The sequence below is a fragment of the Photinus pyralis genome, unplaced genomic scaffold, assembly GCF_008802855.1.
Source record: "Photinus pyralis isolate 1611_PpyrPB1 unplaced genomic scaffold, Ppyr1.3 Ppyr1.4_LG8, whole genome shotgun sequence".
Lineage (NCBI taxonomy): Eukaryota > Metazoa > Arthropoda > Insecta > Coleoptera > Lampyridae > Photinus > Photinus pyralis.
The window spans coordinates 12,378,397-12,666,754 of record NW_022170819.1 but is presented as its reverse complement, the minus strand read 5'-3'; the positions used below and the strand labels follow the sequence as shown (position 1 = coordinate 12,666,754).

Below are 288,358 nucleotides of genomic sequence, written 5' to 3'. Positions count from 1 at the left end.
CCAAATATTCAAAACATGATGATGAATGAATACCATTGAATAAAAACACTATTCTTATTCAATGGTAATACTGATGACTAAATACAGTTTACAAATACGCAAAGATTTTCTCTAAGTTTTAAATCATTATCATCAAAATTTAGTTCAAATTGCTCCATAAATAAGAAAGTTGCGTTCTGCGCATGCGCACAAAAATTTTTTCGTATGTAATTTATTTGCTTGACTCAACTATTAGCATTGCGTCTTATATGATTAAAGGTATGCCCAGTTTGAATTTCATTTAATTCGGTTCATAAATGGCGGAGATGCCAATAGGGCACTGTGAATTTTGAATCTATTGGACTACAATTTTGGAATTTAATTTTATATGGCCAAAGCAATGCTCATTTTGAATTTTATGCAATTCTGTTCACAACTAACAGAGATGTCAAAAGGGCCTTCCCTATTTTTTGACCTGGGTCACTAAACATTTAATCAGTTCTTCCTTGGGTGATGCTAAACATAATACTGAGTATCCAATAGATTCAACTATTAATCAGTTCTTCCTTGGGTGATGCTAAACATAATACTGAAAACGAATTTGAAAATTCATAATCGTTTTCGAAATGCTAACGAACAGACGGACGTACAGACGGACGGACAGACACCGCCAAATTATAAACTAGCTACGAGCTCATTAATAATGAATAAAGTGAAGATGTACCTAGGTAATCTGCTTACATATACAAAAACAAAAGGGCTAGTTTTACAAAGACTCCTGTCACTTGTCAGCATAATATGTAGACCTTAGAGAAGGAAAGATAGAGGAGGGATAAAAGATCATAAATAAAGTGAAGCAAATTTTAATTACTTTTGCCACCGAAAACATGGCCGCCGACAGTTCATTGACGTTAGGTTAAAGCAGCAACCATATTGATCAAACACCAACATTCAATTAGACTTTTGTGGAACTGGATGCTCGCTTGCTTACTCACCTCAGAGAATAAGTGTAACACTTCACCTGTTGAATGTTTAAGTTAAGACTAGTAATGTACAAAATGGAGAATTATAAGTTGCAATTGCGAGATAGTAAGTCGCAATTGCAAGATAATAAGTAGCAATTGCGAGATAGTAAGTCGCAATTGCGAGATAGTAAGTCGCAATTGCAAGTTATTAAGACGCAATTGCGATATAGTAAATCGCAATTGCAAGTAAAAATGGAGAGAATGTGGCCCTTCTACGCTTTCGTATGGTCGAGATGCGAAAAGGGCGCTGTGAATTTTGAATCGATTCGACTCAACTTTTGGCATTGCGTATTATATGGCTAAAGCTATGCCCATATTGAATTTCATGCAATTCAGTTCATAACTAACGGAGATGTAAGAGCGATCGGACATTTCTAAACAAAGTTATCGTTCACACGGACAGATAGAGGGATAAACAGACAAAGGAACAGACGGACAGACCAACAGGCAGACGACAGACAGCAATGCAAAATTATAAACGATCTCTAGGATCGTTAATAAACGGCAAAAGTGTACAATTATGGAACATGTAAAAAACGGTTTTTTGTTTTTTTTACAATAACTTTTTTTGTAAGCGGTACAGAAAAAATTCCTTCCTTGGTGCAAGACTCGACACCATAACGAACCAAATATCGAAAAAAGTAGAACAATAGCTCTTAAGATAAAAAAACTAGTAGTGTCTCAAAACGAGCGGACGGACGGACGGATGGACAAAGTGGCCACAATAGCGCATTTTATTTTATTTTGAAATGCGCTAAAAAGACAATCCTGAAGTGACAGTTACAGTAAAATATGTCTCACTTAAGATACAAATTGACGTGTTCAAGATTTTTTCAAAATCGTTTACTAAAAGATATATTTTGATAGTTCCAGACTTTAGATTCGCATCGTACCTATACGTTATAACTTTATAAGAAAACTCTGTAACGCAGAAATTTTATTTGCAAAGCCCTGTAGTAAGTGTAAAATCCACACGTTAGCTGTTCTCTATTCTTTAAAATTAAATATAGCTTCTATTTCCTCATTAGTTTGTGCTCCTTCTTGTGGTGCATGAATTTGTATTTCAACAGAACACTTTTTGCGGAAGTTTGTACCAAGCCCAAAAATCGACCAGAACCATATTCCCGTGTATTCCAGAACCGATTAATAATTATTCCTGTGTATTCACGACCAACTACCAGAAATATATAAATATAGGTATAAATAATAGTTGTTGATATATTTTTAAGTTTTTTCTTTACATCTCCTGTAGTGATATTTAGCCCAAATTTGGAATGTAAGGGCTTACATCATTGGCCTTGATGGTCAATGATAGTAAGAATCTACGGGTGGACGATTTTTGATCAGGAATAAGGAAACAATGTTCTCATTTTTTTAGAAACTTTTTGGTCTTTGTAATTGTTATGTATCAGCGAATGTTATATTAAAGAAAAATAAAAATCAGCTCTCTGTAGTTAGATAAATGAAAATAAAATTTTTAAAATAGTTCAGTAGGCCTTGATTTTATTTGACTCTTGTAACCACGTGACGCTCGAAAAGAGAAGAGGGAACGAAATATCGCAAGGGGGAGAGGGGGGTGTAGTGACATAATAATTTAATTTTTTGCTAAAAATGTGTGACGTTGATCTTCAATAAAGCATAGTTACTATAGAAGAAAGTCTTGATAATTCGTGGTCTGAGGACAATGTTCTTGGTGTAGTCTTCGCTCCTGTGGCAGGTCCATGATCTGTGCCCCCCCCCCCGTTGGCAGAATTTTTTTCATGATTAAAAATTCAAATTTTTCGCATAATACGACTCCATATTGAGTGCGCCATTTTGAATTTTGTAATTCTGATGATATCGGATTCGTAATGAGATCCCTAATAACCACCTATAGTGTGAAATTGCAAAACATTTTTTTTAATTCAAATTATTCTCATACGTCCTATTGAGTCCGCCATTTTGAATTTCGTAATTTTGACATCGGAATTGTAATCAGAGACCAATCAATTATTTTTTGTTACTGCGAATGGCAATTGTTATTTTTGTTACCACAGAAAATTTTCCTGAAATTGTGATCAATTCTTTTCTTTTATAAGAATTAAAGCAAAAATTTGTCTTTTAGAAATTTGAACACTAGTAAGTTTATTCATTTATCCTTTAACTTAAAAATCGTTTGTGCCCCCTGTCCCCTCACAAAGTACGCCAAATACAAAACGTCACTTCTATGAAAAACACTTGACGTTTCTGCTGTAACACTGAAACAAAGTATTGTCCGCTAGCAATTTTTATTCAAATATATTCGCCTTCAAACGTATCCCACCTTCCAGGGGACAATACTTTGTTTTCAGTTTTACAAAAGAAACATCATCACATATTCATAAAAGTGATTTTTGCATTTGGCGTGCTTGCTGAGTAGACACAGACGAATTTGAAGGTGTCATAAGTTACAGGATCATTGAATAAACATATTTGTGTCAAAATTGCTAGGATACAAATATTTACTTTAATTCTTATAGAAGAAAAAGGATTGATCTTTAAAAAAAATAACAATTGCCATTCGTAGAAACAAAAAAAATTGCTAGAAGCAATTGCTATCGTAACTAAGCTAGAGTTTTCCAGTTGCCAACTTAAGTAGACACGCCGTATTTGAATGTTTTAATAGAACGTAACTGGAGAAAGTTATTTGTTTGACGAGCTAATCGTATAACTTTATTCAATTTTCAGTTATTGAAACTTCTCCCATTTATGTAAAATTAGAAAGTAAAATTTTGAGACTCCTATGCCCAAAATAATTTTATTAGAGAAATAACATTAGTTATAAAAGTGATTACTTAAGTCTTCGGATTTATTTTTAATAAGGCAACTGTATTTTTTATTTATGAAAAGGGATTGAGTATTTTGGTTTATGTATAGCAAACCAAAAAAGTGCAAATTTTTTTATATAAAACATTTAACCAAATTTTGGGATTTATTGCTGATCAGAATGAGGAAACATTTCCTGTATCAGTATGGGGGTTGAGTGAACTCAGCTACTCGTTACAGATGCAGCATATTTCTGAGGAAGTTTTACACATAATTTTTTCTGAAACTACAATCAAAATTGTAAAATTATCGTATGAAATAATGTTTTGACACATAGGTACCTACCAATCTAGATACGGATATGTTTCAATTTTAAATGTCATAAGATTAACGCAGCAATGGCTCATTAGGAAGGATAATGACATCTTCTTCACTCTTTTTAGAGACGAAAGTAAGTTGTTTCTAAAGTAGTTTCAGAAAAAATAAATTTTCCAACATAATGACATTAAATATTTATAACAAAAAACTCTGGAAATGTTCGATCTATCTCTGGAATTAGCAGCTGATTGCTTATTGAAGTAGGTTTCTTATTTTACTGTAGTGTCTAATCGGGTTTCGAAATGGGCCCATAAAAGCGCTATAAACCGCATGATAATGGCCTTAGTTCACGTAAACACTCCCCAATAAGTACTTGCATTAAAATTAATTACGGTAGAAAAAACGGGCGAAGCAGTTATTTTCGAAGAAAAAGCCTCTCGAAAGAAACGTGTGAAATGAAACCGCTGAAAGATCTGTTAACCATATAGAGACGTAGCCGTTTCCCGAAATTTCGACGTTCGTCGTCTCGCTCCCGATCGCAAAAATCGTCGAGTGGAAGCGAAACGGGAAAAGAGGACAAGTGTGAAAAGCCAGAATTCCGATATACAGGTGGCCTACAGCCGAATGGTGCTTATCTATCCACACCAGCTCCCACTATCTTAAGGACCTCTTTGAATTTATCACACTACCAACTGACACATGGGCTCTCTGAAGTGGCTCGAATTATCTCTAAATTAAAAAGGACAAAAATTCGAGCATCGGGCGATAAGGGGACACATCATCAACCCTAATGCGCGCTCTTCGCCCGGGAACGACGAAGCGAAGCTCTGAAAGCTATTCACCGGTCCAAAATCGAATTACGAGCAGTTTCAGATTGTATTGTTTCGGGGCACGCTTTGATCTGAGGTGTAATGGCTGCCGCTCCGCATGCAAATGGCTGCCAGAACAACGCCCACGTGTACAGCATCTTTTGCATTTTGAATGTGATTGTTTCTGGAAAATGACAACGTGCACTATCACAATCTAAGCGCCAAATCGAGCCACAAAGATATCACGGGCATAACCTCGTTAGCGGAGTCAAAAGGTTGCGCAATTTAATTGTAACGATTTGAATGCAATTTGCTCGCTTCGTTCGGTTCCCAGTTGATAAACAATTACGGTATGCAAATGGGAGTTTTATTAAAGATAAATTGTTTCGATAACGGATTTTTCTGACGACTAAAAGCTAAACCTCGTAAATCCTAAATAGCGAAACGGTGTCGACGCATATGGCAATATTGATAAAGGGCTTAAATTATAATTCCGTGTAGTTCGATATTTAGAGTAGTCTAATTTATGTGTTTTGGTATTTAGAGAGATATATCTCCTGCTGTCTGGTTAATATGATGCCCGCTTGTTTGTATAACTATAATTCCTCAAAACTTATGAGTTTCCAATTGATCTATAGGTATAGGTATCGAGACTTTCATGGTTTAATTTGAGGGCATGTTATGCAAATCTTAGTTCTGATATAATTTTGGTATTGGCATTCTGCGAATAGTGTTGTATAATCTCCATAGTCCTTAGGTAGGTAGGTACTACAGTTAGAAAAATAAACGTTTTAAAAAGATTTATACGTATACTCAAGATAGGCATAAGAAAAAATAAACAATCATAAGTAATATCAGAACATCTGCGGATCCGCTGGTAAAAATAAAATAAACGCCACGTAGATTATAAAATGTGTATAGGTGTATAGGTCGGTAGGTATCTACCAAAAGTTTCTATTTTGTACTTATTTATCAGAAACTATCATATGTACCTAACTATAATCATTTACACAATTTAAGCCTCTCCCACGGGGAGTTACGTACAAGTGTAGAAATGTCAATTTACACATTTACCACTCAGTTGTATCCTGCTTCTGTTACAATATGCCTACTAAAGCAACACACTTGAACCAGTGTCTTTCTCCACCCAGTATGATAGTTCGTCTGCGAGATGTCAGATGGTCATTAAAAATTTTAGGAACAAGAACCTTGGAATTAGGTGTTTATGGTTGTAGCGATTATTTTCTCCATTACGCAGCATTATTATTAAGGATCCTCAGATCCTTTATAGTTTTGTATTGTCGTCCGTCCGTCCGTCCGTCCGTCCGTCCGTCCGTCCGTCCGTGTGCGCTCTAACTCTTTTTAAAAGTGGCCGATTGAGTTGAAATTTGGTGTACGGGTTCTTTGGACATTAAGGACGGACGCTATTGATTTTCAGGAAGCTGGTTCAATAGGAACAAAAAAGTTATAGGACTTCGAGTGAATCGGGAACAGGAAAAACTACGGGCTCAATATAATAGAAATCAACATATTTCATTCCCTAGGTCATGTATCGGGTTGGGACTTCCGCTAGAATATTCCCTATGACTCTTAGATGTGTAATACTTTAATATAACTCTTCTCTGTGGTATAGGTCGAAAGTTTTAGAGCAAAATGTAGCAAAAATTACACTTTATACATGAATTTAGAGTTTTAAAAGGTTTCAAACGCATTATCTTGATGCAGCAAGAGTACATCACGTGCACATTTGATAACCGCATGCGTGTGATTCAAAAATGTTAAATTATTGCCATATGGGTTTTGATCAAAATAATCAAAATCGTTATTTATGCACCAAGATCGTCGAGAAAAAGACTAGGGGCATTATCTCAATGGCCAAGACATGAATTTGATGTATTTTGTAACATTAAAATAAATTATCATTAAAAGTTATTGTAATACTGAGGATCCTTCGATATTTCGTTGTATCGGTTTATTGTTCACGGTATTATTATTACCTGTTGGAGAACTCCCTAACATCTTAGTGGACATAATTAGAGCTTGACTAACGCCATCTTCCGGATTCATTTCGTGGGAAATCTCATAGAAAACAACCCTAGGTTTTCTATGGGAAATTTCTTTCAATAAGCATGTGAAGCGGAAGTGGCGTTAATTCTATGGGTCTGACTGCACAAATTAGTTAATTTATTAAGAGCTTTGGGTCAAGTTGAATCAATAATTTTGAACACTGGGGAGTATGTTTAGCGCATTTTTCAAATCATGTTGGAAGGCGCTATTATGGCCACTTCGTCCGTCCGTCCATCCGAAGCTTTAACTACTCCTACAGTTTTCAACATATTTATTTCGTTGTTTTTGCATTCGGTAGCTTATAGCTCTGGCACCTCAACCAAGAAAAATCTTGACGATTTAAGTGCGCATGCGCAAACTGAGCAATGTCATCTTTCTTATTTATGGAGATATTTTTTTTAACCACAGATGCTTCTAGTAAAAAGAAATATATCGTAAAAGTCAGATGTGCACATGCGCAAACTACGGAATGTCAACTGTTTTAGTTATGGAGATATTTTTTTAACCACAGATGCTTCTAGTAAAAAGAAATATATCGTAAAAGTCAGATGTGCACATGCGCAAACTACGGAATGTCAACTGTTTTAGTTATGGAGATATTTTTTTAACCACAGATGCTTCTAGTAAAAAGAAATATATCGTAAAAGTCAGATGTGCACATGCGCAAACTGCGGAATGTCAACTGTTTTAGTTATGGAGATATTTTTTGGAAATTTTGACCACAGAAGACAAGCATATTGTAAAATATTGTAAAAATCAGATGTGCGCATGCGCAAAATGCGCAGTGTACCTACCTTCTTATTTGTAGATATCTTTTCGAAATTTGAACCAAAGATTCTTCTAGTAATGGCAAACATGTCGCATATTTTAAACATAAGGTGGGTATCGACTATAGTTACTCGCCTTAAGTCAAAAACCTTTTTTCATTTTTGTATTTGTGATACGCTATTCAATATTGAAAACAATTTTATTTCGATATTGACTAGAATAAACGAGTAACACTTTGATTTGATTTCGCTGATATTTCTCTTGTACCTTTCCAGTTTTATACAGGGAACACGTGTTTAAAGCATCTCGGTGGCGCTCAACCCTATGGTAAGCGCAACGAGGTACCGAACATTGTATACCCTAAACGAATCGACCGCTGTGGAAGATCTCAAGCTTTTAATTTTTGTCCGACCCTGGCTGGCCGTTTATGCAGCGGGTTTGCGTTAAAGCAGCTCCAATCCAATCTTACCGTTATCTTAGACTGATCATGAATTTCACTAAATATATTTGTGGTTCTAGGTAAATTCCTCGAATGCAATTGCTCGAAAGCCAATTGCTCGAGATCAATTGCTCGAAAGTAAGTTGCTCGAATGAAATTTTGCTCGAATTGTAAGTTGCTCGAACAGCAATTCCTCGAATATCTTTTACTCGAAAGATAAAGTTGTGAGATAGCCTTAACTCGAATCATTGATTTGTAAATATAAGAAAACCACAAACAACCAAGTAATGCTTATATTGCTAAATATAGGAATGTGATACAGTTAGGAAGGTACATATTATGAAAAACAAAAATTACATGTTGTCAATATGATATATTATGTGCTATTCCACGAACATAATCATATATATTTATGTCAGGTGCATAACTATTTACTAGTGTTAAAAGTCTTTGTGCACAATCACGGTATACCTTACGACTGATGGTAGGTGGTTGCCCGCTGATATGTTGCTCTATTCGTAATTCGTTTATACTCTGCTCCCTCTTTAATGCCGAAATAAATTTCCAGATGTTTGGGTGGTCTGCACACAGTTGCATTTGGAAAGCTCGATGCCATCCCTCCACTGAGTTGTTTGTTTTTGGAAGTCCATGTTGTACGGCATCGAAACAATTCCACATGTTGATCGCGAAATGGGGCGGGCGCCGTCCACGTCGTTGAGGGCGACCGATCCACGTGTCTTCGAAATAATCAACAATAACTTGCAGTTCAGGAGAAAAAATGTTTTGCTCGCAAATGTCTTCAAAAGCAGGAATTACATCTTGAGGTGGAACGAATGCCAAGGCTGGAAGCAGTTTTAATGTCAACGCAACTTCTGGATTTCTCTCGTACTCCCGTTTTAAGCCATTTTCCTGAATGTGTCGGAAAATACTTTGACAGAGGTGAAAGAAGCATCCACGATGTATGGTTTGCGGGAACTCAATTCTTATGGCATTTATCATTGCTACTTCGAAATCTGTCATGATGGTCTGTGGTTGTGCATCATCAGCTGGAAGTAGGTTTTTTATTTCTCGAAGAAGATTTAAGTAGGTTTGCTCTGTCTTATTTGGTAGAAGAGCATATATTAAAGGGATAGCTACATGGTCTTTTATCCCGTGGATGGTATAGAGCTGTAGAAAAAGCGGTGGAACTACTTTGAATGTGCCGTCGGCATACCAATGCTGGGACATCGCCAGAAGGTTGATGTTACGTGCGGTTGAAAAAATCAGAATTCTGTCATTTACTGGCCCTGAATCGTGCAGGAGAAAAAGTTCGCCGTTTGTGGTAATTGTAAACTCTTCTGGGAAAATGATCTCCTCCCGATGTCTTGGTATGGCCGGTGCAACGTTTTCTCTCACTCTGACGTTCCTAATGGTCCGCTTAATATTGTTGACTGTTGGTAATTTAGCTGCAACTGCATTTCCCAAACCAGCAGAAGCTTGGGACACAATGAACTGAGGTGTATCTCTTGTGTTTTCTGCGTCTTCCTTTATTTTCTGCATGACCTTATTGGCTTCCAGCTGCGCTGCGTCGGCATTGTGGTTGTGGTCGTTATTGCTTGACGACACAAAGTTATTCACCGTAATCACACGAGCTTTGCACTTCATTTTCTTGGAGTGCTCGCACTTCCAATAAATTTTGGTATCAACTTGTTTATCCTTGATAAACAAAAAACTTTCGAAAAACAACTTGGATTTCCCTTTCTCACTGGACACGAACTCTAACGCCATGTTCACTTGTGAGCTTTCAAATTTTGAACTAACAAACGTTTTTGGGTTACTAGGCTATTTATAGGGAATTTCTCCTTCCAAATTTCATTGTAAGCATTCTGATGTTAATCACCTATTAGGAATAACCATCATTTCTAATAACAACCATCTCATTAACCTAAGGATAATTACGGAGCAATTATTATACACTCTAATGAAAACCCTAATGCAGATTAACATAATGAAATCATTCGTGAGAAGATGAATAATCATTAATTACATTTAACTGATCATGACTTGCTTTCTCCAAGAAAACCTTATTATGGTGCATACCTCATATTACATATATTGAATTGAATGACTTTCACCAATATGGACACTTGTTTTTTTAATTTTTAAAACCCAAGAAACCAAATCAACAATATATGTTCTCACTTTTTATGTTCAGGTTATTTTCATTATCATGACCACACTACTGAACGGATGTGAAGTACATCTCTTTAGGTATAAGCATAGTATAGGCAAAACGTATGGAAGACCTTTCACTTGATCACGCATGCATAAATTTAAGTTAATTGCGAACTTAATTCGAGCAAACCGTTTTCGAGCAATTGCCGTTCGAGGAATTTGTAATTCGAGAAAATTGACTTTCGAGCAATTGATTTTCGAGCAAATGATTTCGAGCAATTGATTTCGAGCAATTGCATTCGAGGAACTTGTCGGCACCGAGGTAAGGCAGAGTTGTGTGTTATTCAAAAAGTAATACCAAAAACCTTTAGTGAAAAGGGTTTTTTTTGTTTTCAGTTTACCTGTCGAAATTGTGGTAGTGTATTGGTGGTATTGTATATTACGACACGTAAAATTTGACAACGGTTTGCTACCGTTTTTAATATTTTATCTCGTTTTACTACAAAAGTCCATTAGTTTTATAACAAACAATTATAGAAGCAAAGAAGTAAGTCTCATTGCGATAATCCGAGCCAAAAGTTTTACAACCTAAAAATTCCATCAGGTTTACCAAGAAAAACTAAGTAACTTATTTCTAACCTCATTCGTTATTTTGAACGAGAGAGAGATAATGGTAGTCTCTTTCTTTACCAGTCGCAGTAGTGAGAGAGGCGAGTGATTACTTTAGTAGTATAAGAATTCGTATACGTATCAAGGTTCAGGATCTTTGTATTCCACGAATCTTTCCCGTCACTAGTGTGAATCACACTTCGGATATGTAAGATTAAGGCAAACGTGCTATACTCACTCCCAAAATCTCAAAAACCTCCAGCGCCCTTGTGACCATCACGTTTTCTCTTTCTAGTATCCTCCTCGCCCATTCATGTGCCGAAACGTTTAATACCAGCACTCTCATCACAATTCCAGGACACTCACAAACATTTCTGATCTGAAACACGAAATTTATTTATTTATTTATTCATTTATTTATTTATTTATTTATTAGATTCAAATGTATCTGTTTGTATTTAGTATTTAGTTCCAAGGATTCAACGTCTTTCGTTTGACAACCACCCCCATAAAAGTGGCGAAATTTGAATTTCTTTTTAATTTTTTTTCTCGGCAACCATAAGAGTTACAAAGACTGGCGGCATCACGCAGGCCTTTTCCGATTTTGCAAATTTTTTTCAAAATTCCTACCACGATAGGGCGCAAAGCTTGGGAAGGTGGTCCAACCAAAGCAATCGAATCCTGGTTCCCCTAGGTATTTTCACCCGGATTTCTATTCACATTCATCGCATTCGCTTTCTATTCTCTGTCAGTACCTACGCTCCAAATACAGCTTTCTAGAACTAATTAGGTGTTACTTTGCTCCCGTCTCACAGCTTTTTGTGGTCATCTAAATCTGAAAAGAGCCTATCAACCTTTAAAACTGAAGTTCAAAGGGTATTGCCGGACGGAACCACTAAATTGCTAATTTTGTGTTATACTCCGTATTGAACTCGGTACGACTTCTTCCTGTGGAGTGAATTAAAAGAAAGGAAGATGTAGAGGAAGACAGCATTTAATTTGCCCATTAGTACCTACACAGATCTGTTCAAACATTGCGCTCAAATACTTTATATACTAATATTGGCGTTATGGGCAGCGCACCGTTTTGTTGGAAAAACATTTTTACATTTTTCCACAAATTTCGTTAACCCTACTAATGTATATCAATGGAAAGTATATGCTTGAAATTCGCTACAAGAATACGCCAGACAAAAATTATCAAGCAATTAAAAAAATGTTAGGGACGTCATAACATGTAATAATGAAGTGTTTAAAAAAAATTGTTTTTTGCCAAGGTGTGGCTAATAGTCTCTCATTTAATAATAGATATATGGGGTTTGTTGATTGAACGAAATATGGTTTGCGAACAACCTGGAGGCCCCAGGAGCTATTTAGGAAACAAATAAATTTTATATTGGCTGGAAGTAGATATAAAAACGGAGTCAAAAACGTTTGTGGGCTACCAGAAGCCGAGATATTTAGCTGCACATTTAGAGATAAGACTGAAAAGAATGAAGAAAGCTGCTGACAGTAGAAAACGAAATTTGGAAAAGTTGAAAGAATTGGACAAGGATGAAATATGATGTAAAATGGAAAGTGGGACGGAACTCCAAGAACGGAATAAAGTGTGGAGAAACATGGTGAACTAAAAATTAAAATTTTTAAAGAATGCATCGGTTTCAGCAAGGGGCCAAGAATAAAGAAACCTTGAATAACCACAAAAATGATAAATAAGATGGAGGAACGCTAAGCATTTAAGGACAGAGACACTCAGAAAAGAAACGGATAAAGTAAAAACAGCTTGGTTTGAAAAAGGAATGTAGGGAAATCGAAGAAATGAGGTAGAGATGATTTGGTATATATATAATAAGGTGAAGAAATAATACGATAGGGAGAAAAAGGTGCAACTATCACAGGAATAGAAATAGAAAATAAGGATGGCACTTGTTGGCAGAAGAAAGCGAAATATTAGGAAGGTGGGAAGAATATGTGGAGGAATTATATACCTATATGAAACAAAGAATAAACCAACACAGCTGAGAGTGAAAAGTGTAGAAGAAGTAAAGAATGACAACATCGGGGAAGGCATTCTATCAACGGAAGTAATGACAGCCGTAAAAGAAATGAAGGATAGGTAGCGGAAGTCGATAAGATCCCACAGATTTGTTGAAATGTCTACAAGAAAAAGCAATCAAAGAAATTACATCTCTTTCTACCAAAGTCCCTGTTCGTCTTAGTTCAACATATTCGTATACACAATACTTTACCTAGAAACCTAAAGCGGACCTAGAGGGTCAATTATTCACGACGGTAATTGTATATTAAGATACACGTGTATTTGTATAATCAAGTCTTTAAAGCACGCGCAACGAGTTGCAAGTGCTTTAAGTGTAAGTATATCATTACTTAGCAACTTTAAAGCACGTATATATGTTTTAAAGGCCTTTTTTCGTACGCATTTGAGTGTTTAAAACGGAGATTGTGATTCAGGTATAATAAACAAGTATAAATTGTGCACAACTCTTGTGCAGATAAAGCGCATTTTGTTTAACCGAAATAGCTTTTGTTTTGACATCACCAAAGGATATATTTCTTGTAGACATCTCAATCGCCTTTTGTGAGTACTATCTTCCGACAATCCATTCTTGAGGTATAAGGGAATATACCCGATCGCGTTTACGTACCCCCCCCCCCCCCCCAATTTTGTAAAGTTTAACTTGGCACCACTAAAGAAAGGCATGCTTATGCAAAATCTGAGAGTTATGCACGTTTTACTTTCAAAAACAGCATCTCAGGAAATAATTCGTGGGGGACCCCCCTTTTAGACAGCAAATTTGATGGCCGTCTGGCACACATTCAAGTTATAGGCTACCTACTACAAAAAATTCCAGGACTCTAAGACCATTTCCCTAGAAGTAGTTCGAAACGGAAGAAGTGGGTCCGGACGGACGGACGGACAAAACGCAAACAATAGCACATTTCTTTTAATTCTTACGAGATTTATTGGTACTAGAGGAAGCTCTTGTCCTCATAGTGTTAGGGTATGTATGTTGATTATTAATTAGACCTAGGGTGTTGAATTCTATGTCTGATGCATGTGAGTTTGTGTTTGCTGTTAATTACTGCTTGTCATTAATTGGGATTGACTAGTGAGCCCGACCACGTCAGAAGATCTACTATCCCGCAGGGGGTACGTCGGGCACAGGGCCAGTTCCATGTCTGTAGCTGCTGGTCTTGGTCCGGCGTTGAGTAAACAGTTCGCAGTTATCGAATCGTGTGTATCGAAAATAGCAGTAGGTACTGCAAGCCGTAACGATTTTCTCATGATCTGCAGTTCGGAACGCACTACGACAAATCGTGACGTGTAGGGAACGCATTAGATAGCGAGTAATTATGAGAATTCAAGTACCTACAAAATGTATATAGGTACTCAAAAGTCCTTTTTTTAGAATATCTCGTTAATTATATTTAGACCGTATTAATTGTTGTAATCTGACAATATTTAATGTGGTTTTTGGCGTTCTTGAAATCCTGTATTTCAATGGTGTCAACTAAACATTTGACTTCAATACAACGAAAGGATTCAAAATACTACGAAAAGTAGGTAATTAAAAACTTAAGACGGTCATATTTGCATGCACAAAAGATGAACAGTTACCGTAGACACCTTTACAGGTAAATTTTCCACGAAAAACCCATTTAGTCATTGCGACTGAGGTATTATAGTGACCATTCGGTAGGAATAAGTTGTTTTTAAGTATCTGTCAAAGCAAATTCCTCTAACAAAAATACGGGACCAATTTCTGCGAACACGAAATGAATAAATTTCGGACAAACAATCGCATGGTCAAAACTTAGCGCGTCGGGATAAGGTATCGCAGGTCCGCACGAATTTCCAATATTTACAACACTTTATCACGTAAAACCGTGGAATTAGAATTTTTAAAGCTTTTTTTTCCGGACCCGCCGCGTCACGGTGTTTTAAAACTTGGTAGTAGGGGACAGAAGTTATTCGACGTCCATAAATTTTCCCCATAAAAAAATTACTGTAGGCAGTATTTTACAAATTTAACGAGTTCCGTGTCAAAGCTCAATTTTACGAATCTTAAAACTAACAAACTAATTTTAACTTTTTTTTAAAATTAGGAGTCGCATTAGGTGCCTACATAAATTACGTCTTTTACGAGTCTTTGTTTCCATTTCCGCCAGACGGTTGCGACCTCTGTCACGAGGGGCCAGTACCTTCAATTTCTACAATGTGACTCTAGATCGCGCATGCGTCTGTGATTTAAGTCACATTCGCTGGGTGCCACAAGGTACCTTTACATCAAGTGTGATAAACTTATAGAGAAATTTGCTAGGGAGCGCTAGTAGCACAGATTGTAAAATTAGCGTATAAAAATTAATTAAAAGTGAAAATTATAGAGCGGCACCTTTCATTGCAGTAAAATAATGTTGGAAAAAATTGAATTAATTTAAACGAAAACAACACGCAGTTTTATCAAAATTAAAGTCTTCCAATTCTAATCCATTAATTAATTAAACCGATTGGAAAAGGTAAATTTATTGTCATTGATATACATACGTGGCGGCAACGTCGCTTTGGGTACCTACCGGTTTATAAATTTTTTTACCAAACTGGACTGCGACGAATAGTGACTTAATTAAGACGAAGAGGGATGGATAGAATGCTCGGATTCTTTAACATATCAAACTGAAAAAAAAAACAAAACCAGACACGACATACTTGATATAAAGTTTCAACCGAGGAAGATAGGTTCTTTATATAAGTTAATTTCGTAGAGGAATTAACGACCTATAACGCCGTTTTCAATCAGTTGTGCAAACTTAATTCGCTTTGTTTGCGAGCGTTTAACTAGCAGCCAAGAGTCAACATAGTAAATTAAGGGTAGTTTCCGGGAACTATTAAAGCTTTTAATCAAAGCAAATGGCAGCACCGACTTCTAATAAGAAGCCTCTATTTATTGCCAATCTGCAGGAGTTATTTTGTTTGTCGTACATGTCCCGAAGATGCAGTAATCTTCCGTATATTTATTAAGTCGATATTAAGGGATGAAATCGGCTTTGAGTGGGTGTCTTTTTGATTTGTACAGATTTGTACGGTTGTTCGAGAGGCATTTAAACAATTCCAAACTGTTGACAAGAACGAATCTACTCTCCAAGGGTAGGGATAAAATGACAAATTTCATAAGTATAATTATACCGTGTGTCCCAGGTTGAACGCACCATAGGGAAACAGAGCCAATCTATTTGTTCGCGGAGGATCACACTACGAAGGCGTAGAAGGGCCAACGACGACTTTTACACTTTTTCCGGTTGTAACTCGAGAACCGGAACGTGAGTGAAATCAATTCGGATAGTAGTAAAGAATTAGCCGTTTAACTTTGGGTAAAAACATATTACCTAAGTAGTGGGCACTCCTAATCTCGCGACGAAGAAAAACTTTCGATTCGAAGTAAAGCCTTTTATTAACGAGTGGTAAAATATAGGCGAAGGAACATTTTCAAATCGGAAGACCCGCTTTTCAAATAAAAAATGAAACGAGAAGTTTTTTTCGGATCGCTAACAGTAACGGCTGGTTAAAGTTAGGTTTCTTAATCGGTGCATTTTTTTCTGCGAGGGTATTCCAAACCCTCCGGTGTTACGTTATTATTGACAACGTTCAGCCCTAAGGGCTCTCGGAGTAGTTTTCTTAAAGGACATTGAATTTTGTTTTTCTGACGGAAATGCCATACCGAACAGATTCCTAGTATTACGATGGAACTTTCTAAATAATAAGCGTCGTAACATGCGTGTAATACCATCACGGGCGATGTGCGATAAATTTAGATTCGAATTAACAAAACCCTTCCGCACTGTTAAGTAAGACCGTATCGACAGTATCCGCGACTTTTCCTGAATCTACCGATTGCAGTCGAGTACCGGACAGTCATCACTTGATGCGACACCAATTGTCTTCCTATCTGCTCGACTAACCGTAACTTCATACCCATACAAAACGTAGGCATTTCCAAAGCTAATAGCTCATAACATCATTCTCAAATTTCCGAATTATTATGTAAACTAAACCACATCGAATGATAGATCGTCAGAGAGAAACTGAAAGTAGGTACCGTTCTTTAAACCGCCTTGTAGTAGTAAGATTTTTAGCGCATTTTTTAAGAATAAAAAAAATGTGCTATTGTTTGCGTTTTGTCCGTCCGGACCCACTTCTACCGTTTTGAACTACTTCTAGGGGAATTTTCCTAGAGTCCTGGAATTTTTTGCAGTAGGTAGCTTATACCTTGAAGGTGGCCTAGACGGTCATCAAATTACGCTGTTTAAAAGCCCCCGGCCCCCTCATGAATTATTTCCTGAAATGCTGTTTTTGAAAGTAAAACGTGCATAACTTTTACATACGACAACCAATTGGTCTCAGATTTTGGTATTTTACGTGTGATTCTTTTTCAAGGTCAGTGAGCGACGGGGCCTGAGGGGGGGTAAGAATTAGTTACATCTCTTATTCTATTCTAATTAAAGGTATCTACGAAAGGAGCCGCTTTCTACCAACTACTGCCCTTCTTTCTGTCCTCTTATCAAAGTACGGGGGGGAGTGCAACTAGTTTTATCCTTCATGGTACTCTAATGAAAGGTCTCAACGAAAGGAATTAATTTCTACCAACCATAGCCCTCCTCCTCGACCTTTTATCGTTATCGGGTATATTCCCTTATACCTCAAGACCGGATTGTCGGAAGAGGGTACTCACAAAGAGCGATTGAGACGTCTGCAAGAAATATATCCATTTGTGATGTCAAAACAAAAACTATTTCGGTTAAAAAAATGCGCTTTATCTGCACAAGAGTTGTGCACAATTTATACTTGTTATATTTTGTACTCAGTAAACTACCATTTGACAAATTTATTCTTGCAATGTAATTTATTTTGATTAAAAAAACGACATGGCTTATGAATTAAGTCCTTATCCTCTTGCTCTTTTTGAAGATGGTAATGGTGTAATACAAAAAACAACAAAATCCACATTTTATTACCTATTCCCAGAAGTATAAGTGAATGTGAACGATGTACAAAAATTTTCCTACGTAATTGATGGAGGGATGCCACTACACGGTTACATTGCAAGTGGCAACTGGATGTTTTGGTATCTACTATTTGTCAACGTGTCAGATATCTACATATCAATAATGAAGACAACATTTATGTCGTATTTGATTGTTATAAAAAGAACATGACAAAATCGTTGGAAAGAACGCGTTGCTGTAAAAGAAATTCATGTAATCACATACTATATTCCATAATACCGTGCCATGTAATCAGTGTAAATAAATCATAAGTATTTGAACGAGAAACGAGTGTAGTTTTCGCGAAACCCAAAAACGCACCACAATTTTCTTGTCAAGCAGAAGCTGATGCCGACAGAAGCGCATTTCCACTTGTACTCATTTCCCATTTGTAAGATGCAACTTCTGTTAAAATCGTAAAAATCCGGCCACAAATATGAAAGATAGCGTTGCACATGTGCAATCCATTTTTGAGGTGCTACTTCAATTTCTGTTTGTAAGAAGAATTTCATTTCAATGCTTTTCTAAATAAGAAAGTTGGAACTGCGCATGCGCAAACCTAAATTTTGAAACTAACGTTAGATTTTCCTTTGTTCCAAGTGCCTATGTATCAAATTTCATTTAAATGCTTCCATAGATAAAAGAGTTGGCACTGCGCATGCGCAAAATAAAATTTTGAAACTGGCGTTAGATTTTCATTTAGTCCAAGTGCTTATGAATCAAGTTTCATTCAAATACTTTTATAAATAAAAAAGTTTACAATTCGGTTTATAAATGGCCGAGATGCGAAAAGGGCACTGTGAATTTTGAATCTATTCGACTCAACTTTTGGCATTGCGTATTATATGGCTAAAGCTATGCCCATATTGAATTTCATGCAATTCAGTTCATAACTAACGGAGATCTAAAAGCGATCGGACATTTCTAAACAAAATTATCGTTCACACGGACAGATAGAGGGACAGACGGACAAGACCAACAGACAGACGACAGACAGCTATACAAAATACACGATCTCTAGGATCGTTATAAATAAACGGCAAAAGTATAAAATCATGGAACATGTAAAAAACGGTTTGTTGGTTTTTTTACAATAACTTTTTTAGCAATAAACGCAGAAAAAATCCTTCCTTGGTGCAAGCTTCAACACCTTAACGAACCAAACAGCGAAAAAAGTAGAACAATAGCTCTTAAGATAAAGAAGTAGTAGCGTCTCAACGAACGAGCGGACGGACGGACGGACGGACAAAGTGGTCACAATAGCGCATTTTTTGGAAATGCACAAAATACGTATCTAATTAAATTATATGTATTACACTAACATTAAATAGGCATACCTTAATATAAATTTTGTAGGAATAATAGTTGTAGAAAAAATACATTTTTTTCAATAATTGAATTAATTTTATTAATGTAGAGACAACATAATAGTGGATTTATTTTGTTATGCAGCAGGTATGGTAAAGTAATGCGTACCAGTTCGATGGACTATAGTAGTTGGAACATAACATAAATATAAATTAATAACTCATTAGGTAAGTTTGAAAATGAAATAAAACATTTCTATGGCATATATTGCAGCAGTACAGGAGAGACCAAGTGAGAGATGAGAATAACGCTTAAATTCCTTAAATCGAGAAATAAAGAGTCATTACTACTTTCTTAAATACAATTAGCTACCGGCAATCATTCATATAGAAAAACACGACATTACCGGAGCGTTCAACAACGTATGACGGCCTTCTGTAATGAATGCTCTCGTCGTCAAGAAAGTGCCTGCTGACCTTATTCGAATGAGTCATCGCTATCTTACGGATCGCTAGATCCGTTTTACTTCGAGAGTCTCGAAGATGCCCGTCTCTAAGTGTTTGAGTAAAGGTTGCCCCCAAGCTTCGGTCTTAGGTCCTACGTTTTGGAACCTCTAGACTCGAACAAGGCCTACCGTACCACAACGTAGACACTTTTGCCTATGCGGATGCTATGTGCTATCACCGTGTCAGCTAGCAACCTGGAGGCAAAACAATCTTATGCCTCTAACTGACTGACGGATTCGGCGGACAGCAACAAATTGTCCGTTTCAGTAGACAGGACGAAGTACACGGTTTTTGGATCCAAACTACACAGAAATTCGACAGTTCGCTTATACTTACAACCGGTCAATCCGCAGGGTTTTCCAATTCAAGCACCTGGGACTGTTATTAGACCGCAAGCTCTGCTTGGTCAAGAATTGCTCTCAAGTAGTCGAAAAAAGTAGAATCCTACTTCATCCATTTTACAAATACACGCGCCTTAAAGAAATCACTCACGTTGATTTTCAACTGTGCAGTCCTTCCCACACTACATTATATGGCTTGAACAGTTGGTTTTACAGACTCAGACTTTCTCACGTGCCCAGGAAACTGACCTCGTTTCTCTAAGCGTTATATTGCTGAGCATCCTCGTCTTCATCTTCTTCTGCAGGAAATTTACTGCAACAGTATCCTACGCAGGACCGACATCTGCACCCTGTTTAACGACCGCATTTCTACCTACGACTTCCCTTCCTTTTCGACCGCCAAGCGTCACATAAGGCCTGCGGTCTTGGGTGAATGGCAGCGGTCGTGGGATGCGTCTTAATCTCTAAAATCCACACCAAAGTCATGTCCCAAGACGCGCGGCAGTCCGCATCTTCTTTTCGCACGGAGAATTTGGATGTCATTAGAGGGTATCCCCGTTTCCGATTATGATCGTTGTCCGACGTGTGGGGTCTCCGACACCCCGATCATCGTATTTTACCCCCCTTTGTTTGCGAGTAGCGCCTCTTACCTTGATTCCCTCAGACCATCCTATATCTGCTTCCCGATGTACTATTTGCGCCGAAGCCAAAGCCACAGTCAAACAGTATCGTTTCCGTTAGTAGATTTTTAAGTTTATTTTTTTGCCTTCGTTGTAGTAGTGGAGTAATTTTTGTTGAGCTTATAAAGGTATAGCGTATATTGTCATTGTCCGCACATTACTTCTTCCAGCAGATTCTATTATAATTCCCATTGGCTCAATAATTTAATTCCCACAAATACTTGCCTAAACCTTAACGATTTTCTGTGGAAATTGTGTGCGATCTTCGCCAAACAAGTGTAGATTTTTGTATCTTAGTACTTACAATTTATTTTCACAAATCCGTTGAACAAGACAGTAAATTAGTCGCCAAAGCAGATGCTTTTGGTATCATCAGCTCTACGGGACATTCATTCGCAGAAGTCAATTCTCCGATCGTAATCATCTTTCCCCAATTCTTGTAAAACTTGTGCCTTGTACAGAATGTTTTTGTGTACATCAATCTAATAATAATAATAATAATAATAATATTGCCTTTATTTATCCCCAAAAACAAAACAGAAATAAAAATATACTTTTATACAAGGCGAAGTTCAGTTCGGCGGAGACTACCGCCGTCTGTTCTTCCACTTAACCTTGGAACTATTCCGACTGTTACTTACATTGAAAAATTAAACAAACTACAATATAAAAAAAATTAAAAAAAAATACTTTCCTTAGAACCTTCCAATAAAACCGCGATGAAATAACTAGGTATGTTAAATTTGGATTTGATGTTCGAGCAGCAATTTGCGCAACTTAAGCTTGAATGATTTAAGCGATAGCAACTTAAGGTTTGCAGGAAGATTATTATAGACCTTTGTGATGCTATATGAAAATGATCTTTTGAAAAATTGCGTTCTATGCACTGGTGGCGTTAGTAGTCTTTTAAACCTTAAATTGAGGTTATGTACATCAGTTCTGAAGGAGATTTTCCGATATAGGTACGTTGGTGACTTGGTAACTATGATGCTGTGATACAGTGCAGCCGTATGCAAGAAACGCCTTTGCTTCATATTAAGCCAACCGCAAACACTTAGCTTATCACTAATGTGCTCATACTTTTTAATTCCAAAAATAAGCCTCAAGCACGCATTCTGCAGTTTTTGTATTTTCCTTTCATCGACTGAATCAAGGCAGGCGTTGTAGACTGAGTCACAATAATTTAGTTTAGATAGTACCAAAGAATTACATAGAATTGTTTTTTGTTTGATGTCCAACAAGTGCCTCTTACGGTAAATAAGTTTTAAATTCGCATAACCATGCTGCACGCATTTTGATATGTGATCTTTGAAGCGTAGATCTGCATCGATAACGACACCTAGATTTTTTACCTTGTCATCAAAGGTTATTGTTTCATTATCTACAGCTATGTTCATATTACCAATTGCAGCCAACCTATCTCTACGCCGACCAAACAGTATTGCCTTAGATTTCATTGCATTAAGTAGTAGACCATGCTCCTTTACGATTTAAATCTTCATTAATGCGTTCACAAGCCACAACTGTCTCAGAAGGAAAAAAGGAGTAATAAAGTTGCGTGTCGTCCGCGTAAAAATGGGAAGAACAATAATGAAACATAGACGGGAAGATTGAAACATAAGAACTAAACAAAATTGGACCTATCACAGAGCCTTGCGGTACGCCACAGTCAACACGTAGGAAGGGAGACATACTACCAGACACAAATACCGCTTGCTGTCTATTACTCAGATAGTTATTTATTAACTCCCTAGCCTCGCTGGATAGCCCCATGTACTGCAACATGGCAATAAGTAATTCATGGTTAATGGTATCAAATGCTTTGGTGTAATCCAGCAAAACCAGGGCAGTTAATTGTCTCCTTTCTGAGGAATGAATTATATCATCTACAATTTTCAATAGTGCAGTATTACAACTGTGACCGGGTCTAAACCCAAATTGTTCAATAGGTATTATCTTATTAAGCTGCAAATGCGATGAAAATTGAACAGCAATCACCTTTTCCATAACCTTAGACAAAGTTGGTAGTATGCTAATTGGACGTAGGTCTTTAAGTGAGGTAAGATTGGAAATTTTAGGCAATGGTAGAATCCGTGCCTGCTTCCAGCAATTTGGAAATACAGAATGTGTGATACAATAATTAATAAAGTGCGTAATTACTGGAAGTATAGGTACGGAACGCACAATCTGATAATTTCAATTCCAATACCATCAACACCAGTTGCCTTAGATTTAATTGACAAAATTATTCTGAATATTTCCTCCTCAGATACTGTTGCGAAACTTAAAATGGACGATACTGACTTTGCTCTATGCGTTTCATAAAAACTCTTAAATATGGAGATGTCATGATTTAATTTGGGTACCGAATCGATAAAATAATTGTTTAGCTTATCTACATCGACTAATTCTTTAGGTAAGTTCTTTGTTTGTGTACACCGAAACTCCTTCCAAAGATTATTACGGTTTTGGGTAAATCGCTCTTGATAATATTTTCTTTGTTCTTTTTTTACTGCTACCGTAACATAATTACGAATTGATTTATAATTATTCCAGTCTGAAGGATGCTTCGTCTTTTTGTAAGCATTAAGAGCAACTCGCCTTATTGCAAACAATTGTTTTATCGAATCCGATAACCATGGTGCATGGGGTTTTGTAAATCTAGATGTTTTCATAGGGGCATGCAAATCTAACAATTTCAATATGTTTTCGTTGAACATTTCTAGTTTCCTATTGACATCTGTCATTTCAACCACAGATTTCCATGGTCACGACTTAAGGTCGGTACTGAATTTATTAAAATTAAAATTGGAAAAATCTCTATATGTGCGAATGTCCCTGGTTGTTTCGTTCAAGTGCAAAGGTATGTAGCAGTAAATAAGTTCATGATCGGATATGGAAGGCAGATGTTCTGTACCTTTAACATTGACACCCTTGTGGGTTGTAATGATTACGTCAAGAAGAGTTAGAGATCGTTTCGAAATTCGCGTAGGTTCATCAATTAGTTGAACTAAATTCATGCTATGAAGCAACGACATCAAATCTCTCGTGGGTTTACTATGACTGTCCAGCATATCAATGTTCAGGTCGCCCATGCAGAACAATTCATTGCAGGTAGGGACGAATAACGACAGAGCCGTTTCAAGATGATTTAAAAATTTTTTACAGTTACTGTTTGGAGGTCTGTACGTAACACAAAATATGAAAATGGTTTTGCGAATTACAACTTTCACCCATAGCTTCTCTATAACATTGTCGGCTTTGAGAACAGTATAGTTACCCAACTGCAATTTTAGGTATAATCCCACGCCTCCACCTTTTTTCAACCGATCTTTTCTGATGAACACATAATGTGGTATACTTACAGAAGCAAGAGGTATGTCAGATGTGAGCCAAGTCTCAGTTACCGCCACAACAAAAAATCATAGTTATTAGCAACCACACACTCTCTGAAATCTTCAAAACTTGATACCAGTGATCTGACATTCATGTGGGCGCATTTGATATTCATAACTAAAAAAGAAACACTTCAATAACTGCTCAAAAAATCAAAAACAAAAGAAAATATAATGTAGACGAGAATGTGTAACGAAATGTGGATGCATGTATTTAATGAATCATTTTAATGGCATGACGGCATTACACAAAATGAATGCTTATTCTAATTACAACCAATAAATACCTTAACTACCAATACTAATTAAAAGAAATATAATATAGGTTATTCGTATCGCAGGTACTAGGACAAAAAAAAATAATTCCAGGCAGGCAGCCACTATACGTATATTATGTATACCTAGTTTGTTTAACCAAATCTGACAATATTATTAAAGGAAAGCGTTGTATAGCAAAATCAAACAAAAAATAACAATAAAAAAGATTCGTAATTGTTGACACGAGTAAACAAATTATCGCTCTGCTTGTGTAGTAATCGCGTGTATCTTGTTATTGTGCTTGATAAGAATTGTTCCATCATTGGTCCAGACGTTCCTGTAGTTAAATTTGTTGGCAGCTTCTCTCAATATTCTGCTTCTCTCCGCAGTTAAGTTCTCCCGAATCGTGATACCGGTATTTTTAAGCAGCTTTTTACGTTTAAAAACCGAATTTCTTGCATTGTACGTAACGAATTTTATGATAATAGGCCTACACTTAATTTTGGCAGCAGAACGCGTTTGAGTATTATCTATCCGACCCACTCGATGAGACCTATCGATATCACTCACCGACAGCGATAAGTTCATTTTATTATTAAATAAATTCAATAACACCTCGTCCGTTTTTTCCTGCGCGTTTTCAGGTACACCAAATACTTTTAAACAATTTCGACGGGAAACAATTTTACAATTTTTTTTTACCAAGTTCCCATCCCATCCTAACTCCGAAATGAGGATGCGGTAACATGCATTCTGAGGGTCGGAATATTCGTTGCGGTTGACATTTTTTCACATTATCGAAAGCTAAGTTTGAGATCATTAGTTCAAAAGTACCCAGGTACCATATTTCGTCTACATCAAACTATTTTTTCACTTACGCTAATATAGGGGTGAGAAGGGTTAGGTATACGTGGTAGAGTTCAAGTTCAAGATGTTGGAACGGGGAAGTATTCAACAATATAAACTTAAGATCAATAACAAAGAAAAGAGAAAATGAAGCAGTAGGTCTGTGGGGTTAGGATTATTTAGCAATAATAATTGAATGCATTTGGGGAAGAGAGTTTATTTACAACCTAACTCGTTCAATGCAAGTCTTACACACTTCTGCTTAACAATCGTCGTCAAACCCAATGACCTGCGAATTTGCCAACCTTGCTACTTACTTCTAGATTGCTGTAATAGCCAATTTCATCACGTATCACGGATATCCTGGATATTGACTTTTACACAATCATAAGTTAATAACCTTATATTATTACACTACAGGTCAAAAGGTGTAATGATGGCTAACATTTGCTACAAGCTCAAACTTGAAGTTCATCGTATGTAATATAATTTGAAAAAAGTGTAAACTTGTGGCGCCATTATACTTGTGATGAGAGGAAACAATTATAATTTTTTTCCGAAATTTTCTCAATTTCTAATTTCTCTAAATTTTATGATCTGCCTTTTGATTGAATTTGTTAGTGAATTTTTGGAATTTCTTAGTTTTTGTTATGCATTTTCTCTGAATTTTTAAAATTTTCATTAATTTAATCTCATTTATGTATATTACACACATTATGAAATAAGTACCTGTAGTGATACCAACTAAAATTATCGCAATATCTCGATGACGTCTCAAAATTTACCTAATCTGAAGGCAGTGAAAAACAAGAAAAGTGGCCACTGTGAACAACGTAATGTTTGTTGATAACTAAGTGGAGATATCACATCGATCTTTGATAAATAATATATAAATAAAAGTGTTTACGTTAATTACAATTCCCCTTATCAATTAATTATCAGAGAGATGTAAGGTAACGATTGCTGTATCAAATTTAATGGATCCACTTATATACCTCTTAGTAAATAATTTTAGATAAGTGACACATGTCTTACAAAAGAATCTTTTTGATATTGTGTTAATAAATAAGCGACATACCAGCTCAGAATTGGCGGTGGGCTATTAGGAGTTAAAATTGCAACAATTCTGGAAATAGTGACGGCTTTCTATTCGAGGGTATGCCACTAATTTCCGGCTGTCGTATCAAAGTTGGGGAGTCAATGAACATCAATAGACCAAGCTAGTTCAGTAGTTCAACATTTTGCAATCCCTTATTGCCAGTATTCCTCCCTTCGGAATTGAAAATCTATTCCACTTACCTTTGTGTACCCTTCTCGTAGTTATCAATCCATCAAAAAGACACAATTTAAATTAATTCTCTTACAATATTAATGACTTCAAACAATATAATAAGTAATAGATTACATACCGAGCTGGGAAGTGGTTCATTACCTACGCCGAGGGCTTAAGGTACATCACGGACGCGCGAAGCGCGGAGGAGACGTATAAGCGCGAGGCCTTCGTTATAAACCACCGACCAGCGAGGTTTGTATACTATTTTATTCACAATCTGACTTAAAGAGGTAGTATAACAAATTCCACGAGTGCCAGCGTGACATTGAAATCTAATCAACATGGCCATACAGGTCGCGAAGTACTTTGCCGACCTCGACAAGGTTTGCAAAGTATGTCAAACAATTGCTCACTTCCAAACTTCAAAACAGTTGGCAATTGACGTATTACATATATGATTGTGAATAAAATCATTCTGATGGGAAAGAATCCTGGCAATGGGCACACATCCCCGAAAATATTGGAACTTTACGAATTATTTTTTCAATTTGCCGCAATATCAAGGGTAGGAAGATTAACCCCGGCAATTAATTCCTTCCATAATATGCTCACACATACATATGATAAATTTACTTTATCCAAGTACCTAACCTATTCAATGCCGTAGCGTAGGGACTGTTTTATCCCTTATATATGTTACCAGACTTGGCGAAAGTAAGTTGTTATTTGGGAAAGCAACCAAAGGAAGGTTGTTATCCAAACGTCTCAGATCGGAGGGAGGCACTAAGGTTGCGGGTGCAGCACGGACCTACGGGTAAGTCGCTGCGGCAATGATCAGGGAAGCCGTTGTCCCGATGTCGAACCCGGGGGTGGTCGTCACGAAGGGCGCCATTGTAGCCGAATGCGAGGACCAGTGGACCTTGGACTGGTTGGAGAGGACCGCCCCTCTTATTAGGCCTTGGGGAGGCGCGTCTCTGAAAGTAGAAAGGCACGTTCCCTAGGGTAACCAAGGTGATGGCTGTGTTATACGGGTTCCCGGATGACATGGCCGCCATATCTTGAAGCGCATCCAGAGGCAAAAACCTGGTTTCAGGACGAGCCTATGGAAGACTTTCTTCCGCAAGAAGGAGGCTGGTAGGGTAAGGTCCTCCCCGCATTTGCTGTCGCTGAGGCATTCTATCGGGCACTCCAGCGGCAGAACTTCCAAGCGCACGTGGGAGTCTCACAAGTCATATTAGTGACGAAATCTGGGGCTCCACTGGAGAAGCTGGATCCAGTTTTGTTGTGACAGAGGGGGCTTAATCTCTTCATATCGATATCCAAGGGGCGTCGGGATTGCTACAGGCGGATAGAGGTCGAGAAAGATGTCGACGAGCTTTTGACTCGTGTGATGGTTGTTCTTTGGCATCACTAGGGGCGCGGTAAAAGTAGGTACATCATTGATGGATGAGGTAAACTTACAGGGCAATTTGCAGCACAGTAAGAGGGAGAACTGCTTAATAGGCCGTCAACTTGCTGCAAAGCAGACAGGCGTATGCCTCAAACAAGAACCTTGGGTTTACAGGGGACGCGTAAGGGGTATGGACCAGGTGGAGGACTCTCTTTATTATAAGAGGCACACCCAACTTGACCCTAGGACTTGTATTTATGACGATAGACAAATCGATTCTTATTTAATGGATAAGTTCTGTCTCAGGACCTGGTAGCTCTAGGACCTCAGCTGAAAGATGGCAAAGGACGTATGGTATCCCGTACGACTCAAAAGAGCTTCCACCTACCAGGGAGCTGGCTGAGTACTGTCGAAATGACACACCATGTTGTGTGGGTCAGGACAGACACGAATACGAGGGGCGCCCACCTTCTGGAGTAGGTACTTTTGATTTGAATGTATTAAATCAGAGAGCAGCTCACAGCGTGGAGGCAGGAGGTTATCGATCTGAGGTTGAGCTCCTTTTCGATACCTCACATGATCACGAATTGGAGGGTGTCTCACGAGCCGTCGGACCACCGGCACATTCCTTCCCAACTAAACCTGGGATCCCACTGCAAGCCGTGTAGGTTTCGAAATCCCCGACCCACTGACGCACTGTTATGTGGCGAAACTATCAGAGCAGTTGGATGGTCCACCTTTGCCCTGTTGGAAATCAGGGTAGGCGGAAAAAGCAGCCGCATTAGTTAGTGACGCCATAATAGCGTCGTATGAGGACAGCTGTAACTGTGGACCGAAGGTCCGCTTATGTGGCACCGTCCCTGTTAAATCGTATGTTGGAGAAACTTAACATGAATTATATACAGTTTTCAAAATCGACCAAAGAACTTTCTCTAAGCAATAATATTTTTATTTTTTGTGAGGCGATTTTTTTTTCTCTTTTTGGTTTTTAAAGGGTGAATTGAAAAACGGCATTGCCGAATTCATTCCTTTTTTGAGCTACTTTTTCTTTTTTGTTGTATTTTTGTTTCGTTTTATTCTTAAAGCTCAAATAAACTTTATTATTATTATTATATAAGGAACGAAGAGAACACCTTGGCGGAACTCAGACCTTTCAAACGTTCGTAAGGAGATTCGCAGCCCTTTAATAGGACCATGCGCACTAAGCTGCCTGCGGACTAGGAAGATCTGAAGATCGCTCAGATGGCAATATAGAGGGTCTTCCGGAAAGCTAAAAGCTTCGTAAGTTTCTTTGCTCCTTGTCTTTTCCTTCCTGCTCTCTTTCTCCCCTTCTCTTTACTTTCCCCCTTACTATTTTGTGGTCCGATTCTACTGTTTTTTCCCATATGCCTACTGTGTTCATGATGCTTATTTCCTTAGATTTCGTCCTTATTATGTTATCAATCTGTAATTCAGAGTTTCCCCTCCACCATGTTGTCAGCACCGTTTGAATGCGTTTTCCACCCTCAGTTCATGTAGGTGTACCATGTTCCTAAGCTCGCTGCCGTTCCTGTTGTCATGTTCGTGCTTGATGGCTTTGCCTATACTGTGTTCCTCCTCTTCACTTCCGTCCAGTTTGCCTAGTTGCGCATTAAAGTTACCTAGTATGATACCCGAGTTCTTTCCGCACTTTTGTTCTATTGTTTCACCTCCGCCTGTCCTCTTTTGTCCGAGGGGATGTGACATCCTATGATTGTTAGTTTTCCTATGATCGTCTTGATTTGGGCCATGTATATGTTACGGTCAAAGTAATTAATTGGGGATTATTCATAATGACCGGTCAATGTGAATATACACAAACACAACATAGAGGGAAGGAAAACTCTTCAAACAACTCCCGGAATGATTGTTTTAAATTCGATATATGAATTATAACTCTTATTAATAAAAAAAATTGCGGGGGTTGTTTGAAGAGTTTTCCTTCCCTCTATGTTGTGTTTGTGTATATTCACATTGACCGGTCATTATGAATAATCCCCAATTAATTACTTTGACCGTAACATATATACTCTCGCTTTTTTCTTCAAATTTCTTCACCTCCAATGCCTCGGTGCTTCTTGATTAGGTTTGCCGTACCGCTGCTGGTTCTCTCCTTCTTCTCTCCACCTATCCACCAGTGGTAGTTCCTTGTCGCATTCATCCCATTTGCTAGTTTGGTTTCTTGTAGACTGGCTACATCTATTCCTTGTTTTCTTAATTCATCGTCAATTAGCTCCCTTTTCCTTAGATCGCTTGTCTCTTGCACGTTGAAACATGGAATCAGTTCGAATCTTTCTGTGCGGAAAAAACTAATATGTACTTACTGGAACTAATTCAATACAGCAACTCGCTAATATCATGCAAGATTTTGGATACAATATGAAGAAAACTGACGGTTCAGATAACAAAGAGGGAGTAACTCGGGGAGTAATTAAAACTCAATGGAATAGAATCGCTAATATTTTACAAGATAATAATAATAATAATAATATTTATTTCCAACAGACAAAGTCTTATACAGAAAATATCCGGTTACATTGTATATTTTTCAGTCCTGCATTACATGTATTTTGGGTTATTTTTAATTTTATCTTGTTTTATATATGAATATAATTTTATAATAATTTTTTTAGTTATAAGAGTTTGTGAGGGAGCATATTATGTGTTGTCATAATCATTGAAAGATATCTATATTGTGTTGCAATCTATGATAAGTGCGAAACATTTTAACTATGGGGGAGTTTTTATAGTGTTCTGTTCTAGGTCTATTGTAAAAGAAGGTTGATAAGTTTCGATCCTTTCAAGGACATGGTTTTTCAAAAAGCATGAAACCGAAAATAGGCATGGATTCATTTAGAAATTGCCATTTTACAAATTGTAATTTTCGTTAATAAAATTTTTTTAATTATTTATTTAAGTTTCAGTTTTGGGTATTTACACATAAGCAATACCCGCGGGTATTGCACAAGTGCATGAATACTCGAGGATATTCGTCTGTTGCCAGGTGCTTTCTGTAATATGCATTAATATGATTGGTTGAAATTTTCTGAGGGCAATAGTCATCCCGTATATCTCTCGTGCACGCCAAATACCAGATCTGAGTATTCAAATATTCAGGTATTTGGCGTGCACTTGGGATAATATCACACAAACTAAACACTCACATCCCTTCAAAAAGAATTTGACAATGCATTGTTAGAAAACACTGACCCAACACAAAGACCACGAATACCTTAACAAAGTCACCCATACAACAACTACACTTTGTTGTGTATTGCGGTGCGGTTGCAGTTTCTAGATGTAACGGTTCAAGAATAACAATTATAAACAAAGAACAGCACACAAAAAAAAACCGCTCACCCCCGGCCTGGGAAAGACGCCTGATAAATCGCATCGATGACATCAGACGTGACTTGGGTCGGATTACACAATACATACAAGGAACTCGTTCTTCAAAACTAACACGACAAGTGCAACACATAACTACAAAACTAAACAATCTACAATCACACCACACGAGAACAAAATAGAAACTATAACGAACATAGAGATACACTGACACAAAAACTATCAATAGACACAAACCGTTTAAAACGCTATAGGGAAACGGTAGATAGAAAGCGCCATAACACACAATTTAAACATAACGAAAAACTATTTTACAGATCACTAACACAAAACAGCTCTAATGAAAAACTCATTCCACCATCTCTACACTCACTCCAGCAATACTGGTCTGACTTATGGACCAAAGACATTAAACACAATCCACACGCTCTGTGGATTACCACAGAAACCACACGCACTGAATACATTAGCCCTATGAATAACACAAACATCACTACAACAGACATCATTCAAACTATTAATCACTTACATAACTGGAAAAGTCCAGGCATTGATAACATTCACAACTTTTGGTGGAAATATTTTACCTACACTCACTCTTACCTTGCGCAACAATTTACTGAACTGCTTAATTCACCAGATCGCACTCCTGCATTCTTTACATAAGGTATCACTTACATGCTCCCAAAAGACAACAATACACAAGACCCATCTAAATATAGACCAATTACATGCCTTCCTACAATATACAAAATCCTTACATCATGCATTACAAACAAAATATACCAACACTGTACTGATAACAACATTTTGTACGAAGAACCAAAAGGGTGTACCAAGTATTCCAGAGGCTGTAAAGAGCAACTCATTATAGACTCTGTAATACTTGAGCAAACCAAGACATAACAAACGAAACATACACACTGCATACATTGATTACAAAAAAGCATTCGATTCAGTACCACACTCTTGGTTACAACAAGTACTCTCAATATACAAAGTCAGCAACAATATTACACAATTCCTCAATTACATAATGTCATGTTGGAACACTACGTTAACACTTACACTAAACGACACAAAACTTATTACTGACCCAATACAAATTAAAAGAGGAATTTTTCAAGGCGATTCTTTAAGTCCGCTTTGGTTTTGTCTTGCTCTTAATCCACTTTCATACTTGTTAAACACTACTAACTTTGGGTACAATATCAAACATAACCACGAAATACATCACAACATTACACACCTGTTTTACATGGACGATCTTAAATTATACTCTTCCAGAAGCATAAAACTTAAACACCTTCTACACATGACTGAAACATTTTCACGTGGCATACAAATGGACTTTGGAATCGATAAATGTAAAGCACAACACATCACAGCTGGTAAAAGACAACTTTTAGAGTATGAGCTCAAACAGGGTAATTTAATAAATTCCATGGACGAGAATGAAACTTATATGTATCTTGGTTTTCAGCAAAACACACACATTAAACATACGAGTATAAAACAAGCACTTATCACACAATACCTACAAAGAATACGCAGTATACTTAAAACAAAGTTACACGGTAGAAATACAATCAAATCTATTAACACTTATGCCACACCAGTACATAAATACTCTTTTGGGATTATACGTTGGACAAATACAGATTTCGAAAAAATACAGAGAAACACACCTACACTATTAACAAAACACCATATACATCACCCTCACTCTTCTACTATACGACTTTACCTTCCTAGTTCGGAAGGAGGTAGAGGACTTACAGATATAAAACTATTGCATCAAACACAAATACACAATTTACGACAATACTTTTATAACAAATCAGATACTTCAGTTCTACACAAAACAGTAACATATGCAAACAAATTTTACACGCCACTTAACCTACACGAAACTAATATAGGTACTCCCACCCAAATCCAAACTTACATACATCACAAATAACATACAGACATGGAACCAAAAGCCTTTACATGGACGATTTCCACAAGAGGTTAGCCAGAATTGTGTTGATTCTGTAGAAACGCACGCTTGGTTGTCTGAATGTTATGTCTTCCCGGAGACTGAGGGTTTCATGTTAGCAATACAAGACCAGGTCATTAATACACGCAACTATAAAAAACACATACGTAAAGACAAAACAGTGACAAACGATTCTTGTCGACTCGGTTCACAAACATCAGAAACAATCCAACATATAATATCGGCATGCACACGACTTGCACAGACAGAATACAAACATCGACACGACCAGGTAGCTAAAATCATACATCAAAAATTAGTTCTTAAACATAATCTCATAAAAGATAAGGCACCATACTACAAATACACGCCACAGATAATACTTGAAAACAACACACACAAATTATATTGGGACAGGACACTACTCACAGACAAAACTATCCACAATAATAGACCAGACATTACACATTTGCATTTGTATTATAGAAATTGCCATTCCCAACACTAACAATTTAACTAAAACACATACAGAAAAACACCGCAAATACACCGATATAGCTATCGAGCTTAAGACGCAATGGAGAATGAAATCTACTGTTATAGTTCCCATTAGGTACTCTTAGTGCTACTTGAGTTATACCAAAGACAATGCACCACAATTTACAACTATTAGGTTTGGATAAAAACACATACAAACATTTACAAAAAGCAGTCATTTTCAACACATGCCATATTGTTCGTAAATTTCGAAACATAACACAAGATACTACATACACACATGGGCCACACCGTATACATGTAAACAACAGTACTCGCTCACAACACGATACACAACATACTGTAATATCTCCACCTTTAACTCAACCAACCAAACAGACACAACTTCCTGAACAAGCAAACGCAATAACCCAACAAAGTTACACGGACTAGCACAGCGAAAAAACACAATACTATTTCTTCTCAGAAACACACCACGTTATCACAACCCACTCGTATTCACCCCAAACGCAAAGTCAAAGGCACACTTACACACGTAAACTCCGTTTAATAAAATTGCTAAACTTACAGCAATTAATATAATGATTTTTAGCGCATTTTTGAAAAAAATACGCTATTATATTCGTCATTGCTGGCAGGCCGGCTGTCCGCGTTAGATCTCCACAACTACAATAGCTAGAGACTTCAAATTTTCACTAAAAGCTTTCTGCTATAGTGTAGATGTGCAGGCACTACTCTATTTTGAGTTAGATTACTTGTGAAATCGATAATTGAAGAAAATAATTTCGATATGGGTTTCGGAGGTGCTATAATTTTACCGTTAGATAGCGCTACCAGTATAAAAACTTATTATATACTTTCTGATTTGTTTTACAAAATGAAGACGTACCGTCAATTGAAATTAAATAAAATTAATTATTTAACGCAGCCAAAATTACTCGTGAGATCGATAATTTTTAAACTTCGCTAATAAAATACTGACCTGCATTACCAAAAATGCGCTTTAATCATGCATATGCTGATTTACAACTTGTTTTGTTTTGTTTTCCTCTTTACTGATAGCGTTGGCTATTGTGCCCATCAATAGCTATGTTGGTAAGTATGAATTACATAGTATCCCTAGATTTCCAATGTGCGCGTGTGAATTTTATTTTATTTATTTATTTATTTTTTTTGTTTTTTAGGACCCTACATAACTTCACCAGACACAGACACTAATCGTTACTTGATTTTAATCCGTGCGATTAGTTAACCAGGCTAGACCTGAGTTCCCACAAGAAACACCGACCATAATAATAATACATAAATCTTGCTAATGTGCAAAGCACTTACAGTCGTCAAAAACATAGAAACATAAATTTACAAATAGTGTATATAAAGTTCTAGTTTTCCAACTGTCAGGAAAGTGGCCTAGTCGGGAATTGAATAATTCGACGAGAATCACAGAAAGGGTGTCCAGCAGCGTTCTTAGAACGTTTCCGTGAATTTCGTCCAGTCCAGGAACTTGGTTTTTGGAAATTTTTGGCGCCCAAAGATATCTTGCCACCCAGTCTTGTTTGGCTTTTCATGTTGAATTGTCGGGAACGCATTTCTACGTGGACGGGTTGTCGGACCGTCGGCGTCGCGTCGTCAGGAAAGAGGATATTTAAAATCGCTGTTCGAGACAATGTATCTGTCACCGGCGCGGGCACTGAAACAACACTCGAAGGGAGCGTGCTTTTAACAGGAAAAGCGGTAACTATACTGCCCAGGGGTTATCCCACATGCTAGTATGTTACACAGGCTCAAGTAGTAAAGATCCTCCGATTAAGGCATTCCTGGCGCGTATAATGGACCACCTCTGTGAGCCTCCCTGCAGTTTCGGCTGCCTGTTGAGAATCGTGACACGTAGGACCACGGGGAAAGTGCACATGAATTTTGCTCGACAAGTACGCGTTCAGCCGGACCGGATCTAAGTGTTTAAAACCAAGGATCGTAAGTAAAGGAATTTCTATTGGAAAATCGACGGTTAAATCGAATCGTTTTAGTCGGTGGTCACTCTCCACAACGTCCACCAGGAATTCCCAGGCTTCTATCTTGCGCGACAAGGAGAATGAGGTGAGGCAAACGTGGATGTTAGTTGAATCCATGCAGATGAATGCGAACATCCTCACTTGGTAGCAAATAAGCGTCAGCATGTGCCAATGAGGTGTTTCCAACGGTAATTATAGCTAAAGCTGCGCAGTTGCTCGTTAAATGACTCAGTGAACGGACATCCATCGGTAAACAGTTGCCGAGGGAAACCGCAATGAGGAGCATGCGGTAATTTTGTTATAGGTAGTCGAAATACTGACTACCCTATATCCGCTGCGCGAACTTACTTTATATATGGCTCTTGCATCAGTAAGACGTCGATGTTATTGTCAGAAAAGAATCTCAAAGCCTCAAAGCCCGCAAACCTGAGAGATTTGAGTATTTCCTCACTGTCCATAATTAGTGTTCGCGATCTTGGAGCCAACGCGCTTCAGAAAACATGGGGAGCCCGATGCTGAGGTCTTATTTTTCATCGCCCTTATGTCCTAGCCTCATGCAATTTGCACAGGGGGCTCCTTCTTCGGACAGTTGTTGCCATTACTACCTGCGCAGTGGCCGGATTGAAGTTCACTACGGCAGTCCGAAGAGTTATGGGCGAATTTATCGTACCGCACGATTAGGATATCGTCCTGTACACGGAAGCATTTCACCCGAAGCATACACGATGGCTAGCGGAAAGATGCTTGCGTTACAGGTTCTCGTTCCGTGCGGGTCAAACTGGAACATCACCCTCAAGGATTTGTCCGCCAAGGAGTACTTCCTCGAAAGCAGGGGGATAGGGTGACGTAGAGAGATTTAGGTACCACAATGACAATGGACCTAGGAACAGGCGTTACAGACCTTCCCAAAAGAATTTGCACACGATCGGGAACCGCTGCTCTGATAGCAACGGAGTAGCTCATGGGGATAGGAAGAGACGCCTTGCGTATCAAAGCATCTAAGGAGGACTGCATATAGTTTGCCGTCTCAGTAAAATATGCACGTCCGCGGACAAGTTTGGATTCGACAATCATCTCCCTAAAGATGGTTTCGATACCTGATAAGATAAGGATTCGAGCATTTTGGGTCTTTTAGAAGCTGTATCTTTTGAGGTCGATATCAGTAAAGGTTAAGGTCTCGACATCAAGGGCAAGTTCAGAGGGGCCGTATAACGACTCTAATCAGTAGGAGTGTCGGGATAGAGCTCCGTCCGACGCCGCTTGGGGGGAGCAATCATGTGCCTTCGTGGAGACCGAGGAGCGAGAGAAAGATGTTGATCGCTGCAAGGTAACTCGCCTGCTAAACACTATTTGTTGTAAACTACTGCTAGGCAGACTTACTGCCTGTGCTTCGTGGTCCGCCTTTCACTACGAGAAGGAAGCGGGCTATAGACCCGTGGAAGGTTTGGGTGCTTGTGCTTTTAGAAATTGTCAACAGTACCAATGCACTGAAAACTACTTTAGGTACAATAATGCAAATACTAAATCGTGCAATATAAAAATTAACACAGTATACGGATTACGGAAAAGCGAAAGATTTATTGGCAATTGAAGAGAAACCAGAGATAAGCGGACGACAATGAGTGAGGACATCTACTAGATGAATAAAATATATAATTTCAGCAACATTATGCTTTGTGCTCTTGTCAAAACATTTATTTTGCTTAGCTTTAGGAGTACCTACAGATCTTCGTTGGGACACCGTGTATGTATAAAGTTTTAAACCACAAAGGATCTCGGAAAATAAAGGACAATGTTGACATTTTTTGGTCAAAGTACATGCCAAAAATATGCATGAAAGTTACTACAACATATATGCATCAAGGTAATGCATTTGGAAGTTAACTCGCCGAAATTATGTAGTACATTTAGTGGCTTTGGTTAACATTTTCGCTAAAACAGGGAATGGATGAGGAACATTGCAGATTTCCTGTTCTGTTCTGCAATTCGGCTTTGGTTCGTATTAAGCTCTGAAAAACAGCCAAATTTCGAAACGATTGGCCGCTTCTAAAGCTAATTACCGTGTACACTGTACACGTACGCCAATCCTCACGTGTTGACCCAAGCAGCATTTATAGTCCCAAAAACTGTGATTAGTGAGATCGCCACTTCTAGTAAGTTATTAAAACTTAACAGTGATGCAAAGGAGGTGGCTGTTACTCCCGCAAATCACCAAATATCTACTTGAAAGTAGGCATTACTACACAGTCGTGTCTTTAGTTCCGGTTACGTCGGTAGAACGTCACTTAAAAGATTAAAATTACGGAACTTTGAACAGGTAATGGTATAGTAGCAATTACTAATGGAAATCACTACAAAGTATTGATATAACTTATAACTAACTTTAAAGTGTATAATTACTTTAAAAGTCGCTTATTATTCGTTCCGAGCACTTTTAAGTATCTCATACGAAACCAACCATTTTTAATTGAAGAAATTGTGGCGGCCATTAATCTAAAGATTATGTTGAATGGCAAAATATCAATAAATGTCAATATATTCGAGTTTAACATGCAAAGTTTAAACATTTGAGATGGATATAACAAATTGAAAGTATATGATTGCCAAACACTACAATTTTTCCCTTAGCGTATACCTATTAAAGCGCTGGAACGTGTACATACTTTTTTATTATAAAATTTATTAAAAAATGAAAATTATGGAGGGGCTTCAGTAATTTGGAAGTAGAATGACCTCTTTCAACAGAAAAATTTTATTGGCAGTAATTTTTTGGTTAGCTCTGGAGTGGTATATTAAAATATAAATGTAATATTTTTAAAGAAATAATAGTACTGTTTATAATTCCATGATGACAATCGTTCATATTCGTTAGTAACAATGCAATGGAATATAATTTGCAGCTGTGAAAAAAAGACGGAAAACAGAATAGGTAAATGCGAGGGTAAATGCTCTACCGAGTGTAGCGACTGCCACGTAGGACCGACATGGTTGGGTCGGAACCGCGACGTTGTGGAACCGTGGCGATCGCTGTTCCCTGCACGTTGTGGCTACCAGGAAATTGCTCCCCATTTTGGTCGTTGCTACGTTAGGCCAGTCAAAATCGACAATAAATCAACAAAGCATGATGTATCTCTGATTTTTTAGTATGTTGTTCGGACCCATTAGAGTAGTGTATACTCAAGTTTGCAACTCTCTAAAAGTTGTGGAAAAAGTGTAGTATACGAAAAACCGCGAAATTTTCGGACTTTTTGCAGTGTTTGCGTTATATTTTCTTAACTATGCATTTTTCGACAAAAGTCACTATACACGTTTTTGAACAGTATTAAATGTGTAACAATTTGCGCCTAACCCGAGCTCTGTAGGTCAATCAGTTACCGAATTACGACACTCTGAAGATAGTAATTTTTTTCCAAAAAGTGAACATTTGAGTTTTACACCTTCTTTAGATCGAAATTGCGGCTAAACTATTGATCCTACAAGTAGAACTTATAAAATAGAAGTTGCAGATTATTTAATTAGCTTTAAATTAAGCGTAAAGTGGGGTTTGCAGGCCTCGTAGTTCTCTCTAAATCTAAAAAAAACCGATATAAGGTAAAATCGCAATTGTCCAGAAATGTTCCAAAAGCTTTTTTATTTTTTGTTTTTTGGTGTGGTAAAGAAAAATTTGGCATGCAATCATTTAAAAAACGGTGAAATGTATGTAAGCGGAACTTCGTGAAACATGAAAACATCACGTTTTATTACGGCTCGCTAAGGCAGCTTTATTAAGGAGCGCGCCCACCGAATCCGTTCCGCTCGGCACGGCACAGTCCCGTCTCTCCGTCCGAGTTGTATTACACAGAAAGCAATGGAGCAGCGCCCACCCAATCCGTCGCACTCCGACCCGTTCGGCACCGTCCAGTTCGTCTCCGTCGTGGTTGCTTCGACTAGCAACTTTTGCCGGTGACGCACCCGTCTATCGCTAAAATTCTAAAATAGCAGTACATTATACGTCGCAATTGCAGCGCACAAACATGGGTGACGAAAAGTTGATAGAGTTGGTGCGTCATTATCCCATTCTGTATGATGTGAGTCATAAATATTACCATGATTGCACACGTAAAGACAATGCATGGGAGGAAATAGCCACTAAAATAACCTCTTCATCGGAAGAACTCTCTGCGTCTCGACGTGTTACAACCGCTCTTGATACCATTTTGCATCGAACTAAACGCGATGCGACGGACGGTCACGGAAGCAGACGGAACAAGTGGGCGCCTTCTGGACGGACGGGACTGTGCGGAACGGTGCCGAGCCGAGCGGAACGGATTCGGTGGGCGCGCTCCTTTATACCAAGGGGTGCGCGAAGGAGCGCGCCCACATATGAGGACTTCGTACGCGACATCCATGAAAGACGATAAATAGAGCAATGTATCGAGCCATTGTTACTGTTCAATAAACGCCCATTGTAAATTGTTGTTTAGTGTTTAATTTAGGGGTGTAATACCCCTAATACTTTATACCGCCGTTAATAAGTAATTTTACATGTATTTTAATATAAAAATAAGTCATAAAGTCATAGAGTGTCTTGTTGCCTACATCTGTGAAGTACATGACAACTTGGTGGCTGCGACCGGATCCTATCTCAGCAAAAGCAGCAAAAGTTCTCTTGTCGCCAAAGCGATTCATCAGGTGGTTCTTGACAGTTGTGAGGTCAGGCTTGTAATCGCCTTTTATCTGATCAATGAGGTGGTTCAAAGAAAACTGGCATTCATCCCTGTTCTCTGAGAGGTACGAGAAAATGAATTCCATACACTGAGCAACATTTTTGGGCTCTGGATACAGTCTTTCTCTTACTGCGGCTGGGAAACTGTAGAATCGCTTGTAGCATAATTGGTGGTACCTGGCATCAGCGGCGATGAGATCTGTCGTAGATGCAAGGCGGTCGATTGTCTGGTTACCCCAATCGTCACCACGACGTCTTGCAGTCTCGAGAATCGTCCCCCTTATGTGAAATGATTCTACTGTGTGAAACTTATTTCTGCGTGACGTTGGAAGTCGTTTTTGAAGCTGCAGAAACTTCTCAGTAATTTTCTCTCCACAAAGGAAACACATATTTTGCAGATTCATTGAACCTACTGATGATCTCCAGGTTGATGGTTGGGGTGAAGGAGGTCCATCTCCACGACGAACAGAAGCTTCGATGTTACGTGGGGCAGTGTACCTGACTTCATTCAGGTTCCCCACACGATACTTGACCAAACACGAGTTACTCACAAGGGAGGAACAAATACTTTGAGCTCAGGAAGAAACTAAGAAAACGAGGGGACGAGAGAGGGTTTCATATACGATACGAAATATGGCATTCAGCATGAAGTCTGAAAATCTGTAAATACTTTAGCACGCGCGGTGTAATACCTAATTATGACAACTTCGCGACAACTATACTAACAATAACATAAGGATCATCTTCATGAGCTAAAAACGTGCTCACCAATAGGGCGGCAGACTTTGAATTACTTTGAAAGCTGTTTATTACTCAGTTAAGATTAAAATCTGCACTATTCTTCTTATCAATAAAGTATTTGAATTTGCCATCGCACGGTCGTGTTCCAGTGCGTGTGACAGTTTTAGTTGGTATTGGTTCCCATTTTAAGATCATTGAATAAAGATTCCTTATTCAATGATTACAGATTCGTAAAGACGATTCAATCGGGCGAGTATGTGTTGTTGAATATCATAACTCATACTGCCATCATACCTACTTTGAGTATTTTCTGTCATCAGGTAAGTGTTACCAAAATAACAGATCCAGTATTTCCGTACCACTACCATTATTACTACTATTGCCGATCACTCAACGGGACTACGCAGAACAAAGAACCGCTACAATCCTTAAATATCATCATTGTATATTAGGTATGTACAATATCATTGCGGCACCTCCCTACAACTTACTCAACTTTGATTTGTGCCTTAATTTAAATCTATGAAATTGTTGGATATTTAAAATTGACTCAAAAAAGTGATTTGACACATTGCTTTTCTATTTCCACACCAAAAAACAAAAGATAAACAGTTTTTGGAACATTTCTGGAAAAATACAATTTTTTTCACTACTAGCGCCTGATGCATGATTATTAACCTTTTTTCCACTTGTAAAGTAGGCTTTCTCGGCATTTGTTCAAAGTGGTTAATAATGTGGACATTATTAACTAGTAGTCAATAATGAGAACTGTCACGCTGTCACTTTTAGAAAACACAACCCGAAATTTCGCTCAATAAACGTTTGGACAAGTTCTCTAAAATGAATAATTGCCACCACCGCCATTTCTAGAGAAATTACATACCTAAAATTATCACATTTTGAAAATATCTCAATGACAGAACAAAATACGGCCTGTTTGACTTGTACTTCCACACACTTGATTGACATGTTAAATTAATAAACAAAAAATTCTGTCCAACCGTTCACTTTCTTATCAATATAATATGTTAATTTAGAGGATTTCAAGTGCTAGTAGTGAAAAAAATAGTATATGTATATACCACGGTAGAGAAGTCTATTATTGCCGTCGCACCTTACACCCCTCGGCGCAAGCGCCTCGAGATGTAATCTTGGTGCTCAGGCAATAATAGTGGCCTTCTCTACCTTGATATATAATGTACTATTACCTTATATCGGTTTTTTTGAGATTTTGAGAACTACGAGGCCTGCAGACCCCATTTTACGCTTAACTTAAAGCTAATTAAATTATCTACAACTTCTCTTCTGTAAGTTCTACTCGTAGGATCAATACTTTAACCGCAATTTCGGTCTAAAGAAGGTCCTAACACTGAAATGTTCACTTTTTAGAAAAAAATGACTATCTTCAAAGTGCCGTAATTCGGTAACTAATTGACTTACAGAGCTCAGGTTGGGCGCAGATTGTTACACATTTAATACTCTTCAAAAACGTATACAGTAACGAAAGTCGAAAAATGCATAGTTAAGAAAATATAACGCCAACACTGCAAAAAGTCCGAAAATTTCGGGGTTTTTCGTATACTACGCTTTTTCCACAACTTTTTGAGAGTTGCAAACTTGAGTATACACTACTCTAATGGGTCCAAACAACATACTAAAAAATCAGAGATACATCATGTTTTGCGAATTTAGCGATTTTTTGTGTCGATTTTGACTGGCCTACGTAGTAAAAACGAAGCTACTACGTAGCGATACACGGTCCCCATTCACCTTAAAGTCGCTTAAGTCGTTGTAATTACGTTTCGGGTTACTAAAAATGCTGCTTGGGGACTGTAAACTGTGGAGACGACCTGTGCAACAGTATTGCCTCTTTTAACCTTTCATCACGATGACTTATGGGGCAAGTCCTTTTTTGGAAGAACTAACCATTGGACCCAAAATTGTTTTCGTTTTTTACGAAAATAATTTATCTTAAGTGCAACCAATCAAATATGTGATATGATAAGCACTATTATTCGCATTTTCAGCACTATATATAGTCGTGAATTACGTTAGAAAGTCAGAATGCTGTTCAACATGAAAAGTTGTATTTGTATCCTACTGGTATTGGCGCTAGTTGGCCTGTCAATGGCTGACATAGAGTGCTATCATACCGATTTGAATATAAATACATGTAAAAAACCTTACTGTGATTGGTGGTGGGGTTCGTGTCCTGAAGGATATGAAAGATGGTAAGCTACTTTTGTATTTTTCTCTATGAATGATTACCGGTAGCTAATTGTGCTTTAAGAAAGTAGTAATGGCTCTTTATTTCTCGATTTATGGGATTTAAGCGTTATTCACATCTCTCATCTCTCACTTGCCTCATCTGTACTTCTGTAACATTCGCAATATAGATGTTTTTATTTCATTTTCAAACTTACATTAAGACCTATTAATTTATATTTATGTTATGTTTCAGCCACTGGAATCCAGTGAACTGGTGCAGATTCTTTTACCATACCTGCTGCATAACAAAATAAATTCACGATGGTGTTGCTTCTACATTAATTCATTCAATTATTTCCAAAAAATGTATTTTATTCCGACAAAACTTATGTTTTTTTGTTTATTTATTTATTTATTATCCCTCATTTGTTCTGGGCCCTCAACAGGCTTGCGCCCAATTACAGAGTGACCCGCATAATGCTTTTTAGAGGTGCACATTTAATGTTATTTTTTGTTGTTATTATTTAATGAATGGGACGTCATAATAGATACATATGAACGCAAGCAAGTTTATGACGTTTCATTCGTTTAATTTTTGATTCTGCACATTTTTGTTTGAACTACTCTTAATATAGTATTAGAAAGGCCATGTACAAAATTTAAAGTTCTTAGCGACAATTTAACAAATATGGCCGTTGCACAGCGATTTTAAAGGAAAGTAAGGCGCACTTTTTCATATATATTTTTTTCTGAAGTGATCGTTCTGAAATTGTTACCGAAAAAATTTTGATTGCATCATCGGTCATCTTTACAATGGCGTCTGATTGAACCACTGAGTCTCCATTAGTCTGTAAAAAAATCAGGTTCATTCATCCAACCGTAACCTTGTTATAGCCGTAGAAAGTTCGTGAAAAACCGACCAAGAATTGTTTTTTACGGAGTTATCAAATGTTGGCGATTTTTTTAAATATTTTCTTAAGAGCTATTATCGACGTTTTCATTAGATATATAACTTACTTTTTTGAAAAACAACCTTTTAGAATTGGTACCGCAAGAAGTGCCCACAGCGCCTTAAGGTTTGGATTTAGAGAGTATAGGCAACTGGTGATGCACATGTAATTCAATGGGGCGTGCATTGCCTCTGAACTTCATTCACCATTCCATAAGCAAGGGGTGTATATGTCGGAAAAATATGCATTAGGTAGATAGATGTACAGAGCATAGTTTCCATACAATATAAACTGATATTTTGTCCATTAATATATGTTTAAAAAATCCAGAAAACATGCGTCAAAAGAGTTCATAGTTTAGGAATTAATTGCAAAAATTAGGGAGCATTTTAAGCAATACGGATGTATGGGATCGGTAGCGTGAATACTTATCTATATTTTGGCAATTCATGTGAAGCTCAAAAGTTTTCATAAAAAAAGTGGTGAATGAAGTTCTGAAAAATGGCATGTAAACTGGAGAAATGGAAATAAACTACGCAGCTGTGACTAATTCGCGGTCAAAAGTGTAGCTTCTTTCTCACAGAGGGTGCCACCAAGAGTTTTATGAAATCAGTAAAAAATACGATAAAGATATGAAATAGGTAAGCGCTTTTATCTTGCGATGGAGTTGTTCTTACTTTTTAACTAGGCTAGTACTAGTACTGTGTAATGGGGATAATAAAAGACCAAAAATTTACGAGCAAAAAAAAACTAGCAGGCTATGTAAGTTGCCTATGCTAAATCATTTAGCGATTCTCTTTCAAGGTTAAACGAGCGTGCGTGTAATAGAATTTGCTGACAGCAAGAAAAAGATCGTTCACTGGTATATTTTTATTTTGTCAACAAATAAAATACATATACTCAAACCTTATTTCCTCGGCTTCAGAACGCCGGCCTTACGTAGATAAGATAAGCGCTCACTTGTATAGCATCATAAATTACATGAAATCGGATACATTTTAATTCTTCATTTTTCTCTTTTCTAAACATTTAAAAAATTGATGGAGCGGGTTTGGTTATACAAGGGCGGAAACTAAATTTGGCCTCCACATATAAAATTATGAGGTTGGACAAGGAAAGATTTTATTAGAATAATAAACATAATTTTTGTTTTTCCATAATAAATATATTATTATACCTGGTGGTGACTTGAACAACGCACCATAGGAATTGCAATAGTAATTTTTTCATTTCTGATTATTGACTTCTCTAATTATTTTAGAGAGAAAGTCTATTTAGGTTTTTTGTAGAGAAAAAATCCATGCATACTATAGCTTTTAATTTTCTGAACTTTGAATCCAAGAAATTGGATAACTAAAAACTGGCGCTTTTAAGAAAATCAGTGGTGTCATGGCAATTTGAGATCAAACATGGCAAATGCAGGCGCTTTTTGTTTGATTTCCTAACTCCATGGAATTACCGACTTTAGAAACGCGACAGTTTTTAATTTTTAAATTTTTACTGATTCTGAATTTATAAAATACGAAACAAGAGTATGTACTGATTCGTTTATATAATTCGAGGTAAATCTTTCATTCACGCCTTTGACGCTTCCGACGAAGGCGACGACGGGCGACTTCAGCGCCCCCCAGACTTGGCGTCCAGGGCCTGGGCCCCCCTCGCCCCTCGCCCCTCCCCCTCGCACGGCCTTGCCTACCTATATGTATCTGTGATAATACCATCACAAAATTTTTTGATTAGGAGAGGGAGCACTTAACGAACTTTATTTATTTTATGTCAATGTCAACATAGTCCAGTCAAATTAGCTCCAAAAGTATTCTAAACTGGATGTTGGCATTTCACACAACGAAACCAAGTGTATTCTATGTAGTTCCCTGCCCGGAAGCTCCCGGAACATATTGCTATACACAAAAAAACCAAGAAAAAATGGAAAAATGCAGTTTTTTTCGCATTTGACTTCCAATTATCTCGTCAACTATTGCTCGAGCTCATAGAAATGAATTTGTTTAGAATCGAATTTTCAGTTGGTACAGAACCGTTCATTTTTAAATGTTATTGTTTTTTCTGGAAAAATACAAAAAAATTAATCCCAAAAATTAACATTTGTTTTTGTTGATACGCCCTTCTCGATGCTTTGTCTTTCAAACTGGATGACTCCCAGAGCGTTTTCAATATTTTTATGGATGGTGGAACCGTAAAACAACCTATTCCAACAATTGTCTGTTGTCCCGATGAGTTTTGCAAATCGACGGACTGTGGAATTAGAATTAGTTTAGTGGAGACCCCAGAAATAGAACAAAAAAGTAACTTTATAATAGGCCCTTGGCACTATGTTTAATAAAAATCATACCAACTGTATCTGATAGAAAAATCGATTCTAAACAAATCGTTCTCTTCATTTTTTCCGTAAGAGGAATAGTTAACGAGATACCTAATTAATTCAAATGCGAAAAAACGATATTTTCCCATTTTTCCTTCGTTTTCTTGTGTATAGCAATATGTTCCCGGAGTTTCCGGTCAGCTAGACTGTCATTTACGGATTCAGGGGATTTTTTTGCATATAATACACATGCATGGTTTCGTTGAATGAAGTGACAACACACTAAACCGGCAGACCCAGACAGTAATAGATACAAAACTATAAACCATCTCGAGGATCGCTATTAAAACTTTGCTTTGTGAAAATTTTCGTAGGTAATTGCACAAGTGCATCAAAATGCTCTTTTAACAAATTATGAAGTGTAACTTCAGCGCATTTTCCATAAATTGATCAATACTTCCCCAAACGCTATACCTATGTGCGCTACGTTTTTGATTACTAGACGCATATATGGTTAAAATTTTAAAGAAATATCTTCATAAATAAGGAAGTTGACACTTACTGCGCAGTTGATATTGCGCGTCCTGCGCAGTTGATATTGCGCGTCCTGCGCATGCACTTATTAATCTGTATTTACCTACAATGTGCAATATGTTTGCTTTTACTATAAGTATCTTTGGTTAAAATTTCAAAGAAATATCTCCATAAATAAGAAAGTTTGCATTGCGCACATCTGATTTTTACTATATGCGATATATTTGCCTTTACTACAAGTATCTGTCATTAAAATTTCAACAAAATATATTAATAAATAAAAAAGTTAACATTGCGCAGCATGCGCATGCGCAGTTCAATCGTCAAGATTTTCTTTGACTCAGGTGCCAGAGCGATACGCTACCGAATGCAAAAAGAACGAACTAAATATCTTGAAAACTGTAGGAGTAGTTAAGGCCTCGGACAGACGGACGGACAGAGAAAGTGGCTGCAGTAGCGCATCTAACTTCGTTGGAAAATGCGATAAAAATTATCAGGTTTATTTTGATGCACAAGTGTAATTCGGGGGAATATTTCCCGAATAAACATTACAAACTCACATTACCTACTTATAAAATTGTTAAGTGTATTCCTATGAAATGTGCAATTATCGCAGGGCTCTTTCGTTTTCTACAATGCAATTCCCGCTGTAATTGACCGATAATTGCACACCTCAAATGGGATTTATTACATATGAGGCAAATATTCATTCGAAAATTTGCTTACGTTTAGGTTTTCTTTATCCAAGTTAAATGAAGTTAAATTGCTGATTGCAAGATTTATTCCACAAACGGAGAGACAAGTAGGCAAGTCTGGCAGGTAGAGTACGTAGATATATAAACAAACACGGAAATTACACTTTTTTCGAGAATACGAAAAGTACCTAATTGCGAATATGAAGTGATATTTGCTTTGTATGTGTACCTGCAAAGATTATCAGCACTTCGCCCCAGATGTAAATTATGGGGATTTCTTGTAGGACAGCTTTCTAACAATAAAGTATCAATAATTCTTTCCCTAGACAATTTGCAAAACCATTCCAATAAAAGAAATCTATAGAAGAACCAACACATTGTTGTATGCGCTAATAGATGGAGCAAAATAGAGGGATAGCAGGTTTTTAAATAAGGGGACATTTGAAACAAAACTTAGCGTGCTTTTTCCCCTTAAGATTGGCCGTCTGTAGTATATGTTGTCTGTGGTAATACCTATGACCTGAGGCGGCGATCATTCTCGTTCAGTGGATTTCGAGCTAGCTCCCCTACTATGTGTGTTTAATAATCGGACCGCGATAAGAGTTGCATATTTTTCTATTTCTATATCTACTTAATAGCAGTTGGCGTTGGCAGTATGCAATTAAAGGAATTTGAACAGAGAAACATAGGCTACATTTCCCTGATTTGGGTAAACAATAAAGAAATTGCAGGGAGCGAAGCTTGAGCCGTTAACCACAACCACATTTACTCCGAGAGCTGGTTGAAATTTTTGGGTAGGTGTTTGGGAAAACTTGCGCAATACTTCTCCGGGGCTAAATCAACTCTTATATTTTTAAAGATACGAATTTTTTTTGCAAAAATGTTCTTGAAGCAGTTCGAAATTTTTACACCTCTTAATTTAATATTTAAAGAGTGGCAAAATGAATAAGCCAGATCATTTAGTGGGGTCTTACACCTTGCCAAGCGCCTTCAAAGTTTCAAACAAGTTAAAAACGTGTTGAATCGCTACCGACGAAAGCGCAATTTCCCCGCAGTGAACCAGTAATAACTGGGAAAGGAAGGAACTAATCCAAAAATCTTTTGTCGTTCTGGTTTCGGGGTCGAGCTACACCGTATAAGAAAGAAACCACAACGAATAAGCATAAACTGGAGGATTAGTACCTAGTAGTACAGACGGACAGGCGGACCGGCGACGGCGGTCAGAGGAGCAGACGGACAGGCGGACAAAGTGTGGACAATAGCGTTCTTCCTTTTGGAAAATGCGCTAAAAATGTGTATTGGCTGTCATACATGAACATCCAGTGTATACTTTGATCACTTTTGATAAAAGTTTCAAGATAATTTATGGTTATTTTCAACGAAATTGCAATGGTTATACAGGGTGATTTATATCAAAGTAAGTATGTATATTGTATATTATTACATGTTTCGATTCCTTGATCAATTTTAGTGTGACTTTATGTATATTACACATTATATCTAAAATGAACCATTTAGCCGCAATTCGTCGTGCCTTCAAAAAAGTAAATGTCCAGTAAAAATTGAATTTCGCGGTTATCATAAACCTGAGAAGGCCGTGACTATGCAGTGGTGCCAATCATGAAATGTACTAACATACGCCGAACGGCTAAAGTTCAATTTATTTGTGTTAAAAGGAATCACTCCGTGAATTTTCAAAACTTCAGTTAAAGGTAACTTGATTAAATGGATCTACAAAGTGTTTTTTTATTGCATGAAATGTAGGATTTTATTACTTTACTAACGATATAAAGCATGTAGGTGTGTATCTCTTACCATTTTCAGCGCATTTTCTAATGAAGTTGGGTACGCTATTGCAGCCACTTTCTCTGTCCGTCCGCTTGTCCGTGTGTCCCAGGGTGTGTCCGTCTGTCCGCCTCTCGCTCTGTCCGTCGCTCGGTCTGTCCGTCTGTTTTTCCGGCCGCCCACCCGTCCGTCCGCTTGTCCGTCTGTCCGAGGCCTTAACTACTCCTACAGTTTTCAATATATTTAGTTCGTTCTTTTTGCAATCGGTAGCGTATAGCTACCTATATAATTTCAACAATATGGGGCTCCGCTCTTGCCAAAACATTTATTTCGCCTAGTTTTCGGAGTACTGACCTTCGTTGGGACACCGTGTACGTATAAAGTTTTAAAACCATAAAGGGTCTCGGAAAATAAATAACAATGTTGATATTTTTTTGGTCAAAGTACATGCCAAAAATATGCATGAAGGTCACTACAAATGCATCAAGGTAATGCATTTGGAAGTTTTCTCGACGAAATTATGGAGTACATTTAGTGGTTTTGGCTAAAATTTGCAATAAAACATTTGATCTAGGCCATGGATGAGGAACATTGTGGATTTCCTGTTCTGTTCTCCAATCCGGCTTTGGTGCCTATTAAGCTCTGAAAAACACTCCAAGGCCAAATTTCGAAACGATTGGCCGCTTCTAAAGCTAATTACCGTGCACACGTGCGCCAATCCTCACGTGTTGACTGTAAACTGTGGAGACGACCTGTGCAACAGTATTGCTTTTAACAAAGTCACAAACCTTTCTTCACGATGACTTATGGGGCAAATCATTTCTTGGAAGAACTAGCCATTGAACACAAAATTGTTTTCGCTTTGATAAAAATAATTTATCTTAAGTGCAACCAATCGACGGTGTGATATGATAAGTAATAAGATTAGGTACACATGCGCTCTTCTGCACTATATATATAGCCGTGAATTAAGTTGGCAAGTCAGAAAGCTATTCATCATGAAAAGTTTCATCTGTACTCTATTGGTATTGGCGTTAGTTGGCCTGTCAATGGCTGACATAGACTGCCATCATACCGATTTGAATCTAGATAAATGTAGAAAGCCTTACTGTGATTGGTGGTGGGGTTCGTGTCCTGAAGGACAAGGATATGAAAGATGGTAAGCTGCTTTTGTATTTTTCTATATGAATTATTACTGGTAGCTAATTGTATTTTAAGAAAGTAGAAATAACTTTTTATTTCTCGATTTATGGGATTTAAGCGTTATTCCCATCTCTCACTTGCCTCATTTGTATTTCTGCAATATTAGCAATATAAATGTTTTCATTTCATTTTCGAACTGACCTTAAGTCCTATTGATTTATATTTCTGTTATGTTTCAGCTACTGGTCTTCAGGGAACTGGTGCGGATTCTTTTACCATACTTGCTGCATAACAAAATTTACAAATTAAATCCACGCCCCTACATTAATTAATTCAATTATTTCAAAAAAATGTATTTAATTCCTACAAGATGTATATTAAAATATGCCTACTTAATGTTAGTGTATTAATACGCATTATGTTACTGTTTGAGAAGGTATTTAAAATAAGCCTTTAATATTTTTGTAGTAGGTATACTTACATTAAAAATACACATTTAATACTGTTAACGCATTTTTTATACATGTTACCAAAGTTGATTTAAAATCGAAAATAGTTATTTTTGTATTAAGGGCGCAAAGTAGAGTTTTTTTAATCGCATGAAAATGTGCAATTTTCGGTCTCGGGATGAAACACATTTGAATGCGATTAAACAAACGAGAATTTGGGAGCCACGTGAAGTTGGCCCCGCCCAGTGAAAATATTTGAACAAAATTATAGGTACGGTTAGTGCTACGTTAGTGCTGTTTAGTGCTGCAAGGGTAACGTTAGTGCTGCTATACAAAACGAAAAAAATAAAAAAAATCGGGGGGGGGCCAACTTCACACTCAACTTCGCCTTATCGAAATAATGTAGGTATCCTCGGTTAGTGCTACGTTAGTGCTGTTTAGTGCTGCAAGGGTAACGTTAGTGCTGCTATACAAAACGAAAAAAATCAAAAAAATCGGGGTGGGGCCAACTTCACACTCAACTTCGCCTTATCGAAATAATGTAGGTATCCTCGGTTAGTGCTACGTTAGTGCTGTTTAGTGCTGCAAGGGTAACGTTAGTGCTGCTATACAAAACGAAAAAAATAAAAAAAATCGGGGTGGGGCCAACTTCACACTCAACTTCGCCTTATCGAAATAATGTAGGTATCCTCGGTTAGTGCTACGTTAGTGCTGTTTAGTGCTGCAAGGGTAACGTTAGTGCTGCTATACAAAACGAAAAAAATAAAAAAAATCGGGGTGGGGCCAACTTCACACTCAACTTCGCCTTATCGAAATAATGTAGGTATCCTCGGTTAGTGCTACGTTAGTGCTGTTTAGTGCTGCAAGGGTAACGTTAGTGCTGCTATACAAAACGAAAAAAATAAAAAAAATCGGGGTGGGGCCAACTTCACACTCAACTTTGCCTTATCGAAATAATGTAGGCTTCCACGGTTAGTGCTACTTTAGTGCTGCTCTACTAACAAAAAAAAACTTTTGCCAACCTCTGTTAAATTTGACTAACGTATAACTTCCATGGAGATAATTGTCAGTACAATTGTTTCCATGGAGATTAACTGTCAGTTAAATTTAACAGAGGTTGGTAAAAGTGGCCCTTAATTGAATAATATGTTTGTCTTGGGTTAGACTACGTTAGGAATTTTGAGTTTTCAGTTAGTTCAAGGTTCAACACTGCTTTATAAGTGTTAGCTTCAACTGACCGTTTTCGAGAAAAATAAAAAAAAACGAGAATTTTCACCTTTGACCTTGAATAACTTTTTTTAGCACACACGGGATCTATGGGGACTGGCGTACCCATGGTCTCCACAAATATTTAGCTATGTCGGAGTTTTTCTTATTTGAAATGTCTATTTTGACCGGACTATAAATTAACTGCAACACAGCATTAAATTAGCCGTTTTGTTTGCGATAATTATACCTAAAAATATTATGTTTAATGAACTTAAAAAAGTACTTTTGTAAGCTATTTATAAGCCGATAAGCGCTAAGACTAAGCTAAGACAAACTTCTTCATTTTTGTTAACTACATACTCCCCTAGTCCTTATATGCGAATATGAGATGCATTTGCTTTGATATAAATTCATTAAGTTATTATATTATGTCACCTTGAGTTCATGAATCATAACGTAATTATTGTTATAACGACAGATCAGCGTAAGTTTATATACCTAACTTCTTGTAGGTTGGATATTGAATGAGATTTTACAACATATTTTGTGTAATTACACTAACAGTTACTATGTGCATACTACATACTATACTTGCCTGTTTTGCAGATTTTTTTCAATACTTCACCTTTAAGAGTACCAGTTCTGGTGGTTGTAAAACTGAATGTTTTAATCCCTTTTCTGCACAAATTGTCACGTCCTTTCTATTCGGCAACATTGTTCTACACCATAAAAATGTTATACACTATGGATGCAACTTCCTGTTATTACAGTTTTGCTTCTCAGCGCTAAAACTGCAAAGCATTTGTTCTGAAGTGTTGTATTAGTTGAGGTCTTCTATATAACGTTCATATATACACTTTACATTCGATCTTAATGTTCAAATAATCGGTAAGTAATTGTATACAACTCATTAATTTAAATTATACTTAAAGTGCGCATCACTGGGTGAATTACTGAGATGCTTACACAATGAAATCACTCTGTTATCAACCTATTTTCGGCACTGTTATATCTGACATAATTATTTTTTGCTTACCTTATTACCGCACAATTTTGCAAAGACTTGCAACCACCACAATTAAAGCACAAACTATAACTCTACACAAACGATTAAGCTTTTAAAATTATGACTCTGTATAAACCTAAAGTTTACTTTGACGATATAGTCGAACAGTTTTTTGCAATAAATGCATTAGCTTCTGCAAATAGTCCAGTTTTGCTACACTTAAGGAATAAACCATTTTGTTTGTTAGCAGCTTGGTTGAAGTAGTTGACTGTTTTTTAGGTTCTTATATAAACAATGCCCCGAAAAAGCACTGTTCCAAAGGAGTACTTACGCGAAGTGCTTGAAACTTACGAAAGTATTTTTCTCCACGAGATTCCTGTTCCCAGTGATGGTGTATGGCAACAAATACAATCGCTCCATGCTATACCAATGACAACAAAGGCCATTTATACATTTGCAAAGAAAGAATATAAATGTGCAGTAGAAGCACCAAATATAGATCAAGAACAAGATAAATTGGGCGAACAAAGTGCAACTGATAGCGACAACGACGTAGAAGATGATCAACAAAAACATGGGTTGAAGTTTGTGGTAAAAATATCATCAGCGAAGTGGAAACTTATAAAACCGATAGTATCAGAGTATAACAGGACCGATAAGACAAGAATAAATAAAACAAAAAAATATGGAACTTTAAAACCGGGGATATGGACCGATGTTATAAACGATGCTATTTACAAAAAGAAAAATTTACCATGTAGATTAATGTTTAAGCGATCTAAAGTTGCTATAAGAGAAACTTTTGATACTTACGTTACCTTTTGGGCAAATTGCAAAGAGTGCAACGCAATGATCGTAGGTAAAATACAAGAAATACCAATTCCAGATCAAGATGTTTTGATTGAATGTTTTATCACTGGAAATACAAATGTGCAACATTCAAACAAGAAACGTCACTTTGCTGGCGAAACAAGACAGGCAGTTTCAAAGCATTTAGCAGAAAACAAGGTGTCTGTAAGCTATTATCGTAAGATGCAGATATCTGAACATGATATGGAACTGTATGAAAACGAACCTAAACATTTTCCATCCGAATCGGTTCTACGAAAGGCGAAAAGTGAATACCAAGAGAGTCAAAAATTAGATGTAAACCCCATACGCGCAGTTTTGCTAATGAAATACAGTGAAGCGTATAGCAACTGCATAAGGGATATTGGTCTAGACAAATTTCATGTATTTTATTGGTCAATTAATCAATTAAGAGTTTATAACAAGTATTGCGAGACGGTTTCGACTTCACAAATATCAATCGACGCAACAGGGAGTCTAATAAGAAAGTTGGACCGGCCAGGAAATAATAAATCAGGACACATATTTTTATATTGCGGAGTTATTCATTTGCAAGAAGGTTCAAGTGAAACTCAAATTCCCGTAGTTCAAATGTTATCTGAGAAGAATAATACAGCATTTGTTAGCTACTGGTTAAAGGAATGGATACGTTCTGGGGCTAAAGTTCCAAAACAGTGCGTCTCAGATTTTTCTTCAGCATTATTAAGCGGAATCTCCAATGCATTTACGACATCAACTACTATTCATGAATACCTAAATAACTGTTTCAGTGTTGTGTTTGGTCGTACACAACAGCTGCCTGAGTGCTACATACGTACAGATGTTGCGCATTTAATTAACTTTGTGAGGAAATGGAAATGTTTTCAAGGAAAAACAAAACGACACCGCGATTTATATATACGTGCTGTTGGGCAGTTGGTATTTTGTACTGACTTTAACAAAGCTGAAGAAATTATTAAATGTGTGCTCTTAATATGCCAAAGTGAGACGGAAGGGGTGTCAAAAGATACGAATAATTTAACTCTTTGCGAGATTAAGAAGAGATGGTTGAAAGAATCACAAACTGTGGAATATAATGTATCAAAATTTGCAGAAGCCTTTGACAAGTCGGAAGACGAAGAAGGTATTGATATCGTGCATGACCTGTGTGATGAGATCGTAGATAGTTTTCCTGAGTGGGTAAATGTATTACGCATGAACGTTGCCGAGACGTTGGAAGACTGTGGAGATCACGACAATCTTCACTATTTACCCTCCTTAGTAAAACCATTTTGCGACTTATGCACCAAGTTACCACTATGGACAGCCATAATGCAACCGTACTTTCAATATGGTAAGCTTAGTGCTAGTAGTGCATCTGTAGAAAGTTACTTTGGAGAACTCAAAAATCAACTCTTCACCAAAGGACTTTCTACTGTGGACCAGTTTTTGTTGACACACATTCAATTGAATGAAGGATCAATGATTATAAGCAGCGCAAAAAGCAGCCCGCTTCCGATGAAGATGTCAACACGATCTTTATCGCCAAACAGTGAAGAACTCCACGCTACGGAAAACTGGAAAGGCAAAGGATCCCACAAATCTAAAATTAAAGCAGTGTATTTAACACCTGCATTAAACACTACATTCAAAGATAACCCTAAATCGTTCTGTAAAACTATAAAGTGCGGGTTTCTAAAAAATGGCAACAGTTTTGACCTAAAAAGTATTCGTGTCGGTGGAATATCCTATTCCGTAACAAACACGTGCGCCTTTGATAGTGTAGTGCAGGGTTTGGCAACAGCCTATTGTGATAGTGAACATTTTAAAACTCTTTTTGATGAACACACTAGTGACTTTAATGTTATTGTTAAGAACGTGTCTCACAATAAAGTAAACGTCGGTACGTACGCATCTCGTTGCAAAATCCTTAAAGACATTTTTGATCAATGTATTTTATATACAGGTGTCGTACATGTAGATTGTAATTGTAACATTACTTACATCATTTCAAAAGTAATGCAACCAACGTACACAGAAACAAAAAATTGTTGTTCTTCTGATACTAACAGTAGACATTTCTTTTACGTTACGGTTGACAGCAATATTTTTTCTGAATGTGTTGCAAATTTATCACTTGCAATTGAAACTCCTCTACGAGATATAGAAAATAAGAAAAAATGTTGTAGTAAACCGTACGTAAGGGAAATGGGAAAGTTCGGACACGTAGTTGTTGATATTCCTACCCTAAATGGAGAAACCACGTTGATTGAAATGTCTTTAAAAGATATTCCTTTGTCTATTACATTATTTGATTGCACATTTCAATTAAAGTGTGTTTGGAACTTCATTTCTCCTATGAACGGTACCGAAATAGGTCATTACACTGCATTTTGTAAGAGAGTCAATGGAGAATGGGAGTTATATGACGATTGTCAAGCAGGATCTCTTGTAATTAACCAAAATAGAACTGTTACACCGCATGCTCTGTTGTATACAATATAAAATATTTTTTGTATTGTGTTTTTCCTCGTTATGCATAGCAGTACCTACAACTTTAGATAATTTAACATTCTTCGCTGACACCAAGGTTAGCGTAAAATTATATCAGTGTAGTTTACCCTAATTTTTTCACCTTTTCCATTTAGTAAATGAGTACAAACTCACTCGCCGCGGCTCGCGTGGCGTAGTTGCGTGAAAGCTCGACTTCGCACAGCACCCGTGTGTGCTAAAAAAAGTTATTCAAGGTCAAAGGTGAAAATTCTCGTTTTTTTTTATTTTTCTCGAAAACGGTCAGTTGAAGCTAACACTTATAAAGCAGTGTTGAACCTTGAACTAACTGAAAACTCAAAATTCCTAACGTAGTCTAACCCAAGACAAACATATTATTCAATTAAGGGCCACTTTTACCAACCTCTGTTAAATTTAACTGACAGTTAATCTCCATGGAAACAATTGTACTGACAATTATCTCCATGGAAGTTATACGTTAGTCAAATTTAACAGAGGTTGGCAAAAGTTTTTTTTTGTTAGTAGAGCAGCACTAAAGTAGCACTAACCGTGGAAGCCTACATTATTTCGATAAGGCAAAGTTGAGTGTGAAGTTGGCCCCACCCCGATTTTTTTTATTTTTTTCGTTTTGTATAGCAGCACTAACGTTACCCTTGCAGCACTAAACAGCACTAACGTAGCACTAACCGAGGATACCTACATTATTTCGATAAGGCGAAGTTGAGTGTGAAGTTGGCCCCACCCCGATTTTTTTTATTTTTTTCGTTTTGTATAGCAGCACTAACGTTACCCTTGCAGCACTAAACAGCACTAACGTAGCACTAACCGTACCTATAATTTTGTTCAAATATTTTCACTGGGCGGGGCCAACTTCACGTGGCTGAATTAGGGCACGAAATACAAACGACGTTTTTTCTACAACTGTTAGAATATAATTTAAGTTTTCATCTCCTTCTCACTTTGATTAATCTGAAAGCCTTGGAAATTGCACTAATTTTGAGGTGGCTGATTCATTTCATTCTTACTAAGGAAACGTATGTAAATAAACTAAACAGTCAGATTTAGAGCGTTATTTTCGTGATCGCGTTAATTACCAAGTAATCGCTAAAAATGGATAGTGAAAATGATAGTGACTTAGAATGCACTCCGCCAGAGGTGCACCAAACCGCAAGCGATGCCATCCGTAAGCTCTTGCCCGAAAAATCGAAAACGCAGTACCAAATAGCGTACCGAACCTTTAAAGATTGGTGTTTGACGAAAAAGGTGAGGAAAACGACTGAAAATGTACTTCTGGCTTATTTGGAGGAAAAATCGCAAAGCGTCAAATCGTCTACACTGTGGTCCATCTACTCAATGTTGAAATCCACGTTAAATATTAATGAAAATATTAATATTGGCCAATACGCGAAGCTTGTACCCTTTCTGAAAAGAAAATCGGTTGGACATCGCCCAAAGAAGTCGAAGGTGCTTACACAGCTTGACGTGCAAAAGTTTCTGACTGAGGCCGATGATGAACAGTATTTGTTAATTAAGGTACATACATCAATTTATTAGGTAGTGAAATTTATATTAAACAATTATATTTCTTTGATCGTCTAGGTAGCGGTTATATTTGGAATATCTGGAGCAATGAGGCGAGAGGAATTAACAAAATTGACAGTCGATAATATAGAAGATCGAAGTTCAGTTTTAGTTGTAAACATACCCGATTCGAAAACGCACTTGGAAAGAATTTTCACTATCACCCATTTGTCATATTTAGAAGTTTATAGAAAATATGTCGCACTTTGACCACTCAACGCTTCCAGCAATCGCTTCTTTTATAAATACGTAAAGGGAAAATGCGTAAATCAAGTAGTTATGGTATAAATAAATTTGGAGAAATGCCGAGCATTGTTGCGCAAACTATCTTAATCTGCCCGATGCAAAGCGATATACCGGCCACTGTTTCAGAAGGACTTCAGCCACCTTTCTATCAGATTCTGGTGCAAGCATTACAGATATTAAACGCCACGGGGGATGGAAATCGACTACTGTAGCCGAAAGTTACATAGACGATTCAATCACTCAAAAAAACCTAATTTCTGATAAAATATTAGATGTTAACGTTACTAACAATCAGTGTTATAATATAACATTTCTTCTTTGTCAGTTAACAGGCCTTTAAGTAACCAAAATGTTTATTCTGGTACTTCAACTACTGAACGTAACAGTGCTGTATCTGGAGTAAACATAACTAATTGTACAGGTTTGACTATTAATATTTATAATAATGTACCGCAATAGTGTAGGTAATCTGTAATTTATTTCCCAATTAAACTGTTTAGGTAAACTCGAGCTGTTTGAGTACAACTTTGTCCGTGCGCGAAATACTTTTTTTCACTGTTGACGTTTTTGCGCACGTTGCTAAGAGCAACGTTAACTATTAATTAACCGTTTAAAAATCTAGTACTTCGTGTTTCGAAATTCGTCAGAAAATGACAGGTTTTTTTGACAGTTGTAGAAAAATATAATTAATATTTTGAATTTTCTTTAGAGTAAATATAACCAATATCTCTCATGATACAAAAGAATAAAAGCAGAGCTTAAAATACAGGTAAATGACGTAATTTTTTTAAAAACTGTATTACATATTTACAATCTGTTCCAGATGAACAACAGGTAAATGTTGTAATAAATAGTGCACTAAATCAACGAATATATACTCTTTAACTAAACTAACCACGACACACTGAGAGCAATCCACGGAAGACTCTCTTATTTATAAAATTAATAACTAATTGTTTGATTATGTATTCCAAATTTCAACGATCAAAGTACATACATACATAATTAATCGAACCTCTCGCGTTGGTACTGCTGACCTAATCTTCACTAAAACTTACTTCACTGTAAGGTAATTTGTCCCAAATTGCAGGCAAGATTTACCAACCTTCATTTTCTGAACGCCATCATTATACCTACTAAACATCTTTATGACTTGAAACATGAAAAACAATAATTTAAAACCCCGCGTGACTTGAAAATTGAAACGAAAGAAATTTTATTGATGAATGTGTCCATGATAGTTCAAAAAACATAGCTACCCCTGAAAAGTAATGTCTATTAAAAGCTATTAATTTATTTTTCATAATTTTCAATTTTTTTAAAAAGTTATTCAAAAATATGCTTGCAAAAACGTTGCCCATGTATTTGTATGAATAAATAAATCGTTTTATTTACATTTTGCGGTACAGGAATCGTATATATTAATATAGCATTATTTTGATGCCATCATGGCCGCCCATTTAATCACACAGTTAATGTAAGAAAGGTAGGAAATATGGTGAAGTCGGCATTTATTACCTAAGTAGAGAATAAGGAGAAAATAGGGCGGAGAGGAGTGGAGGAACGAAATTTAAGCGGTAGGGGAAGTACAGAATAGTGAAAGGAACGATTAGATAGGGAAACGAAAACGATGGCACAAACGGTGTCTCCCGATCTTTGGAGCTGGCTGATGGTGGTCGTCCAGAGATTGCTTATGTTGATAATCGTCAGAATTACAGACACCGGTACAGTAAAGTACAAAAGCCCTAAAACGGAAATGAGAAATAACAATACGAAACACGACAAACAACCCAAAAAAAATACTTACAAGGTGTTGGAGGCCATAAAGAAGAGACAATCGGTGTACGGCAAGTAGGTACATATACAGGATGTACGAACAAAATAATCCCAGGAATAATCCCAAGGCGGTACTTACGGACTAGGGAATGCAATACCGGGATCGCGGGATCCCGAAATACCGGGATCCCGCATCTTTTTTGCGAGATTAATTCCGCACATAAATGGAGCGGGATCCCGCGGGATTTGCGGGACTGAGGAATCTGTCGATCAAGGCGGCAACTCGGTGTACTTTGTTAATGAAACGCATAACGGAGAAGTTATTTTGTAAATAATTGTTAAACTTTTTTCGTTAAAAATGTAATAACTTTTTGGTTAAATATTATGATAATTAGCGATTTATTTTAATACAGAAGTTAACCTCACAGAATTGCTTATTTGCCAATTTATTTAAAGTTTTGCGAGATCCCGCAAATACCGGGATCCCGCGGGATTAACATCTAACAATCCCACAAATACCGGGATTGAGATTTTGCTGCGGGATTGCATTCCCTATTACGGACAATGAAACAGAAGCCACACCGAAAGATTGTTATTATAATCGTGGAATTAAACTGCGTGTAATTTGTTTATAAATCCCCAAAATATGGGCGGCTCGCAACGATAAATTTCTTGGAGCTTTTGGCGATCTCAAAAAGAGGCTGAATACCAATTACACTTGGATCGAAAATTGCAAACAGTTTTTTCACCTCATGCACGCACGATAGAATGACGATGATTGGAATGGCCCCCGGAAATGGAATTAGAAGACGAACCCGCAATCAAGGACGAAATTTGAGGAAAAATCAAACGGTAACAATTAACAAAAAGGCGTGAAAATAAACGTAAGACGGGAAAATCAATGCAACAAACAAACGATAGAGGATGCTACAGAGAAAACCAAAGAAGCGACACAGAACGTAGTAAGCAGGGTGAAAGATGAAACGAGCATAAACCAATAAGGAAGAGATTAAAGAATCAAAAGAAATAGGAAGAGGGTAGAAACGGAACAATGGATATAAGGAAAATACGGGTGAATTTCAAATCAAATTTATAATCACAAAAAAAAACTAAAAGGAATTCTATCGAATGGTACGCCACTGGTATAAAAACCACCAACAAAACCCAAAAGAAAATCCCTAATTATAAAACTAAATATTAACCCTAACCTAAAATAACAAGAAAAGAAAACAAACTTAAAACTTCTTGAAGGGTTTTGAAGGCGACAAAACTAAATAAAATTAAAGGAGAAAAAGGAACCTAACAGGCTGCTGTGTACATTTGGATGTACTTTTTAGGACATTAATAATATAAACCGATACAACGAAATATCGAAGGATCCTCAGTATTACAATCACTTTTAACGACAATTTATTTCAATTTTACAAAATACATTTTATGCTCCTAGCCTTTTTCCCAACAATCTTGGTGCATGAATAACGATTTTGACATGTTTTCATCAAAATCTATGTGGCTTCAGAAAAGTAATTTAACATCTTTGAATCACACACATGCGGTTATCAAATGTGCACGTGGGGTATTCATTCAGAATCAAGATAATGCGTTTGGAAGCTTTTACAATTCCAAATTCTTATTTTGGGTACATTTTGCTCTAAAACTTTTGACCACAGGGAAGAGTTATATTGAATTGTTACACATCTAAGGGTCATAGCGAAAGTCCCAACTCGATACATGACCTAGGGATGAAATATGTTGGTTTCTATTATATTGAGCGCGCAGATTTTCCTGTTCCAGATTCACTCGGAGTCCTATAACTTTTGTTCCTGTTGAATCAGCTTCCTGAAAATGAATAGCGCCCGTCCTTTTAATGTCCAAAGTACCTGTACACCAAATTTCAACACAATCGGCCACTTTTAAAAAGAGTTTAGGCGCACACGGACGGACGGACGACAATACAAAGCTATAAAGGACCTGAGGATCCTTAATAATGCGGATTTGGTTGAAATTATACGTATATTTTTAAAGAAGTATAGTGATAGGTAGGTAAGTACCAATAAAAATCGCGATATCTATATCAATGGCGTTTTAAAACTTATTTTCCGGGGTATGTGGTTGCTTATTGATTTATCTCGGAAATAGTTGGCAAAAGTATTTGCAATATTCTGTTTATCCGTTAAACCCTATAGACCTACCTTTTTCTGGATCCCTCAACTTGCCTTTCAGTTTCCAAGAATTGCAACATGCACTGAATGCATGCAAAGATACTGCGGCCGGTCTTGACGATATACCATTTACTCTACTTAAACATCTATCGGTTATCTCACTGAAGAAAGTACTTGAACCCTATAACAAAATATGGACGGCTCACGAGCTCCCCACCATATGGAAAAAGAGCATTATTATGCCTTTCAAGAAAGGTAACCAAAATAGCATTGAGCTCAACATGTTCCGACCCATATCTCTGACATGCACAATGTGCAAACTACTAGAAAAAATGATCAACAAACGTCTCCTTTGGTACCTTAGTAACTATCAGATCCTGAATCAGGCACAGTCGGGTTTCTCACCACACCGAAGTACCACTGACAACTTAGTAATCCTGCAAAACGAAATCGCATGTAGCCTTAATCGAAAACAAAATGTGATTGCTGTAGTCTTTGACATTGAAAGGGCGTTCGATACTGTTTGGAGACCCGCCATTCTTCATAAGCTTAGAGAAATAGGTCTTTCAGGCAACATACTAGCTTTTCTAGAAAATTTCCTATCACACAGAATGGCCCAAGTGAGTGTCCAAGGAACATTTTCACACTCATTTACTTTAGAAAATGGTGTGCCTCAAGGATCCGTTCTCAGTCCTACACTATTTAACCTAGCCATAAGCGATATTAGCACACACATACAGGCACCAATAAAACACTTACTGTACGCAGATGATCTTGTGCTTCTTTGTGCTGGGAGATCAATTGACACCACGTGCAATCTACTCCAAACTGCCATCAATGCAATCAATGAACGATATCATTCCCAAATTTCTTCGAATCAAACTGCCTAGAAAACGATACAAGCCAACGGAAGAACACCAAATATATAAAACTCTACTGAAACAAGAAATAAAAAATCAACATAAGACCAGAACCATCATCCACACAAAAATCAAGTTTCTCCACCACCATCTTTTACAATATTTACACTACATGGAATACGAAACAATATACAACGATTTACAAGAGGACATCAAATCCGACAACCAAGAATTAGACCATAAACGACGGAAAAAACTAGACCATCTAATCAACAACAAAAACAAGGCACCACAAAAACACAAAAAACACCCTCAAGAAAATCCAAGATATCAACAAGCACCCCCAACTTCACCCAGAACTACTCATATCAACATAGATTCAAAATCTACTTCCTCCAACCATCAATCCTCAACACAAGACACCGACAACGCCCAGCCACAAAACACCGACAACTACCAGCTGCAAGACTTCGACATCTTCCTTCTACAAGATACCGACAGCATCAATCCGCAAGACACCGACAGTATCCCTCAACAGAAGCAAACAAAAGTACATCAATTCGCACCACGATTTACAAATTTATCAAACATCACATTTAACAAAAAAGAAGAACAAATCTTAAATCTAGGCCACAAATTCGCACCACATCCTAATTGTTACTCACCTCATCTCATTTCCATAGATATTGAAGCTCAACTAAAACATCTTCCAGCATACAACCACGCCAAAGAAAACGTCATTAAAATCTTGAACAAAAAGGTTAGTAAAACGCAATACACTCCTAACACTACCTATAAAAACATTACACACACTATAAAAACTTTACAACAAAAAATCAAAACCCACAACCTCACAGTTACATGCGCTGACAAAAACGCAGGTTTGGTAATTATCGAAACCAAAGACTACATATCAAAAACGGAACAATTCTTTTCAGATAATAACATCAGCACAATAAAACACAATCCAATCAATAAATATATAGAAATCACAAACAAAATACTACTTGAGTAACAACACACATTACATAAATTCACAAACACACCATACACAATAAAAAACAGAAACCCAAAAATTCCGATCCTTTACAGTTTAATTAAATTACACAAACAAGATAAACCAATCCGCCCAATTACAGCATCAACAAACTCACCCATACACAACTTAGCTAAACTACTAAACAACATCATGATACATAAATTTAAATACAAATCCACACAATCCATAAAAAACTCCAATCAACTCATTCAAGAAATTAACAAGCTACAACTCCAACACAAAACATTCACAATGATATCTTTCGACATTGTAAATTTGTACACTAATATTCCTAAAACAGAAACACTACAGATACTCTCAGATTTGTTATATGATAACGATGATTTCAGAAAAAACTACAACCTCGATCCAATTGACATCAATATTCTACTAAAATTATTTCAACATGTCACAAACTTAAATTTATTCATGTTTAACAATAAAACTTACAAAATGGAAGACGGTCTACCTATGGGAAATCCCATAAGTGGACTATTAGCAAACATCTTTATTGATCACCTTGAACTTCGAATTAAAAATCTACCAAATTTCAAACATATGTTACCACCTGGTTATATGTAGACGACATATTTGTCATTCATCACTTCCACACAACTATCAACAATATTTCAGACATAAAATTTACATTAGAAACAGAATCAAATAACACACTTAACTTTCTAGACATCACTCTATATAACAATAACAACCACATATCATACAATATATACAGGAAACCAACTACCACTGATGTTATAATACCCTACAACTCCTATCACTCACCTAACATAAAAATGGCCGCCTTCAACTTCCTCTTTAATAGACTACTAAACACCCCCCTAAACCCATTAGATTTTCATAACGAATACAACACGATCCTTCAGATAGCTCAAAATAACAACTACAAACCTACCCTCATTAATAACATTTTTAAAAGAATCAAGTACAAACATTTGCTCAAAAACATATATCCACATCATAAACACAGCAATAAATACATAACCATCCCATACTACAAACACATACATACACACCTACAAAAAGCACTAAACCCCTACAACATCACCCTCACTAACACCACACACCCTACATTACAAAAAATTCTAACCAACTACAAACCAAAGGAACCACATCATTTACAGTCAGGAATATACAAAATCACATGTAACGATTGCAACTGCATATATATAGGACAAACCACAAGAAAATTGCTAACAAGATTCACCGAACACAACAAAAACAAACCACATTCAGCAATAGGTACCCACATAAATAACACAAAACACACAATATCAATAGACAATACAAAAATTCTACACAAAACCAACAATTACAAAAAATTAACAATACTAGAACACTATGAAATTCACAAAGCGTTACAAGATCCTAATTTCAAATTAATAAATGACATAACTGAATTCAATGATAATCATCTTTATAAATACGTTGCCCATTCACATAACACGCCACTGCCTCATACATAACCTCACATACTGATACACACACACACTACACTTAAAACATGTAAGTAATTAATTTATTTCTGATATACGATTTACTAACCTTTAATTCAATTTCAGCGCTCACCCATACATTCAATTTTATATAAAAATATGGACATTACATCATACATTTCCATCTTGTTAAAAAATGTAATTCAGTAGACGGTAAGATAGATTTTGAAAAATTTCACGCGTTTAGCATATATATACAGGGTGATTCCTATAGTACCTGCCACCGTTTGGGAGCGTATAGGGGGTGCCTAGGGGAGTATTTTGATATAAGACACTTGGGGTCGGAAATCTAAAATAAGGGCGCCAGAACCAAATTTATCTTCTGGAATTTCACGCCTGTATGTAGGCAACCCAACCGACCGACGTTTCGCGCGGAGCGATGCAGAGCGAGTTAGCGCGAGGAAGCGACATGGGAGGGAAGGAGGGAAAACGACAGTCAAAAGCAATACGTTTACAAGTGTTCAACGTGGCCACCGTTGTTCTCAATGCACTTCCTACATCTAGCCAACTATTATTATACTATTGCCATAGTGTTTATTCACTTGATACGCGTCGTTGCAGACGGGATTTCGGGGGTTTAAACAAAATTCTGATCAAGTGTCAGCCACACATCGCCGCCTGAGATCGCTCCGTGTGCACCGCCGGCCGGTTGGGTTGCCTACCTACAGGCGCGAAATTCCAGAAGGTAAATTTCGCTCTGGCACCCTTATTTTAGATTTCCGACCCCAAGTGTCCTATATCAAAATACTCCCCTACGCACCACCTACACGCTCCCAAACGGTGGCAGGTACTATAGGAATCACCCTGTATATTTCAGCTACGGCCTGATGAAGCCCTATAAGGCGAAATCGATAGCCCATAGAAAAACAATAAAAATTATAGGTTTTTTATTTTACTTTGATTTATTAATTAACACGACAAAGCCTATCATGGAGTTCTACATAAATGCCATCAATGGTCTGGCCATCTGGGCTAAATCATCAGGTTTCACGTTCTCTCCACTTAAGACAGTTTGCAATGTTCCACTAACAGTGCTACATTTGTGGGACTGTCCACAATTTGCGGAACAAAGGATTCGATCCAATCTGAAAGGTGATCTCAAGGTGGACCTTAAAACGCACCACAATTGTGTTAATGCTATAAAATACAAAAGACATTAGCGTCTACAATTCTATTTAACTTCACTTCTTATTGTTGTCGTTTACCCTTGTTTTTCTACATAATGTAAGTTTTGTGTATGTGTACCCGTGCCAATGGCCATTAGTAGCTGAGGCACGTTAATTTAAATAAAAAAAACAAACTTATTTTCAAGGTACCTAGTGAAAAACAAAGAAGATGGAGATTGCAAACGACGCAATTTCTGTTGATAATTAAGTAGAGATTTCACATTTATCTATGATAAAATAAAAGTGCACGATAACAATCATGCCCATTATCAATGTCAAAAGGAAATTGGGCAACGATTGCTATATCAAAGCAATCCACTTATACTTGTTATTTAATAATTTAGATAAGTGATGCAGGTGTCTTACAAACAAATCTATATCTATCATTGTGTTAATAGATAAACCGATATAACGCAATATCGAAGGATCCTCAGGATTACAATCACTTTTAACGACAGTTTATTTCAACCTTACAAAATACATTTAAAAGGTAATCAAAACGCTTCAAATTCATGTCTTGGGCATTGAGATAATGCTTTTAATCTCGTTCACAATGATCTTGGTGTATGAATAACGATTTTGCCATGTTTTGATCAAAATCCATGTAGCCTTAAGATTTAACATCTTTGAATCACACACATGCGGTATTCAAATGTGCACGTGGTGTATTCTTTCAGCATCAAGATATCCTGTAACTTTTGTTCCTGTTGAATCAGCTGGCTGAAAATCAATAGCGTGTCCGTCCTTAATGTCCAAAGTACCCATACACCAAATTTCAACACAATCGGCCACTTTTAAAAAGAGTTATAGCGCACACAGACTGACGGACGGACGGACGACAATACAAAACTATAAAGGATCTGAGGATCCTTAATAATGCAGATTTGGTTGAAATTATACGTATATTTTTAAAGAAGTGTAATGATAGATAGGTAACTACCAATAAAAATCGCGATATCTATATCAATGGCGTTTTAAAATTTATTTTAAAGGCAGTGAAAAACAAAGAAGATGTAGATTGTAAACAACGCATTTTCTGTTGATAATTAAGTAGAGATTTCACATTTATCTATGACATTACTTGACTCGGAAATTAAAGTACTCGGCCCCAAAGGGGCCTCGCACTTCAATCTTTCCTCGCCAATAATGTGTCATTTTCCTGACTTTTATGTAAATAACTATTATTTCGAAATAAGAAACGATAAAAATGTCAACATGATACAATTACAACTAATTCAGACGACACTAATAATGTGTTGATCATCCACTATTTCTTACGCATTCGGATACTCGACTGATGGGCATACATTATTTTTTTCAAACTTTTAAGGCGCCTGGCAAAGTGTTAGCCCCGCTATTCCTCAGACAGGTCTGCATTTCTGTATTTGGATATTATTGTAGAAGTGTTGGACAAGTTTTCGGCGTGCCTCAAATACCTACCCAAAAATGTCTCCCAGCTCTCCCACTATTTATAAGACTTTTTGGCGCATTCATCAGCGATATTGTTGGCGACTTCGACCTGTGGAGCTTAAGGGTTCTCACCCTGACATTTATGAACCGTGGCAAATGATTAGCTTGGATTTTATAGGATCCAGATCAACACAAGGGTGAAATCATGTATTGGTTGTTAGCGAGACTATATGAGTAAATTTGTACTCCTTTTTTCTGTCAGAACGGCGAATGCCGAAACTCTTGTATCCAGGATCCTGTACTTCTTGTGTATATGGAGCTCCACAATTCCTTATTTGTAACATTGGTATGTGCAAAATGCGCAGTCGACTTTTCTTGAATCTTTGTGAACGCATCCGAAGAAAAGAAAAGTACGAAATTGATCAGGATCCCTTAGTCGATGTTGTTGCTACGATCCGGAGACCCGACGAATAAGAAAAAAAGGAAGAACGAAACCAATAGTTTCGTGTTTTGTAATTCGAAGAGCCCATGCTATTGAAGCTAAATGAACGTCCAAATGTTTGTGATTGTTCTTAACCTAAGTCGGTAATTTTTTACTTCGTCAGGATTACCGCTTTTAAGCACGGGGCATACCTTGGCGCGCTTCCAGGCTTCTGGAAAATTGTCAGTACCGATTGACAGGTTATACAAAATCAGCAACGAGCGCGTTTATACAATCTTTTACAAGAAATGAAGGAACAAGGTCAAGACCGGTCGTATACTTATTTTTTATAGTCTCAACTATAATTTCTTCCGTTGTAATACTGTCGATAACAATTGCTGAATATTGATTGATATCTGTACAGCATGGAGTGTAGTCTATGGAGCTATTTACGTTGAAGGCAAACACGCTCTTAAAGTAACTTGCAAATGCATTAACGATATCACTGGACGTGTTAATTTCAGAACCATTATACTTCCTCTTTCCAGGAATTCTGGACTGTTTCTTCTTGGATTGAATGTACGACCACATGATTTCGTCTTGAGCATTTTTTATGAATTGAGTGTACGACTCCCTTATCTAACTCTTGGTTAAGGGTCTCAAACGCTTGAAATCATCATAGTTATTGTCCGTCTTGTCATGTTTGTACTTGTTCCAATAATGTGCTTTAAGCTTGATGTTTTTAATTATCGCTGAGTTGAACCAACAAGGATAGCTTCGTTTAAAAGATTTGAAAGTTGGAACATAATTATCACATATTGCAAAAAGATGTGAATAAAATGCTTCAACTGCCATATCAACATCAGTAAATTCCAACAGAAAAGACCAATTAGTTACTTCTAATGAACGATATAGGGAAGGGAAATCAGCATAGGTATTTGAAATTATAGTTCATATGACCATTATTTTGAGAAAATCGAGCATATTTTGTATTCAGCTGTAGATGTGATAAACGTCCTCCAGCAACAACGGTGATGAATATTTTTGGATTTGAACATTGATATTGCTAAGTACTAGGTCTAACAATCGCCCATCGACATTTGATATATTGTTTTTCTGGGACAGATCAAGAAAGGAAGATAGGTTATTGATCAAATTACTTCTTTTGTCAAGACTGCTGGTAACACAGTAGGGTACATTAAAGTCTCCCATTATTAAAACATTTTTTCCGTAAATGCACTGAAACTATTCGATCATTTCGCAGAACGATTCAAAAATCTCGATCTCCAAATTTGGTGGAATATAAACAACAATAACAGAATGTGAATGCGAGTTGTGATATATTTTACATCCCACAATATCAATAGCATCAAATGTCTGTATAAACATAGAAAGATCAAGCACTTTAGATCTGATGTTTGAATGACAGGCAACAAGAACGCCTCCACCTCTAGTTTTACCAGTTAGATGAAATCTACGATCGCATCTATAAACATTATACATACTCAGGAAAAGTTCCGAGGTTTGAACTTCTTCATTAAGCCAAGTTTCTGATAATCCTATTACATCGTAGTCCATTTGACTAACAGCACAAGGAGACTGAGATACTTTAGATCATTACATTTTGGTAATAATATGAACAGGTGTTGTTGGGCACATTTAGTTTGAATTGACGATATTTGGAACGCCGCGTATATATTTAATTTTACAGAACTCCCCTTTCCCTAACTTTATATTTAATTGTTCCTTTACAGATTTGTAATATAACAATTTGTCTACGAGTACAATCAAATGACAGCGATGCGGTTTGGAAACCAGTTTCATTTTTTTATTTAAATGTATTGCGAATATACTCATATACATTGCTTTGGTCACGCAGTATCAACTTTTTGGGCCGCCCTTTATGTTTGTTGGCATCTAGCTTCCTAGCCTAATGGGTTCGAGATTATCGGTAGCAATGTTGGGCGCTAGAAATTTGAGGACTCCATCAACGAAATTTTTTTCTGCTGTATATAGCTCGCTCGGCACCATGAAGATTGGGTACTTGCTGATGGACACCAAAGAGTATCAAGTTAGATTTTCGCTTATGGCGATCATCTAGTTTTTGGAGAATATCTTCAAATACATCATCAGTAATAGTAGTCTTCGTAGCATTTGACGCACTGGTAGCCTTTAACTCTTCAAGCTATACTTCTTTAAATCAACAACTAAATCTTTAAGCTCCTTCAGTTGCATGAGATGACCCTCGCATTTATCGCAATTGTAAGAAATTCTGCGATCCTTTTCGGCAAATATTTTAATCTCGGACCTTGACAATCCTGAGCACGCAGTGTGTAACGATTGATTACAATTGTCGCACTTTATCGCCTTTTCCGGATTTAGCGTCTACTTACAAATAACACATGTAGACATTCCTAACATAACTTAAATTAAAAAAAAATAACGAAATAGAACAGATTCAAATGCGAAGTTCGTGCAAAGACGTCTACTCGCGTTCACGTTCTCGCGCTTTATATATACTAATAATAATAATATAATATTACAATATAATGATTATGCTCCTTATCAATTGCCAGGGAGAAGTTACACAACATTTGCTATACCAAATCAATCCACTTATACTCCGTTCAATAGTTATTGTCCCGGTAGGTAGCAATAGAATGTTGCTTTTATGTTTAATACACCGATACAACAAAATATCGAAGGATCCTCAGTATTACAATCACTTTTAACGACAATTTATTTTAATCTTACATAATACATTTTATAGTTAACAAAAATGCATCAAATTCATGTCTTGGTCTTTGAGACAATCTTTTTCCCATCGATCTTGGTGCATAAATAACGATTTTGACATGTTTTGATCAAAATCCATGTGATCCCAGAAAAATAATTTAACATCTTTGAATCACACACATGCGGTTATCAAATCTGCACGTGATGTACTCTTTCAGCATCAAGATAATGCGTTTGAAAGCCTTTACAACTCAAAATTTATGTGTATAGAATAATTTTGGGTACATTTTGCTCTAAAACTTTTGACTTATACCACATAGAAGAGTTATATTGAATTATTACACATCTAAAAGTCATAGGGAATAATCTAGCCGTCCGAACTCGATACATGACCTAGGGAATGAAATATGTTGATTTCTATTATATCGAGCCCGCAGTTTTTCCCTAGGTTTTTCCTGTTCCCGATTCACTCGAAGCCCTATAACTTTTGTTCCTGTTGAACCAGCTCCTTCAAAATCAATAGCGTCCGTCCTTAATGTCCAAGGTACCCGTACACCAAATTTCAACACAATCGGCCACTTTTAAAAAGAGTTAGAGCGCACACGGGCGGACGGACGGACGGGCGGACGACAATACAAAACTATAAAGGATCTGAGGATCCTTAATAAAATTAAAACTCCCTATCAGAATCAGCTGCGAAGTACATTTGACCACAGATTTATAATATTTAAATCTGTGATTTGACTATTTGAGGTTAAACGTACAATTTTGTCAGTGCTTTCACACTTTTTTCCCCCAAATATGTTATATCGGCCTCATGGTAACGTATCTGATGAATATATGCCAAAAGGTTAAATTTTAAAAGTAAAAATTTGTATGCGTACTGAGAAAGGTTCCATTTATAACATACTAAAATTTTAGGGCATTTGAACTTGTAGTTTTGTTAGCGCATTTTTTTAAATTTATTTGTAAAAAGTAGCTTTTAATCTCACTTTGGCTGGCTGGCTGGCTGGCTGACAGCAAATGTGGGCGCGTAGAAGAACTCTTGTAGAAAGGCAACGGGGGGTGTACGTGTATCTACAAGGCCGTGTAATTTGTCAACCTTAGGGACAGGGCTATATGATATGGGGTTGGCGACATCTGGGCGTCATCCTCGATCGTAGTTTACTAACGTGAAGGTTTTTCAGTTTTTTCCTATCTTCTACTACAGTTTTGGTCCGATTCTTTTCAAATTGGTGTCGTCGGAAAGATATTGTAATGCGGAATTTTATTTGTTATCCTAGGGGCGAAATTAACGACCGTTCGCAAGGCGCGCGCGCGCGTCTTCGAGATGTATCAACTTCGGGCGCCTTTTACCTTCCGTTGCGAATTTTGTGACGCAGTTTAACGTTTCGTAAATCTCGAATCGCTGTCTCTCTTTCTCGTGTCGCCAATAGAACCTCGAGCAATGAGAAGTGCCCCAAAAATTATGTACTATCTAGTGGAAGGTTTTTAGCGAAATCCACCAAAATGTGGGTGTAATATAAATGTGCACCGAAAAAGGAAATGTGGTAGCCTCCGACAAGATCTTACTGATGGTGGAGTCAAATTTTCAATCGCGAATTGCGGGTGAACGGGACGTCGGAAGTGGGTACCTACAAAGGGAATGTGGTAACCCTCGACACGATCTTACTGATGGCGGAGTCAAATCTTCAAACGCGAATTGCGGGTGAACGGGACGTCGGAAGTGGGTACCGTCAAAGGGAATGTGATAGCCCCCGACACGATCTTCCTGATGGTGGAGTCAAATCTTCAAACGCGAATTGCGGGTGAACGAAACGTCGGAAGTGGGTATCGTCAAAGGGAATGTGGTAGCTTTCGACATGAATTTTTATTGATGGTGGAGTCAACACTGGCTATTAAAACACTGATCTGCCGACTGCCACACATAAATGCGCTGAAGTCCCTTCGATCTCGCACGAGGACTTTGATAATTTTTTCTATTTGACTCGAAGTTTACCGTGACGTGGAAAACCGCGAATACGGGGTACTTTTTATGGTTCGCGCGCTGTAATAATAATTAAAATTTATTGAAAAAATGTTATGTTGATGTTGCTCTGAGGTCGGTACTTGGTAGCGTTCCGTGAATAGAACGTCATCACAAATAACCGGAGAATGCCGCAACCACGGATTCGGTAATATCGGTTTATTCACTTTGATCATCAACATATGAAAATTGGAATACATAATCAAACAATTAGTTATTAATTTTATAAGTAACAGAATCTTCGGTGAATTGCTCTCGGCAGGTCGTAGTTAATTTAGTCAAAGAGTATATATTCTTTGATTTAGTGCACTATTTATTACAACATTTACCTACCTATTCATCGGGAACAGATTGTAAATATGCAATAAAATTACTGCATTTACTTGTATTTTAAGCTCTGTTTTTATTCTTCTTTGGTATCATAAGAGATATTGCTGATATTTAACCTAAAGATATATTCAAAATAAATAATTATATTTTTAGATGTTAGTACCTACTACAAAAATATTAAAGGCTTATTTTAAATACCTTCTCAAACAGTAACATAATGCGTATTAATACACTTACATTAAGTGGGCATATTTTAATATACATTTTGTAGGAATAAAATACATTTTTTGAAATAATTGAATTCATCAATGTAGAGGCAAAACCATCGTGAATTTATTTTGTTATGCAGCAGGTATGGGAAAAGAATGCGCACCAGTTCAATGGATTCCAGTGGCTGAAACATAACATAAATATAAATTAATAGGTCTTAAGGTAAGTTTGAAAATGAAATAAAAACATCTATATTGCGAATGTTACAGAAGTACAGATGAGGCAAGTGAGAGATGAGAGATGTGAATAACGCTTAAATCCCATAAATCGAGAAATAAAGAAATTACTACTTTCTTAAAGCACAATTAGCAAGTGAGAGATGAGAATAAATCTTAAATTCCTTAAATCGAAAAATAAAGAGTCATTTCTACTTTCTTACAATACAATTAGCTACCGGTAATCATTCATATAGAAAAATACAAAAGGAGCTTACCATCTTTCATATCCTTCAGGACACGAACCCCACCACCAATCACAGTAAGGTTTTTTACATGTATCTAGATTCAAATCGGTATGATAGCACTCTATGTCAGCCATTGACAGGCCAACTAACGCCAATACCAATAGAGTACAGATGAAACTTTTCATGTTGAATAGCTTTCTGGCTTGCCAACTTAATTAAAGGCTATATATACTCAGAAAACCGCGGGTATAATCTTATTACTTATCATATCACACCGTCTATTGCTTGCACTTAAGATAAATAATTTTCATCAAAGCGAAAACAATTTTGGGTCCAATGGCTAGTTCTTCCAAAAAATGACTTACCCCTTTGTCATCGTGAAGAAAGATTTGTGACTTGGTTAAAAGTAATATCATTTATCATTTATCATTTATTTGTAAATAACAATTGTATACACAACAAATTTACGCGTCAACAAACAAACATAGAAATATATATATATAATTTAAACACATAGGTACTTCATCTATCTATTTAAATATTCTTTTTCATTATAAAAAACTCCTAATGACAAAAACTCTTTAACTTTTCTTTTAAAACTGTGGTTTTGTCAAGTTTTTGAAGGCACTAGGCAACGAGTTATAATATAAAGCGCTAGTAGAAGGGGGACACCTTCCGCCATCTTGGATTTTGTGACGTCAGCTGACCTTGGGTTTTTCCCAAGGTCATGGGTTTTTCCCCAGGTCATGGGTTTTTCCCAAGGTCGTGGCCTTGGGGTTTCCCTGACCTTGGGTTTTTCCCAAGGTCGTGGCTTTGGGTTTTTCCCAAGGTCGTGGCTTTGGGTTTTCCCCAAGGTCGTGACCTGGGGTTTTCCCCAAGGTCGTGGCCTTGGGTTTTTCCCAAGGTCATGGCTTTGGGTTTTCCCAAGGTCGTGGTTTTGGGTTTTTCCCAATGTCGTGGCTTTGGGTTTTCCCAAGGTCGTGGTCTTGGGGTTTTTCCCAAGATCGTGACTTTGGTACAGGATCATGGTCTTGGATCCTGGGGCAGGGTTGTGATTATGGATTCTGGATCAAGGTCGTGGTCTTGGATGCTGAGTTGAGATTGTGTGATTTGGATTCTGGGATTTGAGTTGGACTAAAATTGTGCTCTGGGATTTTCCTAGCGAATTTAAAAGAGAGAGGTGTAGAGAAAAATAAGAGATGTTGTATTACAAACCTAATCTAAGTACATACTCTTAGAAAATGGTAATCCATACATTTCAAATTTTACAAAGAAGAAGAAGAGGAAAAAGCAAAGCGAGAAGCAAGCAAAACAAGAAAATATTTGTGTACTTACTTTTTCTTAGTTTTTGTTTGAAAATCCTTGTTTTTTCCAAGTTTATCCACACACACACACACACCCTAACATATAAGAAAGAGAGAGATGCACAGATTAGCACTGTATAATTACGTAAACTGCAGTAGATTATGCGAGGCTAATAAAACTTGTAACAATACGTTAGGTGATGTTAATGAGTCGGTAGTCAAATACTAACTGAAATTAGAGCGTACATTTCTTATTTGGGTATTTCCCGAGGCCATTGCAATGGGTTTCCTCAAGTCATGGCCTTGGACTATGAACTTGTCGTAGCATTGGGTTTTTCCCAAGGTCATGGTCTTGGACTTTGACCTCGCCCAAGGTCATGGTCTTGGACTTTGACCTCGAGTTTTTCCAAGGTCGTGGTCTTGGACTTTGACCTCGAGTTTTTCCAGGGTCGTGGTCACGTAGTCGACCGCTGGCGCTATGCTTTAAACCATATTTATGAACCTCACTCAAAAGGGATGCTTTTTTATAAAAAATCAACCGATCTTTAAACGATTTTAACTTGTCTTTATTAGTATCAACCCTTAAATGTAAACAAATTTATATTACAAAACGTAGCAGTATACAATAAACGGATGATGTCGTCGTTAGACTTTAAGTTATCATTAAACATGTTTACAAAATCGCTAGTGGCAACATTATTCATTTTAAAAACTAAGTACATCAAGCAATATTGGCCGCAAAAAGTCGAAAGGGGATGTTGTAACATTTTATAGTTACATGTAAAACGTCTAGAGTTGGCTTTCAAAAATTTTAAATGAAGGCCACATGGAGACCTTCCGAAGGAATCAAAGAATTCGCCAATTCCATCTTTATCGATGTAGATAGCGTTCCAATGTTGACCAGGTCTGGTGGAAACATCTGTATTGACTATAAGTCCATATGGACGACGAATAAATTTTGGTAATTTATCAGCTGCAAAAACACCAGGCCTTACAGAATCCTGTATGTGATTCAGGGCTCGTTGAAGTTCTAGGGAATTCATCGGTGGAGCTAATTTGGGTCCATTCGTATAGCATTAAAGCGTTTTCTTGCGAGCACATTAAAGTTTCACTGTTATGATTCAAGCACCTAATGCCTCCAAATTCTTTCTTCAGCTTCTTTAAAGAAGGGCATCCGCAATCCTCTGCATTTATTATAGGTTTGTTTAGGAAATTTAGAATGTACTGCTTCTCTAGTCCTTTAACATAGATCTTGCTAAATGGCTGTAGCAGGGTACGTAGTTCCTCTTCAAAATTTTCATATCGAATGTGACCGGAGGTCCACTTTAAGCCATGATAATAATCCTCTAAATATCGAATCTCTTTTTTCATAGTTGCAGTAATACTATAATTTTGAGGGGGTTTTATTAATAGAGTCGTGCATTTCGGACCCTCCGAGGAAACAATCGAAATTTCTTTGGGTATAAACTCATTAAGAGCACCTCGGAAACCTTGCATATCGACGTATGCATCCATTGCAGAAAACATTTAAACTGGCTAAGGACTCGTATAAACTGATCTTTTATTTATTATTATTAGTGAAATCATACGTAGGATATCAGCTTAATTTATTTTTCTGCTTTTCGAACTTATTGATGTGCGTAAGACTATGCAATGTACGCAATTTTGAGATTTCTCTTTTAACTGTTGAAATCTGCGTTAACATTTCGGTGTTTATCGATTTCAATGACATTGTCGAACTCCGCATATACCAAGCAGTTTACTGTTTCAGTTAACGCATCTTGAAATCCAACTTCGATGCGCAATGAACCATTCCTAACTAAATTCCAATGTGTTGTGGCGTTAGCGGATAAATCAGGTGTCAGGTCAAAGGAAGTTAAACAGTAGCCGTGAGGGTAATCTAAACGCGATATGTTATTTCCTTCATTCAAAAAATGAATACCCGTCCCCGAAAATAAAGTATGATATGCCCGTACGTATAATCCTTCCCGTGTGAAATCAGGTTGCAACGGCTTTGAAGGAATTTGCTGTCCGTCGATGTACAGGGACATGTAATTAATCTTGTAGTTTTGGAAATTGAAAGGGTTAGACGCGTAATCGCCATTAAACGCTTTATTGGATACAAAACCGATTATGCAACGTTTTGGCAGCTGTCCAAGGAAGACGTTATCTAAAGATTTACGCTGTATTCCGGTTGGTATTGTTAACACTTTTACATCGGTTCGAGTAATAGGATATTTTGCGGCGGACGTTTCTAATGCTTTAGTGTGAGCGAGAAGAATTGTAGGATTTATCTTCATTCTTCGTACCAGCAAATTGGCATCGACAATTTTTACTTTATAAGTTGCACCTGCACCAGCCATTAAGCTAAACGAATCTCTGGATCTCACAAATTTAACTTTCATTTCAACACCGTTTATGAGAAATTTTTCTTGGTTAAACAAATCGGCATGGACATGTCCAATCATCTCTATCATGTTACTCTCGGCTGCTGCGGCTTGACGTATAGTGAAACCTACGTTATCTGCTGTTAATGTGTCCATTTTTTTTTGGTGTATCGTTGTGCCACAATGAACACCCCAGATGTGATGTTTTGGCTTCCAAACCATAATTTAGCAAAGTTTCAATATATGCACGATACGCATATGTGTTATTAGGTGGCGACACCAATTTCTGATTTAAACATATCTCCACCTGGCTATACAGCGTGTGTAACCAATTGTTGGCTGGACCTACAACATCTCCAACACCCAATATTGAATCATCTTGTTTTACAATTCTTGCCGTGATATAGAGCATAGTGTGACTTAAATCCAAATAATCATTCCCGCTTCCGGGGATTACGAATTCTATCGGAGCATCATCGGTTAACGAGGATAAAGGTTTGTAAAAAACCCATTCGCCACTTTCAATACTTGTTTGAGTAGCTGGCAGTGCGAACAAATCCAGCTCTGATTTTATGCACTCACAAGACTGCGCGTGAAGGAATGCCATGTTTATTGCTTTGAAAATATGTCACTAAATTTGGGCTTTGTAGGTTTTTTAATTCTTGATGTAGTTTTCTTACGACTTGCAATTTTAAACTGATCAAGTTTGGGTATGTGAGGTGTTTTATAACCAGATCCTTGCATCAATGTATCAATTTTTTCATCGGCTTTGCGTTTTAGATTTCTTCCTGCTTCGTGAATTCGATCTTGAAACGCTTCCTTGATAGGCCTATCCTCGATTATATCGCCTAGTACATTCGTACCGGTTCGTAAAGCTTCTTTCCCAACTGCACGCATTCCGGATTTAAACAATGGTAAAATACTACGAAACACTCCACCTAACCAGCTCCCTATCCCATGACCTCTTTGATACGGTGACCCCTATAAATCGTACCAATGCCAGTACCGGCTTGATTTACGTAGTACTGTTGGTATGGACACCCCATTTCTTAAAATGTAGCTTCAAGCTCAATGTTCCAAACTCGAATGGCATTGATTGTCCAGTATCAGTCCTTATGTTTATTTCAATATTTTCAAATTCTTTTATCATCACAGGTATATAATGCGTTGGGGAGAACACAACATCCTTATGACAGCCGTAATTGTAATTTTCAGCAGTTATATTAACTATTCGCATTAGTGGAGATACAACGTTCCCCACGATTTGTGGTTCTACAATATCGCAATAGATGAACATTTGTGAGGGCAATCCAAATGCTGGCGGGATGGGGTGGCACTGGATCTTGAACAATGTTTTGTTCGGGACGAAATCCCAATTGTAAAGCAAGACGCTCTGAAAAGCCCAGTATCGAGAGTGTTTCTGTCTTAATTTGAACTGATACACGTTTAGTAAGAGTGTAATACTCTAAAGTCACCAATCTTCCTATAATCTCATGCTTATTCATTTCTCTAACTACATCCTCGACAGTATCGTAGTCCCCTGATGCAAAACGAATTACATGCCAGCCGTTAGCGTGATACGTTATTTGTTCGGAGTCATCACGAAAAAAGTCCGCCGCGTTTTTTAACACTCTTTTTGCAGATAAATCTTCCGGAGGTGTTACTCTATAATATATTAAATTATCGATCTCACTTATTGACGCGAACGAACACGGGGTACTGAATTTCCGAAACACCAACGCACCACCGCCCATTTAATCTTATACGTTTTGGTAGCTGTGTTACAAAGTTTGACGTCGTATTGCTGGGGAAGTATTCCATGGAACTATTGCTCAATAAGGTTGCATAAAATTCCTCCGTCATATCTTTTTTAGTTCTGATGCAGATATCCAAGAATTGAATTTTTCACTATATCCTTTCCACTTGACCAAATACTTTTTGTTTTTCCCACGACCTTTCTCTTCTAAGATTTCATCAATTTTAAACACTGTATTCTCATCAAGTGTAATAACTTGCAGCTCTTCTTCGTAAAAAGTTCCCTCTATATCTTCACCATTCAAATCTACTATTCTATAAACTGGAGGTCGACGATTTATAACTTTGACGATTTTAAACACTTCTTGATTGAAATTGCTCTCATAGCCCTTCTCAAAATGATGCTTGCTTCTGGCTATTCTCACGTGTTGTCCCACCTTATATTTAGGTTGAGCCTCTTTACCAAATCCCTTCGCATACAGATTCTGCCAAACGATTAAAATGTTTTCATCTGTCACCTCAATCGGTGCCATCTTGATTGCAGAATGATAACTCTTGTTATACGCAGACACAAGATCTTGTAGAACGTCCACATATCTATACGTATTACTATATGTAAACCATCGCCACATTCTGGTTTAATTTCCAGTCAAGAACTTGTAGATACTCTAATAGGTAGTTTAAATAAAATTAAGGATGATATAGATATTGAGTTGTTTAATAATAGTTATTTTGTAGATGTTAGTTTTAATTACTTAAAACTTATACGAAAGGATTTGTATAAATATTGTTAGTATGTCTGATTGTTATAGACAGTATTATAGTAGATATAGGGACTTAATTTACAATTGGTCATGTATATATAATAAACAGATTTAACGAGGGGTATAAACAATCTTTTATTGTTCAAGTTTAATTTTATGTCGATAAAAAAAGGTTAATTAAAATCTCTGTCTTTACTTTGAATTTTCTGATTGTCTCGATTTACAAAACATCCAAAAACTCGTAACAAAAATTTGCAAGTTCTGAGGAAATGGTACAGGATCATTACCCACTACTTGGCTATAAGAAAAAACTAAGAAAATTGAACAAGTTAATTAAATAAAATTAAATTCGATTTTTTTTTTACAATCTCTATCTTGAAACATATACCACACACGTGCTATCTTCCATAAATACATATAAAAGTTCAATATCAGAAAACAGCAATCGCTTTTAAAATTGAATAATAATTTGAACTTAGCGAAAATTAACATTTTGTACCTCATCTCCTCATTTTTTTATATAATTCAAACTACTCTACTTTTCTGAAAAAAGACCATCACATAACTTCAAATCAAAACTTTTGTGTTTTAATTTTATTTCATCAACAATTTTGAATATTCGAAAAAGTGGAAAAAAATTACAACTACACAACGATTTTCGCGCGTATCGTACAAAACTTTGTAAGTAGATAAACTTGATACCCAGTTTTTCACAAACATTCAAGACTACTACGTTTCGGTTTACAATCAGAATATCGCTCCGGGCATATAGCCCCGAGCAAAATATCCGATTAATATGCTTGTAGGACGTGGCTGAAGTGCATCTTGAAGAGAAGCCTATTACGTACTCGTTTTATTACAATACTCGTTCGCAATACCGTGAATTTTTGTGATTGTCTCGATTTACAAAACTCGTAACAAAAATTTGCAAATTCTGTGGAAATGGTACAGGATCATTACCCACTACTTGGCTACAAGAAAAAACTAAGAAGATTGATGAGAATTTATTTTGGCCTTCTGATCGTTTACAATTAGCAGCGTTTTGAATAATTTGTCGTTGAGTTCCACCGTATGTCATTACACAAATACTTTCACTAGCACAGCTTAATTTGTTTTTTCCAACTACACCTTCTTAATTGCATTTTTTCAATTCCTTTCTTATTTCGCTTAGTAAGCGACAGTAGTTAAGAAATTAACATATTAACATCGATTATTACCAACTAGATTGATACAGCTTCTTAGTAGTGACCTCGTGCAGCCCCCGTTGAGTGTGGATATCTTAAATGCATTTGATAAGTAAGTTGGTTTAAAGCATAGCGGTCGACTACGTGACCACGACCCTGGAAAAACTCGAGGTCAAAGTCCAAGACCACGACCTTGGAAAAACTCGAGGTCAAAGTCCAAGACCATGACCTTGGGGAGGTCAAAGTCCAAGACCATGACCTTGGGGAGGTCAAAGTCCAAGACCATGACCTTGGGAAAAACCCAATGCTACGACAAGTTCATAGTCCAAGGCCATGACTTGAGGAAACCCATTGCAATGGCCTCGGGAAATACACAAATAAGAAATGTACGCTCTAATTTCAGTTAGTATTTGACTACCGACTCATTATCATCACCTAACGTATTGTTACAAGTTTTATTAGCCTCGCATAATCTACTGCAGTTTACGTAATTATACAGTGCTAATCTGTGCATCTCTCTTTCTTATATGTTAGGGTGTGTGTGTGTGTGTGTGTGTGTGGATAAACTTGGAAAAACAAGGATTTTCAAACAAAAACTAAGAAAAAGTAAGTACACAAATATTTTCTTGTTTTGCTTGCTTCTCGCTTTGCTTTTTCCTCTTCTTCTTCTTTGTAAAATTTGAAATGTATGGATTACCATTTTCTAAGAGTATGTACTTAGATTAGGTTTGTAATACAACATCTCTTATTTTTCTCTACATCTCTCTCTTTTAAATTCGCTAGGAAAATCCCAGAGCACAATTTTAGTCCAACTCAAATCCCAGAATCCAAATCACACAATCTCAACTCAGCATCCAAGACCACGACCTTGATCCAGAATCCATAATCACAACCCTGCCCCAGGATCCAAGACCATGATCCTGTACCAAAGTCACGATCTTGCGAAAAACCCCAAGACCACGACCTTGGGAAAACCCAAAGCCACGACATTGGGAAAAACCCAAAACCACGACCTTGGGAAAACCCAAAGCCATGACCTTGGGAAAAACAAGATCTTGGGGGAAAACCCAAAACAGCGACCTTGGGGAAAACCCAAAGAAACGGCCTTGGGAAAAACCCACGACCTTGGGAAAAACCCATGACCTTGGGAAAAACCCAAGGTCAGCTGACGTCACAAAATCCAAGATGGCGGAAGGTGCCCCCCTTCTACTTACGAGTAAGCGAGCCCTTTAGTCTAAATTACATTAAGGTTAGTCATTCTCTCTATGTTTTTACTTAATTATTTTAGCTCTACTTTCGAGTTTGTGTTCGGAACATCAATTTATCAGTTAAAGTGCAATGTGGTGGCTAAGGTCCCTGGTTCGATCCGGGTTCGGCATGGAATATTGTAAATGTGTTAAGTGGGTTGGGTTGGTAGAGCAAGCCTTGGCTGAAACCCGCCCACTCAAAAATAAATGCAAATCAAAATAAATAAATATTGTGTTTACGCTGTCCGTGTTTATTTGATTTTTATATTTGCTTGTATAACACCATATTTGTTTGTCTTCATTGATTGTACTTTTGTACTTTCTCAATTTTCATACGGGAGAGTTAAGTTAGAAATTGAAGTGGCGCTTAACGACTTGATAAGTGGCAACGAAGTTATGAAGATCGTTTTAACCGAGAACGAACTACCGCTGTGAATATTCTTAAGCTGTATTTGTGTTTAACCTAAGCTACGTTGGCCGTTTAATGGCGCGAGCTTGAGTAAGCAGCGCCAACTCTATACACGTTAAACAAGTCCGCCACTATCCCATGTTCGCCAAGCCGGGCAAAAACAAACACGACATCAATAACTACAGACCTATAAGCCTACTAAACACTCTCTCCAAGGTCCTCGAAAAAATTATTTACACTCGATTATTGAAAGACATTGAAACACTACATACCCTGCCACCTTCTCAATTTGGTTTTAGGAGAGGGCACTCAACATGTCACCAGCTCCAACGCGCCAGCGAAATTATCTCAACTGGATTTGAAAATAAGTGTTACACCACAATGGCCCTTCTCGACGTAGCACAAGCCTTTGATAAGGTTTGGATCGAAGGTCTGAAGAAAAAGATACTGGATCTGAGCATTCCTAGCTACCTGCAAACAATAATCTTCTCCTTCCTTGAACATCGAACATTTGCAGTTAAAGTAAATTCTTACACATCACAAATCAAAGCAATTCACGCTGGCGTTCCACAAGGAAGCATCTTGGGGCCATTTCTCTTTAATATCTTTACAGCAGACATACCAACAGTAACAGCATCCCTAGCCATATTTGCCGACGATACTGCCATCATTACACAGAGAACAATATTGGAAGAAGCAGTTCACGAATTACAGAATGCCGTAAACAAAATTATTAAGTGGTACAATAACTGGAACATCAGAATCAACCCAGCAAAATGTCAAAGTAAGATATTCACTCTGAGAAGAATTATTGACCCACCCAACATCGAAATAAGCGCAGTTATCATACCATGGAACCCAAAGGACAGTGCAGTCAAATATCTTGGAGTTCATTTAGATACTCGTCTCACCTGGAGTTACCATATAAACCAAAAACTCTCCCAAGGCAACAATCGACTAAGACAGCTTTATCCGTTAATAAATCGAAAGTCCTCACTCAAACCCCAATGCACTACGTTGCTATACAAGACCTTATTACGACCATTAATACTCTACGCTAGTCCGATTTGGCTCAACACTTCCAAAACCAACATTCAGAAATTGCAGCGATTTCAAAACAAAATCCTTAGAATTGCTGTAAACGCCCCTTGGTACATACGCAACAATCAGCTCCACTACGAATTAGGCGTTTCATCTATTCAAGACACGTTAAAATGTGCAAAGAAGTTCGTTAAAAATGCAAGTGCGTGCGACGGTGCAGTGTTTTTCAATCTTTGCCAAAAAAACTTATTCATTAGATTAAAACGAAAAATGCGGCAAGATCTTATAGCTTCCAAAGACGATAGTGATTAAGCCAATCCTTTAAATGTTATACATTCAATTTTTATAAATTCGCATGATCCGTCAGAGACATTAGAATAAGTCTTGTCATTATTCTCGTCATTTTGTGTCTTTACTGTCATAAATGTCATGTATAACACTTGTATGTTGATCTGAAAATACACGATTTAATTAAAAAAAAAAAAAAAGTCGCATATCCGAATGCTCTATGAAGGAAAATAATTATTTCATTAATAATAACCCGAGTTGGCGTTTGTTTAAGTCTTCATTCAAATGGAAATGAATTTGAAGCTGAAAAGTTCAACGATAATTTTTAAGTATTAGTTTTTCGAGAAGATTAAAAAGACCCCTCTTGAATTCTGTGAGCGGTCCGTGCAGAATTCAGCTCATGCCAACTACAAGAAGTGGAACCAGTAGTACCAATCCCATTCGATGTCGAAGAAACGATCAAACCGCAACTAGTACCGCAAGTTCTTGAACAATAAAGGTACCTATTTATGAACAATTATAGTTCGTAAGCGTTGTAGTTTGCCAATTATAGTAATTTGCAGCGTTTGCAGTGTTAACCAGATTTTAAATTTGCGTTGTAGTTGACTGTACAGATTTATAAACTATTGAAAAGAAATCTGTGTTTAAAAACGTTATTCGAGTTCGCGCAAGACAATTGATATTAAGCTGGTATTATTGAATTTGTTTAGATAAAGTTAATAATTTCATGATGAATGTCAGTGAAAACGACGAATTACGTCGAGGGGTATACTCAATTGGAGCCTAACTTGTCGGCCTTATTTCCATATTACTTGCGGATTTAAGTTTAGCGATTTATTGATCGTAATTACACGTCAAAGGGTTCAGTAGTGTAATTAGCAAAGTAGCAAAAGACGGGTGGTTTTATATCATTCTGTAATTAGTACAAATTTAAAGAAAAATGTGAGAATTTATTGCCTCTCCGATTTTTATTTCTCTTTTATGTAGTTTGCGGTCATTAGTGTTGTAATGTCTAAAGGGAAGAAACAGACAATTACGATTAATTATGAGTACTTTGAGTTAGTTTAGTTAATTTATTATTTTAATCATTTATTTTATAAATATTGACAATGCTTAATTTTCATCAGTGGCGTAAGTTGAATGTGAAAAAAGCGTTGTCTTTTTGCGGTAGTGCACTTGCACTTTTAGTAATTGCTCGTTTTTCTCGATTTTGTTCGATTTCGTGTTAGTAGGACACCCAGGAACGTAATTAAGGGAAGGTTTTTGCGGGTCCGTTAACTTGGCCCCCCCACTGAGAGATTTCATAGTCGTATTATTTTGAAATGAATGCGCTCGTTATGCGCTCATATGCGCCACCGATAATAACTCTTGCGCCATTATCGTTTTTTAGAAATCCGAAAAAACATTTGGGGGGGGGGGCCAAGTGAACGTAGCCCCCCCCAGTACGTATTTTGTCCCTTGTAACTAGGTCACCTGATACATTTGGTTATGCGCTCAATTGCGCCACTTGAATTAAAGCTAGCGCCATTACGGTTAAGCCGTGACAAATTTTCAAAAAGTGGGGGGGGCCAACTTAACGTTTTTAAAAGTTACTTTTTTTAACATCTTTTCATACGAAATTGTACTCTCAGGTATGCGCTGAAATGCGCCGTAAAAAGATATCTTTGCGCCATTATTGTTTTTTGGTTATCCTTAAATATATTGGGGGGGGCAAGTGAACGGAATTCCCCATAACGCATTTTGCTACCGGTATTTGTGCCACTTGATACATCTGGTTATGAGCTCAATTGCGCCACTTGAATTAAAGCTAGCGCCATTACGGTTAAGCCATAAAAATTTTTTAAAAAGTGGAGGGTCTAACTTAGCGTTTTCAAAAGTTATTTCCGGAAGTGCGTCCATTTTGAAAATATTTTACATCGATTCGGCCTTCGGGGTAACTCCTAAATACAAATTTTTAAAAACCTACCTATTTTACTTTCCCAGAATCGTTTAACTAAAGCTCCCAAAAAAACACCCTGTAGAGTGTTTCTGAAACACTATAATGGCGCCAAGATTTTTGTTTACGGCACATTTTAGCGCATGATGAAAGGTACGATGTAGTAGAAAAAACATGTTAAAAAACGTAACTTTTGAAAACGTTAAGTTAGCCCCCCCCCACTTTTTAAAAATTTTTTATGGCTTAACCGTAATGGCGCTAGCTTTAATTCAAGTGCAGCAATTGAGCTCATAACCAGATGTATCAAGTGGCACAAATACCGGTAGCAAAATGCGTTATGGGGGATTCCGTTCACTTGGCCCCCCCCAAATATATTTAAGGACAACCAAAAAACAATAATGGCGCAAAGATATATTTTTACGGCGCATTTCAGCGCATACCTGAGAGTACAATTTCGTATGAAAACATGTTAAAAAAAAGTAAGTTGGCGTTAAGTTGGCCCCCCCACTTTTTGAAAATTTGTCACGGCTTAACCGTAATGGCGCTAGCTTTAATTCAAGTGGCGCAATTGAGCGCATAACCAAATGTATCAGGTGACCTAGTTACAAGGGACAAAATACGTACTGGGGGGGGGGGCTACGTTCACTTGGCCCCCCCAAATGTTTTTTCGGATTTCTAAAAAACGATAATGGCGCAAGATTTATTATCGGTGGCGCATATGAGCGCTAACGAGCGCATTATTTTTCAAAATAATACGGGACTATCAAATCTCTCAGTGGGGGGGGGGGGGGGGCAAGTTAACGGACCCGGTTTTTGCGGTTTGTTATGGTCATCTCGTATACAAACTAAAAGACTAAAACCAAAAGTGTTTTACTTCCTAAATTTAGAGCCGGTTTTAAAACAAATGTATTCACCTAGTCCTCTCAGATACGTTTAATTGAAGTTAACGTTAAATTTAGTTATTTTTTCTCATTGAGAAATACATAAGTAACCCAACTAAATACTGAAATTATATGCGAATCTCAGTCAATAAAACGACATAATCCAAACCTTTTGTTTGAACCTGATCCCTATCGATACATGAAATACAAATCTGTTCATGCAATTAATTTTGATGGGGCGATTCATTCAGGAAAAATTGAAATTACTTCAAACCAAATTAATATGCAAGTTCCCAAAAATAACCGACGCCTAATTTATACAATTCAAAAAATTATATTAACTTACAGCAGTTATTGACGTGAGTAAAATTCTCTTCTGCTATAAATTGTACTCTTTAGAAATGGTACGCTTTTTGACATGTCTCGTGATCGCCAGACATATCTTTGTTCAAGATCACTATGAAGCGGTACATTTGCAAATTTTCCCATACTTCAAAAATAAATTCGAAAAATTACTTTTTTAATTTTAAAATGACGCGGGCGACCCGTTACAACTGCTTCTTAATAGAGAGAATATGTGATTTTTTTGTATTAACCTAGCTAGAAAAGGCAATTTAAGTTTTGTAAGTACTCGTTACAGAATTAACGACTTTTTCTAGGATTTTGGATGTCTTTCCAGATTGTATAAAGTATTTTTACCCAAAAAGTAGCATCCCTGTATGGGTGCATAACAAATTGATGATCTTGACGACGAAATTTCGTATTTTGAAATTTTTGAGTATGAATGTAAGGAATTAAAGTTTAATCTTAAATTTTACAAAATCGTAATATTTAGTTTCAAGTCCATACCTCTCTCACCAAAAACAGACTTAATTGATAGTGGTCGTTGTATTTTAAGCAACATATAATAAGTCACTTAGAACTGGTAAATATTTCCCTAAATCCAAAATAAAATTATTTGTGCCTCAACTTTGCAAATAAAAACAAGTCAAAGTTTTAATGAAGGCATCCGGTAGAAAGAGGCAAAACTGTTGTTTTGATCTATCTTTTACTGAATCGCAGCCATGTAGAATATATCTCAAACGATGGACGGCCAAACTTGGAAACTTTATTTAGAATAAAACTTCGCGCCAACTGAAAGCAAAAAGTAAAAAAAAATGGAATCGTCGCCGCTGTTGCGTTAACTAAATCGGCAATGGCAAAGACGTCATTCGTGGAAGGTCATCAAATGGGATAACGTGTAAATTGGAAGTTTCGCGTCTCCAAATTGTTCAACTTTAGGTATTAGTTAGGGGATGCTTTTATGAGTGTTGCGGAAATAGGTGTATTTGACTTTGTTACATCGTTTTGACCGGTGTAGATCAGTACTTTTTATGTGAGAAACTTTGCAATATAAAATAAGCAGACAGTTTTACGTTGGGCGATTTTTATAAATGCGATGTTTATGTGCAAAGTACGTTGTTTGTTTGTAAATACGAAGACGAATTTCTGCTTAACACTTTGGCCTTTAATAAAGAAACAACAGAAAACCACATCACCGTTTCGTGCTCAATACGTGTTTCGACAGCGAATTGTTGGTTATAAGTTTATTCCACTAACATGCACACCCTGAGAAAATTGCCTAAATTTCCTTTTCTATTTAAGTGATAAAAGTCTACATTTTCAACACCCTTAAAGGAATCGGTTTATTTAGAGTATAAAAATATAAAAAATATGGTTACCTCATCCACAGCTGTATATAGTAAATTCACGTCGATGTTCTTTAGTCGTGTAAATTCTAAATACTGATTCTTCAAGTAGTACGTTCTTATATTTCCTCGCGTCTCGTTTGACGTCGTACTCGCAATATTATCTAATATCTCGCAATCCCGCTTACACGATTTTAATTCTGTGTGGGTTAAACTTCCACTATTGTTCGTAATTATGGTAATAGCTTCTAAACCGGAAATGAAAATTTAGTTCGCAATTTCACGCGTTTGACCACGCATGCGCACTTAACTTTCTCCGGAAATACTACACCATTTCGATTATTAGACTGTCACACTAATATATAAAAACACCTTGTGGCAAATTACAGACAGTCTAAGTGACACGCGCTTCTTAACACAATATAAAATCCACACTACGGGTAATCCCTCTGAATCAACAATTCGCGCTCGACACAGCACCCTCGATAACAACTGCAAAATAATTGTTGTAATTTGAACAAACCACGTCATATCTCACGACTCACCGTCGCCGCCAGCTTTCGCACGCATTAAAAAGTCAGAACGTATTCCAGGAGAATAATAGAAAAAAAAATCAAACATCTTTTGCCCACGAATTTTAGTGCTACATACACGGGTAACCCCAACGTAACACGAAATATGAATATGAAATCACAAAAAAAATTAAGTAAAATTCCAGTCAAATGAAATCCGTCAACGTGCTCCAGTTACAACATGAAACGTGAGTGGCGATCGAGAATGCTGAGCCTTAAAGTTGTAGGAAGTGAGCAGATCCCAAATTTTAATTCAATTTTAGTCAAATATTTGCTTTTAGAGTGTTTTTTTACGAACAAAATGGGATTCTTTGTGTTAAGAGTTTGTCGTTCGAAAGTCACTGTTGGGCGACAAAATGCTTTCCTAAACCAGTTTAGTATATTTTCTTCTTGTATTCGGACACCTCAACCAACCCCTGGTGGAAGTTTTCTTCGTTTCAGAGAAAAAAGGATAAAGGAAATAACACAATACAATGTATTCTTTTATAAACGAACCGGTTCGTATTATCTGAATCACCCCGCTGGAATAAAAATACACTTTAGCAAATGGGGAATAAGCATCTAAAATAAATAAAAAACACATTCACCCACCACAACTGGAATTAGCGCCATTTAGTAGGCGGGTGTTGTAAAATAGAAAAAGTAGGGACGAAGTAGAGAAGGTCTGTTTTTTTGGCGCACTAAGTGGGAAGCCGTCAGCGGAAAAACCAATATATTCGCGCAATAAAATTCGCGTTTGAGCCTTGGCGGATCTCAAGTAAAAGAACTTGTAATTAAAGTTAGCCCAAAGCCGCCCGGTAGTCCAAAATCGAAAAACTTCGCAAGTTATGAACACTAAAGTGTCGCACGTGACGTATCTTAAAATAAATCTACGAGAAAAAACCGCCTTAGTGATAACATGTACGGAAGTTCAGTTGTGGCCAGTAAATAAACATCACAAATGAATATTTAACGCAGTTATTTATGTTGCGAACGTAGTAAGTTCGTGGGTAACTTAACCGGACGTTTCGTAAACCCATTCAGAAAGGATTATCGTGGAAATTCAGTAAAAATAATCTCTTTCGGTAAAAACGATGCATTAGATTTAATGTTTGGAATTATCGAAAAATTATAAAAGTATGAGCGCACTTTTCCTTCAAATAAATCAGACGTTAGGGGAAATATTAATCATTGAAAAATTCCACTTCAAAAGCGGAAGTTTCAAGAAACAAATTAAATCAGTTTCGATTTGGCCTTGCAGTACGCTATTAATCCGAGAGCGGAAAGTTGGTTAAAAGCAGATGATAAATCGTACAAATCCAATCTCAGCAGTATTCCATCCGGAGAGCCAGAAAACGCTTTAATTAAGGTAACGTAATTCTTTTGATTTGTTAAAAATAAAGATCGGTTCTGATTAAGAAATTGCATTAAATTTTATTGAAAGGAATCAGAAAAATTCTGAAAGGAATCGATCTGTGTAAATTTTTTGAACGGAACAGAATTGTAGCGTATAAAATAACTGTGCCTGACTCATTTAGAAGGTAATGAGCATATTCCTATAGATGAGCCTAATTTTTTGCTATCTATAAGATGATTTTTTTTAGCGCATGTTTGCAAATTTGTTTGTAAAAAGGTAGCTTTTAATCTCACTTTAGCCGACCGGTTTGCTGGCTTGCTGGCAGCAAATGCGGGCCCGTAGGAGAACGCTTGTAGAAAGACAAGGAAGTGTACGTGTGCCTACCGGGGCCGTGTAATTAACAACTTTACCGATGGCTATAGGATGTGGGGTCGGCGTCACCCGGGCGCCATCCCCGAGCGTGTATACTAACGTGGTGATTTTTCAGTTTTTTCCTATCTTCTTCTACGGTTTTGCTCCGATTTTATTCAAATTGGTGTCGTCGGAACTCCTGTGTTTTGCCTTTTGCAAGGCGCGCGTCTTCGAGGGGTAGTCGACAGCGGGCGTCCAAAAGGTATCTTCCGCTGCGAATTTTCTCACGTCAATCAAAATTGGCTAATAGAATACTACCCCACAAAAATGCACTTCGATCTCACACCTTTTCTCAATTTCATTACCCCAAAATTCATTGTTCCTCTTCATCTCAAATTCCAATTTATGTTTTCTGCCATATCTCGGGAACCGTTCGTCAAATGACTTGGGGGTAAAAAAAATTATTGGGTAAATCGGTTATGAAGAATCGCTGGAAAATATTTTCAAGTTCTAAAAATAATCACCAGAGGGCGTTAACTGCCATCTTAAATTTCAAAATTGCATTTTCTTTAAATTTCGAATAATAAACTAAAAATTGTTTTTGCAATAACCTTCTTAACCGTTTGACCGATTTTAACAAATTTGGTATGGTTGAAAAGAGCATTCCTTGGGCAATGAGAATCAACCAAAATATAGTTAATTGAGTTGAATCCTTCTCCGCTAGGGGGCTAGTTTTGACACTATGACCCTAAATCCTAAAAAAATCAAAAAGATCAAATGGAATGATATGATATGACTTTTTCTTTATGAAAAGGTAGCCAAAGAGGTCAGTGAAAACCGTTTTTCAAAATCTCGTTCCTAACCTCAAATATTGGGAAAATATGATTGATTCTTGTGTCCCAAGGAATGCTCTGTTCAACGATACCAAATTTGTTACAATCGGTCAAACGGTTAAGAAGTTAAAGCAGGTTATTGCAAAAACAATTGAACGCCCCACACCATCTTTGTTTTTGAAATAACTGAGTTTTTGTTTTTACGAAAATGATAGAGAGAACTTGTTCTCTTTAAAAATGTGAAATTTTTTTTTTAGTTTATAATGCGAAATTTAAAAAAAAATGCAATTTTAAAATTTAAGATGGCAGTTACGCCCTCTATTGGTCATTTTTAGAACTTGAAAATATTATTAAAGAAACTATTCGACTAGCAACTTTGAGTCTAATATGACTATTCGCGATAGTATGTGTGCACTGCCTTTTAGTGAAACGGAATTATTAAATTGTTTAAAAAAAAGCATAAAAAATAAACATTCCTCGGGCCCCGATGATATACCTAATTCTTTGCTTAGGTCAAGTTTGCATATTATAATAAAACCTGTCACACATTTAGTCAATATGTCTTTTTCAAACGATGTCTTCCCGAAAGAACTTAAGCTGTCAACTGTGCATCCCGTTCACAAAAAAGGTTGCTCTCGAGATTGCTCGAATTACAGACCAATTTCTGTTAGCTCGGCGCTGTCAAAAGTTTTTGAATACGCCATGTTAGAGAGGCTAAATAGTCACCTTGTTAAATATAACATTGTAAGTAATAAACAACACGGGTTCTGCAATGGGAAATCGACAATTACTGCCATTAACTCCTTTGTTAACGACATCATTTCACTTCTTGATAAAAAACAGAATGTCCTTGCTATATTTTGTGACCTCAGCAGGGCTTTTGATACTGTTGATCACTTGTTACTGTTGGACAAATTAAATACTTACGGTATCAGAGGCGTTGTTGCCAATTGGTTTTCATCATATCTCTCTGGAAGGTGTCAACAAGTAGAAATTAAATTCAAAACCGGTTCCACTATTGCAAAATTTTTATCAACAGCTTTGCCTGTTAATATGGGGGGTTCCACAAGGATCTGTTTTAGGACCTATTTTATTTTTATTATTTATTAATGATATTGTCATGTTCTTAAATTGCTTGGTTTTATATGTGGATGATACGACGGCATTAATATCCGGAAAGAAGCAAGAAAATATATATCCAAAAGCTGTTGAGATTCTAAATAAGCTAAGTAATTGGTTTAATTTTAACAAATTATTCTTAAATTACGATAAAACATTTTTCCTACCGTTTACAACTTTTGGAAATAACCATTTGTCTGACACAAGCACCAAAAACATTAATATTCTAGGCACTGGGAAGTTTCTGGGGATCTATTTAGATCAAAACTTAAATTGGAAATGTCACTGCGAAAATCTTATTAAAAGACTAAACATTTATTGCTACCAGATACGGAATCTTAACGAATTAATGGATGTGAACCATACTTTAAATTATTACTATGCTCAAATTCAATCCAGATTGTCGTATGGAATAATTGTTTGGGGCTCGTCAAGCACGGCAAAAAATGTTTTTCTTGTACAAAAACGAATAGTCCGGTGTATTGCGGGTAGTAAGAAATTTGATTCGTGTCGCCCGATATTTAAAAAATTGAATATTCTTACACTTTCATCACTCTATATACTTGAATTGTAAACTTTTATTTTCCATAATCAGCAACATTTCCTACGCCATAGCAGTTTTCATAATTACAACACGCGCAATAAACAACAATTTATCATCCCTTTAACAAGGCTTAAACTTGCCCATAATTCTCCCACGTCAATGGGCATTAAATTATTTAATGCTCTTCCAAGTACACTTAGAAGTCAGGGAACAATAAAGTGCTTTAAAACTTCTTTAAAAAAATTTCTTCTAGTCAATGCACCATATACAATTGATGAATTTCTAAATTGTATTGATAAAAATTGCGGATCTCTAGTGTAATTTATATTGCATTCTTTCTTTTTTGTCCATTGTATTGTGTATGACCAACATTTTTTAAATTGTATTTAATTGTATTTTTTTGTGTCTGACGTATCCTATACAATTCAAAATTTGTCTTGGGAATTAATATATATTATTATTATATTATTATTATTATTTTCCAGTGATTTTTACCCCTAAGTCATATGACGAACGGTTCTCGAGATATGGCCGAGGAACAGTCTTATTGGGTCACCCGGTACACTTTCTTTAACATTTTCTCAATTTTCTCCTAAGTGGCTATCAAGTAGTTTGAGAAGCTCACCTGTGGCGACATCGTGCAACATTAACCGCGACGCGCGATCGCCGCTGCTGTACGAGTGGGATCGAGATCAGTTCCCACCATCAGAAGGAACATCCCCCACGCCCACGCCGAAGAAAATCCTTTCCGACCCGGCTTCTATAGTAGGGAACGGAGAATAAGTATGACAAACTGAAGTCCAAACCCACAGGAAGACTCAGCGAAGATGAGGAAGTTCCTGGAACGCGAGGAGCTGGGCGACCGGAGACTTTCGCATTCCGCCCGACACCTACAAGGACTCGCAAGAATATCGGTACCAGACGACCTACTCAAATCTACCAGCAAACGCTGCGCTCCACGAAGCGGAAGACTCCTCACTGCCGTGATCGCCGAACTCAAAGCGATCAGTGTCAGACGATAGAATTGCTATTTCGCAATATTTTATGTGTTGCGCTATTCACTACCCCTGTTGTTTGTTTGTTTGTGTCTGTTGTCTGTTACAGATTAGCAGAAAGCGTCCTTCTTGAACTTAACAAGGCCGTTGCGACCTGTAGTTCAAAAGGTAATTTTTATCCGGTTTACTATTACTAAATTCAGTACCTAAGTAGGTACTAAAAAGTGTCTCAAGTAATAGTAATAATAAAAAAATGGTATTAATTGCTTTTTTACTTTAGCCAGTAGATACTAATGAGAATGAATTCCGTTTTTCCATAAAAATGACACTTTAATATTCATTTTTGTTCTACGTGCACGCAGAAATTTACCTGGCACTTTCAAAATATTCAAATATCGATAATGAAACGTGAGATATATTCTGATATTCTGTCACGTCTCGCCGTTTAAATGGATGATTATTTTTCTCAACTTAATAAGAAAGCGTGCAAAATCGAAAACGTAAAGATGAGAACCTGACGTTTACCCAAATGGAGTAAAAACGAGACTACAATCGGGATTTAATATGAAAAATGCACGATTTCACGAAAAATCTATTAAAGGTAATTTATCAAGGGGCATCCAAATGTTCTCATCGTTGCCTCGTAACAAAGTGAAAATAACATATAAACCATTAACGTACCTCTCTCTCTCGATCATCCCCAATCTTTCACTTCAGAAAAGGACGAACCGAAGTTCGCAATAAGGTCTTTTTGTGGATTTAGTGGTACGATTACAGCGTTCTTACGACGAAAATAAACAACACGATAGCGTTGCGTCCCCCTAATGAAAGGTCATTTGTTCCGTCTCCATTCGGGATACATTTCCGTTCCGTGAGATCAATTTTTCGGGCAAGCAAGATTGTAAATTTTCGAAATTTGAATAAATGCAAAACAAAAGCCTTTGATCTCGATATTAAACGTGCGGCTCGAAAGTAATCTCGTTGGCTCTCCATAAAATCGGATTTCGTACATTAACCAAGTTAGAGTAAATTCCGTAATTTTTTGCATACCCAAGAAAATCGATCTCATGAATATCTTTGTTGCTTTTGAGGCCCGCCGCCGCCGCCGTGAATTTTTTAAATTGGGCACCATTCCATTACGGCATCCGTAAAATTATCTTGGGAAATAACTTGCTCGAAATTAATTACAATCGTATTGAGCTCTAGTAGTAGGCATAGGTGGAAATTTCAAATCCAATTAGTGGATAAGTAATGAGTTCATAGTCGCACTGGTAGCTCTTGTTAGCACGTGGAGGCATAAATTCCAGATAGAGTTGGGAACCAAGGGGAAAATCAACGCGTATTGATAAATAGGTGCTTACGTTACGCTTTATTTTCTCATACCCATGAAATGTTGTATTAAATATTCATACATTTTTGTTGCTGGAAATTAATTATTTACTCATAAACCACAAATTCCACTTTTTACGATCAATTATTTAGCAAGGTTAAATGCTGGATGGCAAAAATTAGTTTAACTATTGATTGCCAATTAAAATACAGCAACAGAGCGTAAAAATAATTAGTAACAATCAGAACTTCCAACATAGGTAGTCGGGCATTTCCAATTTTCCATTTCCAAAAAAAGGCAACATTATTTTAGAGACATTCTCCCATCATAACTGAAAACTCTTTTCTTTAGAGTTTGTACTGAAATAAATTAAATTTGTATCTCTACAAACATTGTTACAAAAGTATGAAGCCTCACCGACGGGTGCGCTTCGTCCACGTCTGTCATTTTCGCCTTGTGAGCACCATTTTCTGACTACCCCTTTTTGAGACATTCGTACTTGAAGTTTTGACTAACCGACGGATGTGTTTCGTCGACATCTATCATTTTCGCTTTGCCAGTAGCCTTTTCCGACACTTTCATTTTGAGATATTCACACTTCAATGCGCTTGGTCCATAGCTATCATTTCCTCTTTGCGAGCATCCTCTTCCGACACTCCGTTTTCAAGATATTCGCAGTTGAAGTTTTAATCCCACCCACGACGGTTGTAACGGTAGATTTTAATTTTGAATCTTTTCGAAATTTTTGTTAACATTTTTTGAAAGTTTAAGGGATAAAGCGGTTTAGGCATTACACATAATAGAAAGTATACAGGGTGTCAAAAATAGATGGTTGAATTTTCCAATAAATTGTATGACTGGGGAAATTGCAAAAATTTGCAAGTAATTGATGGAATGAATGATCGTCTTTTTTGAGTCATTTGATTTCTATAGCGCGTTGTCCTCTTAATAGCTCTAGGAAATTTTAGGCTCCAGAAAGTCGCAGATAATGAGGGGTAATCTTATCTCAGTCGGGTTTTGTTGCAAAAGTAACTAATAAAAGAGTTGCAGCAGTTGATCGTACCCATTTTAAAAACACAAATCTGCAAAATTCAGAGCGCGGGGTAGCCTAAATTTCGTCAAGCCATCTTCAAAATGCGTTAATTACTAATTAAGAAATTAAGTAGGAGTTGTTCCGGGAAATCCTAGATTAATAAGCGTTTGAGCAACCTATGCGACCAGTGCTGGCCCATAAAAAGATTTTGCATTCACTCGGATCTGGGTTAGCATAGCTGTTTAGTAAAAAAGTAAATTTGTTCTCAGAGATTTTCCGAGGGTAGTTAACCCGGGGAGGTTTTAGAAGAGACTACCAAGAAGTAATCACGTAGTTTCGTTGCGAAATTCAGAAATGAATTAATCGAATGCGCCGGCAAAGAGTACTATGGGTAGTCTTTGGTGTCAGTTCTTTATCCACGTTAGAGAAGAGGTTTATTGTATAAAGAAAAGACGATAAAATACTTGATCAGTTGGGCAGGCAAGGTTCTGTCGTGTTAAAATTATTACCGCATCCAGTGAAGGACCGGTATCATATTTTTCTCCCCTACAAAAGAGCTTACGTTCACGGTCAAGTTATTCCGGTGCGTATACAACAATAATAAAATTTGTTTTATAAAAGTCTTCGTGTGAGACTGAAGCTCATTTTTCTGTGGCAGGTCAGTATTCTATTAGGCAGTTTTGTGTCCACTGCCAATAAGGTCTTGTCGAAGGCTACCACATTCCCTTTGATTGCGCCTACTTCCGAAATTATCAAGGGAAATCTGTGTTTTTTTTTTAAATATATCAATCTCTAAGCAAATTTGAAGGCGATTGTATTGCATGTATTTTTACCATTATGAACCCATTAGAATTGGATTCGATAGAAAACATAAATTTCTCATTTAAACTTAGTTTGTTCCAAGTTCAAGCAAGAAATCCGTCCATTATGGTTGTTTAAAAGGTAATTTGTGTTAGATTTGCCATTCAGTTTGGGGCAATTCTCTAAGACCATGGCCACGAAAATTGATGTAGTTAGGCTGAATTTACTAATGAAAACCGTAAATAGGAAAACCTGTAAAGGGAATTCTAGATTGGCATTATTTCATGCTTTGATTTCTATATCAAGATATTCGAAACTTACAGTATTTTTGTGTAATTTTGGGAGCAAGCAGATTAAAAAACAGGTTTTGAAGTAAATTTTCAGAAAAATAAAAGAGACATTTTTCAGTAAGTATAATTTATGTTAAGGGACAGCCGTGAGTCAGTTGCAAAAAGTTCATTTTTTAAAAGTCAAAGGGAGGGTCAAGTCACTTAGTATGCAAACCCGTTACGTAATGACGCGCAACCACCGGGCTTATAAAGAAGGTTCAGCTTCGTCGACAAGTCTCCCTCTTCCGACACTCAGATTTCGAGATATTCTGCAACGGGAGCACGCGAGTACCTACGTTTAGAGTTTGCGATTTTTCGTAAAAAAATTTGGATTTGTAATTAGGACACATGGATGTAGGTGCGATTATAATCAGGTTTTGATGGTTGGAACGATTTTAAGGGTGGTTTCCTTAAATTGAGGGTTTAGAGTTGAATTTCTTTGGGGTTTCAGAAGACTATTATATGGTATGCTGGGTGGTTTCATTAGAGGACAGGGTTCTCGAAAATGTTGTTGCTCTATTGTTTTTTTGTCAATAGTTTTTCAATAAATAAAATTCGTTCTTTTGTTTTTTAAGTCAATGGTCCGGACCCGGTACGGGACGATTAATTCCGTGAGAAAAATGGTCGTGGAAGATTAAGCAGAATTAATGGGTTATACGTGTCAGTTTCTGATGAGTGGAGATGGATCCGTCTCGCTACGCAACATGAGAACTCAAGGTTTAAAACGGCCGAGGCTTCTGATAATGGATTTTCTAAACGAGAGATTGACCAAGAGGATGTAGTTTATTGCTTGAATGAATAAAGATGACCGCTGAAACCGATTAACCTCCATTTTGAAGGTGTGGTTTTAAAATTTAGAGAAATGAGGATTACGAGAGAGATTTTCGGATGCTGATTGTCGCGGTTTTAATATCCCACACTAGGTCACGGAAGCGCTAAGTTAAATGAGCTCAATAATAGAAAATAAAATATGCTTTAAATCGTGAAATTGAGTCACATGCCCATGAAGATAGGTGTAGTTGATATTGTTGTGTAAACTACTTCAAGCGAATGTTTTTTTTTGGAATCGGCACCTATAATATAATTATGTGAATTTCATACATTTTTACGTATTGGGGAAGGTGTGTATTGATAAGTGCGATACGAGCAATTAAACACTAGTTACGCATAAAATATTTACTTCTCGAAACGCAACTATATACAAAATCTACAAATGAACGTTATTCTGATAAAAATCAATTGCTAGAGGGTATCGTGCAGCCGAAACCCACGGCGAGAAAACTGGTGGATATTCAACGCTAAATAGAATGGAATTGGTGTGCTTTATACTTTTTGAAAGCTCGTGTTCTTACATAAAAAAGCGCGACTCGAATTCTGCCGTCTTCAGTCGTCGGACGGGTATTTTAGCAGACCTAAATGGATAAGGGTTCAGCAGATTTTCGGCTGACGTCCTCTATGCCGGTGGTGCCTCAACCGAACGCGAGTAGGGTGGTCACGTTTTACTATGATTAATGACCTTCCATATGTAATTTCTACCAATACAAAGTGTCTACTCTACGCCGATGATGCTACTTTACTACTTGAGGATGATAACATTGTTAACCTGTTGTCTCAAGCAAATTGTAGCCTGAGTATGGCTAAACAGTGGAGCGAATGGAATGAACTAACCATTAACGAAACAAAAACGGAGAACATGGTGCTTTCACTTAAACACCTTGATTCACCCAACCCTGATTGTGTGAAATTTCTTGGAGTGTACTTGGATCCCAAATTATCGTTCGATTCTCACATCAACTATATTTCCGCCAAACTGAACACAAATATATTTGTGCTACGTAAACTGGCTAACAAAGTATCACAGACAGTATTGTTAACCTCCTACCATGCACTGTGTCATAGCCTACTGTCCTACGCCATACTGTCTTGGGGAAACTGCTCGCAAGCGAAGTATGTCTTCAAGCTACAGCGTCGTGCGATCGGGATCGTCGCCAATGTGAGATATCGGGATGACTGCCGAAATACCTTCAAGACATTAAACATTCTAACATTACCGTGTGTGTATATTTTAGCAGGTTTATGCCATGCTAAGTCGAACGCGCATACTTTTATAACGCAACGTGATGTTCATAGGACAGAAAACTTTTTTACGTGTACCCTTCTGCAGGTTGACTAAATCCCAAAATGGTCCCCATATTACTATTTACAAACTGTTTAACTGTTTACCTGACAAAATCAAGCAAAGTGATTTTACATCATACAAAGACAAACTAAGAAAGTTCTTAATTGCAAATGCTTTTTACTCTGTTCAGGAATTTATTAATTACAGTAAGGATAACCTGTCATAATTATTAGTTATACATATACAGATTCGATTTATGACGATTGTAAGTAGATGTACAATGCATGAAATATATTATTATTATTATTATTATGGTCGGTGTTTCTTGTGAGAACTCAGGTCTAGCCTGGTTAACTAATCGCACGGATTAAAATCAAGTAACGATTAGTATCTGTGTCTGGTGCAGTGTTATGTAGGGTCCTTAAAAAAAAACACGTGCATTGGCAATCTAGGGATAGTATGTAATTCATACTTACCAACATAGGTATTGATGGGCACAATAGCCAACGCTATCAAAAAAGAGGAAAACAAAACAAAACAAAACAGAATCATTATAATAATTCCTGTAATTTTATTAAATGGATTTTATTGTGTAAGTGTTTCTTTGGCTTTGCGTTTGGGTTGAATACGAGTGGGTTGTGATAACGTGGTGTGTTTCTGCGAAGAAGGAGTTTTGTGTTTTTTAACTGTGCTAGGACGTGTAACTTTATTGGGTGGACCTGTCTTTGTAGTGCATGTTGCGTTACTTGTATTTGTGGTGTTTCTTTGTTCTTGAGGTTGTATTTGTGTTGTTGCATGGGTTATTGATGGAGACATTACAGTATTTTGTGAGCCTGTAGTGCTGTTAAGGTTGTTGCGTTTGGGTTGAGTACGAGCGGGTTGTGATAATTATATTATTATTATTATTACTACCGGTCCTAAGAGGTGTTTAATTTTTGTTTAAACAATCTCCTTTTAATATGTTTGTTATACTGTTCAGGTAGTAAGATAAGGAACATCTGGGTGAATGTTTTGTTAAAGTTATCTCTTGTAAATCCGGTCATTGCAATATGAACGTTTTCATTGCGTGGGCTAATTAGTTTCAAGATAAGCGCGCGATATCAAAGATGTTTTTCGCCGTAGTGAGCACAGGTGTTTAATTTATTCGAAGACGTAGTTGGAAGTAAAAAAGAAAAATTGTTTTAAATAGAAGAGACGGACGTAATCGTTGCGTTTTTAGTGGTGTATCTCAGTCAGGGGTAGTGCAACGTATTTTGGGTACAAGACAGCCATCTTGCCAGTTGTATAGATGTAAAAGAAAAATGAACTTGTAAAGAGATTTTTCGTACTTCCGAGACTAAAGTGACAACTTCACTCCATTATGACAAGTACTGAAGTGTCACTTTTTGTCCCGCCGGGATTAAATTTTACGAAAATGCCGGAAGGATGAAATTACTAACAAAGCAATTTCAGTAGGTTGTTCCACATTTTGTATGCGGCACTATTTCTTAAACGCATCGTACTGCTGTTCATATAGTTCTTTGGATTTCGGTGGTATCAATTCTTTACCTACTTTGGCTGCTTTTTATCAATATCAAATACACCTTTGTCACTCACCACCAAAATTATGACACTAGCAATGACAGTTCCTATGGTAACTTGTTAAGCAGCGATTTTTGAAAGAACGCGTTCTCTAACTCCATACATATTAAGTGTTTCAGTTTCGGAAGTACGAAAAATATCGTATATACCTTGCGACTGAAGTAGTGGTCTTAATCCCTCCCTTTACCTTCGGGATTAAAAGTACTACTTCAGTCCCGCGGTATATAACATACTATTATTCCGTAATTTAAAAGTGAACGATAATTTGAGTCGAGCTGAAGCGATTGTCGACGCTCATGAAAAAGTTATTTGGCGAGTTGTGTTTATACCCGTTAAAGCTAGTTTTTCTAACATCAAAGAGCAAATTTGACATCTGGAATTCAAATAAATCCAGTGTCGCCTAAATTGAGATTCAAGTGCAATCAAAGAAATGAAGTTCCGTGAACATAAAAAATGAAGAAGGTCTAGGTTGTGTATTACAATTTACCGAAAACAAAGATGTTTTGCATAAGAGCTAAACATGCAAGAATGCCTCCCCCAAGAAGTCTTCTAAAAGCTTCAGAGTAATTAGAAATCATACATACGTATGTGTATCAAATAACCCCTCGCGACCCATTCTACCTAATGAAAAGAAATTGCGGACTTATTTAAAAAACGGTGCGTCGTTAGGCCAGTTTAACGAGATGAAAATTATGTTCAAACGTATATGGGTCTTTTTACTGCATACCTAAACTTACTAACTATTTTAATTATCCAGCTACACTTACAATATATTACGAAACTCTGGACAATTTCATATGCTAAACATTTTATGATGCCGGTCCTTTAAGTTAAATTGCGCATAAAGTTTAGCCATCCCGCATTAACTGATAGAATCCTAACAGGCGACATATATTTAAATGGTCTCCCTAGAGAGTGTAACACAATAATTAAACGCTAACGCTTAACTATTCGTAATTACGAAGGTTTTAATTCACTTTTCTGTTAAGTTTCCACAATAGGTAGTTAAACTATGGAGTTTAAACTTTTTCAATTAACACTTTGTGAGATTAAAAGTGAACAGCTTAAATTTGTCGCTAGATGTCGCGATTAACGAAGTAGGTATAAATATAATATTTATACCCTATGTCACAGTCGCTTTTTTTCATAACGTCAAAGAACAACGCGTTTCTTTATAGAATGCTGAGCTAGCGGTTTGCAACTCGACTAATTGACGCTGTTTTATCAAAAAAATGTAATGATACATTTGTGTTATGGAGTTGAAGCATTAGTTTATTAAATAAGGATGGAAAGTTTTGATTTTGAAATTTCCATGCGATTCTAGTCATGATTACGCAATTCGCCGGTAAGCGACAATAATATAAGGTGTTATCTGCGCACAAATTGACTACTGCAGGCAAGAATTACTCTGATTTACTTTTTGTAGTCATATTTCATCTTCAAGGTCATCAGAGGTTAATGGTCTCATTTTCTGTGGTAGTATATTTCAATATGTTGGTGATTAAAGGTCAATGACTTCGCTTTGTATGTTTTATTAGAAAGTTATCATATTCATTATACTGGAATCACTAAGAAGAATGTACAATGGACAATTCATTTTGAAAGTGAATTTTATTCTACCTTACATTCATACTTTTGAACTTGAAAAAGATTCTGGTTAGGCTTTATATGAGGTTTTACATTTACAAGAAAATATAAATACTTCCATTCCTATTGGAGGTAGATGTTCAACTGACAACAACAGATCTTTAGAAACATGCTATCTACTGTAATCAAATAAAAGAGCTGTTAGGCTGCCTACTAGAGCAGAAAAGTATTTACAGTTCCAAAATTTCATTCTATTTCATTCTAAACATATACCGTCCAGCATTGTTTATTGTTTAAACTCATTTAAAGTGTTAATTGTTTTTTATCAGGATTTAGGTGCTATAGGGGCAATGATTGCATTCAATGCGGTTTATTAAGGAACTTCATAACATTGCACAGTGGGCTAATGAATACATCATTAACATATTTCCTAAGAGAATTTTATGTGCTAGTCAGTTTCAATATTTTTTTAATGCGAAAATTGTCACATTTGTTTGAAACAATTTACCAAGTTTGACAAGGTTAGAGATCATAACCACGTTACAGGTCAATACTGTGGCCCATCGCATTCGCAGTGTAATCTAAACTACACCGATTCTCATATGACACCTGCTGTCTTTCATAACTTGTCAGGTTATGATTCATATTTCATTAGGAAATTGCCTACTTCCCAGTCGTGTTACCTGTGAATAAAGAAAAATCTGTATTATTAGTAGTGATACAGAGCCGTACCTGGATCGGACCAAATTTTGAAAAGTAGGTCTGGGTCAAGTTCAAATGTTATTTGCTACGTGGCGGTGATTTTGGAAAGTAGGTTAAGGTAAAGCCCCCCCCCCTCCCCCTCTCCCGCTCTTCTTTGGTAGTGACCGTGTAAAGTGTGTGACCATGGAAAGTATGGCAAGGTAAAGCTCACAGATCTCTCGCCACCAAAGATCAGCCCATTTTTTCACGGGAACGCAAACCCAAACGTCAAGGTTCAATGGTAGTTAACGTCTGGATTCAATTCGCGTAAACGTTTGTAGTTCAATCCGTGTTCACGTAATGGGGTCATATTTTATTTTTCAGGTCGACAGTGAACGTAAACTGTTAGCCAGTAAAATCAGTGGTGTCGGATTTCTGCTAACGACGTTGGATAATGACACATATTAGTGCCTGAGAGCTATGAAATATAGAAAGAAGTTTTAAAACATCCCAGTGGTGTCATTTTTACTCGTCAAGTTGGCATTGTTTGATGACCATGAAAATGAAATGTTACACCACAAAAAGTTGAATTATTTATCTCTGATGACCTTGTTACTGAAATGAAAAATTGGGATCACCGACTTTTGATAGCATTGAGAACGAAATTGGACTCCATTTGAAATTGGTCCATTGACCTTTGTTGACCTTGAAAATGAAACGGCACCACAGTTATTGACCTCCTTTGAGCGTTACCTTGACTTACTTTCCAAGGTCACATACCGATACTAAAGGAGAAATGCCCTCTGAGTTTGATCTTGACATACATTCCAAGGTCACCGCCATGTGGTAGGTTCAGGTACTGCTCTGTATCGTTGGCGTGCTACACAAGAACCCCTTAAACATTGCGAAAACTAGAGTCTCATGGTAACACGGTTCCAAAGCTTAGAGAGTAGTCCTCGTAGTCCCCCTCTGGCACTACCATGTGTACGACTACTATTGTCTAAAATCATCACAGTTGAGAAGTCGGCCATAATAATAGTTAAAAATCTTGATAATCTACAAACACCCCTACACTTCCAAACTCAAGCGCTGGGGTTGCGGCTGACTTACTGCTATTTAGTCGCCTCATACAGGGGTAAATGTTAGAAGAACACAATACAAATTTTAAAAAAATTTAAAAAATTGAATTAAAGAAAATAGGTTCGCGGGTTCCCGTTACAAGGCTGTAAATCATATACAGGGTGTTCATAAGTTCGCGTCCACGGACAATGGGGGCTTAATTCTGAGACAAAACCCTATTGCACTTTCGCGATCACACAAATACTTTTCAAGATACGAAGTTCCAAAAAAATGATGACGAATTTGCAATGGTTTTTACTCGTTTGTCAAACCTACTTTGATAAGTGCAATCCATGAATGTGCAGTTGATGATGATGTTAGTGGTTTCTTTTCTTTTAATTACGAATAATGGTAGAGGCGCATTAGTTAACTGGCCGGATTTGGCACCATGCGATTATTTTTATGGGAACAGCTCAAAACTAGTTTATCGAACACCAGTGGATACTGTAGACGACTTATAAGTTAGTATTTTTCGAGCTATAAATGAAATAACACCAGAAATGACAAACAATGAAGCCTAAACTGTTCAGAAGCATGTTTAGTGGCAAATTATGGACATTTCGAAAAGCTATTATTTATTATTAAACCAAAAACTAATTCATTTCGTTCTCATATTTTTGTAACTGGCTTCTGTAAATGATTGAAAGTTTTGATTTAGAATCGAATGTTAAATATAACAATTAAAAACTATTCCGACGGTAAACGTCATTAAAAAGTTTTGCGCACAAATCGACCACTGCAGACTGGCGACGAATCACGTCACGTAGTTTCATTTCTTGGACATTACGATGATTAATTCCGCACGTTTAGAAACTTACGCTATTGTTCACATTTATCGTAATAATTTCCAATTTGCAAGTTATCTTTCGAATTTGAAAGTTGCTAAACTTTGAGTTCACGCTTTCAAAAATTTCGCTATTGTTCGTATATATCGTAATTATTTCCTGTTTCGCAATTAAACTTTTATTAAGGTCACCCCGTTGCTATCTTTATGGGTTAATATTTCCACTATTGTTCGTATTTAACGTGATAGTTTCCAAACCATAACTTGAAACACTGAAACTTTAATGCGCGTTTTAAGACCACGCCATATTTCGTATTCAAGTCCGATACCGTAGGCGCACGTAATTTAACCGCAGGTAGTCCACTTAACTTCGCTGGATCAATACGAATTCAAAAGCACACAATAAAATCCACTCTACGATAAATTCCCGGTAGCTCACTTATGTTTTTGAGCGGTTCCATGCAAGGTTGTTTTATTAACCTTGGGTTCCATGCGAGCTTTTCTAAAACAAAAAATAGTCCACAGGATACGGATTTAACGCGTTAATTACCTACTTAACGTGGTTCGACGCGAACAATTTCGCGGTTCAATTTGAATTTCCTGACGACTTGATGCAATCTGCTACTTTTTTTTTAAATTGACGCAACCAATAAAGACTATTCCAATCAGAACCACTGACACCAATAATGAATTTCTTAATTTATATTTATTATATATTTATTAACTCAACATGGAGTTGGATGTAACTCTTGAGAAATCATGTCGTAATTTCAGTTAATCACGTTAACTCCCACGACTTCTTGGCGTCTGAAGCCTTTACCCGCGTTAAAAAACCAAGACCGTCTTCAGGGACCACTCACCCACGTACAAAATCGAAGAAAATTTAAGTAAAATTCGAATCAAACAAAATCCGTTAACGGGCAGTATTGAAACTTTTGAAAGACACAAAGTAGAATTGAATTTCAGCAACGTAATTACACTTGAAGATCAGGTAGCACAATTTTCTATGATACAAGAGTAGAAATATGAATCGATCGCGCGGCACAACTACGGCGCAATTTAAATGAGGGGAAACTGTGAAAACAATACGGGAAGCGATTAAATCTTAATGTTACAAATTGTTCGACTAAACCCCCATCTGATTTGGCATAATCACGTAATCAAAATGAATAATTAAGTTTTTAATATTACGTCAGCGTCTTAATCTGCAAAACGCATTCGTGTACAAAAAACGATTCCAGTTGAATTGGTAACAATTTCCATCTGCTTAAATCCGTCGTTGGTAGATCTGTATAAACCGCCCCATTTCATAACTGCTCGATGTATATCCGATTTTATATTGTAATCTGCTGAGCTAAATATAAAACCCATGCAGGCCGGATTAAAGATGCATCATTTTAAGTGAAGTAGACTATATTAGTTATCTGTCTATTGTCAGTAATCTCGTTGTCTTCGGGTTGAGCATAATGCCACCTTATAATGGCATGAATGGTACGAATTAAGATATAAATCTAATTTTCGTGTCGTTTACAAAACAAAGCGTTGCTAGTGAAGCATGACAAATTCCTCGGAGGGTTGGATTATTCCTTGTATTACTAAGCGAGTATAAACTATAGATCAGATTTAGGTCGCTGCCGGGTAATTTATCAGATTATTTGCGAATTGCATTTAACTTTTACTAAGAAGAATTACTTTAGAAAGGGTCGCAAAAAAAAAAAAGTCATTTTTGAGCTGATAAAACTTTGTCTTAAACTTACTTACGTAGCTTGTTGATCAATTATACGAAATTGATGGTGTTGTGCAGTGAGGAAAGTTAGTTACATACTATTCGAATAGTCTTTTTGTTATTAGTAAGTACGTTCTTTAGTTTAAATCCTGTTTCCAGATACTGTGACGATAAATCGACATGAACCATATACATATGGGGACATTTTGATCCGTTATAGTTGCCGAATGAGGTATAAGAAAAATGAAAGTGTTGAGGTCCCATTTTCCAATTTCTAGCTTTCAATCACCCGCACTTTCCCACTTTTTCGTTTTAAACATTCCGTTTTCAGTTTCCGAATTTTTCATTTCCTTTTTCCGCATTTTGCCTATCGTTTTCCGCTTTCAGTTTTGCGTTTACTTTTCACATTCCATTCCCAATGTTCACTTTCCAGTATCCAATGCTCAGTTTCATTCCCAAATTGCACTTGATTTTACAGTTCCTGGATTCCAGTTTCAAGTCTCAAAATTCCAGATTCCGGTTTCCAACTTCCAAATTTCACATTCTACTTTTCAGAATCCCGTTTCCAGAGTCCGGATTCCGTTTTCTAAACTCCAAACTCCAGCTTACAGCTTCCAGATCCTACTTTGCAGATTCCAATTCCAGATTCTAATTTTCCACCACCACTATTCAGATTTCAGATCTCGGTTCCCATATTCAAGCTTACAGCTTCCAGTTTTTTGATTCCCGTTTCTGTATTCCCGTTTTAAGATTCCGGTTTCTAAACTCCACTTACAGAATTTCAGTTGTAGTCCCACCGTTTCCAGTTTAAAAATGCTAGATTTGTGTTTCTAGAAGATAAGAATAGAGTGAATAGTGATAGAGGATGGTCTGAAGGAAAGAGAAAAGAAGGAGAAGTGATCGTAACGCGCTTGGAAATATACCATAAGGTTCAGGACATGTATTAAGCTTTTCCTCCACATTTAAAAAGCGAAAGGTCGTTGGCATTGAATTTTGCGCCAAAGCCCACGTTCTATGCGTAAATATTAACGAAAATATGGAATTTTTGATTTGAGGTTATTTTTATCATGAGATTGTATTAAGTTAAAAGACGCGCGTGGTAGAGGTTATAAAAGGAATTGAAGTGCATTACATATTGATCGTACAGGCGGCGTAACCAGCACGTAAAATACGTGTCGGCGAGGTATTCAGCATTAAATTATTTCAAGAACAATAAAGGTACCACCAATTTATAATTTTTTCACTTGATTTTATTCGAATTATCGGTGAAAGAAACGGAATTTCGTACATTTTCATGCGTCTCAATGAAACTTAGTAAAACTTTATTATGTGCTAGTATAAGATTAATTTATAATTATCTGTCCAGTGGGCATATATATTGCTGTGTGCACTGGTCCGTAGGCCATAAAGACCGTACACAGAACACCAAAACAAAAACCTAGCTAGCTCTTTACCTTCACTTATTATCCCAGCACAAAACTTCTCACCAACACAGACGAGAGATTCGACTCTGCTCTCAGTTAACCTGTTAACTTCTAACAGATAGTGGGTCAGATCAAATACATTAAACTCCAAACTGAACTGCAAAATTTTGAATAATTAAAATGGACCTTGGGAAAGCCTCCATAGATGGGAAATGAAGTCGTTAGAATGATGCACACGGAAAATTAATGTGACAAATACAAAAGTGCGATTTAATCGTAACACACACAAGGAAAATGGTATAAACACACAAACAAATAATACAAAAAACATTAAAATTAAGACTTAATTACTTACAACGTGGCAAAAAGCGACGCTATCCCTGTTCATGTCTTATTTAAAGCGAAACCCTTCTTCCGAAAATCAAAATAACAACCAATCATACACAGTTGACAACAAATATCCCCTCAACTTACTTTAATAGACCAAAATAATAGAGGTCGAATAATTTTACTAAACAAATTCTTATCAGACATTAAGGCAGAAATCCAAACTTAATTTCTAGGAAAAATAAAATGTCATTTCTCTTAACTACACAGGAAAGGCGATAAATCACATCCATCTGTCAATTAAATTAAGTATTTATAGTTGATAACAGATAAAAGGAAACAAATTTCCCGGAAATGTCTACGTTAAATAAAATGTAAACAAAAACAAGCTTGACCGCTTCCTCGTTTGACAATAATTTCCGAGCCGTTACATAGACCAACGACAAAAATAAAATTTAATTATGAATGTTAATTACATAAAAAGGAGACCGCCCTTGTCCATCTTAATTAAAATTTCCAAAATTCCATCCTGCTAGACGAAATAAACTGCCACTTGTTGAACCATCAGATTTGATGATGACATCCGGCCATCATTTTGTGGAAACTTTCGTATCTATCTCTCTCATCGGGCTCATATCTACGTAAACTTCAACCGAAATTATTTAAATCAAACTTGAACTTTGTAGTTTTTATCATGCTCTTAAATGCTTTAAATGAGAAGCTATTTTTTTAGTTGATTGTGAAGTATTAAGTACTCGAAATAAATTTCCATTGCTTATTTAATTTTATTGTTCGAGATCTTCGTTTAAAAGAATTGTTTTGTATTGACATCACTTTATGGCGTATTAGAGTACGACTACTTCAGTCTATGTCCAAGTTAATCTATGTTTCAGGTTATGGTATGAATACTGCTTTTATGGAGATATAGGAAAGTCGGAAGTTTAGGCAAGTTAGTATTAATTATAGGCTAGGAAGGATGATGCGATCAAAGCACAAAGTATCTCGCACGGTATGGTAAGAGATGCGTGAACTCGTGCTCTCGTTACTCGTTGCCCGGGTACTCTTAGCTTCATTACATTGTCGTACCTCTTATGAGTGTTTCGTGTTGAGTTCTCTGGCGGCGGCTTCTGGTAACAGGTGCGCGGGTACCTGTAATCGAGGGTTGTGTACGTTACACTATCTGGTGGTGTTTTTCTTACATGATGGTAGTTTCAACACAATAGTTTAATGAAGTATCAATCTACGGTTCATCTACTTTTCCATTCGATTTCGTTTATTCGCTACCTACCAGAACTTATGAAAATGTGTTTTTTTTTCGGTTTTTTTCTATGCAAAAAAATAACGGACAGCGTTTGGCTAAAATGGATATACTGGCACTGAGAAAACGTCTAATGTTTCATAATTATTCAAACATAAATTGAGTCTCATAAACGCCCGATATGTAAAACGTCGGTATATGAAAATGTTCATTAAGTTCTGTAAATCTCAACAGTGCCTAAACGTAGGTAAATAAATTGGTTACGTCCTATCTTAATGAAAATAAATGGAAATAGAACGATTCGGTTGTTAGTTCCTCTAAAATAAAGGTAATTTATTGTTAATTTCCGGAAAATAATTAACCATGGAAAGTTACTTCCCCTCTATTGATCTTTTTGATATAAATTCGCCGCCGTAGCTCATTCTAATGGTATTAAAAGGGTGTATCGATTTTTTCACCTTGTTGTTTTTACCCTTAAATTTAATCTCGTTCATAAAGGGAAAGAGTATTTTTTATAACCATTATCTTTTATTTGCAAATGATAAAATTTACATTTTACATGACGGAACCCACTGAATTTTGAATTGATCATTCTGTTTTACGACTAAAAGCGAAAGGGTAATTTCCCAAAAGGACACTACTGATTCAACATAAGCATATTTCAAGCATTTAGCTTTTATCTTCGGGGCATCGTTACTCGCTAACCACCGAAAATCTATCAAACTTTCATGGCTATTCGCAAAATAAAATCATCACGGCTGTTTTAGAACTTGGTTTATTTTAAAAGTTGGGTTTAATTGGGGCCGTATACAAATTACGCAATTAGCTCACCTGAGGATTTAGGCCAGTCCATGGTTTTACTGTGCGTATACACCAAAGGAGGGCGACTCCGATTTGGTAGTTCGAATAATCCCGAATTCAGATGGCCCCCTTAGGGCGAGCGTCATACACCTCCACTACCTGTTACTAATTTAGCGTCTAATCCTACAAAAGCTTACATTGAAATAGTATAAACTGAATGTGGAACGAAATTTCTCGCGTTTCGGCGTTAATGTTCACAGCGGCCGCTGCGGGCTATTTGAGCAATAGCACTTTACTTTGAATGCCCTCGATAGAATTGCTATTCGCAGATATAGTGAATATCCCTCAATGGATCGGGTTTTATTCTGATTATATCGAACGGAAACTGCGACAAAGTATGCACAGACACGTGTTATTTTAAATCGTGAACTTCATATCTATGATCGCCGGTCTAGAATATGGGGTACATTAATAACTGGATCCTTGCAAGTAAGTGATCGGGTAAAAAGACTCAGGAAGAGTCTCCGGTCACAAAATCAAATTTTTATAGAGACAAGGAAATAGTACAAACAAGGGGGAAATCGAAAAGGGATGTAATTTCAAAGGATAATAGGCATCTAACGGAGGAATTTTACAACACTGATGACAGGGTAAATGTTTTTTCCCGCACATAAATGCCGTTATATAACAACGTTTTGTAGACGTCATTGTGGTTTAAACACCTAAAATAACGACGGAACACCCTATATATGAGAAGCATTTAAATTTAGTAAACTAAATTTAGGGGGTTATTTACGAGTAAACACAGAATTGGTATATTTTATTTGAATATTTGAAATATTTCTGTAGTTATTTTTCTTTTTTGAATTGTTTGTAATTGTGTATTGTTTATTTAAATTTGTTTATTTAATTATGAAACGTAAAATTTCGATACGATACGAGTTTTGATCGCTGTTAGTTAACAGATAACGAGAAATGCAGGTATTCGACGATATGCGCATTAATACCGCATAAGTAGGAACGCTTTCTGTCGAAGGTGATGTTATCAAGGCTAATTATGATTGGCGTTTTATCGGTAAAATCCGGAGGAAGGGGATTTATTTTATTGCAAAAGTTTGCCGTACAAATGGCATGAAAATGAAACGATATAATAGCGGAATTAAAGTGAAAATTTAATTTTAAAGAATATATACAAAAATTTATAAAAATCACACCAGCGGCCGAAAGTAGAGGCAGGCGGCGACAACCTGGATGCGATGTCGGCGGAGCGGACGGACGGACGGCCTCGAGCTCCGTAAGAAGAAAAAGAACCCTGCTTCTGGCAGTCACAATCGGTAGCCACAGATAACACGTCGGAGAAACAGAATTACGGCACGTTGATTACCCTAACGGAACCTAAGCAACAAAGTACAAATTAATTAGCGGTAGCTACGGGAAATCAAATGCAGAAAAAAAGCAATACCCCCTTATAATTAACAGAAGAAAAATAACAAATGCTTACCTTTTAAATTTAACGAAACGGTGAATAGAAAAGGTTCCAAATGCACTCGACCGGCAAGTGGGTCAGACGCAAAAGATTAATGAATTTAGAACGTAACTTGCGAAGATGGAAAAGGCAATCAGATTCCAATTAGACAATGAATTTACCTTTTATAAAGTTTTCCAGCCAACAGCGATTAGATTGATTATATCCGAAAATTAAAAGTTCTTTAATTATTTGTGCGTCCTGTTATTAACCTAAAAATCTGTAATTGGTCTTAAAATTTAAGTTAATTAAAAGCGCTTCATTTGAGACCACTCACGTCTTAATCGGATACTGTTTGCTGCAACCCACTTAATTAGCATCTGTTAATTATACTTAACTAAATGGGCGAGATGAAATTTTTAAATTAAAGGTCCGTTATCAAACTAACACCGGCGTAAACCTGCATGGCTTTGCAGTTATAATGCTCGTTTTCGTATACCATTTGAAACTAAAACCGCTAATAACGACTTAACGGAGCTGAAATTCTAAAATATTAATTCGCCTTGTAGTCGAAAACAATACATTAATTATTTCCATGGGAACAGCTACAAACAGAACAATTAAATATCGAGCGGCTCTACAAATTAAACGACTACTTTCTACCTTCTAATCTCTTAAAACAAAAATAAATATTCGTTTTCGTAACGAAGCGCTTGCAACTTTAATCGCATCCAGATACCAGGCGTTCAGCGAAGTTGGTCAACTCCATAAATATAAGGTGTGGTGATTACTTCCGGTATGAAACTAAGTGCTTCGTTACAAAGTGGGTTTCGTTAAATACTACAAGCAGGAAGCTGCAAGCTGGCTGGTTCGCGACGGTTGGAAAGCGTACATTGTTTATTTACGCTATTTTTTATTGGACGTTGCTCACTATTGGATTGGTAGAAAGACGCAGTTAGCCATTTTCTGCACTGAAGTTACATAGATGTGAGAAGTTCAACGCGTACTGTCCACATTCGTGCACCGTGAGGCCTTCTGTTAAGGTTCTCTTATTATCAAAGTTAAAATTTTGTACCGTCTTAATAGCCACCGCCAATTCGCCATTTCATTGATCCAGTTAATGTCGTTTGCCATCAAGATTTGTGTGTTAAAGAAAAGTGAAGCAGTATTTGGATTATTAAAAGAGAAAAGAAACTGTAAGTAATTTTAAAATTTCCTTTGTCGACGTCCGCGTGCGGGGTAATTTGGCCAAACAAGCTTTCTTTCAGGAATGTCGTTCTTTTCATGTGTTTCGGAATAAAATTTTGTGATTGTCAATCAATTAACGGTGTGTTTATTTGAACCCATTGTACAACCCGGATAGAGTTTTCATGTCACATTTTTCTTCTCGTGTTCACGGTGTTTGCGTAGTTAATCCTTTGTAATTTTTAGAAATTGATGGAGAGTACTGTTTCCCACATTATTAATTTAAGTCGAGATTGGGATTTTTCTTTGTGGCAGTTACCGGAAGTGTACGAGGAGGAAATATAAACATTCTGTTTCTCATACCGCAAACCATTGCACACTGCAATACATATAAAATATAACCCTTCCCAGTTTTAAAATGGTAAAATCTTACGTTATAATCTTCCATTGCATGGTTTCATTTTGTTGTAATGCATTAAATACTGTTGTTTGTATGATTAATCCTGTTTACTTAATTCTTAAATCGCTAGCTTTTCAAGTTTGAGTCTTGATCTTTAAGTCGTCAAGTATTGTAACGGGAACCCTGTAAATGGGCTTATCATTTTTGTAGGGTTGAACAGAAAGTTGAAAATCTAGATGTTTAAAAGTCCGTAAGTTTTTTTATAGTTTTTTGTGTCATTGAGTTCCATATACGTTGTGACCTGTTAATGAGTTTCGAAAGCTCTTGGCTTCAGTCTGTCCGGCATTTAGAGTACATTATATAATATTAATGAGGTGTACGTAATTTGGAATTGCGTATTTTATGTCTCTGGAAAATTCACGATTGCAAAAGTGAAAGAGCATGGGACTATGATGAATGATTCTACCGCTAACGTGATTCGTGGATTTAAATAAATCCGATTTCTTTAATAAAACTCCCTTTTGGGGGCGTGAATTAATTAGAAAATTTGGTAGGAATGTCTTTGTGAGAGGGATTCTTCGTGAAGTCATCGAGCGGGAAGCGACGTGTAATTGTTACAGGCTTGCCAGGGTAAAAGGGTAGTTTAAAGAAAAATCAAATTCGAAAGGGGATTACGTGAACTGAGGATCTATATAAAAAGCGCCATACGGGATTATAAATTAACCAAATTCATTAAATCGCTTTGTAAATCAAAAGGCTATCTTCTGCTATAAACCGAAATCCATGTCAACGAGAAAATTTCCATTCCATTCAAATCAAAATCAAATCCAGATTTCCAATGTTGGACGACTAGAGGGTAGTGTATACGCCTTACAATTAAGGTAATGTTTTTTATATTCAATGTAGATCGTATCCTTCAAGGATTAGCATTAGTGAAATTTTGATTTGGTTGAACGGTAAAAAAGTGGGTTATTTCTAAATGATGCGATCCCCTTGTTGGGTAATTCCATTCTTTTGTTTGAAGTATTCATAGATTGTTGTTGCTCATTTTTATACTCGTAGAGGGTAAGGTTTCCACGACTACGTGACATCATTTAAAACTATGTAAAAGTGATGTCACGGAAGGTGATTCTGAACTGAGATAGATCTAACTCTATTATCCCCTTCAAAGAAGCGTCGATAAATTTGCACTTATGCCCGTTTCTTTCTTTAAACCGTTTTTAATGTGTATTTTAAAGATAGTTCCAAATTGGACGAATTTTATCGGTGAGTTGAAACGGAATTCGCCATTGTGAAAATGTCATTCCTTTGTGCAAATAAGTCGGGTAGAGGGATGGACAAAATGCACAATCTTGCAAAACCTGGCGCAATATCGCACCTTACATTAACATACTTTAATATTCCGGTTCTAAAGTATACCCGCATGAAGTTGACGTAAAGGATCACTAAATCCGAGCTCTAGTCCCTTCTTAGGAATTCCAGCTTCATTCAAGCTGTCCAGGCAAGTTTAAGTACGTAAAAGCGTTTATTAAATTAGGCTAATACCGGTGGAATCAGTACGAATTATCTATAACAGACCAATTCCGACGAGAATGCAAACAAAACATCTGCTTTAATTTTGAATTTGTGAACCCCTCCGAGCGCAAATGCCAAACACCAACCCAATTTATCATTTGCGGCCTACAAAAAATATGCATATTCAATTTACACGCGAATCGCTATTGCCAAAATAATATGGAAAAAGCAGATTCGTCGTAAATTAAACAGTCGTTTCGCCTAACCTAAAATCAATTTCGGCCAGAGTCAACATAAATCTTGGCACGTCGCTTAGGGCGTGTGGTGTGAGCACCTGGTTGACATATATTATATGTATTCAGTGCATCTTCTACCCTAAACAACTCGCGGCCCCGAGCATAAACCTTCACTTTATTGCTGTTCAACAACCTATTTAGATGGTATGAATCTGTACGGTCTTCGCTTCGCCTCAGCCTCACTTTCGTTATAAAGACAAAATCTAAAAAACTTAATGTAGTGTAACTGCATGCTCTTTAAGTACGACGTCCTTGGCCATTTCATACCTTTCTCTGTTTTTTTAATCGTAACACCGTTTTAAATGCTAATGTTCGCCCTTATTGAGTTTGATTCACTCGGCGTAGACGCCGAATATTCGGCCGATGGGATTTTTAGTTAGAGAATAGGGTAGAAAGATAAATTTGCGTTCATTTACTCATTCGGTATAATTAATTGTATGCTAAAGCATCCAATGGCGAGCACCCAAGTTAATCGAGATAAATACGTTTTAAAAGTTTTTAATTAAGAAAGCGATATGTGCGTTTCGAGGAACTGAGCACAACGTAAACAGCTTATCTAATTAATTATGTACCTACTGTAAATTAATACATCTGATCCCGTAAATTACGGGAAATCTCCAAGTCGATGTAGTTTGTTTTGCGAGAGAAGTATTTTCGTTCGTTGATTAAAACTTTTTTGGGCGCTAATGAGTATTTTATTTTCAATGGCGCACTGGCATCTTTGATATGTTTTCATGGTGCACGCTAGCAATAAGGGTACTCCGTCGACAACATCGCGATGAATGGATTTCTAAATTACGTGAAATCACGAGATGAGGGTTTTTGGTTGAAATAATGGAAATTAATGTCAAGAAATGAACGGAAAACGGTAGGATTCGTGAAAGATGGAATGAATAGTGAAATTACACATTTTTAGTTTGCCTAGACTGAAAGGTGTTGACTATTTTACTTTCACGACATACTGTAATGATTTATTTTGGGTTTTATTTAAGTACTATTGATTTAAATATAATAATAAAGCTACATTTTGATGATATAAACAGGTTCGACCCTAGTCTTCGACTTGTAGCTACTAACTACTCAGAAGCAATAATCCATGCCACCTTCCTGTATGCAACTATGCAATATTATTCCATTGAACTCTCTAGGTTCACAGTACAGACAGAAAGAGTGACATAGAAAATAAGCATATTAATTTTGTACATTTTTGGGTTACCATCACACGCCTTTTGTTAAGGAAAATAGAATGTTCATGGTGCACAATGGAAATTCTATTTTACTACATTAAAATTCTATATTAATACAATTTATTAAGTTACAGTAATTGCACTATTCTAATTACTACATAATGTTACATTACACCTACTTATCTAAGAATAAAATGGTTTTGTTCTATTTTTATGAATAAGTAATTCTTGCCATTTTTTATAATTTTAACATTCGGCTCCTTGTCACTTACCACCACATACGGCCCATCGTAAATGACAGATAACTTATTTCCTACTTCACCCTTAACTAATAATTTGTCCCCTGGTTCATAACTAATTGGCTTAATCCTTAAATCATACGTTTGTTTACGTAGTGTCTTGCTTAAAACAAAGAGTAGCTTAAAATTAAATTATCACGTGCGTCAGCTTGCGCTTTCTGCAGTCTATACTTAAATCCTAAAGGGTAGTTATCATAGTTATACAAAGGTTCAATCTCACTCAAGTTATTTGGTATAGCGCACACTTTCCCGAATACAAGTTCGAACGGAGTATATCGCGTTTCACTATGCACTGTAGTATTATACGAAAAACAATAATAAGGTATCCACGAACTCCAAGCAGTTTTTTGATTTTGAGTTTGAATCCTTAAGTGAGCATTTAATACTTTATGCGAATTTTCCATTGTGCCTATGCTTTCATGATGATACGCAGTTGAATGAACTTTATTAATTTGCAAAAGCTTGCATATTTCCGTCATTGTAGTTGAAATAAATTCTAACCCTTGATCGGTTGCAATTTCTTTGGGAATTTCGTATCTAAGCATAAAGTTTTCAACGAAACTCCTAGCTACAGTAACAGCATCTTTAGACCTTAATGGATACGCTTCTACAAATTTTGACAATTCACACTGCAACGTTAAAGTGTAAACAAAATCATTTTTGTCTTTGTCAAGAGGTCCAACTATATCTAAATAAATCTTTTCAAAACCCGAATTTGCGGTACTGGTTATGGTCATTGGTACTTTAGTATGTCTACTGTGATTTTGTTTTTGACAAGTCGTGCATTTTTTAACAAAATCGCTCACATCCCTACTAAGACCTGGCCAAAAGTAATATTTTTGTATATTAGTTTTTCATTCGCTGCACTCCAGCATGTCCACTTGTAAGAAGTAAATGAAAATCGTTTAATATGCATTTTTTTGTATCGTTATTTATGATTCTAAGTACACCCCTAATTATACGTATGAGAGGTCCGGTCCAATTTTTATTATTAATTATCCTTTTTAGCAATTTTATAAAATCAACATTTTCATCGCTTCTAAGGATAGCTATCTCTTTAATATTCATTTCCTTGCAAAATTCTACTAATTCTCTCAACAATACGTCTCGCATGCTTGTCGATCGAGATTTTTGTAATAGGTACATAAATTGTTGATATTTCCGGAACATAACATAAATGTTTACTACTTGAATACAAGGCAGTTTTATCTCCCACTTGAAATTTATCTGCATTTACAAGAACTAATTCTGTGCTTTCTTTTGGAAATTTTAGAACTTCCGCAATATGGGGTTGATCAGGCCGATTTGCTGAATCTCCTAACTTATTATCGTCTTCATTTGCATTATTATTTTGCAACACCTTACTTTTAGCGTGTGTTAACACTGTAATTAAGGGTCCGTTACACTAGCCCCCCCCCCCCCCGTAAAAGTACGACCTTGAAATTTTAGCACCGGAAAGCCTATACCTAGCACTACCTAGCACCCAAGTAAGAGACCTAGCACCACACCAGGGACGTGTCTATGACCTAAGTAAACCGGGGGGGGGGGGGCTATTCCCGGGAGGGACCATTGTTAGGCTCCTCCTCCCCCTGTCAAGGTAGGACCTTCAATTCTAACAAACAGTAAGGACAAGATAGATAAAATAAAATAAGCATAATACAATTTATTATCTATAATAAATTTAATGTCATTTATTTATTAATTATGGCACTGATGATGTACACACATAAAAACAGAAAAAGACATAGTGCTTTATTCAAAAATAAATTGACGGATATGTTTATACATACATTTTTATACAATTATAAAAAATTGTACAATTTTGTAAGTGTTAAAAAAAGTAAAAAAAAAATCATATTAATAAAAAAACCCGAAAATATATTACGGCTATTAACTTGTATATATTAATAATAATAATAGTAATAAAATAAAAACAAATACATCGAGTCACTTCAGAAGCTACTATGTCAGATTATAGATTAATTTCATTTAAATGTTAACTGCAAGGGAGCCGTCCAAAAGGGTTATCACAACCCCAAGGGAACGGATATTCCCCTTTACAAACATCTCCTTGGAGAAAAACTTAGAGAGCACCCCTTCGGGGGACGTCTGTCTGATCCTGCCGACTTACAGGACGAAGTAGATCTCCTTACCAACTCTACGCCCTATAACCATCCTTGGTGATGCAGGGCGCTCGAAAAGCAGAAAACTCAATTGGGCAAACTGTTTAGTGTTTAATAAGGCAAGGAAGAGCAAAGTTGCAGCCGACTGGAGAGCCTATAAGGCAAACCTAAGGCTATACAAGAAGGACATTAGAAGGCGTCAGAGAGAAGCATGGAAGGATTTCTGTAGCTCTATAGAATCCACCTCCTCGGTATCTCGCCTAAATAAAATCCTTACAAAAGATTCATACCACAACCCAGCTAGCCTCAGAAGAGAGCCTCACAGACAACTGAGGTACTAAGAGACGCTCACTTTCCTGTAGCCACCACCACGCCATACCCCAACTGGCCTGAGGCAATCCCTTTCATTCCCACGGAGAATGACTGGGTGGTTGCCTGTCAGATGGTCAACGTGGCGAGGGTGACCTGGGCGGTGAAATCGTTCTCAGCATAAAAGTCGCTCGGTTTGGACGGCATAATACCGGCTCTCCTGTAATGGGGACTGGGTGTTATTGCTACCTACCTAGTGGGAATATATACGGGGATAACAATGGAGGGAGATACAAATTGTTTTTATCCCCAAACGTGGAAAAGGTGATTACACCTAAAGCATAATATGCTTAATGTCTTTTCTTCTTAAGACACTCGAAAGACTGTGCGATAGATACATAAGGGATACGGCGCTAACACGGTTTCCGCTGCATCTTAACCAACACGCATCTGCCCAGGAAGATCTACGGAATCAGCTCTGCACCGCGTTATAGGGCAGATTGAGAGATCGCTGCACTATAAAGAGTCAGCACTGGGAGCATTCATAGATATAGAAGGGGCCTTTGACAAAACAACCTTCGATTCAATAGAAATGGCTCTACGCCACCACGGCGTAACGAAAGTCGTACGAGGCTGGATTGCGCAGTTTCTGATTCTCAAAGCAGTGCACATCAGCGTTGGCGACGAAACACTAAGGTGCACAGTAGTGAGAGGATGCCCCCAAGGTGGAATGCTATCACCACTTCTGTGGAACTTGACTGTAAACAGGCTCCTCTCTCGCTTTAATGACAGTGGCTACCATACGCTGGGGTATGCGGATGATATATCCATACTTATAACCGGCAAATTTGAGACTACTTTATGCTGACTGAAGCAATCAGCTCTTACAGTCCATCAACCCGACAAAAACGCAGCTAGTTCTCCTCACAAGATAAAAGTAGAGGGTCTTCGAGGTCCCCTGCTATTCCAAAAACACCTCCAATTTTCAGAGTCAGTGAAATATCTAGGAATCACACTCGACAAAAAACTGAATTGGACCAAACATATCCAGCTCCGGCCGGTTGCAAGACGGTTGGAATATACATGAATTAGGAAATCCGGAGTTACATATAAGCCGAGATTAGTCCGTCCACGATCGGGTTTCTCGTACTTAATCGAATCTTAGATTTTGAAATTCTAGAATTATTATAATCCAACGCCAGGTCGTTGTGAATTCACCCCTATTTTGACACAACACTAATTTGACGTTTGTGAGGTGATAGCGTAGTGTTAAATCTGTTGATCACGGTTACGGATCACATCAACAAAAATGAGGAAGGAGAAGTGAAAAAATTACACAGAGGTAGAGAAAGAGTTTCTATTAGAAACGATCAAAAGGTTAGTAAGTATAATTAGTATAGATATTGTAATTTTATTGTATAATTTCTTTATGTATAACTGATGATAAGAAAATAATATACCTATACACTATACAGTTCAGTTTTTCAACAATAGTAGAAAGTAAGGTAACAAATGGACCATTGTGCGAGAAAAAAAATGATACTTGGAGAAAAATTGCTAACGCCCTCTCAAGTCTGCATCGAAACCCAATACTCATTTTCAAATTCTCCCCAACAAGGTCCAACATTTTCCGTACCGGGTCTTTGAAAATCGGAAGCGCTGTTTGAAATCGAGATCATCATAATTTTCCATTGGATTTGCCCTGTCTCTAAAAAGTCTTGGCCTAGGCAAAACCAATTCATCATTGTCGCTTTCCAGACTTGATAATGATGTACCTATCTGACATTTGTACGTTCTGCCTAGGGAATGCAATACCGGGATCGCGGGATCTCGAAATACCGGGATCCCGCGCATTTTTGCGGGATTAATCCCGTACAGAAATTAAGCGGGATCCCGTGGGATTTGCGGGATTGCAAAATTTACGACGTTGTTTAAAATTTATTAATAAAACGCGTAACGGAGAAGTGCTGATACGTACAGGTCGTCCGTAAATCAATATCTCGAAAACCGCCATTTTGAAAATTTTTTTTCTACGTTCATTTAATTTATACGATCGAATCCTGCAACTTTTATTTGAAACTTTCTTCGATAGCTCTCTTTGTTACTAAAATATTGACCTTTTTAAAAATGGCGCTTTTCACTTTTTTTCCAATTATCTACGAAACGAATTATTTTTTCAAAATATCGCGTCGAAATATCAACCAGCATCAAAAACTACACAACTTTGCCAATTTAACCGAATCTGTACGTAAGTTTAACAATAACAGAGATAATCATCCTACTCAATTTAGAACACCCTGTATACTCGTCGATGGTTTATAAAAACTTTAGTAGTACAGTATGGCTGTATTAATTGTAGTGAATATTCTAGAAATCCAGATAAACGTGGAGGCCGAAAGCGGATGTGACGCATCCTTTCCGGGAAATACGATATGTTTTGTTGGAGAATATTCGGTTAATCCGCACAAAATTGCATATTTCCCAATACATTTAAAATTTTGCGGGATCCCGCGGGATTAACATAAACGATCCCGCAAATACCGGGATCAAAATTTTGCCCCGGGATTGCATTCCCTAGTTCTGTCGTTATAATTCCAGTTTAATTCTCCGATTTGACGAATTAGAATAATTTTGATTTAATCAATGACAAATGTAGGATTACAGCTTCATGCAACCCAAAACCAACGTAATCAGGGATTATAGTAGGAATAAACTTAGATTAGAATAATCAAGATTAGTTTAATCCAATACTTGATCATGCAACCAAAATTTTTGTTTAATCTCGGATTGGGCAAATAATCTTGGATTTCGATTATAATTCGCTTTCTTGCAACCGGGCGAAAAAAGCAAATAGGGCTTTCTGGCAAAGTCGCCGCGCTATTGGCAAACTTTGCGGACCATACCCGAAGGCTGTCCTGTGGCTGTACACTGCCGTGATTAGACCTATGTTCTGATATGGAACAATTGTCTGGTGGCCTAGAACCAGACTCTCCACAACTGTAGCACAGGCACGATGCGAACGACCCCCACAGCCGTCATGGAGGCCCTCTTGGATCTGCCTCCACTAGATCTCCACGTGAGAGAGCAGGCCATTCTGGAATCTCTGCGTCTGAAAAATAAGGGGTTGTTGAATAGCAGAGCCATTGGGGGGGGGGCCACTCCCGAATTCTGGGCGAGGCGATCAAGCGACTGCCTATCCTAGAGGAGATCGGACTCACTCACTCCTCAATTCAAATTAGGGAAAAACTATCACATCTTCTTTGATGAGAATATGGCATCCCAACCAGAGATATTCATCTTCACGGATGGATCTAAGACAATGGAAGGTACAGGCACTGGTATTTACTCCAAAGAACTGAACTTCCATATCACCCAACCACTAGGCAAACTTCCTACTGTATTCCAGTCAGAGTTGGTAGGATTAACGCTTAGTGCAAGAACAGTTCTTATGCATAACATAAAGTACAAAACTATCAGAATCTCAAGTGGACACTTGGTCACTGTAAAATTACCTCTATGATGGTTTCCGAATGTCACCATGCACTAGAGCAAGTAGCAAGCAGCAACACCCTTGAGCTCGTATGGGTCAAAGGGCATGCTGGAACGGAAAGTGTTTCTAATTCTTCACTTTTCAATCGACCTGTCATCTTGTTTAACGCGTAATAATTTTGTTTGCATTGCAGTGTCCGATTTTCGTGTCAAGAAATGCTTTTTAATGTCCTTTACGAGATTTTGCAACACTGTCATAATTTGTAGACATTCGTATCTTTGCGCTGGGCGACAATCGCGTTTTTAAAACAACCATTATTAAATGACGTTTGCCCTCATCATTATCATTAAGCATTGACTCGTACAATTCGATTGCGTCTCTGAATTGTTTTGTAGTACATTCCTTATTGTCCATAACAGGCAACAAACTTACTGCCGTTTTAAGTCAAAAGTGGCCATAGCTTTATTAGATTTTATTTCTACGTCCAGAGGTAAAAAATTTAGAATTTCGGTATATAACTTATGCATATTACTTATACATTTTGTATAAATGAAGTTTCCTCACTACTTTTTATTCTTACTTGAAATTCTGCAGCTAATTCTTTAACCTTACTTATAAATTAAGTTTGCTTCTTCCACTTTTTTGATTAAATTATCTCCCTTACGTCTATCTGGACGTTATAGCAAGTCTCTGATCTAGACCTATTTTTATTAAATACGTTCTGATTTGCTTTAGCTCATTAAAATATTGAATTGCCTTGCTTGTGTATATATAAAGTAGAAAAAACAAATCTGTAGGTACCTATTAATTACTTAATTATAACTTATGTATCTAGCATTTACCAAATTTTCTTCCATTACGCAGTTTAATTTTTTCCTTTTCACTATTTCACTAACACAACACTCACTCGAAGTCGCTCGAGATGATGATGCAGCTTCCATCTTCCATGGTCAATTTCTCGTTCCTTGGCTTCTAGTCTAGTCACCGCTACCTACTCCTGTCTACTTTTCTAGTTCTCTCCTAACCCTTCAATCTAAACTTTTCATGTTAAAATTTGTGTAATGTTTCCACCTCGGCTTCCACGTAAATTTAAATTTTTAAGGTAGGTAGTTTTTTGCAGGATCGATATAATGATTTATCTTGGGTTTTATTTAAGTACTATTTATTATATCATTTTGATGATATAAACAGGTTCGACCCTAGTCTTCCACTTGTAGCTGCTAACTACTCATAAGCAATAATCCATGCCACCTTCCTGTATGCAACTATGCAATGTTATTCCATTGAACTCTCTAGGTTCACAGTACAGACAGGAAGTGTGACAGAAAATAAGCATATATTATATTGTATATTTTTGGGATATCACCACAATACGAGAAAACTTATAGACCTCTGGAAGTGAAGTGATGAGAGTGTGATCTGTAAAAAAACCGTTCTCTACCGTAATGGTGGCAGTTCATATTTTTTATAATTCGAAACAGAATAGAAGGTTCGTAAAAAATGACCCCACATAAGAATGCCATACAAGTTCATGTCATCTAAATATCTAGTTTGATAGGCAAAGTGATTAGTTGTTACCAGGGTTGTTACCATATCATGAACTAAAATGTGCTGGATGCTTTCGGTTAAATGTTTCTCTTCTAGTAATTTGTAATGAACGTACATTTGAAAACGAATGAACATTATGCGGTATTGCGGGTCGTTACACAAAAGCCAATAAAACCACGCATTTTAATTCTTACGAGAACAAGGCTTGTGCAAATTTCCAGAGTATCCAGAGAAATGCGAACTCGAAGTGGAATGATTAGAAAACGTTTTAATGGCGTATTAGATAGTTCCCCGAGGACCTTCCCAGCAATCTCAGCGTTCCGATTTCGACATCGCACGATCGCAAGTGATCGCTACTCGGTATATGCAAAAAAAAATACAATAATAAAACTTACAATTCAATATTTAACTTACACGCACGACCGTAAAATTGCGAATTTCCCCCAAGCTTATTTTTCAAATCGTATAATCCCCGTTTAAATAAAATTTTCAATTTAAATTTCAATTTCCTTCGCGAATTTAAATAAACTCAACTACCCACACCTGCAAATTTCAGATCGTAAAATTACCCGAAAAACAAACTGATGTAAAAAATATAGGGAACAACACAAAAGGTCTCAACTAATATTGAACCTGTACGTCAATTTATTCTTTGGGAGCCTCGGGGGAGCATCCGCCAAGAGGATCGGCGAGATTGACAGTGTCGGGACTTTCTTGACCTTCCGAGTGCGGATATACACAATGGATAATAGAAATAGGGGATATATGCGTTACATCGTAGAATCACAACCCAGTTAATTTGATTTCGTGTCGTTCTTCTAAAGTTTGTCCTTTTTTTGTATCCTAAACGGATCAGTAGGTGACGCGAATTGCGACCGAGTATTGGATATTTCAATTAAATAGAACACGCCCTTATTATACTAGAGTGGTTTATTGTTAAAAAAGCCGAATTCATTCCGTACAATAAAAAAACACTCCAACAATATTAGCCGCATCAACTTTAGTGAGATTAATTAAGGTAGCACAATCACTAAACTGGGGCAGTTAAGCTTAATGAAAAGGTATGGTACCTCGTATTCTTCCATAGTTAAATCTTATACAATTGTTTTTGTGTCGAACTATTAACTTGTCGTGCTTTCTTAAAGAAAATCCCTTATGTTCTACGTATCTAATTAAAAAATATTGGCCTTCAAAGTTAATTAATGGAAATGTCAGAGCGGAGGCTTCTACGGCCACGATACGAGGGATTTCCGAGATAGAACCATGTCAATGTTGATGTTTCGCCCACTTTCGTAAGGGGCTTCATCAGGACATTAAATTACCTTATATGGTCATGTATCAAATACTGCCCTCCCATTTGTCAGAGATAACTACCCATAGCTTTGGCTTGGGTAATATTTCGAAACTTGTGGCGTCTTCCAGCAACCTGCAATAGAATCGGTCGTACTAAATTCCCGAATTTGGGGGTTTGATATATTTTCCAATGGTCGAATTGATTTAATATTTCGCGGAAGCATCTTTAATCAATCGATTACCCGTTGTGCCGACAATTTGTTTTTGGACGTTCGGTTACAATTTTTTCCGAAATGGACTTTTAATACGGAAAACTCAAGCATTCCAAATCGTAAGTGTTTTCTTGTGCTCGAATTGAGGTTACCGATGTTCTTTTTTCTATTGTAGGGGAACAAATACCGACCATACAGTACATTTTGGAATCATTTGGGACGTATCCCGTTCTTTTCTTCTGTGTACTCTCTGAATAAGAGTCTGTGCAAGGGGGTTCATATTCAGCTGAATTCGGGGAAATAATCGACTTACTGCAGATGAGTGTGTTGTAAAACATCCCGTAGAATCATTAAGATCTTAAGGGCAGCCGAACGTAGATCGTGAGAGAAATATACCTGGATCACAAGCTTTGTTACCTCCGTAGGAGTTATTTTTGGTTACACCAGGAACCTGTGAAATTGCCGACACAATTTATCGTTAGCGGTGACGTACCTTCAACTTTTTTCTTTCCTTTGTTGACCTAAATATCTACCTATGAACAGTTTATTTGGCCCACATATGTAAGTGGAAATTTTTACCTGTAATTAGTATGCTTGATCTTTAGGACTGTTTAACTATCAAATACGAATTATTCTAGAGAAGTAATTACTTGTAAGGTCAAGAGCTCGTTACTACGATTAACTTCAACACCTCAAGCTACCGATTATAGTAACTCATTTCAATTTTAATTCTATTAATTATACTTGTCGTTGCTTAGCGGTACGAGGTGTCACATAACTTCAGGGGTTTTTGGTGGGTTAATTTCTGTGTTAATAGTTCATGGGAAGATTTCCTTTTTTTTTATATTTTGCATACTCTTTGGTTAATAAACACTAATTTTTTCTTGTGGGTCAATTGTTGACTCTTTTTATACTGAAGCTACCTTTCCTAATTCCGGTGGCTGCAAATAAAATTGTAAGCCCAATTAGGTGGCGCTTGAAAGACTTGAATCGAAGCACCAGTAAGTATTAGTGGCGGAGATTTACTTGGAATCTTTTATAATAATTTGTTGTCAAAGTTTTTAATTCACTTACCTACTACCCTGAGTAAGAGCATATCTCTCTACGCTGTTAACTATTTGGCTAACGGAGCTAGCTGGCCGATCAGCGTCGTGTGTTGATTTCAAATTGCACGTGGTATTTTATAGTGCCCTACATTCTAAGCTTGCGCGTTATAAAACCTATTCCGTCAGGAAAAATTAGTGAAAGTGACAACATCATCCAATCAGATGGAGATTTCCAAAGGGGAGAAAGTGAACATCCCCCGTCACGTTTATACAGAATATTTCGGCCGTTTTGACGAGGATGTTCAGCAACCGCGGAGTTAGAGCTATGAGAATTGACGGGAATTCGAGTGCTAACTGATCTACCAATTTCGCCAATGAACACTTAACCACAAGAACAGGGAATGCGATCCAAAACTTAATTTGGATAGATTAATGACAAGAAAATTTGGGAACGTTGCGCTCAGATAAAGCGCCAAACTAAATATTTCATCAAGATCAAAATCGATACGTTACCTGAATTATACCTTTAAATCAATAAATACTGTCAAATGCAGACAATACATCGTCTGCTTTATTTTATGATGCAAACGTTATAGGTTACAATTTAAACAATATAAACAATTCCATGTAAGTTTCGTAACTGCATAATGTATCGTAAACCAAAACGTACGCAATTTGAATGAATATTTTAATCATAAATTCAATTATAATGTACCCCCAAAAATCTTACGCCCAATTTTCAGAAAAACGCAAACGTAATTCAAGAATGTATAAAATGTAGACAAAATAACATGATCTTGAAACAGCTGGCGTGCCTATGACGTCCCAATGAACACAAATAAACGGCTCAAGTTTCCACAATTTACGGAAAGTTATAACGACGACAACAGCAGGATTAATATAACGAAGGCCTCTCTCCAATCTTACATCCTTTTCATAGCAATCTTCCATTTGAATGGCCAATGCTTCATAAATAAGTCGTGTTAATAGCGCATAACGAAAATTATTCATGCAAATGGCTGCGTCCTCGTACATGAAGTGGAAACTTCTTATAAACTGGCCGATTGGTGTTGAAAATTGTTTCTAAACCTTTAGCTATTGTTGATTTATATGGAAAAACACTTGTGGAACAAATTTAGCACTTTGTACACTAAATATATTTAATTAGACGTTACATAAAAATATAAGTCACGTTCTAGTTTACCCCGCGAAACTGAAACTTTCGTTTAAATTTAAAATACAAATGAAACAGGGTAATTCAAAAATATATATTCATGTAGCATCTCAAAAGCTGCAAATCGCTCTGTCGGAGGCCAAGCAACGTTAATTTCAAGGAATTCACAATGTATTATTTATCGGCAGTAGGTACGTACTGACGTGGGTCAGCTAAATAATCGAAAAGAATTGAGCAATAAACCAGTTTTTCTAAAAAAAATTCTATTGATGTTATACCGTTTCTAGCATGCCCAAAAATTCTCACAATGTTTATAGGTCATGCGACTAAAAAAACAATAAAGAGAAATTCGAGCGTGCCTAATAGCTTGTGGTTCTACACAAATTGATATTTTGGTTGTAAAGGAGGAGGATGGAGCAGTTGGTGATAAAAATTCGATCGTAGAGCAACGTTAGTAAAAATGTGCAATATTATTTGGCAGTGTTATGGAAGTTCGAACTGCAACGTAATTTCTCTTCATTTAACATTCATTAATTAAATTAAATACATACATATTTGCACGTAGTCTTTGTAATCTACGAAGTTTGTGTGTGGTGTAATTGCCTCGATATAAATGCATCTCCGATCAAGGGTACTGGGGTGTAATTTAGGTTAGTGCAATTATGCGACCAACGTTAATTATTATTAATTAAAATTAAGCGGCGCTGAATCATGCGTCTGGCTAACGTCAATTTATAATTGAAATTAAGTATCTTCAAACCAGCGAACGGCTTACATAAATTATAAATAATTTCATAAACATAAATTGGAGTAAGTCAGAGAAATTTGTACTGGTTTAAGGTAGTTGTAAAAAGACTACTGCGGCCGTCAGTGCGGACAGAATTAAGTCTTAAGTTTTGGTTCTGCAAACCGAAGGCCATTTCAACCCCTAATATCAGTTCGCGTTTCCGTGGCCAATCGGTCCTGAGTATTGCCACTTGTCCGTGCGTTCGTACTAGACCGAAAGGTCAGGGCTCAGTTTTCAAAAAGAAGCGTGTAACTCACCGCATCCGACCTCATACTTACCAGGCAACATAAAATCGCATTCTAAGTGTAACAGGTGGTCCCTTTAGACTTAAAAAAAATAATTTCTCGAATTTATCTTTTGGTAAACATAGGAAGATATATCATATACCGCTGTAGAGCGAACAGAACAGTATGTCTGGCAATAAAAGGCGATAACAACATGCGTATTTTCAATAAAAGGTGTCTTGGCTGTATCTTTCAAGAGGACGATGGCGGTTGGCGTTGATGGCCCTCTTTTGTGGTAACGACAGCGTAGATTACTGGCTGGTTAAAGGACAACTTCGACGATTATAACAACGAAAGCGTGGTACAAATAACGTTCACACGTTCATTATTGCTGATGGTTGACGACATCTTGTTACTTAGATTGTTGTTTGACGAATGCGCATATGCAGTGCAGACTAATTCTAATATCGGCGGGGTTACCTCAATATCTCTTTTATTAGGTGAGATACGGGAAATTTATCAAATATGATTTTATATAATATGACATTACGATATATCTGATCGAATATTCAAACTTCCGGCATCGCTTCCGGTTTAGCCGGAAATCGATACAACTTTTGTTTTTCAAATGCAATGCCCATGTTTTTATTACCATAAAAGAGCAGCAATACGTTTTCTGTGCATCATAAAATATGCATATGGTTGATATACAAAAAAAATGGAGAAATTCGTAATTCCTCAAAATTTCCCCAGGAAGATTTAAAAATAAAAAAATCAAACGGATTAAAAGTTAAGAGTAACACAAGAAAGGATCAGGAAGAAATGAGTGACAACTGACCTACCACATATAAATATTTTGGAATTTTCATATTTCATTTCAATTTCGATGAATAGGAAAATGCCCGTTTCGATTGATTAATTGAAAAATGCTAATAAATAATCGTACTTAATTGAGATAACCGTCGACAGTAATTAAGGATCCGCTTTCCTGAAGGAACTCACGTAATTCTGTTTATGCAATCACTTCTTGCTAAAACTGTTTATAATTATTGGCTTCAGCTTAGAAAGGATTTGGGTACAAACTTTAACATGAAAGCAACTTCACGACCGAAACATCTAAACTTGGCGGCTTGGGACTCGTTGCGACAAAGTTTGGCTTAACTACCAAAGTGACATCTTGTTTCCATATTTGTCCAGGTTAATTCTACTAGGTTTCCATTAATTGACATTGCAACCCGAGCTTCGTCCTCCAGACAGATAAATTTCAAAATTGTACGTCACGTACCTATAGGTAAATGGCGAGAATAAAATTTATTGACGTTAACTTCATGAATTCTAATTTGCACGGAGTAATGCAGATTCAAGGGGGGTAGTTTTATCAGCACCCACTCAGATAAGCCAATGATACCAAAATAAAAAGAAGGCATATTTCTCGTTCGCCGCGCGAATGAATTCAAAGCACGTTTCCGTCTCTCTGTATGCAACGGACAATATACGTTATACGTAACAATAAAATTCTATCCACTCGTCCGCCCTTTTGACTGTAAATTACATTTTGGATAAAAGCTGCGTGTGTAATTACAATTAAACTTAATTATGTTTGGCAACATTGTTCGGATACCGTTGTATAATTTTCATGCAAACAAAGTTACCTGTTAAATATTGCCCTAAGGGCGATGTCCATGTCCAATCGGGTGAGCCGAGACGACGGGAAAAGAGGCACTCCAGATGAAGCGTCGAACCCGGAAATACGGCTAACAAACCGGTCGGTTCTATCGATGCCGAACCAGAGGGAATTTTGATCAGGATTGTGGGTGGTGCGTCTTCTGCAACGAGAAAAACAAAATTAGTTACTTTAAATTCTAATTTGTTAGTGTAAACCGTCTAAAGTTCAAACCATCAGCCGCCTCGTATTGTAGCACAGTTTCTTTGTACCTTGCAGAATCATAGAAATTCGGTATCGCTATTGCCATTAAAAAATAATGACCCTGTATATGAGAATATTTCAATTTATTAACAGTTTATCTCAATGTCTATTTTTCCTTTTGTGGTTTGTAATTGTGTAATATTTTTTTGTTTTGTTTTTTGTGCATTTCATTGTAAACCGTGAAATTGCGTGTTAAAATGTAGGCACATCTGGTCGTTTGCGATAAGGAGTCTAACTGCGATTGACGGTTGATTTAAAAAATCCTGAAAGAGTTTATTTTATAGTGGAAGTGGGGTTTCCTTAAAAGTTTTTAAAACGGTTTGTCTGTATTCACAAAAAGTTAGTTCGCGTGTTGGTAAACAAAGTAGTTGTCTGCTTAGTGAAACCTCTCTAAAAGGTTTGTCTTCCATTAAAAGTTAATAGTTTCTACGGTCCGAACAGCCACCGAAAATTTTTCATCTTATTTATCGTCAATTCGACGGTTTATTAAAGAAAGTGTGAAGTCTCCTGAAGCTGCCAGCGAGTGTTTTTGATAAGTGCGCTTGAATATTGCAAACCTTTTACAAACAGAGTAATTCATTTAAGATTTTCTTATATTTTTAATTATCGACCGCATGAGCGCGGAGTATTACGTTCAAATAGGCTTTGCAAGGAACTTTGTAACACCTAAAACAAAACAATGGAGAAGACCAACAAAGCGACAAGCAACCAACCAGAAATTGGCACGGTGATGGAGAAGATGTTGATGAATATGAAGAATGATTCGGTGGCAAGAAAAAGAACAACTACATAAGTGAGTGTTACAATGAATTGGGGACATTGTGGGAAGACACGATCAGCATACTAAGTATGATCAAAAAGTATTGATCATGTGGTAAACAACCCTTACGGTTAGGCAACACACCTTTACATCTGAAACAATAACACGATACGCCCTGTATACAACCAATCCTGCTACATGTGTTTTTTGTACTAAATTGATTTATCATGTTTTCCACTTACGATGTCTCTTGTGTTGGTTTTATTCAATTTCTTTACCTGCATTGATTCGATTACCTGATTTTTATCGTACAATTTGAGACGTCTTATTTGTGTATACTCTCTTTGTAACGGTTTATTTTCTCCATTACAAGCATTATTAGTGTTCATGTTCACGGTATATTTACTTGCAAGATCCTCGTAACTTTATATTATTATTGTTGGAATTTTAACCCCGCAATTTTTACCCCCCAGTGGATATCGATTCTCCTCTTTCATTTTCCTCTTTATTTTGCGAGCCGTAACAAAGTGCACTTGTTTGGACAAGCAACTGAGGCGTTACTTAGAACGCATAGAATTTTAATTGCCATCATCCATATTTTATTAATTCTGGAATAATTAGTGAACGGATTCTCCTTGAACTCCAAAGAGAGGATATAACTGCGTTTTTTTCCTTATTGTAAGTACCACCATTTGCATTTCCTTTACTTTATGGTCGGCTGTCAACTGTTATACGACAATTTTCCATCGACAAATGTTGCTTCCTTTATAATTAGCTATCTTATTTAAAAGGTATGTACATTTTATGACATCAACGAAGAGGGTTTACCTTCAATTTCTTTTAGGGTTGCAATTTTTAGTTTTAACGTTAGGTCAAATTCAAATTTAATTCAACTCTAAGGGCCAGCTTAAGTTTCGGAGATGCTTACAATTCTGTTGTAATCTTGGGTATAAATTAACCGTTGCCTGCGAGTGCCAACGCCCTGCTGATAATGAGCGGTCATTTTTTGGAATTGGGCTATTGGGTCATGAACATTGAATAACAAATTAAGATGGTCATGAACGAGATTTGATATCGGGATTCGATCTTCAACAAAGAGACAACTTCCGTAACTCTTTAGCGTATTAGTTAATAACAATTTTACCCCTTCTGGGTTAAATTCTATCACATTCAAGTAATTTGTTAACATTAGTACCAATTTAATATCTTTGCCGTCTCGGTTAAGTTATGATCGAGTTTGAAACGTGAATGTTGTTGGAGTCCACCACTTCTTTCTGGAGAGGTTCGCCGATTAAGTACCCTACCTGTTATAGAAGCATAATATTGCGAGTAGAGCGAGACCCTTCAGGCATTAGTCAATTCATTATATACCGAGACCTGCGACTTGGGAGGTTTTCTTTTGATTATTTGCAAGTTTGAATGCGAGAACTGAGCTCACTTCTTGGCTTTACACTTTACTTTTACAGTTACCTTTATATGTTTCACTTGTGCTGGGCCCTACACGTGCGACTTTTGTTCGTAATATCAATTTAGTGGAAAGTTATTTTAAGATTCAGTAATCAACTTAATCGATCATTCTAGATTGGGGGTTTTGTAAACTGGGGAATTTCAATTGTACATTGAAGTTACTAAGATTTTGTGTGTAACGTAACTTTTCTTATTTTCTCATTTAACCCTGAGCTAGTTGGCTGTTTATGCGGCGGGTTTGAGGAAACGTAGCGCCAACTCTACCAATCATTATATCTTTTGCATTTTGTTGTCGTAGTCGATTTATTTCATGTATTTATGTTGGCTATGCTGGGGTTTTTGTCCAGAAGAAGGTTTTCCTGCTATCGCCTTGCTTTATATATTCTCGTATTTTCGTACGCACAAAATTATGTATTTTATTCAATTCCCTTCTCGATTAAGGGTCACATTCCAACACTTAAAAGAACCGATTACACGACGTAGAAGTTCATTCGTGCCATCCACCTACTCCTTACTCCTTACTACTTGGTGACGCACACACTTCTCCCAGCGCTTCCGTCATTTTTGTAAACACACCTGGAACGCAGTTTATGGAATGGTGGTCGGCTGGACCGTCGCATTCCTCATGAGCTTACTCAAATCAGTTCAGGTTGGGAAATAGCCACAAAGTGAAACGAAGACATGTCGGGTGAGGCTCACGAACCACGGGAATTTTAGGTTTGGCTAAGAAAGCCTGAATTAAATCCGTAAAAAGGGCGGGTGGATGGAGTTGCCAAGATTTTGCCCCCAACAGATCTGGTCGTTTGCATCGCATAGAATCACAAGACACAAGACCTCCAGCTAGTACTTCTTTGAGATGATTTGGTGTTGTGGTGCATACTTATGATGCACACACCACGCCAATCAAAGAAAACGGTCAACATGACCTTGACATTGCTGCGGACCTACTGCGCTTTCTGTTCCATTGTTAGCAGCTTCGATACGAATCTGGCGAACCTTCCCCTCATGGCCAAATCCTCTGTTAAAAATAAATGCACCGATCCAATACGTACCCCATCTCCGGTATATTTTCTCTGACGACGATCTTGCATAAAAGCGAGCCATAAAAGCTTTATGGCTCAGTGGTAAGAGCGTTGGGTTATAAATCCGGAGGTCGGGTGTTCGAACCTGGGTTGAGGTGAATTTTTCATCTGTGGCGGAGATGTAAATTACCTTAGACCAGTTCCGAGCATTCTACCGGCTACTCCGAATTAGGTTTTCCTGCAGTTTTCCTAATTCGTAAGGTAAATACCGGAGTAATTGGGCGCATGCCTGTTGAGGGCCCAGAACTAAGAGAGGGATAATAGATAATAGATAATAAATACCTAAACACTAGGGAGGCATAAACCGCCCATGTCCCTGAACAGGAAGTAAGCCATGGACAACCACAGAAGAGCACTGACGAGGTTTGGGTAAAACCCACACAAACCTGAAGCAAAGAAGAAGCTAAGGGAGGCCAGGGAGGAGAAAAATAGAGCCTTTGAACAACATGAGCCCAAGGAATTCGAGGAGTTTGCAGAGAACATCGCCAAGCTTAGCCTAATGGAGAAGAATGCGCAAAAAGCACATAAAAAACAGAAGGAGGAAACAAGGAGGAACCAAAAAATATGTACCAATGACAGCATAGGAGAAGTTCCTGAAAGAAGAACAAGAAGCACAGGTACAGTTATTGGAGGAGAACGATTACTGGCCACTACTGCCACCCCCACGTTGGAAGCCTGAAAAAGGGGAAAATGTCAGGGTGGCAGGGCAGTATAGGGTCCAGGCCGAATTACTACAATACGCATCAGAATGGCTATTCAAAGGCCTACACGAATTAATTCAGGAAGTATGGACCAGCAACTTGGTCCCCAAGGAATGGCAGCAGACAGTGCAGGTGCCCATCCCAAAAGTCAGGTCACCACGAGCAACAGACGATTACAAGAGAATCTCGCGATGCAAGATATATACGAGTACACAACCTACTGACTGCAATGCCTAGAGGGTCATATATATTCACGACCAGGAAGATTCTAGATGAACACTGGAGGGCAGGAACAAAATATGGCTTCTAGCAATGGACCTGGCGAAGGCCTTCGACCAAGTGAAGCATGAAGCAATAGTCACCTCTCTGACATTACTGGGACTGCCCAAATTCCTAACCAATAGAATTACAAACGCATGCGTATAAGGAGTATACTAGTTTGGGAAGAAAACCGAGCACCATTTGAAAACCATAGATATCCGCTCTCCCCAAGGCTCTTCGCGACAGAACTGGACAACGCCATAGAGCAAACAAGGATGTTGGTGAGAAACTGGATGGCCAGTTACAACTACCGACACTATTGGCGTTCGCGGACGATCTACCTACTCGTAATCGCGGACAAGAAAGAAGATCTCGTCCAAACCAGCGAGGTATACCGGGAGATGGCAGGCCTACGAATAAACTACGAAAAGATGATCATGAGCAAGACAAACAATGAGGAGGGCAGAACGGAATGCACTAAGAATACTGATGAAAAACAGCAACCTCACAAGAAAGTAGATAATGGAATTACTAGAAAGGAAAGACGATCACCAGGAGGCTGAAGATGAGGCAGCTGGGACATGGGTACATATTAACAGGAGGAACAAAGACCAAATCCTGCAGGTAGTCAAGAATCTATGTGCCTAGGAATGGAAAGTATGCCGGCCCTTCTTCACATGGAACACTACTATAGACCAATTAACGGTGGCGGTCTCGGGGGTTCTCATAGAGAGATGAAGCAGAGACAAACACAAACTAAAGAAAGAAAGCAGACGAGTACTGGGGGTGGAGGAAAAATCAGACGGAAGTACAAGCAGCCAAAAGGAGGAGGAGGAGGAGATAGAAAGAGAAGCAGTGAGAGGAAGGAAGAAACATGAAAGGAGGAATGAGATCAATAGATCGGGAACTAATGGAACGAAGGAGGAGAGGCTATCAACAGGAAGAGTTCCCTCTAATGCAGTTATACTAGTGGAGAAGCTGTGGTCGCACCCTTTCGGGTCGGACAACAACCCATTGTTTCTACATGCATAATTATTGTTATGCTTGTACAGGGTGGCCAACTAAGAATGTGAGGTACTGTATCTGAGAACCGTAGAGGCAACAAAAACATGCCCGGTCTTTGAAGACGACGATAATCTGAACCTTTTTTGTTTGGCAATTATTGCTGTATCTCTAAAAATGAGTGGGGGGTATTCAAAGGTTTCCGTAAGGAACACCCTGTACCTTCGAAACGGCTGAGCCGATTTTAACAAACTCGAGTTAATTGAAAAGAGTTATTCTTCGGCTACAAATATTATAATATTTTAAGTTTTGTTAGTTTCACATATCCACGCTTGAGGGCTTTTTTCGACATTCCGACAGAAATGATTAATTTTCTAAAAAAAAATTAAATGCATTGGTTCGATTTTTTTTTTCATGAAAAAGTAACTAAATGATGCCTAAACAAGCTCGCGAAAACCGCATCTCGCTATCTTGTTCCTAACCTAAAATTTGGGCCAAAGAAAGTTTTATACCCTCAAATTTTTATTTTTTTAAGCTAAATTTTCCGGAATTATTTTTATTATATAATTTGTGTCCCTAAAGTGGATCGATTACAAAAATGAAGCTTTTAATGCCGCCGTAAATGCTCGAAATGCTGACCATCACCATATAAGAATAATAATAATAATAATAATAAATGTCTTTATTGTCAACCGAACAAACAGCAAATAAAAAACATTTCTTTGTTAATACATTTATGAGTGACAATAGGTGCAAGTTCAGGGACAGGCACAAGCGCCGCTCCTGGTCTTCCACTTGGACCAAAATCAGCAACAGGAAGGAAGAAAATAAAATTTACAATATAAATAGAAGAAAGAAAGAGGAAAGAAATAAAATCTACGATATAATTAGGATGGTCCACGAAACGTCCAGATTGCCAACAGTTGATGCGAGATAGTGATAGTTAATGTGGCTTATTGAGATTGTAGTAGGTACTGTTTACTAGCAGATTTGAAAAGAGGTAAGGAGGAGATGTTCTTGATGTTATCTGGTGAAGAATTCCATAACTTACAAACATTATAAGAAAAAGACCTCTCAAACAGTGACGTTATGTGCCTAGGAGGCCTAAGATAAAACTTTTTTCTTACATTCAGATTATATACATCTGTGCGGTATGTTAAGCGTTCCGCCAAATATGGAGGGGTTTTATATTTAATCACCTTAAAATAAAGTGAGAGTGCATGATGTACCCTTCGATTGGACATATTTAACCACTCATACCGCTTCAATAAATGTGAGACTTTATTGTACTTGCGAATTGCGTATATAAAACGAAGGCATTGGTTTTGAATTTTTTGTACCCTAAGCTTATCATAAGAATCGAGACAGGGACCATAGACGAGATCGCAGAAATTAAAGTTTGAAAGTACTAATGATTCGCACAGTGTAATCTTTAATGCACGGCCACGGCTAAGTACACGACGTTGAGAATATATTTGTTTTAAGACTAAAAACGACTTACTAATAATTTTAGAGACATGTGATTTAAAACGCAATTTGGTATCTAATACAACTCCCAAATTTTTTGCACAATTAACAGAATTTAAGTCCACTCCATTTAAACTTATTTTCAGATTATCACTCAAGTATTCAAAATCTTTATTTTTACTAAATATTAATAATTGAGATTTACTAGGGTTTAGTTTTAAGCAGTGATCTACAGCTTGTCCTGAAACGAATTCCAATGCCCTATTGATAACATTAATTGAGGAATTTACATTTGCGACATCAAAAGCGTAATAAATTTGTGGATCGTCAGCATATAGATGCGTACTGACCTCCTGGAGTCCACCAAGGTACTGACTAGTGTATATAGTAAATAATAGTGGCCCTAGAACTGAACCCTGAGGTACACCCCTGGACAACACAAGTTCATCTGACACGACACCGTTTAACTCCACAACTTGAGATCGATTAGACAAGTATGACTCAAAAAGATGTAACACATTTCGACTGCAACCGACATAATGCAGGATAGCCAATAAGGTATCATGGTCAATCATGTCAAAAGCCCTAGAATAGTCCTCCAAGAGTATTAATGCAGTAGCCTTACCCCTGTCAAGAGCTTGGAAGATATCATCGGTGACCGCAAGGAGGGCTGTACAACATCCATATCCAGGTCTAAAACCAGATTGATGTGGGGGTAATAAATTAGACCGATTAAGGTACTCAAACAATTGATTGAAAATAATTTTTTCAGTCACTTTTGATAGCGTTGGTAAAATAGAAATCGGCCGAAGATCACCACAACTCAAAGGGTTGGTTACCTTAGGTAATGGAGTGACTTTAGCCCTTTTCCATAATACGGGAAAGGAAAAAGGAAAAAGGCCAACGTGTTTCATTCCTCCGGCACCCCCGACTACAGGGATACCGGAGGCGGGCTGCTCAGGGCTTCCTGGCCCTCTTCAGCCAGAGAACGGGATTCTAAGGATGGGTAAAGTTAGGGATCGGAACGGAAGTAACGGAGTTAGGGTGCTGAGGGGGAGGGTACTGCTCCAGCATTCGCCTCGTAGATTTCAACATAATGGTAGCATTATGCGAAGCTACGTATGTCTGAGGAAAACCCCCTGACAAAACCCCAGACAGAGCAGGCGGTAGCGGGATTCGAAACCACAACCTCCCGAATAGCATCGGTGAGCGCATCCACTGCGCCACGTGCCTCGGTATAATACGGGATAAACATTATGTTCAAAACAATAATTTATGATATGTGTAAGGTAAGGAACTATATGAGGAGCGCAAAGTTTAATTAGGTAGATGTTCAATCCGTCAACGCCACAAGACTGCGTTTTAATAAAATTTAATATCTTCAATACTTCCTTCTCAGACGTGTATTATAATATAATATAACATAATATAATATAACATAATATAATATAATACATTATATCTCAAGATATCGAGATGCAGTTTTCGCGAGCTTGTTTAGGCATCATTTAGCTACTTTTTCATGAAAAAAAAGCGAACCAATGCATTTAATTTTTTTGAGAAAATTAATCATTTCTGTCGGAAAGTCGAAAAAAGCCCTCAAGCGGTGATATGTGAAATTAACAGTTTCAAATATTATAATATTTGTAGCTGAAGAATAGCTCTTTTGAACTAACCCGAGTTTGTTTAAATCGGCTTAGCCGTTCGGAAGATACAGGATGTTCTATACGGAAACCTTTGAATACCCCCCACCACTTCATTTTTAGAGATACATCAAAAATTGTCAAACAAAAGAGATTCAGATTATCGTCGACTTGAAAGACCAGACATTTTTTTATTAGGTTAATATAGCGGAATTCACAGAAACATCACCTTTTTAGATTCCAGATTGCAGTTACGCCCCCTAGCGGCCATTTCAGAAACTTAAAATATTTTGCAGGTTTTTCTCGTGGCCATTTTAGTGATAACTTTTTTTACCGCAAGCCTCTACGATGGATAGGTTCTCAGATACAGTACCTCGCATTCTTAGTTGGCCACCCGGTACATAATCTTCTAAAAAGTATGACATTTTCGCGTTTTGTTTGCAGTGAATTATATTAAACTTTTTTTTTGTAATTATAAATAGTCTCCATAAAGTAGTAAATACTTCCCAATAAAAGAAAATTCCAAAAACTTTCCCTCCGTGCAGATTATCCACGCCCCGTTTATAAAAATACTAAAAACGCATTCATAAATTCTAGATTACTATCAAATACCAAAACGCTTTTATTTTAAATTTGCTCACCAAAGTGGAACTTTTATTCCTAAAATAGCAGTAGCGTGCACCCATTTGAAAGGTATACAGATTATAATATTTCTCCAAATCGCTCCCTTCTTTTTCGCAATAACACAGTCTAAATCGGTCACCGAGTACATAATCCCGCAAACGAGGCGGTTAGTAAACAGCACGTTTACCCCATTGAAACCTCAATATCGCGGATTGTCGTCGAATTCCAATCTCGAATAATTGCCGCAATATTTTAACGCTCCGGTTAGAATGCGGTAACGCATTGGAGCTATCCGCGTTTAAGTGGCTCTACCGGTGATCCATTTAAACTACTCGCATTATTAAATTCGGCCAATAATAATTAACGTCATCGTGCGCGCGGGAGGCGAGAGGCTTGCGTACACCAACGATAATAAAATTATTCAAAATGGAAAGTGTGTATAGCAAGTGGAAAATAAGGGAGAGGAAAGTTAACTCGTAAAATGCGAGGTCTTCCATCACGATTCTCATTTTCTTACCCCCAATCTTGTAGTAAAATATTTGAAATAGTAGAGGGTCACCGCACATAACAAATATTGTTATTAGAACTCGCATTTCAGTCGAGTGTAATTTAAGACCGAAATGAAAATCTCGCTTTAATGTTCTTTTTGTACCTACGACTGTTCGTTTCCCTTCACGGCTTTAAATTAAAAAATATTGTTGATAGCCGTCTGTAAAAGCAACGCGGTGGCATGATGAATAGTATGAAAGATGTATTACTTATCCGTATTACAGTATTTACTCGAAGTATGAAATGCAAATAGAAGAAGTTCCACACGAACGAAGCTTCTCTGAATTTCAAATTAATTTTGTTCTTTACCGGATTTGAATGTATATATCTATTCTTAACCTTAAGGCGTTCCATTTACATTCTGAAATCTATGCGCACAGTCCATTGTAGAGTACTTTTAACGTATCTAAAGGGGATGAAATCGTTCGACCGGAAACTTCTTCCCCACCATAAAATTTTACATTCTGCTATAGTGGATGTTAATAGATGAGATTGCGAATAACGACTCGGTCGCTTCTTTATTTTATCATATTGCATAAATGTTGGCAGAAAGGTACAATCTACAGGTATTTAAATCATCAATCACCACGGGCAGCCAATGAAATTGTAGAAAAGGATCTACTATTCAATAGGTAATGCAAAATCTCTAAGATTAACAATACGTTATTTATCAATGAATGGCGAAATTTCAATAGCTATAGGTAGTTAGGATCGCCTCACTCAAGCGTGCTTTCAAGGAATATAAACCAACTGTTGAATTATTAACGATTCTCGAGATCGTTTATAATTTTATATTGCTGTCTGTCTGCCTGTCCGTGTGAAGGAATAACTAGACTGTTTACTGTAGGGGTGGATGGGGAACCATAAACCGGTCCGTGAAATATACTTGACTATCAGCCCAATAAGCGGGTGGGGAGGGGGTACTCAATGCGCCCTAATTTCAAACATTTGTGCTTTTTCTAACACTGATTGTTAAAAATTATTTCCCAACAATATAAGTGCTTCTAGATTATTGTTATACAATCTGTTCCTTAATCGGAATTATACATTTCAGAATTGTGAATAAGAATCAATTAATTAATGTGTAAGTCTTAATAAAATGGATTAATTTATAACAATATTTATAAGCGCGAACTATTCATTACTTCGGCGTTGAAATTGGAAGTGATTGAAACGCAATTCGATTTGCTTATATAGCAAACGCCGTTCTTTCTGGAAAGCTCCCGAGTATTCTAGAATGTTCTCTAACAAACACGTCGTATTTCCCGGAAAGCTTTCGTCACATCTGCCTTCGCTCTTTATCGCCGATTCTTCTTCTTTCATGGCGCCTCATAATTTCTGGAATATTCGCTATAATGTTTCTTGATATAAATTCTACTGGTCATCGCACTATAACTACCACAAACGGCATTTTTAGAGAAATCAACTACATTTTGTTTTTTATCTGCATCGTTCGGAAGCAATGGACGGTTGACAATTTTTATACATTTTTTTTTCCAGAAATCTCAATTGTGATTGCTCCCGACAGGATGTTAAAATTTCTTCTCGTAATCGAACAGATCTGGCATTTTTTCCAACGTTTTTCCAGTACATTAATTAGGCAATACTTCAATGTTATAATCAGGGAAATACGTCATTTTTATTATCAGAGAAAGATTTGAATTTAAAAGGGAAAGATCCATACAGAAATCTGTATACTTGGTGAAAATCTACCTTTAATAGATTCAATGGTTTGATTTTAAGAGTCTGAACATAGAAATTCTCAATTTTTTTCCAATTTACTCATTTAAATATCCTTATTAGTTATTTCATTTTTAGCGCATCTTTGCAAATTTGTGTCAAAGCTAGCTTTTAATCTCCCTTGAGCCGGCTGGCTAGCTGGATGGCAAGAAATGCGGGTCTGTAGAAAACCGCTTGGAGGAAGACTACCGGCATCATGTAATTAACAAGTTACTACATGATGCGACTGGCGACATTTGGGAGCCATCCCGAAGCGTGTTGTACTAACGTGGTGATTTTTCTTCTTCTACAGTTTTGGTCCGATTGTGCGCACCTAAACGTTTCTTAAGTGCTCGAATCGCGGTCTCTCTTTCTCGTGTCGCTAATAGAAGCTGGAGCTATGAGAAGTGCCCCTAAAATTGAGTACTAATTTGTGGAGGGTTTTTAGCAAAATCCACCAAAATTCGAATTACGGGTGAACGGGACGTCGGGGGTCGGTATCAACAAAGAGAATGTGGTAGCCTTCAACAAGATCTTATTGATAGGCACGAGGACTTTAATATAATAATAATTTTTTATTTGCGCCGCCACCTTCGAATATTAATTAAATTAATTCCTTGCAAGTGGCGGCGTAGCCTGGCTCTATCTCTGTTTTGTGTTTTCATTTGAGTGATGCTGCCAGCCGCAAAGCGCTCATGGATCCTACCGGCCCGCCGGGAAAGTTCCTGGTATCCCGCCGGCCCCATCCACCCGTACTGTTTAGAAACGTCCGATCCTTTGAAAATTGGTACACATGTTCCTAAGGATACAAGAAAGGTCACCGATGTGAAGTTGGCTCCGCCCACATGAAATAATTTGACAGAAATGTGTCGACAGCTAGTGCTCTTTAGTGCTCGAAGCTTATCGTTAGTGCTGCTATATAATATGAGAAAAAAAAACCGGAGCGGGGCCAAACTTTACACTCAACTTTTATTTATGGAAATACCTAAATAACGCACACGGCGTTAGTGCTATGTTAGTGCTATTAAATGCCAGAAAAACAGTATCTTAAATTCTATCTCTGTTCCTAAAAAAGTCAAGTGTGAAGTTAGCCCCGCCCATACATTTTTAATTAGATGAAACCACATGTGATTGTTAGTGCTTGCTAGGTTAGTGCTGTTTTGTGCTCAAAAATTGCGATTCCAGCATTTCGTCTTTCTAAGAAAAACGAAAAAAACAAACTATTGTGTGAAGTTGGCCCCACCCGTCACTCGTTTAAAAAAAATATGATCGTCAATGCTACGTCAGTGCTTTTTTGTGCTCGAATATTGCGAGTCTAACGTTTTATCTTTCAAAGAAAAACCAAAAAAACTAAAATATTTTGGAAAATTGGCTCCACTCGTTTTTAAAAAAAACTAATACGATCGTTAGTGCTACGCTAGTGCTGTTTTGTGCTCAAAGATTACGATTCCAAGAAAAACAAAAAAAATACTAAAATATTGTGTGAAATTGACCGAATTTATGACTGGTTTTTAAAAAAATACACAATCAGCAATATCGAGTCACATTATAATTCTGGATTGTAATTATACTTTATGAACAAAATAATTTATACGTACCGGGTGACCCAATAAGACTGTTCCTCGGCCATATCTCGAGAACCGTTCGTCATATAACTTAGGGGTAAAAAAAATTATTGGTAAATCGGTCATGAAGTGAAATGAAAGTGAAATGGAGTGATATGACTTTATCTTTAAAGTAGCCAAATAACACCGAAAGAGGCCAGTGAAAACCTTTCAAAATCTCGTTCCTAACCTTAAATATTGGGAAAATGAGATTAATTAATTAATTAAAATGCTTAAATTGTATCTTATTTGACCTATTTCCGGTATTTGTCGATGGTTGGAAAAGAACCCTACACGTTTATGCATTATAAAATAATAACAGCCGTAATTTGTAAATTATTCTGCTGTTTTTACATTCAGAAAGTGCAGTTTTTTGAATTTGTAATCTTTTCTAAAATGCCGATTTCTAACCAAGAAGCATTTAATATGTTGGCCATATATTTTGAGTATTTTCAAAATGCAATCATAGCTGCCCACATCTTCTATTTGCGTTATCCGACAACCAACCATCGCGTAGGTAAGAGAGATAACTTTGAGATAAGATAAAGCCCTAAAAAAATACGAATTAAGAAAAATGCTGAATCATACCGGTACATACCTCACACTAATAACTTGCAAACATATGCGCAAAGCGAATTCAATGGAGCACAGAACATCAGAAATAGAGAGAAAGCACTCCAAAGAAATATGGTGATAGCCAAAACAGGTAGACAGTAAGTCAAATAAAAAGTAATGGCGTATGGAGAAAAATTTGCACGGAACCAACATGAAAGCCGAACCGTCTTTGAAGAGAAGAAATGCATCGACCTCTAGCGGCGAACTAAAGAACTAATGTAATTACAAATCTACTATAGAAATGACTGACTAAACTAACCGGGTTTACAAAGGAAATTTTACGTGTTTTACTCCTGGTTGTCTTATCTATAGGCATCAAGTCGGATATATACAGATTTTTCCGTCGTAGAAATTTGGTGTAGATAGTTTTAGATTAATGCACTTCGAAATACTTAGAGTATACCTTAACATGCGAAATTCGCGGACCACAGCCTTTCGTATTTCCCCTCAAAACAAATCTGTATTCCTTTGTGATTATACGATTTCGGTACGTTCCAAACGAACTTTAAACTCAAACTCGATCGTTAAGTATTTATTTTTTAAACTAATTCTTCTTTTGCAGCCATTAAAATCGCGCGGAGTAACTTTAAGCTCTCACAGTCGCTATCCGTTTTGTTCTTTGCGCTTCGCGCTATTTATATTACGCCCAAAACGGAACCAACGAAATTTCTGCGACCGGCGTCCCCTTTAAACTACTAGTAGATAGGCATCTAAATTTCAGAAGACATCCAAATCCTAAGATGGTTTCAAGGAACTGACTCACTTGTCGAATTGTGTGCATTCTGTGACGCTTCTGAAAAAGCATAATATAGAGCTGTGGTGTACAGTAAGTACCACTGTAAAACTTGTATCTGTTTCTTTGCATGGGCTAGATAGAGATGAAAATATAATTTGTGTACACCTCATAGGCGACCAGTTTTACAGTGGGCGACTACCTGCGATGAATACGTGACTGTTTTTATACAAAACGGTCGGTTATTTTTAGGAATTTTGCATATAGAAATTTTGCCTACAGTAACTTTGATATTCTTAGAGAAATCGACCTATCAGAAATATATACATGAACGGATTCATTGATAATTGATTTTGATTCAGTGATTTTGTATACTACCATTCTTTTGGTTGGATTGAGTTGTCATTTCGTATTTTAGGTACATGTGCATATTTAAATAGGAGAATGGACTAGTAAATTATGTGCTAAAGAACAAATTTTACAATATGAATCAAATGAGCATGGATACGTGATCAGGAATAGTCAAGGCTATATTTCTTGGCATCAGTCAAAAGAACATTTTGTATACAGGAACATGTAAAGAATATTCAATAAACTAAAGTCTTTTACCTGTGGCCGTAAGTCCAAAACCGAAAACATATGCACTCGGTGTAGCAATCACAAGGATAACTAACAGCACTCACTATTAATATTTTCATTGTGACCCAGTGACCCGGAAGGTTACAAATTCGTACGTCGAACAAAAATTGGTATGTAATGTAAAACATGTCTGGAACTTGAACCCTAAAAGAAATCAAAGGTAACCCCCTTTCTTTGATGACATAAAATTTACATACCTCTTATATAAGAGGCTAATCCTAGATGAAGGAACAATTGTCTTAGGAAATTACCGTACAACTACAGCCGAAATATATAAATAAAGTACACGATAAATAAACGAAATACAACATGGCGGTATTTACAACAAAAGGGTAAAAACGCATATGTATAACCTCCACTAGGAGCATAGGTGAATCCCGTCGAAATAATCACTTCGGAATTCCCAAATTCAAAATTCAATCACTTGAGGTCAATATAATCGGGAGATGGCAATTAGAATTCCATGCGTTCTACTTTACGCTTTCAGCTGTTTTTTTAATCGACGTGTACTTCGATGCAGTTTACGAAGAACAGAAAAAAAAATAAATCGTTACAGAGCTGAAGAAAAATGGGAAAAGGTAATCAAAGCTCAAGAAGATAGGTAATAGGTATCCATAGAACAAGGGTTAACTTGGAAACTAAGAAAAAATGAAGAAGAAGAAGTGACTATTGGTTTTGTTTTAGTTTAGGTTTAGGGTTTTTTGGTTAGTATGTTGGGATTATTCCAGCCAACTTATCGATAGCTTTTGTGCTTATTAATATAATTTATCAACTAAAGTAATATTTAGTTCCTTCGAGCTAGAACGTTAGACTTTGAACTTCAAGTCTTAGAAGGAGATAAGAAACTAAACTTCCGCAAGGTAGGGGGTATAAAAACACTTCTGTTATTGATTGTATTGTATTGGGATATCTGCGAGTGCCGTAGAGATTTAATTTTATTTTATGCAAGTAGGGTCTTCAACCCTTGTAAATTAACTAGCCCGTTACACCATTACTGCATTGCCACATGATCAGTTCGTCAAATTACTAATTAAAAAGTACACGAAACTATTCTACTCGGACGAATATAAGTAGGTAACTCCACTATTTTCGCGGAGTGTAGTTCATCCCTTATCTCTGATTCCCATAAATTAAGGTAGATCTCGCCAAATGTAAGATTGGTGGCAATTAACCCACAAGGGAAAGTTCAAGCAATTAAAACATCATGTCTGAAACTAATAAACATGGCAGTACACCTGAAATATAACAGGGTTGCAAGTTTTAAAGAATTTTTGTGATTTTGGGTTTTGTGTCGAAGTTAAACACGGCGCAGTATGCAACTGCACCATGTTTAACTTCAACAGCCCTAAGTGTTGGAGTGCTTTCAGTTTGAAAAGAGATATAGTACTTAAGATAATCCACATCGAAAAAGCTTATTACTGTACATCGTGCTAAAACACTCCGGATGAATTACATTTCGATTTCGAAAGGAAACGCGTGTGCCAACTCAAACCGTGCTAATGGAAACGTTATTTGTATAGGAACAGAGATCTCGTCGAAACAAAATTTCCATAAAAAATAAATTCACAAGGTTTCCGTATCGGCGATTCAATTATCCGTGTACGCGGGTAAATATTTATTTTGCGTAGTAGCGTAATAAATTTAAGGGGGCAGAATAATCTCGATAATAAAGCGAGATTTTCGACGAAAAATTGTACTTGGCGATGCGAAAGAAAAGACTTTCCATTCGAAAGCAAATCAAAGTGGTAGAGAAAATAAAAAAAGCCTCTTACCTGTGAAGTTTGTGAGAAGCGTCGTGGGCACGCAGGATGGTAGTTTGTGGGACCAGCCTCCGTTCTGGCAGCGTGGAGTGGCCATCCCCACGGGTTTATACAGCCCCAGCTCGCGACACCGTATCTGAAGTTTCGCTCCGTGGGGAAATACCCAACCTGCAGTCTTAAGTCATTTATCTCTTTAAGTATTCATGACTTTACTAATCAATTTTATAAACTTATATTTGATGCCAGATCCTAATATGGCACGAAACGATTTTTGCTTTGCGACTTCTGTGCTAGTTTTCCTTTGAGAAAGTCGCATATGATGTAATACACATATATTGAGTTTTTTTCTCGGAACATAAAAGGAAATTCTATTCAGTGTATTACCATGGTTTGTTTCGTTTATGACTTCCATTATGTCTATTTGCAAATAAAGAATCGCTAAGTAAGTAGTTTCCTTTGTAGTCTCTACTCTTACACGTAAGTTCTAAAATTAAGTTTCTGCAACGTAACAAATAAGAATATAAAGGGAACTATGATTTCCGAGCACGAATCCTACTTTAAAATGGGTACTTGCCGGAAATTAAAATTGCATAATCCACCCTCTTCACGTAAATGAAGTGCCACAAAAACTAATATTATGTTCGGTACACGCAACTGGAAAATATTGTTCGCAGTTTCATAAAATGGATTTTCCGCTGCTTAGAATTTTAATCGCAAATCCTTCACTATAATTTAAATCTATAGTATGAGCGTAAATTTTATATTAATCTTTCATTCAAACATCACTATGAACAACCATCTTTAACATACATTTTGTAGTAAACTATACCATAAAAGGCAATTTTCAATAATTAACAAAGGAATGAGTATTGCAAATGGTTTCGTCCTTCAATGTAGGCCAGATGGACGCGAAAAATGTTTTTTTTTAATTTAATCGTTGAAATTGAATGAAATCTGCAGGTGCTTTGTTAAAAACTATTGTATAAAATTGTACAGTGTGATTAAAATTGAATTTGTTAGTTTCGAAAGCAAGTGATAAGTTCGTGAATTGTACGCGTCTTACGAAATATGAAAGTTAAACGCATTGTAATAAAAGGTGGAGCGGTCAAATGCTAACATAATCGTAGCATGAAATTGGAAGATTAAGAAATCATCGTTAGTTACTTCGTTTTTCTTTAGCGTCTTCAATTTCGAATTACGTCCTAGAATTAAAGTAATCGTTGCATAGTTTTGAGGCGTTCACGTTTCATCGGTGTCCGTTTTTGCAGTTGGCCAAATTTCGTCGTAATACTAGCCGGCGTAGGTAGTTGACTAAGCGGAAACTTTCAGCATCTTTGGGGGAACTGTGTGGTTTAATTTCAGGTTTAAGGGTACTGTAAATGTTAAAAAAAAATTCACGTGTGCTTACGAACCCAGTAATTTTTGAGTTTGGGCTAAGTTTGGGCGCGCCGAGTGGTAGTAATGGTAGTTTTGGTCTTTTGAAGTCGTATAACGGGGTGACAGTTTCACTTGTTTCAAAAATTAAGAGTATTTTAAATTCTGCGTGGTATTGACATTTATCAATTGGAGCAATAGGTTGTATTTGTGGCGTCAATTGGTCCCCATATTTCGCGCGTGAAAAGCGGTAAGCATCCTATCCGGAGCTGGTTTTGAGTAGTGGCGCGTCTAGCGTTTATTTTGTTTGTTGTGCGTTTGAAAGTGCATTTACAGGTAGTAGTCTGGGAGATCAAGAAAAAAGTTGGGACTCTTGAGTAAAACCATGAAAAATGGCACACATGCTCTTTGACTCGTCCTCACAATTTGTTATTGTTTACATTTTGTATAAAAGACTAATCCCGAAGCGTGGCATATTTCAAGGTTTTGTTCATGTTTGTTATACTGTACAGGTGAAAATGCCTTTATATTGTTTATTAAGTATTTATTTATGTATTTACGAGGAAGTTTATTATCACTTATCAGTGTGATTTCGCTTGTATGTTTCGATTTCACTATTCCGAGGAGGAAGTACCTAATACGGTTCGATTCTTCTCTGTATCTGTTACTTTCCTTCTCGTATCCCGCTGCAGTTCTTTTTAGGCGAGTGCATAAGTAAAAATTGGGTGGGAGAGAAGGATTTTAAAGCGAATGTAATCTATGTAAATCGAGCGCGGCATTTTTAGAGCGCGTAGTAATTTTTTACCTGAAAGCTGCAAGACGAATTCGTATAATCGAGGTGCCTATACAGAATATTTGACAGGCACGTAATAGTAGGTACGTGATACAGGTATCGCGAAAGTGAAATGATTGTCGTGGGTGCTTTTTAAATGCATTGTGAGCTGTCATTTCGAGCAAAACCAATAATAAGCGGCATATGCAAAAAAAGAACGTCGTGGTGTAGTGGTCGGTTGATTTATTTTCAACCGTAAATACATGACGGTCGCTGTTAAGTGTCAAAGGCGGACCACTGCACCTCGTTATTATTATAGACCTGGTTTCCTTGGCGACCGTCTACGGCGGCCGACGGCACCAGCGAAACCGTACCTTAAAGCCTAGGTCAAAGTAACAAGAAGTTGATGAAAATTTGTTCACTTATTCTCAGAGACGCACTTTCCAACGGTTAAAGAGATATTTGACAGTAAAAATAGGGTATTATAACATGGGCTCTTATGGACAGGCTTAGATTTTCTGAGCTAGCGAAGGTTTTTGTATCAAGACTTAAATGACATGGGTCTAGTCCAGATTATTTACAAACGTCGTACATATCTAGAGATTCCGGTGTGATGAATACATTACCCTAGAAAATCCTTAGTTGCAGTACAAATAAATGCAATCATAATTAAGGAATTAATTTCGGAAATAGTTTGAAAGAAAGTGAATGTCTCAGCCATCTCGAAAAATGGAATGCATCTTTGTATAACGTTTCAAAGGTGCTCATAGAAACTTTGGTATATGTTTCAAAATTAACAAGACCGCTCTGGAAAAGTTTCCATGCATGTTCCATAAAAGTAAAAAGAATGTTTCAAATTCGTTCAAATGTTGTAAAAACAGCAGTGAAAAAAACTTCAAAATAATGACGGGACATCCTGTATATGAGAATATTTATTGATTTATTAAGTAAATCTGATGGATTATTAAGGAGTAAACACAAAGTTGGTAATTTTAGTTGAATTTGTAACTCAGTGTTGTTTTTTCCTTTTAGAAATTTTGTAAATGAGTAATTTTTGTTTTAATTTAAGTTAATCTGCGATGAGGAGTTTTATTATCAGGCAAAATTTAATTACCGCACGTGTTCTCCCACATAGCATTCGATATCTTATGTATATACATTTTAAATCCATAATGTACAGGGAATATACTGTACATCTTATGTATATACTATGTATATTCATTAAAGACATATGTATTTTATGTCCAGTATGGATATTCTATAAATATACATTTTGGATGTGCTATGTATATCCATGGGATTATATGTTATGTATATACGTTTTGGATTTGATACATGCGTTTTCTGTATTACCGACGTTACAAACGTATGTTAGCAACCTATTTGTTATGAACTCGGGGTATTATAGTGTTGAACAAGAACACGATCAAAATGACTCAAGACTAACAGTGTTAAATAAAACAATAATAATTTCTTATGCGCATTTCCCATTGTATACTAGGAGACTTAATAAACAAAAAGCTCCACTCCATGAAAAGAATTTATTTATGTAGGTATAGATGCTAGTAAACTTCCCGAATGTTAGAGGAATCTCTATAGAACATTCATTTTGAATGTATACAACATACATAGAATATCCTATTGAACATCTTTTCCATATTACAGGAATATTCATGGTATATCCAGTTGTCAGTATACCAATATACATAGCATGTCTGTTGTATATACATGCATATACATAAGACATCCTAAACGTATATACTATGTATTATGTGAAGTCTGCCAAACTTATATCCCATGCACATACATCGGACATTTGCGACATACTTCTCCACATTCTATGGATATACAATATCCCACGTGGAATGTACATGGTACCTATATGCAATGTATATAGGTCTGCTATGTGGGCTGGTATTGACAACGAGATGCAAATTTTACGAATTGCGAGTATTATTTAGAAGATTTATTTGCAAATTCACAAAGGAGATTATTTTATGGTGGAAGCGGTGTTTCCTAAATACTAGAGATACCGAGAAAACGAGCCTACTGCGAGTTCGGCGACTGTTAAGGAGCGTGTAAATTTATTTACGCTAAATCTCAGGCGGTCAGCCGTGTTTGTTTTGTTAAAGGCGCAGTTAGACATTTTTTTTATAATAAATCTGTGCAGAAGCAAGTTCACCAAAGTTGTGAGAAGTCCGTTTAGGGAAAAAGTTTGTCGAGTTGAAAAAGGAAGTAGTTATAGACAATCAGGCCTTTTGTTAGGGTTCTCTTCCTATTAAAAGCTGAAAGTTTGTCATTTGAAGCCGTGTTTGTGTGTCAGTTTTTGTGCGCCTGAATATCACAAACCTTCTACGACCAGATTATTTGGATTATTAAAACAACTGCAAGTAATTTAAGATTTAGTTATTTTGTTGCCCGCTTGCCTTCGGGGTAATATGTCCAAGCAGGCTTTGTAAGCTCTTCTTTCTTTTAGGGATACTGTTTTATTATTTTTTTCCGGAATAAACTTTTGGCATTGTCAACCAATTAATTGTGTCTCTATTCGAATCCTTTGTGCGACTCAGATACAGTTTTTCATGTCAGATTTTTTTGGGTCTACCAGGTTTTGTTTCGTGTGTTATGGATTCTCCACCCCAACGAACTTGTTTCGACCACCATTTTACTTTATAATGGATATTTCCCACCGTACCTACGGCATGATTCGCTCGTGGATGATTTTTGAGCTTGATGTTATCGTGCTTCTGTGTTCAAGTTTTACATCACCCATTATTCTACATTCCATGGCTAGGTAGGTTACAAAATATCCCCTCGTCGTATAACAATATACGATTTTAAATGAGCCTTTGAGCAATCATCCAGACTGTGTTTACTAAATTTTGGTTGACGGTGTCGAGCTTTTTTTGTCTTCAAAATTTGTATTTAGTGGTAGAATTTGCATACCCGTGAATAATTTGATAACCTCATTTGCTTGCCGCTTGCACTTACGGTAGTGATCTAATAAGAAGTGGTTCCGTTAATTGCCGGAGGAACACAATGATTCACCCCGAGGGAAAACCGGCACAATTCGCATTTAGAACAATGAACGTAATAAATCCGATGCAATAACATTATAATGTATAACGTTTTAAGACACTTCCCACATCTTACTCGACGTTCCCTATTTTCTTGTTTTACATTAATTCCGTATACTGCGCGACGATTTCCTCGAGGAAACATAATTTGTGGTCGCAATACTTCATCGCAGGGGGAAAACAGGCGTAGACGACGGTACGTAAATAAGATCGAAAATACTCTTCCTGGCAATGCCTTTTCCTTTAGTTAAATTGATAAAACTTTCGCTTTCAATAATCGAAACGTGTATTTGCAGAGATCCTTTGCAAATAATAATCGTACTGCCTTGTACAAAATGCAATCTGCGTACCGGAGGGACAATCGATTGTAATTATTTGACTGTTCCCGCTTGAAGATGATTAGAATTCGACCCTCCTTTCCCTAGGGTCTGATGATTGAGATCCTTTCATTTATATCAATTCCTATAATCCAATACCCGTGTATCAACTTGTCTGCGTTGTTAGTTAGTCTTTAAGTTTGATTTGTAGCGTAGTGCCTTCGTTCGTATTCATTAGAAAAAAATTATTTTAAGAAATTAAGAAACTTAATGAAATTTTGGCAAAAATTATGTCTATGTCTAACCGTTCAGTGGTCTAATAACAACCGAACGACGAAATCCGGAAATACAAATAGAACGGAAAAGGCGAGAAACAGATGTGAGGTTCCAAATTCCACAATTTCGCTGAGGAAGAGATACTGCACTACTGCCGATCCAGCTCCGCTTCGGCTGTTTCTACTATCTCGGTCCCTCGCAATATATTTATTTTTGGAGTTCTTAACAATACTTTCTTAGTGATTATAGTTCATGATAATATCGTTTCTAATTTTCTTTTATTAGTACGCACAAAGAAAGTTTGCGAAGTCCACCAGCATAATAAGGTAGATATATAGTCGACTCTAGTCAGTCCATTAGAAGCTATTGTGTTGTGTATGATTACATAGAAGGGAGTGATGTCTTTATATTATTTTATTAAGTATTTCTTTATGCACCAGCAGACCCCGAGAACTTCGTACCGATTTTGGGAACGCACGCTCTGTTTTGGCGGCTGCGCCGCCTCACCTCAACATTTTTATATACTATATTAGTGAGAGATTATCTAGTGTGTATTGCCCTGTATGATTCGATTAACCGTTTATACCGAGGAGAAAGCGCCTAATGCAGTTCAAATTCTTCGCTATATCTATTCCTTTTTCTGGTCTGCAGTATGTGTCTGTGATAATCGATCTTATCTTGGATATGGTTTGCACTCCCACATGCACTCTTTTCGTGTAAGTTACTTGTAACCGTTGCTGGAGCAGAGCCATCCCATTTGATGTTCCTATAATATGTATAATTTTCTTGCAAATTAAATTAATTATGCCTTTTTCGAAATTGTTGAAGTGTTGGCAACTAGAAACAATTGACTGATGCAGAAAGGTCCTCGGATGGATGGTACTTTTCTTGGAGAATACATTAAAAATACACATCTGTTGCTACTTCTTTTCATAATTCACCACTGGACTTAAATCCGGCTGGAAAAACTGAAATTTTTTCCACGAAAACACCGGAAAGATACAAAAAAACAGAACTCAGGTAACATACAAGCGACAGATAGGAACAGGGTAAATGCACCAAGGTAAGGATACGTAAAAATCAGAAGAGAAAGACACAAAGGATAACCATTAACCACATAATAGAAACACAAAAAGGACAAACACAGGAAAAATAAAAATAACAAAAAGAACACATAAACTTGAACGCCATAAAGATCGGAACGAGGATAGGAACATACAAAAGAAGAGCAGGAAAAAAAGAAAAGCGCAAGATAAAGGGGCAAGTAAGATACAAAAAAGAAGACACGAGAGAAAGTTACAAACGAAAAACACAATAACAGCACAAGAACAAGTATAAATTGTGCACAACTTTTGTACAGATAAAGCGCATTTTTTAAAAATCGCAATACCTTGGTAGTGGGCTAGTGGCATGCTATATCTATCGATGTTTACCTTCTTGGTAGGCTAGGGGAGGGGCTCATTACACATCAGCATATAGAGGCCGCCTGGAACACATTCAAAATATACGAAGAATCCCTTAGAGAAATTCTTCCTCCTTCCTGCGTCACTTAATTTTTGAGATATCGACAGTTTTCACATTGCTAATAGATATATCTCGTCCAGACGTTCCACTTGCCCATTATGAGTACTCTCCCCCGACACACAGTTTGTGAGATGTTCCCAATCGCCTTTCGTGGGTACTCTCCTCTGACACTCCGCTTTTAAGATCTGTATCTGTATAATCGATCACGAGAGAGAAATTAATTCCTTTCGTTGAGATTAGAGTACCATGAAGGAAAACGAGTTCTAATCCACCCCCTCCCCCGCCATTTTAATAATGGGTGGGGAAAAAGGGCGGAAGTTGGTTGAAGAGATTTCCTTCCGTTGATGCTTTTAAAATACCGTGAAAGATAACACTACCCCCCCCCCCCCCCCCCCCCTAAAATCACCCAGCATCGAAAAGAAGTCGCGAAGGAAAGTTTGTAGAAACCAATTCTTTTAATGAAACCCTAAAACGCGTTTTAAACCCCCCCCCTATTTTCAAAAGTTTTATTTGGCGCACTTAGGGGCATGCGTATGCAAAATCTGAGACTAATCGATTGTCGCGTGTAAAAATCATGCACGTTTTACCTACAGGAACAGCATCTCGGGAAGTAATTCGTGGGGGCTCACCCCTAAGACAACGAAAGTTTAAGGCCGTCTGGCACACTTTCAACATATACGAGTAGGCTACCTATTACAAAAATTTCAGGACTCTAGGGGTAAGCTCCCTAAAAGTAGTCCAAAACCTCAGAACCTAAGAGGGTATATCAAAGACACTCAAACATAACATCAAAAAGACACACTAAGCCAGAAAACAAGAATCAAGGAATCAGGAAAGTAACTTCAGTAAGGAACACAAAAGAGGCACACAAAACAAGAAGAAATAGTGACACAAAAAGACATAAACGAGAAACAAAGAGCGAGTCAAATAAGGGACACAAGAAAGAGACACAAACACATGACAAATAGTGAAAAAACCATTTAAAAAAGAAACACAAAACACATAAGTACGACGCAAAAGAAAATTGCAAGAACAATTCTGCAAAAATAACACTCAAATATCAAACACGGAGAAACACAAAAAATTATCAATCTTCACAAAAAAGATAAAGAAGAAAGAAGTAAACCACTAAAGAAGTCCAAAATAAACAAAAAGGCCACAAAAAGAACAAAAAGAGGACACAACACAGATATCAAGAGGATAGGTACAAGGAAACAGACGAATAAATTAAAGACACAAAAATGGTGATAATATCGACACATGATACTAAGCAAGGAAAGGGAGATGAAAAAAAACCACAAAAAAAACAAAACAAAACATAGACATACACAAAGAAATACAGATGCTAACGAGAAATAGCAAAGTAACACAAGAGATACAAAAAGAAGATATACATGGAACACTCGAAACAGACAAAAAAGACGAGAAACTACTAAGAATGGCAAAGGTCACAAAAGAAGAAAAACACAAACAAAAATAATAATGTAACACAAAAAGCGAGATACAAGAATATACATAAAAAGGCACATACAAGAAACGCAAAGATACAAAACAGAGGAAAGAGTGAACAATGCGCCAAAAGTTCATAAAGGAAAAAACAAAGACGCCGAAAAGTATGACTCGAAAATGAATATTAATTGAAGCCGCACATAAACAATAAGGAAAATAAATCCAAAAAGAGATACATACATAGACAAACATAATAAAAAAACAGTTAGAATGCAGAGACACAAAAAACAGTCAGTAGTAGAAAAAATCGACACAAGATTATAAGGACAAAAAAAGTACCAGAAGAAAAAGTTACAAAAACACAGCAGACAAAAGGCAAGTGAAAGATACAAAAGACAGGAGAATAAGGTAGGACGCAAATATACCAAAGGCACAAATGAAAGAAAAAAATTAAAACGCAAGACAGGAAGGAGGGCGCGATAGAAAGAATAAGACAAAACTACTGCATAAGGGCACAAAAGAAGAACAAAGGAAAATACGCAAGGACGACACATGTGTGGCATCAAACAAAGACCTAAAAATCATACAAAGACAAAGAATACCCAAAAATGACACAAAAAGTATACAAGAATATACAAGAAAAACAAAAAGGCAACTAAAAGATACAAAAAACACAAAAAGTAGACTAAGGTAGGACGCAAATATACCAAAGGCACAAAAGAAACAAAAAAGAAAACGCGAAACAGAAATAAAGAGCGCGATAGAAAGTAGAATACAAAATATTTACACAAGGACACAAAAGAAGGACAAAAAACACGAAGGGGAAAATATTAAAAGATCACGCAAAAGTGGCGCCAAACAAAGAACGAAAAACACAAAAAGACAAAGAATACCTAAAAATGGCACAAACAGTGTACAAGTAAAACACAAAAGGACACAAAAAAGGCACAAGAGGGCACAAAAAAGATACAGGAAGAACACAAAAACAACTTTTTTTGCAAATTTGACAGCTCTGTAAACGAAGGTATAAAGACACAATTGAGAAGGAGGAGAGAGATGCAACCTTACGTAGCCGTCCTATGAGATGTATCGTATCGTATTGCCGTCCAATGCAAAAAAAAAGTTTTGTATAAATTGGTTGACTGCTGTAATTGCGACTAGAAGCTGAATTTCTATTGCTATCATTTACTTCAAGTAAATTAAGAGGTGATCGCCGTCCGTTTCTTCCGAAACTTGTTGTTATACCTTCCATCACAGGGATGCTCAAACGAAAAATCGAAGATGTCTATATGAACCTCCAAACGGGGAAATTGCTAGTTCATTGTTGGCCCTTAGAGTAAATTTAAGGATTTGTTTTCTTAGGCATTTCACCGAACCTTTTTTTAAAAAGGAAGGAACCTCTGAAGTAAATGAAAAGGCAGCCCATCAATTTTAAATGAGGAAACAAGATAACGTAATCACATGAATATAGCAGCTGAAGGGGGTACCCTTTCGTGTCTATCATATCAGCTTGCTAACGAAATTAGGGGTCCGACATACCTCTCAACAAAGGATGTGACGTTTGGACTTGTTAAATGTGAACATACTAAAAGCAGAGCCCTCAGTAAGCAATTATATTAATTGCGGTTTGTCTTTATCAGATTGCGCGACCAAATCCATATGTAAATGGGGGTATAATCGGATGATTCAGTGAACATAGACTCAGATAATCCGTAGCGATTTTACGATACCCGGCTACCGTACGATTGAATACGTGCGGTAAGATTAGAGCTTAAATGGATGTCCATTTTTAATCAACACCAGAATAGCGAGCTTAAAATTAACTTGAGCTTGACATGTCTAAAGTTGGAGGAATAAATGGAAACGTTCTTGTAGGTAGCGCGATAAAAACGAAATTTTACTACTCCCTGGGGGGAACTAAAAATGACATTTAAATTTACTTTTTACTCATATTTTTGAGTTACTGCAATTTTCACGCTAACAGACGATTTTAATATCGAAAAGCGTTGTCAATATTGCAGACAAAAGGCGTTCGTCGTGAAAGAAGAATGGGAAATATTATTTGTCTCGCCGCGAATGTAATTAGAAGTCGCCGTGAGATTATTTGTACCAAAATCGCTCGTTTTTAGTGGCGTGCAGAACAGAATCTGAAACGGACATTTTGATGGTGGAAGCGAATGTAAGAAATTTTCTCCTTTGGGAAAACCTAAATCATATACCTTCTTTCGCTTCTGCTTTGGAACTTGTTTTTCAATTTGATGAAACCCCCAATCTTTCGATACCAATAACGCATAGAGAATGTGCTACATTTATATGAAGGTGTTGGAGTAATAACCAACATCTAGCAATGGATTTTAAAAAAAAATAAGCAAATCAACATGCCCTGTCTCAAGTAACTAAAGTTTAAATTTATATACCATCCCTTCTGATTCCCTTTACTGCCAATAGTCAATACTGTCCATACCATATACCCAAAAGGACGTGTAGTAGGGTATATAATATAGTAGTGTACTAAGTCAAAACCTAAAAAAGTCTGACTAAGTATTTAATACGCGGTTCTCTTCGAAAGTTTGAGTAATAGTAATCCCGCTTTCCTACCAGGTTTTTACATAAATACTCGCCGAATCCGAAATACGAAACGGACCGACTGCAAACCAAGCGTTTACCCTGTTTTTTATACATGCGAAGGTATAGCAGAAAAATACTCTTCTCATTTGCTCCGTCGCGACGATTTTTAAAATTGGCAACACTGTAACGTTTAGACTTTTATCAGCTTGAACACACAAGACAGAAAAGTGCGACTTATGCCAGTGGTACGTTTTCTGCTAAACGATGAAATGCTTCAACCCCGCCATCTATCAGTATGCAGACCCAAATCTGAGGTCTGGTCTAAGCACACTTTACGATGCGAATGTCACCACTATACTTACATGGCGTCTTCAAGTGACAAAGGTAAGTACATTGAAAACTCACAACAACAATCTAAGTATAACAATTTGCGTACACCCCCAAACCTTTCACTTATGCAGGCCACGGTTGGAACCACAATTTCCCTTGATATTTCTCGCTAATTTTTTTTCTATTTTACGTGTTAACTATAAGGAAACTCGCGTTGTTAAATTTTACGTTACAAAATACCATTTATTTTAAACACTGCGTTCTTTTTTCTGCTCGAAATTCTCCGAAAACAAAGTTGACCCTTTTATTTTTTTATTAAGTACAGTTTGTTTCGTAGCCCAAAACCTGCGTGTAATGCTCGAAATAAAACAAATAACGTGGACCACGTGTTAACTATAGTCCGAGGAATAGAGACTGAAAATGGACCATTTCCTGCAAAACGAGAAGTAGTTACAATTTTTTTTGCATGTCAGGTAGGAATACCTGGCGGTTAAGAATCCAAGTTTTCGACCTCCCACCCCTTGTGCTTCTCCCGTACCACCCCTAAAACCAAAGAAATTTGGTTGGTTTTTTAGTTTTTCAATCAAGTTCACTTTACAGAAAAATATTGTTATTAGAAATTGTAGAACATCAAATTTTACATAAATTTGTCATATACTTTTTTTTTCGTAAATTTTTTATTTCAAAAGATACAGAGTTTCAAACTTGTTTTAAAATTTAAATTGTATGTTATCTCTATAATCATAAGATTTATATGAGAAAATAACTCGATTATGAAGCTATGGTGCTATTAATTTCGGTACTCTGCACTCCTATCAAAGGGGATGATTGCGTTTGGTCGTAGTAGGTATTTGAATCACTGTGTGGTCTTACTTCATTTTAACCCCTTCCATTTCTTACAAAAAGGAATGATTACTTTAATCCCCTATAGACTATAGTAGTGATTGTTCAACTATCTAAGATTATACATATATAGCTTTCGAACACAATATTCAAATCATTATTTTGTATGAACATGAATAGTAAACATTTTTAATTTGCAATGTGTATCCAGAAATGTCATTATCTAAGTGTAATGGAGCAATCACCAACCGAGGATTAAACCACTCATTTCAGTTGGGGGTGGAAAGGGTTAAACCGAAACGAGAATATTAGAAAATATAAGTAATAAGCGTTGTACTTACTCTCTGACTAACTTATCAATCGCCACAAGGGGTTGAAATATTCATTCCTTCCGGGAGGAGAGGGGGGGGGGTGAGAGAGAGAAGCTGAACTGAGTTAAACAATGTTTTTTATTTCAAACGTATATTAGAAAGCGCTACAATCTCACAGTGATTCAAATATCCCCACTAGCAAGGGTTGAAAGTTGAATTATTATGCATCCCCTTCTGTAAGAGTGCAGGGTAGGGAGATTTATATCACGATAAATTCAAGATATTTTCTCATAAAACTCTTAATTATAGAGATAAAGATTAAATTTTGGTTAAAACATCTACATAGAAATTTCATAATTCTTAAAAATATAAGCAACTTTGAAGCTCTCTATTTTTTAATAAACATTTCACAAAAAAAGTAATGTATACTAAAATTGTGTAGAATTTTATGGTCTACAATTTCTGATAACAATATTTTTTTGTAAAGTGAATCTATAAAAAGATATGATTGAAAAACTAAGAAATTTCAAGTGTTTTGGGGGTGGTACGGGGGAAGCACAAGGGGTGGAAGGTCGAAAACTTACATTCTGAATCACCAGATGACTGTCTATGACATGCAAAAGAAATTGGAACTACTTCTCATTTCTCTATTCCCTGGACTACTACCTTGATGCCCAAGATCGAATTCATCCCAAAAATCTCCCCGTAATGATCTGCACTATCCTTCCTTATTAACCACCACTGACAAAATAGCTTCTTAATCTCAATGAAACACGGCCATCTTTACTTTGTTGATTCGTTTTCTTTATTTGTGCAGGCAACCAAGCGTATCAGTTCGGAGAGAAACACTCCAGGGCAGCTTGAGAAAAAGCTTAGAGGTTCTGGAGCACCCAAAGTTGCGGGTACATCACGGACCTTAAAGCAAGTCGCTACGGCGAAGATCAGGGTGGCTATTGTTCCGGTATCGCACACGAAGGTGGACGTCACTGAGCCTCAGGCTATAGGTTCCATATGGTTGCATTGAATCAGTTGTTGACGGGATGTAGGGGGAGTTCAGAGGCACGTCCCTAGGATAACCAAGGTGATGGCTGTGTTATGTGGTGCGCCCGGATGGCACGGCCAACCTCTTGAAGCGCCTACGGAGGCAAAATCCTTGTTTCAGGACGAGCCTATGGAGGACGTTGTTTCGCACGGAGGAACCTGGTAGGGTCCTCCTCGCATTTGGGGCCGATGATGCATCTTATCGGGCACTCCAGCGGCAGACCTTTCAAGAGCACGCGAGGGTCTCGCGCATCATTTATGCGACGATTTAAGCGAATGCTCCGGCGCAAGGTCCATCGAAGCAGCGAGGCCCGGTGCCGTTGCGACAGAGGGAGCTCAATCCCTCGTTATCTACCTGGAAGGGGCATGTGGAAGAGGCGACCGCATATGAGGACAGTTGTAAACTGCGGACCTTTCGAGGAACGAAGAGAACACCTTGGTGGAACTCAGACCTTGAAAAGGTTCGTAAGGAGGTTCGCAGACAGAACAGAGCGTTTCTGGATATAGACGATGCGGCTAACAACACCACGTTCGATTCAATTAGTGTGTATTGATGGGGCAATCGTAAGATGGACCCGGGCCACGCTCGGAAGTAGAGTCATCATATCCTCAATAGGGACGACGAAGATGAGCTCATCGGTTACTAGAGGATGTCCTCAGGGTGAAGTGTTGTTTCCACTACTGTCGTGCTTGCTACTAGACGGGTTCCTTCGCAGTCTGAACGAGGATGGGTCGTATACACAGGGACACGCGGCTGATCTCACGATCGTCATAACTGAAAAGTGCCAAATACCGTGAACTAGAGCCTTTACACTTGGGGTCAGAAGCTCCGAAGGCTTCCATACGGCTAAACAATCGGGACGAGTGGAAAGACCGAAGTAGCCTTGGGCATGGGCGGATCTGGGAGGAAACCGCCATATCCGATCTCCTCCTCGCATGAAAGGATGTGGGCCGGGCTGTTTTACCAAGACCAAAGAGTAATAAAGTTACTCTCCCGGACAGAGAGCAGTGGTTGAACACACACTGCCCATTCCTCAAACTTGAGGGGCTCGTGTGGTTTACAAACGGTCTCCTAACAGAAAGGGGAATGGGTGTGGGTATATATGGTGATCGACCGAGAGCTGACGTCAGCTTCTCCCTTTGTCTGCATAGCTTCTGGTACCGGAGAGGGTGAAGCAGACAGGGTTTGTGAATAGAATAGAAAATAAAAGTTAGGGTAATAAATCAAGTTCCACCATGATCAACATAAATAAACCGATACAACGAAATATCGAAGGATCCTCAGTATTACAATCACTTTTAACGACAATTTATTTTAATCTTACAAAATACGTTTTATAGTTAACAAAAATGCATCAAATTCATGTCTTGGTCATTGAGATAATGCTTTTAATCTTGTTCCCAACGATATCAGTGCAAGAAAAACGATTTTGACGTATTTTGATCAAAATCCATGTGGACTCCGAAAGATCATTTAACATCTTTGAATCTCACATATGCGGTTATCAAATGTGCACGACGTGATGCACTCTTTCAGCATCAAGATAATGCGTTAGAAAGCTTTTAAAATTCCCCATTCATGTGTAAAAAATAATTTTGGGTACATTTTGCCCTAAGACTTTCGACCTGTACCACAGAGATGAGTTATATTGAATTATTACACATCTAAAAGCCATAGGGAATAATCTAGCGAAAGTCCGAACTCGATACATGACCTAGGGAATGAAATATGTTAATTTCTATTATATTGAGCCCGCAGTTTTTCCTGTTCCCGATTCACTGGAAGCCCTATAACTTTTGTTCCTGTTGAACCAGCGTACTGAAAATCAATAGCGTCCGTCCTTAAAATCCAAAGTACCCATACACCAAATTTCAACACAGTCGGCCACTTTTAAAAAGAGTTAGAGCGCACACGGACGGACGGACGGACGGACGACAATACAAAACTATAAAGGATCTGAGGATCCTTAATAACACGTTACATTGTCCATGAGTCTGAGGTTTCATTCTCCAGACATCCCCAACCCATTACAAAAACGATGCTCTACAGAAATTAAAAGACGCAGAAAGGACAATCTTCAATTCCATCAAATGATTTATTCTTGAAATTCCACTAGCCATATAATTTATTGGAAACCCGGCACTAATCCTTGAAATCAAATTAAAGCTACCGTTACAGTATTCATAACTGAAAAAGACTTCAGAATGCTATAAAAACTAGATTCACAAACAAGATAATTGCATTTTCACAAACAATCACACACTCGGTTTGCCCAAATAACAGACAACTCTGTATTTACTGGGTCCTCAAACACATGCGACAAAATTTAAAACCAATTGCACTTTAAAACTAAAATTAAATCTTTTCCCAATAAATTGTCATTTACTTTCCAAACACTTAACATTATACGGCCTTTTTTCAGGTTCTGATGGTAATCTTCAGCGCACTTAACTAAAAAAAAGATATTTGTATAACGGCGAATTTGAGCAACGCAAGACTACCGGTACAATCACAAACATCAATTTTAAATTCACGAAACTACGATGATGTACATTTCAAAAACTCTGCATTCAACACCAAAGACCTACTTTTTTATCTTGTCTTCTGAAAAAGCGTCCACGGGAATCACTGATGTTATCAATTATTTTTTTTATCCAAACCCATTTACTTCTAAAGCAGATGTCCCTTTTACAGAAAAATAAAATAATTTCTTGTTGTAGGTTTGGTGATGGGAGAGATACAGGGTGGTCGAAGTGCAAACATGATTATTTAGAAATTAAAGGAAAATTAGATTTGTGGGAAGGTTCAGTGCATTTAAATTCTATAGTGTTGTTCATCATACTGACTTTCGGAAGTCTTTGGTTCCAGTGGGTCGTAGATAATAAAGCGTTAATCATATTTCAGTAGAGTTTAAGTTGCAAAGATGGCCGACATAAAATAGCGCTGCCGTGAGATCGTCGTCTACATTCTGGGAATTGCAATTCAGTAACAAATCGAGTGCGTCGGTAGCCGAGGGGCAGCCTTAAACGCGTGTACTGTGGGAGGTACCGGCAATCAATTATCTTGAGAAGAAAGTGGCCCGCTTCATTACTAGCCTTCTTGAAAAGCCGTTAATATTAATCAGAAAGGAAGGGAATATTTCGGGAAGAATTTTTTCACGGTAGCGTTAACTGTGGGGTTTGCAATAGAAAAGATAGTAAAAAAAACATTCGGTTCTAGACCACGCGCCCATCTATTGTGTTTCAGATTTAGAATTGTGCATTACGTTTCGAGAAGTGACAAAAAACGCCAGAGAACATTTGATTTGATTTGATTCATCGGAGATTCAACAGAAGGAGTTTGCCGACGGGAAGTTCCAATCTGCAGCTCAATGATTTAATTTTCCGCATCATTCTCGTTGTAAGGGGACTGTTCCGTGCCAACGGCATTATGTACTGAATGATTTCTTTTCTTTTTACGAGGTGGTATTTATTTATTCATGCCGATTTAAAAGTTGCATATCTTTAACAAAAATAGTGGTAAGTTATGATTGATTGAAGTTTAGAAAAATTTTAAGGAAAATCTGGATTTGTATGTTCTTAAAGATAACAATCTTTGGGCAAATTGTATCCGTTTGCATTGCATGTATTTTATCTTTGGTGAACTTATTGAGATTGGAATTATTCCAAATGTTTGTTATTAATTTTTAACGTTCAGCAAAGAAGAAATGGATTACTAAATTTGTTCAGTATGTATGTATCGTATGGTGGTACTCCTGAGGTGCAGACGTTTTCAGATGGCATCAGCATCCGTCTGCGTGACCTAACGACAGTCGTGGTAACTCACCACCTGTGAGGTTAGAGTCCGAGTCTTAAACTGTTACGCTAAATTGAGTACTAAATTCGGCCAGTTAAGGGTAGATTTAAATAAATTGAAGGGAACGAAGATTTACCTAACAAAAGAAACAGATCACACTATTAACTGCTAACTAACGTAACATGGATTTATTTTTAGTAGGTGCTGTCTTTAGGAAATTCTGTTTTCCGCATGCGGTAGGTTTCATTTTCGAAGGAAATTGCAGTGTAAAATCTAGTCTCTTATTACATTTGATGGAAACAGCAAAAGTGATTGTTCAGAAGTTCGAAACTGCTCCATCCTCAAAGTATTTCGTAACTGAAATCCTATAAAGACAAGAAAAATAGTCCAATGATCTAGTGATGTTGAACACGATCCCGAGCAAATAAAAATTCTGCCCGTCTCTTGTATCCTAATCTGTAATGCCGTAAAAAGTCTGCGAAATAAAATAAAATAATATGTGAGATGAAAAAGAAACATGATTGCCCTTTTCTCCCCCTTTTTTTATGTCAATAACATTTTTAAATGTTTATTGTCGGAACGCGATCAATCGCGATTTTACGCCTGCAATATCGTAAATTTCACGTTATTAATTGGTGTCTAGCAATCTAATGATTTATTAAAGTTCCCATTGAATATGACGACCCTTATACGCTATTGGGCTTAGGGTTCGGCTATACAAATGCACGTAAATCAACATTATGCATTTACATATGTTTGCTTCTGTAAATGTTTGCTCGAGGCCAAATGTTAAACTGCCTTGCGTTTATTTGAAGTTGTCGAATTTAGTAAGGCGTGCCTCTGGAATTAGCAATTACGGCGACGTTGTAGGTACCTCGTTAACAAATTCGCATGGGTAGTTTATATTAGTATTAAACACAATGGAAGAAGTGTGTTGTTCTGTACGCAATATTATTAATGGCTACGGGCTGTAATGAATTTATTACTGAAATTGATAGGACGGAGGGCGACTATACACTATAATATCACAAGGCATAAATTGCAATAACCAATTTCAAATGAAATTATCCAATTAAAATGGCCAATACTTTTGTCTGGACCAACGAAATGGGTGGATAATGTAATTAACCGACTATTTAATCTTAAATATGATTCTGACTGTGTCCCCACTATTAAGGCATATTGGAAGTTTGTAGATAAAAGACTTTTTTCACCCCGACGTAAACACTACAATCACCTAAATTTAAAAATAGGTCCCGTTACAGCTCCCCTTCCTGTATTCTACGGGTTCTACCTAATCTCTCATTACTCGTCCCAGTGGAGTATACTGACGTAATTTTTACCTGTATATCATGTTCTTTCAAATTCTTTGATGTAAATTAACTCACTTGACCATAACGCTATTTTTCTTCGTATTCATCTTCCTAGTGGAGAGTAACCTCACATATTTTGTAATAAATGGAGTATTATGAAAATGTAGTCGACTCAACCTGCTCCCACTGGCAAAGGACCAAATAAATCGACTGACACCAACTAGCATTTCAGTTTCGTGTTAGAAACTTTGGTTTTCTAGCAAATATCACAAGCCGGCAGTATCGTCAGAGTCTTCTTTTCTTCTTTAAGACGTACAATTGAAATTGTTTTTCTTACGTCTGTCAAATATAGTTTACGATGTTTTTTTTAAAGATTCAGACCTTAAAGTTTACATGGAAATAGTAATATAAGACCTCCCACTTTCAGGTGACCACGTTGATCAAAAAGTGCAACTTACAGTCCTTACAGCAATGATGTAGAAGATTAAGTAACTTAAATCTATATTGAAATTTTTCCGTCGGATAACTTTTTCTTCCACTAATTGGTCCAGAGTCGCTGCCCTCGGGTTGAATTTCTCTGATAAATTCACAGATTTTCACGATACAGTGTAGTCCCCTTTGTGAAAATCAACACCGCAACTTAATAGTGACTATTTGCTGAGTAACGAAAATATAGTGACGCGTTTAATTAGTTTGTCCTTGACCACGTACGGCTGTTTTAATCTGCCTAAGGAATGCGTTTTATTCGACGTTCACTGTTTATTTCTCTCTCTTAAATTCGCGATAATCCGTATTCTTTCTTCGTTGATAAAACTGGAATGTTATAATTCATTTTTTCTTTATTTACTGTAACTAACTGAGCTCGCGTTGTTAAATTTTACATTCCAATAAAACCAAAATGCCCGTACTGGGTTCTTTTATATACCCGAGTACCACAGATTTTGCTCTTGACAAACACCGAAAGATTTTATTTAGCGACGTTATTCCCTGGTATTTACCCATCGAAAACTTCGCTCGAACTGTTATCGAATTAGGCAACTATTAGATGACTGTCGCGTTGCCCGAAAAACTATTAATTTGAACTGCACAGTGTCTCAAGAATTTTTTCCCTCTTAATTAATTACCCCCTCGCCTTATGGTAAAATAGTCATTAATTTTGTTTAAATTCACCAATTGGGAGTGTTATCTCCCCGAAAGCACTTGAGAAAGAGGTTGTCTCTTCGCATTGAAATTCCGCTGACTCGTCTCTTCTCACTATCGAGAGAATGATCGCACGCTTAAATCGCAGTTGTTATCAAATAGTCCTAATTAAGATAACTGAATATGAATCTAAAACGCAAGAATAATAGTTATTTATTATACAAGACGATAAAGGGACATTTTAACCATTGAGTGAAAGATGTTAATGGTTAGTTTCCCTTTGTCGTCGTGTATAATACAGAACTGTATTTTATGTAAAGTTTCTGACAATCCTGAATTTATAATTTAGAGACGTCAAAAATAGCAAGCTTAGGTTCTGCCGGACCGATCGTTTTCATAGAAACGGAATTGTCATATGTTCTGAACGTCATTTTAAATCGTACATTTGAAATAAGAATGACAGATGTCATTAGAATGTACAGTCATCTGTTTCACTTTATCTACCCCAACGGTTAAAATTGTCACTTTATCTATCTTTACGGTTAAAGAACGGCTTAGCCTACTCGTTCAAACCTATTAAAATGTCAATTTAACATATGCTATAAAATAAACAAATAAATAAAGTAATAAAGAGAACAAAGAAACTGAGAACTAATAGCTCTAACTGCTCACGGAGAGATTCTAAGGTACGTTTATATGAGATTGTAAAACATTTTTCCTAGCATTTTTCCCTTTTTGTGGGCAATGCCCAAAAAATAGAAAATAGCCCTCTAGTGGCCGAGGAATCTAAATATAAAAGAGGGAAAATAAGACAAACACAAAATAACATGAAAGTGATAGCTTTAATTTCGGCTGAGACCTTTGACTGTTACAAATTACGGTCATGGTATGCTCCTAATACTATCAAAGGAGATGTGTGAGAATTTTTAATTGGGATTAACAGAACAATTGAGCACTAATAAGTAGGTATCGTATCGACAGTATCGGCGACTTTTCCTTAACCTACCGATCACGCCCGAGTACGATACAATCGTCACTTGAAGTCTTTTGGCCCTGAACGAAATTCCTAACTTTGTACCCATATACGAACATAAACATTTCTAATGTAAGTAAGTTCAATTAAGTTAATAAGTCATAATCCGTTTGCAAGGTCTCACAATATTATAATTTGGTAAAAATAAATAATTGTTGCGGGGGATGATTGGTGGTGAAAAGATTAATGAGTCAAACAATTTGTGATAAATGACGATAATTGTTACAGTATTTGCGGTGCATTGTTGTTGTTTATGCTGGATCCATAGGCAATGGCACGGGTATAAAAACTAGGGTTAGAAAGAATTCAAGAAATCGGTATAAAATGTAGAAGAAGTAATGTGTAATAGAAAGAATTAAAGAGGGGACGGAGACGATGACACGTTTGGGACCTGGTTTCTACTTCTTGGAGCTAATGGTCGTCCAGATACGGGTTACACGTGACTCTGTGGTCATCAGAAGTGCACACAAAAGTGTGTTATTGATCAAAACGAGTTCAATACAGTTTCTTGAAAATATTGTAACGAAGTACCCAGTTTGCACCAGTTTTGGTGACCACTCTCTGTATGAACATCCGGTATAAAGAAGCTCTTCGTTACGTAAGTGTCGTGCTGAAACTATTTTGTGTTGGGTCTAGGAGTTGAAGATAGAAACTAAAAGTAATTGATTCAATTTCTACCGTAATTAACACTACAATTGATCCGCCCGCCGTTTGCAACCATTCTCGTTTAACGATATTTCATTGGGTTTTGCTGGGTCCGAAAGTTCTTATCATTTCAAGGGGGAGGGCAAATTAATATTTTAGAATTTCAGCCATTATTAGCAGGTTTTGTTTCCTATGGTAATTTAAACAAACATTGGAACTGCGAGGCAATGCAGGTTTACGGCGTTATCAGTCTGATACTGCCCACCCCTCCGGTTGATCCCGACATTCCAATTAACAATATGGGTATTAATTGGAATTCAGATTCTGGAAATTCGAGCACGGCCAATTATGTGAGTAAAATGAACAGTATTTAAATAAATGAGTTGCAGGAAACCCGTCCGATTGACCTGAGCCTTATCTCAATAGAAGCACTCTTAATTAACTTGAATTTTGACACCGGTCCCGTATTTTTTCCATATCGGGGAAAAGCTTGTTTAAAAACGTTTTAATTTGTTCGAACGTATTGAAGGTATAAGCAGACGGAGCGCGAATTCCTACCCGAAATGGCCGGTTAGATAAATAGAAAACGCACTACGAAAAGAGATCTTTTTGCCTTTCGCATCCTCACCAGTTACGTGGTGTAAGTACCGAAATTTTAAGCTTTGCCGTAAATATACTTTTGCAACCGTACCGTATTTAAATCATCAATCTGACCTAATTTGGCCACCCTCTACATTCTCAAAAACATATCATGTTCTCCTATTACAGACTGGTTTTTCCAAAATTATAGAAAATAAAGAATGTCATGTAATGTTTTAATAGCAAGCTTCTTGATGCTAAGTTTTGTTTCAAAATATTATATCGGGATCACAGAAACGCAAAAAGAAGAAATATCTATTGACAGAGAATGAAGAGACCTTTCAAACGATATATGAGAAGCCCCTATTTCCAATTAAAAAATTTGAGGTTGTAACTGTCATTCGAAGGGGGTTGAAGGTAGGGATCAAATTTTCACTTTGAGGAATGTCAATTTATAATTTAATTTTTACGTGTTTCGAAATTTTCTATAAATATTTACACCGAAATAATAAATTTATTGACAGATAATATTCCAAAATAAGCACACCGCCGGTCGTATCTACCACACGATATAACCACCTATATCTACCACGATGGCACCTTCACCTTGCAGAGCTATTAAAAAGACAAGGACGAAACTTTTGCGTACGTAGTAGTTACATAACTGTGATTCTGTCTTGATAAAAAACCGTTCTTATTTATCTTCGCTCGGGCTTTCTGTTGGTGGTGGTTTGACAAATGAGCGCCATTTAAAGTGATTCTAGACCTCCGCGCGGGCTCGGCTGATAACGGAGTATTTGCATCAGATAGCGAAGGGTTAGCCAAGTTTTTATGACGACCACGATTTCGTATATGCGCGGAAAACTAAAATTGAACGGAAATGGAATTTTATCGCCACACTACAGGTACAATTGATTCAAATTAGAAGTACTTATCGACCGTTATAAACGCAATTCAAACCCATAATTGCTTTTCTATTGACCGATCATTTAATATACGCGGCTATTCAGTGGTTTAATTCGGTATAATACCGATTTTGATGATGTTATCGTAATGCGAAGCAGGGATTTGGTTTGCAGTTATTGAAATTTCTCTGGCATTTCGTGCTTTTGTGAAAATAGAAGTCTTCTGGATATACGTTTATACAAAGGAGATAAACTACCAGTTACATTTTTCAAAATAATACTTTAAAAGGCACTCCTTCAATCTGAAATCCTCAACTCCTCTCTTTAGGGAGCTTTGGTGGTTTTTATTGTAACTTAGTCCTTAACGTCATTCACTTTCTTTGCTTGAATCATTCAATTTTTCCTATCCCTGATTTAAGGTATGTAGTTATGTGATTATAAAAGTACTCATGGACGCTTGAGATCAAGTTTCCAAGAATGTCGTTAGGGGTTTGTTCTGTGACTTGACATGTTTATCGTATTTACTTAAATACAACCTATACTTCCGTGAATTCCGTCCGTCCACCTATGAGAGTGAGATCTCATCACACAGACCTTGTAATAGTCATTAATACATTGAGTGAGTGAAAAAAAGGAAGAATGTTTCGGAACTTTTTGAAGAGAGAAAGGGATAAACAGGAATAAATAATGTAAACACTAACAGAAAGCGGAGAAAGGAAGTAAGGCAGAAGAGAGAAATATAAAAAAATAGAGATGGTAGAAGAATAAAGAAGAAAATAAACTGAATGAAAGTGTTATAGGGAAATAAAAAAGAAAACTAGAAGAAGAAAGCGAAGAAAGAGAAAGTGTAAGGAACAATGTACCGCTATCGGGAGTGGAAATGAAGTAAAGAAAACAGAAATAAGGAGAAATGGAGGAACTAAGATGAAGGAAAATTATTATGAGAATGAAGGTAAAGTTGAAAAGGAAGAAGGTGTATACAGTTGACGAGATCTGGCGGAAAGAGAAATAGAAGGGGCAAGAAAGCAACTTATAGAAAACTTAAAGTGGAAAACGGGAAATGTAGGTGGTGTAACGAAAATACGGTAGAAGAGAAAAGGGAGGGAATATATTGGAAGGAGACCTAAACTGACAGAAAAGAGTGAAATGAATTAATGGTAGGTATAAAAAAGAAATAGGATCATCAGCCGATGGACATAGTCTTAATAAGGAAATAAGAAAGGCGGGCACTTTAACGTCAAAAAAACAAAAAGTGGCACGGAAGGGAGTGTGGTGAATTATGTAGGAATGGGAAGAAGAATGTGGTCAAAAAAAGATTAAGAAGAGTAGAAATTCACCATCACCGAAACAGGGAATAGAAGTATTTCTGAAATAAAAATAAACAAGTATAAATTGTGCACAACTCTTATGCAGACAAAGCGCATTTTTTTAAACCGAAATAGCTGAGCAAATACGGTTGGGTTATAAGGTAACTAGCATGCTATCGATGTTTACTTTGTTGGTAGATAATTAACGGGGAGGAGGCTCTTTATACATAAACACTTAAAAGCCTCCTGGTACCTATACATTCCAAATCCTCCCACACTCCATTCTGCAGATATTTGCACTGAAAGGTTTGACATCACCAATAGATATGACTGGTCCTTACGTTCCACTTGCCTTTTATGAGTACCCTCTTCCGACACTTCATTGGCAAGGTATTTGTTTCGACTTCACCAATAGATATGTCTCGTCCAGTCGATTAATTTTGCCTTTGAGAGTTCTTTCCTCCGACAAACCACCAATGGATATATTTCTTCCAGACGTCCCAATTGCTCTTTGTGAGTACCCTCTTCCGACAATCCGTTCTGGAGATATAAGGGAATAAATACTATGACTATGACTATGATTAATGCCTTTCGTTGAGACCTTTCATTAGAGTACCATGAAGGATAAAACCAGTTTCACTCCCGCCCCTCTTCCCCAAACCCCTCTTTAAGAAAGAAGGGCTGTAGTTGGTATCGAACGGTTCCCTTCGTTGTAACCATTAATTAGCCCACCCCGTACGGCCCCGTCATTCACTAATCTCGGAAAAGAGTAGTGCCGAAACCTTCCCTTAGAATAACATTCTAATGAACGGTCACATCCAAATAAATTGGTTTGTACAAACTATAACTCTCCCGCGCTGCTCTTTTTCGAGATCATATCAGATGGGGCCCGTGAGGGAGGGGGGGGGGATTAGAAATTAATTTCATTTTTCATGGTTTTCTAATTAAAGGTCTCGTCGAAAGGAACCGTTTTCTACCAACTACCGGCCTTTTTCCGAGCCCCTTATCTAAAAAGTAAGTTGCAGGGTGGGCGGGGTACTGGTTTTATCCTTCATGGTACTCTAATGAAAGATCTCAACGAAAGGAAATAATTTCGACCAACCACACTTCTCCTGCTCGACCCCTTATCGTGATCGGATGTATCTCATTATTTCTCCGAAACGGATTGTCGAAAGAGCGTACTAACAAAGGACGATTGGGACGTCTGGGAGAAATATATCCATTGGTGATGTAAAAACTTTCAGAGCGAATATCTCGAAAACGGTTTGTCGAAGGAAAGTACTCTCAAAGGCAAAATGATCGACTGGTCCAGACAATTCTATATTGATGAAATCGAAGAAAATACCTTGACGTTGGAAGAGGGTACTCATAAACACACATATCTATTGGTGATGTAAAAACTCTCAGTGCACATATGTGAAGAATGGAATGTCGAAGGATTTTGAATGTATGCCAGGCGGATTTTAAATGTTTATGTGTAAAGAGCCTCCTCCCCAATAAACCAAGAAAGTAAACATCGATATAATATAACCCAACCATTTACTAAGCTATTTCGGTTTAAAAAATGCCCTTTATCTGCACAAGAGCTGTGCACAATTTTTGTTTTTTAATTCTTAAAAAAATGTGCAAGAAATAAAGGTGAAAAAGTTTAGGAAAATGGAGGCAATGGAATTAACAAGTTATCAAGTTGATATCAAGAAAAGGGAAACGAGATGGAATATTAGATTAGCGCGGGGGGGGGGGGGTAAAGAAGGAAAATTGCAAGAAAGAAAGAGATAGCAAGAGAAGAAATGAAGCGACAGCTATAGGAGAAGAAATTTGGAACACAAATAAACCGGAAATGGAAAGAAAGAGGACTACCAAAGGAATAGCAGCAGTACACAGAACATGTGACAAAAACTAGGGGGATCATGATTCTGGCAACAGCGTATAGATAGATATGCGATGATTTAGCATCAGAGAAACGGGAAAAGGAAGTAGAAGAGGCTACACGAATGGGAGAGATACGAGTACGCCATGGACTGTTGAAAAAAGCAATATAATGAAGGGAAGTGAGGTGATAGCATTCTTTATGGATAGGAAAGTACAAGACAGAACATTGCCGTCAATGCAGTCATATTGCCAACTGAGGAAAAGTAGATGAAGAAAATGATGGAAAGACACTGGAAAAAATGATGACGCTGAATGTCTATCAAAATTGACGATTCTGAGATATTTGAGGAGTGGTGAGAAGAAAAACTGGTAGTAATGTGGAAGTGGTGGGAGGGAACAAAGTAATATCTGGGATACCAAAAAATATAAGGCAAAGGCGCTGCCGGATAAAAGGAGTAATGGAGAAGGGTGAGAAAGAGGATGGGTTTAAAAGAAGAATAGTCCAATTTTATGAGCTGGTAAGATGGTATTGATGTATGAGACGGAGATGTGAGGACGGAAGGAACAAGAGGTATAGGTATCGGCTGGGAACGGAACAACAGCAAACTGGGTGGTAGTACAAGCCTCACAAGAGAGATAAGCAAGACAGAACGCAGCGCGGTAAAATAACGATAAGAAACTAGAGCGAGAATACGAACTGGCGAAGGAATGGTTGATCGATAATGAGAATGAATACAAAAGGGAAAAAGAATAAAAATATTAGGAACGAAACGTATATGGAGGTGGCGGAAAGGAGGGATAGGAAAAAAGAAATAAGACGTGCGTATACAATGCAACAATCGAGGGAAAAATATGGAATTCGAGTGGAAAGAAAAAATATGGGAAACTAATTAGAAAGCGGGTCCAGAAGTATTTATGGACAGGCCGTAAGAACGTACATGTGCTACGGGGGTTCCTTCTGGACTTGAAAATTACCATCGGTTCCGCCCGGCAAGGCAAACCGTCCCCCTCCCAGGCTGCTCAATCGGTAAAAACAAATGCTCCGGCTAACTCAAATCGGTGGGCTTTTAACTCTTTTGAAACTGCGTAACAACCTTAACCTGCCGCCTGCCAGTCTCCTGCCTCAACTCCTACTCCTCCCTTTCCTTCCCCTCGTTCTTCGTTAAAGACAGGCACATTGAAACCAATTAGATAATATATTGAAATGAGATTTGCGATACAATAAACAATTTACAGGGATCTAGCAGTTCTTCTCTTCTACTTGTAAAAACACTAGCTTAACAATGACAACTACTAACTAAAAAAACCCTAACAGGTGAAACTAATTTACTCAAGGGGTGGCCATCCTCTACAGTTTGAGAAATGCAACAACAGGTAATCAGTTTCTAATCCAGCATGGGCTGGGACTTATTTAAATAAACACAAAAATTTATCCTACTCTTTGGTAATCGTTCATTGGACTTTAATAAACAATCAAATCAAAAATTTTTTTACTATAGCTTAATTACCAAAAAGTGGAATTTTACAGAATGTTACAAATTTAATTAGACTAACCTTTACAACATTTGTACAGCCGATCTTGTGAACTGCTCTTTCCTCTGGTACAGGGTGGATGTGATGAAACCTGACACTTAGGTCTCTGTGACTTCCTAGGGGTGGCTTGAATTTAACACACGGAAACAAAAATCCACGGTGCCTATACTTCCGCGGAACGAAAGCAAAGTTTAGCGTTTGAACGGAAACTTAGTCCAGGAAATCCTTCGCGTGGCGAGTGGGAGACGGCTAGTTGCCAAAGTTTCTACACAGCACGTGTATTTAATTTTATTTTATCAGTTTATTAGCTTTGACCGCCTGCGGAATACAGATTTTTGAGTTAGCGGTACAGCAGAACACAAACTTTTATGATCACTATCCGACGGTAAACCGCGATGGTTCAAAGTATTATTTCACCAGCTCTTCTTGGGGCAAATATCTCTCCGAAACGCAGCGCTCCTTCGACAAAGGACCTTACGGCACTAGTAGGAAATTCCACCTGGGGCGGATCCCGAAATTCTGCGCCTTGAGGACTAGGGCAGCACTTGGAATTATATATCCTCGGACCTCGAGAAAACACAACGTATCCTAACGCGATTCACTGCATCCAAAGTAAACTGGGGTGAAGCTCAAGGGTTCGCCCAAATATCACCTGATTGAAACGTGGGCCTTCTTCGCCAAAAAATCAACACGAAAAGAAAATAACACTTCGGAACGGGTGCAAAAAGCACGCAACTGGGAGCAACCGAAATAAGCCGGTGGCTCAAACCGCCAAGTGTACCAAAACTATCGCTCAAGGTACGTGTTGACCGCTTGAAGTACTAACCGCGAGTCTCTCGAAAACGATCGCCTTCTTCAGAATTGAAATGAAAAAACCACACCCAAATTACCATAAAACAAAAATGGCTCCCGCTAGAAATTCTCCCATTGGTTCAGATAAATAAGACTTAACCCACTCTAACTTCGTCATTAACCTCAAAGAACTGCTGACCCAACTGATCTCACGGTTTTCTGCTGATGACGTGGAAAGGCCTTATCTCTGACAGCTCGGTGCTACATCCGCTCCTTTTCTCGGTCTAGACGGCGCCAAAGTTGATAAATGAACGACAAAAAAACTCGCATTACTCATGATGACGTCAATCAGCTTTGCACTCTTCCCACGACGAAATTAAATCTGAGCGAAATTAAATCTATCGGACCATAGTCTTGAGCGAACCGAAATGCCCAAACACAAAATTTCTAACCGGAACAAATAATGAAATATACAGGGTGACCTTCACTATCATGACAAGAAATTTCGAAATTTTTAATGAAATTTGGCGCGAAATCAAACCACTCGTTACACATGGAAGGTTCGTAAATGGGCATAATGCCATTACCAACAATGTATATATTACCAACTTGTTGAGATACACAGGAGAGACAGAGAGTTTGAACTAAATACCGATGTGCACAACTATCCCACCAGATCAGCACACCTCTTTAGAAATCCCAGACGTCGACTAGCAAAGTCGGTAAAGAATAGTTTAGATATCAACCTCTACAATGCGTTAAACAATAACGTCAAAAAGTTAAGCACGGCCAGGTTCAAGAAGGCTATTAAGACATTTCTCGTAAAGAACTGTTTTTATTCTACACGAGAATACAGGGATAACATTTTGCTGTGTCAATAAGATATCATATAGGTGCTATGTTTGTTTGTCTATTATGGTGAAATTAGTTATTTATGGATTATGTGTTTATATTTATCATGACTTACCATAAGGAACAATATGTTCTATACATGGCGAATTAATAAAATTATTATTATTATTATTATTATAAATGGAAATGAAGAAAGAGAAAATGGGGGATGCGGAGGGAGGGAAATGCAGATTATTTATTATTTCATAAACAATTCCGAGACGAATACATTGTAAACTTAAAGGAAAAAGATTAATTCTAAAATGAAGTACCTATTAAGTATTTAGTATTACCGATTCTGTAACTCTAGCTGTAACTTTCTTCTTTATCAAGTGACGTTAAAATCCAAGATGGCGTCCAGAAGATAAGAAAGTTGATGTGATTTACTCGAAACCCAAGTCATAAAAATTTTATTTTAGCACCATCAGAAAACCGAGAAAAGATAATTTATTATTATTTTTTGGCCGTGACATCGCGAACCCTATAGTGAAAAAAAACTCACCCTGTATATTTTAATCTAAAAAGAGCACATTCAATTCTCTTTTCAAATGTATAACACACTAAAGATGATATTCAAAAAAGTTCAAGTGATTCAAAACAATTAAAAAAATATTCAAAGGATTAGAAATTTTAAAAAGGTACAATTGATTAAAAAATACAATATAATTTCAAGATTTTTCAATTCCAAAATTTTTTGAAAATCTTTCTTGGGTAATTATTGAATTTTTCTAGTGTTATATTTTTGAAAAGCTAATGTAAGAGGCTATCATTTTAAAATAAAATATTCAAGGGTGTCCCATTTAAGAAAATAAGGTTGGATCTGAAATTTTTTTACCTGACCACGTATACATACTTTCAAAACGGCGGATTATTTAACAATGATTCTAAAGAAACTTTTGTAATCTTTTTTGAATATCATCCTTAGTGTGTTATACTTTTGAAAAGAGAACTTGATGTGCTATCTTTTTAGATTTCATTTAACATTTCCACCTGTGAACTACCTAAAATTCTTGAATCATTTCCAGCCCCCTACCATAATTTTCACCAACACGTGATGCAGGTTTGATTATCAGTTGATAAAAATTGTAAATAAATTGTTTAAAAATGCAATTTTACTTTTCGATCTCACTTTAGCATTAAAATGATCAGAAAACAATGGTAACACCTGCCTATTGTTACCTAGCAAAGCAAATTAGGTAAATTTGATCAAAATCAAAATTAAATAGGACCAAACAATTCGCGGTGTAACAATTTCTTCTTCAAAAGTAAATATCATAAGCTTCTCATAGAAATTTCAACGTGCACATTCTAGGAGAGCAAGAGAAATTGAGTAGCTTGAGACGAGAAATTGAACAGCAAAAATTCCTGCTCGTGATGTCTACATGTACCCTGTCATACGATACGAGTGCACGTCGAGCATGTCAAATTGGAGTGGCAACCTCCTCAAATTACTTCACCTATGATACTAACAAGTCACGTGCAAGTATAATATAAAACCACAGAATCCCGTAGTAATATTAATATAAAAGCAACACCACGGTTGGTGCGCATAAGGTTTCTGTCATCGAAAATCCAGTAATCTGGCAATAAAAACCGCCCTTAAAATTAATAGCTACATACGTATTTACGATAAAATATAAATCCGTATTGACTTCCCTAATCTTATAAGCAATAAAACAGGGTAAACATCCCCGTTCGGTTCCAATATTTACGAACGTTTTTTTTTCAGATTAAACCGCGGTTAAAACTAAAATAAATTATTATTGTAGGGAGGGGAAAAGCGAAAAACTAAAATTATCTTTATGCCACATTTGGAAACGTTCCAGAATATATAGATTGACAAAATTTCGCGCGACAATTTAGTAGGGTTTAGATTATCTCTGATGTAATAAATTGTTGGCTCGGTTAATCACGCATTAGTTACATTCATACATTTCTAAAGGCGTATGCGAAGTGAATCTAGGAGACGCAATTATCCTCGCTTTACTATATTATTGATGTTTGTAGTGTAGGGAGCAGAAAATTAAGTGGACGTGTCTTATTCTTCACACCATAGATTCATATCTCAAAACTCCCTTCAAAACTGCAATTGTTTCGAACTTTATATCATTGCTAATCATAGATATGGCTGTGTAAACTCTCTCAGGCGGACGTTTTATTTGGCTTCCGCACATGAAGTAAAGTTGGGTCACCCTGTATGTCTGATTTCAATTTTTAATTAACGTTAAATGCGATCAAAAATTGGGATTAAGCGTAATTCTGGTCATATATTTTGATCTTGAAGTCGATCAGAATTGTTAGTTGTTAATTTTGTTTAAATAATTGCCTTGTTTATTTAAATTTTAAAGAAATTACGTGTTATTAGATTTAAACATCTGAAAATTATTTGCGTTGTATTTGTCAAAGTTTATCTCATGTGTTTCTCTGGTCGCAGATAAGTTTTTTATCTCTGCCATTCAATTTGATACGACGTACTTAAAATCTCTTAATTAACCAGTTAACTTTCTTCAATAAACTTTACTAACCGTAAACTGTAAAAAACGTGCAATCTTTTCGAACTCAGGCAGGGCGCTTTCTGCCTTATCTGTAACAGATAACAACACAAGAGAGATAGAGAAAGTGCGGCACAAAATATTGCGATATGGCAATGTCTAACGTCTGACACGAATCAAGTAAATCGTATATTAAAACCGGAATTGAGATTCAATAAGAAGGAATAATTCAATATACGTTAACTGTACAAAAACAAAATTTTGACTCAACCACGAATCGTCCGTAGAATTCGATCATATAATAGCAGGAACGTTACCTTCAAGAAAATTACTTTACGATGCACAAATAACTAAATTTCTGTACAGCAAGAATGTAATCTAATTAATTCAAACTGTAAATAACATAACATGAACAAATTCTTCAGAGTGACACAAGTAACTAACTAAAAATTGTATATATCGGTTTCGGACTAAGTCTCGGTAACTTCAAAAACTAATTTACAACGCGACGGTAACGAAATATCTAGTTACAACGTAATCAAACTAACGGGAATGAATGTTCGGAACAACAAAAGTAATCATAGGCAAAATCGGGCCTCGGAAGGTATATCCTTTAATAACAACAAAGGCAAAGTACGTAAATTCAAAAATATCGAAGAGATTCGCAAAGCTAATATTCTCCAAGACGTTTCATAATACTTGCAGTTAAACAGGAACTATATTGAAATCTCCATGCATAAATTTCGAAGTAGATCACCAGGTAGAATCACGTCAATGTCGCTAAGGTCGCAGGTCCATGTAAAAATGCGATGTCATTTAGGTTCGGCGTAGGTAGATAACGCAAAAGTAGTCCAGAAAACCAAAGGATGAGAAACTTTGACGGCCCTAAATACTACGCATTAAGAAGTCAAAATTTTTACATACTTCAGACTAATTACTTGCAAATACAAGCCCGTTATTCAATGGAGCACAGCGACAGCACATCGGAAATAAAGAGAAAACAGTCCAAAGTAATATGGTGATAGCCAAAACCCTAAGCCTTTATTCAGGTAGACATAAGTCAAGTAAAAAGTGAAGGTAAAATTCTCTCTGCGCTAAAAGAATATTGCCACTGTACGTAATATCAAATTAAAGCTGGGATGGACTTAGAAGTAACATCGAAAACATCTGCACGACCTCTGGCGGAGAAACAAAGAAGCACTGTAAAAGAAACCTATAACACTCGGATGGTATTTAGCGAAAATAAGGGACTAAAGTACCTAATAAATTTACTATTGGAATAACTTACATCTTAACTAAACTGGTTTACAAAGGAAATACTTAGATGGAGTAATAATTTAAATGAGAGTATGTCCCCAAGAGTTACTGAAACGGAATTTAAGAACGTAACAATGTAATTTCTTAACGATTAAATAAAAAAATAAACAAGTTACAAACCGGCTATAAACATCACCAAACGAAGTAAATTTACACAGTCGTTATGTAAAAATATATAAGAAAATGTACACTTTTTGAAACGGGGAGAGGCTGTACCGACATCTGGTTGTTTGCGATAAAAAGTTATGTTATCGGACGTAAGCTGTTTAGCGCACATGTTCTGGTGCCAAAGAAGAGATACGGGTAGTCAACGATGTGCGAATTATTTTCGGCGTGAGTGGGGACACGTTCTTTCTAAATCCAATTATGATTAGTGCATTATTTGGAAACTCCGGCGGAAGGAGATTATTCTATGAATTAATGAAATAGTGTTCTCTTAAATACTGAAAACTACATAAAGGGGCGGCTGTATTTAGTTCGCGACAGTGAAAAGAGCGTGTAAATTGGTTTACGGATTACGGGCATTTGAGCCTTTTAATTTTGTTAAAAACGCAGTTCATCAGTTTCGAAATAAAGTGAAGCAGTTTTCATAAAAGATTTAAATTATTTATTTTATTATACAGTCAAGTTTGAACAGTTTGCCCGGATATAGTAAGAGATCGGAAGGAGTCCACTTAGTGAAAGATAAAAGCTTCCACCGCCAGTGCAGCCGTCGAGAATCTTGTTTATCAAGCTAGGTAGTTCTCGTCATTGGGTCCAGTTTTTTAGAGTATTTGGATTATTAAAAGAAAAAAAAGTCATTTTAATACTTTCTTACTTTTAATTATCAACCGCCTGCGTGCGGGATGTCCTAACAAGATTTGTAAGCTTCTCTTCCTTTTAGGAATGCTGATTTAATTTTCATTTAAAGTGTTTCGGAATAAATTTTTGTCATTGTCAATCACATTTTTTTCGAATTACATCTTGTTAAATTTGCAATTTATACAATGTACATTTAGTAGTGCCCAGTGGAAAACTCCTGTAACCAATGGTTTCTGTCCGATGTGTCTTCGGAATAACATACTTAATTGTGTTTATTCGAACCCATTGTGCGGCTCGGATAGTGTTCATGTCATGAGAAGAGTACAGAGGTAGTCATTGACACGTAGAGGTAGGGTTTTTAATAGAAAGTGATTTGATTCACTTCGTTTAGAAAAGCACTTGCAACAAGAATTAAAAAAGGTGTCTAAGGAGGATGAAGACCGAGGAAGAATAAGTCGCCGAGATCTTAAAGCGATGAGATAATGGAATGCGGGAATAAAGATGATGGATGCGAATGTTGCGGAATTAAAGATGCAGAAATTAGATGAGAAAAAGTACTCGACCCGAATAAAGTGATTTGATGAGATGGTAGAAAAGAAAAGGAATGAACCGAGGGCTGAAATAAGAGGAATACTAGATCGTATGCGTGCGGAAGAAGGGGGACCAGAAGTTTAATCAGGTGGAAAGTGACACAGGAGAGAAGAATAAGGTGCAAAAGACTAATACTAAAAACATTAACTAGAAGAATACCCGATGAGGGAAAAGAAAAGAGTAAAAAAGTAGAATAAAACAGAATAATAGATGAAGACGAAGTAGAAGTTGAAAACTTTAAACAAGGGGGAAAATTTGAAACTCGGAAACTACAAGAGACCAGAATTCGTACGGTGTGACCAAAAACACCACACAATAAGCACAACGTTATTGTATATTCATAAAAAGGTATTGCGATTTCGATGCTCGAATTTTACGGACGTAACAAGCTGAATCAATACATCAATCTGCAATGTAATCCTCCCTTTGTGTCATTGAATTTTCATCAATAGACAGGTAAGTGAATTAAGTCTACCATAAACCGAATTAATTCAACGCAGCAGAATTTTACGTAGACCTTAACAACGTAGGCAACTTAATAATAGCGTTAATTGTAATTTAATTCCAACAATTGTTTGTCAGCCGAAGTTTAAGCCAAAACTGCAAGTTGTTGTTAGCTAGTTACGCCCTAGAGCGATACTGTTTCAGTTTTAAATTTAATTCGGTTTAGAAACATTTTCGAAATTTGACATTAAATCGAATTTAATTACCGACGTTCCCGAAAATAAATAAAGAGCGAAGCACTTTATTATGAGAAGCCAAGTAAGAATAACGTTTCGCTTTTATTGCGGCATGACGAAATAAGTATAAAGGTAAAACGAGCTAAATACGTAGAGCGCGCGTTGTATTTTTCAAAAGAAACGGCCGAGGTGGTTTACATGTCGCCTATTTTGTTTGTAAAAGCTCCCAAGGAAAAGCTTAGCACTTATTTTAACTTTCCAAAATTAAATCGATATAAATCGCAGAGCAACAACCGTTTCATTGTAAATAAAATAAAATGACTTACTTGTATGGAAACGTTCCTGAAGGTAACAACCAGATGGGGGTTGATATATTCGAGTTTGCAACTTCGGAACAGGGGTTGAAAGCGCCCATTCTCTGCAACCACAATAACAATAACTAACTTTACAAGATTATTAAGTTTCGGACTGAAAGGCACATTTACATCAACACTAATGTTATATTATAGTGATGGAAAAATTCGAATTGGCATGGCGCGAATAACTCCCTTCAAAATCGTTCAGTCAGTATGCCTTGGCGCAGATTATGCGGCAATGTATGCCTGTGAAAGTGACGTATAATGTGATTTACACCTTTACTGTATACGGTTCAGGGGAGAATTCACAGCGCGAAGCGCAATGTTTCGTAATAACTTTATTATGCTTGTGAGTGCAGTGATTTAGTAAAGCTTTGAATTTATACGATTCCGTTCGTGTCAATGTAATTCGAAGTTGTTCAATTTAATCATGCATAAATTTGTTATCCTTTTTGTGTAAATGCAAATATTACAAATTATTTTAATATTGGAATACAAGTCTTCTTTCTTTCAAAGAAGTAATTTCGCATAGCTAGCGGAAAAGGAGTATTCGCACAGATTACCTACTTCGCGATATTAATGAACATTTTAGAAAAGTAGCACTAAAAGATGAATGCGGTTTTACATATGTTGCTTAGTTGATCCCAGAATGTAGCATGCAAAATTTAATGGTTTAATAAAGTTGGTGTTAGACAGTTGACCGTATAATTTTCTGATTCATGCGCTAATGACGCGTTCCAGCTTCAATTAGATGGGTTAATTCCGTTAATTCACTAGAAAATCGGCGACGGCCAATAAAAAAACAATCGATATATTATTAAGTAACAGATTCCATAAAAGTCAAAACTTGTATCAGACATTCCCCTGTTACATTATTACTTTCTTTGTTGCAGGTATACGCCTGGTAGCAATGCCACGTGGGAAGGATTTCCTCTCTTCTTTCAATGGGTTCTGTCAGATCACAACGTTACAATTCTCTCAATCATCTTATGTTTGACACAGAGGTCGTTGCTTCGGTTATTCGTTTATAGATACCTATACAAATTTTGCACTTTTATGTGGTCCTGATACCATCATTTCTTAGGGAGTGTATCGTCCGTAGCAGAAAAACAGTTCAGCATAAATTTCCGGAGCGTTTTCAAACAAAAAATTTGCGCGAGAATCTCGAAATTGTGCACAATCTTAATTAAAAGTTCACTTTCGTTCGTTCATCGAAATCTGAGGTTATGTTACTTATATTCGTCATTCTAAAGTTGGCGAAACTGAAAAAATAGAAGTTACAACTAATTTTTCGGAGAGGTTATGTTAACTTCTTCGTCCACTAAATTGAAATATGCTGGATTTAACGTGTATATTAACAGTTAATGTAATAAAAGTAGTATAATAGGTATAATACACAATACAACTTAAGGTTTAGTTCGCCTTATACACAAAATAAGCACCTACACCTTTCAATAAAACCACTTTTGGACGCGCATACAGCCGAAACTTGCACACCTTAGGAAAGAAGAACGTCGTAGGGAGAGTTATATTGTGCATCTGACGAGGATAGCTTTTTTTGTATCGACCGTACCTCTCGCGTCTTCCATAGACCGCCTCCGTGTTATCGACCAACGATTAACTTCGGCCGCCTTTTTTGTATCAGCCTGTGACTAGCATCCACAGTCTTTCTCATCTTTCATAGACTGGCCATTAACCTCAAACGCCTTTTTCGTATCAACCAGTGATTAACTACGATCAAGTTGTAGTAGATCTTCACATGCATACTTTGTTAGTATTTCAAGCTCGAAAATTTCTGCTCATCTGTGATCAATGTATAAAATATGCAGGGAATTGCTTCTCAGATAACAGTGGATATTCTTAAATTACTCTTTTAACATGATAGAAGGTATGTGAACATTTCAAATATCATAAATTCCTTGATTATTCGGTATTGAATATTCCGTTACAAAATTTCCTGGATGTACAGGAAATATTCGTTTTGTCACAATTACATGTCTATCTCAAGACTTATAATTACAACAAAAATTTCTCTTTTAGGTAACTATACTGCATTCATTATAAGAAGGTAGTAGATGGCGCTGTGTGTGAAGATAAGCAGACAGGAAAAATATAAAACGGCACCAAATTATTGTAAAGTAGAAATATCCAGCACTGCAAACAGAAATAAATCTTTGACATTAACAGTTAATGACACTTCCAACAGTTTAGATGGCAACAGAAACTACCAGCTTGCAAAATTCGCCACACTTTTATGTTTCAGCTGACTCGTGTTTTAACCAATCACACTGAAGGTCAAAGCTTCCCTATGCTTTCTACCGCTACCTTCTTAAAATGAGTACAGTGTAGTTCGTTTTAGACACTTATTTTGAATTAATCATTATTTATATGACAGGTCGTCAAATATACCTATGCATGAAAGAAATTATAAGAAATGGTACAGCTATGTAGATTTGCGTACATTTTTATAATGTAAAAAAGGCTATGTTTCACAAATGAAATGTTTCGTAACATTTGTATAATAAATATTTCCTTTCATATATAACAATAAGCAATATCTTCTAAATTTGAAGACTTCGGGAAACTTTACGTAGATGTCGCACTGCAAAAATTTCCATTTAGTGCGATATTGTGTAGTGTATATCCACTTCCAGGATAAATAATTACGAATATGTGACGTTTTGTTCTTATAAGAGCGGAGCTCATAATACGCCTTATACTTAAGGCATGCCGATAAGTTAATTAATATATGAGGATTGTATAGTATAATTACTACATACGTATTCTGAATGTTCTGTCCGTGTGAACTGATAGCTAGTTCTAAGAATATTGAGAAGAAACGGATACCACTATTTCAAGGTTATGTTCAGAATATCCCAGTATATACAAGAATATTCAGAATAAACTGAACATATTCTGTAAGCTTATTTTCAAAAGTGGTATATGCGTATCATATTCTAAAAATATTCAGAATAAATGGGAAAATATTCTTTTAAGTTTATTCTCAGTGTGTCTGAGATCTTCCCATTCGCATATCCCTAGTATATCTTACAATGCACGTACATATTCTAGGTGCATGTTTAAATATATATTTTTGAATATTGTTGGTATAATACGTAAATTAATATTCAATGTTATCTGAGTTACTGCTATTATGGTAATTAGAAACATATACATCATTTTTTAACGTTTATGGAAAAATACAATATCCTCTCAAGAAATTAAAGTAAGTAATCTAACCTCACATTTCGACGAAATTATGTGAACTTTGTATTAAGTATGTAAAAAATGTAGGGCTACTCCCGCTTATTTTTGTTGAAAACGCTGAATTGAGGTCCCCGCTACCCATTGTAATTAATTACATGATCGTAGCTGGGGGGCGTCATGTAACCCAAGTTCGGATTTGTGAAACATTGCGCATTAATTCGGTTCCGGGACGTAGAAAAACTTTTTGGCAGCTTGATTCGTTACAAGTGGTAAACTAGTGGTAAAATATACGCGAAGGAACACTTTCGAATCGGAGAACATTTTTCAAACAAAAAATGGAATCAAATAAAGTAATATTAAACTCGAATAGGAAAAATCGAGACTCAAACATTTTTTATTACCTAAATTATTATTTAATTTTAAAAATTAAACATTATTGAATTATTAAATAAAAAATTGAGTCTCGATTTTTCCTATTCGTTTTTTAATTTACTCAAAACACAATTCTTCGTCAACAATAATAGATATTAAACTCATTGAGATAAACAAACAATTTTTTTTCGGATTACTAACAGTAAGGAATGGTTAACGTCATTGGATAATGCATTGTGCTATAAATAAAAAATGTTGTACCTATACAACGGCATGTCGCAGGGAATTTATAGACAATTAATCGGTGCATTTATCAGCAACCAAGCTTAGTGAATAAATTGAGAAAAAAAATTCGTTTTTTTTTCAGGAAATCTCCAAAAGTAGTCGGAATTTTATCAGTTTCAAAACGGCATTTTGTTAAGCATCAGAATACGCAAACTTTGCCAAATTTAAACTATCTACCTATCTTTTACAGTTTTCGAGATCCCGATGGCGGGTCTCGAATTTGAATCATCTTGTATAGTACATTCTGAGACCTATACAAAATCGGAAAAAATTATTGATAGGATAGGATAGCTTTTCAATGTGCTGGGAAGCATTTTCTGAAATCATATAGAAGAGCTCTTCTAGTGCTTTAGCACATTTCGGATGAGGTTCAAAAACATGAAAAAATCCTAAAAAACTACCCCGAGGGAACTTCAGTAAACGAAATGCCGTTCCACAAATTCAAAAATATTCGAAAGTGTCGACGGAAGTGACTACCTCTGTCTCTCTCTCACAATCTTTCACTCCCGTCTTTTCAGCGTGGCCTATTATAGAAAAAAAGCGTGCTGTGGGGGTTCGAACCTTCGTCATCATAATCGAAAGGCGATGTAGTTGCGCTACGCACAGTCGGCGTCATATTAAATATTAAGTACCGCTTAATAAGTGACAAACTAATACGAATTGCTATATGCAATGACAAACGGTCACTAAAGCACCTGTCCAGGTAGCACAATTAAGCAGCGGTACACTAACAAAATCTTTTAAAAGGAATAATCATACTTTTTCTAGAGGACGTCCAGCCTCCGCCACAATTAGAATCTCGATATTGACCTTAATTTAATTAATTTGAGAAATTCAGCAGCCTTAACCTTATGATGGAAAAAACTCCCTTTAACGCATAACGAGAAACAACTACTTTTTCGCAAATTTCACTTCTTTTAGCCCGCCCGTGTGGCGCAGTTCAGTTAAAGCTGGACTGTGGTGCTAAGGGTCCCTGGTTCGGGCATCGATATTTGTAAATGTATAGTGGATTGGGTTGGTAGAGCAGTCTAGGCTGAAACTCCACCCACTCAAAAATAAAGGCAAAATAAAATAACTTTTAACTCGAGTAACAAACATTCACATTTATCAGAACGACTTAAATCTATTAATATTCGTGTAGCATTTTTCTATAACAAGAACTTTCCAATTATAAAGATTGACTGTCTTTGCAATAATACGCTCAAATAACGAAAAATATGCCAATCACCAAACAATAACCGGCTACGTTTCGCGCATTTGCAAAAAAAAACCGATTAACGTCCACCACCAAACAAGCCACCACGATTAACGGGCAGCAACAAAAAAAGCAACTATTAACGTTAGTCTTTTCTATTTAAAACAAATTTCCTGTTCGTTTCACTTCCAACTGCGGGCGTCCTCGGATAAATTAAATACCTGTGCTTTCTAATCAGCGAAAAAACATCTGCAATAACACGTTGTAAACCAGGCGGGCGGACCGAGCTCATCTTCGGCTGCCGAGCGTTACGTGTGACGACCACAAAACAAAGAAGCGTACCTACTGCATATTCTGTGGCGTTAGGCATGAGGTGATTTTACTCCCACCCAAAACTCACGAGTACACAATTAATTATAACTGGGCGAACTATTTATTACTTCGCTGTCGAAATTGGAACGCAATCGGATTTACTTATACAGTAAACTCGAGAGTTTCCGAGTCTTCTCGAATGTTCTAGAACAAAACACATGCGCAAAACCAAATTTGGAAACTGGCGTTAGATTTTCATTTATTCCAAGTGCCTATGTATCAAATTTCATTTAAATACTGTTATAAATAAAAAAGTTTGCAATTCGGTTTATAAATGGTCGAGATGCGAAAAGGGCACCTGTGAATTTTGAATCCATTCGACTCAACTTTTGGTATTGCGTATTATATGGCTGAAGCTATGCCCATATTGAATTTCATGCAATTCAGTTCATAACTAACGGAGATATCAAAGCGATCGGACATTTCTAAACAAAGTTATCGTTCACACGGACAGATAGATGGACAGACAGACAAAGGTACAGACGGACAGACCAACAGACAGACGACAGACAGCAATACAAAATTATAAGCGATTCTCTAGGATCGTTAATAAACGGCGAAAGTGTAAAATTGTGGAACATGTAAAAAACGGTTTGTTGGTTTTTTTATAATACTTTTTTAGCAATAAACGCAAAAAATTCCTTCCTTGGTGCAAGCCTCGACACCATAACAATCCAAATAGCGAAAAAGTAAAACAATAGCTCTTAAGATAAAGAACTAGTAGCGTCTAAACGAACGAGCGGACGGACGGACGGACGGACGGACAAAGTGGCCACAATAGCGCATTTTTTTATTTTTGTGGAAATGCGTTAAAAATAAGAATATTTCCTCCAATAAATGTCAATAACTTAAAGACTGCCTGATAAGACATACAGATTGTTAGTTCTATTTTTACAAAACCAAGATGGCGCCCGGTATTTACGGAAGCGGCGCCATCTTGAAATGATTTTATTTCAATTCGTGATAGTTGATTATGGCTATGAAACAAATTTCAAATTTCTATGGCAACTGCAAGTTTAAAAACTTTTAAGCAACGAGATACATGAATCACCCTGTATACTTACCTACAGTATAAATAAGTAGTTACGTGACAATTAAAAGTCCAAACGAGCAACGGTGATAGCTGTACTGTACATTTATTATTGTTTTAACTAGGACATCTCACCGAGCTTTAATAGCGCAACAAAAGCGCAAATCGAACCATGTGCGCCAATCACGCGGTAGTAAATTTCCCCAAACCGTGCACAGTCGTTTTATCGCCGCGTATTTTTTCCGAATTAACTAAAAAATGTCACATAAACCACTTGCTATCCGTTTCGGTCCCCATCGCGAATCCCTCAGATATAGCATTTGCGTGTGTAAACGAGAAGGTAATAAAAACCGTTCATGCCCGTGCTTACAAATCCTTCATTCCGGTTAGTATAAATAGGTAAATGGATACCTACCTATCCCCACCTATAGGCTTACTATCTCGATTTCAAGATAATGCTCGGCATACTCAAATGTTTAGACGGCAATCCCCCGGGAATCTTAAAACGTGCCACGACAACACGAGGCACAAGCTATTGCCAACCCCTATCGAGTTCGACGTACCTCGGCTAATATAAATTGATGTTTTGCTTTCACCTTAAAAGAATAAGTGGAAAGGAACGGGAATTTGTAAATAAAGAGAGGAAAATTGAATGTACTCGCTTGCGGTTTCAAATTTTTACGTCTCGCCTGGGTTAATTTTATGTATGTCGAACGCTATTGGTACTGACAATTAAACAAAAGAAAAGGACGCGACGCCGCCGTCGCAGAGATCATTGCTAGTTGGTTTTCGCCATTAATTCCATTCGGTTTCCTTCCAGCTTATTGCTGAAATGTCAACTTCGAATTGAATTGAGCTCACAGTAAAAAGGTTTCTTTTTTAAGGCGTCTAGACGTCAAACTCAAACGAATTGACAACAAATTGCTCTATTTATTCCTTTCCATTATTATAATGTAATCAACTTCGTTTCACTGAGATCATGTATTTAGTACATTTCTTTTATATCTACTCGCAGGGGTGGTTTTACAATTACACGTTCTTCGCAGAGTTCCTCTAGTCGTACCTACAATGCATCAGTACAAATCTACTCGAATAGATTGCTTTTCATTCGCATTCTTTTTTACGTACACCTATGCACTGACTTAATTTCAAACCCAAAATCATCGTGTATTATTTGTACATCGGTTGAGGAAATAGATTGAAAAAAATGGCAAAATCTGACATGAAAACTCTAACTGGGTGGGATTTTGGGTTCGATTAAACACACAGTTAATTAACTGAGAAAAACAAAAGCTTCATTCGCAGAACATAAACGAAATTAAGACAACCATTCTGGATAAACTAAAGGCATTTAAAGCCTATTTTTACACAGACCACGCACGCAGACGTCGAGAGACAATTAAATTAAGAAATCTTAATTACAGTTACAAATCCAATAAATCTGGTCATAACAGTTTTGCGCACTTACAACTGACAGCTTCAAGAACTTAACTTTTTTTTTATTAAACTGGATCTTGATGACAAGAAAAACGACTGGCTTGAAGTTGAAGTAGATGACAAAATTTGGCGACCTTTCGGACGGTAGAACACTACTTTCAATTTTGATGAATGCAAACCTTGTCGAAAGGCTTCACTATGCAACAACTACTTGTTTTACTCCGCCTCGAACTATTACTATTATTGCCGTTAACGGACAACACGCTTTAAACATTTCTCAACAACCTTTTACTAACTCATTTTACAACGTTATACCTCACGATTTATTACGTTCCCAACTAAAAAATAGGGCCCATTGTCCAACATTACAGCGTAACAAAAACCTCGCAACCTATACTGTATTTATTTTAAGAAGGTAGCGTAGAAAGCATAGGGAAGCTTTGACCTTCACTGTGATTGGTGAAAACACGAATGAGTATTACGTTGCAAAATAAAACGACTGGTGAATTTTGTAAGGTGGTAGTTTATGTTGCCAACTAAACTACCGAATATTGTCAAAGATTTATTTCTGTTCGCAGTGCTGAATATTTCTTTACAATAATTTGGTGCCATTTTATATTTTTCCAGTGTATGTTTATCTTCAAACACAGCGCCATCTACTACCTTCTTATAATGAATGCAGTACGAGTATAAGCGTCATCAAATAAAAAAAGCTCGTTTTAAACTAAATTTGAATAAACCCAACTTCCAAATAAACTGCACACCTGCATCTTCTTCATCAGAACCATATTATGTGGGTTATTTAAATTTAGCCTAACAATAATACTTCTTATCGCAAACGACCAGATAAAACCTTTGATAAATCATTCAAATTTCTACCAGATGTGTCCATTTCTAGCACCTTATCCAAATTGAACATTTTACAAAAGCGATACAATTAATATGAAAATTACGCGTCTACAAATTTCTAAAAAGGAAAACAAATACTGAAATACAAATTCAAACGAAACGATCACGCTTTTGAGTTTATTCGTAGAAACCCACCGGATGTAATATTCTTCTCGGTGGCCCAACCTTATTGAAGGTGCTGAAACCCGACAAAACGGCGTTATTTACACAACAATATGATACAGAAATCGCAAAACCTACAGAAACTAGAAGAGATACAGGAGGGACAGACGCCACAGAAACTACAAGGTTCGGGACCTATTGAGCCTTAAAATCTACAGGAACTACAGGAATTGTTGAAGCTATACAAGCTACAGAACCACAGTACTATACTAACCTCAGAAGCTACTACCAAAGAGTACCCATAGTACTCTTTGCTACTACTATGGGAAGTAGATAAATATAAAAACTATACAGCGTGTAGAAGCTGTAGGAGATAAAGGTCGTGTAATGGCTGGACACTAAGGATGTTATAGCAATTAAATAAAGCTGTAACTTTAAAAACCACCCAAACCATGCAACATATGGCAACTCTGGACTCCATAGTAGCAACAAAGACTCTAGGACTGTAACAACTCAAGACACTGTAGAATCTATTATTGAAACTATCGGATTTACGGAAACAATGTAAATCATAGAAGGAATGGAAACTATGGAAAGTATCGACGGATTGAGGGCGGTGAAATAAAATTACAAAAAATGCACCTTTTACGGGTACGCATGGTAAACCTACATTATAGGTAACTAGGTACCGTTTCTTGACGCTTTATCGCATAGGAAAGCTTCTGTGATATTTCTGTAACGTTCTAGGCCCTTTTTAGGCCTAGCTCCGAAAGGACTTAGAGAATTATGGATATGTGTGCGAATAGAGAAATTACAGTAAATTCCGGGACCAAGAACAACTTTCAACGGCCTGACTCGTAGCAATGCTGTTTATTTACGAGTGGTAAAATATATGCGAAGGAACATTTTCGAGTCGGAGATAAACAAAGAAGAGCCTTTTTTCGTATCGCTAACAGTAACGGCTGTTCCTCAACATTGAGTGACGCGATTAGATAAACAAATAAATAAACATTTCAACGGCATACGGTAGGGAATTTTAAGACAACTAATCGATGCATTTTTCCTGCAACAAGATCTACTTAATAAATTGGGCATAATTAATATCGACACAGCGAAGCATTGGCTTAATATTCCTGTGCATAATTACGATCTCGAATATTACTTTCGCGAAATTGAAGCCGGTTTACTTGAATTCGCGATTCATACGAATTTTACTTCCATCAAACCTTGCATTCATCACGAAGACGTTACCATGGTGGAGCAAAAGGTCAACTGTACCATCGAAGCGATCTGTTTCTATATTTCTATAAGAAGTGGAATTTTTCCGTGTGAGATAAGACCAATTGTTACCCACGTCAATAACAATTGGATATATTTTAATTTTTTTTTAATAGTCAGATAGGAATTTGTACAAGTAATTTTGTTTGACGTAATTTTAATATTCCTAAAGGAATCGACTTGTGAGAATTACTTACATGAAACAGATTTTGCATTGTATTTATTGATAAGAAGAGGATCCAAACAATGGATTTGGGTTATTTTCCTGCATTGATTGTGAATGTTGTAATAATACTAGTCCTTTGGATGGATTAAATTTTGTTTAGCATTCAGAGGTGTGTATATTTTAAACAGGAGAATGTACCGATAATTCATTATGTGGTAGATATGAATATTTTTATTACTGAGCTAGCCGTGGAAAAATTAAAAATTGTCATATTAAAATTTGTTGCCAGTGGCGTAGAGGTTCAATTCCATTTTATGTAAGTGACGTCTTCGACACTAGTAAATAGAACTCTCCCGTTACAAAACTACCTTGTTATCCTCAGGCATTTAAAAATGCAAGATGTCAATAATTACTTTAAGAAAATATACTTTTAAAGAAACTCCGCATAAAAAATTTCTCAACGCAGCTAGCGGTCCATTAAAAATCGTTAAAAGTCGGAACCCCTTTCCTAAAATTTTTTTCCACTATCCCTGGCCGCAATAACTTTCAAATTTACCTTCTTAATGCTCAGAAGGTTCTGTATCCCTTTCTTTCTTTACACTTCATTCACGCCCCTTGCCTCCTCGTCGTCTTTTTAAACCTTTTTCCTGCTTTTTGCTTTACATATCCTCCAAACCTTTCCTTTACGTTTCATTATCGTCTTCTTCACTACCCGTTCACTTTTCCTACACAACTGTTAAAGGCTTTTTAGCTCATTTTGCATATTTCGTTTAACATGACGCCTTCATCTTAAAAACACATTAATCGAACTGCAACCCGTCTAGACGATGGAACATGGACGTATTTGGTACAATCTTGTCGCCATCAGTTTGATGAAGAATTACATTAATATGTTACGAACTTTACAAATTTCTTGTTTTATTGGAACCTCAAACTGTCCTCAGTTATTTTGGATCACCCGGTATTTTTAAGCGATTTACAAGTCGCATTTGTTACGAAACGTTGACCCCAATCTCTAAATTGCTAGAAACTAATCAATACTTTGGTCAAATTTACTGGGAGGTATGTAAACAACCAAAAGGTTACAACCCTTGATAATTCTTTAAAACCCAAATAAAAAATCTAATCTGAAATGCGACAACTTACTCAACGTTAAGTTTTATCAAACAACATTATTGATCAGAGTTGCAGTATAAAAAAATTGATACTAACGCTCTTATACGTCCACAAGATACCCAATTACTTGGCAAGTTATACAGGTACGTACTCACTACTCCGTAGTGAAGACACATTGCAGATATGTCACGAGTAGAAGACAATGACGAGGAAGTCAAAAAGAAGATACTTTCCCTTGTCAAAGGCATTACAAAAGGTGACACGAAAAAGTTCGAAATAGCTAGTGCCTCCAAACCCGGTGATAACTGGCTGGGGTTGATGTACAGCGTATCAATCGCGAACGGAGTGAACACTGAACTAAACCTAATCGTAAAGATGGCGCCCTACCAAGGACCTTACAGGAAAGTGTATCCTATTCGAGTAGTTTATGATCGGGAAATCTTCATCTATGATCAAGTTTTACCTCATTTTGTAAAACTGCAGGAGGAGAAAGCAGCGAAAATCATCTTTCAGTCGTTCGCGAAGCACTACATGACAACATTGCAAAATCATGGTGAAGCCCTTGTAATGGACAATATGAAAAGTAAGGGTTTCATTACTGGTAATTACAGAGTCGAGGTCGATTACCCTCACGCTTTATTGGTGATGAAAGAGCTCGGAAAGTTTCACGCCATGTCTTTGGCCATGAGAGATCAGAAACCTGAAGTCTTCAGGCACTTTCAGGAAAACTACCAAGAAACGTTCTTCAACGCTGATTCATTTGAACCCGTAATAGCCGTGATAAAATACTTAGGCAACATTGTACTGGAGTCATACGATCCTATTAAAGACAGGTTGTATATTGAAGCTCTTGAACGCTCTCTAAGTAAGGTCAATGACACATTCGCTGGCATGCGGTTACAGGAACGGTATGGGGAGTACTCAGTTATAAATCATGGAGATGCTCAAATGAGGAATATCATGTTTAAGTATGGGGTAAGTGTGTATCATTTGAAACCGATCCTACTACACCACTTTGCTTAGGATTCCGCACATCCGTCCACGCCAACTGAACTATGCCTAATTGACTGGCAATTAGCTCACGTGGCATCGCCCGCGTTCGACATATTATGGTTTATCTTCGTTTGCACGGGGCAAGAATTTAGAAACCGCCATTACAAGCAGCTACTGGAAGAGTACTATGACAGCTTGTCCATTCTATTGCGACAACTTGGCAGCAATGCAGAGAAACTGCTACCGTTCGATATTCTGATGGAACACTTAAAACAATTCGCCCCGTAAGGCTTGCACATTGCGATTTGGATTGCATCACAGAACATGAAGGAGAGCAGGACTATTCCAGATCTATACAACAGTAGCGAGGAGGTAATTATTGGCCACTTATCAGTATTGGATGCTCCAAGCGAAGCCTACAAGAAAAAAATTCGTGGAGCTTTATTAAGTATGGGTATAATGTCTAAACTTTTTTTTGAGTATTGTTACATTACTTTTCTTTGATCATACAGTTTTAATGTAACATCGGAATTGTAAAAACCGTTGTGTTTTATTCGGCCGGTATACATTTTTGCAAACTTTGCAAGCACAGATTTGCAATTCTGTGTTTGGGTATTATTGGATAAGTATGTTGGACTAGTTTTCACAGTACGTACAAATACACAAATTCGATTTACCTTATTTATATGGCGCATAAATCTACCCTTGGAGCAGTTTGAACTTGAGCTACTAGAAGACTTTCGAATTTTAGGGAGTGTGCATTAAATCCGGAGGTCGGGTGTTCGTACCTGGGTTGAGGTGAATTTTTCATCTGTGGCAGAGATGGAAATTACCTTAGACCAGTTTCGAGCATTGTACCGGCTACTCCGAATTAGGTTTTCCTGTAGCTTTCCTAATTCGTGAGGTAAATACCGGAGTAGTATAAAACAACTTAACACCTTCTGCAGAGGCTTCTCTAAAAAGCATTATGCGGGTCACTATGTAATTGGGCGTAAGCCTGTTGAGGGCCCAGAACAAGAGAGGGTTAATAAATAAATAAATAAATAAAGTTATCTAAACATTTTGTTCGTTGTTAGTCCTATAACGAGCGTAAGTCATTATGGTTAACAGGGGTAGACCGTTCTTGAACTTAAATCACTCCGTATTGTTATTGTACAGGGCGAGTCAACGATTGCGCGGAGTAACTTAATACCTTGAAGATAAGATTTTTCGGTAGAGTGCTTTTGTATTATGATATGGTCGAATATTCTCCACATTTTAAAAATATTTGGAATTATACAGGGTGCGCCCACAAAATAGGGCGCCCAAATAGTACATTTTTTTAAATAGAACTCCCTGTATTTGAATGCATTTTTGAATTCTACGTGTAATTGTACGTCTTTTTTATTATGTGGTTAATATAATAGTTTCGAATAATTATTACCAAATAATTTCGTTACTTCTAAACGACGGTCGAGGAGGAAAATCGCATTTTGTAATGCATTAAAAGTGCACGGTGTACGTTGTACGAAGCTTTTAAAATTTGTATAACCATTTGAATATACTTTTGCTCTAAAACCTTTGGATTTACGATCGTTTGCATAAATATGAGAAAGATTTATATAGTGCAACAGAATTAGTTTAAAAGTACCTATTAGATTTTTTACGGTTTTATTTTAGAATGCTCTAGATCATTTAAGGTCTTTTTATGCATTGAAAATCACAGGCAGAGTAATAAGGATAAAAGCAGGCAGTGGCGTAACTGTCACCGAGCAACTAGTAGCAAGCCTCGAGAGCCTCTGTGGTCTGGCGAAACCTCATTGCATTCTAATTTTAGCCAAAGGCTCTTCTTAATAAATTAATAAATCTTAGACTTTCCTGTTACTGATAAATATCAACTCAGTACAGGGTGAGTCAACGATTGCGAGGAGTAACTTAATACCTTGAAGATAAGATTTTTCGATAGAGTGCTTCTGTATTATGATATGGTTGAATATTTTTCACATTTTAAAAATATTTGGAATTATACAGGGTGCGCCCACAAAGTAGGGCGCCCAAATGGTATATTTTTTTAAATAGAACCCCCTGTATTTTAATGCATTTTTGAATTCTACCTGTAATTGTACGTCTTTTTTATTATATGGTTAATATCCGAAAAGCTAGTAGTTTTAAAGATAATTCAATTTTTAAGAAAAATTGGGCAGTTGCAAGCGTCGGTATATTGTCAAAATTATTACTTAAATTTTGATTTCAGGTTTTATATCTTTATCCTGGGTTAAGTAAAAGTCAAATAAACACATCTACTATGAAACATTAAAAAAATAGCTTACAGGGTGTTTTTTTGTAGATCCAAAGTTACAAAACTTCATATTAAAAAATCTCACTTTTTTAAATGGAACACTGTATATTTTTCTGTCATCTTTTAGCTCTTCCAAAAACCTTCAACTTTTGATAATAATGTCCTATACCTATCTTGGATAGTTTTCGAAACATCTTGGTTAATTCATTTTTCTAATAATTCATTTAAGTCTATACAAACTGGAGATAGTAAAAACATAAACAAATATCTTGGTTTTTCCACTTTTTATATTTTAATTTGAAATAAGTTCTAATTTACATAATAACGAGGTGAATATGAAAAAAAATGAAACTAATTTCACTGACTGGATGACATTAGGAGTTAAATTAAATTTGCTTTGTAGTTAAATGTTTTTTACTTATTCTCCAGTTTTTGGCTTAAAATAATTGTTTGAAAAATAAATTAATCGATATGATTTTCCTTTTGCACGAGATAGATAAAAATTGCCTTAGTTTGCATGGCCACCTCAATATTATGTAAATTACATATAACTTATTTAAGATTATAATATGAAAACCAGGGAAACCGAGGTATTTCGAAAACTATAGGTATAGGACATTATTATTAAAAGTTGAAAGTTTTTGGAGGAGCTAAAAGATGACAGAAAAATATACAGGGTGTTCCATTTAAAAAAGTGAGATTTTTTAATATGAAGTTTTGTAACTTTGGATCTACAAAAAACACCCTGTAAGCTATTTTTTTAATGTTTCATAGTAGATGTATTTGTTTGACTTTTACTTAACCCAGGATAAAAGATATAAAACCTGGAATCAAAATTTAAGTAATCATTTTGACAATATACTGACGCTTGCAAATGCCCAATTTTTCTTAAAAATCCAATTATCTTTAAAACTACTAGCTTTTCGGATATTAACCATATAATAAAAAAAAAGACGTACAATTACACGTAGAATTCAAAAATGCATTCAAATACAGGGGGTGCTATGTAAAAAAATGTACCATTTTGGCGCCCTTCTTTGTGGGCGCACTCTGTATAATTCCAAATATTTTTAAAATGTGAAGAATATTCAACCATATCATAAATCATAATACAGAAGCACTCTATCGAAAATCTTATCTTCAAGGCATTAAGTTACTTCGCGCAATCGATGACTCACCCTGTACATTTGCAATACTTCTTATCCTAATTTATTACTTAATTAATATGTACAATCCCAGAATATTCTGAAATTGAACATTCCTTAAAAATAAAATTACTTGCAATAGTACCCCCTGCCACCCTCTCTAAAGATACTTCTTAAAACCTTGAAAAATGTATCTTGATATAAACTTGAACCGTTCAACATACGGCTCACTTTGCTTAATTACAGAAATTTGAATCTGAATTGGTTCGTTATATTTAAATGCCTTTTATTCTTTAAAGGAAGAAAAAACAAAGTTCGTTAAAACGGAAAAAAAATACCAACCGGAATATATTTAAGGAAGCAATCATTTAAATTGAAGGAGCTATTAAGCGAAAGGGAACAATTGCGTTAACTCGCAGTGGGCGAGAAGTAGGTATTTACGCACTTTCGGCCATAAATGAAGGGGCGCATCAGCAAAGATTTCCTCTGCGCCCGTCATAAATACGGAGATTTCTCCATACAACTCTCAACAGAGGATAATTGTGTTTAAAATAAAACCTAAATGCTTGTCGGAAACGAGTAATTGAGCTTATCGTCTTTTAATAATGTCAAAGGATCCCGCATTGGTAATTCCTTGCGTAATTTAATTAAGTCGGGCCATTAGTGAGAACAAAACAGAAGCAATAATTGCCTGCGTTGCTTCTCGTCAAAATTACCAATTTTGATCTCGGAATGAGGGAAAGAAATCCGGCACGCGTTGAAATCTGTTACGTAATTATGTTAATTAAAGGATAAATTAAATGCAATACATCATCGATAATGTTAATTGTAGGTCTCCTTGAGGCATAGTACGAAACTGAACATTTGGAAGTACCATGTGATCGAAAATGAGTTGCTGTCGAGTCACCTTCGGAAGTTTTGTTTACATGTAGTCCAGGCAATACAGAACATATGAGGACCTTAGCTTGCAAAATTAATGGTAGTTCTGGAAATAAGCTTATTTTGTTTTTTGGGTTACTGAAACAAAATTTTTAACTTCCCACTAAAAATTCCCATATCCTGGAACGGTATCTGGTAACTCACAAAATCTCAAAGGATTTAAAATGTCCACACACGTGCGCCGGGATTTGTGGTGTCTTGTATTGAACGTATGCCCGTGAAGTTTCTGGGTTTGTGAAACACTTTCAGAAATTCCCACTGGAACGGGAACGGGGTAACGCAAAAAACGGGACTTTTCAAAGGCCTGTCACCAGGACTGCTAGTAAAATATAAGTACAATTTTTCTCTACTATTTAAAAGAATTCTTTAATATCCTTAAATGCACACGGCAATGAGTTGAATATTTTTAGCGCATGTTTGAAAAAAATATACCCTATTATAACCGCTAAGGCTGGCTGTCTCGCTGGCTGGTTAGCTATCCGGTTGAGATCTCAGCAATTACAATAGCTAGCGAATTAAAAAATTGCACTAAAAACTTTCTACCACAGTGTAGATGTGCAGGCTCTAGTCTATTTTGAGTTATATTACTCGTAAGATCGATAATTTTAAACTTTGCTATTAAAATACTGATCTGTATTACTAAAAATATGCTTTCATCATGCATATGCTGATTTACAACTTGTTGACAGTAACTATATAGCAGCGGAAATCCTCGAAATTTGCGACTCGAGTACGGAAAGTTGTGCTAGCATGTTATTCAAAAGTTCGCCGAACAAAGAAAATCAATGGATGGAAATTCCTGTTAATGAAAAGCGGCTAAATTTTTTTTTTGAAATTTCCAAAACTGCAAAATTTACGCAATTCAATTTGACAATAATTTTTCCTTGGGAACTTTTCTTTAAATTAAAAAATCTTAAGCTTTGATTTTTCGTCTGAATTAGAGTAATTACTTCTTTGCGTAGAAATTGTCGCAACACGCAAAACAACTGATTCGAATATTCCCGTAAGTTCCTTCACAATCGACGAATACTTTGAATGCGAAGGAATTTTCCCCGGGTGATTGAATTTTATCTTGCGTTCCAACTCGACATCTCTCTTTTCGGTTTGGAATTTAATCCTTTGACTCGTTGAACTTAATTTCGTTTCAGCACGATTCAACTACTCCGCGGAAAACTCATGGGTAATTGACCGGTCGCGGCATACAGCGGAATTCCTACGTCTATCTTCGAACTGAGAGCTATGACTTTAAATCTGATCTGCCAGAGTTCAATTCTGTTCCCCAACTACTTCCCCAGAAAAGCAGTTTGCCAGAGACCTCGAACTTGCTTAACGAAAAATGTCCAAAAACCTGGTAATTGGTATCTATTTGTCAATGAATAATATTATGTTTATTTGAACCTAATGTGCGACCCGGATTAGAGTTCTCACGTTAAATTTGATATTCGTGCCCAGATTTCTGCTAGGTGTTATTCAACATTTGTTTACATAATTCCTTGGAGTTGGTGAACGTGATCCAAGCTGCTGAAATTTCTAAATTAATGAAATTAAGTATTTATTGGGATTTTTTTCCATTGCTGCGGAGGCCGGACGTGTTTTGAGAAATGTATGATTGAGCTGACTGGAGGGATGTGACCAATTGCCATTGCACACTACCCATTTTATATTTAAGATTAGAGGATTTAGTAACCGATATCTCCAGAAACTGCTAACGTAAACATAATATAAGTACGGAAAAGGGTTCCCCTGGAAATATACACGGAATTATCTAAGGCGTTTTGATCTCGCAAATTGGAACAAAAGGCCTTTTATTGATAGGCTACATTTGCTTCGAGAGCCATTAGACTTTCAAAACTTTTCTAGTTATCGAGGAACATCGTCAAAGTTTGTAGTCGTTGTTTGTTAAGAACAGAAAACTGATCTAATTTAAATGTCTCTCTTGAATTACACCTACCTAACAATGCCCGTCCATTTTTAATTAAATAAAGTGAAACACTTACAGTGTTTCGTTAACTTGTGATTGTGATAACACTTGCTTTACATACTTTCAAGCAAAATCGGCGCCCGCCTAGGAGTTTGTTAAAATGATTGTATATTATGCGACAATTGGACATTGAAAACTCGATCACGTTTAAAATTGACAAGGGCCCGTATAATTTATCAATGCCACTCCCTTCGACTTCAATGTAATTATGTTCTGTATTAATCTAAGACGTGTCGGTAATTTTGAATTTAACCCTTGTAGTTATATTAGCAGGATCGAATCACAGAGTTGCAAGAAACTTAGACGCATATGCATTGGGTTGCTTATTAACCTAGCAGGTGGCGTCTTAATTGCTACTGAACACTTCACTCTATAATAATTATATCGAATTGGAATCACCGCACCCACCCTTCAGCCCAGTTTTATCTCCATGCGACTCTTTATGCTTAAACACCTAAAAAAACACCAGGAGCCGTATATAAAAATAGCTAAAATGGCTCTAAAGATTACAAGTATAAATTGTGCACAACTCTTGTGCAGATAAAGCGCATTTTTTTAACCGAAATAGCTTTTGTTTTGATATCACCAATGGATATATTTCTTGCAGACGTCTCAATCGCCGTTTGTGAGTACCCTCTTCCGACAATCCGTTCATGAGGTATAAGGGAATATACCCGATCACGATAAGAGGTCGAGGAGGAGGGCTATGGTTGGTAGAAATTAATTCCTTCCGTTGAGACCTTTCATTAGCGTACCATGAAGGATAAAATTAGTTCCCCCCCTCCCACTCCACCCCGTACTTTGATACGAAGACAGAAAGAAGGGCAGTCGTTGGTAGAAAACGGCTCCTTTCGTTGAGACCTTTAATTAGAATACCGTGAAAGATACAATTCATTTTGAAATGAAATAGCCAAAGTAACGTATTAAAAATTCACAAATGAAGCAGAATCTTGCTTGAAGGAATAAGCAAGTCGCACACCAAAGAATTGAGCAAAGGGAAATTTATACCCGCAGAAACTACATCTCCACGACCTCTAGCAGGAAGGTAAAGAACTATGAAATAAAAGCTACCAATAAAACTAACTACCGCCAGCTTACAGGAGAAATATCCAGATGGCAATGATATTATGTGAATGGAATATTAAAAAAATGTAAGTGTTTAAGTAGAACAATAAAACCGATACATTGTCAAAACTTTGATGTGGTAAGACAGGTTTTTCCAAATTATTTGAAAACTCCGCATTATAAAGTAGAACTAAATGCTTCATTTAGAGTTTTGGAACAAGCACTTTTGGTAAAGAACGCCTTTTCTTCATAAAGCCGTCTTAGGGGGGGGACTGTCATCAATACGCCAGGCGGAAGTTTTATGTGGCTTCGGCATCTGGAGTAATTATGGATCACCCTGTATGATTAATTTCAATTTTGTTTGTTAACGTATGATATGGTCATGGGATGCAATGCAATTCCGATCATGTCGATTGATTTCGCAGTAAATCTTTTTTTGTACCAAAATTGTTAGCTGCTAATTTTGTTTAAATAATTGATTAGTCTAGTTTGTTTATTTCATAGCAAAGGTATCCTATGTTAGTAAGTAACATCTGGAAATTATTGGCGTAGTATTTGTAAAAGATTATCTCAGGTTTTTCTCAGGTCGCAGATAAGAAGTTTTCTTATCGCTGCAAAGTTAATTACTTTCAAGATAAGGACGTGTTATCCCCTAAGTTTAACATCAGTGCGGTGTAATTTTGCGCATTATTTTGTAAAGGACGGAGGAGGGAAGTAAATGGAAAGGAAGAAGGTTTTTAATGGTCCTTAAACGACACCTTTCGTTAGTCAACCGTTTATTTGGTGGTGGTTTATAAGACATTGAAACGCAGCGGTATTTTTGTTAGATTTGTCGTTATTGAGCGTTTTTGAAAAGGCGGCGTGTTTTCTTTAATTGTGAAGTTTGCGAAGAATTCAGTTATAGTGCAATAAGGGATTTATCTAACACGTTATTTAAGTGAATGTTAGAAGTCGGATGAAGTGTCTTTTACGTTTACGAGGAAGTTTCCCAGTACCCGTTAAAGGAATTTTCTCCAGTATCAAAGGGCCAATACTATAGTGGTAATTACAACGAAGTAATCGTTTAAATTGAAGTTTTAGTGCAATCGAAGCAGTAAAGTTCTGAAGTGTCATTTGTTGTGAGTAGATTTTGGATTATTGAAACTTTAAAGTTTAACTTCTATCGATCGCTGGTAGCGTGGTCTGAGCTATTTTGGCCCTGAGTGCCTGATTGTTTTATGTCAAATAAATTAATTTCATTTGTTAATGATTGGTTTTGTGAATAATCGAGACCAAATTATGACCTAGATAAGAATTCTCATGTTAGATTTTTATATTTTGTACCCGAAATTACATCAGGTGTTAATTCAAAATTTGTGAATCAATTCTTTGGACTTTTGGAGGCGGTTAATGCTGCTGAATTTCACAAATTAATACAATTTTTGTGCAATTGGACGCGAAACAACAACTTCGCGTTCGCCATGGCGGCCGCGAAATTCACTTTCGCGGCCGCTGTCATAGCGACGGCCGTTAAATTAAGACAATGTCACATATATTTTGACAATCAGCATGTAGGTAATTAATTACAAATCTTTTGGATAAATGTTAATATTAATCGTACAGTTCGTATTGTTACTTATACTTACTCCTGAAATAAAGTCTAAAGTGTTAGAAGCGTTATACTTTGAAACTGTCACATTTTGATTTTCATTAGAACTCAAACTGACACTTGACAGGTACACTTAAGGTCCTTTTAGCATTTTTCGTACTGCCGCTTCGATTTTTCAGGTACTAACTGCGACACAGCAGAATTCGCAACAAGTTTATTTCCGGAGGAGTTGTGGATATCGAAGAATCACTTTCGGAGTCACACATTTTGACTTTTCTTTCACGAAAAATTATTCATTGTTTATTTCCATGGTAAAATGAACACTGGCCGTCTTTCTATTTGCGACGAAAATTATTATTTTTGAAATCTCATTTTTATTTATTGACGATTCTACGCAATTGCAAAAAATGTTGTGTATACCAAGGCCGCGTCATTCTTTAACACTCTCAAAGTTGTCTTGCCTCGGCCGCAAGCGGCCTCGGCGCCAATCTTCTTTTCGGTACGTTAAAGAATTACTTCGCGGCCTAAGTATACAAATAACTATTACATCAATATCGGCGGAAGCCGGATGTGCCCTAGAAAAATTACTATACTTTATCCCTTTTAAAAATTTTGTTAGTACCAGAATTTAATTGATCTAGCTGAACTGGTGCTTTGTGGGTGGCTTAGTGACCGTTTGCCATTGCACATACCAATATGCATCCTTTATCCGTCTATATGATTTGCAAATGGTTATATTGTTATTGTTAGATTGTTTAAATACACTTTTGCGGTTAAATGATTTTCCCAAGGAGCGTATTGACGCATCGACATATCAAAAAATAACGAATGGAAACCATGAGACATCTATCTGAATGGTTAAAGGGTTCGATTAAACACATGAGTTACAGGAAATGCCACAAACAAAACTTAGGAAAAACACAGTTTTTCCCATTAAAACGCATTCTTATCCCTAATAAATTATATCAACTTTTTAACAAAAGTAATCAAAGTGCCCATAAATTAAAACAGAACGGTCACTTAAATCATTTAACAAAGCACACTTGATAACAAAATAAACGACAAATTGCCCTACATTTAGCAATTCTAGGAAATACTCTTTTACAAACCACTTGGATACAATTATAATAGAAACGCAATCTCGCTTTGCGTTTACACGTAAAGAACTCAACACAATAATCATCCTGTACATATTCTAAATGGCATTGAGAAATTCTTTTCCTACCACTTTGTATAATTTATACCAAGATAACATGAAATATCAAGTGATCAAGTGCTTTTCTAGTAATGTATAATAATCGATTACTATCTTCCCTTGTAACAAATTACACCTCCAGTCACGGAACATTTATACGTGAAGAACGAAGCATCACGCATATTTCACGTTAGAAAAAGAGGATCTCATTAAAAATGCAGTGCTCATTTTTTTTTTTAAAAAAGGAGAAAATAAAAGTAAAACCATGATTAATGTGGCATCTTCTACGGTAAAACAAAAGAAATATTGCTGCGAACCAGCGAATTTTAAGAACGGTGATAAAAACCGTAAGCTCTTTTGGGCAGATTATAAAAAGCTTTAAATAAGGAACGCTTGGGAGGCTCCTCGGGCATGGAAATCTGTAAAAGTGGAGCAACGACGCAAATACATTATTTGCTTTGAGTTACAACGTTCTGAAAGGACATAATTTGTAAGTATTAGGATCGTTTCTTTCCTTGTTAACAGTATTACGGGTGCTTGACATAAATAACTCTTTCGTAGCATTAACATTTTACAAATACGAAATTATTCTCATTCGAAAAACTTTGCGTTATAAAGTAAAAAGAAAGTATCGCACGGAGATCATTAAATATTGAACGCGCCCATAAATAAGGTAGAATAAAAATATATAGCCTTATTTAGGTATATTTGAGGGCTTAGAAAATATTGTCGATCCGAAACTTTTTGAGTTGTAGCTATATCCGTATAGAAAGATATTTTATGTGTCCCGATTTTGGGTTACGGCGAACACTTTAGAAATAAACCATTATGACGTTGTAAGAAAAAAAAGGCCAATATATAAATTCGCGAGGGTTACAACATTTCATAATAAACATTTTCGGTGTTCTAGCGAAATTTATGTCCCGGCGCGCAAGTTCTTTGCATGGCACCCTAAAAATGTCAAGAAAATTCTTTTACGACCCTTAAGCCATGTCGTATATAGCTTCGTGTAACTTGTTTGGAGAACGATTTAATAAAATTTTTACAATCCGTCGATTTTTATGCTTGGTACTCTCGATGAGTTGACCATACGCCGCGAGTTACACGAAATTACGTTCGTGTCCACATAAATTCGCGCATTTTTGTTTTCTTTAACTTAAAAGTACCGCCGTGGACGGGAATATTGGAAATCCATTTATGTCAAAGTGTGGAAATACTTTACGACATGCTCATGCAGTAATCCTTCGGGATAATCGAAACAATGCTATGTAGTAAACACTGTAATTTTATGGGTTTTAATCCATGTAACGCATCATTTACGGATTTATTTGAATAAGAGAGATGCAGTAGTTTCATGATTTATTTATTTATTTATTTATTTTGCCTTTATTTTTAAGTGGGCGGGGTTTCAGCCGAGGCTGCTCTACCAACCCAATCCACTATACATTTACAAATATCCATGCCCGAACCCGGATTCGAACCAGGGACCCTGTACCACAGTCGAGCTTCCACTGAACTGCGCTACACGATTTGAGGAAAAATATTGTCTAGAGTCTGGAGTTCGATAGGAGAGTCCTTGTAACTAGAGTCGGTCGCCTACAATTGCTTGTGTGGTATTGCCATCACCATCTCTCAAGTCACCCTTCAATTCTTTGGAGCAAAATACCTGTGCCAATTGCTTATTAACCCTTATGGAGGCTATTAGTGTTCTAGGGTGTACCATACACCATCTTACCTGATTTGTTAAGTTTTTTGGATAAATATTTTATACGTATGGTAGAACAAGAAAGTGTGGAACAAGCAAAATTGGACTTTTGCAGAAGATGCAAACAATGATAACGGTCGCAGGTTAATAGAATTGTGTGAAACCTATAATTTTTGAATAACGCGTTTTCAAAAACAAAGACATTCACAGATATACCGGGGTACATAAACGATGTTCGTGTTCTTCCGATGCGCATCGTCCCTGAGAGTATTTAACTAAAAGAAATAGGTAAACATATGTATATGGCTTTCGGTCGGCAATCTCCAAAAAGTAAGCTCAACAGTAGAAATGCACTGAAATCAGCAAAAATCTGAAACCGTTTTCTTAATATCGTACCTTATGTCAAAAAGTCATAAACATCTCTCTAATTTTAAATGCTGCATTTTACGATTTAATATGTAATAAAAACATATCACAAAAAAGATTTTAAAGTTCGGTAAAGTTTCAAAAATTAAATAATACACAGAATGTTCTATTTAAAAAGTGCTAAAAGGTTTTTTCCGGCACAACCGGAATGAGAAAAAATTGTCACTATGGCCAATGAATTCTTTGGATTTTACTCTAATTTGAAAAAAAATCGGTTCACAAATAAGATTCGACCTTCTTGGACTTATGGCGCACTCTGTATACATTATTTTTAAACACTACAAAAATGATTGCATTTGGTGTACTTAACTGAAAATTTAGTATGATTCAGATGCATGGTTGAGCAGTTCTATATTGTTGTGTAAACCTTATTTAAATGTTACGACCTAAACAACAACAATAATGACAGGGCACTCTGTATATGAGAATATTTTTATTTATTAAGTAAATCTGGAGGAATATTTGCGAAATAGTCACAACGTTAGTTCTTTTCATTTGAATTTTTATTTCAGTGTTTGTTTTTTCAAGGGTTTTAGCATTGATAGAAATGCTTATGTTTTGTGTATGGGTATGAAGCTACCAGTTTCGTCAAGCAGAAAAGAAGATAATGGTGTCGCGTCAAGTGTTGATTGTACCGTACTCGACCGCAATCGGTAGATTAAAGAAAAGTTGCGGATACTGTCGATACTGTAGTTACTTAATAGTGCGCAATTGTTTTGTTAATTTCAATCTAAAATTCTCGCACATCTCTCTTGATAGTAGTACAAGTATGTTATGACGCTTATTATTCAGAAAGTGTACGTTTGCAACACGAGCGAGCTTGCGAGCGAGTGGAGCAGGTGATCCTGAGTGAATAAGGGTGATTTGTGTTTTATATATTATGGCGTTGTTGTCTCCTATGGACGTGGTCCTTTAAATATTTGAATCAAGCGTGTACATTTTTTAACGCAAAATTTCGGGCAGTCAGCTCTATTTGTTTTGTTGAAGACGCAGTTTGCCATTTTTTATAATAAATCACCAAAGTTGTGTGAGAAGTTTGACACGTGTTGTCCGATTCCGGGAAAAGTTTATTCGAGTTGAAACAACAATCAGTTGCGGTGCACAGCGAGGCCTTTTGTTAAGGTTCTTATTAGAAGTTAAAAGTTTCTGCCAACGAAAATTTGTCATCTTCAAGCCAGAGTTGTTTCTCATCTAATTCTGTGTTATAAAGTTCAGAATCGGTCAGCATTTGTGTGTGAGTTAAGTGCGCCTAGTATCGCAAACGACTAAACTATTTGGGTTATTAAGAGAAACCTGTAAGAATTCTTATTTTAATTGTCGACAGTGTGCGTGCGGGGTAATGTTTCAAAGTAGGATGTGTACGCCTTTCTTTATCTGATTGTAAATCCATTTATTGTGTGCTCATTCGACCGAGATAGAGTTTTTCATGTTAGATTTTTTTATTCGTGCCCAGGGTTATTTCAAGCGTTAGTCAAAACTTGTGTAATAAATTCGTTGATCGAGGCCACCAAGTCTCTTAAATTGGGAAATGTTAAGTCAATATTGGGGTTATTCGTATAGCAGATGCCGTATGTGTACCACGAGAGATTATCTCAACTCAGTTCAATTTTGAGTTGTTTTGACTAGCTGGACAGGTGATTTGGAGGTGGCGTAGTTACCGCTTGCTATCGCACACAGCAATATACCTATATACAATTAGTAAAATATAGTAGAGACTTACCTTCTGGTAAATTTCCTTCGTGGAGGAACATATTCGATTTGCCAACGTTTATTAAAAATAAACAATGTGATACAATTTATTGTTAAACATATTATGAAAAGAAAGAAAACTTATGGGGTTTTTAATGTAGTTAGGAAACAACATACTAATGAGAGGTCTCCATTTTAAATATTTAGAAGTTTGTTACGTTCGTTGTCAATTTGTGATTTTTTTTAATTTTTGACGCCATCCAGGTATTTCCTTTGTAACTAGATTTGTTATTACCTTAGTTCTTTATTTTCGCTACTAGAGGCCATCCGAGAGGTATAGATTTTTAATTACGAAAGTTCTTTGCTTTGCCGACGGAGGTCGTGGCGATCTCCTATCACTTTTTTTGAATATGGTCTTGCGAATAAGCTGTACTTGTTCTTTTTCAGTGAAGATTCTGCCATCATATTGGTTACATACGAATTCGGTACGCCATTACCTTTCTACTGACCTAGTGTCTACCCGGATAAGGGCTTAATACTTTCGGCTGCCACCATATCTCTTTGGACTAGTTTTTCTTTCTCTTTTTTATGTCTGCGGTTGTCCTCCATTGAAGCACTTTAGGCGGATTTGTATTTGGACATAATCAGTACGAGGTATGTACCGTTTTAACGCAGCATTTTTCTTAATACCTGATTTTTGTAGGGATTTATCTTTCCTCATAGTTTTCTCTTTTGAATTACCTTTTACGTTTTTATCTATCTGAATGTTACCTACTACCTACGCAGTACGTGAATGACATCGCATTTTTTATTTAGACCCGCCATTTTAGCAGGTTTGATATTGGCGAACGTCACGTTGTAGAGGAATTTCTAAATTATCTACTTGACAGGTTCCACAGCCATTTCGGTGAAACCAAACGTGTTATTCTACCAACATTAACCTGCTGACCTACTGGAATTTGTTTACGTACCGGGTGACCCAATAAGACAGTTCCTCGGACATATCTCGGGAACCGTTCGTCGTATGACTTGGGGGTAAATCGGTTATGAAGAATCGCTGGAAAATATTTTCAAGTTCTAAAAATGACCACCAGAGGGCGTAATTGCCATCTTAAATTTTAAAATTGCATATTCTTTAAATTTCGCATAATAAACTAAAAATTCTTTTTTCACATTTTTAAATAGAACCAGTTTATCTATCATTTTCGTAAAAACAAAAACTCAGTTATTTTAAAAAGAAAGATGGCGTGGGGAGTTCAATTGTTTTTGCAATAACCTGCTTTAACTTCTTAACCGTTTGACCGATTGTAACAAATTTGGTATCGTTGAAAAGAGCATACCTTGGGCAACAAGAATCAATATAGTTAATTTACTTGAATCCTTCTCCGCCAGGGGGCTAGTTTTGACACTATGATCCAAAATCCTAAAAAAATCAAATGGAATGACATTTTCTTTATGAAAAAGTAGCCAAATAACACCCAAAGAGGCCAGTGAAAACCGTTTTTAAAAATCTCGTTCCTAACCTCAAATATTGGGAAAATGAAACTAATTAATTAATAAAAATGCTTAAATTGTATCTTATTTGACGTATTTCCGGTATTTGTCGATGGCGCGAAAGATTGTTTGGAAAAGGACCCTACACTTTTAGGTAGGCCTTGGAAAATTAAACAAATGAAACACGATGCATTATAAAATAATAACAGCCGTAATTTGTAAATTATTCTGGTGTGTTGACATTCAGAAATTGCAGTATTTTGATCTTTTCTAAAATGCCGATTTTTAACCAAGAAGCATTTAATATGCTGACGGCGATGGTTCGTGGTCGATTCGGATAACACAAATAGAATATGTGGTCAGCGATGGTCGCATACACAAAATATATCGCCAGCATATTAAATGCCTCTTGGTTAAATCGGCATTTTAGAAAAGATTACAAATTCAAAAAACTGCACTTTCTGAATGTAACCACAGCCGAATAATTTACAAATTGCATCTGTTATTATTTTATAATGCATCGTGTTTCATTTGTTTAATTTTCCAAGGCCTACCTAAAAGTGTAGGGTGCTTTTCTTTCGCGCCATCGACAAATACCGGAAATACGTAAAAAGTAAATTTAAGATACAATTGAAGCATTTTAATTAATTAATTATTTAATCCCATTTTCCCAATAGTTGAGGTTAGGAACGAGATTTTGAAAAACGGTTTTCACTGGCCTCTTTGGGTGATATTTGGCTACTTTTTCATAAAGAAGAAGTCATATCATTCCATTTGATTTTTTTGATTTTTTAGGATTTTGGGCCATAGCCCCCTGGCGGAGAAGGATTCAACTAAATTAACTATATTTATTCTTGTTGCCCAAGGTCTGCTCTTTTTCACGATACCAAATTTGTTACAATCGGTCAAACGGTTAAGAAGTTAAAGTAGGTTATTGCAAAAACAATTGAACGCCTCACGCCTTCTTTGTTTTTGAAATAACTGAGTTTTTGTTTTTACGAAAATGATAGATAAACTGGTTTTATATAATCAACGATTGTACGAACCATCCGTGGTCGATCACAATTCTGCTTTTAGTTAGTTAACGTAAATTGAATTACTGATTCTTATTGAGTATTAATTACGGTTTTAGTAGTCGATTTGGCTCAGTATCAAACATTAGACATTGCTATCGCAATATTATATTGTGCCGCGCTATTCACTACCCCTTTTATTTGTGTGTTTGTGTTGTCATCTGTTGCAGAAAACGCAGAAAGCGCCCTTTTGAATTCAGACGGCCGTTACGATTGTTACCCATTACTTTCTTCATTTTTGTTTCTTTTATTTGTACCGACGAATCTCAAATAGTTTGAGTTCATTCGAATTTTAATACATTAATTGGAAACGAACCCGCAGGTTTATTTACCTATAAAATAGTTTAACAAGGCACTAGTTAAGCTACGGAAAAAGAAGCTATTACTAATTTGAGTGATGTAAATAATGCTTTGAGGAATTGTAGTTTGTGAAAATGTTTATCAGAAAAATAGGGTACGTTATGAATGTTGTTGTGTGTGTAATGTGAATTTAAACATTATTAGATAAGAATTCAAAATTATCGTTCTTATTTCAATGAATAAAACATTGTTAAATGATAAAATTGCAGGTGTGTCTTTGAACAGTATTTTCTTGCCTTTAGCAGTTATTTGTTATGTTTTATTTTTATGTAAAAGATACATGTCTGCTAAAAGTGAATGGATTTAGATAAAAAAATAATTGTTAACATTTTGTGTATATTATCAAATATAAAGTACGACGAAATTAGTGTGCGTATTTGAAAAAGTGAGGTAATGAACAATTTGGAAAAACGGCGACGAGTCTTAGAAACGTTTGCATTATTTGCCCTGACTACTGTGACTCCATAAAATTGAAACGATGGTGAAGGTATCGCAAGTAAAACAATGAAGGGTAGGTAGCAGACAAGGTAAATATATGAAGAGGAATTTAATTTCAAGACCAAATATGGGATAAACTTGAAACCAATACACAAATTCAGACTCGTAAAATAAAGATTAAGGTTTTTATGGGTAGCTTAGAATCCTACAGAGAATACGCACAAGAAATTAATCCAAAAACTTTTCGTTCTGTCGCTATTCTGGTTGCGCAGCACTAAACATCAAAGAGCCATACAGAGTTGTATTATCTCAGTAAATGAGGTTTACAGCTAAACTGCCGATTGAGCTTTAAATTACTGTAGTAATTGGAAGTGCTGTGAATGTGTTTAGCCGTGCGTAGTAATTATTTGCACCAGAAATGCGAAACCAAAATTAAAAATAACCGCCTAGAAGCTCAAATACAAAGAGGGACTGAAGTGGTAGGTACTTAAGCTTTCTTTACAACATGCAAACCTGGCAATATAGTTTAAAGAGGATCTTTGAACCGAAATAGATTGAATTACTGTTAACCGCATTCTTAGTTGCGCGGCCCTTTTTCGTCGTCTCGGTGTTGTACGTTTCCGCAGGTCCAGACAGGCCCTTGCACTCACCGTGATTAATTCTTCAAAGTTAATTACGAATGCGCAACTTGCTCTTGAAGAACATTTTTTTTACACATTCAACGAATGGCACTCGTACTTACGGTCTGCAACGCTCGAAACAAAACGCGGCCAATTTAATTTCAAATGTGAGAACCGACACTAAAGTACCGCACTTCGGGGGGATCTCTTTTATCATTAAATGGAATTCCGACCGAGAAACACTTTCAACGGCAGCCCATCGGATGTATCCCCCTATTTTAGGTTAAACATTCTACGAGATGCTCTTGTAGTAATGAGCATTTTAATGAGCTTTCCACGGCGGCACGAGAGCGTGTGAAATTTCGACGTTTTGCTTCAGTGCCCTAAAATCTGGAATGGATAGGTATAGAGAGGCTTGGCATAGTTATGTATATGTACTTGTTTGAAACTGTATAACATTTACATACTAAAATGTAATCAGTGCAATAATAAGGTATTATGCGCCTATTCAAAAATTACCAATTATGAGTTGAGATTATAGTGGGTAACGGGTATGCTACTAACCATACATACGGTTTACCCAACAATGGGTAGTGTTGAAAAAAACGGGCGTTCAATAGTTGACTGTGGGTTTTTTTTTAGTATAGCAGAAGTATGGAGCAAGTAAAATTAAATTAAGCGTAACATTATAGAAATGGTTGTTCAATCATTGGGTCACATTGTAAGAGGAATCTGTATCTCACTTATCAGCAATAACTATTTCAATAAATGGGCTACGTTATATTTAGACTACATCAATCTTTACGGCTATGTCATGCATTTACACAGTACATTTTAAAATAATTTCAACCAAATTCCTAATTAGTGCGTAATGATACTGTTTAACAGAATATTGGTACCAGCTGATTTGTATTTTAGAAAACAAAAAACAGTGGACCTTTTATCGATTGGGTGGGCTTCCATTATTAGATACGGTACCTTGTAAATGCACTCCTATTTTCCAAATTTGTATTTTATTTTCGACTTGACGAGGCTGTATTCATAGGTATTTGAACCTAAGTAAACCGCTTTGCGAAATTACGCAACGAATGGGATTACCAAGGACATGGAATAACCTCAAGATGTTTAAAATGCGATCAATTTTTAATGATAGAACACCAGCTGCTCGAAAAACTTTGACAATTTGCATAATTACCTCATTAACATTTCCCCCGCGATTATTAAGTGATTACATTTTATCTGAGAAGCAGGTCCATATTAATTTTTCTCATTATAATATTAATTCTAAGCGTGGCACCTCGGAGGAGATTCTTCAACTTTTACGTGACGGAGACAAAGTAATCTCTGAAAGGGATTCTATTAATATAACCTCGTCAAAAAATATAACGACCATAAATCACGACATCATGGCCGACCCTTAGAGATTTAGCAGTTAATCAAAGACTTCATTATCGTTAATATGATTTATGGATTGAAATTGTTAATTAGTCAGAAAATTCTTAAAAAACTGACGTGGCCAAAGGGCATTTTGCTTGATGTTTGAAGTGTAACTTAAACTAATTGTAAACGGACAATGGTAGTTATCTAACAAACAGAGAGCATGGCCGGGACAACCTCACGTACAGTACTAACGATATAACTTACACGAAAAGTCTGTATAAATTGCACCTACGTGTACAATGAGCAATAAGTGCAACGTATACGTGCGGCGCAAATTCGCCTCCAGGAATATGTAAGTGAAAGATGGAACATAAGTAAATTGGTAATAAATTGGGCGCAAATCTCTAAAGAAAGGATTCTACAAAAGCTTCGACTTTATTACAGGGGATTTATATAACAAATATAACTTTACCGGAAGGCAATTATTTACGAACCGGATTCGGAAAATTTAAATCAGCATGAATTATTCATTTTATTACATTACATTTTATTTGAACTGACTGCCATGTATAATAATTATTATAATAATATTATATACATGCATGTATGTATGAATAACAAGGATAAATTCCAAAGGAAGTTATATAAAGGATGAATAATAACGGTTAGAGATAAAGGAAACATTTGAATAATACACAGGCGGTGCAGGTGAAATGCGAAAATTGCTTCTATCTTTGGAAAGCAAGGACGTGAAATGGTATTTAGAAACTTTGCTTTATGGAAAGGATTCGTACGCCTCACAAAGAGGAACAGAACGTATGGGTTTATTATTATACCGGGAACAGAAGCGTGCGTAGATATAAGTAAAGGGTATTGTCATTTCCAAAGAGCGTGTAGAATTAAGATATCGACTCGTTTTTCAGTTGGTAACCTAAGAATATTTCATTGATCAACATTACACTGATTGTCATCCAGGGTTTGCAATCGTTCTTTGAGTCCCCGTTCGGTTCTTCTCACAATAGCAATGTAACCCTACCGAAGCTTGGAACCGGAAGTGGAAGAGCAGGTACAAAACATTGTCCCTTTGGGAAGTTGGGGCATTTTCTCTCCCTTTTTATCCTACAACTTATAATTCAAATAATTGGCTTAATTTGGTGCAGGTGGAGTTAGTATCTCCATTTGTAATGCGACACCGAATTCGGTCGTGACCACAGCGCGTATCCCTTGATCCTTGAGACCCTTGCACCCATTTGTGCAGACTCACGCATACTGACCAGCTGGCTACATTTATCAAATAGGGATTGCGTTGACATTTTACTTTTTCCCTTACTAAGGACCACCAAAAAATATCTTTCTTACACTTAGTTCTTCGTTTTCCCGCTAGGAGTGATGCCGATGAAGTTTGTCGAGCGTTATGAGTTTCATTTACATTAGTTTCTTGTTTTGTCATTAGAGGTCACGCTATGTACCTTTCTGCATTCTATCCCTTCTTTTTAATCCCGGTTTACGTAAAAGCTGCACTTGTTCTTTTTCAGAGTAGATTGTGCTCTCATGGTGGTTACTTGTAAAAGAAATGTAATACACTTCACTTTGACTTGTCTATCTGAAAGGATATTGCTATTATAGTATATTCTTTAGATTTTTTTTCTCTGTCTGGTGTAGTGTAGTGATTTACACTGTGAGGTATGTACCCATTTTGATGACGTAGCATTATTTTAACACGTATATTCTTGTAGGGCTTTGTCTTCTCACCTCATTTTCCCCTCTTTGCTTATATTTATTTCTTCATTAGACATTACTATATTATTACCTACGTCGATATTCGTTATGGAACAAATATCTACATCGAACCTGAATGATAATTGTTACATGGAACCGCCATTTTGAGTTTTAAGGTGAAGGACGCCACGTGATACATTACTCTTGAGCTACATACAAATTAATTGCACCGGAAGACGTGAAGTATTGTTCCTGATTAGTATCCACCTATTACCTTCTGGAATATATTGCACCCTAGGTACTAGACCCACCCCGCTACAGATACTTACGAATTTATTTTACGTTACCTGAAAAAAGTGCTCGTGTTAGTTTGATTACGTTTCGAATCATTTGGATTACGTTTGTTGTATACAAATTTAGTCATTTTTGCTTTGTAAATTAGTTTTTGAAGTTACGTTTATGCTTTTACATTTATACTAACTATTTACACCTACATTTCGTTGTCAATAAAAGTTTTGTTTTTGCTATATAACGTAGATTAAATTATTACTTTCCATTAGTTACAATTTCAGTATTAGAGTCGTTCGACGTGACAGAATCGCAATAAATATAATACAAAATCTGCTTCATACAAATAATTTTCATAAGTCGATTCCTTTAGGAATATTAAAATTACTTCCAAGAAAATTTATGCAAATTCCTAAAAATAACCGACCACTACTTTACACAAATCAAAAAACTTAAAATAACTTAGTTATTGACGCCGGTAATATTCTATTCTGGTAAAAATTGATCTCATATCTTCTTGGAAAATCTTCTTTTAGAAATATGGAAACAGGCCGCTTCGATGGTACAGTTGACTACGCGATGAATGTAAAACAAAAATGCGAATCCGAGCAAATCAACTTTAATTTCGCGAATGTAATAGTCGAAATCGTGATTATGCCGTCGTTTGGCTGTGTCGATATTAATTTTGCCCAATTGATTAATCAGGTCTTGCTTAAGGAAAAATACACCGATTAATAAAATTGTCTAAGTTCCCTGCCGTATGCCATTGTATAAAAATATGGTTTAGAGCGCTGTCCAATGACGTTACTCAACTTTGAGAAACTTGCTTTTAAACAGCCGTTACCGTTAGCTATCCAAAAAAAGTCCTTATTTATCAGGATGAGTTTTAATATCAGTTTATTTACTCGCGGTTTTAAAAGCAGTTTTCCGACTCGAAAATGCTCCTTCGCGTAAATTTGAGCAATCAATCAATGCGTTTCTTGTTATCGCTTATTATCACCGAAAAAACTTTAGGTCACGTTCGCTATGAAGCGGTACATGTTGAAATTTATGATGAATAATTTAACAATCGCCTTTAATCTATTTTTCTTTCAAGTGAGCCGCCATCCATACCAAATAAGTCATATGTAAGCAAAGCTCAAAGAAGTACACACAAAAACTCACAAGTGGCTAATGTTAAGAGCTCCAAATAATCTACTAATAAGATGCGGATGACAAAATAAACCTTGAGTCAAACTTTTTGTACTCTAAAATGAAATGTGTAAAATAAAACAAATTTCCTTCCATGTTGTAACGGAAGCCCGCTCTCCGTTTAATTTTTTTTTTTTAATTTTATATACGTACGCATCTAGAAGGTTTGGGTCGTTACCAACGTAGCGGTGAACAAAATTGTAGTGTGAACAAAAGATACTGGCCTAATATTGGTTTAAAAGGGACGTCGATCGGAGCAATTTCGTTGGTTCCGTTTTGGGCTTAATATAAAACGCGAAACGCAAAAAGAGATAGGGAAGTGTAGCGTCTATAAAAGTTTACATCTCGTCCACCCGTTTTTAATAGTTATAACAGCAGAAGTGAAACGTGCAGTTTTTTTTAGTTATTCAAATGTTAAATTAAACGCGCCGTGGAAATTAATCGGTAAAAAATTAAACAGTTTCTTAATTTACGAAAAGGAACGCTTGCTAATAGTGTAGAGTGCTGTTTTCAGGAGAAATACGGAAAAAAAACTGATAACGCGTTGACCGCGAATTGGATTTACTAAGGTAATTATAATTTGGAGTAAGGAAGCCATCGCATTTAATCCGAGCGATTGGAGAACGCATATCATTGGTGACGGGAGAGAGAAAATCCACTATCTATCTTTTTCAACTACTGGGAATTGCTATTCATCGGGGTAATGTAGCCTCGATTTTATAAAGTCTGCCGAGAGGTCACTTTTTATAGTGTCCATATCATTTTAGTCATAACCCGAGTACACCAAGCAAACAGTTTGTTAAATTTAAAGAACAGAAAGTTAATAAAATAGAAAATTGGAGCGTGTTTTGCATCGACGAATGCATACTAGTAAAGTGGGGAACTAAAACATTAATATAACCGGCTAAAATGGACTTGCGGTACGCTTTCCAAATAATCGCCCATTTATTTTTAAATTTTCAATAACATCGTGGGTACGAAAATTTCAACTCAGAGCGTTGACATGGCGAAGTTTATGATCATTATATTATTGGGAGCCTATTTGATCTGGACAAGTAATATTTTCTTTCACAGTCACCACCGTTGCCGTTCGTCCATTATCTCGGGGAGCGGTAATTACCCAAGAACGCTTATCTTACCTAGGGTAATTTTTTTGGCGAGTTTGATTGTAATTGGCCTTCTTATCTAAGCTTCGGTTTGCGAACTCATTGCCATTTGGATTTAACAGTGTAGTAGTGCATATGAGTACGATTATTATTTAAAAAGGGGAATCCAACATAATTATTAGGTCAAAGTTAATATGATAATAACGTCATGTAATTACCCGGGATATATCATTATGTTTTTTTATACGCTCCTTAGGATAAAAAAACGTTATTTTGTTTAAGTATCTTAACCCGAATTATGATGAGAGGGTTAGAATTTTGTTATCTGCATATTATACAAGAAATCGTTCCAGTTAATAATCACCATAAGGGTTGTTTGTATAATACCCATTCGATTGAGCTAGTGCTAGTGCAACATAATGCACATGTTGATGCATTGTATAATAACTATTTAAAGTATTATAATTAACAGAATCCACTTTGGAGCTATTACAATATTACTACCGTTGCCAATTTAATACCGAAAACCTTTATGTAACAAGAGTCTTCGGATAACGTCAATCCCATGAGCACGTATGATCTGGTTTCAAATGGTCGACTCTAACTGGAAACTCTAGAACAAATTTAAAATAAATGTAGTATACCAAATTAATAGTTTGAAAGTTTAAAGATGCGAGACAGCTTTTATATTTCTTATAACGAATGAAGCAAAACAGCTTTTAACTTTAAAAGGTAGGATACACTCGAGCTTTGAGTAATTTTATACGTATGTAGGTACTACAAGAGATTTCTGAATCTAATTTCAATTTTAAAAGCCGTTTACTTTTAAATTTAACTTCACATTGTACTCATTTCCATTTAATTCAGTTGCATCGTATGAAATTGTATTCATGTAAACTTTGAGTTTACAATACAGCATTTCAAATTAGGTCTTCGTGAAAGCTTTCGCCATCCACCTTTGATGTTTTAAGCGTATGCAAACTTGATTTGCTCCAAAGTTTGGGTACCGTAACGCTCTCCGGGGTGCATCAAAAATGGACAACGAAATCTTGCGGTTCCCATTTCAATATGTTAATGCGGTCGCGATTAAATAAACCCGTTGATTGATTTCAATCAACGATAAACCGAAAATCTATAAAGGACGGACGGCATCGTTTTTATTTTACACGTTTCTTGCGACAAAGACTATCGTCGAACATTAGGGGGGTTGGTTAAAATAATACGTAAGCCCCACTGTGAATTTTAGCACTCGGAAGAGGCCGATTTAATCTTATATACCTACGTATAAAGGCCTCTCTCGGGGCACATATAGCCCTTCAAAGAGGGATAATATCCCTTGTTCTCATTTAAGAATTTGCTAACACTTCGAGCAGTAACATTTAGAAGCAGAGTAAAATGACACCTCACTTTGACGTGGCAAATATCGTTAACGACGCCCCTCGCTTAAATGAATCTATTTCGCGATGGCGAATCGGGTACAACCCAAATTGGATTCATTGTTGTGTCCTCGGTTTAAATTTAAAGTAATGTTGTCGGACGTTAAAAGGTTGTGGATTTAAAAAAAAAGTATATTACCTACTGTGTAAACAATGTCAGTTTGGGACGTTGTAGGTGCTGTTGAGACATTTGGAATCAATTAGAGCGTCTAATTGTTTTATTATGTTCATTGAAAGTTTTTTTTCTAATTAAGTTATAACACAAAATAATTTTGCGAATCAATCGTGTACTGAAGTCTTATTTGTGTATGTTTTTCTAAAGTATTTCTTGGAATTGTAAGATTAAGCAGTTTTGTATCTCAATTTAATTTGTTATCAAGGTGCGAATGTGGCAGTTTTGATAAGATTTTCGTTTATTTGAGAAATATAAAGGTAATTCTTAGAGATAATGTGACAATTTTAATCACCTAAGAAAAAATTGTTTTATTTGTTAGAAATGTGTTGATTTTGATAAGAAAAATTCTAAGAATTAGTGTAGAAAAAGTGTGCGTTGTATTGGTTATTGTCGTTTCTATGCAAGTTTTATTGGTTGATAAAGTTTTAAGAAATTTAAGTGGGATTCCTATTTAGGTACGGGAAGATGCGGAAAGAAGACGCTTTTTTTGGCTACAGAGGTGTGCGGGTGGTATCTGTGCTAGCCACAGCAAATTCTTTAAGTTTGATTTCTAAAGAAATCGTTGGCGTAGTTATGAGGACGTATCGTTATGATTTATTATTGATTTTACAAATTTGTTTATTATGATTGTGACTGAATTTAGGAACTAAAATAAATGGATTTCAAACCAAAGTTTAAAATATAAGGGTGTACTATCATAAAAATGGCAATTTATTCTTAACAAATTCACTTCATTTTCCGTAATTGGCTGTTACCAAGCAAAAGTCCCTGATTAATGAGGCGCGTTAAATTAGGAACGTTAACGGGAAGGTTTTATTTTCCCATCGTAATCACGTCGTTTACCTCGGCAACTGTACCTAAATATTGGAAACATGTAGAAAACGTTTCGTATGTGCGAATTAAAGTACACTAAACGGTTATTAGACTAAAAAAATATGGCGCTTGCACAGAAATAGGTAACACATCGCCGTCAATTCAGACATTATCGTATACTTTATATTCATCGTGAAGTAAACGCATAAAATGTGATGGGATGATCCATAAAAGCCGAACTACCGCCGCAGCCATTACGTCTGTGGGTAATAAAACTGTGAACAATTTCAATTAAGCTGCGAAAATAAATTCAGGTGGATAAGTGTGACATTTGCCGAACCCATGGAATAATACCACAAGTCTAACATTATATAATAGTATATTGAAAGACAAGTGTTACAATGCGACCTATTGTAATACGACTATCTTGTGGCACGAGTGGCGACGCGAAGCGTAGCCACGAGTGTCCGCAAGATAGAAGTATTACAATAAAGCATTGTAACACGCGTTTTTCATACTATTTTTTCTATTTCGGTGCTTTAATTTAATTAAAAAAATCATAATCAGAAGCTATAGGGAACATTAGAACTAACATGTTTTATGTTGGGAACACTTTTTATGCCGTTAAGTTTTAGGTTGGCAGCGTAGTAAGACTGACATTTTGAAGTTCAAACATGGAAGTATTGTTCCTACTTGTACTAACTAGTAACTGCCAACTTAAGAGATGCAGCTGAGTTACCAAAATAAACGACTATAATCACTGTCTTTGTACAACTGTTTTCGGCCGAAAACAGTTGTACAAAATCATCATTGTGACACCGAAATAGAAAAAAGAATTTTGTTTAATTGCAGAATCAAGTTGTTACGATTGTTGCTGTAGAATAATAAATGTCAATCTTTGTACCGGGTGACCCAATAAGACTGTTTCTCGGCCATATCTCGGGAACCGTTCGTCGTATGACTTAGGGGTAAAAAAATTATTGAGTAAATCGGTTATGAAGAATCGCTGGAAAATATTTTCAAGTTCTAAAAATGACCACCAGAGGGCGTAACTGCCATCTTAAATTTTAAAATTGCATTTTCCTTAAATTTCGCATAATAAACTAAACATTCTTTTCCACATTTTTTAAGAGAACCAGTTTATCTATCATTTTCGTAAAAACAAAAACTCAGTTATTTCAAAAACAAGTATGGCGTGGGGCGTTCAATTGTTTTAACCGTTTGGCCGATTGTAACAAATTTGGTATCGTTGAAAAGATCATTCCTTGGGCAATAAGAATCAACTTATCTAACTTATTAACTATCAAAATATAGTTAATTTAGTTGAATCCTTCTCCACGAGGGGGCTAATTTTGACACTATGATCCAAAATCCTAAAAAAAATCAAATGGAAAGATATGACTTTTTCTTTATGAAAAAGTAGCCAAATATTATCCAAAGGGGCCAGTGAAAACCGTTTTTCAAAATTTCCTTTTGAAATATCTGAGTTTTTGTTTTTACAATGGTAGATAAACTGGTTCTCTTTAAAAATGTGAAAAATTTTTTTTTAGTTTATTATGCGAAATTTAAAGAAAATGCAATTTTAAAATTTAAGATGGCAGTTACGCCCTCTGTTGGTCATTTTTAGGACTTGAAAATATTTTCCAGCGATTCTTCATGACCGATTTACCCAATAATTTTTTTACCCCTGTCACATGACGAACGGTTCTCGAGATATAGCCGAGGAACTGTGTTATTGGGTCACCCGGTATAAAACAACGGTTCAGAAATTAAAATTCAAAACGCCGTAGAAGCGATGATTCTGTGCTAAATCCAAAGGGATTTTCTGGAAAATGGTATAATGACTATAAAATATGGTGCAAAAACCAAGATGTTCATTTGTTTATTAAATTGTGTTTGACAATTCAGTGCGTCGCACCCATCCTTATCCCACTTTAATCTCTCCTGGAGAAAAAGTGACACTTTAGTCCCTTAAATGGAAGACAAAACACGTTGATTTAGTTCACAGAGTACAAAATGTCAGTCAGGTCAGCCTGTATATAACATAATTCAAGTTATTTAATAAGATCTGGGGAATTTGTTTTCAAATAGACACAGACTGGAAAAATTTGTTGAATTGTTATTTTAAAGGGACAGTATACCCAAATTTCATGTTTTCGTCTAAAGATAAATTAAAAATATCTAAGAGTAACAGTGAAAACCGCAAGTCGCTACGCCGTTTCGTTATTAAATGGTAAGGTGTCGAATGTAAAAAACGGTCGTTGTGACGTCATCCCGACAAATGGGTCGGTGGCGCACTTTAGCAATATATGGATTCGATGACGTTTGACGTGTTAATTTGAGACTGGTAGTCGGTGATCTGCATTATTTTCAAAAATGCCTAACTTTGTGATTTCCGCGGCAACAATAATTGGAAAAATGCCAATGTAACATTGCAAATTTTCCCCGAGAAAAGAAGGAGCCGTGTCGAAATAAAGTCTGGAAAAATAGAAAAAACCGCTGAATCATAGATAGTCACGTCGTTTGCAGTGTCCACTTTAAAGATGATAATTTTTTTTGAAAGATACAAGAAGGAAAGGACCCTGTGCCTCAGCATAAAGTTTTGAGAAGGCTAACAATACTGCAATCCCTTCTTTACATCTCACAGAAAACAAAGGCCCTAATAAAGCTACAAACGTTAGTCAACTTATCTAAGAAAGTAAGATTGTGTCTGATTGCTTATTGTGGGTAAACGATCAACTTCGTAGTGGAGAAACCAGTTCAACATCAAACATATGCCACAATCAAACAGAAGAACTGAATCAAATGGAACCAATACCGCTTACTGAAAGCATAGGTATGCAATCTGAGCAGGGTACAGAAATTTATATGAGGATTATGTTCGGATGATACTTCAGTAAGGTTTTCTTGTTTTTTTCAAAGGAAAGCGAACTAGAATATGACAGAACTAACACGTTTGGACTGCTTGGATCCTTGCCGCCGCACCCACGATGTCGGGATGACGTCACATGTTCTGTCTTTCAAACTTTCATCGTTAATAATTTGAAAACTACTCATCGTAGAAAACTCCGGTTTGAAATTTTGTTCTTAGATTTTCTTCTACAATTTATTTTGATTTTGGGTATACTACCCCTTTAATGTTAGTTTTTTTAATTCTAAATTTAGTCGGTATTTATTTTAAAACGGGTAACTTAGGGAACATTCAATCAAAATTTTTACGTGAGCTAAAGTTTTACCTGGTGATGTGTTGATAAAAAATTATCGGACAAGAATTAATTGGTTTTTCGACAAAGAATGCCACGTGCGAGATAAGCGATGCAAGTGTGTTATCAGTTCCGGCGTCGTAGAGGAAATTCAGTTGTCAAGTTAATAACGGTGTTGAATTTGATAAAGGAATCGGTTTTTGCTTAAATGGGAAGAATGAAGAATAAACGGGGCTGTTTTGGGTTATTTCGAAAGAAAATGTAATTGTCTCTGACGGAAAATTTGGTACAGGTGATCCCGCCGGATATGCAATAAAAAAATGTAATCGTCATCATGTTAGTAAAATAATGCTCTAGAAAGTCTGAATCTGCAAACTTACGAGTCGTTCCCATAGCGCGATAGGTTCTTTTGCGGACTAGAGACCAGAAAGGCCAGAAAAGGCTTAGACGGTTTTAGAAGGGATAAATGGTTCTACCACCTAGAAACTTCGTAAAGGCACTAGAAAAAAAATGTAGAACGTTAGGTGCATTGCTCTAGAAAGATCTTGGAGAAAGAACTATGGGAAGAGTTTCGTGATACTTTTGGGGTTCCTCACGTCTTTTATAGCTTTGAGGGTTTTTCCACGTCAACTCCCGTGTCTAAATGACTTTCGAAAGGGGTAGAAATCTGGGGCCTAGAATAATCTAAAAATAGGAACAGAGAACCAGATATTCATTTAGGTGATCAACTGACCTTGGAAATGCCTGTTGGGGCCTAGAACGCACCTGATTAAAAGGGCCTGGAGTACTATAAATCGTTGGAAATATCGAGAGGACTTTCAATTGTTCTATCAAGCCGTTTAATAGTATAGAAAAGTCCTTAGAAGTATCTAAAAACTTGCACGGTGTAACGAAGCACCTGTAGATTAACGTCCGGTATCAAAAAGCGTTTCAAGTTGGACGCTTTGTCGCCCTGAAAGTATTTAAGAGTTGAAGATACAAGCTACAGGTAATTGATTTAATTTCGAGAGTTGTATTTCAACCGCCGCTGCCGTAAAAAAACGCTGCAGTTAATGCAAGGTCGTGCAGTTTACGGAAATATCAATGTGATAGGGGACCCCGCCCCGCTGGACCCAAAATTCCAAGAGAAGGGGGGCATCACTGGACTGCGAATTTGGAGATTTCTTTCCGACTATTTGCGTAAGTGTAATTAACCGTAATTAGTTGAATGGGTTACAGTAACTGCCGCCCATTAAGTTGAGAGGTTAGGTGCGCCCTTCAAATAATTGAATTTTGACACCGGTTCCGTATTTTTAAGACGCCTGGGTAGGATGTAATTAATTTAGGGGGGATTTTTTTTGCCTTTTTGTGTTTGCGGTAAGTATGTTATCTAGCTTTTGCGTAGATTTACTTTTCATCCGTACCGTTCAATTTTGGTTTGTTTGGAATGAATTCTACGGCACCGTATTTAGATATTTTGCACTTGGTTTTAACCGAAACGTAAGTTTAACCGAAACGCCAAATGTTTTTAATTCCTATCAACCCTTTGTTCGCAAGATAAGCTGTTTGCTACTTTTGTTTCATTAATTATAGGAGGGTGGGGGATATTATCTCGTCGCTTCCTGCAATTGCTTTCCCATAGAAACCACTATCGAATCCGATTATTTACTGTTCCCGCTTAGGGAAATTGCTGTGTGCTTTATGTTTGTATTCACCTGTTGTCGCCCACCGCAAGCCCTTTAAATTCCTGGAACCGTTCTGCATTCGTGTTACCTGGAGTTTACCATGGCTGACCGCATCTTGTCAAGGAGCAAGAGAGACCGAAATATTCTTCCGAAGCACTCTCGTTCTGCCGTTTCTTGGCGCTGTTCCTCCGTCTTCCGCCGACTATCGTCACCGTCACCATCTACAGATTTTGACTGGTTAATTACCACTAGATTTTCCTTTTTTTCACCTTTATTAAATTTCATTTTTTTTTGTTTCTTGCAAGCTCTTGAAAGCTTTAGATTATTTTATCATTCTAAATTATACAGGGTGTTAATAATTACACCCGAAAAGGGCATTTGGTGCTTCGATTCAGCGTTATCTTTTGTTTTTCGAAAAATCGTTGTAACTCCCTTATAAGTACCATTGGAAAAATAACAAAGAATTTCAAAATTATCTTTCAGCTCTCTAAAACAACTGTATTTGCAATTATTTCTTATTTTTTCAAATAACAAAATGGCGATCGATCAAAAATTTCAAAACAACTCTGAATGCTAAACACAATTTTCATCTAACCAAAGGAATGGTATCACCGAAATTAAATGCACATTCTTCAATTAATGAAACGAAATAACGAAAATTCTTCGTTTGGATTCGATTCTTATCAATGAATACAATACAAGGTCTGTTTCTTGCCAATAATTTTTTCACGGGTCGATTCCTTTAGGAATATTAAAAATACTACGAACAAAATTTCTTATTGCAAATTCCTAAAATTAACCGACCACTACTTTATACTTTATTAAACAATTTTAAATAAATAAATTACGTGAGTAATTCTGGCAACGAATTGATCGGGAAAATCCCGCTTTCAGTAGAAATATGGAAAAAAACGCGTCGATGATACAGTTGACTTTCTGTAACCCCAGTAACGTTATCTTCCACATGAATGCCAAATTTGGCGGAAGAAAAGTTCCTATGAAGCTCCAATCCCAGCAAACCGATTTAAATATCGCGAAATTGATACTCGAGATAGTGATTGTGCACAGGAATACTAAGCCAATGTTCCGCGGTGTTGATATTAATTTTCTCCGATTTATTAACTTAACTTTATTAACACTTTATCGCTACTTATAAATTTTTACAAACGAAAGTTTTAGCGCACCTAAGATGGTTGGTAATCGCTCGAGAAATTAGCTGCGAAATGATCGTATTTCTGCGTCAATAAAATTCTAAAACACAAATACGTGCTAGCACTTTGAAAATCTGCGCTGCAGCAGCACACCACCTTTTGCCGTGTAAACAGCATACGATCATTGGAATGTTTTCATATTTTACTAATGTCTATTTGGCATTGTCGTGTGTAATAAAAGCGTACCAACCTAGCTTATTTTATTCAAGAAAAATGTCATTTATCTTTTTCTCAAGTGAAATTTCTGAATGAATTCTAAAGGCTCTTTCATTTTTACGTAGTAGTTATCAATGTGTGTATAATGGTCTCTAATCGTCAGTCGCGTCAGGGTGTCTGAGTGAGGGCTCAAAATACACGCGTTTTAGCAGGGATATAACCTTACATTACTTATTTATGGGTGGCATGTAAAGTAAAGAGTACTCACGGAAATCGCATTCCATAAACTATTTTTTAATTGCGTGTGGGAAACGCTTTGGATTGGTTGAAAAGAAAGCACTAACCAATAGAGAATTTAGATATCGTGGATTTAATTTTTTCACAATTTTGTCATTAAGAATGATAGTAAGGAGTATTTATTTATTTGGATTTAAAGTAGATCGGTTTTGGCTTTGAATATTATTGGACGTTATAGAGGGTGTCAGATTTTTAACCGTGTCGGAAATGAATTCCGGCTTTTCTGCGTCATTCGAGTTTCAATTCTCCTTTTGTCCTCTTCATGAGTTCAGGATATTATGACGCCGCGATTCGGAGGATGGATCTCAAATTCGGTCTTTTTTAATAGCTATATACCTTTGCATAACACAAAGCTACCGTGGAAAACGCTGACAACGTCATTTTTTGTTTAAATAATTAACGTGCCTAGAAGTAGTTGGGATTGGTAGAACTAGAAAGCTTAACCAATGGAAATTAATGACCGCCTTCATTAACAATCCGCCATTTTTGGTCGTACTTAATAGCTGGAGTGGTAATTAGTCTTGGGAGTAACCGATTTTGGTGTAGACCGAACAGTTTTGGTTTCGAATAATAAAAAAATTTCGGGAGTCAGTTATGAAAAGCGCACAAATGGTCCTCACAAAAAGCGATTCGCCGGTGAGGTTTAAAATACAGTTGGGTGTTTTTAAGAAAAAAGAAGGTTCGTGCCATAATTGGGTGTGAAATAGTCGTTTAAATAAATAATCGTTTGCAGGCACTCTGAAGAAACAGTGACAACAAAGGATTACGCGAGATAACTCGTGAAGAATTTTTCAATTTTGTTTTCAGTTTTATGTTTATCGTAACCCAAAGAAGAACTGATTAAATTTTCAGGAGCTCTTTTGCTATATTTGTTACAAGTTTATTTGAGATGTTTTCGACGCTTTATTGTGATCATAGAATCTTTTGTATAAGTTTCAAATACTCCGCGGCTGAATGTTCAATTGTCTATCTGCACCACCTTTATTTTCACAAGGAATGGAAATGGCAAACAATGCTCAAGATTGTGGACGATGTTGGAGATTCGAACACCATTCAGTTACACGATTCCAAGTAAAGCAGGAACGTATACTAAATAACTGAAGTGAAATCTGCACAATTATTAATGAGACTGTACAAAATAATTACATGATACATTATACCCCTTTGTTAACTTGATGTTCGATTATTTCGAACGAGATTTAAATGAGCCGTAGGTAAATGTTGATATTATTAACCAATAAATACATATAAACCGTAACATTTCCATTAGATTAAGCAATAAATTACCCATGCTCTACAGGTTTGACGTTTCGCTTTTAATTACAAATAAATCATTAACCTTACCTGGTTCATCTTCGTTAACGCACAAAGGGCCGACCCACTGTCCTCCGATACATTTAATTTTGCAGAGCCGTTTTTCGCCCAGGGGACCAATAGCCCCGGAAAATTTCACTTCCCTTATAAGTCTATATTCATCGCGTATTCTGACATCGCCTTCCTCCGTTTGTGTACCGTTCAGCGCTAACGAGGGCGGCGGGCAGCTTTCCATTGTAAAATCTGCAATAAAAGGTCGGGTGTTAACATTGCGCCTTTTTTCTACCACCTACCATCTGCATTTGATTAACAGTTCCTGGGAAATTTAAAGCAAATGCCTCCTCTAAATTAATACGATGTAAATGTAATCCTTTGATATTTATAATCGGAATTAAATTCTGATTTATCCAAAGAAAAGCGTCACGCGTATGTGGCTGCTCAAAATATTTAAAGAAACGGTGTATTTGTTTCATTTTTGAACCACAAATAACTTTTACGTTCACGTTTTCAATATAAATCCACTCTGACCCTACACTAAACTGTTGCAGAACCCTAATATATTCGAGCACGCCGAAACATGCGGATCTATAGTTCAGAAGCGCAACCCTTATCCCAAAACTTATTCCGCTGCAACTACCACCGCGACAGTAACAAATTAGTTTCGAATCATTATTACCAAATAATTTCGTTACTTTTAAACGACGGTCGAGGAGGAAAATCAAATTTTGTAATGCATTAAAAGTGCACGGTGTACGTTGTACGAAGCTTTTAAAATTTGCATAACCATTTGAATATACTTTTGCTCTAAAACCTTTGGATTTACGATCGTTTGCATAAATATGAGAAAGATTTATATAGTGCAACAGAATTAGTTTAAAAGTACCTATTAGATTTTTTACGGTTTTATTTTAGAATCCTCTAGTTCATTTAAGGTCTTTTTATGCATTGAAAATCACAGGCAGAGTAATAAAGATAAAAGCAGGCAGTGGCGTAACTATCACCGAGCAACTAGTAGCAAGGCTCGAGAGCCTCTGTGGTCTGGCGAAACCCCATTGCATTCTAATTTTAGTCTACCGTTACTCAAAGGATCTTCTTAATAAATAAATACATATTAAAGACGTAGGTACTCCTTTTACTGATAAATATCGACTCAGTGAATTTGCACTGCCTCACCGGCAGCGTAGAGTTAGTAGGTCATGGTACAAATTTCTTATATTTTCGTGTAAAACACAGGATCAACCTTGTATTTCTCTGACGTGTACAGGGTGACCAAATAAGAATGCGAGGTACTGTCTATCCATCTATCCATCGTAGAGGCTTGCGGTAAAACAAGTTATTACTAAAACGGCTACGAGTAAAACCTGGAAAATATTTTTGAGTTTCTGAAATGGCCGCTAGGGAGCGTAACTGCAATCTGGAATCTAAAAAAGTGATGTTTCTGTGAATTCCGCTATATTAACCTAACAAAAAAATGTCCAGTCATTGAAGACGACGATAATCTGAACCTTTCTTGTTTGACAATTTTTGCTGTATCTCTAAAAATGAAGTGGTGGGGTTTCCGTAAAAAACACCCTGTATCTTCGACACGGCTGAAAATTTTAATATTTGAGGTTTTGTTAGTTTCACATATCGCCAATTGAGGGCTTTTTTCGACATTCGACAATTTTTATTTTTTTAAGCTTTTTCCGGAATTATTTTTATTATATAATTTGGTGGATCGATTTAAAAAAGGAAGATGCGGTTTACGCGAGTTTGTTTAGGCATCATTTAGCTACTTCTTCATGAAAAAAAATCGAGCCAATGCATTTAATTTTTTTGGGAAAATTAAGCATTTCTGTCGGATTGTCGAAAAAAGCCCTCAAGCGGTGATACGTAAAATTAACAAAACTTCAAATGTCATAATATTTGTAGCTGAAGAATAGCTCTTTTGAACTGATTCGAGTTTGTTTCAATCGGCCCAGCCGTTTCGAAGATACAGGGTGTTTTTTACAGAAACCTTTGAATACCCCCCACCACTTTATTTTTAGAGATACAGCAAAAAATACCAAACAAAAAAGGTTCATATTATCGTCGAACGGAACGGACATTATTTTGTTAGGTTAATATAGCGGAATTCATAGAAACATCACTTTTTTAGATTCAAGATTGCAGGGGCCATTTCAGAAACTTAAAAATATTTTCCAGGTTTTTCTCGTGGCCGTTTTAGTAATAACTTTTTTTACCGCAAGCCTCTACGATGGACAGGTTCCCAGATATAGTACCTCGCATTCTTAGTTGACCACCCTGTACAATGACGAAACAACAATTACGCAGTGTGACTCATACAGAAAATATTCTAGAGTAATTTAAATTCCACTTGAGAGCACCATTTTGGCGCGTTTTTGTTATAATTCAATATTTTAATTGCATCAAATAATTAATGCAATTGTTCAAAATTATCAATATAATAATGCGAGACACAACCTTAGTTAGTCACTAAGCATACAAACTTTAAAATTGTAAGACTGTGTTTCGAAAAAAAATAAAACAAAATCCCTGAAAGAAAGAAAAGCTTACAACGCTTGTTTGGACATACTACCCCGCACGCAGGCGTTTGACTATTAAAATAAGAAACCATAAAGTTACGTATAGTTTTTTCTTCATAATCCAACTGACCTGGTCCTACAAGATTTGCGACATTAGCCGCATAAAAAATGACACAACAGCACTCGCTGACAGCTTACAACTTCAGAAAACTTTACTTGCACAAATTTTCGGTAGCTGTTCGGACGGTAAAGAAGTTTTAACTTTAATAATAAAGGAAACTGAACAGAAGGTCTCGCTGTGCACTACTATACTGCTTGCATTTTTCAACAAAAAACATTAATACACTTTACACTTCTTAAACTACTTTCGTTAACATATGCTTCCGCAGACGATGTATTTGCATTTGACAGTATTTATTGATTTAATTCAGGTAACATATCGATTTTGAATCTTGGGACATTTAAAATTAGCGCTTTATCTGATTTTCAATTTTTGATATCATAAATGGACCGAAAATAAGTTTTGGATGCACAACTAATACCACACTATTTATTTACCAAATTATACATACTTCACAAATATTTATATAGGCAAAGTGTAAAAGGTAAGTTTACACAGCGAATTAATAACCTAACGAGCAACTACAAGTCAACGAGTAAAAGACTAAAAGAACGAATGTGCCCTCGCCAGTAATGTGTCATTTTCCTGACTTGTATGTAAATATCTATTGTTTAAAGCTTATCGGTTTGTAAATTGTTTATTTAGATTAGTTTTTAATTGTGAACTTGCGTGTTAGAAAATAGGCACGTCTAATCAACGTTATCTGGTTGTTTTGAGATAAGGAATCGTATCCGACGAGATTTAATTAGCGCACGTGTTTTTATCGCTGTTAGCAGAGATAAAGTGTTTCGAAGAATCGTGCGTTATCTTCGGCGTAAGAGGGGACGTCTAATTTTGATTGGCTGTGTCTTTCAAAGATCTCGACGAAGAAAATTATTTTATTGTGGAAGTGGTGTTTCGTTGAATACTGGGTGGAAAGCGTGTACGTTTCCTTACACTATTTTTTGTTCGGGCTATTCGTGTGATTGAAACGAAGGACCTATTTTCCACTTTGAAATTTACATCCTTTCACGACCGCCCGGTACGTTAACACCCGGTATCTGGATGCGCTTCGTTACGAAAAGTACTGACTACTGAAAGTATTTCTGTTGGTTGTAGGTGTTGAAGATAGAAGCTGCCGTTACCGTAAACAGAGGCTGTAATTGATTCGCCGTTTGCAACCGTTTCAATCAAGATATTTTAGTTATCTTTGTTGCGTCAGAAAGCTCTTGCCATTTACAATACGAGGGCAAATTAATATTTTAGAGTTTTAGTCCCGTTAAGTATTTATTAGATGATTTTGGTTTCTTGTGCTAATTTAAAACGAGCATTAAAGCTGCAACGCCATGCAGTTTTAAGCTGGTATCAGTTTGATAAGTAACCTGTTACCGACCTGAGAAATTCCAAAACACAGTGGGGGTAAATTAGAAGTATGAATTTAGCAATTTCGTCTTGCATACTTGATTTAATGAGTTGCAGAGTACACAGCATCCGATTAAAAAGTGAGTGGTTTAAAAAAATCGCTTTAATTAATTTAAAGCAAGCCACATAATAAATAATAATAATAATCCGAATACACTAGACCGGTTGAGATAATCGGCGTTGCCTCAATGGCATGACCGAATTTAATAAAAAGTAAACCCGTTGTTTAGAGGGGATATTTTTGCCTTTTGCATTTTCTTAAGTTAATTTCGTAAGTACTGACATCTTATAGCTTTTCCATAGTTTCCATTACTTAGGCAACCCTACCGTATTTAAATCATCGATCTTCTTGCCTTTGATGTTTTAACCAACACGTAGGATCTTTGCTAGTTACATTAATTGTACCTAAGTAGGTACCGTATTAATTTTTGATACTTTCCGTTTAATTTTTACTTTTACATTAAGGTTACCGCACCGTATTTACAGTTTTTACTTGTTCTTGCGCAGCAATATCTACCTCTCCGTTTAATTTGCTAGGTCAGGTTTTTGCGACTTCCTATTCTATTAATTATAGTGGGAGGGGGGATAGTGTTTCGCTTTCCTGCATTTCATTTCCCTTAGACACCGCTAATTAATTTGTGTTTTGTTGCTTTCATTACCGTTAATGAGTTTGTCGTAATTTTGTTTTAGTTGTGTACGACCTTCATAGAATAGTTATGTCAAATTTTTCTTTTCGTGTCAGGTATTAATAAAAAATTGTGAAAAAATTCTTCGAAATCAAGGCTCCTGGGTCTCCCAGATCATTAACAACAATTAACAACAATCAACATGTACCACTGTACACAGCACTATATACCTTGAAACGTAAATGTTAAAAGGTTTAGGGGTAATCTTAATTTTAAGTTTGAGTTATTAATCTCGAAGTTTGAAGCTTGAATTTTCAAGCTCAAATTGGGAATCTTAAAGCTGGAGCTTTAATAATGATATTCAAACCTGAAACGATACAATTTCGTGTTTAGGCCATATTATACAGTGTGTCCACCGATTGCTTGCCCGTCTCTTGTAAAAGACAAACAATTTTCGAATTGAATTTTGAGCTTCTGGGGAGCAGCCCTGCTTGGTTGGATACTAATTTGTGATATAATTTTATCTTTATTAAAAATCACTTAAATTGAAAAACGACAGCCATAAATGGGATATTATAAAAATAACTTAAATGTGGATTATTATGGGATAGTGGGGAGTTTTGAAAGATCAAAGATGCCTTTTAACTGCTCAAAAAACGTTTTTTTGCATACCAATAAAGTAAATGTAACGAAGCACTCGTTGTCCGCCTTGCTATTTACCGGTTTTAGTGATCACTCTGTTGATGAACACCCGGTATCTAGAAGCATTTTAGGTTAGGCGCTTCGTTACAAAAACTGTCGTGGCGAAAGTATTTGAGTTGTTTTTAATTTAATTTCTAAAGTTGTGTTTCAGCCGCCGTTATCGTAAACAATCCGCAGTTTTCCACCGTTCCCATTAAGATCTTTTAATTATTTTTGTGGCATCCGAACGCTCTTGTCATGGCCCAGTCCGCCTTCCTATCCAAGTCCATAATCTAGAATCTCTTGTTATTTAAAAGATAAGGGCGAATTAATTAAAATTTCAGTCCATTATTATTAATATTATTTTTATTGACGGCCAAGCCAATATTTCAAACATTGTTCTCAATAACATATTTTACTTAGTTTAATATACATATATAATCAGAATAAGTAAAATTATGTAATTATTAGATAATTTAGTATGATACATTAAAACGAGCATTAAACCTGCAGGTTTACGCGGATATCAGTTTTGGTAAGCGACCTTTATGCCAACCTTAGTTTATAAATTTTAATCCGGCTAACTAAGTAAGTGCAATTAACAGTAGCTACGTAAATGTGTTGCAGTGAACAGCATTCTATTACGTCCTGAGAGGTCCCCAAAAACCGCTCTTAATTAATTTGAACTTTAAGACGAATTACAGATCTTTAGAAAGTCAGTAAGCAGTAAGCACAATTAAAGAAGTTTAATTTTTTGGCCAGTGTTTCAAACGCTCTCTGTAATTTGTGAAGTGTATATGAGGTTCTTGCACAGTAATTTCTGCCGCTCCGTTGAATTTGCGAGGTCAGGGAATATTGTTTCGCTTACCAGCATTTGATTTCCCGTAGACACCGCTAATTGATTTGTGTTTTGTTTCATTCTCGCTAGGGCGTCTGCCGTAATTTTGTTGTGTTTTTCCGAAGTGACCGCCGCGATTTGCTGAATTCGATTCCTGAAGTTGCCGTTTACTCTGATTCAGTTTAACCGAGGCTTCCGAGACCGTTCTGCAACCGCTGATACCGCCGACCTTGAGCAGGAGCAAGACCGTACCCCTTGGTGACGCTCCAGTCCGTCCGTCCGTCCAGTCAACCGTCCGTTCCGCAGACAGCACGTCCAGGTTGCCGCCGACTGCCGCTACTATCGTCCGCTCACCTAAGTTCGTCCCAATGTTATTAGGGAAAGTTGTTCAGAATGAAAAACTGAGTAAACGTGGGAAATTTTGAAGTCCTAAGCCTACTATAATTTTTTGTTTTATTTTTTAACTGGATTTTTTTAAGAAATCCGAAATGGTTGCAATTCTAAAGTGTCAACATCAACTTTTATCCTCGAGGCAAGGCACTTGAAACACAAAGTTCAAATTAAAAATGTCCGAATACTGAAGCATGCATTTTACTTAAAGATCTAAACCCGATGCCCTGAGGCTAAGGTTTTAACAAATCTTGATATTGAAATTTAAGCTTGAATAGCTAAACTCAAATGCTGATCTAATGCCTAAATACGGCTGCCGCGTGCCGCTCTGAACTTTGCACGAAAAACTTTGAAATTATTTACCGTCTCCATTAAATCCGCTACACGAACAAAAAGAGCATATAATTTTTCTTTAAAATGAAAATTTGTGAGTGTGACAGGACGCTTATTTACCTTTGAGCAAAATTGAATAATAAAAGGCGAGGATTTATGCTTTAGTGTTAGAGAAATATGGCAAATAAGGTTAAAAATATGAGGTAATCTATTTCTGTTCGAACCTTACGTCAAAACAGAGCATTTCAAAACTTTATTATTCGCATAGCTTTGTAGTCGGTTCCATTTCGGTTAGTATATACGAGTGTAGTAAAAATTGAGGGAACTATAAAATATTTTATATGTTTATTGCGCTGATAAATATCAAATCGGAATATAGTTGCAAACTTATAAAGATTGTGGTATTGTAAACGAAACAGGAATTACAATACCAGTTCTTGTTTACTGTACACGAAACTGTATTTCTAGTAATTAATTTCTTGTCGGTATCACATTCCGCAATCAAGATCCATATACATATCTGAGCCGTATAGGTTGATTCCATCAATTTTGTTCTAGAAACAAAATTTGACTTGTTGCAGCTCTTTTATGTAAAAGAAATTTAATAACATTTGTAAAACACATACACAACCACGTAGGGCTTTTATCGGAATAATTTCGTGCAAAAATCCCATCAATCTCCCACGTACTGGTATTAAATAACATTTTAAGCATTCTCGTATAGCTCGAGATGTTATATGTAACAGATATTAAAGTACTTTTCAAAAATGTTTCAGCAATGCGACAGACAGGGACGCGATAATGAATTAATGTTGGCGCGCGGAAAATTTGTTGGAAAATTCTCCGAATAGTTTACATCGCGTTAACTAAACTTCAGGAGATCAAATTTAACGCACGGAACTTTATATTTTCCTTTCACCTGATGTCGAGGTGTCGAAGGATTTGAGTTGGAAAGCTCACCAAACACCTAGGTACATTTAAGAGTCAGAACTATTTTAAATTGTAGCTTTAACCTTTCATATTGTTAAGGTTACTGATTGTTTTGTTCACCCTTGACACAAAAAGGCCTAGACAACTCTTTTAAGTGAAGTGAACCTTTTAATCCTTCCAACATTTGCGACTGGCACTTGTCAAACTACTAATTTATGTTAAGGATGCAATGGAAACCGTCGCTTTGAAGTTTTACTACGCTTTCCACTACATCTCTCGCTTGCGTTAACTATGAAGTACGGTATAGCTTGCGGTTTATCGGACGAACTTTGTTCTATTTTCTTCTTTAAGTAGACAGATGTATAATTTCTACGGACTGTGCTTAAGTAGCGCGAGTTTGGTGCAGCATGACCGTTTGCTCGAGCAGTTAGTATTCACTGAACATATTGACCCTATTTGAAATCCAAAATAATGGAGGGCATTCATTAATGAATGCTTTAGATAAGGAGTCTGCTTAACGGCTTATTTTCTCGCTTCAGTTTACGAAGCTTTCTTCAGACTTTAATCAATATCCATGAGAATTCGCACTATATCCTATACATTTTTATTAAATACATTTAATACAGATTATATGGCACATTTAATTAGTGTATCGCTTGACATGTTCGTATGTTACTTCGACAATCTAAACTCTATTCCTTACGATCCTTTCAATCTAGCGCTGCTCAGCTCGCTTTGTGTGAATAGGCGCTCATAATTCATTATGGCGTTTATGTCCAGAAGTTAGTTAACCCTACGCCGCGCCGCTACGATTTCCTTGGTGTCCGGGGTTCCCTGCAACAAGCCCAACCAATCTTTAATAACTTGGGGAGTCCCGAAAGTGTGAGAGTCCATGGACAAGTGTCTAGATACTCAACACGTGGAGCTCAATCAGTTTACAAAAGTCACTACTACATCCTTCACGAGGCACTACGACTTATGAGAGAGGTCATGAGTTACGTACGGATGCGTGTGGTACTGGATGAGGAGAAGTATCAATTAACATAATTACAAAGACCTTGTCGTGTTTCAAAAATCTCGAGGTCTTAAATATGCCTACGAGAAAAGTCTCGATTTCACGTGGACCGCGTCATAAGGGTTGAAACAGGAAGAGACAGAAGTATGGTCATCTGAAAATTGAAATTCACCTACTGTCCCAGAATGGAACTACACATATACCGCTTCATAGCAAACGTGAACGAAAGTATGTCTCGAATCAGAGCGATAACGATTTCGATAAAAATGCAAGCTGTTTTTGAGATAAACGCTAGCGAGACCGAGTTGAAAAGGGGATTTTCGGCATACGAGGCTAGAATTTCAAAGAGCTACCACATACGATTTATGTGTGAGGATTTTCATTTCGCATAATTGCCAATATTTCGCGGTGAGATATAGTGGCGCCTTTTTAGATTACGTCGCGTGCAAAATACGAGTCTAACTTTACGCAAGAAGAAAAAAGATAAAACGGATTGGCAGCCTAATTCGTAGCAAGGCCGTTTATTTACGAGTGATAAGGTTAATGCGAAGGAAAAGTGCCTTTCAAATAAAAACGGGATTAAATAAACTGATATAACACTCACTGTGATATACAAACAATAATTTTTTCGAATCGCTAATAGTAACGGCTTGTTTAAAAGCTTTGTTGAGTTGAGTGACGTAATTGGCGATAATATTGTATACAACGCATGGAATTTATAAAAGCAATCAATCGGTGCACTTACATTAAACAATACCTAGGGAGTAAATGGGGCAAAATTAATATCCACACTGCGGAACATTGACCTTTTATTCCTGTGCATAATCAGGACCTCGACTATTACTTAAGCGCAATTGAAAACAGTTTGCTTATATTTGTAATACGTATAGATATTTATTTCTAAAAGAAGCGGCATTTTCCAAGAAGACGTAAGACTAATTGTTATTAGAGGAGAATAGTACCCACGTCAATAACTACAAGTTACTTTAAATTTGATTTGTATAAAAGTAGTGGTCGATTTTAGGAATTTGCATGCGTTTGAAGTAGTTGTAATATTCCTATAGGAATCGACCTCCGTCAATTACTTGTATGAAACAGATTTGTCCTCCGTTTATTGATAAGAAGATGATCCACACAAAAGATGTGCTTTATTGGTTGGAAATTTTGCATCCTACCGCTGCGTGTCGTACCAGGCAACTAAACAACGGTAAACAGTCAGTTGGTTTGAGAAGATTTTACCGATTATAACTTCTTTCTCGACTTGTGACAATTTTTAGATGAGTTTTTCCTATTGCTTGAAGTGCCAGGGACGAGCCCAAGGGCTACTCTCCAGCTTTGGAAACTTGTTGCTAGAGATTTTTGGATTTTCGTGATATTTAAGGTTTTCGTTCTTTGAGGAGTATTCCTTCATGGAGGGTGAATATCCTGCACCATAGGTGATTAGTGGTAATATTAAATACTTGGGTGGTCCAGGATAGACGATTGCCTTTTATATGAATAAGAGCTTCAGATTTCCACAATGCAACATTAAAGTGGTTTCTGCTGACAGAACTTTAGATGTTTGTTTGCAGTATCAGAGGAGGGCTCTAGGACATGGTATTCCCCAAATTAATAGTGTAGAATTGAATTTTTCTTAGGGTACGTCAGTGTTAAGGGATGTGGTCCTGTTAGATAAGATATTCCAAAATTTGGTTATTTTAAATTTCTATGTCAATAATTTCCAATCGAATTAACCGTTCGTTATTTCTGTAAGGTTGAAACGGATCGAGTTAGAGAGCGGTACGCCTTGTAAAATAAACATGAGAGCTGTTTGATAATAGAGATAGTACGACAAGATAGTCAAGAATACTTCAACATTATTCCTTCTAGAGATCCAGGTTCCATTAAATATTGTCCAGCTTTATGCCGCCGTACCCTTCAGAAGGGCAGTACCGAAGTGTACCATAGCGAAACCATTGATTCTAGAAATCGCTGTAATTAAGGTAAAGTAATCCTTTTGATTTGCATTAAAATAACGATCGGGTTCCATTAAGAAACTGATTATACATTCTTAAAGGGTTTGGTTTTATTGTAAATTTTCTGAATAAATCCGAATTGTATTATATAAAAAACAATTATGTGTGAATCCATTTAGAATGAATTTTTCTTTTCAAGTTGTTTGGTCATTGGTTCAGTTTCGATAACCTTTAGCAAAAAGATTTGAATATTTTGACTACTCTCATACCTTTCAACTTGTAAATAAAAATGTTTTGTGGCGAATACGCTACGACGGCTGGGAAACCGTCGATCCCTCCATGAAATTGCCGAATTTTATAAAAGGCAAAGCCGTTGTTTAGAGGAGATCTCTTTTGCCTTTGGTGTTTGACCGAATTTTTTGGCAATTTCACTGTATGTTCTAAGATTTTATCCGTTATCGTAAGGCAAGCGTTTGATACTTTTCGTACCGTAAATTATAAGAGGGTATTGCTTTGCTTATCTTGTATTTGGTTTCTCGTAGCTACCGCTAATTAATATATGCTTTGTTGCTTGCGTTCCCGTTAGGGCAATCGAAACCGTGTCCGTGTACCTTAATGCTGTTTTAATTGCATCCCTGGACGTAACCGCCCGTCGAATTCTGGACTAAGCCGTTTCGTGTGCAAAACTTCCGAGACGGTTCCGAAACCACCGACCTTGACCATAAGCAAGGCTTTATTCTTCTGGTGGCGCTCGAGTCCGCCCATCCGCCCGTTCCGCCGACATCACATCCATATAGAATTAAAGTTTCCGTGTAGCTCATCCTAGCGGACATCCGTCGTATCTTTCTGCTCACCCGAAGTAAGGTGTTGGAGTTTTAGGTACTAATCGGATCGTTTGCGGGTGCGGTTGCACGTTTATTTTTAGATTTCTACTTTAAGTCACCCAACATACCATTGGGATCTAGTTTTTGATATTGATTGTCGCCATTTATTATTTTTATTTTCAATTTTGTATTTACATTATTTTTCATATCGCATTCCGGGTTTTTAGATAAGCTATCCGTTTTTTGTTGCCAGACGTTGCAGATTCAATATAATTCCTTCAAGGCGAAAAAGCAAATTTTTGATGGGCTATCAATAATACTTTTTTGCGAAGTGCACACCCTCGAGAAAAGTGTAATATACAACATTATCTATGATTGGTTGACTATCTCGCCGCTCATTAACGAAATCAATTCTATTAGAGCACGCGACGTGCATAATTCCCAACTTTTCGAACAAGAGATTCCAAGTCCTTAGCAAACAATCACGAAAACTTAAGCTCTGAATAAATTTCCAAAGGCTTAAGCGTTTCCACTCCGAATTATTCCGCTAATAAGCGATCTAATTTAAAACCTTTCAATTTAATGAAGCAGGTAATTTACGCCGTTCGAAACATTTTTGTAAATATCCCCTTTTATTCGTAACATTAAACGGCGAAATTAAATTGGGATTTTTTTTAATATCCAATAAAAGAGAATTGAGGGGCGTTTATTTCAGATTTCTGGCGCAAAATGAAACCTGAGACTGATATTTATCACAGTTAGAGGCGCAATTAAAGTGGCAGAAACGCACCTTGCTTACCTGTAAGGCCTACACGCGGTAAATCTTCGGCTAAGTGTATTTTGATGTTAAGACCCTTTTAGAAAAACCATTTGAAATTTAAAACACATGCTGATGCGACGGTTAGGGCTCGTTTTCACACACAAATGACCTTTTAAATTTTATTTACAGTTTTCCGTGTCATCTACAGAGGTCTATTTCCAAATTCTTATAATATCTACCGTATTGATCGTTAAGAAACCGTGCGAAAACCTGAATTCTGATGAAATAATTAAAGAAAAAAACTTGGAAGATTTCTTTCTAATTAGTTTCGGATCATTTCACCGCGCGAAGTCATTAATGTAATTAATATTTGAACGGCCCACAACGTACTTTGATATTAAAACATTTTTCCTTACTCGCTAATTAACAGTGAGAACAATTGCAAACATTGATTCCCCACCCACCTTCTGTTTGCCGACGGGGTGAACGCCTATGTTAAAACCATTTCCATTTTCCCAATGGTTCCGGTACGTTTTCGTGTTTCTATATTAATTAGTTTACACAATAATGTCTTCATGTTTTCTTAAAAAAAAACTCGTTCCAGTTCCCGTCTGAGTGTTTTTTAACCTTTAAAATATATATCCATAATAAGTAAGCGAGCTTTTGCTGACATTAACGTTATCTACATCAACGCAACTCTCCTCCTATTTAAAACAATGTTCATACGAACAGAAGGTGAAAAATCTGAGGTCTATAAATGACACTTTAACATTGTTTGTTTTATGTGAGACCGTGTGCCTCAGAAATGTATTTATCTGAACACCTTGAATCATCAAAAGGTATGTCAGAATGTTTTAAAGTCTGGTCGAATATCGAACCATCAGGGGTACCACCATCTAGAATACCAATTGTAGCGGTAGCACCTTACACTGAATTAATTTCTGAAATTTGAATCTAGTCCAACATGTACGATGTGAAGGCCGACAGGGTAATTGCCGAATTTATCTTCATATGCAATAGCATTTTGAAATCAAAATGTTTCATTTGTCCATTGCGTGCAACAACATTATAATCTTGGACCTTCTTGGTGATTCTACGAATATCCATCAGAGTCCGTTTTTGGGGCAAATTATAATAATAAATTTATTGTCTTACAGCAAACGCAAAACGCCAATTCTAAGACAATATATAAGTGAAAAAATGAATGTACGATCACTGACTAAAGTAATGATAATCGGAACTTAGGCAATCAACCATACACATTCTAAAATGGCAACGTTGAAGAGTAACTTTTCCGGTGGGAATTCGTGTGGAATGGGCACGCACGGCATTACGCATTGTTGTCGTTGCTTCGGCGTTTCTTCCTCACTGCCTTGATATAAAGGGATCAGTAGGTACATTGGAACAATTGGGAAAACCAATACGCAATATTAAAAAAAGATTTATCAATTTTTGTAATTATACCTGCTGTAGTGTTTATATCAAGGCAGCGGCGAAGAAACGCCGGGAAACTTACGCTTCAACGTTGCCAGTTTAGATAGTGTACGGTTGGTTGCCTAAGTGGGAGTAAGCATCCGATTATCATTACATTTGCCGGTGATACTACATAGCTACAATAGTAACCACTAAATAAAAATAACAAGATTAACAATTAATAGTTGTCATAAGTAATAAACATAATAATAATGCAGTTACCATAAAAATCGCACAAAAGATAAGATAACCATGCATGAATAAACAAACGCGCAAATAAACCATATGGCGCCGTATTCAAGTTTGGAACGCGCAAGGGCACATAACCTTAAAAAGTTAAAATATGCATAAAAAGTAGGAAACTTAATTTCTAGTTGACTTCCTTTACACGTCATAGTAATGAATTCGTCAATGAATTAAAATATATTTTTTTATTTGCAACAACTACAAAAATAAATTTTAAAATTTCTTTTAGTCCGTATTATTTGAAAACGTTACCTACAGATCTAGAGAGTCCTGCGTGGTGAATAAATTACGCTAGGGCAAGGTCAGCCTTTTTCGGTAACTGCAGCTCCTTTTCAAAACATGGATAAACTCCAACAGTGTTGACAATGGAAGAAATTACCGTTCTTCGCAGGTTAAACAAGTGCGTGTTTATTCATTCAGCGCCAGGTCAAAGATCTAGGCGTACACGTTCGTATTTCCGATGCTAATGAGAGTTTGTAATTACATGGTTGATGTTTCAGAAAGCGCACTGTAATGTTATATCTTCACAGTTATTGTTGACCCTTTAACTCCGCGCTTTACGTGTATTGATTTGGAGGCGCAAAACACACTTCCACTTTCTTTAGTATGTCGTTGCTATAGTAATCACATAATATAATTTTTTCGTCGTCGAAATTTGGTGTAGATATTTTTAGATACGAGATAAATGCACTTCGAAATATTTATCGTATATTATATTCTAATAAATGCAATTTGTTCGTATCCCCCTCAAAAACAAACGATCGGACTCCTTCCAAAAGCAACACGCCATTTGTTTTCCGATTAATTTCAATCGAACATCGAAAAACTGCACATTTCACAACGAAATTGCTTACCCGACGCGAGCTGTAATTACCCGACCGCTGATTATTAACTTTTTAAACTAATCCTGCTTTTGCAGCAAATTAAAATCGCGCTGACTAAACTATTCTCTTTCACATCAGTCACCTACCAGTATTTTTTTCGCTTCGCTATTTATAGTAAAGAAGAACAGAACCAACGAAATTTGTTCGACCGGCGTCTCTTTTTAAACCAATAATCCACCAGCACATTTTTGTTACATTTCATTCTTTGTCTCGGCCAAAACGGAACCACCGAACCAGTAAAGATCGCCGCTACCTGGACAACAATCCACGCGTTCTAGATGCACACATACGAAACTGTATACCTACATGCAACTTTACCTATGCAGGCTCTTTTAAAGAAAGTCGGTACTATTAGTACTAACTTCCTTAATGGTAGAGTTAGAAAGACGGTTCAATATTAAATTGTGCATTTTAAAAATATTGTAATACCCAACACAAATCCTTTTTCAGGTAGACATAGATCAAGACTTTAAGAAAGATCAAGAGAGAGGGAAAAATACAGAATGGTACATTCGAATGACCTCTAGCGAAAGAATAAGAAACTATGACATAAAATCGATAACTGGACTAATTCCCAAGAACTAGCCGGGATCGGTAGACTATTTCTCTTATAACTTGGGAAAACTGTTTGAAAGAGCATAGTAAACAGGCTAGAACAGCATAGCTATATAGTATTATCGGCAAACCAGTTTGGGATAGGGTGCAGCAAAATAGGTCGCTACAGGTGGCCTTTGTGTATTGAACGGTAGGCACCATGGACCTTTTCGTGATAGCGGGGACAATCCCGCTGATGAGTGGGAAGAGAGACGGTCTTGGACCAAAACACTGCTGACGAACATACGGTATTGGGTGAAGAGGGAACATGGATGATTTTATCCTTCTTGGTATTCTAATGAAAGGTCTCAACAAAATAAATTAATTTCTACCAACCAAAGTCCTCCTCCTCGACCCCCCTTATCCTGATCGGGTATCTCACGAACGAATTGATAGAGGAGGTACTCATAAAGGGCAATTACCACGACTGGAAGAAATATATCCATTGTTGATGTCAAAATTTTAAGAGCGAATATCTCGAAAACGGTTTGTCAGAGGAAAGTCAAAATGAATCGTCGGGACTAGACGTATCTATTGATGAATATCTTAAAAACAAAGTGTCGGAAGTGGGTACTCATCGGGGGCAAGTGGAACGTCAGGACGAGGCATATCTATCGGTGGTGTCAAACCTTACAGTGCAAGCTGAAAGATCGTCTAGAGAATTGTGAATATGTGTCTCCCTCCCCATTAATTACCTACCAAGAAAGTAAACATCGATAAATATAGCATTCTGCTACCTTACTACCATTTAACTAAGCTACTTGGGTTTAAAAAATGCGCTTTATCTGCATAACGGTTGGGTATCATTTATACTTGTTCCTTATCGTCTGGAAGACAATGAAGAACTATAATAATTGGAAGATGCGCTGTATCGATATTTTCAGCCCGAGCCCTACCCGAATTTACCCCTAAAGACGGAAGAACGTCCCAACTTCTACCCACTCGCTGCACCCCCTTGAACCTAAGTGGGGTCCGTGGCAACCTTTGAAATCTGCTTACACCTCGTGTGCGCAGTTTTACTACTGGAAACCAGTTTCAGTTTTGAAACGACCAATTTCTCTTCGGAACACTGAATATTTCTTCAAAATAACGTGTTTGTGAAGAAGTTTTTTATGATATCCAAAAATATAAAAGGTTTACTCCTAAGCTATGTACTTTAAATTTGTGGTCAGTGGCGTACTTCTGCATGCTTAAGGGGGACAGTTTAGTTATGGCCATCACTGCTTTTCAGTACATATTCTTGAAGACTAGACACTTTTTCCGATTTATCAGCATAAAAAGACATTATATCACATAATCAAATTTCAGAGATACAAACAATGATATGCCGTTTCAATCCGCACTTTAAAATGGTCTATTTCCTTGCGATTATCCACTAAAATTATTATAAGGCAATTTTTAACCCTGCTAGTTCCTTCCAGAATCTTTTTTCGGTACGGTAGTACAAGCTTCCTTTAAATATAAATTTAATGCATTGTTCAGAAATAGCTATAATGTTTGTGCACCAGGAGTTCTAGATGGTTTTTGGTCACTGCTTTCAATTTGAATGGAAGTAATGCTCTGTCCAGCTGAGGTCTGCACGGACCGGCTATAGAATCTCCACTGAGTTACGCCGTTCTTTCTTTGGAAATGCCAAAGATGCACGAAGATGGCTTGTTCTTGGCCTAATTTATGTCTTCGGGTTCTTGGAATGATTGCATTAAGATTGTAGGACGAGCTTTTCGAAAACGATCGGCGCAGATTTGGAAGCAACTACAAAAATGTTCTTCTAAGATCGAAAATGGAATACTCAAATTTTAGGTAAAGCCGCTAATTTCACCCTTATATCTGTCATGGTTGCTGATAAGAAAGTTAATTTCTACATAGATATAGTACTACAGTTATTTTAAGGCATACACCCCACAATTAAGACCCGTAGGCACACCGAAATTAGAGGTGGTAGAACAAAGTTACTATACAAGGTAGGAAAGTAGAAAATTAGATGGTAGAGGGATCCAATACTTTTAGTACCTAAAACTGCCCAAAATGGGTGTAGGTAATGTGTAATTATCATATGTCCTCAGACACGTAATTTAAAATTAAATGTTATTTCGTCAATGTGCCCCTGTCTAAACTGCAGCCTCCTCTTTAAATTATAGAACCAGAGCACGTTTTCCATAAATGATATTGATTTATTTGAATGTCGTACAATGGCCGTTGTTTCGTTGAAAGCAAAATTTGCGCATGAATAAGATTTACATTACAAAAACTTCAACTTAATAAAGATTTACAGGTTCCTTAATATCATTTAATTAAATCGATATCGGTCGAATCTCCTTCTCCCTTTTTTCGTGGAATTTAGTAAACCATTAGAGGGGACGCACTGCTTCGGAGAGAGTCCCAATAATGTAAATGTCTCCGATTCGCAATATGCTTAATTTATTCTTAACGTGGAAGCGATAATGGGGAGACCGGAAAACCTATCTGCGTACTTACAAGTTGTGGAGTAGTTGAACGGAAAGAACCGCGTGCACATGACAGGAAGGGGGCGCGAACTCATTTAACCACTATACACGAAATTTCATTTTGTCTTAATAAGAGAAGGCAGTATTTGCGTTGTTTTTATGAGGTGAGAGAGGCAGCGCAACGGCGTGTGAGACCATTAGGGTCCCTAGGGAGATTTACTACTCGTTAGAACATGATGGCTTACAAAGAACAAGAACAAAACTGTCTGCGACACATCGAGCACTCGAAAGAAGGTTTATGTGTTTTTTTGTCTATCCTGAAAAATTTCTTTCATCTCGTCGATGAAAATTGGGCGATTACACAGATTATACCCCCATTAATTTTCCCCATACCGTCTATTGAACTGTTGACGTTGTTTATAGCATTCCGGTTTTAATTCCAAATTTTCAGCTCTATATTCAAATGCCGTTGATATAAAAGAGAGTCTTATTTCAGCGCAAAATAACGTTCTATCGTCCTGGGACGCATTAATCTTAAGTGAGGTCTCCATTGTACCTTTTGTTGCCTTCAAGATTAAATTAGGTTGAGTTATTATCTTAGTTTAGATAGAAAAAATTACTAATTAAAGAGATACCATCTTAAAGATATCGGTTCTTTTTTTGGTAATCGTTTATAAATACTTAAGAGTTGCGAAACTTCCTCTGAAAGAATACTTCAAAGAAAATGAAACGACAACTTTTTCCGTTCCCTTGCAACCTAATTACCTTAAAGATTTATGTAAAAAGTATAAAAAGTTTTGTAATGCCTTTTTTATATTTCAGACAGTTTAGGGTTCCCACCGTGAGCTAAAGCTGTCTTGTTAACAATCACAGTGTATGCATTTCCTATCTGGAAAAATGTTGAGATTCATTCTTACATCCTTTAGGATAACGTCGTCAGTCTACACTAACGTATAAGGTTCATAAATCAATCCTTTTCTTATCCAAAATGCAAGTCTAAATGCCCGGTTTCAATATTTCTCAGTTAGTTAGAAAGTGATGTTCATATTACGTACTTTATCGAAAGATGGCATTATGGCTACTTAGTATTAGGGAAGCATAGAAGGGCCATACAAGTTATTATTTAATAATAATAGATCTAACTGTAAATTTACACAGATTTTTGCGTTCCTCGACATTAAACGGTACCGATAACCATTTAGTTCCCGATTTCGAACATCTCGCCAATTTAAACCCTCATATTGACAGAACTAATTTTTATAATTATAAATAGCTTTTCAATGGATTGCGTAGAGATTCCTGAATTTTGTTGTATAAACTACATCAAGCGGACGTTTTGTTTGTAATGTTGGGTCCACCCTGTATGTGTGATTTTCAATTCAATTTGATGTTAAATGCTGCTCGCTAATCCAGAACGACACAATTGCGATATTTGAAATTGAAGTCGTTGCTAGAATTATTTATTTACTGATTAGCAATTTTTTGTTTAAATAATCGTTTGTATTTTGTTAATTTAAAAAAAAATTACGTACTAAAATAGTAAGTATATCCTTTTGTAAAAATGGTACCTATCTCCACTCATTGCAATAATAGTGTTATTACTGCGTACGCTAATTAGTTTCAAGATAAGCACGTTATCGACGATAGGAAAACAGGTATTTAACTTATTAGAAGACGCAGTTAGAAATGGAACGGAAAGGGAATTTGTTTTAAATAGAAGGGACGGACGTTAATCGTTGCTTGTTTGATTGTGGACATTAAATGTTGCTTTTTGGTAGCCGCCTACTGTGATTGTCAAGTTTTACCGTATTTGACCGTATAATTGCAAGATAGTTTGTCCTACCAGTTGTAAAAATTTTTGGAAGAAAGTTAGTTGTGTGATCTAAGCGATTTTTACTAGGCTGCTTAAACTGAACGCTTAAATCGAGTTAAGCGAACGCGTATATTACATTTACAAAGAAGCTTAGTCGGACTGTTGTGTCTATCGTGCGTTTATCATTTCTGAAACCCTTTTTGTAAGGTTGACAAAGCCACCTGTCACAGGGAGTTTTTTCTATCATCAAAGAGCCCATTTTCAGTGATTCAAATGTTAGTTTTTGTGTTCGTTTGTGCTTTCTGTTGGAAATCGCCATTACGACCGGATATTTTGGATTATTAACACGTTAACACGTAATTAAGATTTCATTAATTAATTGTTTCAATCGATCGCTTGTTGTCTAGTATGTGTATTCTGGCCTTGAGTGCCAATTTTGATTATAGGCTTATTTGATTGATTTTGTCTAATAGATTTGTTTCATATGTAAATGTTCTATGTTTAATTATACCCAAATTACGATCCCTGGGTATAAGGGTTTTCATGCTAAATTTTTCTGTTCGTATACACAGGCTTATGTTAGTTAAAAATTTGTAATATAATTCTTTGAGTTGATTCTTTAAACATATCTTGAAAGCGTTAAAACACTTAACTTACCTATAAAACTGTCCAAGGACTTTCTTAAGGCTTCCAGCTACTTCTTAGTACTTTCTAACACTAACAAAATTTGATTCAAACGGTATCGGTAACCTAGGGTTTCTCCAAACGTGGAACGAATAGTTTTTTCATACTACGATTGAGACTTATTATGGAATCCGATGCGATTCGAAATGTCCCGATGGGATGCCTACAACGTCAATGTGGTCCCAATGAATTTTATAGAAGGAGAGGAGATGGCCATGTGGAGACAATGTGCTCTAGAGAAAAATACGAGGGGAGAAGCGGCGAGAAGAGGGAAGTTAAAAGGTTGCTAACCAGCAGTGAAGGGTCTTAAGGATGAGGGAGGCGTGCGAAGACGTAAGGCAAAAGGTAGCGCGAAGGAAAGAGACATAACGGATAAAGGAAGGAAGCATGAGCATTAATGAGATTGTACCTAAAGAGGTGCGAAGGGAAAATATCTGAGGGGAGTATGCAGGGAGGAAGGGTGAGAGCGGTCTGCAGAATGGATAAAGTTATATAAGGAAAAGAAGAACAGACTGAATAAGCAAGCTAAAGTGAAGGAAGATGAAACATACATCGAGCGCAATGCATGACGATGATTCTATAAAACAGCAAAAAGAACGCGGAACGGGGGAAGTGAGTGCTTGAAAGTAGTTGTGTGAATGAGGCTTGAAGAAATGGCAAAACCAAAGAAATTAAGTAAATAGACGTGGCAGCGTAGATAAAGAAAAATGGCGAAATTAGCTACCCCGAAATCGAAAATCTACTTTGGGATGTCTGACATGATGAGGGCGTGAAGAGTGGTTCGGAGAATGGAAGCAGACTGACCAATGACCGGAGGCACATGGCATTGGAGTACACTGGGACTGAGAGGCTTTTGCTGAACGGCTTTGTAGTTCAATGGTTCGAACCTGGGCTGAGGTAGGAATTTTTCATCTGTGACAGAGATGGGAATTTCCTTAGATCAGTTTCGAGCATTCTGCCGGCTACTCTCTGAATTAGGTTTTCCTGCAGTTTTCCTAATTCGTAAGGTAAATATCGGAGTAGTATAAAACAACTTATGACCTTCTGCAGCGACATCTCTAAAAAGCATTATGCCGGTCATTCTATTATTCGGCGAAAGCCTGTTGAGGGCTTAGAACAAGAGGGACAAGTAAAAAAATGGGTGTGAAAAGAAGAAATGTTGAATAAGGGGCGTAAACAACGCAAACGAGGTAATTACTCAGAAAATACGCGAAAGGGCCGTGAAAGGTGGATGAAGCGGTAAAGTCTAAAGAAAGAAGCCGCGACGGAATCCTAAAAGAAAGGAACTGAAAGAAATGGCGCGAAGAATGTTGCCGTAGAAGAATAGTGAAATTGAAGTGGAGGAAAAAGCAAGCAGGCGAGAGGGTCCTGAGAAGCTGTTCATTTACATAACGAAAAACCTAAAACTGGCTCTTTCCACCCCCCTTAACAGTAAAACGTACAGAAGTTTTACATGCGACAACAAATTTGTCTCAGATTTTGCATACGGCAAAGGCTTTAAGGTGTCTGCCCACTACACCGTACCGTATCAGGACCGTACTAGGAAATTAGGCACGGAAAGTAACACTGTGCCCACTAGAACTCTGAACGTTGGTGAGAAAACGGTCTAATGGGCATATAGTCTCACACTTTTCAATACCAAGAATATTTTTCCTGACACCTTTAGTGGTGCCAAGTAAAACTGATGTTGTAAGAGGGTATTCTAATGAAAGGTCACATCAAAATGAATTGGTTTGTACAAACTATAGCTTGTACTCAAAATCGCCCTGAAACCTTCATTTTCATGTCTATTTTCTGACAGTAAATTTTACTTTCCATGACCGAGGAAGAGTAGACTACGTTTCCTGCTGCTTGTCACTTTACTGGCCGCACCTGTCACTTTACCGGCCGCATTTTTGACATTTCCAAACAGAGCTGGATTCTGCTCGCGAGCGTTCCGCTCGAAAAAGCGGTCCAAGCGGAAAAAGCGCTTGCGGGCGGTCCGCTCGCGACGCGTTTCGGAGGGGCCGCTTGGTGCGTTTACGTAAAGTGCTCGGCGCTCGAGCGTTTTTTTCCGCTCATTAGCGTTTCTTTCGCTCGTGAGCGCTTTTAACCTCCCTCAAGCGGTGAAGGTTTAAGCGCCGCTCGTGAGCGTTTTTCCGCTCCCGAGCGCTTTTCCGCTCTTGAGCGTCTTTCCGCTCACGAGCACTTTTACCGAGCGCTCGCGATAAACCGCTCGAGCACAATTAGAAGTGCTCGGAACTCGCAAGCGGTTACGCTTTGCAAAACAACTCTACGCTCGAGAGCATTTTTGAGAAAATTAGAGTGCTCGTCGCTCGAGCGGTTTTTTAGGACGCTCCACTCAGCCCTGTTTCCAAATGTCTATATTGACTCCCGTCATTACTCACAGATCGACATTAATCAAAAGTTATATATACAAATTGAAATTTCATATAAAAACACGATTTTGGGTAAAATTAAATACAAAACTCGTCAGTAAAATGACATTACCTGACTCGGAAAGATAAGTACTCGGCCCCAGAGGGGCCTCGCACTTCAATATTTCCTCGCCAGTAATGTATCATTTTCCTGACGGTACATAACTATCAAATACCTTAAACAATACCGTGTAATAGTATTTTACATTATTAGCCAGGTAAGTGGGTTTTTACTGGCGATAGGAGAAGTTGACTGGCGAGCCGTTAGGCGAGCCTGTCATCTCCTAGAGCCAGTAAAAACTATTACCTGGCGTATAATGTACAATATTTTATTTGTTACTCATTTGTAAACGTAAATAATTAGTTCTTAAATTGATCTTGAAGAAATGTTTAAAATATCATGTGATCCATGTAACAGAGACTTCGCATTAATTCTGGCCAATGAAATTACTAGATTACTAACTTGTAAAATTTTTACAGGTCTGCTGTCAGTTTTACAAGTCAGTAGCATTTAAACATGACGTTTACCCGTTTGCGTTTTGTCTTGTTTAATCAACGTTTACAACTGAGTAACAAATAAAAATGTTCACAAGCTACATTAACGTCTTTATATTGATTTAAAAAGATCCAGTCAACTTCAAGTAATGACATGTACAAATTTACAAAATCGGCCTTTCTGAAATTGTAACACTGGTCTTCTTTATTTACAGGAAATGTGAGATGAGGTTTATGTTTATAATTAACAGTAATTGATAGTGACGGGTGGTAGCTATCTTCCTTGGTCAGTGGGTCACTATCTCTTTCAACTGTACAGGGAACAGTCTTAAAACTAAATCAAGAAGCTTCATCATTCATTATACCATTACACTGAGATAGATTTACAATATTTAAGAAATCTTCTGTTACTTTTGATTTACTATCAGTAATTGTTGTATTAACTAAATGAGGAGCGTTGAAGTCCTCTATTATTAACACTTCTTTATAATAACGCACTTGCGCCAAAAGTTCCAGAAAATGTTCAAAATCCGTCGCAGGTGTATCGGGTGGTATATAAATTGCAAATATATAAAAAAGTTAGTTTCAAAAATGCACTCACACCCAACAATGTCAATGTTCTGCAAAACATTAGTAATAGATGACATGCTAACTGGCTCAAACAATATATTATCTTTAATGGCTATTAAAACACCCCCGCCCCACGATTTTCCAATAGCATCAAATTGACGATCACAACGAATAACCTTATAGTTCGATGTAAAAAGTTCAGAGCTAAGTATTTCACTTGAGAGTATAGTTTCTGCTAACACTATTATATCATAGTCACAAGCACACACGGATGTAAACTCAATCCACGAACATTTTGGTAATAACACTGAAATTCATTTTTAACTTTAACGTAATTTATATCGTCGGCCGGGTTCAATTTTTTTGATCTTTTACTATTTGAGGAACCCCTCGAATATAACGGTTAGTTAGGTTACTTTCGGTCTTATCTAACCTCTCCCTAAGTGACTGTCTCAATTTCTCCATTCGCTCACGCTGCATTGGAGTTTGATCTCCATGAATTGTGATTGGATTGTTTGAGGAAGGTTGTTTTTTAATCATCTAGCAAGCAGATAAACATCTTTAAATATACCATGCTACAGACTACCTTATAACCTGACTATTCCTTATTCAAGTACTAAGTTATTTCGGTTTAAAAAAATGCGCTTTTTCTGCACAATTTATACTTGTTAACGTATTTTCCTCAAAGTGAAAAATCTCTATTGGCTGTACTTTGACGTCCATCAGTCCGTCCGTCCCTCCGTCTGCCCGTCACACGTACTCCTTCTAAACCACTGAACCGATTTGGCGATATAGGACTCATTTGAAAGGGCATGGTCCAAGGATTCCGTGCATACCCAGATATTTTGGTTTTGCGCATGCGCAGTGTCAAAAATTTGGTTTAACGCATGTGCGACGCTAACTTTTTTATTTATGAAGATATTTAAATTAAACGTTATATGTAAACACTACGAATATAAGTAAAATTAACGACATTTTCAAAATCTTGTTTTGCGCATGCGCAATGCCAACTTTCTTATTTATGAGGGCATTTAAATATCGTACTATGTAGGCCCTTTGAATGGAACTAAAACTAATATCGGTTTCAAAATTACTGTTTACACATGCCGTATGTTTTACTTGTGAAGGTATTCAATGAAATTTCTAATGTAGACAATGCGCAATGCTATTTACGAAAGCATTTATAAAAAGTTCCATATGTAGACACTTCGAATGAAAGTAAAACTGATACCCATTTCAAAATTTGTATGTATTTGTATACGCTCCACTATTTTTCATTAAGCTGTATACACTTCGACGATAGGCGGTTCATTTGAAAGAGAATGGGGTAACGATCTTGTGCCTACCGGTATTTTTTCCTGGTCTTAGCATTAATATTACTAGGAGGAAAATACGCTCTCGTCATATTTTATGTTTGCATAATCAATTTTTTAAACTTTTTAATCTCTTGTGCGCTTGACAATGCTTGGGTGTAGGTTGTTTTACCTGAATTAGTAGCCTTTTTGAGAATCTTCTAAGGTACCATCGTAACTTTGAGCTCTTTGATCTGAAAATTTGTTCCAAGCTGCATCATGTACCAGACTTCAAGAGTAGATAAAGGCCGTATTTAACGATAACTGAGGGTACATTTTTTTGTTTGTTTACTAATAAACCGTGTCGAGTGAACTGCTCTGTTTTCAGCAAGATATGCCACCGTTTCACACAATTTCCTCACGAACGAACTCTCATTTCCAGCTATCAAACGCACGTATGAGCGTCTAAATGAGATCGTTATTCCTGCTAATAATCGACGGGACCGAAATTAATTATTATTAGTTTAGCACACACGGTCCTTGGGGCAGCGCAATCTAAAATATTGTTAACGCAGTTGTCCGAACCGGCGGCGAACCCCAATTCAGATTTAATTAAGATGTAAAGAAAGCAAATAGAAAATAAATTGGGATACGCATTACAGCAACAGCAAGAAATTCTCCGATGAGGTTTCCCAAGCTACCCGAATTAAATGATGTGTGTTTGTTTAGCGTGCGTACACAAAACCTTAACCATCTTCCCATTTTTTGTGCGTAAATAAAACATCTCAAATCCTTCGTATAAATATAAATTGTCGATTTCGTCGGGTATCGATCCAATCAAGTGAGAGGGTAACCGAATGCTAATGTTAACAGTTGTTTAATTAATGGTTATGATTTTCCAGATTTCTTAATCGTTCAGAAAACTCAAATTTCTCCGCTAATTCGTTTTACTAATTATGCCTGGGCCGTTTTATTGAATGGTTCGTTAGGGTTTAACTGGGTTATCGATTTTTATGCCAAGAAAGGAATAACATTTAACACGAAGGGAGGAAATTAAAAAGGACATTTGAATTACTTTCTTTCTAGGTGGCGATGATGCTTTACAGTAAGGGTTTTCGTAGTGAAATACGTATTTTGTTAACCCTTTTCCTTTACTAAATTTATTCTTGCCTTCGGCAAGCTGACAAGGTTGTTTATTTAGTAAGTAGGTATACGAAACGTGATGTGACAGGGAAAAAGAATGACTGCACCAAGTGGCTTTAAATGCTATTTTTTAGCGGTAAATTCTATAGGTACACAAAGGCCATGCAATTTAAAATTTTTGAGAGAAATTGGTTGGCAAGATTGTCCAAGAGCGTGCCCTGAGAAAATATATAAAAACGTTTTGCAGTTAGACTGGGAAGATTGTCCTTGTTTTGTATCAGAATTATTAGTTGTTAATTTTGTTTAAATAATAACCTTGTATTTTGTTTATTTGTCCAATTTTAAAAGACAACATTTCAACATGTGGAAATAATTGCGTAGGGTTTTGTAATCTTCGATCGTAGGTAAGAAGTATTGTTATCGTGGCGTAGGCTAATTAGTTCCTAGATAAGAAAACACAGGCGCAGATTATCGTTAGTGGAGGAGACAGTTAAAAAGAAAAGGAAATGGTTTTAAATAGAGGAGACGGATGTTGGGCGGGACTTTTTGGTGGTGGACCTGAATTTTTGTTTGGTGGTGGACGTTAATGGTTATTACGTAGCAGCTTATTGACAGTTTGGCGTATTTAAGAGTATTATTGCAAGACAGTTCGTCTGGTCAGTTGGAAAGTTTTTGTGGAAGAGAATCAGTTTTAATACGTCGTTGAAAGGGAATGTTTAAGTCGAGTTAAGCGGAAGAGTGTTTTACGGTGACGATGAAGTTTAGCGGACTGATGTTTGCGTTTATCGCTTAGATGAAGCCTTTCGCAGTAGGTACCAAGCCATCAAAAACTTATTTTACATAAATATAATTACAACGAACCCAGTGTAGTTTTACTCTAAATTTGAGTCCAACCAAAGAAGTGAAATTCCGGAGTCTCTTCAGTTTCTGTTTGTTTGTGCGTCATTTATTGTAAATCGTACCCAGCAAACACATTTTACGTTTAAAACCGTTTTAAAGCGTTTTGAAAGGATAAATTCGGTATTGGTAGTATGATATATGTCTTTGTGTAGACCGATTTTATACTTACGTTTAAAATACGATTTTTATTCATATATAAACCATAGAGTTCAATTTCTACGTTGATAATACGTATATAAATATCCGTTTCTTAGCATTCGTTTTATAAACGTATAAAACGTCACTTTAATATATGCATATACGCATTTAAATCGTATATCAATGGGAAATAATAAACGCATAACATTCCTACAGAATCCATCCGCCGGACTTTTATGCGTATTATAGATATACGTAGGGTTTTAGCCTACAATCAACGCTTTTTATACGGAACTGTTGCTAGGGTAGTTATGATCGGTGATTTTGGATTATTAACACTTTAGGTAATTAAGATTTCTTTAATCAAATGTTTCTAGCGATCGCTTTTTGGATGGTATTTGTCTTCTGGCTCTAAGTGCCTCTATTTCTTTCAGATTATTTGATTGATTGATGTCGAGTAAATTTGTTTCATCTGTAAATTGTTAGTGTTGTGTTTAATGCAGTTTAAAATACGACCTAGATGAGTGTTCATCTTAAATTTCATCAGTTCCAACATCGATGTCGAAGTGATAATTAATGAAGTGCGTGCTCTTATGTGATAAATTTACATATTATAAGTTGTGTACAAGTGCGTGGTAAAAATAATTAGCTGTTATACATCAATTCATTTAAGGACTATTATAAATTCATTAATAATTAAATGTAAATAAATATATCACGCACTTAAATTTACGTAATATTTTCATTTTTCCAATAAGGCATAATACACGGATTTGGGAGTGACATGAGTACAATCAATGATATTTGAAAAAACGGTTCCCCCATAATTTCCATTACTCGTGCAATTGCACTGTCTTATAATAACAATAATATCCATACCTTTATAGAATTTGTAATTCTATCTTTACCTACATTGATGTCTTTTACGTACTTCTTGTCTTAAACACTTTCTATCAACTTGTTCACCAATTTTCTCACAGTTTTTCTTCCTCTACTTTCTTTCGCTCTATCTTTCTCCTGCTTAGCTTGTCTTCTTTTCGTAACTTGTTCTTTGATTTAATTGTCTAAGTTGTTTTCTTTTCTTCGGCTGTATATCGTTTCACTCAAACACTTTTTAATAATAATTATGTACCTTCAATTACCATTTCTGCCTTAAGATTAAACATTTTCTCTGGTTTCTAAAGATTGTTTTTCAAATACTCTTCTTCCACAATCACGTACTTCAAGATTATTAAGAAACATCCCTTCATCCACCATGTCTCGACACTTATCATATCATCAACTTCTTTAACGATTATGTTCTATGTTATTCCTCTTCTGCGTCCGTGTGGTGCAGTGGAGTAGAAGCTTGACTGCGGTACTGATCAGGGTCCCTGGTTCGAATCCAGGTTCGGTCATGGATAATTACGAGTAGGTATTTGTAAATGTATAGTGGGCTGGATTGATAAAGCAAATGAGGGCAAAAAAAATTCTTTAATTTTTATATCCAGGAATTTTCAATTTCAAACTTTAAAACTGAGTATCGTTCAAAACTAAAATCTCTTGCAAAATCTTTACTCCAGGTTTAATAAATGCAATGTGAGCAACTTCCTTTTGCGATTATGTTGCATCTTTCTATCTTTAGGTTCGTAAACACTCCTTATCTCATTAACATAAGTGCTTAAACTGTGTCTATTGCATTAAACAAAGTCTACCTAATCACTTCCTTTGCACTTGAATAATTTTTTAACATGTGACAGCGTTTTTTTAATAACTGTTATCAGAAGTGTTGATAACAGAATGCCACAAACAAAAAGTACAGAGTTCGCAGATTATTGTTTTCGTTCAGTCGGTAAGTAATAAAAGAGCTCATTTTGTTAATTTTTCAATGTACGGGTACAGTGGATTATTTTTTATTATTGTTACATGGTGTAGGTAGCATGTTTCAACCTTCAAGAATCAGTTTGCTGTGAATTTTCAGTACAAATATAACACAAACGGTATCAAACAATAAAGTAGTTATAAAATATGGCTTAGTATCTTATTAGTCAAGTGTGTAGGTATGTTTTATTGTCCAGGTGTTTGATTTATGCTTTTTATCCTTAAATAAAATCAACGTATGAAAGATGCGAGCATAATTATAGTAGGTTTACATTTTCTGAATAAAATAAAATATGTGATTGGATAGGAAAAATTAACTTTTTGAATTATTGTACAGGGTGGTCCAAATTGGGAACTTTCTTAAGAAACATCCTTTATTTTAACATATAGGAAAAATTGACCTAAGTGTCTGCATCACCTCTTCAATAATTTGATCTTTCTGGCCGACTGCAATGAATTTTATTTTCCGCTCTCTAAAAAGCTTTAACGTGAGATCTACGACGGCTCAAAACGCTTTTAATTTTTCGTATTGTTTTTTTTCTAAGATGCGTCGCTTTTTATATAATATATAATATTTATTTCTGACATTCAGTTGACACTGCTTAGTCTCGTCTGGATATTTAACATGTATATATAGGTAGGTAGGTATATAGGTATATAACAATCAAAACATATGAATAAAATATAAAACAAACAGTATTAACATAAATGAAGGGTTATGGGGCAAACATAAACTCTTCGGCACTGTAATAGCAATTTGCTATAATATATTTTTTTAATGTTCGGTTAAATTCCCGTAATGGTAACTTCTTTATTTCCTTATTTAATTTATTATAGAGCGAGAGATCAAGTGAGTTACTTTTTGACAAACATAACCTGTACACGGGTGGTAAAAGTTGTTCCTTATATCTTGTATTGTGCCGGTGATGCCGCTTATCCGAGATTGGTTTACTGTGAATTACTCGTGCATGTATTTCAAATAGTACTTGATATATATATATATATATATATATATATATATATATATATATATATATATATATATATATATATATATATATATATATATATATATATATACATACATGGTGTTGGCATAACTTTTAATTCTTTAAAATAGGCACGACAATGGTCTCTAGTCCCAAGTACTTTCTCAAGTACCGGATGTGATTAAGCTGTAAAGTAACTTTATTTATCATGAAAGAGAGCTTATAGTACGCGCGTGAGTTATATCAGGCTATTAAAAAAAATTCCGTTGCGCATTTCGCTTTCAACTGCCAGAAATAAAAGAACGATCAATTTTCTTAGAAAATATTGACCTAAAGAGTTTCAAACAACCGAATTTTACAATACCCGTCTCGTATGTTATGTTATCCTTCTAATTTATTTTCTCTATTTATAAGTTCTCCTTTTCTTTGTATTTACTGCAAAGTTCCATTACGTACACAAATTGTATTCAACTTATCTTTGCTTCCGCAACCATTAAGTACTCAATGCGCGTTCTTTAACGTAGATGACTCTTTCCATCTAAACTTGTCAACTTTTTCAATAGTTATCTTCTCAACTTTGTTTTTTGTGATCATCCTCGTATCAAATAATTTCTTATACAATTTCGGTCCACTTGGTTTGTTTCATCTTTAACTTCCTCCACGTATGTTTCCGGCAAAAAATCGCCTAATTGCACGCCCACTGATATCTTCTTTTTTTCATCTTTGGATTATTGTGTTTCGTTTCATTAATCTTCCATTTAACCTCTTTCTCAAATTTGTTATGATTCCTTCTCAATTCTTTTTCTTTCGACAATCATTGCCTACTTTGATAGCGTGCTATTTTTTCTTCTCATGCAATAATATTTCAATTCTTTTATACGTCTTTCGCTATAAAAACCGATGCACGTCATTGATTTATGAATCAATTTCAGACAAGTTTTCTATAGATTTCGCACACTTGTTTTTTTTTGTACATGGTGCAGTGTTGCAGCATATGTCTGAAATTGATACACAAATCAATGACGTGCAACGGTTTCTATAGCGAAAGACGTATACCTTTCGGCCTGCATTTTATAATTTATAGTGTCTTATTATCATAGCACCTAATACTGTGCAAAGTCAAGTTTTTTTATTTATGGTAATATTTGTTGAAATTTTAACCACAAATGCTTATGGTCCTTTGTACACCCTAATAGTCCGTTACATGACCTGATCAATTCATGGAAAATGCGCTCGAAAACCTTTTTTTCATTTTCTCTTTCAGTTAACCTGCATTTAGTTCCTAAGATTAAAACCTTCGCTATGTTCTTTGAGTATTCTTTTTCTCAAGTGCCAGTTTTTTTACAATCGATTGTTCGTATCAATTTCGTGCCATATTATGTTTCCAGCAAATTTCAAAATTTCACTTATTTTTTGCGTTCTGCATTAATTTCCCTATCAGGTCCCATCTACTGTCTACCATTTCTTTTTTCGACACTGCTATCGTACTTTTTGATTATCCAGTTACCTGTGTAGAGTTCACAGCTAGAATATAACAGCCAAAATGCCGAAAACAAACGAACAACCAGTGGCGTCCTTTAACATATAAAACAAATTTGCGTATGCGCTCTCGCATAGCAGTCACTTTCCAGCATCTAAACTAAAACTCATTTTAGAAAATAGGTATCACATTCTAACATTTATTACATTATTCACATTGACAGTAAGTATCACAAAAAAAATTGTCAATCACTTGCGCCCCGTTTGACAGGGTCAATTTTTTGGGGATACTTTATGTCAATGTGAATAAGTAATAAATGTTAGAAAGTGATACTTTTTTCTAAGGGTGCTATATGAATTTTTTTATACCTTTGGGGTAGATTTCACACTGTCAGACGGGGCATAAGTGATTGCTAATTTTTTTTTTGGAGATACCTATTGTCAATGTGGATAGTTTAATAAGTGTTAGTAAGTGATACTTTTTTTCTAAGGGTTCTATATGAATTTTTTTATACTGTTGTGGTAGATCTCACCCTCTCAGACGGGGCATAATTGATTGGCAATTTTTTTGGAGATACTTATTGTCAATGTGAATAACGTAATAAATGTTAGAAAGTGATACCTTATTTCTAAGGGTTCTATATGAATTTTTTATACTTTTGGGGTAGATTTCACCCTGTCAGACGGGGCGTAAGTGATTGCCAATTTTTTTGGAGATACTTATTGTCAATGTGAATAACGTAATAAAGTTAGAAAGTGATACCTTATCTCTAAGGGTGCTATATGCATTTTTTTATACTTTTGGGGTAGATTTCACCCTGTCAGACGGGGCGTAAGTGATTGCTAATTTTTTTGGGGATACTTATTGTGAATGTGAATAATGTAATAAATGTTAGAACGTAATAATAATAATAATAATAATGCATTTATTGAAAACAACTTAATATAATGTTCAATGTTCAAGATAAAAATAAAGAAAAATAAAATCATACATGATGTTCGAAGAGAACAGAGTACTTAAGAACTGCCTCACTTGTTGTTCCCAAATGGAGTGAGTTCAAGCAACTACTAAGTAGCAGCTTGGTCTTCCACTCAACCCAGTTTGATTACTAAATAACATTAATTATGGCATTACGAGTGAAAAATAATATTTTTAACGGGACAAATAAATTATAATAAAAACAGAAGCTTATCAAGATTAATTTTTATTTAAGAGGTGTATTGATTAAGTAGATATAGTTTATGTAGTTGAATTTTGAAATGTTGTATAGGAAGTTCTTTAATTTCAGGAGGTATTGAATTATAAACGTTAGACGCGTTATAACTAAATGATCTTTCATACAAGGAGGTTTTATGAAGCGGTGTTATAACTAAATTTTTATGTCTCAAGAAAAAATCACGTATGTTATGCCGAAATCGAAGCTTATTGAAAAGATACTGTGGTGTTTGGCGAGTAATGACTTTATGATATAAGCAAGCCGAATGCAGCATTCTTCTATTTGTCATATTCAGCCATCCTATTTCATTCAGTTTGCCACCAATAGAATTAAATTTTCGAATACCAAATATTAACCTTAGACACGAGTTTTGGATGCGTTGTATTCGTCTGCAGTCGACGGAAGTTAAACGTAATACCTTTTTTCTAAAATGAGTTTTAGTTTAGCGTTTTTCCTTAACGCGGAAGTGAAGGTTTTGCAGCAGTCCACAGCACCCAACTTGAAAATTTTAAATGGGCCACCCTGTATTCTATTTGATTTTTTTGTAAAACTTCTAAGATAAATCTATTGAAGATCTATATTATGTATTCATAAAGGCTAAATTTTAAATAAAGTCAAGGTTTGATCCAAACCTGAGATAAAGAGAAAGAAAAACCTGATACTTCAATTTTTTTCTGGAAAGCGTATAGTGAGATTGAAGATCTATGGTGGAGCTCCACTACACACTATCCTGGTTGGCGCGACAAATCTGTTCACTTCATTTATGCTAGTTAGCATCCGTTTCACTTTTGGAATGTACCAAGCAAAATTTTTCGATGACGCTTGGTGTATAGCAGTGGTTCTAAATATAATTTTTTTAAATACATTCTGAAAACGTCTACTGGTACAGTAATTGTAATAATTTTAATTATTACACATAATATTGGATAAGGCAAATAAATCTAGTTCAGAAGACGCGCTTCTTTGTAAATAATTGTAACAATATTTGTTTTTAATTCGGATGGAGTCGCGACTCACCCGTTGGGAACCACTGGTGTAAAGTAATTAGTACTGGAAAAAACAAACATATCAATCGCTCACTGACCTTGACATCGCGATCTGCTTATTTACAAAATATTGGGCACCAATGTCAAACGTTTTGGATTTTTTTCCTTATTAAATCGATACATAAATAATGGTTTTGATGTCTCATCTTAAAAGTACATCTAAACCTTAAAGAGGGGTGGTGTTGTTTCTTATGGGTACAAAAGAACCTCTCTAATAGCGGTGCGGTTTTCCCTAGCTTAGTTTTGCAAATTATGTGCAAACTAATAAAGTACGTTATAGGTATTTACTTTGGAGTTATAGATTATTGTGGGTCAATTGGTTCGGGAAAACTTCTTAGGGGTGAGTTGTTGTTCGGGAAATTAATCACTTATAAAACCAGAAACGCTTATTGCCAATGGCGTCGTGCAAGCGTAGACTACCACAGAAGTTTATATTTTGGTACCTACTTTAACCTCGATTTCAAAAGCGCAAGAATTTATACATGGTCCTGATTCCGAAAATTATTACAGGATATTGCGAGTTTGTGTTTATTTTATTGCTGCGAAAATCTATTTGGTAATGCATTTACCTCCAGCAAAGTGGTTTACCTTGACTTTACATTTAAGATCGTTTTCACAACTCGGGATGTTTCAGATCTTGTTAAACAAGTCCATGACCATCATTGGTGGTAACTGGCTGGTCGGAATTTTAAGTTGACCGCACAAATTACTCGTATTTAGATCAGTTGCATTCGTCCTCACAGTTGAGAACCCGCTAAGGTAATTTCTGGTACTTAATTAAAACTTAGTAACTAATCAAATTTAAGTTACGTGAACGTGATGTGTTAAAATTCCTTCTTTGTAGCCATGACGGAAACGTACAATAAAATCGAGGAGAAAATACGGAGATTTGTCGATAAGTCGTTCAAAAACCGTTTGGAAAATTACACCCTGGAACTATCGCGAGGGGCAGAAGATGGAGTGAATTGGTTAGGTACAATGCATAGGGTTGCAATTAAAGGATCCAAAGAAAGCGGCGAGAAGGTTCAGTTTAATCTAATCGTGAAATTCGCACCTTGCCAGCCACTTTTTCGAGGAGTACTCCCCATTAGAAACGTTTACGATCGTGAGATTTACGTGTACAACAAAATTATACCCGAATACCTTAAAATTCAAGAGGAGAAGGGAGTGGAAGACATGTTTAATCCTTTCGCGGTAAGTTACGCGAGTACAATGGACGACGGCGTAGAGGCACTTCTAATGGAGGACATGAAGGTGAGGGGCTTTCACAACTGTGACCATCAAATGGGGGTGAACTACAATCACGCGTCTATTATCATGAGGTCTCTTGGCAAGTTCCACGCGTTATCCTACGCTGTGAAGAATGAAAAACCTGAAATCTTCGCCGACTGGAGAGACGCGTGCCCAGAGTCATTCTTCAACAGCACTTTGTACGAGCCCATCATTAGTATGGTGCAAAGCCTGAGCGCGGCAATTCTGAAAACGTACGGAGACGATGAGGCTAAAACTCGGGACATATTTCGACGTTCGACCAAGAACATTCCCGCAATTTTTAAAGGTCTGCTAGATCTGGATCAATTCGGAAAGTACCTCTCTATCAGTTACGGCGATTACCAATTCAGAAACTTCCTCTTCAAGTACGAGGTAAGTATACGATATCGTTTGGCGTTTGACAAATTCGACCTGCTTTAGAATTCTGCGGACCCACACCAACCAACAGACATATGCATGCTCGATTTCCAATGCCTCAAATTGGGAACGCCGGCGTACGACATCTCCTACTTTATCGGCACATGCACCGACGGTGAGCTGAGACAGGCTCACTACCACCAACTGATACGCGAGTACTACGAATCGTTTTCGTCGTTCTTATCGCGTCTTGGAAGCGATCCCGAAGTTGTGTTTCCGTACGACGTTCTCTTGGATCACTTGAGACGATTTTCAGTATTCGGGATGTACATCGGCATCTGGCTTGTCGCGCTTGACCAGAAACCAACCGACAATCTCCCGGATCTGCACAACTCCGCCGATATGGAGTCGTTGGTGCACAATCTTTCGGTCGTTCCCAATGAGACTTACATACGGCGAATGCGCGATTTAATTTCTGATTATATTCAGTATGGTTATAACTTGTAAATTTTGATCGTGGATGAGTGGTCTAACTGAAAACCTACCTCATGAAACCAATCGTGCAGTTATTATTAATCGGTTTGAAGGTCTGTGAGGAATACATGACCCATAATGTTAGTGAATGTCGACGGGAATTGTATTGAATTACAGACCTTCACTCATTTTCAAAAGGGCTTTAGGGTTTACTCAGAGAAGTTTAATGTTAACTTTTTAGTAATACCATAACATTATGTGTTTGTTTCATTGAGCCTCTGTAAAATGCTTCATCTAATCATCTAACCGTGTGGTGCTTATTATGGGGTAAGATGTAGGATAGCATGACTACAAAAATTAATAAAAAATACTGAAGTTATACATTTGTTGCTAGTAAGTTAAACTGCGCACAAATAATCTAGCAAATCGTTAAGTTTGTCCAAACAGTACACAGAGCCCAAACAGTGAGATCATCCTTAACGTGAATCGTATTTTCGTATCAATCCCTACCATATATAATAAATTAAACAAATATAGCAAACGAGCTCTTGGGTATGGCTATAGCATGTGCAAAACTAAATTTTAAACCTGATGTTAGTTTTGCTTTTATTTAAAGTGTATATGTTTGAAATTTCATTTAATTGCTTCCATGAATAAGGAATTTGGCACTGCGTATGCGCAAAACAAAATTTTGAAACTGGCGATAACTTTGGTTTTATTCCAAGTGGCTATGTATCAAATTTCATTTAAATACCTTCATAAATAAGAAGGTTTGCAATTCAGCCTGTAAATGGTCGAGATGCGCAAAGGGCATTGTGAATGCTAATCGATTAGGCTCAACTTTTGGAATTGTGTTTTATATGGTTAAAGCTATGCGCATATTGAATTTCATGCAATTCGGTTCATTACTAACGGAGATGTCAAAAGGACCTACTTTATTTTTTGGTTTACATTGCCAATTCACGAACTCCGATCTACAAATTTAATAAAGAATCCACCTGCAAAATTTCATCGTAATCGGTCCATTCGTTTATCGTGCTAACCGACGGACGGACAGACGGACAGACACCGCAAAATTATAAATTCGCTAGGAGTTCGTTAATAACAAAGGGAACACCATAAGCCCAATGAATCTCCTGTAATTTTACCTATTTACACATTTTTGAGAAACCTATATAAATAATAATTTGCTGTAAGTAACACAGATACCACCCGCACACATTCGTATTCATTATGTCAAACAAAATGTGTACAAAATTTGGTTCCAATCGATTCAGCCGTTTAGCTGGAAATTAGAGTACAGCGACGGACAGACAGACAAACCGACAGACCAATCGACATCATCGAGATTTTGTTTGATTCGGATTGCTGGTGCTTCAAAACGTGTATTTCCGTAAAAAAAAAGTGGAGGGGGTCATTTTTACCGTAATGCAATACCTCCCTCTTACTGACGTGCGGGTGGTACAAATGGTTCCCGAAATGTACGCGAATAACTTCAGAACAACTCCACCAAATATGATAATTCTTTTTTTGTTGTGTTTGTTAGCGTATTTTCCTCAAAGTGAAAAATTGTTATTGGCTGCACTTTGTCGTTCGTCCGTCCGTCTGTCACACGTACTCCTTCTACACGCCTGAACCGATTTGGGTGATATCGGGCTCATTTGAAAGGGCTTGGTCTAAGGATTGCGACCGATATTCTTTGGTTTTGTGCATGCGCAGTGTCAACAATTTGGTTTACCCATGTGCAATGCTAACTTGTTTATTTATGAAGATATTAAAATGAAACTATATTACGAATATAAGTAAAATTAACGACGTTTTCAAAATATTCCTTTGCGAATGCGCAATGCCAATTTTCTTATTTATGAAAGCATTTAAATGAAATTGTATACTTAGGCACTTGGAAGTTAGCCCGAAAAATAGGGTACCCTTGCATAAATTTCCAAGAAGCTGAAAATTCACATGAACGTTAGGGATAATGAAACTGTGAAAAGTCCCCATCGATCCCATATGTGCTAAAAATTTTATTCAAGGTTCGCAAAAATGGGTTTTCTGGATTTTTTAGCGAAACGGTTAGTTTTATGATAAAAATAGTTCAAACAAAAATTGTAGATAATGCAATTATATACAAGAAATGTCCTTACACTTTTCTACTAAGGTTCAGTACTTCTGAGAAAAAGCGATTCCAAAATTTACTAAAGTTGTATTCTCTATGTTATGACCACATTTCCACCTGTGAGTTGTGTACTTGACGCGTTTTTTTAACGTGGTGTCCCCAGTAAGCCTACTTCACGGTCCATTTTATTTAGTCCTAGTAGAATAATCGGTCTTCTCTCATTCAATTTATTCTACTTTTTCGGACAGTCTTTCTCCATAAACTTCTTCTTGTTTTCTTCGTCTTCTTCTTGTCGACGTAAATTGTTCAAACAGTAATACATCAGGTGTTTCGTCGTCGATGTAAAAATCTTCTTCTGTTGAAGATTCAAAATTTCGGCACGATTGGCCTTAACAACTGGTGCATGCTGGTTAACAAATAAACCTACCTTTTTGCAGCCGCATTTCGAATTACACCCCTTTTTACCGTTGCAAAAATAGTATTAAAGAGCTTCTCTTATACAGGTGGAAGTAGAGTGTGGATTGTTTTCAAAACATTATCAATTAACTTCCTACCCCATTTGTCTGGGTCCAGTTGATTACTGAGCCATACTTGAACTTGGTAATATACTCGATAAAAATGTTGTTGAGCAGAAGTCGAGGTTGGAGGAAGACAAGCTAATTGCACACATCGTTTACTACGAGTAAGTTTTGCAAAAGATGAGTAACGTAACTTGTTTATGCAACTAACTTTTTTTGGAGCTCCATATACCGAAAGAAGAAAACGAATTTCTTGGGTAATTATAGTTTCTGGAGCAGAACCGATATCTTCAAAATCTTTAGCAGATGTAACTAGGTCCCATAAACTCTTTTGCAAGTGACACCGTGAAAATATTGTATCCATAGTTTAGCCGTAGGTCCTCGTTCTTCATATTCTCTCAGCTTTCGATTAAACTGATGAAGTAATGCTCCAGATGTTTCATAAGACGGGCACTTATCATTCAATATTAATGTATTAGTCACGCAGACTAATAGTTTGAGTGATATTATTCGTCCAATGATGTGCATATGGGCAGCATAGCCGCGCATGTTATGGGGAATACAACTTTATTCAATTTTAGAATCGCTTTTCTCAGAAATACTGAAGCTTAGGGGAAAAAGTGTAAGAACAATTTTTGTAGATAATTGCATGATCTACAATTTTTGTCTGACCTATTTCTATCATAAAACTAACCGTTCCTCTACAAAAACAAAAAAAAAACCATTTTTGCGAACTTTGACCTTGAATAATTTTTTTTGCACGCACGGGATCGATGGGGAGTTTTCACAATGTCATTATAATGATATGTCAACTTTCTTATTTTTTATATTTGTATACGCTCACTATTTTCCAATAAACTGTATAGACTTCGACGATAGGGGGCTCATTTGAAAGAGAATGGGGTAAGGATCTCGGCCTACCGGTATTTTTTGCCGATCCTAGCTTTAATATTGTTACGAGGACATTTTAGAGTCGAAAAAAGATTTGACTTTTTAAAACGTAGGTTTCTTTGAAACCGTTAAGTTGTTTTCCGAAAGAGACTTCCCGAATTTCCCACGGGAACGGAGTAGGGGAAAAAGCGGGATTTCCCAATGGCGGTACGAAGTTCGCCGGGACTGCTAATACTTGATAAAATAAAACGTATGTATGGTTTCGCTATATTTCAAGACACTTTCCGAGAGTCAATTTAATGATTTCATGAAGAATTTTTTTGAAGATCTGCATTGACCTTTCATTCTAAAATGTCGAGTAGATAACTCAAAAACCATAGGAGTACAAGATGTCTACCATTTACAAAAAAAATGGCACACATTGCCGTAAAATGGAGATGTGAGTAAGTCCCTCACCCCAAAAAGTTTGTCTTCTTGTTTCGTTCCTTGAAAATCTGTCCCCGGGGAAGATTTTTTAGAAAGCGCGCATTCTAGGGATAGTAACTGAGAACGAATAATCATGGAGCGAATTTACTTAAAATACCGGGGGCGAATTTTATTTAAGAGGCCAGTGGCGCGGGTAGGCTTTGTGGCTCAAGCAATCAAGGCAAAATTACAGAAACGCAGGGATTCTTATTACCGAATGAATTAGAGGTAAAATTTACCAGGTCGAAGTGTTCAGGGCTAACCGTCACATTTTCTAAACTTAAGCCTATGCCAAAAGTAAAAAATCACCCGCCTTTATTTCTCCCCTATACACTGGCCTACGAAATACTCACCTCTAAAAAGGTTCCTCCTAGAAAATTCACGCTCTTGGGTTCACCTTTGGAATATTTTTTCAAATAAAATTAGCAGTTTCCTCGTGAGTGCATTGGCTCTCAAGGGCACTGCAACGTTTTACATTCGTCTTAATAGACAATACTCGGCTATAAGGGTTTGTTGCAAAAGCAGAATAGAGTTCGCTTGAATGATGGTTTTTTGAGGGTGTGTATTCAGGCTGACTTAAATTTTCTTCCTCAACGTTTCTTCTTGCATGCAAATTGAAAATTTGTTGGGAGAATTTACCTGAAGATGGTTCTTAGGGCGGTGGGAGGGGGAGTAGTCATTTTGTACATTGGCTTTAAAAAAAAGTACACTGCAGTATTTTACATTGGTTTTAATAGCCAGTACTCAACCATTAGGGTTTGTCGCAGAAGAAGAATAGAATAGGAGTAGAAGAGTAGCATAGGGTTTTCTCGAAATTTCTTTGAGGAAATTTTCTAGAGGGCGTGTAATCAGGCTGATACATATTTTCTTCCACAACGTGTCTTCTTGTAGGCAAATCGAAAATTTGTTAGGCGAATTTACCTGAAGACGGATTTTCCGGGTGGAAGGCGCGGGAGTAGCCCTGCTGTAGAATGCCAATGAAATGTTATTTATAAATCGTAGTCATATTCCACAAAGTCTGAAATGGCGTCTCGAATTTTTTTGACATAGGCTTCATTTGGGACTTTTCGATTTGCTTCTCGCTCAGATTAAAAATATCATCAGGAATATCCTGCGACTTGATCTGATCATGTTTAAGGAGGCGGCCCACATGATTTTGTGAAGAACTACCTTTTCAAACTGTTTAGTTGACTTAATACAGCCGCATTAAAGATTTCGGGTCACTCCCACGCTCGATAAGTAGAGACGTGAGGCTTGGGTAGTAGTCGCGTAGGAGATTCGTGTAGTGCAGTTTTCTAAAGTTGCCACTCGTGCACAGAAACATAATATACGCAAAGTTGAATGCAGTGGAGCCAACACGGGCAGTTTGCCAATGGATTATGCGGACTTCAGTCGGGGCGTCTGCTTGTGAGGAGTGAAACATCAAGTTTTTTGCTACTTGCCACGTAGTTTGCCGTATCTGAAGGTCTTTGTGGGTAATCGACGAATATCGGGCGAAGATTCGATAATTCTGTAAGCTTTTGAGGAAGAGTGGGTGCATTTTCAAAACTGGTTCTCAACTTTCATTTCTTTAATTGTGAGCTGATTATATATCTGAAGTGGCGGACATAATTGGCGCAAAACTTACTTTTGATAAATTACTTTTGGTTGGTACAAAGTTGATGCTTTGCTAGTATTTTTGCTTTGTTGTGTGAGATACTTACCTATGTGATTTTTTTGATTAAGTAAACATGAACTGCTCACGGACACATCATAATGAGATCATAACGTATGCCAAAGTGATCTTTCATATCATAATAATGGTGCACATTATAAAAAATTGTTACATTAACGATTATATAATTATCTGGAGGCCACCAAGGCAGGTGATTTATAAGTACTTTGCATTATTAGTGTAGGTAGTAAAAAATTTCAAGAGGAAAGCATTACACGGGTACCTTGTTTACCATGTATAATATTTTATTTTTTACTCATAAAAAATGTTAGATATAAATTAGTTACGAAAATGCGATAAACACGTATTAGTATCATTGAAATTACCAAACTATGCTGCTATCCATTTGGATGTGCAAATCCAGAAAACAGGAATTTAAAATTTCTACGGTTTAAAGCTCAATTAGAGGGTATTAGAAAACAATCGAGCAATATGAACACAAATTTAAAGTAGTTCTCCCACAGGGAAAATAACTATGTACCGGCGAATACATAAATACATGGCCAAAATACGGTCCCGACTGGCTAGTTTTATACTAACTACCTTCTAATAAGCTAAGCAGTCTTCTAAAATTCCGAAAATAATTTCTAAAACAATTTTTAAAATTTCACAGGAGTTCACTAAAGACGTTTGAACAAGTATTCTTTTAAAGGGAGCGATTTGAATATTTAAACAAGTTGTAAATCGGCATATGCATTATGAAAGCGCATTTTTGGTAATACAGATCAGTATTTCATTACCAAAGTTTAAAATTATCGATCTCACGAGTAATCTAACTCAAAATAGACTAGAGCTTGCACATCTACACTATAATAGAAAGCTTTTAGTGAAAATTTGAAGTGTACCTATTGTAATTGCTGAGACCTCAATCTGACAGCTAGCCAGCCATAACGAATATAATAGTGTCTTTTTTTTAAAATCCACTAGTAATTTAAGTTGTTATACTGGTAGCGCTATCTAACGGTAAAATAATAGCACCTCCGAAAACCATATCGAAATTATTTTCTCAAATTATCGATGTCACAAGTAACCTAACTCAAAATAAACTAGAGCTTGCACTTCTACACTACATCAGAACGCTTTTGGTGAAAATTTGAAGTCTCTAGCTATTGTAATTGCTGAGATTTCAGCCGGACAGCCATAACGATTTTTTTCCAAAAAGTTTGTGAAAAATCTTCTACAAAAACTTCTCAGATGAAGTTTTCTAAGATTGTTTAGAAATCATTCAGGACTACTTTAAGTACGGAATAACTAAGTGGAATTTCGATTCCAAATTCCAGGGAGAATTTATTCATGAGGTGAAAATCCCTCGGAATATTCCTACTCGCAACATTCATTCCTTCATGAATATTCCCCATAAAGGAATTAACCCCAAAATTCGATCGGTCAATTCGATTCCTCATATTCGCTTCCGAAGTTTTACGCTGCTAGGCGCGCAAAATGATCCGTGTGGGTTTTTGTGATGGATATATACCCCGGAATCGAAACAAATCCCAAGTTATTTATGCCGGAGGGAAGTTCCGTCGCCAACTTTACAGGTGCATGTATTTGCAATGAGTTGTCTTCTTCTAGTCCATTAATCATCCAATAATTCCTTCAGACAATTTTTGGAGTGGGGATCTTTTGGGGCGAAATGTCAGGAAACTTGCTTTCAAAAAACCCGCTTCTTGAGAAATTTCGATAGCGTACTGTGCACCAGATCTGCCTGGGCGATTATATTATATATTATACGGGGAAGATTATTGGGAGACGTGTCCCCATGAATGAATTCAATTTCTTCAATATAATAATATAATATAATATAATATAATATAATATAATATAATATAATATAATAATAATATAATATAATATAATAGATAGATATAAGATAACATAATATAATATAAATAAATTCTGAAAATTATACCTTACGTTACCAAAAATCAAGAGTCTCGCTCTACTAGTAATATGCTTCTATAACAGGTACGGTACCCAAGCGGCCAACCTCTTCCAAGATGGAAAAGATATTAAATAGGTACTATTGTCAACAAATTACTTGAATGTGATAGCAATAAACCCAGAAGGGGCAAAATAGTTATTAACTAATGCGTCAAAGGGTTACGGAAGTTGCCTCTAGTAGTATTGTATAGCCGATTCAAAATAAATGTCAAAATCAATGTAGGTAAAGCGTGTCCGAAACTTAATCTGGTCCTTACAGTAGAATTAATTTTAATTTGAACATTTGAACATTAAAACTAAAAATTGAAACCCTAAAAGAAATCAAAGGTAACCCCTCTACCCTCTCGTTGATACTTTGATAGAAAAGATAGAAAAATTGTAACACAGATGACAGCCGAACCTAAGAAAAAGGTACACTTCAATTACGGAAAATGCAAATGGTGGTACTTACGATAAGCCAGAAAAAATGCAAATATATACTCCCTATTGGCGTTTTTAGGTGAATCCGTTCACTAATTATTTCAGAATCCCCAATTTAATGAATCAAATTGCCAGAGATTAATAAAATATGGATGATGGCAATTAAAATTCCATGCGTTCTCAACTGACGCCTCAGCTGTTGAATGACAAATGAACATTGACAATCTGCAACCACTGCGTGATAGGGCATACCCGAAAAACCATTCAAAAACGTGCGACTCATATTTGTAACTCTTATGGCTGCTGAGAAAATATTAAAAAAGAAATCCAAATTTCACTTCTTTGGGGGTGACTCCCAACGAAACATGTTGGAGCCTCGATTTATTTGGAAAAAGTGCTTGTCTTAATCGCCTCTATCACCCGATTTTTTTACGTATGGTCTTGTAACACTCTGTATATATATAATAAATTATATATATTATGCAGGGTGTTTCATAATTGAATGCCAATATTTAAGGGGTCGATTTTTGGGTCCATTTTAGAAAGAAAACTTCATATGAATCCAGGTATGAACCTATGTCCTAAACGTCTTAACTTTTGAGATACAGAGGGTGGTAAAGTTTTCAAAAATAAATCATTTATTATTAATATCTGTAATACCACTTTAGATATTTAATGAAATTTGGCATGTATGTACTATGTATCCAGAGGCATTTTTTAACGTATCACATTTTTTAATTTCCACCAGTGGCGTTCGTACGGAGTTTCACATGCCGATTTTGGCAGACACTGATTTCACTGAAAATAGAAATTATTCTTGAAATCCCCAATCATTTCTAAGCAAATTTGATCCCTTTGTTTTTTCAATCCGATGCACGGTTTTGGCTTAAAAAAATAAAAACCGTTTCTCTGCATGATCATGGCATATGACATCACCGTGCAGAGAAAAAAATATTTTCTTTTTCTATGTGAAAACCGTGTGCCCGATTGAAAAAAAACAAATGATTAAATCTGTTCATAAATGAATTTTTTCTCTGCACGGTGCACGGTGAAATTAAAAAAATGTGGTACGTTAAAAAATGCCTCTGAATACATAGTACATGCATGCCAAATTTCATTAAATATCTAGAGTGGTATTCCAGATATTAATAATAAATGATTTATTTTTGAAAATTTTACCACCCTGTATAGGACATAGGTTCATACGAAATTTTCTTTTTAAAATGGACCCAAAAATTGCCCCCTTAAATATTGACATTCAATTATGAAACAAGATGTATATAAATAATACTTATAGGGGAAGGGTTTGACAAGTTTTCCGTATCTGTGGGAGGAATATCATGATAGGTAATACATTTTGGGTTCAGGTAATGATTCGAGTCATTAGTTTACAGAAAGCCAGCACTTCAGGACTGAATTTTCTGACAGAAAGTTAGATGGCCGAGAAAAGGGGCGAGCATTTCTGGGTTTATTTTTGAGAGGAGGGCAGAATGCTTTAGTTGTGAATTTTCCTGACCGCAGACTATCCTTTTAGGGGGAGCGCGAGTTTCCCAAGGCTAATCTCTGAAAGGTAATGTGGCACTTATAGAAGGTAGTGGTTTTCTTTGTCGCTAATGTTTTGGAGCGGATGTGGTTTGCTATTTTTGTAAACTGATAAGTGACAAACGTCCAAAGGTGAGGCGAGGTACTTCAGGAATGTTCAAACTTTCGTTCCAAGTGTGTTTGATTTCAGATCCTATTAAGGAAGTCATTCCAAGCTCAGATAACATTAGTGAGGCAATATTTTGCTTAATTCTTGAACACCTAATACCTCTCCAACCACTTCTAGCGCTCCATGGTGCTTGTCTGTGATCCATTATTTTAATGCTATAATCCAAGACAATTTGGTGAAAGGTGATGTTTTTCACAAACGCGTTCGTTCGTAAAATCGAATTTGGAACACTTTAGGAGTTATTTCGTTTGCACGAACTTTTCCTGATTATTTGGATACATATCCAAATTCACGGTTCCATGTTTATCAGCATAGTTTAGTAATTTCGTTGAGATTAATCTGCTTTTATCGCATTTTCGTAACTAATTCATGTATTATGAGTGAAAAATAGAACACTATGCATTATAAACAAGGACTGGTGTAATGTTTTTCTATTACACCTTTTACTATATACTAATAATATAAAGTATTATAAATAACCAACCCTCGGTGGATTCTAGATAATTACATAATCGATAGTGATCTAAAAATTTTTTGTAATATCCACTATAATTATTATGGTATCAAAGGTCACTTTGGCATATAATATCTCTCTCATAATAACGTGTCCGTGAGCAATTCTCATGTTTACTAATCAGAAAAATAACACACGTTCTATTGCAACCAAGTAATAGCAAAGCAATTTTGTACCAACCAAAAGTAATGTATCAAAACGTAAGTATTGTTCCAATTATGTTACGCTGACCACATTTTAGAATGTCTGCCACTACAGATAATCAGCTCACAATCAAAGAAAAGTTGCTTCCCCTAGTAAAACAATTTTTGAAAGATGCTCTTGAAGGCTGTACCGTTGAGATGTCTTGCGCAACAAAACCAGGTCAGAACTGGTTGGGATTAGTTCAAAATTTAAAAGTTCAGGGCGATGGGAAAGCGGAAATAAACCTAGTTGCAAAACTGGCACCGTACCAGCGGGCCTATCGGAATATGCTTCCAATTAGGAACATTTACGAACGCGAAGTGTTTTTTTACGAGAAAGTCGTTCCCGAATTTCTGAAGTTACAGGAGAAGAAAGCATTATCAAGTGGTCTCGGGCCCTTTATAAAGGTCCACCTAACATCGCTGGAGATGTTTCGCGAGGCTCTGATAATGGAGAACATGAAACTGAAAGGTTTTCGGGATAGGGACTATCGTATCGACGTAGATTACGCACACGCTTCCTTAGTGATGAAGGAAATGGGAAAGCTCCACGCTTTATCATTTGCAATTAAAGATCAAACACCAGACGTGTATCGATACATTGAAGAAAATCTTCGAGAGTCATTTTTTAACAGTAATTCGTTCAACCGCATGGTGTCAATGGTACAAATCTCTGTAGAAGTAATTAGTAAGGACTACGAATCTACGCATGATAGAGCTCTTTGCCTAAAATTGAGAACTAGTTTTGAAAAGGTACCCGACTTCCTCAAAAGTTTACAGAATTCTCGAATCTTCGGTCGATACTCGGCGATTACCCACGGCGATCTTCAGATACGAAATGTCATGTTTAAGTATGAGGTGACTGAAGGCAAACTACCTGACAAGTGGTTAAAAAGTTAATGTTTCAGAACCCTTCGCAAGTGGACGTCCCGACTGAAGTCTGCATAATCGATTGGCAAACTGCCTGTATTGGCTCAATTGCATTCGACATTGCGTACTTCATGTTTTTGTGCACGAGTGGCAGCTTTAGAAAACTGCACTACACGAATCTCCTACGCGACTACTACCAAAGCCTCACGTCTCTACTTATCGGGCTTGGGAGTGATCCCGAAGCCTTAATACCATATTCGGCTGTATTAAGTGAGTTAAGACAATTTGCAAAGTTAGCCCTTTACAAAATGGTGTGGATTGCCTCCTTAAACATGATCAAGGCGCAGGATATTCCTGATATTTTTAATCTGGACGAGGAACAAATCGAAAAGCATCTATCTAGTGTTCCAAATGAAGCTTACGTTAAGAAAATTCGAGACATTATTTCAGACTTTGTAGAATATGGCTACGACTTTTAATATGATCAGGATACAAGTGGTATAAGTGACACAAATATAAAATACTGCAAATGGACGCCATGTTGCTTGTACCCGGAGATCTGCAAGAGCTATGTAGCAAAAGCAATAAATCGCAGTTTTTATTCATTTGAATTCTACACCATTTCCTCGCCCTCCGTCCAGAAGAACCATCTTCAGGTAGATTCTACCAACAAATTTTCTATTTGCCTGCCAGCAAACACGTTGTGGAAGGAAACTTGAATTGGCCTGAATACACGCCCTCTAAAAAATCTCCTGAAGGAAATTTCATGGAAACGCGAGCTCTACTCTTCTTCTGTCTATTAATTTTTATTAATTATTAATTATCGATTGTAAAATGCTGCAGTGTACTTGGCTTGAGAGCCGTGATATGATTGCCGAGACCGCCAGTTTTACATGCTCTCCGAAGCAAGGTAGTCAGATGTTCTGTACCACTAAAAACTGGCAAGTTGTGGAATTTGAACTCACAACCTGTAACGTTAGAGTCCGAGTCTTAAAAAACACATTCCGGTTAATTATCTACTAGTACGTCCTATTTTTACGGGTCATTTTCGCACAATTACTTTTTATTCTGCCTGGTAGTTTTTACTTAGTTAACCCTTAAAACAAGCGTCAGCTGGCGCGACTGCGTGGCGTGATGGTATGAGAGGCTAAGAAACACGCAAAAAAAAATTGTTTTTCGGACCATTTTCGCAAAGCTGAAAATGGTATATATAATAGTGTACAATGTAAAAAGAGCATAAATAACTGTCAGCTGATATTTAAATGTGGCAAAACCTGTTAGCTGGGCGTCCAAAGTGTAGCGTAGCGTTAGCGGGCGCTAGCGCGCGCGGCGACTTTGAATTTTGATGACCCAGCTAACACATTTTTCCACGTTGTCGTGTCAGCTAACAAGTGGTTTCCTTTTTTTTGTGCCATAAACTGATGAGGTACTCATTTTCATGCATGCTGATGTCATATTATTGGAGAAAAATATGAGTGAAAGAGAATACATGAGTAAAATGGTATCACATACTGTATAATAATATCATACATAAATTGAAACATTGTATTTTATAATTTGTAACGTGGTTAAGGACATAGAATAAATCAAAAGAGACAAAACAAACTAAAAAAAGGAAACTAATAGCCCTAACCACGGTTGCAGCTGCTTACGGAGAGATTATGGTACGTTTGTGTAAGATTATTTTAGGCGCTACTAACTTTTATTTTCCTGTTAGGACAAAACGCAACCAATAACACATTTCTTAGACAATTCTTAAAAAAATGCGTTACAAGAAAACAGACCGGGTCTGCGGAAGTGTGACTGAGACGGACTTATGCGTCAGCGTGCGTGTTAATAAAGGAAGGCGTCGCGTCGGTTGGTGTTGCCAGGAGCTGAGACGCTCGCGTTACGTTTTTAATAAATATTCAACCTCTTATATTTCTTAAACCGTTGGTCTGATTGAAAAAATGTTTTATTAAAAAAAACTATCTTGATTCATTCGACATATTTTGTATCGCACATGCATTATACCTCTATCTGCACTCATAACGAAAATACCTCGCGACTGCGATTTTTATTACAATTCTTGACCATATAGAGTTTACAGAGTGGTTGTTCAAGACAGCATCGACTTTCTTTTTGTTCTGTGAGACAGTATGAGCATGAGCAATGAGCTTTCGAACGGTACCCACATTCTTGAAAAATATTCATAAATAACTTCGGAAATGCGATGTACCTAAATGTTAAATTTCTAACTTTTCAGAAGTGTGAAATTTTTCACACACTATTTTTCTGGTTGTTTGCAATTCCTGCGACCATCGCGCTCTCGGATTCACAATCGACACCTGATTCTGGACGAGATACGTATATTTACAAATGTATATCTTCGAGTGCAAATGCAACTATTTTAGAAGCATCTGTTATACCCAGGTGACTTGACTGACACATCGGTGCGGTTCGGCTTGGTCCGCTTGGCTTGTAACTGAAGCTATTAGTTTCCTTTTTTTGGTTTGTTTTGTCTATTTTGATTTATTATATGTCCTGAACGCACGTTACAAATTATAAAATACAATGTTTCATGTATAATATTATTATACAGTATGCGATACCATTTTACTCATGTATTCTCTTTCAATCATATTTTTCTCCAATAATATGACATCAGCATGCATGGAAATGAGTACCTCATCAGTTTATGGTACAAAAAAAAGGAAACCACTTGTTAGCTGACACGACAACGTGGAAAAATGTGTTAGCTGGGTCATCAAAATTTAAAGTCGCCGCGCGCGCTAGCGCGCGCTGACGCTACGCTACACTTTGGACGCCCAGCTAACAGGTTTTGCCACATTTAAATATCAGCTGACAGTTATTTATGCTCTTTTTACATTGTACACTATTATATATACCATTTTCAGCTTTGCGAAAATGGTCCGAAAAACAATTTTTTTTACGTCTTTCGCAGTCTCTCGCCATCTTAAGCCACGCTTTTGAACCAGCTGACGCCCCTATCGTTGATAGGTTATGGATCAAAAATCTATAGTAGAAAGATGAACTTTGCGAAAATGGTCCGGTCAAATAGGACGCTACCTCCCGTACTATACGAAAAACTCACCCTTAGACAAATATGCAACCACCTAAGCTATCCCTCTTACTCGCAGGATTAATTCCTTCATGAATATTCCCCATAGAGGAATTCACCACAAAATTCGATCGGTAAATCCACTCCCTCATGTGCCATTCGGAATTTTTACGCTGCTAGTCGCACAAAATGACCCGTCCCGGGATAATTCGGCGCATTATTCTTTAAGAAAATGCCTCCACAAAAATCACTGCACAAAAATTTGTGAAAGAAAATTTACCCTTGGAATACCTCAATTCACAATTTTTTGCGAAGACCGAGCGGAGAAAGGGGTGGGGTGTAAATTTGACCACGAAACTTCTCCTCTAAAAGAACCTTTACCGCCGTGTAAACTCACACCGGTAACTTCAGATTCTAAAACTTTTCTTGTATTACCTCCAAAGGAATTAGGATTATTCTGAGTTTTCCCGGAATAGGGATTTCCATAGTTTAATATTTTTTTTTCACGGATGACATGATTATTAACCTTTTTTCCACTTGTAAAGTAGGCTTTCTCGGCATTTGTTCAAAGTGGTTAATAATTTTTTATTATTAACTAGTAGTCAATAATGAGAACTGTCACGCTGTCACTTTTAGAAAACACAACCCGAAATTTCGCTCAATGAACGTTTAGACAAGTTCTCTAAAACGAATAATTGCCACCATTCGCAATTTCCAGAGAAATTACATACCTAAAATTATCACATTTTGAAAAAATTCGAACGAAATTACTCTTTGAAAAATCTCAATGACAGAACAAAATACGGCCTGTTTGACTTGTACTTCCACGTACTTGATTGACATGTTAAATTAAGAAACAAACAATTCTGTCCAACCGTTAACTCTCTTATCAATATAATATGTTAATTTAGAGGATTTCAAGTGCTAGTAGTGAAAAAAATAGTATATATACCACGGTAGAGAAGTCTATTATTGCCTTCGCACCTTACACCCCTCGGCGCAAGCGCCTCGAGATGTAATCTTGGTGCTCAGGCAATAATAGTGGACTTCTCTACCTTGATATATAATGTACTATTTTATTATACCTGAATCACAATCTCGGTTTTAAAACTTAAATGCGTGCGAAAAAAGGCCATTAAAGCACACGTGCTTTAAAGTTGCTAAGTAATGATACTTCAAGTATGACTTTTGAAACTGTCATCTGGGGCTGAAATAAAAAATCCTCTTAGGTCGCTTTCTGTAAATGCAGAACGTTTCTTTGGCTTGTACCTATCCTTTGGTTGAAGCTTTCACAAACGCGCGTAATTTAGGGTATGCTTCCAAATCTGTTCCACTTTTTAATCACAGCATTGTTTGAAGTTTTGAATGAATGCAGCAAAAGATAGAAGATTTAAATACCGTTGACATTTCCTTCATATATGCCAGCATTATCGATGCATTTAACACTTTATTCATAAGTAACTTCCTATTCATCCATGGAAACAACTTTTCATATTCTTTATAATAGGCTTTACTGGATTTGGATTTTACACCTACCAACGTTTGTTTAGATTTTACTACAAGCGATTTAATGGGCGGTGTACTATCTTTTTCAACGCAAATCGTTTTATTCACAAAGACGATGTTTTTTATAAGCAAACGTCAAGTGACATTTCCATGGCAATCGTGAAATTACGACCACCCAACCCACTTAATTAAACATGTAGGTATTCGAGTATAACGTCAATATGATTTCATTGTATTTCCTATTTTTAAATTATCCTGCAGGTATAATAAAAAATACTATAAGATACACATGTATAATTGGTCTTTAAAGCACTTGCAACGTTAAAGGCACTCCGCTTTGCGTCGTGCCATTAAACTCGTTGCGCGTGCTTTAAAGACTTGATTATACACTTGTATCTTAATATCCTATTTTAGCGCTCGCTCGTGTCGCAAAATACTCGTGCGAAATAGGCTTCTTAGCACACTTATTATGCAATATACTATAACAATATTATGAAATACAAAGTAAATATAACAAAAAAAAAAGTAAAAAGTAAGTATAACAGTATAACAAGAAAAACGAAAAAGAATAGCTCTGTACGTATAAATTTACACATTAAACATCAAAAACTATAACCACAGATAACATATACAGGGTGTTTTTTTTGGAGCTTTACTTAAACGTTTCTGGGAAAGTAAAATAAGTAGGTTTTTAAAAATTTGTACTTAGGAGTTACTCTGAAGGCCGAATCGATGTAAAATATTTTCAAAATGGCTGCACTTCCGGAAATACCGGAAGTAGATAGTAACTTCGATATTTTAAATGGCAACCCCTATTTTTATTGCATTTTTGGATTCTACGTGAAATTTCGTTCTTTTGAAACCCACATGTCGATATCTGCCGATTTATGGTTTTTAAGTTATTTTGACTTTAAGAAAAAAAAATGGCGGATGCAGATGGTATCCTGATAATTGATTACTTGAAAACGGTTGTAGTCATGGCAACCAATTTTTATCTGTATCTGTATTGTCAAAATATGCCCATTTCGATTCTTTATCTCATGCAATAGTAAGAAAATGGTCATTCCATTTAAAAAAACTTTTTAGTCTTTGAAGTTTCATAATTTTATTCTCCATAGGTTTTTTTTAAGTACACTAAAAGAAAGCCCTATTCATTCTCTACGCAGTGATAAAAATGGGTTGCTATGACTACAACGCGTTTTCAAGTAATCAAAGTACCATCTGTATCCGCCATTTTTTTTCTTAAAGTCAAAATAACTTAAAAACCATAAATGGTAGATATCGACATGTGGGTATCAAAAGAACTGAAATTTCACTAAAAATGCAATAAGAAATAGGGGTTGCCATTTAAAATAACGAAGTTACTATCTACTTCCGGTGTTTCCTTCAGAGTAACTCCTAAGTACAAATTTTTAAAAACCTACCTAGTTTACTTTCCCAGAAACGTTTAACTAAAGCTCCCAAAAAACACCCTGTATACTATGGTAACTGTGCAATAACTTTTAAAAGAGGCGGGTTTGATATGCGGACGACTTTTGATCTTGTAAACTATATGCCTATCTGTAAATTCGCCCCGATAACTTTACAAAGCTTCAAAGTCTACTGATCTCTAAAATTATGCGCCCTTGGCCCGTTCCTCGGGGCGCATTTCACTGACAATCGTCTTCAGAGCATCTTTTTTGGTGGGCTTTTCCGAATATTACCGATCGGTGATCGCTCAGCAAAGAGCATCTCGTTGGAACTTCAAAATTTTTCGTGCGCGTTCCCTTCCTGTTACGAAAACAATTCGTGCCTGGATTATAAGTGTGGAAGAAAGACATGGAGAACACGACCACAAAGAAGACACAAAACGACAAGAACACCCGATTTTGAGGTAGCAACACAAGCAGTAGGGAAATCGCCCAGACGATTTGCTTGTAAACAATCCGTTGCCTTGGGGATGCCAAATCAAAGTTTGAGATTTGGATTTATACTGTGACGTCAAGTAACATCGCGCACGCTCGTAAAAGCCTAAACTCCCACTTAAAAGCACGCTTGCGCAACGCACAAGCGAAAGTCGTCAGTCTTAACCTCGTTCTCTAGCCGGTGCATACCCAATAGCGCTCTTTAGCCTACGTCTCTGATGTTATTTAGCCTGGATAATTTTTACTCTTCAGTGTTCCTCAGCCTGAAGGTCAAGCCCTCTGGAGCCAAGCAAATGCCCCTAGTGACCCCAAATAAGTAACGTCGGCATTGCCGGAACATCATCCGAGAGTTCTTCAACAGGCCAACTGTTGCTATGTGCTTGAGCCCGCCACCGTCATCACCTGTCAGGGCGCACCAGATCATCCGCTGAGTGCAGATTCCGATTGCTGACGTGTCAGTTCCCTATTGGTACATTAATCCAGTATCATCGAAAAAAGAAAAAAAAATCACTATCAAATGAGCCTAATGAAAAGCTGCAGTGCGATTTAAAAAAATCAGTTGTTTTTCGTTACTCATTGGTTTTCTGAAATAAAGCAAAGGAATGCTGGAAAATAACATGTTAAACAAGTAGCCGTCTTCGGCAACGCACGTCAAAAACCGCGGCAGAATACAGCGGTTTCTGGTTAATTGGAGAGAGTGCGTGATTTTGGCGACGTTTCGTTTTTTTGCCTGCCGCGAATTAAAGTGCGCGTGTTGTGGCATTGAAACGAGTGGTTTTGCGACAGTGCGGATGAAGGTATCTGAGGGTACCAGAGAACCATCACCGTCAGCTGAACTCCGAAGAAACTGCGATACACGGCGCCGGCATCAGAAAGGTAGGCCTACCTATTTTGTAAACCTAGTTGTCAACGGGTCGTGAGTGATTTCGTTCTGACATTGCGGCGGTAGACAGTTCTTGCGTCTGTTTGTTATGAAGAGTATCCACAATTAAAGTGTACTTATTGTAGCGTTAGGTATATTGGTAGTAATATAAATGTTAGTCGAATTAGAGTTGTTTTTAATCATTATTTATTAGCCCACTGGTCCTGAGAAAGAGAGATATCCGCTCGTGCAGAGCTAGTAATCCGATGCATTACGGTAGGTACTTTACCACCCAAATAATTAGAGTCGATTAAAAAAGCGACACACCAATTCAGGGTGTTGCAAAGTCAAGATTTAAATTCAAAACTTTCCCTCCCAAACTAACTGAACCCCATGGCACATGATCGTCAGGATCAAGTAAGGAATACAAATAAAACGAGTACACGCTTTAAAAACGGAGATTTAATCCAAATAATTCGCATTGCAAGATTAAATTTAGAAAATGGTAGTTCACCAAGTACAAATATAACAATAGACTGGGAAAAAAGAACTGACCAAGAAAAAAACCAGCCAAAAAATTAATATTAAACTTTGTAGCAAAATTAGTTGTCTGTAATGACGTGAATGCATATTAGGATGGTTTTCAAGTAAATTAATATAATGTCGAATCACCGCCTCCACTGGCATTCCTAAAGAATTAACATTTCACACACATAACATAAAAACAATCATTAAAACATTAATGATACGTCAATTCGAGATTAAATATCGCCATCAAATATACCACAGTACATATTCGAAACAAGTCACCCTGCCAAATATTAATAATCATAATCACCCGGTTCAAATACATAGAAGGAGTATAACGTTAAGTATCACATTACAACAAAACAAAGTGACATGTGGCAAAACATTAGTATAAAGTAATTAATTCTCAATGCCAAGTGCAATATGTAACAATCAACCACGTAACGTACGTCACTCGACCCCAGACGAAGCACCCTGTAAATAAACAGTAACATCTTCATGCAAAAGAAAGGAGATGTGCTGCAATTATAAATTAAAATGTATAATCGATGTTTTCAAATACACCCCCTTCCACGAATCGCTATAATATTTATTATACTGTTTAATTCTGCATACTCGTATTGAATATCATCGCTAAGAGAACATACCGTATCTAAATATAAATAAAAACACGTAAATCGGTCAGTAATTCATATTGCGGGTTGGCAGGTAAAACCAGCCCTAGGAACCAAGAGGCATTGTACATTGAAAACCAACATATTCACGTAGAAAATAACATGGAATCTTGTATTTAATTCAAAGTGCGACCAGGATAATTATAATAGAGCAATTTGTATTTAGAATGGGTTATAAATGGCAATACTCATGCTACACGAGAATAATTGCGAAGATAAACGGGTTATCCTGTATAATGTTTTGGGGGATTTTATTACAAATGAGTACAGATTTGGTTTATTTCATCGGAATTTGTTATTTTAGTGTCTATTTTTTATTTTTATTTTTTTTTATTTATCATTTTAAGATTGATTTTAATTGCATAATTTTTTGTTTAAATTTTATCATTATTGTACACTTGATTATTTAAATTAATGTAAAAATTGCGTG

The 288,358-nt window shown here is 36.6% G+C and overlaps 5 protein-coding genes and 4 long non-coding RNA genes across 11 annotated transcripts; 4 read left to right on the top strand and 5 right to left on the bottom strand.

Moving 5' to 3' along the window:
- Positions 1-4,944: 4,944 nt before the first annotated feature.
- On the bottom strand, positions 4,945-9,956 carry LOC116178441. Its single transcript, XM_031497932.1, has 2 exons — positions 8,666-9,956; positions 4,945-5,099 (listed from the first exon to the last, which is right to left on the bottom strand). Exons 1-2 carry the CDS (start codon positions 9,954-9,956, stop codon positions 4,945-4,947), a joined length of 1,446 nt encoding a protein of 481 aa, XP_031353792.1.
- A 33,433-nt stretch (positions 9,957-43,389) lies between these two features.
- On the top strand, positions 43,390-43,925 carry LOC116178405. The gene is made up of 2 exons (XR_004146840.1): positions 43,390-43,545; positions 43,776-43,925. It is a non-coding gene; the product is annotated as an uncharacterized LOC116178405 (long non-coding RNA).
- Positions 43,926-60,184: 16,259 nt separating this feature from the next.
- LOC116178409 lies at positions 60,185-64,343 on the bottom strand. Its single transcript, XR_004146844.1, has 3 exons — positions 64,243-64,343; positions 63,477-63,653; positions 60,185-60,524 (listed from the first exon to the last, which is right to left on the bottom strand). It is a non-coding gene; the product is annotated as an uncharacterized LOC116178409 (long non-coding RNA).
- Positions 64,344-65,413: 1,070 nt separating this feature from the next.
- Positions 65,414-66,298, top strand: LOC116178410. The gene is made up of 2 exons (XR_004146845.1): positions 65,414-66,140; positions 66,197-66,298. It is a non-coding gene; the product is annotated as an uncharacterized LOC116178410 (long non-coding RNA).
- An 8,159-nt stretch (positions 66,299-74,457) lies between these two features.
- On the bottom strand, positions 74,458-75,106 carry LOC116177624. Its single transcript, XR_004146717.1, has 2 exons — positions 74,923-75,106; positions 74,458-74,613 (listed from the first exon to the last, which is right to left on the bottom strand). It is a non-coding gene; the product is annotated as an uncharacterized LOC116177624 (long non-coding RNA).
- Positions 75,107-77,875: 2,769 nt separating this feature from the next.
- Positions 77,876-79,480, bottom strand: LOC116178439 (uncharacterized protein F54H12.2-like). Its single transcript, XM_031497929.1, has 2 exons — positions 79,264-79,480; positions 77,876-78,546 (listed from the first exon to the last, which is right to left on the bottom strand). The coding sequence occupies exons 1-2, from the start codon at positions 79,478-79,480 to the stop codon at positions 77,876-77,878; spliced, it is 888 nt and encodes a 295-aa protein (XP_031353789.1).
- A 53,089-nt stretch (positions 79,481-132,569) lies between these two features.
- Positions 132,570-240,604, bottom strand: LOC116178438 (locomotion-related protein Hikaru genki-like). The gene is made up of 6 exons (XM_031497928.1): positions 240,508-240,604; positions 238,088-238,411; positions 231,896-232,108; positions 185,425-185,516; positions 149,545-149,707; positions 132,570-132,805 (listed from the first exon to the last, which is right to left on the bottom strand). Exons 1-6 carry the CDS (start codon positions 240,602-240,604, stop codon positions 132,570-132,572), a joined length of 1,125 nt encoding a protein of 374 aa, XP_031353788.1.
- Positions 240,605-261,049: 20,445 nt separating this feature from the next.
- Positions 261,050-268,432, top strand: LOC116179098. 2 transcript variants are annotated; one of them, XM_031498807.1, is made up of 4 exons: positions 261,050-261,188; positions 266,583-266,707; positions 266,793-267,592; positions 267,641-268,432. In XM_031498807.1, exons 3-4 carry the CDS (start codon positions 266,795-266,797, stop codon positions 268,082-268,084), a joined length of 1,242 nt encoding a protein of 413 aa, XP_031354667.1. In that variant the 5' UTR covers positions 261,050-261,188; positions 266,583-266,707; positions 266,793-266,794; the 3' UTR covers positions 268,085-268,432. The 2 variants fall into 2 exon arrangements, with proteins under 2 accessions (XP_031354667.1, XP_031354668.1); XM_031498808.1 differs by lacking the exon at positions 261,050-261,188 and adding an exon at positions 266,267-266,288.
- Positions 268,433-278,409: 9,977 nt separating this feature from the next.
- Positions 278,410-279,998, top strand: LOC116178784. Of its 2 annotated transcripts, none has more exons than XM_031498389.1 (3): positions 278,410-278,526; positions 278,583-279,381; positions 279,432-279,998. In XM_031498389.1, the coding sequence occupies exons 2-3, from the start codon at positions 278,584-278,586 to the stop codon at positions 279,870-279,872; spliced, it is 1,239 nt and encodes a 412-aa protein (XP_031354249.1). In that variant the 5' UTR covers positions 278,410-278,526; position 278,583; the 3' UTR covers positions 279,873-279,998. The 2 variants fall into 2 exon arrangements, with proteins under 2 accessions (XP_031354249.1, XP_031354250.1); XM_031498390.1 differs by having other exon boundaries at positions 278,410-278,541; positions 278,600-279,381.
- Positions 279,999-288,358: the final 8,360 nt, after the last annotated feature.

Coding starts and splice junctions, on each gene's coding strand:
- LOC116178441 (XM_031497932.1), bottom strand. CDS start 9,956: ATGGCGTTAGAGTTCGTGTCCAGTGAGAAAGGGAAATCCAAGTTGTTT. Junction 5,100..8,665: donor GCAACCACCTACCATCAGTC/GTAAGGTATACC, acceptor GTCATTTTCCAG/AAACAATCACATTCAAAATG.
- LOC116178438 (XM_031497928.1), bottom strand. CDS start 240,604: ATGGACTCTCACACTTTCGGGACTCCCCAAGTTATTAAAGATTGGTTG. Junction 185,517..231,895: donor CGTTAACGAAGATGAACCAG/GTAAGGTTAATG, acceptor TTGTGGTTGCAG/AGAATGGGCGCTTTCAACCC. Junction 149,708..185,424: donor TCAGGAACGTTTCCATACAA/GTAAGTCATTTT, acceptor AAATGACTTAAG/ACTGCAGGTTGGGTATTTCC.
- LOC116178439 (XM_031497929.1), bottom strand. CDS start 79,480: ATGCGTGCAGTTGGGAAAGAAGCTTTACGAACCGGTACGAATGTACTA. Junction 78,547..79,263: donor TCAGTTTAAAATTGCAAGTC/GTAAGAAAACTA, acceptor TGGCTGGTGCAG/GTGCAACTTATAAAGTAAAA.
- LOC116179098 (XM_031498807.1), top strand. CDS start 266,795: ATGACGGAAACGTACAATAAAATCGAGGAGAAAATACGGAGATTTGTC. Junction 267,593..267,640: donor ACTTCCTCTTCAAGTACGAG/GTAAGTATACGA, acceptor GACCTGCTTTAG/AATTCTGCGGACCCACACCA.
- LOC116178784 (XM_031498389.1), top strand. CDS start 278,584: ATGTCTGCCACTACAGATAATCAGCTCACAATCAAAGAAAAGTTGCTT. Junction 279,382..279,431: donor ATGTCATGTTTAAGTATGAG/GTGACTGAAGGC, acceptor TTAATGTTTCAG/AACCCTTCGCAAGTGGACGT.